Here is a 288358-nt window from a genome sequence, read left to right on the forward strand (position 1 = left end):
TATAAATTGTTTCAGATGTCTGAGATCTATATTTTTCTTTCACAATTCAAATTCATAAGTACCCTGGACTGATAAAAATCAATACTTAAAGACAATTAAAATGCATTTTTGTTAGTTTTCTAAATCTGGCATCATCGGTCTCCCTTTTCACAAAAAAGGGAAGGCTTGTGCTGAAGCTGTCATTAGATAAATTACAAACTTCATGGACTATCAGAATGAACAGAATTTTGAGATGGGGATATCTGGGATTCTTGTTCAATTGTTCAATTAATACTTAGTATTTTCATTATGTTATACTTCATATCGGGTTATAGCCTACAATAATTACTGATGTTCTATTTCCATGAATGTAACAACATATTAGTATACTATTATTAGTATACAACAGGGGTGTTAAACTGCCAGCCCGCAGGCCAGATGCATCATAGTGAAACCGCGCCCATCCCGTTGCTGGCAATGGCAAAAAAGTCATAATAAGTTGCGACACGTGACGTTGCAAGTTTGACAGCCCTGGTATAGAATAAGCACTTGTTCCTTTTGTTAAAAAAGTTGAGCGCATCAATGTTTAAGAGGGTAAAAGGCTTGTGGTTTAACAAATGGGTTTGTTGGGATACACCTATGCATCTTTCTCTGAAATGTGCTTCTGTTAAATCAGAAAATGGGTTAAAGGAATAGGTTTTTATTCTCAACCTCAGATTTGATTTCTAATTTCAGATTCTGAGGAATTACTATTTTTTTGAAGTGTTTTGTTGTGTTTTGAATGTTCTTTAGTTTTTGAAATTTCAGATGGGCCTATCAACTCAAAGGTTTGGCCTACTGGACTTAGATTTTGGATCATGTTCACATATTCTATAATGATTGCTGCACTGGTCTCTGGCCATAGGCCATACACCATTTTCAAGTCAGTGATCAGATACAAATTGGTACAGTAATGGTACATACTAAGCTATTCCCATCCCTGCTGTATTGGTAACTGTATATTGCAAGATGTTTTTTTCATTCAGAAAAAGCACAAGTGTGTGAAACCAATAAATTATTACATGAACCAAAGTTTTTCCAGTGATGTGAAGCAGGGATACCCAACTCCGGGCTGCAAACCAATACCATTCCATGGCCAGTTAGGAACCAGACCACATAGCTGGAGATGAGCAGTGGGCAAGCAAAACTGCACATGTGCTGGATCCAGGTTATGCGCTTCTCCACCCCCCTGGTCCAAGTGGAAAAATTTATAGTGTAAAAATTGTTATCCATTAAACCAATCCCTGGTGTCTAAAAAGTTGTATATCACTGGTGTAAAGTTACTATTCTTGCAATGCCTGCAGCATCTAGATGAATCTCTTTCAAACAAGTCCACCACTTCCAGTGTGCTACTATGTTCACATAACATATAACTTGTGTTTAACTGAATCATGGTTTCTTCAATATTCTGGATATGCATGGCACATTGAATTACATATTAATACATTCGGAATCCACACAACTAAGCTAAAATATAGTTGGCCAGTGTCCTATAGTCTGTCAGACAACCATCTAAATTGAGGGAAAACTGAGATCTTTGTTGTTGCTAAATGACATGTCAGCTGTCAGTATCAGGGATGGGGAGAGATTCTGAGAATTCTAGAAAATCACAGATTTCTTATTGAATTGGCAATGTAAACCAGATAGTACTTATGTGGACAGCCGTATAAACCATAGGGGGTTTTTTTGTACATGGTACATTAAACCAAAAGAATTGCACCATATTGTATGGTTTGCTGTGTAGTCTGTAAATGTTTTACTATGAAATGCTGCCAAATTAGATACAATATCCTATATCAAACGTAGGTGTGTGGCAAAAATCAGAATGGCCATTTCCACTAGATGGAAGCCGAGGGATAAAAAAAAAGCTTTTTGCTGTGTCTGGCAGTCGTGGGAATGTTTGCAGTCCATATAAGGGTAACCCTACAGAAACATTTCCCCTTGTTCTGGGAATTTAGTCCATTTTATACATGAAACAAACTTCATTTAAACCCAAGAAAACTCGAGTACTCAAGGATATTAATGGTAAACTATGGTCTTGTGTTAGTACAATATTTTACTTAGGGGAGCAGTGCTTCTCCGGAAATAAATTCAATAATTGAATTTGAAAGAGGGAAAAGAGGGTGTAAAAAGGAGGGGTGTAAACTAAAGCTCTGTACCGAGTTAACGCCACTGTTTTTGCAGATTATAATTCTTCAAACACTTCCAGCTCAACTCCTTTCTTTCGTTGCAAAACGGAGCAGAAACGACCCTTTTCACGGTCACTGGCCACCTGAAGGCAAGGCAGAACTCACTGTAAATTCCTTTTCCGCCTGAGTCTTCGGAGAAGGGCGGGATATAAATGGAATTAAAATAAATAAATAAAATAGCTTCAATAATTCTTTGGTTCCCGCTTACGGATGAAATAGGCTCCGGGCGAGTGGCGCAAGCAAGCAACATGGTTAACAGCCCGGTGAGCAGCTAACGCCGAGCTCTTTTGTGAGAGGCCTCGAGTTTCCTGTGGGAAACGCTGACGGCCAACATGAAGGGTTTTCTCACTTCCTGTGGGTGAACTACTTAGGGGACCGACGGCTGCTTTGCGGGGGCGACTCCCTGTCCTTGCCTGTGTTATTGATGGAGGAAGGGGGTCTCCATTTCCTGAACGGGCTTCTGATGAGGTTTCCTGTGTGGATCATCAAAGAGCTGGGAGAGAGGACCGAGGCTTTTGCGCTTGCATTAGGTGGCGTACGCTTCCCCCGACTGGCGGAACAGCAGATCATGAAACGCGGAGCGTTTGCTGCTTCCTGCAAGGGATACCCGAGCGGAGGCGGGAGAGGTCGGAAGCTCCTTGAGCGTGTTCTGGGGTGGGAAGCCCGCCGTCGGGGCGCTTGTGCCCGCTTGCTTTCGCGGTGGAGCTGCAGTTGCAAGGAAGGGGCATCTCGCCGTTTCGCGTCTGGAAAAAAAAATAACGTGGAAATTCAGTAGTCCGAGAGGCGGCCCTGGAGCTCGGCTCATTGTTCTCCGCGAACATCAGCCGCCTCTCTCCACGGAGCCCTCCTTCAAGCCGCGCCTGCCCTCCCCTTTTAAATCCGCCCAGCTCCTCCTCGCGGATTCCCGGGACCAGCCCAGAGCCACCTGGTGCTCTGAGAGTTTCCCTCCCCAGCCCATCTCTTTCCACGCCCACTTTTGAACAGACGCCCAATCCCCAGGGACTGGGGAATCTGTCCGTGCCGCGCCGAGCCGGACCGGACCGGCACAGTCAGTTGGAGGGGAGCGGGAGGGGCGTACCTCCTACCATTGGCTCAGGGTCAGAACCAATGGCGCGTTGAGGGAAAAGTGCCGTCAGGGAAAAGGAAAACCCTGAGACTGTGACGTAAGACACGGAGAGGAACAACTGGGTCGGGGAAATGGAATCCCGGGAGAAGAAAGACTAGCGCTCAGCGATAGGTGTGTGTCAAGAACGGAAACGGAGCGGGGCAGACAGGATGCCCTTCGGGCTGTGGAGGCTCGAGAGTTTCCAGAAAAGAAAAGACGCGCGGCAGCGATGCCAGGGGAGGAGGGGAGGTGCAGAGAGGAAGAGTCCAAACAGGTGGGAAGGTAGTTGTTGATGGGTCAAAGGAATCGTGGGCAGCAGAAGTCAGGAGGGGCCGTTTTGGGTGGGGGGTGGGGTGGTGGAGGTATGTAAGGGAGAAGACGAAAAGGGGGGGGCATTTGCGAGCCACCCGGAGGTTTGAAGCTGTGGGGGACGTTGAAGTAACAGTTCGGAGATGGCGGTCTCCGTGCACCTGGAAGTGTTCTAAGTGTACAACAGGCTTTGCAGGCTTAATGAGAGAAGGAAGGAACGACTTGTTCTCATTTCAGTCTGTTTTTTGCAGATAAAGTTCTTTCTTGTTTAAAGCAAAGACTCTTGTTATCTGTCATCGGGAAGTTTATGTTTCCAGAAACTCTTCCCAAAGAGAACCTGTTTTTCAAGAATGAGCCATTTTATTTCGCTAGCTTCAGATAATTTTGTTTTGTTCCTCCTACGTCCTTGAATTAGTCATTGTGGTATAAATGAAATCTGAATCTTAAATTTGAAGAGGCTATTTCAATTCCATATTTGTATTCAATATAGGCAAGCAAACTCTACAAAACTTGTACTTAGGACTACTGGCAGTTGCACAAGCATTTGCATTGTTCAAGATTTTGCAATGAGCTGGAGTGATTCACTGAGGATCTTTTCAACTTGGTAAAGCCTCCATTTTCAGGAAGTTTGTGTGTCACAACCCTAAGCTAGTTTTCAGACTAGTTCTAGCAAAGTACTTCTTACTCATGCTTATGCTTCCTGAAACATGCTATTCCATTATCTATAAAAAAATCTTAAGTAGTCTAAATATGCATGAAGAATAAGGATATTTCTTAATATTCTGCACAAAAGGAGCTCTGAAATACTGTTTCAGAATTATTTAACAGTGAAAATTTTACACTGAATTATGTTCTGGTTTCCTAAACATAAGGAGAACTGACAAGTTTCTATTACAAGCTTGCGTGCTGCCCTGACGTATGTACAGTGACATTACAAATACACTGGAGACAGCTTCTCATCCTGTTCCATAAGCATCTTATATGTTTAATCACTTAGGCAGTGATTAAACCAAATTGTCCATGAGCAAACTTATCTTTTTTCTGTTTTTCTATTTTTTAAAAAAGTGGATCTCTTGTTTTCAAGGTTATGAATGCTGTACTTTTGGAATTTAAGTGAGAATATTGTATGTTTGATTTCTATCCTTAATAAAGATCTGTCACTAAAACTGAAATAGAGAATGTTATTATCCAGCTTAGTAAAGTTTTGTTCAATTAAAATCCTTTTTCTGATACATATTTTAACTGGAACATGATGCCTTTTGAGATTTCTCACTCTTCCCCTTCCCCTTCTTTTTTTTGACATGCCATCAAGGAAATGTTAAATGTATTCCCTTTATCTTGGTAAAAAATAATCTCTCAGAATATCTCATCAAGAATCATGTCTCAGTTCTGGTTGTATTTATCTTTTCTGTTTTTCAAGATAATATTAGTTCTTTAAGAAATTAGCTTGAATGAAAAAGGAGGCATCTCTCTCTCTCTCTCTCACACACACACAATAATTTGAAGTCAAGACAATCAACTTTCAAGAATACAGTTCTGAACAAGCTGCTGTAGTATATAAAATATTGGCCATGCTAAATATTGTTTCCAAATTAATTAAAATAAAAAAAATGATCAGCATTAGAAAGAATATGGGATTAGTTTTGTTGCTAAGTATTAGTGTTTGTCCTCCCTTTCCCCATATCTGCTTTATTAACAAATTTATGTATGCACTTAATGGGCAAAATTTGTTTCTAGTATAAATCTCAGAAGTATGTAGGCTAATACTTAAAACCTTACAAAGCCATAGTTAAGCACTGTATATACCGATAAACACTTAAATTCAGTTGGCATTTAGTGATACTATCAATATATTGCCAGTTGGGCAAGATAATATTTCTTCTGACCTTAAATAATCTTACATCCTTTCTCTTGAACAATAAGCTCTTAGATTGCATTATATTTGATATCTTGGTTTGAACCTCTAAGATCTAGAAATGAGAAGCTATCTGGGGATAGGGAGAGATTATATATTAATTCTCTGAATGTATGGACATGTGTCATGACCTGCAGTAAAGCATATCCAGTGCCTGCTCTGAGAAAAGCTGAAATGCATGGATCGTAATAATGACTTGTGGTAAGGAATTTCTGATGGCAGTGCAGAATGGCAAAAACCTTGAAAATACTTATTTGAAAATGACACCTGTAAACTGCAAGAAATGAAAGAGGTGAGTGAAATAGTACAGATTGAATTGTGACATATACTTAAAAGACTCTCATGTTAGTGTGAACTGAAAATAGACAAGGAATTCACAGCATGGAAATATGTGTTCAACAGATGTGGAATACCCATGTTTAGCAAAAACTATAGCCAATATACTCTCAGACATAATAATCCAAAAGCTAGTTTGTGTGACCATTGAAAGAACCACATATTAAAATAAATGATACATTGTAGTTAAGCTGCTTAATCTGTTGGAAATCAATGAACTTAGGCACTAAACTGGAAAAAAAGCTGGACATATTTATCTTATAAATTGCTGGCATCTCTTAACAGGAAATTTATTATAACTAAATAAAAGTGTAACTAATGGTTAAAACACTGTTATATACTACTGCAATGCAGAAGATATACAGTATATAGAGGTTAATACAGCTGCCTAATATGCAAGCAGCCCAGGTTTGAATCTCAGAAGGGTATGGCTAGCAGCTAGCTGATCAGAGCTAAATAGCTCGAAATAGCTATACTAGTCTCCCTTTAACTCTTTGTCAGTAAAATATACTATATACACACAGTTCATTGTAGCTACATCTGCCTGCAAAAACGCTCCTAGATTGGGGCTGAAAGGCAGATTACTCTGTCCCATATTTGGGTAGACTGGGCACTCTGTCAGACACTTAATCTTTCCTTCCTGGTTTCAGCTGCCAAAATGCGAGGAGAACCTGTGGCCTAGAGGTTAATACAGCTGCCTAATATGTATATATTCTTTATGTATATCCAATTCAAGGTGCTAAAGGGCATGGAACTGGGTTATTTGAGGGATTGTATTTTGTTATCTTTTGTAGTACTTCTATTCTGAGGTCTCCAAGTATTGCCACGTCTACTGTCCAGACTTTTGTCTTTCTTATTGGCAGTTAAGTCACGGGTGCCTAGTATGTGGCAGATGCCTGTTTGTTTGAATTCTAAAGTCCCAGAGCACTTTATTTCCTTCCAATGCACTATTGTTGCTACTTTGTCATGGTGTTGTTTGTATCAGTCTGTGCAATCTTCTTGCAGCAGCTAACCAGGTGATACACTGGTTCTTTAGCTTCTTTGCAGAGGCGACACTTGCTATCTGTTGCTATTTTCTCAATTCTGGCTTTGTATACATTTATTCTTAAGGCTTGATCTTGTGCAGGAAAAAATTAGTCCCTCAGTCTCTTTCTTCAACTTTCCTGCTCTTAGCCATTGTTGAGCCTTGCTATTATCTGTTTCCCTTGCTATTTTTTAATGTACTGGTTATGTAATGCTTTTCCTGTGCCTCTTTTCTGTTCTCCATTTGGTCTTTTTTTGTAGGCCAGCTTGTTTCTCTTCAGTACTCAGTAGGCCTTCCTGGTATACTAGCTTCAGTGCATCTTCTTCATTGTTTTTCAGGTATTCTTCAATGGCCCTTTTTTGTTGTTCTTCAACCATCTGATGTACTTGCAACATTCCATGCTCACTTATTTTCCTTGACAATAGAGTCTGTCAACATTGCTGCATGGATGAAGGGCATGATTCATTATTATTATTTTCCTGGTTTTCCTATCCAGGGCTTTTAGTTATGCTTGAGTCCATTTCACTATTCCAGATGTGTATCTAATGACTGGAATTGCCCAGGTATTGTCTTAATGGTATTGGTTCCACTAATTTGGACTCTAAGATCCTTCTCACTCTCTTGATGTATTCTTTTTTTTTTGACTTGGTATGCTTGATGTTGTCACCTTGAAGGATGCCCACATATTTGTAGTGATCTTCATCCAGACTCTTGATGTTATTTCCATAGGGCATCTTGATTCTTAAAGTTTTCACTATTTTTCCCCATTTGATGGTAAGCATGCACTTTTGTCCAGTCCAAAGTCCATTCCAATATCTTAGCTGTATATACGGACAGTGTTGAATAGCAATTCTATTTCAGATGGTGTTTACAGTTTGTCACACAGTCATCCAGATACTCAGATTGAAATTAGCATTTTAATTCATGTATTGATTCCTTACCAAGGACCTAGGATAGGCAGATGTTGATATTTGATAGTGTTAGTGGTATCATTGCAGGATATAAGCTATTCCAAGTAAAGCTGTCTTTTGCAATTATTATTATTATTATTGACTATTTTTTAGATTGTTGCACATTTCTGAGAGTAATTTGTTTTGTGAAATGGGCAGCCATATAAATTTGGCAAATAAAATAAAATTATGCAGTACTCTATTGCACTGCAGTGCAGTATATACAGATTGTCCTCGTTTTACAGCCATTCATTTAGTGACTGTTCAAGGTTACAACATTGAAAAAAGTGACTTATGACCATTTTTTATGAATTCTGCAACAATTATGATTGTTGCAGAATTCCCATAGTCATGTGATCAAAATTTGGATGCTTGGCAACTGGCATGTATTTATGAGAGTTGCAGTGTCCCGTGATCACATGGGGTCATGTGATCATCTTTTGCAAACCTCAGACAAGCAAAGTCAGTGGGAAGCCAGCTTCACTTAATAACCATTTTACTAACTTAATAACTGCAGTGAGTCACTTAACAACTGTAGCAAGAAAGATCATAAAGTACGGTAGGAAAAAAACTCCTGTCTTGCTTAGCAATGGACATCTTGGCTTCAACTCATAGAATCATAGAAATATTTAGGCCATTTACCCATTTCCCTTCTCAATATAACAGTCTAAATTAAAGTATTCCCAGCAGACTGACCATTAACCTCTGCTATTGTTCAGTCAGTGAAGAAGAGCTTACCATTCTCCAGGTCAAATTGTTCATTTCCTCTAAACTTCATATGAAATTTACCTTCCTATAATTTAAAACTATTATTCTATGATGAACTCTGAAATGATTGAGAACAGGGTTTTTGTATGTATAATATTTCATATATTTGAGGAATGTAATCATATTTCTCTTCAGTCATCCTTTTTCAAGGCTAAACATGCAGCTTCTTCAATTTCTCTTTATAGGTTTTAGTTTCTAGTCTCTGATCATTTTTGTTGCACTTCTCTGATTATGTTCTAGTTTGTCTCAGTGTTTCTTAAGTCCGATACCCAGAAATTGAATTAGTAGTTGAGATGGGATCTGATCAGTACAGAATAAAGTGGATCTACAGTATGTTATAGATTTGTTTCCTATGAAGGTTACTTCTGCCTTCTAGAGCAGAGGTCCCCAACCTTTTGGGCATCAGGGGCCAGTGCCATGGATAAAGGTTTTTCTGCGGATCAGAGGGGATGTGGTTTTGAATACTACCTGCATCCCAAGGATGGAGCTTTACTTGTTTGTGTGCGGCCCGCTTGCTGGCATGCTGCGGCCCGGTGCCAATTCACAGACTGGAGGTTGGAGACCCCCATTCTAGAGTATTAACTGTTCCAATAAAGGACAATATTTCTAGCTCAGGGGTAAAATGAAGGGTCTTTGATACTCTCTGAACGTCTTGCAGACGTTTCATTACCCAAACTATACATAACATCATCAGTGCTCTGTAAGAAAACAAGGTCAGAAAGTCCCAAGGACCCCTGAGTATTACCGGTTCCATCCAATTTTGTGCTATCCAAAATGTGTTAAGGATTCCCACATTTTGGATTTCTTAATCCAAATCATAACAATATTTAAATAAGGTATTTGAACCTTATTGTACCTCTCTGATGAAGAACCATTGATGAACATTCTTTGAATATTTTTATTGCAAGTTTTTCCTTTCATCATGCACTCAGTCTACACTTAACTAACTTGCTGCTCAGAATTCAATGGATACTTTTTAAATGCTTTCTTGAAATAAAGGTATATTAAATGTATATCATTTCCACAACAAACATTTTCACAAAGATTCCACAAAGCTTGTTTTCAGCTTCAGCTATACTTCTGGTAATTACCACACTGTTTTTAAGATGTTCAAGGTACTGCTTTATAAATCTCTATAACATCTAAGCAAAGGCAAGAGATAGTCCCACACCATGTTTCTATGAGTCCCATACTTTAATCCTGTCTCTTTCCTCATCCTACTTTTCACAAACTCCTGGTGATTTACATACTTTAGTTAGAGAGATTGAATCAAACAGAACAGGAAGTTAGGTGCCTTTAGCTGCTTTATTGTTTATTAGCATTCAGCCATTTTACTGAGCATTTTTACTTTGAATGTATTGTAAAATCCTAAAGTTACATGTGGACCAAGCAACAGTTAAAGTGGTAAACTTCAACATTCAAAGCCTCAGCCACATAGTCAGTCTGTGTTATCAGTTTATGTTAAACTGTATTTTCATGCAAAAGTAGAACTGAACAATGTATGGAAATCCTGCAGGCCATCTCATCTTGAGTTATGTGGACCAATATTCTAATCTGATTCCAGGCACCATCTTCAGTGCATTACTGCTGAGCAGGTGCTTCTAATAATTGAGAAACATATTTTAAATGTGCACCTGTTACTCTGCCAGTTTCACATATAAAAAATCGTGAATCATGAACTAAACTCGTATCAGAAGAATAACAGTAGGAATGACAGCTAGCAAACATGGATTTTGATGATCCAGACACAAGAAATCTGGAGGAAAATGGTCAGTGACCTAACCACAGTATTTATCTGGACTGTTAACTTGGGTATCCTATTTCTCTCTAACCTGAATATCTTCCAATTAAACTCTTTAAAAATATTAAATTTTGCCCTGTATAATTATAACCACATCGAGACATCACACAAAAATATATTAAGAGGGCTCTCTTTCAATACTTTTAATTTGGGAATAGTGGGCACCTTGGCAATGCTCGTGCTTCTCTACTTCAGTCCACATACTAATAAGAGTTTAACATTTCAGTCTTTACAATTCAGGAGGTGTATAGAATTTCTCCCCCTTTATGTTACACCCAGGGATCTCTTGGGTGCCATAATGGAAAAAGATGCCCTTCAGCATGTGGCCATTTGTCTTACGGAATTCACTTAGGGTGTTTGGGCAAGACTCCCATTATAATTTCTGACGAATTCACATCACCCTGCATCCTGTCTTCTAATATTTATGCACATGCTGTATCACTGAGGCAGTCGTAATGTAATTTGGAAACAGCACATCCAAGACTTAATGTTTCTTGGGGGGAAAAAAACCCATTCGATTTGGTAGACTACAATCCCTATGAACTTGGCCACGATGGCCCATATATCGCGAAGGGATCAGAGCGGGGAGCCCAGAGGATCCGCTCACGGGAGAAATCGCCGTCCCGTGTTGAGGGATCCTGCGCCTCCGCTGTTAACAGACGGAATCCCAGGAAACGACTCCTTGCTGAAGCGGAAAGTTGAAGATTTGCAGGTGCCTTTCTTTATTTGTTCCCAAACTTGATAACAGACAAAGAAGCTTCCCTGCTCGTGAAGGTCGGGAAACTTTTCCAAAGGAAAGAAGAGCAGTGGCAAAGTGCCGGCCGAGGCGTGTCCTCCGTGGGCAGCTGAACGCTGCCTCTGCGGGGGCCACGAGGACTCCGGCAAATGCCGTCTTTCCCTCCGGGGTTCTCGGTTCTTGCCCGTGGGGCAAGTAGATAAAGAAGGGCGCGTTAGACTCGATCTCCTCTTTCCTCTCCTCGATGGGAGGGAGGGAGAGAGGGAGGGAGGGAAGGAGCGAGCGAGCGGCGGGAGAGCCAAGAGCCGGGTGTCGACTCGTCTGAGCTCTTGTGTCCCCAGCGCCCTGTCAACATTTGACGTCCCCTCCCCCACTACACATCTTCCCTGCGTCCTCCTTTCCCGGGAGAGGATGGGAGGAGTTTCCTCTCGGACTGAAAAGGCCACCGCGAGGGGGGGGGGAAGGTTAGTGACCTGACCCTTCCCCCCCTCCGCTTTTTAGGAGGTCTGGATTCTTGCATAAATTATGCCAGCAGTTGATGACGTTAGGGGGCGGGGCCCGGGGAGCGCGCGCTCTTTCCTCCCTCCCGCTCGCCCACGGAAAGGAGGGTGGATAGTGGCGTCGGGAGCGCGCCTCGTGGCGGGCGGAGTGAGCCAGCGAGCGGACAGGCAGGGGGCGGTAGCAGCGGCAGCCGCCTGGCTGGCTGGTGTCCCTCGGCTTCTGCGGACGCGCTCGGGAACTATCGGATTAAACTTGAATCGAGTGAAATTACACAAAGGAGGGAAGCAGATCCGGGACCCGGTAGAAACCTCGAGGACCCTCAGTGACCCCCGGCCGGCCCGGATCAGGGGTATCCGCCCGCCTCGCTTCGACTGGCCGGCCGAAACCAACTCCCGGTGCGTGTGCGCCTGTGTGGGTCTCTTCTCTCCGCGCTTGCTTGCTTGTTTGTTTGTTTGTTGGCGGGGAAGAGGCGCTCCCGGGCGCCCCGGCTGTCCTCACCTCCGGCTCCGCTTCCGAGGACGGCGCCGAGCCCGTCCTGACCCGGTAAGTGAGCTCGCTTTGAGAATCGGGGCGAGCCAGAGGGCAAGGGCGCACCGGCTCCGGAGCTGCTGCCCGGCTGACCGGGCCCCAGAGCAGGTCGGGGGAGGGGTAAGGAGAGCAATGGAGCCAGTGTGTGCGTGCGCGGATCCTCGCCCGGTTTCCGCCGGTGCTGCTCTGGTCCATGTGCATCCCCGGCCGAGGAGCTTTCCAGGATGTGGGGGGTGGAGAGGGGGAAGGCGAGAGAAAGGAAGGAGGAGGGAGAAGCGAGCACACCGGAGAGCGGGACCGGAGCGACTCCGGCGGCGCTTCTCTTTCTGACCTCTTCTCCCCTCCGCCCCTCCCCGGTTCTTTCCTCGAGCGCAAGTTTGGAGGGCGATTAAAATAGGAGGAAAAGTTGGATGAAAGTCTCTTTGAAGGCAGGGGGAGAAGCGGGGCTGGCCGCGGGATCGGAGGGGGCGCGGGAGGGAGGAGGCGGAGGACCGAGGGACTCCCGGGAACGCTCTCCCTCCGCCCTGCTGGCCATGCCGAGCGCTCCCGGCCCTGGCAGCACAACAAGCGCTAACAAAGTGCGGGGGCCGGCCCTCCCCGCCTCCCGCTAGCCTGATCCGGGGGCTCGTCGCGGACACATGGAGCTGTTGGAGGCGGAGGGGAGAAGTGAAGGAGAGAAAGAGGAGAGCTGAAGGAAATGGAGGTGATGGTGGCGCGGGGGGGGAGTGGGTGGGGGAGAGGCACGAGGTTGCGCCGGGGTTATTTGTCTTCTCTGAAGAGAAGCGGGGAGGTCGGCGGTGGGAGTGAAACGGGAGTCACACGCGGGGGACGGTTCGGGGAGGGGTTCCCTACTGTTTCCTAACAACCCAAGAAGAAAACTGGGGGGGGGGGGGCGGCGGGAGAGGGAGGGAAGAAGGGAGAGAGACGCTGTCTAAGCGGGCTGGCGGCAGCAGCAGCAGCAACAACAACATAATAGAGACTTAACCCCGCGGACCAAGTCTGCTTCCCTTTCTCTCTCCGTGTATGTCTTTCTCCTCCTCCTCCTCCCCCCCCAGCAACATCGCCACCTTTCGCCTGCGCGCTTCTGTCTCTTCCCTGGTCAGAAGCGGGTCGCCGAGAAGGTTTCTATGGTGTTCGTAGTTTCCCCCCTCCCTTCCCGAAACCAAGGCCATTTTGAGGGTGAGCGGAAAAGGTGGTTTGAGGCCAGGCGGTCAGGGAGTGAGTGTGTCTGTTTAGGTTTGATTCAGCCGAGGAAACGGGTCTAGCCAGGGATTTGGTTTCTGTCGGGCTGGGGTTGGTGGGTGCCTTGGTGCGGGGCGCTGGGCTGGTGGAAGTGGGAAACGGACGCGGGAGGGGAGGATGTTGGTGGGGGAGTTGATGAGGGGGGTGGGGAGAGTGTTGTGAGTGGGTCTCGGAGAAGGAGCAGCCATCATTATACTGCATTCATTTTTTTCCCCTGGATGGCATTGCATAAGGGGCAGTCTCCTGGAGCGTTTGACACCCTCTTAAACTGAGAATGGGGGCAGTGCTGGGGAGACACCAGGCTTATGGGACAGTCTGGGTAGGCGGTAAATTGGAGAGTTTCTCCAAAGCACTTTTGAATATTGCTCACGCTTTGCTTGAAAGTAGTTTCTTTAAGGAGACAATAGACAAAAGAAAAGTAGCAGGACGCGGGGAGTTTCCTTTGAAATATTAAGGGAATGTTAGGTGCAACAGTCTACACTTTCTAGTTTGCCTTTGTTTTTGTTTGGTGAGCTATTCAATATGCTTTTTAGTAGGATTAGTTAGGTTAAAAAAGATAGGGAACCCCCCCAATACTTGATTCTTGTGTATTTCAGTTTGGAAAGTTAAAATCTCAAATCAGTAATTGCCCTGTCCTGCAAAAGAAATGAGTTCCTTAATTTTATTTTTTTGAGCTGTAACTCATCTTTTTAATTGAAGAAATCTATTTGTATGTATCTTAATATGTACAATAAATACAAGAATAAAAGTTGAATGAAATATTTCTCTTTTCTCACAGATCATCCAGTGTAACAAGACAAAAAAAATCATAGAGACTGTGACTCTAGCAGCATGGGTAGCTGATTTATCCCAATTATAAAGCCAGTTAGTTTGCAGTAATGTGTGAGTATTACTAATTTTAAAAATCAGATTTGTTAATTATTTTTGTAGAAGCCATGATTCATATTTTTCCCAGTTAGAATACTACATCTGTTGCTTGAAGTATTCTTGTTTTATTGCTGAACAGCAGAGGCTCTTAGTCTTTAACCTAAAATGGCAGCTTAATTTGACTAGGGCCCCATTCATTGACAATGATAATAAAAAGGCTGAAAGCTAAATGTAGCTGAATACATTGTTTAGAATACAACTGAGAATTCTGCCTTCCTTTATAGGATATGCAGAGACCACAACTTTGCATTAAGACTATGAAAGTTCCCCAAAAAAACTATGGACTGTCACTCATATTTAAAAACAAAATTGCTTTTTTGGCCATCATTTTAATGATAATTCTGAATATAACGTATATTTGACAAATTTGTTTTTTTAAACATAAAACCAATAATTGGAAATTGAGTGTAATTCTTACTGCAAGTGTCTCATTTAAAAAAAAATATTCTTTTACTCTTCCTGAACTCAACATTTTTAGAACATCTGTATAGTTAAAAATACACATGTCATATTTTTTACTATTATGTTTTACTACATTACTATTTCTAGTGTCTAGGGGAACTCATTTTGTAAAGGTTATCAATTTCCTAAGTTTAGTTAGAAATATTAGACAAGTTTTAGAAACTCTTGCTACCTTTTTATGCAGTTCTTTATAGTTGGGAATGTTTTTGTTGATTTTTCAAATAAATGATTGTTGAAATAAGATACAGAGCATATTTAAGATCTGCAATTAAATGTAGTCTTCAGTGCATCACATCTGAAAATTGTGTTCTATGAGTGAAGACATCCTTTGTAATCAACTCTATTGTAGCTATTAACTCACAATAACTTGAGAATTTTATAACAGTCTAAAACTCTTCCAAGGCAAGGAGATTTTATTGATTGGTGATTACTATTTTGAAGATTGATAGAAAAATTCTAGAAGATTCAGACTGTACTGTTACAACATAAAATATTTATTTATTAATTTTGTCTGAATCTGGAAGTTGAACAGCTTATGTAGAAAAAGAACCTTGCAGTTTCCCACAGTTTGCACTGCAGATTTGAGAAGGTTGAAAAGTCTTCAGCATCTAAATGGGAAATATTCTTTTACATATAGAACCATAACCATTAGGAAAAAACATGACATTAGATACATGTTACATGGTCGAAGATTCATAGATGTAAAGCTAAATACATTTTTCAGTTGCTGAAAGTTCAGGTGGAGGTAGATTCTTGAGAGGCATTTTAAGGTTTTCTGCAGCACAGGACAGGGAAATACCCTTCTCCATTTTGAAACTGTCTGCCTTATCTTTACAGTTATGCTCAGTCTTTGAACTTAGCATAATCTAAAAGAAAACAATATCTTTCCCTCTAAGAGAAAGTATCAGGCATAAGTTTTGGCTGATTTCTAAATCTATTGGAATTTGAAGCTCTATGGCATTATTTGCTGGGGAGAACTTGTAAGCTATTTTGGGGAGATGTGAAAAATGGAGATCAACAAAACATTTTGTAGGGCTTTACCTTCAAGTTTTGATTTATGAATCTAGTTAATTCAGTGATGTTGGATTGTAGAAACCTCATACCCATCTCAATATGGTTCTAGATTTTATGTGGACATTCCATTTGTCACATCTTGAGCAACCATGCAAATTAAGCACAATCTTGCACAAACATCTGTATATAGCTGTAGAAACAAGGGTTCAATAGGAGATTCCAGTTGTGTGTGGGTGTTTTGAAACTGCATATCAGATTTCGTGTTCTATTGAGGAAACACAGTTGTACCCACAACAAGCATGATTACCACATAGTGCAGAACAGTCCTTGCTGTGGAACATACCAGATATCCTCAACTTAGGAAGTTTAGTTCAGTGATGTGTCTGCAGCAGTTTTAATGTTTTGAGGTGATTAGAAGAAGTACTCTGATCCCATGCATTACCATCAACCATATCTGAATGGTCTGTTTGCTTTTAGTTTATTTCAGAGAGATAGTCAACATTTTTGAAGCAACCATTATGTTTTGTACATAGTGATTTAGGGGCAAAAGAAATATTGTGTCCCAGAAATTTTCTTTTGGATAATCATATAGTATTAAGTAGTGATGCTTTATATTTGTCTATTACTATAAAATTCAGTTACAGATTATATACGTTCAGTAATAGCTGAAATAACTACAAAATATACCCAGACCTATCACTAGAACATTGACTTGCCTCTTCTATTGTAAGTTTTTTTCTTTCTTTCTACACTGTTTAATGGAAGTGTGTGTGTGTATTTGATTGGAAAGATTATGTAGTTTTTCTCACCAGCACATCTTGTAGCATGTCCTTATCATCTCATTCAAAGCAGATTATTTGTTAACTATGTATTATGGTTTCTTAAATAAGCTACAATTGTCGATTCATCCAACTGCAAACCCAAACTAAGATTATATTATAGGATATCATAAATTATGAATCCATCTACTGTTTTGACTTTAAAATAGAAATAAAATACAATATTCTTTTATCCTGCTGATCAATGATTTGTATAATTGCTAATATCTACTACAAATCAGTTTTCTGAATTAAATATTCTAAAGTTTGAAATACTTCCCAAAATTTTTAAGCAGTTAAGACGTGATTAGTTTCTGGGTTTCAGTACTATCTCTTTGGATTTACATATTTTGAAATTTTAGACTTAAAAAGCATAATTTTGATCTTTTAAAATCCTAAATTAAGAAAAAAGACTAGATAGTATCTACCCTATAATAAAATGGAAGTGGTTTTGTTACTTTCTGTATGCTATGTGCTATATGATAAGATTACTTATCCTGCTGATCAATGATTTGTATAATTGCTAATATCTACTACAAATCAGTTTTCTGAATTAAATATTCTAAAGTTTGAAATACTTCCCAAAATTTTTAAGCAGTTAAGACGTGATTAGTTTCTGGGTTTCAGTACTATCTCTTTGGATTTACATATTTTGAAATTTTAGACTTAAAAAGCATAATTTTGATCTTTTAAAATCCTAAATTAAGAAAAAAGACTAGATAGTATCTACCCTATAATAAAATGGAAGTGGTTTTGTTACTTTCTGTATGCTATGTGCTATATGATAAGATTACTTTGTTCGGGACTTTTTAATCAATTTTTTAACAATTACAGTTTTCGTAACAACCATATGAATCAAAGTTTCTGATATAGCGGTAAACCAATTTGAAATTAGATTGAATCAGTTAAATTATGAAGCTGACTCTCCCACTATAGTACAGATAGTCCTCGATTTACAATCACAATTGAGCGTAAAAATTTCTGTTGCTAAGCAAGACAATTGTTAAGTGAGTTTTGCCACATTTTACCATCTTTCTTGCTATATTTGTTAAGTGAATCAGTGCAGTTGTTAAGGTAGTAACATGGTTAAGTCTGGCTTCCGCATTGACTTTGCTTGTCAGAGAATGGCAAAAAGTAATCACATGACTCTGGAACACTACAATCATCATAATGCAAGCTAGTTGCCAAGCGTCCAGATTTTGATCACATGACTGTGAGAATGCTACAATGGTCGTAAGTGTGAAAAATGGTCATAAGTCACCTTTTTTGGTGTCATAACTTCAAACGGACACTAAATGAATGGTTGTAAATTGAGGGCTACCTGTATTTTGTTGTTAGCTCAGCCAAAATATAAGTTTGGTCTCATGAGATCCTTGAATTTAAAGCTAACTGAAAAAGGAAAAATGCCAATATTTCAAGTTTGTCTAATGGTTAGTGAAGTTTCCGTGTTTGGGCTTACAGTATTCCAAGACAGAGTGTATGGCAGAATAAAGTGTACATAGAAGGAACAACATCTGTCCATCATTCCCATGAAAATGAATCTGATATAATGTACCCAAAAAACTATGATATATGTTCAAATAAAAAGATGCTGTCCTCTTATAAGAAAATGGGTTTAAAATGAAGACACTAAGGAAATTGAAAAAAGTAGTAGCAAAAATAGTATTTATCCTAGAGATTCCCATGGTTCTAAAACCCAAGTCCAAAGTTAAGAGGACAGAATTTCATATTAGAAGAATTGGAATATGATAGACTGAATAGTGAAAAACACATTTGAATATTTTCTATGAAACTTGTATTTATTCTATCTCAGACATAGAATGAATTTTCAGAGTGAGTAAACCTGTAAGAGTATTTGGTGAGATCTTTCTGCAGACATGGGAGAATTTTCACTATAGATGTTAACGTGACCAAGCTTGTAAAAAATTGATCTTGGTGCTTAGGTCTGAAAATAAGTGGAAAATGGTATACTAGTACAGAAATTTTGGAATTTCAGTTTCTCTGTTTTACATAGCTTAGTAACATTTACTATGAACAGTGTACTGTATTGACAGTGTGAATATCTTTTTGATATAGTGCATTTTTGTTAATGCATGGATTATCAATATTGTTTACCATTATGAACATGTACTTGTGCCCATATCAAGGAACAAATCCTTCAACATGTTAAAGTTGAAATTGTTTTAGAAAATAACATGACTATGAAGCCAAAAATGCACTATATTAGGTGATAATAGTAGCGGACAATGAAGATTTCCAGATTTTTAAAATATGGCATTCTCAACTCTTATTACTAGAATTTTAAATTTGGGAAGCTATAAATATTTTATTCTTGGAATTAATAAAATGCTATTGCTATTTTTCAAATCTAATTTCTTATTTGCAGTTAATTTCATGGACTTTTAAGTTTATGCTTCTGCTTGATCTTAGAATCATAGTCTCATAAACTTGAAAGTGGTTATTTGGTCATAGGCCCAGCCCTTTTCTCACTGCAGGAATTCAAACTATAATAACTGAGAGAAATCTATCCACCCTCTTTTTGAATACATCCACTGAAGGAAAACTTGCTACCTTGATTAATTGATTGCTCCTAGAATTTATTTTTCTATAACAAGACATTGCTCTTTATTCTGCATTCTGGAATCATTTAATAGGTCTTGATCTCTCTGCTGCCTTTTCTCTTAATTTGTTCTCATCTCTGCAGCTTTTGGGGGTTTCTCTGATTTGTTTTTAAAATATGGTCCCCATTATTGATGACAGAACTTGAGCTGAGTTAAGCAGTGAAAGATATAATAAAGCAGTTCTTATGATTTGAAAATATATTTTTGTTGATGCAGCTTAACATTTATCTCTATTTAATTACTTCAGACCATTTTTAACCATTAACAATATTTTCAGTTATTCCTGCTAGAAAGATAGAATCTATCTCATCTAGTTTTGTACATTGCAAATTTCATTTATTTCATAATTCAATTCATTAATAAAAAAATAGGAAGAATATATTGCCCCGATTGAGACACACACCATTCAGTACTTCAGTTTACGAAGAACAGCCGAATAGCAATATTTGACTGTTATGTTCAAGCCAGTTGTGCTTCTATGTACTAGACATGATGTCTATCCCATATGTAAGTAGAATACTAATCAGAATATCATAAGGTATTTTGTAAGTTACTTTACTCAATTAAGATTCAGCTGAGCATTCCCACAATCTACTAAGGAATTCAAAGTAAGATTACTATGTTGACGTATATTCTTACAAATTCATCCTGACCTGGTAAGTATTGGTTATAGATTTTAGGATCTGCTGTACAATCTTCACAAATCTGTCTGTATGTCTGTCTGAAGGTTGGTCTGTCTGTCTGTCTGTCTATCTATCTTATCTATCCACCTTTATTACTTTTATAAATGTTTACAAATAACTCAAGGCGGCACACATCCAACACACCTTCCTTTTCCTATTTTCTCCAAAACAACTCTTTGAGGTTGGTTGGGCTGAGTGAGTGACTGGCCCAAAATCACCCAGCTGGCTTTCATGGCTAAGGCAAGGCTTGAACGTACGGTCTCCTGCTTTCAAGCATGGTGCCTTACTCACATCACACTACAAATACTGAATGTCAGACCAGAACTCTACTGGTCTGTAGTGTTCTCAACCTTCCTTTTCTTTCTTTTTGTAGACAAGATCACACTTATATCCTCCAATATTCTGCAGGATAGAAAATTAATTATTCCTCTCTCCCTTATTTATAGTAGTAATATTTGTGTACCAAAGTGACTAACAATCAGAGACATCTTAGAAAGTCTCAGTACAAATAAATATGCTCACCAAGGGTAATAAAAATTATAACAGCATCATAAGAGATTAAAAAAGCCCCAAATCATATGTTCACCAGTATATAACAATATTAAAAGCATACCTTTGTCTTACACTAGAGTGTAAAGGCAGTTCTTCTGAAACCTGGGACAAAAGGAGTAGAGACTATCTCAAAAGGGAAGAGTTCCAGAGCATGTGGTCAGCGATTGGAAATGCTCATTTCCTAGAACCTGAATGGAAGTTAACCCTGTCCAATCTGTTTGAACGAGCAGATGAATATGGGGAAAAACAGTCACTCCAACAATTCAGTCAGGAACCATCTTGAACTTTAAAGGTGACAACCAGCACCTTGAATCGCACCTGGAATCCAGCTGGTATTCAGTGATGCTATCCTAGATTCATTTGATCCATAGTTTCAAAACCACTGTTTTGGAGAGATTTAATCTCAGTCTGTACTGATAGAATAGCCTCTTTTCAGAAAAGATGTTCTGATAGTGGCTTTCTAGCCTTTCTAAGAATAAAAAAACCCATGGGAACATAATGCTTTTTTATTATTTTGATTGATCAAAATGTTTGATGATAAAGTATGATAGAAACAAGTATATTAAGTCACATGCAGAATCCAAAGTATGTTTTCACACACTTACCAGTTGTAAGATTTATTAAAACATCTGCTAAGTGAACAATAATGTTTTCAGGACTCTATTTTTCTTTGAATATCCTCTCTAGTATACTTAGGTCAAGTTTTCCCTTTTTGCTGCTGAGCCTCATTAATATGCAACTAATTTTAATTGGCAATCTGTAGGGAATTGGTCTGCTCATAATACATAGGAGTAAATCATAACAGTGACAGTATTCATCACTGAGTAGCAGTGCATTCCTAAAACTCATGTCTGTGGTCAGATCTCTCTATTATAATAGAAAATTACCTTGAAGTAGACCCCAGTGACCACTTCCATTGGGTTAGGTCATTTTTAATTTATTTAAAAAACTTTAGAAAAGTGCATAAACACAAATAGAAAACAAATAAAAAGTACAAAAACATAAATTAGTAAACAAGGGAATTATAAAATCAATAAGGTTGTGACTTTCTGGTATATCATTACTATAATAAATTATAAAAATTGAATATATTGCTGTAAATAGCTTAAAACATGGTTGAGGTATAAACAAAGGTAAATACCAAGAACCATGGTCAACACAATATACATCACCACACAAAAGCTACAATACAAAGTTAAAACTGAAAGTCTGTTTGGATTTAAATATCCTGTAAAAGAGAGAAGCATTGACTCTATATATAATCCCTTCTCCCTTTCAAAAAATTAGTTGAGGTAGAAATCAATATATCAGATTATTGTCTAGAAATGATTTCTACTTTGGATTAATTTTGATGTGAGATTTAAAGTGCAAAAAAGTACATTCTCACAACTGAGTTAACTGTACTTCCAAAGGAGGAATCAAATGATCTTTCCAGTAAGAAACATAAAATAACCTTATAGCAATTAATGTGTACAAAGCTAATCTGTTATACCTGGAAGGAATGTGTGGTTTAGCAAAATTTAATAAGAGTGGGAATGGGAAATCTATTTCTGCAATTTGTTTCATTCTGATATGAATAACACTGGACAAAAAGGATTGTTTCAAAAGTTTTGCTATTTGAAAATATTTGGTGAGTATGATAGACCCCCTTCAAACTGAACACAAATATAATTTCAGAATGATTCTATTATCTAGGAATCTTGAAAAATAATGAAAAACTTTTAATAACTGATATATTTAGTTGCATAATATTTCCAACATGCTGCATGAGTTCAACAGGGCTAAAAGTGTATTGCTGTTGATTTCATTTGTGTTCGGTATCTGATGCATCTTACTGCAGTGTCCAATAATAGTCAGCCAGCAATGATGAATTTCAGTTGTCCTGATGCCGTTTTTCCATTATGACAGTGTGTTGGTGAAATCTTCCATCATTTTCCGTCACTGTTTGCACTTAGATTATTGGGAAAGAAGATCCAGTGTGAATGCAGAAAATGAATCTTAAGTGACATTTCATAGTCTTGTATGCTGTAAGAAGTTTGTCAACTAGTGGAATGTAGTTTGGTGTTCTGTAATTGCCAAGAAAATTTTCATTTACATCCTTGAATACTTTCCAGGCAGTTTTCTCTGGCCCTACTAACAGCTTTTTGAACCGCTAGTCATTGATGATGTATCTGACTTGTGGACCAACAAAAATGCATTGGCGTCAGTTATTCTAGGAAACATTGATCTAAAATAAATTAAACTGCACGTTGGCCACATACTTCTGTTCTGGAACCAAATTGTTTCAGAGTGGCCATTTTTTTAATGTAATGTGATTCTCTTGCATCATTGTCCCATTTGCATATGTAACAGTACCTGGTATATATACGAGATGCATTCAAAGCACAGAGCCACTACTTTTAGATCTCCACAGATATTCCAATTGAACCTGGTGTACTAGATGTGCTTCAGTAACAATTCCATGTTTTTATTTTTCTTTCATGTCTGCCAATAGGCACTGAAGGATGTACACTGACATCGTATAAAGACAGAAGATTTTTATAAAACAGTATTCAATAGGTTAAATTACAAGTTATTTTCATGATTAGCAGCCAAAAATCTGTAAATCATGCAGATTTTTTAAAACTAAATTTTATTGAAGGTTTTAAACATAACATTAACAGCTAACATGAAATAGAACAAAGAAAGAAAAGGAAGAAAAAGGAAAAACAAACGTGGAAAGACTAAAATAAATAAAAAGAAACTTCTGATTTTCTCTGTAGCAAATACTGTATGTGTATGATTAAAAAATTATCTCTTTACAAAATTAATTACAAAAATGTTCTTTTTTCCAATATCTATCTTTTTTTCTAATTATGAAAACTACAAGTCATAAGTGCATTTTTTCCATTTCATTCAAATCATCTCTAAGGGTTTCCAGACAACTCTAAATGTAGATACTGTCTTTTCTCTGATCAAGGAAGTTAGCTATCTTTGTAAGCTACTCCCATCATCTTCACCGACCAATCTCCCATAATGGGTGGTGTTGCACCTTTCCACCACTGAGCATATAATAATCTCACTATAGTTGTCATATATAAATACTGAATTCCAGTGACTGTAGTTGCCTGCATCATTGAATGAAGCTTCTTTGCACTTTTTTTTATTAATGGACATTTAATAATGAAGTGAGAAGGGAGAAATCTGGACTTACTATTTTTCTATATTCATACCACACATCAATATATTATTTATTATTGCATGATTTCTTATAAATTGTTTATTTCTGTTTGTATCAACCAGAAATATTTATGCAGACCATCTGGAAGTCTAGCGCCTTCCATAGAATTAGCTGAGCCATAAGGAGATATAATCCACTCTGAGACCCAGGTTAAACAATTAGCATGGTAATACAGTTTAAAGTTCAGAACTGCTAATCTACCCTCTCTTTTGAGTAATTTTGAATTTCCAGTGCGTTGTATAGAAATAAAAACTTGATTTGGCTGGCTGCTCTGAAATTTACAAATTCCATTATAAAATGTAGTATTTCCAGCATAAAGAATTTCTATCATTTATGTTCTTTATAAAGAGTTCAGAAATCATCCCTCTAACTAAGGCCAAACAATGAAAATTTTGAGCATAATAAATAGGCTAGTCATTTTTTTTTAAATATGTTTGCTTTGCACCATATTTATTCTATCTTTGCAATTAATTTGGTTGATAGAACTCCATCCTATTTAGCATATAGTGTCTGGTAAGCAAAAAACTATTTTATCATTCCCTTTTCTATAACTATGCTATGTGATTTATGTATTAGAATAATAACATTTCATAGTGTTGTATCAAAATTGTGTGTGAAGTTTATTTTAACAAACTGAAGGAGAAAGTTTCTAAATTAGAAAACAGTTTGTATGTGGCGTTCTGAATATTTTAAAATTAGTTTTGATTGAAATAATGGAACTTAGTGGAACTTTGATGAATTATGGAATCTTTCTATAGCTTTGACTTAGTTCATTTACCAGTTGTGTGACTTTAAAACTGAAGTTATATATCTAATTGTAACATGACTTACATACTAATGAAAAATATCAGAAAATTATACTGTAGTTGACAAAATGTAGTATTTACATCTGAATAGTCTACCTCTGAGGCACTGCCAATTTTAAATCAAAATTTAGAATGCTTGAACAGTTATATACAAGTGTCATGCTCTTTTGTTTATAGTGGACAAGTACATTTTTGCATATAAAAAGTTAACTTTCAATGAATAGCATTTGAAATTGGATAAGGACATTTCTCAGAAATATTTGGAGAACCACTGCAGCTTAAGTTAAGACAGAGCTAAGCTATGTGGATGAATAGTTCAAGTTTATATAAGACAGCTTCTTAAAAAGTGTTTTTGCCTGCCCCATTTGTATGCAGGTTAACTTGATATAGGTACTAAATATAGCTAGGACCAATTTATGAAACCTTTTTCTCACAGGGAAGGACTGTATGGTTATAATGTGCACAGTATTCACATTGCTTGTTGACAAGTATGCACATGGAAGGATGAACTTAAGTTACTGTCAAGTAAAATCTTAACTGGTTCCTGAATTATAGCAGTTTTTTTACAGTACCTCTTCAGATTTAATCTGAATCTGAAAGACTTCCAAGTTTTCCTTAAAAGTAGTCACTTGAAAATTTTGTGTGTGAATGTTGGTGTTCAGACCTAGTGGGAAACCATTATTTTCCATACTTAACCCTAGCTTTTTCTATTTTTTCCCTTTCTGTTCTATTTATTCTACAGTAAATGGTAGCTGTAAACTATCTTTTCTCACATATAATCTGCAAGGCATCTTACTGAATGCAAAGTTTAAAGATTGAGCATAGAGTTGTTCTTTGAGGGAGATGGGCAGTTCAGAAATGTGAAAAATAAATGAATACGTATTTCCCAATAGAATAGCTAATACCTCCAAGAAAAGTTTGAAAGTCTGTGATTCAGCTGCCAATCAGAGTGGATGGCATTAAAAATAATAATAGTTTGATTTGGTTTAAGAGGTTTCTTGTGTTAATAAATAACGGCTACTGCAACCAAACTTTGGCCTAGATGTGTAAATCATGCAATGATTTGCATGCAATCAGAAAGATGTAATAAAATTTTTTTATATAAGTAATCCTCAAGTTACAACTGCAGTTGGCACTAGAATTTACTTTGCAATAAGCCCCTGAGTTGTAATGCAGTGCAATGCCACAGCTGCCCCATAAAGCCTCTGCTCCTCCAGCCTAGCCCAGCAGTTAGGCACAAAACCTCAGCTTCCTGGGAAGCTCCAGTAACACAGCACAAAGTTGCAGTGCCCCAGGAATCTCCAGCTGCAGTCACCCTTTTACCCTGCTCTTTGAGGATCATGCCACCCTGCACACTCCCACCCCAGCTGACTTTCACCATCTTGGTGAAAAAAGAGCCCTGGTGGCACAGTGGTTAGAATGCAGCACTGCAGGCTACTTCTGCTGACTCCCGGCTTCCAGCAGTTCAAGTCTCACCGGCTCAAGGTTGGCTCAGCCTTCCACCCTTCCGAGGTTGGTAAAATGAGGACCCAGATTGTTGGGGGGAATATGCTGACTCTGTAAACCGCTTAGAGAGGACTGTAAAGCATTGTGAAGCGTGGCATATAAGTCTATGTGCTATTGCTATTGCTATTTTCCCCACTAGTGACAAGGTGTGCCCACCCTGCCCTTTCACAAAGCAGCTGCTGGCCACATGAAGGCCTCTTCCCTTCATTGTGCAAGGAAACTGCTGTAGATGACTTTGGGAAAAAAGCCTCATATGGCCAGTAGCTGTCTCATGAGGGTCCAGCAACAGTGGGAAGAATATAGTGACGCTCAGCTGGAGTGGGGGGAAATGAGTGCAGCAGACCAAATGTCATAGATGGGGGGAGTTGAAACACCCCTGCAGTCAGTCGTAAGTGTGGGTGGGTTGCCAAATGCCTGAATTTTGATCATGTGACTGTGAATATCTTTTTGATATAGTGCATTTTTGTTAATGCATGGATTATGAATATTGTTTACCATTATGAACATGTACTTGTGCCCATATCAAGGAACAAATCCTTCAACATGTTAAAGTTGAAATTGTTTTAGAAAATAACATGACTATGAAGCCAAAAATGCACTATATTAGGTGATAATAGTAGCGGACAATGAAGATTTCCAGATTTTTAAAATATGGCATTCTCAACTCTTATTACTAGAATTTTAAATTTGGGAAGCTATAAATATTTTATTCTTGGAATTAATAAAATGCTATTGCTATTTTTCAAATCTAATTTCTTATTTGCAGTTAATTTCATGGACTTTTATGTTTATGGGAAGAATATAGTGACGCTCAGCTGGAGTGGGGGGAAATGAGTGCAGCAGACCAAATGTCATAGATGGGGGGAGTTGAAACACCCCTGCAGTCAGTCGTAAGTGTGGGTGGGTTGCCAAATGCCTGAATTTTGATCATGTGACTGCAGAGATGCTGCAATAGCTGTAACTTCAGTGATCAATCACTGAAAGAATGGTTGTAACTTGCCCTTTTTAAAAATAAGCTATTTTAGTTGGCTTATTCTTGATTGAAATGAGATGAATTTTATTACAGATACTTGTACTATTAACTATATGATTTATATATTGATGGATATATCAAGAATTTTGAAGTGCCATTCTAGCTTTATTAATTAACATTTCTATAATAAGAGGTATAAATAAAATGTGAAACTATTGGGTTTGCTTGCATACTTTTTAATCTGGTAAGTTTCTTTTTCTATATGAAGTTACCTAAAAAGACCTAGAAGGATCAAAGCTTTCTAAGCTTAATGGCCAACAGATGGAGCTGGGTTAGCATCTCACTGATATTTCTGGATGCAGGAATAGAAGTCTTAGGAGAGGGAACAGTCAAACGAGAGAAGGAAATATGTGGATGAGCAGCAAGGTTTGCAAACACACTAAAACTTGCAAGCCAGGTAGAAGTGACCAATTTGTTAACCTTGCACATTTTCATAGTAAAATTTAAAAAGGCGGATTTCCAACAAATTGTAGAGAATAGAAAATGTAATACAGAACTGTATATCTGCCAAGTTATATGTTAAGTGACAGAACAAAGCAACTTAAATTAACTCAGTGAGTTAAAGGTACAGTGGGACAAAAAAGTACTTAGTCAGCCACCAATTGTGCAAGTTCTCCCACTTAAAAAGATGAGAGAGGCCTGTAATTTTCATCATAGGTATACCTCAACTATGAGAGACAAAATGGGGGGAAAGAATCCAGGAAATCACATTGTAGGATTTCCAATGAATTAATTCGTACATTCCTCAGTAAAATAAGTATTTGGTCACCTACAAACAAGCAAGATTTCTGGCTCTCACAGACCTGTAACTTCTTCTTTAAGAGGCTCCTCTGTCCTCCACTCGTTACCTGTATGAATGGCACCTGGTTGAACTTGTTATCAATATAAAAGACACCAGTCCACAACTTCAAACAGTCACACTCCAAACTCCACTATGGCCAAGACCAAAGAGCTGTCGAAGGACACCAGAAACAAAATTGTAGACCTGCACCATGCTGGGAAGACTGAATTTGCAATAGGCAAGCAGCTTGGTGTGAAGAAATCAACTGTGGGATCAATTATTAGAAAATGGAGGACATACAAGACCACTGATAATCTCCCTCGTTCTGGGGCTCCACGCAAGATCTCACCCCATGGGGTCAAAATGTTCACAAGAACGGTGAGCAAAAATCACAGAACCACACGGGGGACCTAGTGTATGACCTGCAGAGAGCTGTGACCAAAGTAACAAAGGCTACCATCAGTAACACACTACGCCGCCAGGGACTCAAATCCTGCAGTGCCAGACGTGTCCCCCTGCTTAAGTTAGTACATGTCTGGGCCCGTCTGAAGTTTGCTAGAGAGCATTTGGATGATCCAGAACAGGATTGGGAGAATGTCATATGGTCAGATGAAACCAAAGTAGAACTTTTTGGTAAAAACTCAACTCGTCGTGTTTGGAGGAGAAAGAATGCTGAGTTGCATCCAAAGAACATCATACCTACTGTGAAGCATGGGGAAACATCATGCTTAGGGGCTGTTTTTCTGCAAAGGGACCAGGACGACTGATCCGTGTAAAGGAAAGAATGAATGGGGCTATGTATCATGAGATTTTGAGTGAAAACCTCCTTCCATCAGCAAGGGCATTGAAGATGAAACATGGCTGGGTCTTTCAGCATAACAATGATCCCAAACACACCACCCAGGCAACGAAGCATAAGAAGCATTTCAAGGTCCTGGAGTGGCCTAGCCAGTCTCCAGATCTCAACCCCATAGAAAACCTTTGGAGGGAGTTGAAAGTCCGTGTTGCCCAGCGACAGCCCCAAAACATCACTGCTCTAGAGGAGATCTGTATGGAGGAATGGGCCAAAATACCAGCAACAGTGTGTGCAAACCTTGTGAAGACTTACAGAAAACGTTTGACCTCTGTCATTGCCAACAAAGGGTATATAACAAAGTATTGAGATGAACTTTTGTTATTGACCAAATATTTATTTTCCACCATAATTTGCAAATAAATTCGTTAGAAATCCTACAATGTGATTTCCTGGATTCTTTCCCCCCATTTTGTCTCTCATAGTTGAGGTATACCTATGATGAAAATTACAGGCCTCTCTCATCTTTTTAAGTGGGAGAACTTGCACAATTGTTGGCTGACTAAATACTTTTTTGTCCAAGTGTAGTTCCTTGACTTATGACCACAGTTGAGCTCAAAATGTTAGTTGCTAATCAAGTCAGTTGTTAACTGAGTTTTGTCCCATTTTACAACCTTACTTGCTACAGTTGTTAAGTGAATCACTGCAGTTGTTAGATTAGTAACATGATTGTTAAGTGAATCTGGCTTCCTCATTTACTTTGCTTGTTAGAAGGTCACAAAAGTTGATCACATGATCCCTGGACAGTGCAATCATAAACATGAAGCCATTGCCAAATATCTGAATTTTAATCATGTGACCACGGGGATGCTGCAACAGTCAAGTGAAAAATGTTCAAAAGTCACTTTTTTCAGTGCCATTGTAACTTTGAACAGTTACTAAACAAATAGGTGTAAGTTGAGGACTACCTGTACTTTTTCCATTTTTATTAGAGCAGCTTTTATATCTTTCAGCAAACTGAGAAATTTAGTTTGCTACTAAATTTTGGATTTCTCATTTTTGGAGGCTTTGTTTTTAAATAAAATGTTAGGTCTATTCCAGTCTCCCCATTTATGACCTTGTAATCCAATAGTAGAATAAATTGTACAGATGCAATGCTATTTTTTTAAAGAGACTTCTCTACCTTTTTGATCAAGATTAATCACAAAGCTAAAGCATAATTATTCTGACAATAACAAACACATGGCATTTCTTAAATATAATTATACATATTATAAGGGCTTTGGTATGTTTTAAACAAAATTAGGAAGAATAGCAAATTTATCACTTTACTAGAATATATATGAAATGCTTGCTGAAATAGTACTCAAAACCATAGTTTAGATTTTTATAGAGATTTCATTTACAGACCAAAAGACTTTATGGGTCCCCCTCCCCCGAAAATGGGTTTTGCAAAAAGCACCACCTTCATCATTCAGTAAAAAAGAAAATGGAAAAAACTTGACCATGAGTTACTCAGTCTTAGCATTATATAAGCAAAATGGCAATGAAGAAGAGAGATGGCTTGCATCTCTTCCCACTAGATAATTTCAATAGAGGTTTCTGTGAGACCCAGTTTCTATTTCCTGGAAAAACCTAAGTTTCTTATTGTTTGAAGGGGAAAAGAAATCCTATCCAATATGTTAGGTTACTGAAAAAGTGCCATAGCCCATCTTATCCCATTGCTACCCTCTACAGCAGACATGTCAAACTTGCGACGTCACGTGATGTCATACAACATATTGGGAGAGTTTTGCCATTGCCGGCAATGGGGTGGGCGTGGCTTCCGGATGACGCGTCCGGCCTGTGGGCCGGCAGTTTGACACCCCTTCTCTATAGAAAGAAGAAAGAAAATCAGTTGCACAGCTGCTCAATCTGCCTTACTGATTTCATCAATTCAGTTCTAATGCATTGTGAGAATATTTTGAGGGTAAAAAGAAATTTTACGCAAGTAGGATTTCTTGTAGTATAGGGAGCAAATCATTTGTCTATACCAGGGGTAGGCAACCTTGGCTCTTTTATTACTCATGGACTTCAACTCCCAGAATTCCTGAGCCAGCTGGCTCAGGAATTCTGGGAGTTGAAGTCCATGAGTCATAAAAGCCGAGGTTGCTACCCCTGGTCTATACCAAGGAAACAAATGGATTTATTAAATTTGCATGCTATTTGTCCATATTAGTACTTCCCTCATTAGAAATAAACAACATGGTACCTTTCAAATTATACTGAACTACAAACTCCAGTCAGTCAATTTGTCTAGTAGTACAGATGATAGGAGCTAATTTTGTAAATACAGGTAATCCCCGAGTTATGAGTGTTCACTTAATGCTCGTTTGAAGTTACCCAATAAGTGTCCACTAGTGTTTATGAGAAAATCCCAAGATTACGAATGTTGCAGCACCACGGCAGTTGTTTGCCCTTACGAATGACTGCAGAGGCTCTGCAACATTCACTCTTATCTCCCCCACTTCCCACAACTTCTTCCCCCTCTCTTCCTGGCATGCCGGACTCACTTTGAGAAGATCTGTCTCCTCTCTGCCACAATTTGTGCCTTTGAGGAAAAGGAGCGTCAATGGAAGCTCCTGGATGCCGTACTATCGTGCGAGTTCAGGCACCCATCCTCTTTTGCAGAGAATGGGTACCTGAAATCTTGTGAGATCATGTACCCTAAAAACTTTCATTTTTGGTGCAAACTCTGGGCCTGTCTCCTGCTCCCCCCCAAATCCTTTCTGCCACCACCGAAACATTTTCTATCCGAACAGAGACCTTAGGGAGATGGGGAGCTCCATCTGTGAGCAAATGGGGTGGTTGAAAACGAAGCGAATCACTGCATTTTCAAGCATTGCTTTTGCAGCTACCCATCTCCCCAAGGTCTCCTTTTGGATAAAAGGTGTTTGAGCGCCTGTGGGACCCTTGGAAACACAGCAAATTGCTGTGATTTGAATAGCCCCATAGTTGCTGAAACACTTTTTAACCAAACAGAGACCTGACAGAGATTTGAAGCTCCGTGTGACACCAGGGGGGCGCTTCAGAAACAGAGAGGTGCTCTGTTTCTGAAGCACCCATTGGCAGTCACATGGAGCTTCCAATCTCTGTCAGGTCTCTGTTAAGATAAAAAGTGTTTCAACGGTAGTGGCTTGGGTTTCTCCGCTCCATCTGAGACGAAGGAAATGGAGGTGCAGAACAGAGTTGCTCTCAAGGCTGGCGCATGTGAGTGAGCAGCGCACCTGCGCTGTCTTGAGAGCAATCCTGCTCTGTGCCTCCATTTCCTTCCACTTGGATGGAGCGGAGAAACTCAAGCCGCTACCACCGCTTGAGTTGGGAAGACAAGGAGAAGAGCAGTCAGGATTTGGTCTACAGCTCAGTCTGGCAAGGAATAGGTCGGGCTGGGTGGGTGGCTGGCTGGGGGGGGGTCATGGCCACTCAGGTGGCTGCCGCCGCCAGCAGCTTGAGTTTCTCCACTCCATCCAAGTGGAAAGAAACTGAGGCACAGAGCAGTATAGCTCTCAATAAGGCCGATGCACGTGAGCGAATAGGGCATCTGCATCTTCTTGAGAGCAATCCTGCTCTGCGTCTCTGCTTTCTTCTTTTCGGACGGAGCGGAGAAACTGCCGCTGCTTGAATTGGGAGGACAACAAAGAGAAGAGTAGTCAGGATTTGGGCTACCAGCCGGTCAGGCAAGGAGTAGGTCAGGTGGGCTGGGTGGCTGGGGAGGGGAGATTGTGGCTGCTCAGGTGGCTGCTGCCGCCAGCAGCTTGGATGCAGGTGCAAGGGGGCTCACCCTGCGATGCCTTCTCGCTCAGCTGAAGGCTTCATTCCTGCCCTCAAACTAAGGCCGGCGCACACGAGTGAGCAGCACACCCAGGCCACGGATGGCATTGGTTCCTGCGCCTGGCCAACTCCAATTCTACACTTTGCCCCATAGGCAAGCAGACAAAGCAAACACCCCCACTCCCAGAATGGAAGTTTCTGGGGCCCATGATCTCTTTTGAACTCACGTGATATTACTGCACCCAGGGGCTTCCATTGTCAGCACAAAAAGCATTTCCAAGCCGACTCTCCTCTCCCTCAGAGTGAAAGAAACCGTGGCAGAGAGGATTTTTGCAAGGTGAGTCTGGCACAGCAGGAAGGGAGGGGGAAGCATGAGCTATCTTAGTGGGTCGAGGAGGCTTTAGGGATCTGTTCCATCACTAGGCCCTCCATGGCCTTCCCCACCCTGAGATACCTCATGTGCACTTAATGAGCCACGCATTTGTCCATGCATTCTATTAGTGAATGCATGGGCGAAAGCAGGGAGTGATCTTGTTCAAAGTACGAGATTCACTCACAAATTTTCGAGTTATGAATGGAATGGGCAAGCTCCATTCCATTCGTAACTCCAGGACTACCTATACTGTTGTTTTCCTACCTTGTTAAGAGTTCCTGGAAAGGTGTTGTCATAACTAGAAATTATCTCATTCATCAAGAACCCAATGATTTTATATTAAAATCGTTGCCACTTACTGTAACAAAAAGTTGTATACCATCAGAAAATGTTATTTATGAATAACAGCAGGATGCTTGTTTTTACTTTGAAGCAATACTCTATTCACACTTATTTATCCAAGTATTCTTCTATAAGCCATAATGATACATCTTTCTATTTGTTTTTAAAATATGCTTAGAAATGCTGCTTATTAGCAGTTTAAGGATTAAAACAGCAATATAAACTAATAAAGAATTTGTAGCTCAGGGTTGAAATGAGAAGTCCTTGGTATTCTCTGAGCTTGATTACCAAGGTGAGAGAGCATATAGGACCCCAACAGTATACACATAAATACAAACACTTGATCCAAACAAATAAAACTGCAGGTTGAAACTAAAAATCTCAGAGTAATAACAGTTCCTGACCCCATCCATGGGCAAACAGGTCTTAAATATATTCCAGAATTCCAGTAAGATTGGGGTCAATCTGATTTCCAGTGGTGAGGTGCTTCATGGAGCAAGCTCCATGATTGGTGCTACTATTCAAATTGCTCACTTTTGTTCCTGGACTTAGGAAAAATATCAGGCAGGAAGCATTATTACTACCACAGGAGGATGTTTCTGAGGATGTTTCTGAAAATAATATGATATTATCAGATATCTTTCTTCCTATCATCATTTCATAAAAGAAAACATTACATCAAATCCTAGCACTATACATAAAGAATAAGTTGAAAGAGGCTTTTCTTTTGTAAGAAGGAAAGCTTACAAAAGCAAGCCTACTTCCTAATGAGAATCATAGTAATGTTATTCAAATATATTTAGTAATAGTGTGTAGTTGTTCAAATGTACATGATGTGCAGTTTTTCAATAAAAATAGTTTAATATTATTATCTATACATAGACTTGCATACACGTATGACTTTTTTTTCTGAAAGAAAGTATAAAATTAGTCCCTTAGCCTCTACATTGTCACATAAGTTTGATTTCATATGCAAATCAAAGCGGAAAAATTCTGTTGAATTATTTCATATAAACGTTGACTTTAAATCTTTATTTTTGAGATAACATTATTAAATACTTTAACTTCGTTAATGCCAGTTAATCCACCTGAACTATAAATCCTCTTAATTCTTTTCAAATTTCCTTGTCTCAACATCACAGATCATATAAAAAAAACAATTATTGTATCATGAAGGCAAGTTGTAAATGCTGCAATTAGGCTGATATTAGTCAATGGACATCAAGCTGTAGCTGGATTGTTGTCAACTAAGTTCCCTTTCTGAGACATTTTTAAGTGTACAATTCTTGAATTAGATTAAATATCTAGGCTTGGAAAATCTTATTTTTATAATGTAATCTACATTTAGAGGGTTTTTTAAAAATATATTTTGTTCTACATTATTATACATTATAAAGTATGCCTTTTTTCTGGGTTTCTTGAGTTCATGGATTTAAGACAATACATTGACAAAGCGCAAAAACTTATTTCTAACATTGCTAGCATATGCCTATGGCATCCACCTGTCCCTTTGTTCTGTCTGATTTTTAAAATTATTAGGAAGCAATAAACAACCTTTAATAAATGCTTTTTTTATTGAAAAGTTTTATAAAAGTTACAATATTATCCCATCCCCACCCCACCCCTAAACCCCCCTCCCCCTCCCCCACTTCCCAAAGCTGATTACAGGGTTACAAATATATAATAATCATAATCTAACTAACATTAACCAACTATATAAATAACCAAATACACTTTAACTCCCCTATAACATAATTACAAGCAATCTAAAACTATCCAAATTATACTAATACAATAGTAATACCGTATAATTAAAAGTAATAATAAAAAAGAAAAAAAAGAAAAATTTCCATTATAATAAATTATAACAATCTAAAATTTACTCATAAGCTAAATGGAACTTTTTAGTCCCATATTTTTTCTGAATATAATCTATCCATCTTCTCCAAACCGAAATGTATCTTTCTTGTGAATGATCCTTCAGATAAGCAGAAATCTTAGCCATTTCTGCTAAATTTGACACTTTAAGTGTCCATTCCTCTATAGTAGGCAGGCAATCCTTCTTCCAGTATTGCCCTACCAATAACCTTGCAGCTGTTATCAAATTCAACATCAAGTTAATTTCTTTAGTATCACAATCTGTGATAACACCCAATAAAAATAATTGTGGGGTAAACTTTATCTTTCTCTTAAAAATCTTTTGAATGTTCCACCAAATTTTAATCCAAAAAGCTTTTATATTTCTACAAGTCCACCAAATATGAAAATAAGTAGTGTCCACCACATCTCCAACATTTGGGCTGTAAATTGGAATACATACAAGACAGCTTTTTAGGATCCAAATGCCATCTATAAAACATTTTATAAAAATTTTCTCTGAAATTTTGGGCTTGAGTAAATTTTACATTTCTAACCCAAATTACCTGCCATACATCCAATGGGATCGGTTCTTGAATATTTTGAGCCCACTTTACCGTGCAATCTTTCACTAATTCCATTTCCGAATCCAATTCTATTAAAGCATTATAAATTCTGATTAAACAGATTAAACAGATCTTTAATCTGTTTTACCAAATTTTCATCCATCAGTGTCAAACCAACCTTCTGATTTAACTTTCACATAGCTTGCAGCTGAGTATACTGGAACCAAGACTGTACAATATTTTCTTGTTTTAACTCAGCTAACGACCTTAATTGCCAATCATTCCCTACCAATCTAAGTAATTCCTTATAAGAAATTGTACCCAAATTCACACCCATAGATACACCCTCTATTGCGTGTCCAGGAATCCCCCAAATTGGTATTTTATAATTCAACTTATAATAATACTTTTCCAAACACGCAATAAAGCACTTCTTAAAATATGAGATTTAAATACCTTGTCAACTTTTTGTTATATATTAAATATGCATGCCACCCATATAATAAGTCCCATCCCTCAAGATAGAGTATTCTTTTATTTGTTAAATTAAGCCAATCACTAACCAATGTTAAAACCACCGCATCATAATATAATTTCAAATTAGGCACCTTAAGTCCTCCTCTTTCCCGTGTGTCTTGTAAAATCTTAAGTTTAACTCTCGGTTTTTCCCCGCCCAAATAAATTTATTAATACCCTTCTGCCATTCATCCAAATTAGCATCCTTCTTCAAAATAGGTATCATTTGAAACAAAAAGAGAAACTTTGGCAAAACATTCATTTTAACAGCTGCAATTTTCCCCAACAAAGATAATTGTAATTTTTTCCAATTATTTAAATCCTTTTGTACTTTTAACCATAACATCTCATAATTATTCTTATATAATTTCACATTAGAAGCTGTAATATATACTCCTAAATATTTAACCTTTTTCACTATTTCATAACCTGTCAATTTTATTAACATTTCCTTTTCATTCATAGTCATATTTTTAGATAATATTTTGGTCTTATTATTATTTACCTTAAAACCAGAGACTTTCCCATATTGAGTTATAATTTCCATCAAATCTATAACCAATTGAGTTGGTTGAGATAATGTAACAACCAAGTCATCCGCAAATGCTTTTAACCTATAATCATTCTGCTTTATCTTTATTCCCTTTATTTTGATTGATTCCCAAATTTTAATCAATAAAATCTCCAATGTTAAAACAAACAATAATGGTGACAGGGGACATCCCTGTCTTGTACCTTTTTCAATTTTAAATGCATCTGGTAGTCCCCCATTAATTATAATTTGCGCTGATTGTTGTTGATATATAGCCTTAATAGATTGCAAAAATTTATCCCCAAAATTCATCTTATCCACAACTTTCAATAAAAATTGCCACTTCAACTGATCAAATGCTTTTTCAGCATCTAAAAATATCAATGCCACAGAGACTTGGTTATTCTTTTCCAAATATTCTATTAAGTTTACAATTTGTCTTACATTATATTTCATATATCTTCCAGTTATAAATCCAGACTGATCACTATGAACCATTTGTTTCAAAACTTGCATTAATCTATTTGCCAATATTTTTGCAAAAATCTTATAATCTGTATTTAAAAGCAATATAGGTCTATAATTCTTAGGTTGGGTAAGGTCTTAATCCTCCTTTGGAATCAGTGATATGAAAGCCCTCCCCTCCAGCCTGGATATTATTAAATAATTCCTTTAAAGGTTCTACCATCTCTGCAAATAATATGTTATAATAAATTGCTGATAAGCCATCTGTACCAGGAACCTTACACACTTTTAACTGTTTAATTGCTGAAGTGATTTCCTCAGAAGTAATTAAACAATTCATCCCTTCCCGTTGTTCATGTGAAAGCATAGGAATATGCGCTTCCTGTAGGTACTTATCTATATCTAAAGCTTGTATATTCTCACTAGCATACAACTTTGCATAAAAATCTAAAAAACCCTTTTAATCAAATTTTGTTGATATATTTCTTTACCCTTATATTCTATTTTCTCTATGGTACGTAACTTCTGTTTTTTCCTTAATTGATAAGCAAGCCATCTACCAGGCTTGTTTGCATTATGAAAAGTATTATGTTTCGCATATCGCAAGTTAGTTGCAACCTGATCCGCCATTAAAATATTAAATTGCTCTCACAACAGATTTATTGAAGTCCTTAGTGTCTTGTCTGGCGGATTCAAAATAAAAGCTTTCTCCTTCAATTTAATCTCTTCTTCCAATTCTTTACGTTTTTGCATCTGCTTACACCTGTGACCGTTATTCATCTGAATCAAAAAACCCCTCATGTAAGCCTTACTAGCATCCCAAACCATTTCAATCGGTGTGCCTTTATGAATATTCAAAAAAAAAGTTCTTTCAAATAGTCTCTACATTTCTCTGAGAGCACATCATATCTAAATAAGTTTTCATTCAGACTCCAAGATCTTCTGGTCCCATCTTCCCTAAACAGCTCCATCCATACAGGGCTATGATCCGACAATATCCTAGGAAAAATCTTAACATTCTTGACCCTGGAAATAAGATCACCAGTAATTTTAAAAAAAAATCAATTCTGGAAAACGATAGATGCCTGTCCGAGAAAAAAGTAAAATCTCTGTCCTCCAAATTCCGCTCCCGTCAAATATCTCTTAATTCCAAGTCATCTTTCAAATCGAAAAAAACTTTAGGCAATCTAGAATAGTTAGGAGAGTTTTTAGAAGATCCCTTCTTGTCCTTGCTTGAATCCAAAACACCATTCCAATCACCCATCAAAATAACAGATTTATAATCCAATTGAGTTAATTTTTCATGTAAAAACTTATAAAACTTTCTTTGCTGTTGATTAGGAGCATATAATCCAATAATAAGAATTTTCTTGCCTTGTAGCAATAATTCAATAATAACACATCTTCCCTGTAGATCAGACTCAATTAATCTAGCAGATAAGTCTCTTCTTAGATAGATAACCACCCCACTCTTTTTATCTGGAACAGATGCTATAAAATGTAATCCCAACTGGGAATTAATCAAGTACTTTTGATCTTTTACACAAATATTTTAATTTTAATTTAATTTAATAATATTTCTATACCGCCCTTCTCCCTGAGTTTCTTCTAGACAAACAATATCATTTTTATGTTGCTTCAGGTAGTGAAATACTTTCTTACTTTTTTGTGGTGAATTTAGGCCATTAACATTCCATGTCAGAAACTTTATCGCCATTCTTAGTGACCTGAAGCCTCTGGAACACTGCCTGAAGATCCGCAGTTGGTCTCTTCGGTCGCGCCCCTCCCACCGGCTCCGTAGTAACAGGACCTTGTATCTTCTGTTTCAATTGCTCCTTTTTATGTTTGTGCACAGCACACGTCATTCTCTATTCTTTTGGATCACCCTTTAACAGCAAACTGTTCAGTAGATTCAGCCAACTGTGCCTCTCCAACAAACTGTGATGTTGCACCTTCAACTTGTTGTTTATCTTCCAAACTTTCTTCTGTTCTCTTAAGTTGTGGAGATGGTGGTAAACCTGCTTTCAGGACATAAGTATAAAAATCTTTTGCCTTTGCAATCGTATTAAGTCTATATCGTGTCCCTGCATAGTTTACCACTATTCCAATAGGTATCTCCCATCTGAACTGAATCTGTCGGTTTTTAAGCTCATCAGACAACCAAAATCCTTCCTTTTTCTCAACATTTTAGGAGGTATTTCTTTCAAAATTATAATATCTTGACCTGCAATTTGAAATCTCTGTTGATAGAAGGCCTGGATGGTTGCATTTCGGAGTGACCTCTTAGAAAAATAAATCACCACATCTCTAGGTAAATTTTTCTGCCTCTCAATCCAGGAATTGACCCTGAAAATTTTATCCACCTCCCTTGATAGCTCCTTAGGATCCCATCCCAAGATGGGAGCTATAACTTTAATCACCTCTTGCAAATCCTCTCGAGGGTTTTCTTTCAATCCATTTATTTATTTATTTATTTATTTATTTATTTATTTATTTATTTATTTATTTATTTATTTTCTATACCGCCCTTCTCCTGAAGGACTCAGGGCGGTGTACAGGGCAATAAAAATACAACATACAAAAATTAAAAATAAGATTAATCTAGCCCTAACAATAAATAATTAAAAATTAAAAATACCCCAAACCCATTTGTCCAGGCCGGCTTGTTCAAATAAGTAAGTTTTCAGATCACGGCGGAAAGACCGAAGGTCGGTAATTGATTCCAAAGGATAATTGATTCCAAAGGGCTGGCACGCCCACAGAGAATGCTTTCCCCCTGGGGGCCGTCAGCCGACACTCTCTGACCGACGGCACCCTGAGGAGGCCCTCTCTGTGGGAGCGCACAGGACAAAGGGAAGTTGACGCTGGCAGCAGGTGCTCCCATAAGTAATCCGGACCCATGCCATTTAGGGCCTTATAGGTAATCACCAGCACCTTGAATCTCACCCGGAGGGCAACTGGAAGCCAATGCAGCTTGTGGAGTAGAGGTGTTACATGGGAGTATCAGGAGACCCCCCATCACAACTCGCGCGACCACATGCTGCACCAGCTGAAGCCTCCGAGTGGTCATCAAGGGCAGCCCCATGTACAGAGCATTGCAGTAGTCTATACGAGAGGTCATGAGCGCATGAGTGACTGTACGCAGGGCATCATGGTCCAGATAGGGTTGCAACTGGCGCACCAGGCGAACCTGGGCAAAAGCCCCCCTGGTCACAGCTCCAATATGATCTTCCAAACTGAGCTGTGAATCCAGGAGGACACCCAAGTTGCGAGCCCTATCTACGGGGCAAATTCTCAGAGCAAATTCCATGTCTCTATATTGTGAAATAATCACCTCATCCTCAGTTTTATCAATTTTATTTTCTGCTTTAGCAATTCTATTTTCTAATTTTTCACTGTTTTCCACAACCTCATCCACACGATCATCTAAACGTTCAATATGTGCAGCCAGCCCTTGAAGTGCAAGCAAAATGTCTTCTTTCATCTCTCTATTTTTACACTCAAGGAGATCAGCCACTTCCTCCTTTATTTGTTGAGGTGTTTGTTGTGCTTGAAGCTTCAAAGCATCCTGGAGGTCTTTAAGTGTAAATGCTGGTGGTGGAGGAGAAGGTGGAGGGGATCTGGGTTTTGAAGTGGATTGCGTTGCAGGCTGTGTTACGGGAGAAGAAATTAAGCTTTAAGAAACAACAGGAATTGCCTGCCGTCTTGAAGACATTTTCCGACTTGCTACAATTCACTTTCTCTTACCACTTTCCCTTTCCCTCTGTACTTCAGGATAAAAATAAAGTCCAGAAAAAGAAAAAAGAAGAATCTTTAAAAAATTTTAAAACTCTAAAATCCAATGTGTTGTTTAAACTTTAACAGAATCTTCACACTTTATTCTTTCAAACAAAGAAAAACATTTCGGCGCCATCTTTTCTCTTTCAAAGTCAAATTTGGGTATGGAGAAGATTAAAGCACCCCGAGTTAAAGTTTTAAATACTTGCATATTTATCTCCTCCTGATCAGCTCTGTCTGCTTTAACATCAATCATAAATCACTATAATCCGCAGACGTGTATGCAGCGTCTGGCTTCGCCCCTGCTTCGGAGCAAAGGCGTCCTGGACTCGGAGAAAGCCTCAGGCTCCGTGGGAGCTTTCATCCTCCGACCCCCAGATATTTCTGGGAGGTCTTGGGGAGCTCTACCACTACCCGAGGAGAGCTCATCTCCCCCTCTTCTCCCGAGGGAGAAGTTTATGAGCCGCGGGACAGCTGATTGTCACCGTCCCCGCGGTTCAACGAAGCCTCAGGATGGGCAGCCAAGAAAAAGCCGCCATTGGCGCAGCGTAACCACCGGAAGTCCTAGTAAATGCTTGTTTGTGTGATTGAGCCCCACAGTAGCAGCTGATCCATTTTTAAATAAAATTCTTTGCCCAGCTAATAGTGCTTTGTGAGACAGCCTTCTGGTTGATCTAAATTTTAAATTTGCCCCTTGTCTAAAAAGTTCTTTTGGGGGGGATGATAGTTTCTTCAATTTAAATTGAAGATACTTAGCAACTATTGTGCAAAAATCAGAACAGCAGCAAGAACTATTAAGCTCAAGCAAGTTTTAAGTTATTTGCTTAAGTTGTTCACTTCCAAATCTTTGTGATCCAATAGACCACAGTCTATTAGAACCATTGTACTTATGAATATTCTAATTTTAATCAAATTGATCTGTCAAATATTTTAAGCAAGACATTTTTTATATAGACTAATACATACTAGAACCTGCAGAAAGGTAAGGAATCAATGTGCATGCTTTGCATCCTTCTTTTGCTCTTAAAGGACTGGGACCATCTCTTTCAGTGGAACTAGCCAGCCAGTATGAACTATAATGAGCTGAGTGTTACTTATGTAAAAATATTCCTTGGCTGCTTAAAAAAAAATATTGAGAACTGATCACCACCTAGTTGGTAACAAATATAAATGAACTACAAAAATTTCATGTTATTTCATAATCTAATCATTACTTTTTAAAATTCTATAAATCACACAGTAATAAATAAGTTTCTATTTCTGCTTAACATATTTTTTGAAGTAACTTTTTTGTACTCTCATAAAACAAGCTCAGTGCAAGAGTATTTATGGATTATTTAATCGCACTTACAGCAGAGTAGCAGATGTATGTTTATGGAATTATGTGGTACACTGTAAATTGAGCACTGAGTATTATCAACTACTGTCTTAGAAATACTGGTATGTGTGGGGTGCCACAGGAGTCAGTGCTTTCTCCACTCTTGTTTATTATCTACATGAGTCCACTAGGTGAGCTCATCTGTCATCCTGAGGTGAGGCATCATTGGTATGCTGATGATACCCAACTATACTTGCCCCTGGTGAACTAAACAAAGGTGTGTGTGCTTTTTTCCAGTTCCTGGAGGCTGTAAGGGTCTGTTAGGGTCAGCCAGGGCAAAATGCAGCAGCATGAGCAGTAATATGTTACCAGAAGAACACATTTTAACATATGAGTTCCACAAGGTGCATTGGTTACCAGTCTGTTTCCAGGTCCAATTTAAAGTGTGCTCTTGACCTTTAAATTCCTACATGGCATGGGGCTGGGTTATTTGATCAGCTATCTTTCCCTGATTAAATCTGCTCATCACTCTAGATTTCAGTACAAAGGGCATTTTGCAAGTACTGTTGACTAGGGAGTTTCATTTAATGGGTTCTATGTGGTGGGTCTTTTCTGTCGTGGACCCCAATTTATGGAACATTTTCCCCTCTAACTGAGGTTTCCTCATCTCTCAAAGCTGGCTGTTTCAATCACCTAATCTCTTTTATGCTGTTTTTGTGACATTTATAATTTTAAAGTTAACTTTGTTTTTAATCTTATTATACACTGCCCAGAGTTACCTGAATGTGACATAAGAGGTTATATAAATATGACTCAAAAAAAGTTAAAAATGAACTTACCCTAATTGTTTTCTTTCTTATTTTTGTGGTTGTTGATGTTTCTTAATGGAAGATTTCTCCTTCACTCCCTTCCCAGTATATATATTTGGTATGCATTTAACAAAAACAATTATTAAATAAATACCAAATTTTCAGAGGGATTTTGATTCTTCTGATAACTCTTATTCATGCTCTATAATTGTCCCTGACATAACTAACAGTTGTTAGGGAATGCCTTTACTTCTCCTCTTTTATTGTGTTGTTGAGCTGCCAGCCAATGACCTTGTTCAGGGTAGCCAATTCCCTTTTGGGGAAAAGCTATCAATTATATGCCTGCCTGGCCACTGGGACCAATTTGCATAGCACAAAATTGCTCCAATTTGCCAGTTTCATGACATTTTTTGACATTTCATGAATGGAATCTTAGGACAACTGGAACCACATGTTGTATTATCTGGAATTCATTCTGAAGCGGATCGGATGTTTTCTAATTTCTCTTCAACCACCTATGTTTTAGACTTATGCCCTTAGTTTCTTCATGGATTCGGGGGAGCTATGCGGAGTTGGTTCTCAGTGTGTATTAAGTTAATGCCTTGCTTTAGAAGGTAGTAGTTCCAGAGCTTGAAAGGTGATGTACTTCCTGCCTAAAATGCCACCTTTAACTGTGCCATCTTTGATTATTAGCCCTATGGAATATTACTGAGATTTGGGTCATTGAATATCTCCAGAGCACCCTAATGGATTATCTGGATCTATATGGTCTGGATTCTGAATGGAGCATGGGAGGAGGCAACATTGGAGGGACTTCAGTGGAGGTAATGTGATCCTTTGATAATCATCAAACAAGGATCCAGATATCCTTCTGGATCACATGAAAGCATTGGGAACTGAAAACACTGTTTTACAGTAGTCACATTCCTTCCACAGGGAACATTTCCAGGCTCTGGTTGCTGGAGCACAGTGATCATGCAGGCTGTTACTGTACTGTCTTATGGAGATCTACTTGTCCTCTGTTCTTTTTATTTAATTCAGTATTGGATGCAAATGTTGCTCAATTCCAAACTCACCCCTTAATTTCCTCCCTGATTTTTCAGAGTGTATGGTATTTAGCCCATACTTCAGGGATTAAGTATGGGCTAAATATCAGTCACCAGAACAATCAGCGATGCAACATTCATCTGAGTTTTGCATGAATTAAGTTCCAGTTTATTGCCCCTCATCAGTCCATTGCCATGCTCTAATATTGATTCAGATAATTCACTGCCTCACCTGGATTGGGTGAATTAGATAGTATTCTGTAGCATGAAAAATTCAAATGAACCCCAGGGAGTGCCATGACTCAACTTTCCCAGAAAAGAGCTGTAGCCTCCCATTCATACTACCAGTTATGTAGGAGCCAAACCACGTAAAACAGTGAACTGAACTCAGAAGATTTTCTTGATGTATGGAATAAAAAGGTTGATGACTGAACTTGTTAAATGCTGTATATTTGAGTCTCTCTTCCTCTGACATCATAATTTTTATTTCTGAGATCTCTAGATGTTGTTTTTAAGTTCTATAAGCTTCCCTGATATGCTTGGTAAGTGGTACCTTAGAAACTGAATAAACAAAGAAATGAAGAATTACAAGCAATCTGGAAGAATCAACAGGATTGCATGTTGTTTCACACTTAAAGGAGTCTTTGAGGATTTATCCTTTTTTTGGAAATATTTCTTTTGACTAATATGTTTTATAGATGAGACTTTTTATCAGGCCAATTGAAGGTTATTAAATAATGTGCAAACATTTGAGCTTTCGTAAATACATATAGGCAAGATAATTTAAAATCCCAAACTCAGGCTGGAGGAGAAAATGGTTAGTAGTGCACCTTAATCATATTCAAATTGGGTATTGGATTTGAGTTTCACCAAGGACCCTCCCATGCTATTTGGAAAGTTATTTTATTTATTTATTTATTTTAATTCCATTTATATCTCGCCCTTCTCCGAAGACTCAGGGCGGCTTACAAGCTTAGCAGTAGCCTTCATTCTATGTATATGCCTGCTTATTAGGGCTTTCACACACACACACACACACACACCAAGCGGCATTATTACAAAGTCAGTTAAATCTATGCTCATTATATAAAAGTTTCAATGGAACAAATTTGGATAAGATTACTTTGTAATGGAAGGGCATACATGTTATCACCTCACCCATAAGTTTCAAGGTTATTTCATGGATGTGCATTGGATTCCTTTCCAGTTCCAGACTGCAGTGAAACTCAATTTCTGATCTATATCTTTAGTTTAGAGATATTGTAGGAGTAGATAGAAAATACTGTCTTTTATATTTTTGCTTCAGCTCTACTGAATTCTGGAAGAATACCACCATTACAAAAATATCACCATTTCATATGAACACATGAATATCATTGTACACTCATCCCTCAATCAGACATTTGGCATGGCACTATGACTACAATAAACTTTTTTAGTGCCTGTCTCAAAGGCACAGAGGCATGCGTTTAAAAAAATGATATTTTTTTTTTGAGAGAGAATAGGTCTAAACTCAAGCTCCAGTTTCTATACAATTTGACATGCTTCATTGTTTTATAAACTTCTGGCCAATCTGTAAATTTCCTGCCATTCTGCTGAAAAACAAAAGTAACCACTCAACTTTTTCTATTTTAGATTATGGGATAGTGAACATTTATTTTCCCTGTATTGTGCTATGGACCCAGACAGTGAGTCAGATGAAACTATTCTGGATAGTCCTGAACTGGGCTGTTTTCATAGTTCTGAATTAAGTGGTAATCTTCCATATATAATTTATTCATATATCTAAATTTGCTAACAGTTCAGTAGGTGAATTTAGCAAAGCTCTTTCTTTGGTTTTATAAGCTGGAAGTCATATTCATGTGCACTTATTAGTAAGTGTTTAGCATTTGATCTTAAATCTTCCACAAAGTTATTGTTTTCAAATTCAGATTCTAGTTTGGGCTATCTTATTTTCACTTAGTCATTGGATTCCATTTACTTTGTGTTTTACTTTTTACACACTACTGTGCATATTGCATTATGTCCAGAGATCTGCTGATTTATACAGTGGTTTGCAGTATGGTTGCTACATATAGCCTTTTGTTGAAACACCTATTATGAATGGACATTTGTGAAATAAAACAATAAATGCTGTGCTGTACGTTTCTGTTAACTTGCCAAAAGCAGAGCATCACAATGAAATAGCATATATTTTGTACTCAGGAGCCACAAGAAGCCACTTGTTTGGGTATCTACAGAAATTGAATGAATGAATATGTAGACGAATTTATTTTGGAATTTCAAGCTTTGGTTGAGGAGAAATACTTTAATGCTCCATAAATACTTTCATGTAATATTGTAGCTATCAATTTGTTCCTTGCATGGTCAGTATGTTTCACTAGCCACTTACTATGCCTTCTATTGTAGGTATATGGTTCAGTGCATTGCATCCAGAAGTGTACATTTTAGGGCAGGTTGATAAAATTTCAAGCTGCCTCAATTTTTATAAAAATAATCAGGGAAATATTTAAATTATATTTTGTAACAGTGCTTCTGGATTGATAAATATTATATTAATGTGGTTCTGCATTGCACAGAGAACACTAGGTAATAAGAGTCTGATTATAACTGTCCTGTCCTTTGTAATATCTTGGTGTTTGGGTTTTTATCTAATGGAGAATGAAATAGAAATAGGAGGGAGGGGGAAGAGAAAAAAAGAAGGCTATGGTTTCCATGTGATAGAGGATACCTGGCCTGCCTTGGCACCTGATGTATGTTTGATCTGCAAATGTTGCTTATCCTTGACCTCCCAGAGGCTGTACATCCTGATACTATTTTGGGAAAAAGGCAGGAGAATATAAAAATACTGTAGTGAAAATATCCTAAATACAGTAGTAATTTTATAAATATACTTTCAACATCAGTTCCAGCAAAATAGATGTACTTAGTGTCTTCCTGAGATATATGAAATAACTATATATTGGTCTGCACTTTCTATTTGTAAAAACTTGTTTCTCATACTCTTGCTTTTTTCATTTTGAGAGACCCTCCATAAAGTATCTTAATTATTGGTTATTATCAGTGATAATTGTGTGGTTGTGGGACACTGCTTTTTTAATTATAATTGTTTTTAATAGCACCTCATGACTGGAAAATTATGAAATAAGTTATATGTTTTTATTATAGATATATAAGCTGTACTATCAAAAACATTTTTAGGAATTCAGATACATGAACACTGGTTATATGGTATACTGACCATATACTGTTTGTTAGTGGTTTATAACAATATAAATGTTAATTTTGAATCTGAAACATATTATCAGAAACTGGATGTTCTTTTGAATTACTTCAGACTGGTTGTGGTTTACCAGAAACAAAGCCTGAAAAAATTTGGTTGTCCTAGGCTTCAGCCAAAACAAAACTCAGATCATAGAGTGATTTTACAGAACAAATAGGAAAAGTCCAGTCACCCTTCTGCTCCTCTGAATGGTCTATGTCAGGGGTAGGCAACCTTAGCTCTTTTTTGACTCGTGGACTTCAACTCCCAGAATTCCTGAGCCAGCCATACTGGCTGTATGGCTGGCTCAGGAATTCTGGGAGTTGAAGTCCACGAGTCATAGAAGAACCAATATTGCCTACTCCTGGTCTATGTCAATTTGCCCTCCTTCCATTTTTCTAAAACTTCCCATCTTTGGTTCCCCTCAGCTGACTCTGTTGCCAGTGGCTCATCATATCCCACCAGCCTTCCCAGACCTTGAATTTCCCCCCTCATCTTCCCTTTCCTCCTTCCCTGGATTCTTTCAGATGCTATCATCAAATGACCCAATGTGGGATATTCTGTCAGCACAATCGGTTCTCCAGTGTTCTTATCGTCTAATTAGGCTATTTATGCTGTCTTTGCTATTGGTAAACACACCCTGTAGATTCAGCAGTGTCTGGAAAAAGTGCAATAATTCCTAAAAGCGTATAGGTGCCTGGTGCAATACATACTAGTGATCCAAAATCTGACACAAATGTATAAACTGTGGCTTTTGCATAATTAATAATAATAATAATAATAATAATAATAATAATAATAATAATAATAATAATAATAATAATAATAATAATAATAATTTATTTATATACCGCCCTTCTCCCAAAGGACTCAGGGCGGTGAACAAGGCAAGAATAAAAAATACAAAGTTACAAAAGTTAAAAAAAGAATTAAATATATGCCCACTAAAAACAGTAAATACAAATATTAAAATCCCAATAAAAAAACCCACCAATCCCCCATCAGGCCAGGCCGGCTTGTTCAAATAAGAATGTCTTTAGATCGCGATGGAAGGAGCGAAAATCGGGCGCCATCCGGAACTCAACCGGTAGCTGATTCCATAGCTCCGGGGCGCCCACAGAGAAGGATCTCCCCCTGGGGGCCACCAATCGACATTCTCTGATCGGTGGCACCCTGAGGAGGCCCTCTCTGTGGGAACGTACAGGGCGAAGGGAAGTTGATGCCGGCAGCAGGTGTTCCCTAATGACATCATCACTCATCATTTGCCCGGATGGATTCTTATTTATAATGGTTTTTCCTATATTAAATAATGTTTATAAAATATAGGAAAATATACTAAGTAAACTTTTCTTACAAGACTGAGTTTCAAACTATATTGAAGTATCTTTAATTTCACTCAGTTCCTTTCTTCTCTTTATAGCGTGTTATCATATAGGGAGTATTACCCAGTTAAAAATAATATGTTGCCTGCTGACTCACATTATAGGATTCATGGTAGTTGGAGTACTTGAAAATGTTCTGTGTAGGAAAACCTGTACATAAATGTCTTGTTTAAAAGGAGAGTTGTAATTGTTTCAATATAAACAATGTAAAATTTAAGCAATCCTCATACATTATTTCAATGATGAACAAATATGTAAGAATATTGTTTTTGTACGATTGCATTAGATTTTATGGGAAGGTAACAGTGTTCCGTGCGTCTTTGGCGCCTAGTCATGCCGGCCACATGACTACGGAGACATCCTCGGACAAGCGCTGGCTCTTCGGCTTTGAAACGGAGATGAGCACTGGCCCCTAGAGTCGGAAACGACTAGCACGCATGTGCGGGGGAACCTTTACCTTTACCTTAGCTGTACAAGAAATCAGTATTAAGTTTGAAAAGACAAGTGAAGTAAAATACAGGAAACATTACTATAAGATAACTATGCTTGCAATTTTATGTATACTTGTTTATACCTACATAGAGATGTATTGTAATTATATTTCTTTAATAAATATTGGAGCTGTTTTTATATGTACAATTATCAATAACTTACATTATTCAGTATGAAGAACTTTCCAAGGTAATTCAGTTAAATTCTTACATTTCTAATATTTAGGGGTCCTAGTGTGTGTTAGATAGCAGATTATAAATGGGTTAAGAAACATTTTATGTTACTTTTATAACAATTAAAATAATTAAAATAAGCAACATTAAGCAAGAGTTTAAATCTTTGGTTTTATATGCCAGAAAATAGATTAAGCAACCTTGCATTAACAGTCACAGCTCTGTAAAATCTCTAGCTCACTGTTGTGACCTTTACCCTTTTGTATCCTGGGACACTCATTTTGTCTTTGTGCTCAAGTTTATTCATGATGGTTATGTTTTCCTCCCAGTCACATATGTGGTGTTGTTACAGAGAGAACATATAAATTATTTTCAGTGGCAGGCCTGCCAAGTTTGAAGAAAGAATGTTAATAGTGTGTACAAGAAAAGCTTGTTTAGCTGAGGCTTTTCCATAGCATGCTGAGGACAAGAAGCAACCCCCTACAAAATTTTAAAAAATGGTTTTCAGGTAGTTTTTACAGTACGGTAGTCATCAGATGACTTAGTTAATAAAGATGATGCAGTAAGTTAGCTCTTGTGCTCTAGATAGTAAATTGTATTTAGTATTTTTTTCAGTGTGCCTCAGTATATGTCTGTACGTTTCTCTTTTGAATTATTTCTAGGTTGGTGTCAACTGTATTCAGTACTGTAATTATTTGAAGATTTTGCTGTTGGGATAGGAAAAGATTGCTTTCCTTGTCATTACATTTCATTTTTCTTCTGGTCATTGGATAAGTAGCTTGAAATTCATACAAAACAAATTTATTTTGCTTTTTTTCATTTTGATAGAACATGTTTCCTCAACATCTTAAATTTTAATAATTGTATTCTCATTATTTAGAATTCCTACTAAAGATTTTGAAAACAATTTCTAAAGCAGTTTTTAATATCTCCTTTGGTCTGTCATCTCATGTTATTAAGCAAAGGATTCTGATATTATATTTCATATATTTCTAATGCCCACTTTTCCAAATTCTATAAAACTATATAAAAACATTGGTGTTTTTAATGTAATACTAACTTTTTCAAGTTTATTTAACAAATTTATTTAGGGACCTTGGAGATAACTTGCAATTGCTTTTTCTTGTATTCTTGATATATTCAGTTTTGCTTCCTATTTTCTGTGGAATATAGATGGACAGTTTTTGTTTTTTCAATTTATTGCCTCTGTATAGCTCAGAAGAGGGATTGTTGAATGGGATGTTTCATATAAAGATATGCCACTCCCGCTTATCTGATATTCAATTATTAGCAAGGTTTTGTGGCTTTATCAATAAATGCTGAATAAAATAACCTTTTCCCAGATATGTTTATTTTAGCTTAATTATGCTTGTCTTTTACTGCCAGTTTACCTCTGCAACTTTATCAACATTTGCAGTCAGAGTTTAAAAAATGGTAGTTCTGCTGAATATTTACCAGTTTTGGATCTACTATCACTAGTTTAGAAGTTCTTGGGTGAACTCAGTAACCTTTGATTCACCTCTGGAGAGTTTGATGTTTTTCTCTTTGCAGACGCTCTGATTTATCTTCCTCAGTTGTGCAGGAATTAAAGCAGCTACCAGTGGAGAAAGGAAACCATAAGTTGTCATGATGCGTCTGAAATCAGCAGTCACCCTTTGAAGGGACTTTTGTTTTTAGGAATAGATAAACCACATTCTGTTTCTCACTTGGCTTTCCTTTGTGTCTTCGAATGAAGGTCTCTTGAATTCTATCTTATTTTTAACCAAGTTAAGATTCTGAAGTTGAAATATTCTAGAGTTCATTGAGGTTTAGCAACCTTTCTAACTTCTTGCTATTATCCTAAGCAGCTGATATCTAATACTTCTCTATTTATTTGGCAAAGAGATGGGAAAGCACAGGTGATAACAGATGTGAAAGCTTTTATTGTAAATAACCAGATATCAAGCAAGGGGCTAGTTTTGAGCAAATGTCTGGAATACTCTATTTTAAAATTAAGTTTAGAAGATTAAATTCAGCGGTTTATATTTAATTTCTCTTCATGATGGTAAATCAGAAGTGTTCATATCCTGAAACATAAAACAGTAGCATAAATAAATTTGGAGCTTGAAATAGTAAAATAACAAAAAACAGTAAAATAAGACATCCAATAGTGAAAAGTTTACATTTCAGGGAATTATTGGTTTAAAAATAGTTTATAAGACTTTTTGAGAGAGAAAATGGGTCATCTCTCAGAACAACTTACTTTTCCTGAAATATCCTTTAAATTATTTGAAGAAATTGAAGCTGTATTCGTTTTTCTCAGGGTGTATCTTGGTGGATTGCTCAGTTTAAACCAGGGGTCAGCAACCTGAAACAGCAAAAGAGCCACTCGGAACCGGTTCCATCACACACACAAAAAAGTGGGAGCCGCAAAATGTGTGCGCGCATGCGCAGAACAAGGCAAAATGTGCACCACCCTGACGCCTGCGCCACATCCTGAGCTGCACGCACCTGGCAGCTCTCCAAACCTCCGCCGCCCCGTTTGGAGAGTTGCTGCCTTCATGTTTCTTTCAAACGCGGCGAAGGCAGCAGCTCTCCAAAAGGGGAGGTGGAGGTTTGGAGAGCTACACAGCTCTCCAAACCTCCGCCGCCCCGTTTGGAGGGCTGCTGCTTTCGTCCGTGTTTCTTTCAAACGCGGACGAAGGCAGAAGTTCTCCAAACCTCAGCTCTCCAAACCGCCACCACAGTTCTCCAAACCTCAGCTCTCCAAACCTCTGCCGCAGCTCTCCAAACCTCTGCCGCAGCTCTCCAAACCTCTGCCGCAGCTCTCCAAACCTCCGCTGCATCTCTCCAAACCTCTGCCGCCCCATTCTCTCAATGGGACTTTTTTACTCCCACTTTTTTTTTCAGAATGCACATGGCGGAGGAGGACTGGGTGCCGCAGGAGACGGCTTAAAGAGCCACATGCGGCTCCGGAGTTTCCTACCATCTTGAAATGGAAAATACACAAAAACTACCTTTATAAACAAAACCCACAACTCTCCCTGTATATTTGATGTCTGCACAGTTTGTAGAACGCATCAATCCTCTGAAGTGTTAATTGTGGTACTTGGCAACACATATTTGTTGTTGTTAGCTGTGAAGTCGTGTCTGACTCATCGCGACCCCCTGGACAACGTTCCTCCAGGCCTCTTTTTGCCTTTTGGTACTGTCCATGGGGTTTTCATGGCAAAGATACTGGAGTGGGTTGCCATTTCCTTCTCCAGTGGATCACATTTTGTCAGAACTCTCTGCTATGACCTGTCCGTCTTGGGTGGCCATGCACAGCTTCATTAAGTTACGCAAACCCCTTCACCGCGACAAGGCAGTAATCCATAAAGGGGGGGCAATACATATACAAATAAAATAAAAATTTACTCACTCTCTTTTAGGAGTAAACATCATTCTCATATAAATTGTGTCAGATAGTTCATCCTACAACATTATTTCTGTCTTCCTTTGATTAAGTTCACCTTATTTTAATTCTATCAAGTACCTCACAATTATGAAGAATTTCATCTAACTTCTAGTATTAACCTAAACTTGGGAATCAAAATGAACATTCTAGACCAGGGGTGGGCAATTAATTTTCCCAAGGGGCCATATGAGAAAGTAGGACAGTTATGGAGGGCTGCTGTTGTCCCACCTCCGCTGTTGTCCCGCATCTAACCCACCCATCGCCACCCTGATACCATTCACCACCACCATCACTCCACTCTCCACTGCTGCCTCCATAGGCCAGACAGAGACAACCAAAGGGCTAGATGTGGCCCACGGGCTGTAAAATACTCAGGTCTATTCTAGACAAGATAGTTTAAGAATCATACTTCCAGTCTGCAAGTGTTCTTTTTTCTTCTCTGTTGATGAGATACAAATAAACTGTTGTAGAGCATGAAGTGGGATTTGTGGGCAGCTCCTACCCAGATGGAACGAGATAAAATGCTTCCAGATTCTTTATGTTGTCATCTATCCTATTATTGCAAGAAGTATCCTTTGAGAATGTTCCAAAACTTCAGCTAGTGCAAAGAATGGACAGGCTGCTTTCTAATACAAATTTTATTGACCATAGAACATCTGTCTTGCATTATCTGGGTAGTTCCTATTTTGTTTCCAGTTAGGCAGAATTACACATGTGGTTGCTTTCCTATAATTCCTCAAATTGCTTGAAACCATAACATTAAAATGCTGTTTCCTTCCATACAGTCATCTCTTAATTAAAGATAAACTTATCTACTTATCACAAGAAATATCTGAATTAGATGGCAAAGTCCACCATAGATAAAAACAGCAAATGGATTTCCCTCATTCAGCCAGAAATGAAAGGCATGATTTTTCATGGAAGCATTGAATCACCCTAATTCTTCCTCAAGTATGAAACATTCATGTAGTACATATAAAAGATATGAGGGGTTGGGGAGCAAAACCCACATGAAATAGCATTCCCTTGGCAGCAAATCTTAAAATACTTATGTCATACTAAATGAAAAGAATTGGAAGCAAAGAAATTGAATACAGTAATTTTGATCTTTCAAAAATTGTTCACTATATACTATGATGCTTATGAAATGATGAATTAGAAGGATGGGGAAAAAGTTCTCATTTTTAAAAAATGAGTTCAAGATCTTTATTTTCTTTTTAAAAGATATGCAAGTTATCAATAAATATTTTTAAAAGATATGCAAGTTATCAATAAGTTATTAGGAGTGTGCAAGGATGATACATAGGAGCCTTTTCTTAATTTGTTTACATAGGAACCCTTATTTTTACTTTTACTTTTCTGCTTTTTATAATTCTGAAGTTTTTAATAATATTACCGTAATACCTGGTCTCTAGCTGCTGTTACTCAATGCTAGATCAGTCTGCAATAAGGGTTCTCTGATGAGAGGGCATACCTAACATGTAGTAGTGAAATCTGGCTTGTTCTGGTAAAACGATAGCCATTTTGGAAATACGTTCAGTGGGGTTTTGAGTGTGGTATTAGCTGAGTCCATGGCAGGGGTGTGACTGAGCTCTTTGTTATCTAGGAATTCTTTACATCAGGGGTGTCAAACTCAATTTCATTGAGGGCCGCATCAGCATTGCGGTTGCCCTCAGGGGACTGGGTGGGTATGGCCAGGGTGGGCGTGGCTAGAGTGCATATGGCCTACTGGGTGGGCGTGGCCAGCTCTACATCGTTCACATCAAGGGTGCCTATGGGGGCCTGGGCAGAAGTGGGACAGATCTCAGGGTCTCTGGCAAAAGGAGGGTCTCTGGGCTGGGGCCAAGGCAGTGGGGGCCGTTCCCTCACTGTTTCCAGGATGGCTTCGCGGGCCACATGAAACCACTTCGCGGGCCGGATCCGGCCCCCGGGCCTTGTGTTTGACATGTCTGCTTTACATCATTCATGGGCACTGCATTGCAAGTCATTAAGTTGTGCTCTAGAGATCAGTTGGGACTGTTGGTGTTGTACCACCCATCCATCCCTGTTGTATATCCACTTTCCTGCATGAGCTGTTTGACACCATTTTGGGCTGGCAATAGAACTTATTGTTTTAGGGGACTTCACCATGCCTTCTCAAGTCTAAGGTGATTTGGGAGTTTAGGGTCACCATGATGGCCATGAGTCTATCCTAGTTCATCCAGAGCCTGAGACAGGACAGGGATCACTGCTAAGCTTGTAAGCCGCCCTGAGTCTTCGGAGAAGGGCGGGATATAAATGGAATTAAAATAAATAAATAAATAAAAATAAATCACATTCTAGCTATGTGAACTGAAATTGGGGGAGCTGGGGGTGTCTCCCTTGCCACGGTCTCCTCTTGTGCCTCTATTCACTGTGGGAGGCTAAACCCATTAGATTGACACTGGTGATTTATGGACCTGGATGGGTGTCAGAGGAGGTTGGGGGTTGTTCCTGTTGGTCTGTTGCATGATCCATCTGAAGCCTTGGTTGCCTAGAATAGAATAAGAGAGTGGCTTAAAGTGGTTGGAACAGGTACCCCCATGCAACCTTTTGTTTCTCAGAGATCCTGCCACTCCCCATGGTTTACAGAGCAGTTGAAGAAGATGAAATGAGAGATGAGACATTTAGAATGTCACTAACACTCAACTAAACAAACACATGTTAGAGTTGCTATTAAGGCCCATCTTGTGACAGTAAGGGGGATAAAGTGGCAGTACTTCTCTGCCCTTATTGTGTCCAGAGATTGCCAGCCTACAGCTTTGTTTTGGGAACCTTTTGCGGGGACATGTGGAAGAGGTTGCTCAGCCTTTGTTGGACAAATTGCTCAGATTTGCTTGCAGTTGGATGCTGGCCTTGTTGTAGGTCCAGAGATAATGTTTGCAGTGGAATCTTGCCCAGTTATCTGGGAATGTTTTGAACCTGTTGGATGTGAAGAAAAGGGCAGGATCCTCAGAAATGTGAGCCCAGTCACCTGTTCCTTAGATACATGCCCCTTCTAGCTTGTGGAAAAAGCCAGGAAGTGTCCTATGAATAGGTTTTAGCAGTTGTTTATTCTTTTTTGAGTGATGGGTTAGTCTTTTACCTCTTAAAGAGGCCGTGTTCTCTCCCCCCCACTTCTCAAGAAGCCATCACTGGATCCCATTGTATTAGACAATTTTTGTCACAGTATCTACCTTCTTTTTTTGGGGGGGAAAGGCAGTTGAAAAGTGCTTCAGGGGGTTTGAATGAAGTGGATTATACAAATTCCTTTGTATGGCCTTGGTATGGGATGGAACAGATTGTCATGCTTTTGGTTGAACCTAGACAGGATAAAGATGGTGGTTCCATCCTGGGCCTACTTGATTTGATGACTTTCAATACCATAGATTATGTATCCTTCTAGATTGGTTTAGATGATTGGGATGAGTTCGATACCATTGACCATGGTATCCTGCTGCGGCATCTCAGGGGATTGGGAGTGGGAGGCACAGTCTTTCAGTGGTTCTCCTCCTATCTCCTGGGACGTTCGCAGTCGGTGTTGGCAGGGGGGCAGAGGTCGACCTCGAGGCCTCGCTTGTGGAGTTCCTCGGGTAGGTCCTCTCGCCTCTCCTGTTCAATATCTACATGAAACCGCTGCGTGAGATCATTCGTGGTTTTGGAGTTGGGTATCATCAGTACGCTGATGATACCCAGCTTTTTATTTTGACCCCAAACCACCCCAGTGATGCCCTTGACGTGATGTCCCGTTGCCTGGAAGCGGTTCGGGTCTGGATGGGGAGGAACAGACTTCAACTCAACCCCGACAAGACTGAGTGGCTATGAATACCGGCATCCCGGGATATTCAGAATATCCCATCTCTTTCTATGGGGGGGTGAGCTATTACCCCCCGTAGATAGGGCTCGCAACTTGGGAGTCCTCCTAGATTCACGGCTTACTTTGGAAGATCACATAGTGGCTGTGACTAGGGGGGCCTTCGCCCAGGTTCGCCTGGTGCGCCAGTTGCGGCCCTATCTAGACTGGGATGCCCTGTGTACGGTCACTCATGCGCTCGTGACCTCTCGTTTAGACTACTGCAACGCTCTCTACATGGGGCTGCCCTTGAAGACCACTCGGAGGCTCCAACTGGTACAGAATGTAGCCGCGAGAGTTGTGTTGGGAGTCTCCCGATACTCCCATGTTACACCTCTGCTCCGTGCGCTGCATTGGCTCCCAGTTGTCTTCCAGGTGAGGTTCAAGGTGCTGGTATTGACCTACAAAGCCCTACATGGCATGGGTCCGGAATACCTTGGGGAGCACCTGCGGCCGGCATCAACTTCCCTCCGCCCAGTGCGCTCCCACAGAGAGGGTCTCCTCAGGGTGCCACCGGTCAAAGAATGCCGACTGGTGGCCCCCAGGGGGAGGGCGTTCTCTGTGGGCGCGCCGGATTTATGGAACCGTCTTCCGGTTGAGCTCCGGATGGCGCCCGACCTTCGCTCCTTCCGGCGCGATCTAAAGACGTATCTCTTTGAACAAGCTGGCCTGGCCTGATGGGATGGGGTTGGGTTTTTATTACTTTTAAATGTGTTTTAACCTATTTAAGAGTTGTGGGCACTTTGTTTAATCTTTTTTAATTTTTGTATTCTGTCTTTTTAACATGTATTGCCCTGTTCACCGCCCTGAGTCCTTCGGGAGAAGGGCGGTATACAAATAAAATTAATAATTAATAATGAGTTGCTTAGTGTTGTGCTAGTTTTCCTCCTTTTGTCAGGGTGAATCTCATGAGGAGATAGTGCCACAAGGTTTGATGCTTTCCCCTGTCCTACTTAACATTATGTGACGTAGGGCATCACCATTATGCTGATACATACATAATCAGGATACATCCCTGCCCCTGGCAAATTAAGCAATGCTGTAGACATATTGTCTTGGTGCCTGGAGGCTGTGAAGATCTATATGGAGTTGGGGTCAACAAGCTTCAGCTAAATCCTGGCAAGGCTGAATGGCTTGGGGTTTTGGGACCTGCTGATTCTAGGATTATGCTTTTTAGTGCTGGATTGGGTGGCACTACCACAGACAGACCCTGTGCACAATATGGAGGGCCTTCTAGATTCGTGGGTCCTACTTGATGAGCTTTGTGTTGTGTGCCAGTTGCCTGATTGGATCTGCTCATAGTCACTCATGCCCTAGTCACCTCCAGATTTGGCTATTGTAATGTGTTCTACATAGAATTGCCCATGAAGTGTATCCAGAAACTTCAACTAGTACAGTAGCAATTATGTGTGCTCCCAGAAGAAGACATGTTACACCTCTGCTCTATGAGCTGCATTGGCTGCCAATTTGCTTCTGGGTCTAGTTCAAGATGCTGGTTTAACTTTTAAAGTCCTGTGTGGGACTGCGTAATTTGAGGAATATCCTCTCCCTAATTATGTCAGCCTGTCACATTAGATCTAGCAGAGAAGGCATGCTGCAGGTACCATCTGCCAGGGACCTACATTTTGTGAGTCCCAGTAGGTGGGTCTTCTCTGCAATGGCATCCGTCTTAAGAGTGCACCTCCCCCATAGTCAGATTAGGTCCATTCCTGTATTCACAAGTCCCTCAAGACCTAGTGTGAACCCAATATCTTGGATGCCTGTATTGTGGTTAATCCTTTACTCCAGACATGTCAAACTCATGACGTCACCATTGCTGGCAGTGGGGTGGGCGCGACTTCTGGCTCGCAGGCCGGCAGTTGGACACCCTTGTTTTACTCTGTCCATGTGGTTTGTGTATTTTAAATTTGTTAGTGTTTTTTTGATGATGATTTTAAATATTTTTATAAAGATTGTTCTTACGTATTTATTGTTTTTATTGATTGTTGTATGTCATCCAAACTCACATTTTGTGAGATGGGCAGTCATATAAATGTGAGAAATGAATAAATAAAAATGTCTGTACATATTGTTTTTAGTTTTTTTGTTCGTTGCCCAGAATAGTTTGTTTTATCAATATATTTAATCCATGAACCCTATACAGCTTGGTGACAAAAGTTTTCAGAATTGCTTCCTTAAATGAGAATTGACCCATCTAATAAAAACAGCACCGCAAAAATTGTTGGTAGCTCAACACAGCAGCAAAGTTAGTATGGCTGAAGCTAAGAGGAGCTGCTTCTCTTTTGTGAGCCTTGATCTGTGGAATGATTTTCCACATGAGATTTGGTTTAATCTGTCCCTAATGCCCTTCAGAACTTGGTTACAAATAGTCCTCTGCTTGCAACTACAACTGGAATTTCCATCTTTAAGTGATGAGGTCATAAAGTGTGATGTCCCATGACCACATTACTTAGCAACGGCACTCTCCTTTGCCATTGTTCAGTGAATTCCACCAGTCATTAGATAAGGACCACCCTAATCCAAGCCATTCCAGACTTAATTCTTAATGTTAACATAAGGAACTGCCTGTCCTCATAACTCCATCTAACTGCCTATCCTCCCCCACCATCACTGCTTTTATGGCTGCTAGCAATTCTAGAACCACATAGCTCTAGGGCTGTTTGCCAAATTGCGACTCAGGGCTTCTTGGTGTGCCACACTGTCCCAGCTAGGTCAAATAGTGTGGCCTAAAGGCACAGTGTCCTGGGAAGCTCCAACAATGTGGAACAAAACTACCACTTGTCAGGAAGCTCCAACCACCCTGTCCTAGGATGTTCCAACAGCACAGTGCAAAGCTGTAACGTCTCAGGAAGCATCCCACTCTTAGTCACCTTTGCCAGCCATATATCTACTGCTGATGAGGCATGCCCATTCTGGCCCCTTGCAAGACGGCTGCTGGCCACATGAGACCATCTTCCCCAGGTCTTACAATGAAACCACCATGCATGAGTTCGAGAAGAAGATCAGCTAGGATAGTAGGGACTACTATCCCTTGCAAAACACATAGATGTGGGGAGATAGAGAGTGGGGGAATTGAAGTGCCCCTGGAATCATAAGGCAGTCAAGATGGCACCATGGTTCTCCATGGAGCTCCGGGAGATGAAGTGTCGGAGACGGAGCCTAGAGAGCTGTTGGAGGTCCAGACGGTCTGAGTCTGATCGATTGCGACTAAGAACCTTCACAAGGTCTTATCTCGCAGCGATGGAGGCAGCGAAGTCCAGCTACTTCGCTGCCCTCATCGCGTCCGCTGATAATCGCCCGGCCGCCCTGTTTGGGGTGACTCGCTCCCTCCTGAACCAGGAGGTGAGGGAGGAGCCCCTGCAGGGTCATGCCGAGGAATTTAGTCAATATCTGGCGGATAAAATCGCTCAGATTCGGGCCGGATTGGACTCCGACTGGGCAGAGTCTGACAACGGGGAATCGAGCGGTCTTGGGAATATTATTTGGGAAGAATTCGATCCTGTGACTCCGGAAGAAGTGGACAGGATCATGGGGAGGCTGAGTTCCACCACTTGTTTACTGGACCCGTGCCCCTCCTGGCTGGTTTATGCAGCGCGGGAGGGGACACGAGGCTGGCTCCAGGCAGTAATAACTGCTTCTTTGAGAGAGGGCAGCTTCCCCACCGCCTTGAAGGAGGCGGTGGTGAGGCCCCTCTTCAAGAAGCCTGCCCTGGACCTGGCTATTTTAAATAACTATCGTCCGGTCTCCAACCTTTGCTTTTTAGCGAAGGTTGTTGAGAGTGTGGTGGCTCATCAGCTTCCTTTGTTCCTGGAGGAAGCGGATTATCTGGATCCCTACCAATCGGGCTTTAGGCCCGGGTACAGCACGGAGACGGCATTGATCGCACTGATGAATGATCTCTGGCGGGTTCGGGACAGGGGTTGCTCCTCTGTCCTAGTCCTATTAGACCTCTCAGCGGCTTTTGATACCATCGACCATGGTATCTTACTGCGGTGCCTCAGGGTGTTGGGAGTGGGTGGCACTGTTTTACAGTGGTTCTCCTACCTTCTGGGTCGTTCGCAGTCGGTGTTGACAGGGGGACAGAGGTCGGCCTTGAGGCCTCTTGTTTGTGGAGTCCCTCAGGGGTCGGTCCTCTTGCCTTTCCTGTTCAACATCTATATGAAGCCGCTGGGCGAGATCATTCATGGTTTTGGGGTGGGGTATCATCAGTACGCTGATGATACCCAGCTTTTTATTTCCACCCTAGATCAACTCAGTGATGCCCTCTCCGTGATATCCCGTTGCCTGGAGGCGGTGAGGGTCTGGATGGGGAGGAACAGGCTTCATCTAAATCCCGACAAGACCAAGTGGCTGTGCGTACCGGCATCTCGGGTTGTCCATTCTATTCCATCTTTATCTATAGGGGGTGAGGTGTTACCCCCCGTAGATAGGGCTCGCAACTTGGGCGTCCTCCTTGATTCATAGCTCAATTTTGAAGATCATATAGGAGCTGTGACCAGGGGGGGCTTTTGTCCAGGTTCGCCTGGTGCGCCAGTTGCGGTCCTATTTGGACCGGGACGCCTTACGCACAGTCACTCATGTGCTTGTGACCTCTCGGATAGACTACTGCAACGCTCTCTACATGGGGCTGCCCTTGAATACCACTCGGAGGCTCCAGCTGGTGCAGAATGCAGCCGCGCGAGTTGTGATGGGGGTTTCCCGATACTCCATGTAACACCTCTGCTCCACGAGCTGCATTGGCTTCCAGTTGTTTTCCGAGTGAGGTTCAAGGTGCTGGTGATGACCTATAAAGCCCTAAATGGCTTGGGTCCGGGTTATCTGAGGGAACACCTGCTGCCGGCATCAAGCTCCCTTCGTTCTGTGCGCTCCCACAGAGAGGGCCTCCTCAGGGTGCCATCGGTCAAGGAATGTCGACCGGTGGCCCCCAGGGGGACAGCATTCTCTGTGGGCGCGCCTGCCCTCTGGAATCAGCTTCCGGTTGAGCTACGGATGGCTCCCGACCTTTGCTCGTTTCGCCGCGAACTGAAGACTTGGTTATTTGAACAGGCCGGCCTGGACTGAGGGATTGGATTTTAGTGTTTAAATTTTAAAAAAATTTAAATTTTAGATTGTATTTATTACTTAGAGCTATTGATTTAATCTTATTTTAATTTTTATACCTTGCGTGTTGTTAGCGTTTTAATTGCCCTGTACACCGCCCCGAGTCCTTGGAGAGGGACGGTATATAAATCTAATTAAAAAAAAGCTGCCAAATGCCCAAATTTTGATATGTGACCTCAGGGGGGCTTCAATGGCTATAACGTCAGGGACCAGTTGTAACTCCATTCATTGTCATTGTAACTTTGAAATACTATTAAATTGTAACTTGAAATGGTTGTAATTCGAGGAATTTGTAAAATGGATCTCTTCTGGGGACGTTTTTAAGTAATTAGGATAATGTCATAGGAATTAATGATACATTGTGTATCATTTTCATTTATATTGTTATGGTTCGTTGCATAGTCAGCCAGATGTTCAGACTGGATTTGGCATTTTTGTCTACCTATCAAGTCCTTCCCAAGGACCTGGGATAGGTAGATGTGGAAGTTTGATGATATTATATTATTATTGTTATATTACATAAACTACAGAGAGATATTAGAACGTAATGCTATAAAATTCAAATAAATATAAGCAAATTGTACAAATTGTATTTTAGAAACTAGATTAATCGAAGTTGCATCTGGTAGTTTCATTTTATTAATGTTAAATTTCTTATACAGGTGGCCCTCATCTTACAATCATTCATTTAATAACCATTTGAAGTTACAATGGCACTGAAAAAAGTGCCTTATGACCATTTTTACATGTCCATTCCCATGGTTATGTGATCAGTATTCAGGTGCTTGGCAATTAGCATGTATTTATAACTGTTGCACTGTCCTGGAGTCACGTGATCATCAGTTTTAACCTTCCCAGCTGGCTTCTGACAAACATAATCAATGGGGGAAAGTAGATTCACTTAACAAGTGTGTGATCAACTTAACTGCAGTGATTTCTTAACAACTGTGGCAAAAAGGGGGTAAAATGGGGCAAAATTCACATGCAACTGTCTAGCTTAGCAGTGAAAACTTTGAGCTCAATTGTGGTTGTAAGTTGACCACTATCTTTATTTGTGGAAACTGTGTGGACATGCTTTTGTGCTTGTGAAAAGGCCAGAGAAATAATCATGGGGTATGGGAATTGTAATTCAAACAGTATATTTGTATGTCATTAGATTAAGCACTGCTGGCACTAGTGTAAATATTACAGCAAAGTTTCCCTGCTTGGACACGTAACCATTAGTTATCAGAAAGTACTGTGATTGTTCCCTGGTGATTGTGTACAAAAGCTACTTTTTGGAAAAGTTGCTTTTTTTTCTAAAAGATGGTGATTTAGCCATTTCAGGAATAGTCTGGTGACTTTCTGGAAGTAAATCTACAACAGGAGGTGCTTTGTGTTCCAGACAGTTTGTGTTGCTGGTTTTTGACTTAAATGATGGTCTTCAAAAGTTTTAATTGATGAGACACAGGTAGTCTTCAGTGTACGACTGGTTGCTTAAGTTAAATTGCTGCCTCCCCACCGTGGTCATTTGATTGTATTTTGGTGTTTGGCATTTATGGTTGCAGCAATCCACAGTCACATCAACTGGATAAAATGGATTTAGACTAATGACCACATGATTTTCTTAAGGGCCATGTGATTCACTTAACAGTTAACGTGTAACAATTGTTGTAAAAACTCAATTTAAGATTAATGGTTTATGACCAAAATCCAAGCTCAATTGTGATCTGAAATTGAGGGCTACCTGTAGTGTTCTACGTAAAGAAAGGTTTGGTAGCACCAGAAGAAAAATGCTGCTTTTTTTTCCTGTCCCCTCCTCCTGATGGCAGAACATTGAATATCATCTCTATGTCTGCCTGCCTATCTGTCTGTCTGTTTGTCTGTCTATCTTTTTTTTTCTATCTCAGCAGGTGGCAGCACCTGGCCCTGCCTTGTCTACACATAACTTACTTAGAATTTGGATGTAACAATTCCTAGAAATGTTCAGTCTATGAAGTTAAAAAAAAACAGTTGGAAGATGACAATACAGTAATGAGCTTCTATATTGTTGTCAGCCTTCTCGGGTAGACCAGACGTGAAACATAGCCAGATGATTGAATTCTACTTTATTGTAATGCTACATCAAGAGACTCTTGCAAACCTGATAGTACAAATCTCCCCCTATCTTTTTTGAGAAATTGAGGAATCTATATGGCTATTATGCTGTGGTCTATGTCCTCTCTTACCTGATTGTTCCCTAGGTAGCATCTCTTCCCACCACCACCCCCAAGGTCATTCCCACATACTATTACAGTTGTTGTCAATAAAACAGCATGGATGTATCCATGTAATCATCTGGATTAAAGTCATCTGTCCCTTAGAAGAACACATATAAAACCTATTTGATTTAATTAGTTTCCAAGAGTTGTAGTCTACTTGTTCTTTTGCATAAGACAGTAATTTAGGTTCCAGTTAAAGCTGTCTGTGTATCAAATTTGTATGCTGTCTGACACCCAATGACTTTCGCTCACAAGACTAATACTCACAAAAAATAATACAAAAAATAAAAGATAGTGAGAATGAGAAACCAGATAGGAACAAATTAAAGGGTTTTTACTCCCTCATCAAAGGCCTGCGCAAATACCCCAACTTTTATGCATTAAATTAACAGGTATATTTAAATTAAAACAGGTTTTAATTTTTGGGGGGGGGTTTGGTTACAATACTGCAAATATTGTATAAAACATAGGAAAATAAAAATTGTGCCAACAGATTTCTCAGGTACTTGAACACTTGCATAATATATAGCACATATATTGTTTTGAACAGGTTTTGTGTTTGCTAGCAGAAACAATTTAATGTTCTTACATATGCAAGTTTGTTGTTTATGAGTTAAAGTGTCCCTGCTATAAGCAGCTAGTAAAACAAATAAAAATAATGTACATATATCAATATATCAATGAAGTTATAATATCAAAACAAAAAGAAAATAAAAAGAATTAAATAAGGTAGATGCACAGAAAAACTAAAAAAATAACATCCTAAATTGAAATAAATGATATAAATTAAATATATTTATTTAATCATTTATAACCATGAATTAAATTATTAGTTAAATATGGTTGTATTCATTAAATACAGAGCTGTGGTGGCACAGTGGTTAGAATGCAGTACTGCAGGCTAACTTACTGCTCACTGCAGGAGTTCAATTCTGAGTGGCTCAAGGTTGACTCAGCCTTCCATCCTTCCGAGATCTGTAAAATTAGTACCCAGATTGTTGAGGGCAATATGCTGACTCTGTAAACCGCTTAGAGAGGACAGTAAAACACTATTTGATTTCAGACATAAAGGTAAAGGTTCCCCCGCACATGCGTGCTAGTCGTTTCCTACTCTAGGGGCCGGTGCTCATTTCCGTTTCAAAGCCGAAGAGCCAGCACTTGTCCGAGGACGTCTCCGTGGTCATGTGGCCGGCATGACTAGACGCCAAAGGCGCACGGAATGCTGTTACCTTCCCACTGTAGTGGTCCCTATTTTTCTACTTGCATTTTTACGTGCTTTTGAACTGCTAGGTTGGCAGAAGCTGGGACAAGTAACAGGCGCTCACTGTTACGCGGCACTTGGGATTCGATCCGCCAAACTGTCGACCTTCTGATCGACAAGCTCAGTGTCTTAACCCACTGAGCCACCACTTCCCTTGGATTTCAGACATAGACTCCACTAAAAATGATAGCATTTCATACTCTTGAGGCTGTTGACACTGATTTCTATATTAGGCAAAGAAAATTCTAACTGCATTAGTTGAAAATCAAAATACTCATTACAAAGTAATTGATTTAAAATAGCAATTCAAGATTCTGCCTTTAGGTTTCCAGTAAAACATTACACACCTATATTTAAAACATTTTTTCCATAATATTTAGTGTTCATGAAACTCAGAATTAGAACCCTGTCTATGAAGACCATTTTTTCAAAATCTTTCCCTGAGTTCTTAACAGAGATTCGTAATATCTTTCCAAAAAAGCCCATATAAGTTGATAATCAGTTAAATTCAGTTAAATATAATCTATTCTTATTGAAATTTTGTTTTCTTAAATTGTGTTTGGAGTAAATAATTCATTTAAACTGACATTCCTTTTATGAAAACCATTTTATTTATTTGATTACTTTATGTGGAATGAATTTCTGTACACTAGGACATTAGAATTTTGATTAATTGTTTTGAAGGAAATTAGATTATATCAGTCCTTTGAACTGAATCTTCAGATCAATGTAAAGGATCAAATCACATGCTGCAAATCACTTCACAGAAATTTGAAGCAGGTTCCGTGATTCAATTTTCCAATTTTTTGGTCATTATTGAAGTTTCTTTCCATATGTGAATAAAGGGAGAGGGAGAGTGGTTGAGTAGTGTCATGGCCTCTTTGATGCTGACATGCATAATGAGCCAAATTTCATTATGCATGTCAACCTCATGTAAATAATGTCATGCAAGCAAGCCTTTCGCTTCAGGAAACAAAATGGTCAAGAGTGGTTTTTCCTTGATGTTCGAAAAGAGCTTGACCTTTATACCTTTTTATTTTTAAAATAAAATACTTCCTGGACTGTATCACAATTTCTCTATAGAATCTTTGCCTCATAATTTGGAAGGCTTTTTCTCCTCATCTCTGTATCTTAGAGATACATGGAGAATATTTCACAAATTCGTTATGGAAAACCCCAAATGCTATTTGGTTGAATTTTTGCAGGGTTAATGCTGTATAAAAAGTCTAACATCTTTCTACTTTTCATCCTATTCTGCCAAAAAATGAAATACTTGAAGGCATTTTGACAGACTATGAGTGAATATTTTACTGTATCTCAAATTAGCTTAAATTGAATCTTGTTACCATTATATTTCAAATTTGAATATTGCTATATTCAGATCTCAAAGTTGAACTTTATTTTGACCAATTCATACATACCTATTATATATGTTTTCTGTGAGTTTCACATGTTTCTACTACTATTCAGTTTCTTATTCTCAGGGAATAGTACTACTGCTAAGCTTGTAAGCCGCCCTGAGTCTTCGGAGAAGGGCGGGATATAAATGGAATTAAAATAAAAAAAATAAAATTAAAAAAAATAGTGAAGAGAAGAAATAACCTAAAAATGATTGACAGAGCATTCAGATTTTAGTCCCAGTTTATTTTTACCAGGTGCCTTATAACTAGCATTTTAGTGGCAGATTTTAAAGGCATTGGAAAGGCACCTGGTATTACATAATTTATATAACATTTTAGTTTTAGAAGCATTTTAGAACTTAAATACTGTACTTTATAACAATGGAATCATAAAATTGTAAGGAGGCATTTAGATCATCAGATCATCCGTCAGTGCAGAAATACAGATTAAAGCACCCTACACAGAAATTTGTCTAGCTGTCATTTGGACATTTAGTGGATTGATTACTTCCATGATTTGGAAATTAAACTTCTGTTGTTTCATCCCAAAACTACATTGGTATCAGGCACCTGCCTATACACAGAAATCAGCTAATGGTCAGCACTTGGTTAGAATTAGATAAGGATCAACAACAAGGGAGTGGACCTAGTTCATTTGTGGCTATGTAAGAATTCCAGGCTGGTTCTTCTTTTCTTTCCACTCAGGTTCTGCCATTCCTTCTCCTACAATTTGCATTCTTTGCAACTATATCACACTGCTGACTCATAGTTATTTTGCAAACAATTACTGTTCCAAGACTTTTTCAGAAGTAACACTATCAAAGCAAGTATCTTCAATCCAATACTATTAGCCCTTCTGGGTAAATTACACAGGAAATACAACTAGATAATTCTGTTTTATTGTAAGGCTATATTAACAGTCTGTTGGAAGTCTGAAGATACAAACTTCCTGCTACCATTTTTAATTTCCTGATCAGTTTCTTCCTCTGACCATTAATCCATTGGTCTGATTGTTTCCTAGATGGCATCTCTTCCTGTCCCTCAAGATCATTCACACATTCCATTACATATATTGTTGTGTTTGGTTTCTATAGTCTAAATGAAAAGATCTTTGCAGATGTCTTTGTTATTATTTCATCTTCTAATTTATCAAGTTTATTTAAGATTTTACTGCAGTATTAGTCATTCCTTCCAGTTTTGGAGTTGAATGTATAATTTTGTGACATTGCAAATCAGGTAAATGCCTCCACCCCTTTATTCAAATCATTAACAAAAATATTGAAAAGTAGAGGATCCACAACTTCAAACATCCCTTCCCACTCAGCAGCAACCTATGTATCCACTCATTAACTAGTCCACATCAGGCTTCGACTTAATCCCGACAAGACTGAGTGGTTGTACATACCGGCATCTCGGGCAATCCAGCCTATTTCATCTTTAACTATGGGGGGTGAGGTGTTACCCCCCCGTAGATAGGGCTCGCAACTTGGGCGTCCTCCTTGACTCACAGTTGAGTTTGGAACATCATATAGGAGCCGTGGCCAGGGGGGCTTTTGCCCAGGTTCGCCTGGTGTGCCAGTTGCGGCCCTATCTGGACCGACATGCCCTACGTACAGTCACTCATGTGCTTGCGACCTCTCGAATAGACTACTGCAATGCTCTCTACATGGGGCTGCCCTTGAGGACCATTCGGAGGCTTCAGCTGGTGCAGAATGCGGCCACGTGAGTTGTAATGGAGGTCTCCCGATACTCCCATGTAACACCTCTTCTCCGCGAGCTGCATTGGCTTCCAGTTGTCCTCCGGGTGAGATTCAAGGTGCTGGTGATGACCTATAAAGCCCTAAATGGCATGGGTCCGGATTACTTACAGGAGCACCTGCTGCCGGTGTCAACTTCCCATCACCCCGTGTGCTCCCACAGAGAGGGTCTCCTCAGGGTGAGACCCTCTCTGGGGTAAAATCTTGCTAGTCTTCATTTAATATGGTACTTTGTCAAATGACTATTGAAGTGAAGATAGATTATTTTTAAAGAATTCACATAGTCTAACTTATCTGAACTGACATTATTTTATATATTTCACAGATTTACTTCATAAATTTATATAGTTACCCATCTCAAATAAATTACTCTGGATAGCCTACAACATTAAAATAAAAAAAATATTTTAAATCATAGGTTATGTAAATCATAAACAGCAACCAACATAACCAGGAGATAGGCTCCCTTGTGCATCTGGGTCACAGACTTGAGTTTAGAACCACATCTTCAAAGCCTTCAGAAAGTCCAACAGGGATAGCGCCAATCTGATTTTGAAATGATAGGAATTTCAGTGATATTCCAAAGTATGAGCACCATGACAGAAAAGGCTTTCTTCCCCATCAGTCAGCACTCCTTGCGGACAGGATCTGGAACCTATCTGCCTGACCAGATATGATGGATAATAACAACTGAGGAGAAATGGTCCTGCCCCAGTAAACTGCTCCAAACCACAGAGCTTTAAAGGTAACCATCAGCACCTAAAATTGCACTCTGAAGCACACTGGTAGCCAGTGCAGCTCACTGAGCAGTGGTTTCATGTATCCTTGGAAAAAATAGTACCATTAAACTGCCTGTGCTACACTTCTGCACCAACTGCAGCATCCCAGTGCTCCTCAAGGGCAGCGTTGTATAGAGTGTGTTACAGTAATCCAATCTAGAGGTCACTAGGATATGAATGACAATGAGTAGGGCCTCCCAATCCAGGAACAGGTGCAATTGGCACACAAACCATGGCTGCCCCTTGCTCTGAATAGGAGTTGTGAATCCAGGAGGATTCCCAGATAGCTCACTGATTTTGCCTCAATCAGTGGAACCCCAGCCAGGACCAAACATGGCAAGTCCCCAGAACTAGGAGATCCAAAAACTAAAAGCCACTTCGTCTTGGGAGGGTTATGCTGAAGTGTGTTGCGCCCAATCCAGGTCCCCACAGCCTCCAGAAACTGGAACAGAACCTCCATAGAAACATTTAGGCCTCCTAGAGTGGAGATATAATTCTGATTATCCTTAACATATTGATAACACCTCATTCCAAACCACCGGTAGTTTCATGTAGATGTTAACAGGAGACAAGAAAGCACTGATGCTGCTTCATCCCACAGTGTGGACTGCACTTCTTCCCCCATCAACACTGGCTGAGACAAACCCTGGGGGAAGGAGGAGAATCAGCACAGTGCCACTTGTCTGCAACTCTCACAGCCACTTCAGAAGGATACTATGATTGATGCTGCTGAGAGATGAAGAAGAGTCAGAATGGATACATCACACCATCTTGCCAGAGGCCATCAAAAAAACTTATGAATGCTATATTGTTCCCATACCCAACCTGAACCATGACGGAAAAGGATATAGATCAGGGGTGTCAAATTGCTGGCCTGCGGGCCAGACGCATAATCCAGAAGCTGCACCCACCCCATTGCCGGCAGTGGCAAAGCTGTCCCGATACGTTGCGCAATGTCACGTGAGTTTGACATGTCTGATATAGATGGTCTACTTCCTCCCGAGTCCTCTATAGTTGCAGCACAACCACCTTCTCCATAAACTTCATTAAAAAGAGATTAGAAAGTGGACAGACAGTTGGGTCTAGCAATGGCCTCTTGAGAAGAGGACAATTGACCAAATCCTTGAAGAGATGGTGGAACTACCCCCTCCATCAAAGAAGACTTATCTAGAAGCCAGAAGCCATCCACATGTCTTCCCAGGCAGCCTTGACCAACCATGACAGATATGGATCTTACACAGAAAAGGCCAAATAACAACTACGAGATCCCCATCCTCTCTCTCATGCCCAACAGGTTCAAACTCTCTACGTCAGGGCTTTTCAATCTTTTCAGCCATTGTACCACTTTTAGGATATGGCAACATCCGAGAACCATCAGTCACCTAGCAAGGTGCCAAAAACTTGATGACCAAAAAAAAAAAGTGATGAAGTACAGGTAGTCCTCGACTTACAACAGTTCACTTAGTGACTGTTCAAAGTTACAGTGGCACTGAAAAAAGTGCCCCCCAAGCCACAACCGAGTAAGACACCTGCCTGCCCGCCCGGCGGCGCTCTTCCTCCTGTCCTTGTGGGACAGTTTGTTTTTTATTCCCCCCATCTGCTGGGTGATTGCAGCAGGTTTTGGTCACTGGTGACCCTGGGACACTGACCATCATAAATATGAATCAGTAGTAGTAGTAGTTGTTGTTGTTGTTGTTGTTGTTGTTATTATTATTATTATTATTATTATTATTATTATTATTATTATTATTATTATTATTATTATTATTATTATTAAAACTTACATACCGCCCTTCTCCCGTAGGACCCAGGGCAGTTCACAAGGCGATTAAAACAATATAACAATACAAAAGTTAACAAATTAAAATAAATTAAATTATCCTTAATTAAAATCTAAAACCCTTAACTCTAATTAAAAACCCAATTGCAATAGGTTAAAAATTAAAAGTTCTCAGTCCTGGCCGGAAAGCTCAAAGAGCCAGGTCTTCAGGTCCCGGCGGAACGAACAAAAATCTGGGGCAGTCCTGAGCTCTACGGGTAACTGGTTCCAAAGGACAGGCACGCCCACAGAGAAGGCCCTCCCCCTGGGTGCCGCCCTCCGGCAATCCTTTGCCGGCGGCACCCTGAGAAGGCCCTCCCTGTGGGAGCGCACAGGACGAAGGGAACTTGATGCTGGCAGCAGGTGTTCCCTCAGATATCCCGGACCCAAGCCATTTAGGGCTTTATAGGTCATCACCAGCACCTTGAATCTCACCCGGAGGGCAACCGGAAGCCAATGCCGCTCGCGGAGCAGAGGTGTTACATGGGAGTATCGGGGAGCCCCCATCACAACTCGCACGGCCACATTCTGCACCAGTTGAAGCCTCCAAGTGATCCTCAAGGGCAGCCCCATGTAGAGAGTGTTACAGTAGTCTAACCGGGAGGTCACGAGCGCATGAGTGACTGTGCGCAAGGCATCCCGGTCCAGATAGGGCCGCAACTGGCACACCAGGCGAACCTGGGCAAAAACCCCCCTGGTCACGGCTCCTATATGATCTTCAAAACTGAGCCACGAATCCAGGAGGACACCCAAGTTGCGAACCCTATCAACGGGGGGGGAACACCTCACCCCCCATCATTAAAGGTGGAATAGGATGATTCACTCGAGATGCCTGTATGCACAGCTACTCAGTCTTAACAGGATTGAATTGGAGCCTGTTTCTCCCCATCCAAACCCGAACCGCCTCCAGGCAATGGGACATCACGTCGAGGGCATCACTGAGCTGGTTTGGGGTGGAAAGAAAAAGTTGGGTATTGGCGTACTGATGATACCCCACCCCAAAACCACGAATGATCTCACCCAGCGGCTTCATATAGATATTGAACAGGAGGGGAAAGAGGACCAACCCCTGAGGAACTCCACAAACGAGAGACCTCGGGGCGGACCTCTGCCCTCCCGTCAACACCGACTGCGAACGGCCCAAGAGGTAGTAGGAGAACCACCGTAGAACAGTGCCCCCCACTCAGTTGCCAAGCATCTGAATGTAAATCACAAGACCCTGGAGATGCTGCAACATTCCAGCTGATCGGCGCTTCTTCTGGGCTCAGAAGCGCCAGGATATCAGCGCTGAGCTCCAACTGGAGCCTGGTGCTGATCCTGGCGCTTCCACTGAGCCCTGACAGCCCTGCAGCTCCAGCATCTCTCACTCAGGCTTGTGTGGTGCTGCCAGCGGTTCAGTTCATTCCCCTCCCCCGCTACCCCTTTTGTAGGATGGTCGCGTACCACCTGCCAGGTGCCAATGTACTGCAGGTGGTACCCGTACCACTGGTTGAAAAGCCCTGCTCTACGTAACTGAGCATCAAGACCGGAGTCCAACTTGGAATGAATCTGATCAACTTTATGCATTTCTGTGTTTTGCATATTCTTCATAGCAGCCCTGTAAGTGAAACCCCAAACCACCTTCAACCAGGAAGTGGTTCATCTGAAACGGCCACTGGGCAGCTGTCTGTGGCTACAGTAGGGGCATATTGCCCCCTCTTACTGCCACAAAGTGGGCCTTAATACTGGCTTTAGTCTGTGTTTGATTGAGTGCACTCCTCATCAGCTTTCAGTAGGGTTCTAGACATCTCTTCTCCAACTTTATCTCTCTTATCTTCTCTGTAAACCAGGGGGAATTTTAAAAACCCTGCACAATCCAACCCAAAGCCCTGACCACTCCCTCATTCTTGTTCAAACCATACAACAGACCCTCTGGAATAACTGCAACTTCCTTCTGAAACTAATTAGACTCACTAGTCACCTAATTAACTAAGTAATTGATTAATTAGATCACTCACAAGATTTATCTTTGATAAATTCAGTTCTGATAATTAGCCATTGTAACTGGATCCTCCTTTATACTTTTTATACTGTCTTTGAGTCATTTACCACTTCATCACTTCTGTAGGATTTGTGACATTGCATCAACTTATCCAAAATCCTAATATATTCATATAATCATGGAGTTTAAAATATTCCAAGTAGAGTTTCCTGATCGTGTTTATATCAGTCTCAAGGATTGATCCTGCCCCCTGATTCTGTTTTTCACTTTTCGTATTATAGTTGAAAATTGAACCAAAAAAAGAAGTAACCATGCCGTTACTTTGTTACCTATTACCATTTTGCCATTTTTGCAGAGCAGGCATGTCAAACTTGTGATGTCACGTGACGTCGCATGACGTACTGCAATTTTTCCCCCCATTGCCGGCAATGGGGTGGGCACGGTTTTGTCATGATGCATCAGGCCCACGGGCCAGCAGTTTGACATGCCTGTTGTAGAGCAATTGGTATTTTTTCCTTTTCTTTTTTGTTATTCTTAGCATCCTTTGCTAATCTTGGCTCATTTTAAGCTTTCATTTTTATTGAATTATTACCTGATAACATATCATGAAACAGCAAACTCCTGGAAAAAACATATTGATAATAACACAGAAAATAACTGAATCTGCAGCAGGTTATACCAGAAGGGATAACAACAACAACTCTATCTGAGTTTAATAATAGTAATCCTGTTAAAGCACAATCTTAACTTCTCCCAGCCTGTAATTCCCAATAACTCTTCTTGTAGTAGCATAATCTTAATTCGTTTTACAATACACAGCAGCCCCATCCCGACCCACTTTGAATGATCAATCATCCATTTGGAAATTTCAAGTTTTTTGGGTGTGTGTGTGTGTGTCATAGAACGACAATTACTCTCAGCTTAGCCACAGGGGATGACACTGTTGATAATTCATTGTTGAGTGTTTCCTCTATACTTTTTTCTTTGGAGTGGTTGTGCAGATGATACAGGGCTGCTTGAAATAACAGGAGCAGGTTGGCAGACTGCCTGCACAGCTGTTCCACATGTCACTTTTAAACCTGCCCATCTGCCAACTGCACAATATAGGAAGCAGGTTCTCGAACCCCCACTATAGTAAATGGAATCCATTGTGATGAGCATGCACAACCTTCGGCGAATGAAACAAACGTAACTTCAGTGATTTAGTTCAAGAATCCCTGATGTCTTCAAGAACTGAATTCACTTCTTCTCTTGAATTGTGAATCTCTGACTTGTTTGCAATTATGCTTTTAAGATTTTATTTAGAAGCCACACCAATTTTTAGCTCCTTTTCCTATTACTCTTCTACTATGGGATCCTACTTACCACTTTTTGTTTATTAAAACTTTTTTAAAGTATAAGATATGTGATTAACAAGATTTACATTTAATTTCCCTGAAATGAAGATATCCAACAATATATAGCCATTTTCCTCCAGAGCTTCAGGTATTTTCACGTCTTCAAATAAGACTTCAATAAGATTAGTATCAGGTCAAGTATAACTGATTTGACGCTTATGCTTTTTTTCATCTTCTGAGGAAAAAGACATACGTACTCATACAGTCCCCAGTCCTTGTGTTACATCAATTTAAGGATGGTTAAAAGTTACTACAATCTTAGAAACAGTGACTAACAACCTGTACTCTCATTTATGACTCTCATGTCACCCCTGCAATCATGTGATTTCAATTTGGATGCTTGAAAGCTGGCTTACATTTATGACTGTTTGCAGTATTCTTTGGTCACATGATCAAAATCTGTGACCTTTTTTGCAGATTTCTGGTAAACAACACCCATTGGAAAAGCTGGATTTACTTGATGACTATGTGATTTGCTTAACAACCATGGTGTTTTGCTTTACAACTGCCATAAAAATTGTCATAAAATTGGGTCTGACTCAACTTGCAATCACAACAAATCAATGATGGAAATTCCTTTCCAAATTTTAGTCATAATTTGAGGACTACTTGTATACCCAGTTTGATGTACAATAAAATGAGCAAAGTAATACTTTTAATTTAATGGGAAGAAAAACAACATAAACATTTCCAGGCCTTTCCCTGTTGTGCTTTTATAGCAGTATAGAGCTTAACAACAACAACAATATAATAACAACAACAACAACAATAAAGTTGGAAGGGACCTTGGAGGTCATCTAGTCCAACCCCCTGCTCAGGCAGGAAACCCTATACCATTTCAGACAAATGGCTGTCCATTCTCTTCTTAAAAACTTCCAGTGTTGGAGCATTCACGGCTTCTGGAGGCAGGTTGTTCCACTGGTTAATTGTTCTAACTGTCAGGAAGTTTCTCCTTAGTTCTAGGTTGCTTCTCTCCTTGATTAGTTTCCATCCATTGCTCCTTGTCCCATCTTCAGGTACTTTGGAGAATAGCTTGACTCTCTCTTCTTTGTGGCAGCCCCTTAGATATGAAACACTGCTCTCATGTCACCCCTCACCCTTCTCTTCATTAAACTAGACATACCCAATTCCAGCAACTGTTCCTTATATGTTTTAGCCTCCAGTCCCCCAATCATCTTTGTTGCTCTTCTCTGTACTCTTTCTGGAGTCTCAACATCTTTTTTATATCGTGGTGACCAAAACTGGATGCAGTATTCCAAATGTGGCCTTACCAAGGCATTGTAAAGTGGTATTAATACTTCACTTGATCTTGATTCTATCCCACTGTTAATGCAGCCTAGCACTGTGTTGGCTGTTTTGGCAGCTGCAGCACACTGCTGGCTCATATTGAAGTGATTGTCCACTAGGACTCCAAGATCCCTCTCACAGTTACTACTATTGAGTAAGGTACCACCTATACTATACCTGTACATTTGGTTTATCTTGCCTAAATGTAGAACCTTACTTTTTTCACCATTGAATTTCATTTTGTTAGATAGTGTCCAGTGTTCAAGTCTGTCTATATGTTTTCCTATAAGGAATTACTTAGATTGGAAGGGAATGATTGGCAACTTAAATCATTAGAGGAGTTAGGACAAGAAAACATAAGTTACTCTTGGTTTCAATATACTCAATTGAAAGCTAGGTGGAAGTTGGATCAGAAGGTTGGCATCACAATTACAGATGAAAATTTAGTAAAACAAATTAGAGATTTAAATTGTGCACATATAAAGAGGATATATAATGTTTTAATTGAGTTGGACTCAGAAACGGAATTAGTTAAAGATTGTATGATAAAGTGGGCACAAAATATTCAGGAACCAATTCCGCTGGATACTTGGGAGGTAATTTGGGTTAGAAATGTTAAATTTACTCAGGCTCAAAATTTAAGAGAAAATTTTTATAAAATGTTTTATAGATGGCATCTGGATCCCAAAAGGTTGTCTAACATGTATCCTAACTTACAGTCTAAATGCTGGAGATGTGGTAGTTTAGAAGCCACCTATTTTCATATGTGGTGGACTTGTAGAAATATAAAAGCTTTTTGGGTTAAAATTTGGTGGAACATTCAAAAGATTTTTAAGAGAAAGTTAAAGTTCTCTCCGCAATTGTTTTTATTGGGTATTGTTGTAGATTGTGATGTTAAAGAAACCAATTTGATGTTGAATTTGATAACAGCAGCACGGTTACTGGTGGGACAATACTGGAAGAAGGATAGTTTGCCTACTATAGAAGAATAGGTGCTTAAAGTTTCGAAGAAGGAACAAATCCGGTGAGTTAACAGAGAAATATGGAACTAGAGACAAGGAAGAGAGAGAGCCCCGAATCACGAGATCCACAAAAACCAGAAATAAGTAAGATGAAGGGAGGTGAGTGTAGTATTATGTCTGTGAATATTAATGGATTGAATTCGCCAGTGAAAAGGCGGAAATTTTTTAATAGGCTTATTCACCAACAATTGGATATCGTGGCAATACAAGAAGTCCATATAAAGGAACAACAAAAATATTTGTTAGTACAACCAAGAATAGGGAACCTATTCGTTTCCTTAGACCGACACAAGAAAAAGAGAGGAGTGGCACTATATGTAAACCCAAAATTGACTGCAAAACAAATTTATAACGATAAAGAGGGTAGAATACTGATAGTCGAGGTTATAATAAATCACAGGAAGGTCATGATGGTAGAGATATATGCCCCAAACCATAACCAAGAACAATTTTTCAAAACACTTCACAATAAGATATGTAGCATTGATTATGAGGAGATTTGTTTAATAGGAGATTTTAATGCTATCCTAGATATAAATTTGGATTATATGGGAAAGACGCTTAGGAAAAAGAAGAGAAGAACTCTACCGAGATCTTTTCTCAACTTGGTTGAGGAACTAAATATCCAAGATGTCTGGAGGGAAAGAAATCGTAAGGCTAGACAATATACATATTACTCCAACCGACATAACTCATGGTCTAGAATAGACATGGTATGGATGACGAAAGAAATTAGTTCAGAAATAGATGAGGTACATATAGCGACAGGTACTTGGGCAGATCACAATCAAACTTATCTGGAAAGGTTCCAAAAAAATACCCAGATGGACGCTTCAAAGAGCAATTTTAAAAGAAGACGAACTCAAATCTAAGATGGAGAGAGAACTAAGTTTTTTCTTTAAGGAAAATAAAGCTATAGACACCTCAGTACAAAACAATTGGGATACAGCTAAGGCAATGATGAGAGGGGTAGCGAGGGCATATATGGTATATAAAAATAAGGGGAAAAGACAACAACGGGAAAGATTAGAAGAGGAATATAAGAGCTTAGAAGTTACACTCCAACAAGATCCACAAAAAGAGAATATCAAGCAATCTATGGATCTGATTAAACACAAACTTAACATTCTAGACAAAGAGAAATTAGCACAACAATTGAGAAACACGAAACAAAATTTTTTTGAAAATGCAATTTTCAAAAAATGCCGGTGGCTCGCATATAAATTGGGAAAACAAAAGGGGAAAAACTGGATTCACGAACTACGAGATGAGGAAGGGAGAATATTCCACCAGGAGGAAAAAAAAAAATTATAGCCCAGGAATTTTATGAACGTTTATACAAAGAAGATAGTCAGGCAAGTGTGGAGAAAATGGAGGAATATTTTCAAAGAGCCAAACTACCCAAGGTCACAGAAGATACCAGAAATATGTTAAACGAGGAAATTCGACTATCTGAGGTGATAAAAGCTATTAATGCACAAAAGAATAATAAAGCATCGGGACCCGACGGTCTTCCATCAGAAATTTATAAAGAATTACAAAATATCCTAGCTCAACCCCTAGTGGAAGTATTTAACGCAGTATTAGAAGGCGCAAGGACGCCTAAATCTTGGCTAGAGGCAAACATAACCCTTATCCTGAAAGATAACACGGACCATACATTAATCCAAAATTACAGACCCATATCACTTCTTAACTCGGACTACAAGATATTTACATCAATTATAGCGGAACGATTGAAACGATTTCTGAATGATTTCATACACGCAGATCAGAATGGTTTTCTCGCTAAGAGACACACTAAGCACAACATTAGAATAATATTAGATACATTGGAGTACTATGAGTTACATAGCGAACAACAGATGGCATTACTTTTCTTAGACGCCCAAAAGGCATTTGACAATGTTAAATGGTCTTTTTTGTGCCAACAGCTTAGCTTTATGAATATGGGTGAAAAATTTACAAATATAATTAGGGCAATTTATGACAATCAGGAAGCAAAAATAATTATTAATGGGGAAGCATCTAGCAAATTTCAAATTCAAAAGGGAACACGGCAAGGCTGCCCCTTATCACCATTGCTGTTTATATTGACTCTTGAAGTATTAACGAGAACTATAAGAAACGACCCAAAGATAAAAGGATTAACCATTAAAAAGGAAACCTTTAAATTGCAAGCTTTCGCGGACGATCTGGTTTTTATTATGGAGGATCCATGTCAGACGGGACCAAAGCTATTGGAAGAATTATCTAAATATGGTGAGGTTGCCGGACTGCGAATAAATAGAAATAAGACCAAGATGATTGTTAAAAATATGACCAATAAACAAAAAGGTAATCTGGCCGGAATCATGGATATAGAAATAGTCAAGAAAATAAAATATCTAGGGATTAACATTACGGCTAGATGCACTTCACTCAAAAAGGATAATTATGATAATGTAGTGAACCAAATAAAAGGTGATCTGGAAAGATGGGGAAACCTAACACTCTCATTATTGGGAAGAATCGCTGTCATTAAGATGAATATTCTGCCTAAAATCCTGTTTCTGTTTCAGAATATCCCAATTCAACTCGACTCTAAATTTTTTCAAAATTTGGATAAATTATCACTAAATTTTATTTGGCAGGGGAAAAAACCAAGAATTAAATTGAAATATTTACAGGACGCGAAGGAAAATGGGGGTTTTGGATTGCCAGACTGGGAATTATATTACCATGCCGCGGCCCTGAGCTGGATTAGAGAATGGGTAATCTTGAGAAATAGAAGACTATTAACTTTAGAGGGTCACGATTTGCAATATGGCTGGCATGCTTTCCTATGGACGGAGAAACAAGGTCTTTTCTCGCATTTTCAAAGACATCGGATCAGGCAAGCGCTACTTAATACTTGGAAAAAAATCAGATCTCACAATTACACCAAAATACCGGTCTGGCTATCCACCCTTGAAGCGATAGTTCACCCAAATCTGTTTGATTTGGGTAACATAATCTCATACAAGGATATTCTGAATGAGGAGGGGGAATTGAAACTTAGGAATGAACTAGAATTACAAGGTATAAAACTCGATTGGTGGGCCTACTTACAAATCCAATCGAGATTTAGGAAGGATAAAAATGAATGGGGGATATATACCTCTGAAACAGCATTGGACAAAATATTATTGGGACCGGACTCTAAACAAATAAGGAATTTTTATAAATTACTTTTGGGATATAAGCTGTTTGAAGAGCAAGTGAAAGACCCCATGTTGACCTGGGCTAACAATTTAGGACATAACATCGACTTAGATACTTGGCAAACAATTTGGGATAGAAATAAAAGGATAACACTGGCCTCATCGTATAAAGAAAATTTATTTAAAATGTTTTACCGATGGCATCTTCCCCCAGCCCGCTTAGCAAAAATGTACACAACAGCATCTCCCAAATGTTGGAAGTGTTCTGAAGAGATAGGCACATACTTCCACACGTGGTGGTCTTGCAGTAAAACACAAAAATTTTGGAGAATGATTTGGATTTGGCTGAAAGAAATATTGAAACAAGATTTGGAGTTTAGTCCAGAACTTTTCTTGTTGGGAATCACGAAAGAGAAATATCCTAAAGATGTGCTATACTTAATGATCCATATTATCACAGCAGCTAGAATATCATTTGCGCAAAAATGGAAAAAGAATGAGATCCCAGGAGAAAAAGAGGTTATTAGGAAAATTTGGGATTGCGCTGAAATGGACAAATTAACTTTGGAATTAAAGAATAAAGATCAATCAGACTATTATAGAATTTGGAACAAATTGTATCTTTGGATGGATAAAAAGAAAGGTCTCTATTAGGTTTTACAGACTAGCTCACTGTTTTTAATATTGTGGTATTCCACCGATTTGTAATCTAAGTGTATTTAAGTGTATTTTTGATGTACATATATACATGTATATATATATATTTAAACATTGTAGACAAAAAGGTTTGTCAGCTCGCTGGTACTGTGTCCAATGTTTTTAAATAATACATTTAATAAAATTAAAAAAAAAAAGTTTCGAATCTTGCAGAAATGTCTAAGATTTCTGCTCACTTGAAAGATCATTCACAGGAAAGATATATTTCAGTTTGGAGGAGATGGATAGATTATATTCAGAATAAATATGGGACTAAAAAGTTCCATTTAGCTTATGAGTAGATTTTAAAGGGATATTGTTATTAATTTTAGTGTTAGTACTTTGTATGTATCTATGTTAAAGGGGAGTTAAAGCACATTATGAATTTGGTTAATTTTATATTATGGATAATCTTTAGTTAGAATATGATTATTATAACTATAACCCTGTATTTAGCTCTGGGAAGTGGGGAGGAAGTGGGGTGGTTTGGGGTGGGGGGATTTGGGGATGTACTGTAAAATCTTGTATTTGTAAAACTCTTTAATAAAAAAAAGTCTGTCAAGATTCTTCTGTATCTTAAGCCTATCTTCTGGAGTGTTCGCTATTCCTGCTAGTTTGGTGTCGTCTGCAAATTTGATGAGTTCCCCATCTATCCCCTTGCCCAAATCATTGATGAAGACGTTGAAGAGCACTGGGTCCAGAACAGAGCCCTGGGGTACCCCACTACACACTACCCTCCATGTAGATGCAGTTCCTTTGAGGACCACACGCTGAGTACTGCCAATGAGCCAGCTACGAATCCATCTGGTGGTGATGCTATCTAACCCACATTTTTTCTATCTTATCAAGTAGTAGGTTGTGATCTACTTTATCAAATGCCTTACTGAAGTCCAAGTAAATTATATTCACAGCATTCCTCTGGTCTACTAATTTTGTTACTTGGTCAAATAATGCAATAAAAATTGTCTGGCATCATCTGCTTTTGACAAACTGATGTTGGCTTTTAGTAATGACTTTGTTTGCCTCTAGGTGTTTGCTGATTCGTTGTTTGATTATCTTTTCCAGAATCTTCCCAGGTATTGAGGTCAGGCTGATAGGTCTATAGTTTCCTGGATCTATTTTTTTCCCTTTTTTGAAGATGGGAACTACATCAGCTCTTTTCCAGTCCTCTGGTAGTTCCCCAGTGCTCCAGGATCTTTGAAAATATAGTTCAGTGGTTTTGAGATCACATCTGCCAGTTCCTTGAGAACCTTGGGGTGTAATCCATCTGGTCCTGGTGATTTGAACTCGTCTAGGCTGGACATTTTCTTGCCTATCTTAACTTGTGTTTCTAATCTGTTTTTTATGATACTGTTTTTGATAGGTTGGACTGTTTTTTCCCTTTGTGTAAAGACAGATGCAAAAAATGAGTTAAAGAGTTCTGCTTTCTCCCTGTTGCTTGTCACCTTCTTGCCACTTTCTCCCACTAATGGACCAATCATTTCCTTAACTTTGTTCTTGTTCTTTACATGTTGAAAGAAGCTTTTTTTGTTATTTTTGAATTTGGTTGCAGGCCTTAGTTCATTTTGAGCCTTAGCTTTCCTCACTTCATCTTTGCAGGCACGGGCTATTTGCTCATATTCTGCATCAGTTATGTGCCCCTCTTTCCACTTTTTATACTTGTCCTTTTTATCTTTTATCAGAGAGTTTTTTATGCAGCATGGTGGTTTCTTTTGACAGCTGTTATTTTTCTTCTTTGTTGGTAAGCTTGGGACTGCTATCAAGTATATACCTGATCATTCACTTTAGATAATTCTTTGTTTACATTTAATTTTTATTAAAAGAAATGTTTACATAAGATTAAAAAACTATGGAAAAGAAAAGTAGAAAACACATGAAAGAATAAAAGAAAAATGAATGGTAACAAGAAAAAAGAAAAAAGAAAGATCTATAAAGAAGTGACTTTTGACTTCCTTCGGAACAGCTACAAACATAGTATAGACTTGGACTTTTGGTAAAGGAAAAGGACTAGAACTCTATAATACATTTCTTGTCTCCTTTATTTTCAAATTATTTTTTTTATTTTTTTTGGTCTTCCTGTGCCAATAGTTTTCTTTTAATCAAATGAATTATTTGATCATACTTAGGTGAAATTTTCCTAGTTATATAGAGGTGGAGTTGCAAATCAGAAGATTATAGTTTAAATTTACTCTGCTGAAAATGTTGAACAAGCTTGAATCTTTTGATGTGAACTTTGATAGATGACCTAAGGCAAGGGTGTCAAACGGGCAGTCTGTGGGCCGGATGCTTCATGTGCAGGCCATGCCCACCCGAACTCTGCAAAGGCAAAAAACTTCACAATACATCACGTGACGTGATCGGGTTTGACACCCATGACATAAAGCAACATACAGTTTCTCAGCCTCAGTTTTCTGCATCTATAATAATATGGGAATAATGTTTTGATTTATTTTTACGTAGTTGTTAGGATTATATATGGGAATACTTGAAAGTTCTAACCTGGTAGTTTCTTATAGTACTTTAGTGCTATATTACTAAAACCAGTATTTGTTTGCAATTTAGTTATTTATCAGATCAGATTTACATGTTAGTCAAATGACCAATAAATTGAGGGAAATATATATTGGGGGAACATAACCATAAGCATTTTCCAGATCAAATTGTAATTTATTGTAATCTTTACATAGGGTTTCTCTTTACATACCTCAGGAAAATAAGGTTAAGGACATGTTGTTAGTAACTAGAGTATTTTCAGGATTTTGTTCCACAATGGGCTGTTTGCTTATATTCATGTATTATACTGCCTGCCGTGCAGCTGCTTCAGCTGTCTGTTTTGTTCTTTTGTTCTGTCCAGGAATGGAAGATAAGAAAGTATAGGTAGTGGATTAATGTAAGATTACTGTTTCCTGCCTTTTGAATTTCTTATATAATAAATTTACCTACCTGGGTAAAAAAAATTAAAAGCATCTATGTTATAAATGTAAATCTCTGATATCTATAATTATGACTTGGTTTTTTAGTTTCAACCTATATTTGTATTTCTTTATTTTAGGATTGGTAACAAGCTGCCTGACACTCCATGGTCCACAAAATTAAGGAAATATGGAATGACATGAAGGCATTTGGTTGAGGACTAAGGCTCTGAAGAAAAACATATTGGTGAGGTGAAGCACAAACTAGTATTCTAGTTATAAGGCACTGCATGCTGCAACAAAGATGGCAGATCCAGGAATGATGAGTCTTTTTGGAGAAGATGGGAATATTTTCAGTGAAGGACTGGAAAGCCTAGGTGATTGTGGATATTCTGAAAATTCAGTAAACTCTATGGGGCAACAAATGCCTATTGATCAAGGATTTCCCTCGCTACAGTCATCCCTTCATCATCCTACAACCAGTCAAAATCAAGCAAAGTTGACCCACTTCGATCACTATAATCAGTATGAGCAACAAAAAATGCATTTAATGGATCAGCCCAACAGAATGATGAGCAGTGCACCTGGCAATGGCATAGCATCTCCTCATTCACAATATCACAATCCTCCAGTTCCCCATGGTGGAGGTACTGGTAGTCAGATGGGAGTCTATCCTGGTATGCAGAATGAAAGACATGGACAACCCTTTGTAGATGGCAGCTCTATGTGGGGGCCAAGGGCAGTACATGTGCCAGACCAGATACGAGCACCATACCAGCAGCAGCAACCACCACCTGCCCAGCCACCACCAACACCATCGGGACCACCTGGACAGGGACATCCTCAGCATATGCAGCAGTTGGGAAATTACATGGCTCGTGGTGACTTTTCAATACAGCAACATGGTCAACCCCAACAACAGAGGATAAATCAGTTTTCTCAAAGCCAGGAAGGTCTTAATCAGGGAAATCCTTTTATTACCACCTCAGGACCTGGCCACATGTCTCATGTGCCCCAACAGAATCCAAGCATCGGGCCTTCTTTACGACATTCAGTGCAACAGTTTCATCATCATCCCCCCACAGCTCTCCATGGAGAATCAGTAGCCCACAGTCCCAGATTCTCTCCCAACCCTCCTCAACAGGGTGCCGTTAGGCCACAAACACTTAATTTTAGTTCTCGGGGCCAGACAGTACCTTCACCTACTATAAATAGCTCAGGGCAGTATTCTCGTTATCCTTACAGCAACATAAATCAGGGATTAGTAAACAATACAGGGATGAATCAGAATTTAGGCCTTACAAATAACACTCCAATGAATCAGTCTGTACCGAGGTACCCAAATGCCGTAGGGTTTCCATCTAACAGTAGTCAAGGACTAATACACCAGCAGCCCCTTCACCCTAGTGGCTCACTTAACCAAATGAACACTCAAGCTATGCACCCATCACAGCCTCAGGGAACTTATGCTTCTCCACCTCCCATGTCACCTATGAAAGCAATGAGTAACCCAGCAGGTACTCCTCCACCACAGGTCAGACCTGGTAGTGCTGGAATACCAATGGAAGTTGGCAGTTATCCAAATATACCCCATTCTCAACCATCTCACCAGCCATCTAGTGCCATGGGAATTGGACAGAGGAGTATGGGCCCTCGGAATATACAACAGAATCGACCATTCATGGGTATGTCTTCAGCACCACGGGAAATGGGTGGTCACATGAGACCAAATGGCTGTCCAGCTGTTAGCCTTGCTGATCCACAAGCAATACAAGAACGATTAATATCTGGTCAGCAGCATCCCAGTCAGTCGTCTTTTCAACAGCAAATGCCAACATGTCCTCCCATGCAACCTCATACGGGAATTCATCATCAGTCTTCACCACCCCCACCACATTCTCACCATCAGCCTTGGGCACAGCTTCACCAATCACCACAGAACACACCGCAAAAAGTGCCTGTCCTTCAGGTAGGGAATATATTGAATAAAAATTAAATGTAATGGACCAAAATAATGCTATTAATTTGTGATGATGCAGCTGTTTTGTTTGTTTGCAAGCTCTTTTATGGAAAATTGCATATACATTAGTGAATTCATCTAATCTATTTTGATTGTGAACAAAATTAAGTTACAGTCATATTTATTTAAAACCACATTTTTTTACTCAATTGATTTTTTGCATATTGTTTCTAAATGTTTTACCTTTCATGCAGGATTGTAATATAAATAAGCATTTCAACCTGTAAAGTCAAAAAAAGTGGCAAAGGAACAGTTAAATAATCTCCTGTAAACTCAATTGTATCATGACAGGGCCATATATCCAAGAAGGAGTTCATTTGCCACTAGTAGTTTTTAGTTCCCCTTCCTTGTACTTATCTTTTTTTTTAACTGAAACAAACAACTGATACTTGAACTTGTTTTCTGCTTAATTTTTGTCCTTTGTGTTGAAAAGCCTAAGTGAAAATGCTGTCTTCTATGTTTGGAACTGTTTTGGCTGAAGAATGGTGCAATCATATTTCATGTACATCTGAGGGAGAGGAGGTAATAGAATAAATGATAAGGGGAAACATCAGATTTGGAGAGGAAAGGTGAATAATACATTGAATAGGGAAGGGAATGATGACAAGCCATATTAAAACTGGAATATTCCCTGCATCACAGGATGCAAGATTTCTAATATTTGGGATGCAATATATAATGTATAACTTTAGAGAATATAAGTCCTGCTCAAGACCTGTAAAAAAGAAGGAAAGTTTCACACCTTCCAAGTCTAACTGAAAAAAGCTACTAGACTCAAATCTGCTTTTATTCTGAGACTATAATTTGATATCACTAAGGATTGATATTAATTTGCCTATTTATTTGAAACATTTATGCTTTGCCTTCAGCCCGGAAGACCTATAGATATTTTGTAATATAATAATAGTCAGATCTCCATCATTAGGTTTACATACTAAAAGTACACAACACAGGAAAGATGGAGAAAGATGGTGAAAATAAGTTGAAATAAGACGGTGAAAATAACACTAGTCACTAAGGTTTCATTGTTTTTATGAAAGAAATGGGTCACTCAAAATTAATAGCCCCCAGCTCAATCTACCCCAAAACCCCTCCCAACAGCAGAATCACCTTAATGCCTCTGCTGCTTTTCCTCATGTTGGCTAATGTCTTATGATATGTTGAAAGTTTCAGGTTATTTCTCTATAAGCAGTGGCTATATTTGGAGCTCTGTTTAAGAAAGTTGTCTCAAATTCTACATCTCATGGGACTAATTATAAAGCATTGTTAACTACAAAAAAACCCTTCTAAAATAGGGAAATTATGCATGGACTAAAATGAATTTCCCATTGTTACTTCAGATACATGATTTATATAAATGGAACTGAGATATATTTAGTTTAAGAATTATATCTGTTTAAAGATTTCTAGTAAAGGTCTACTATCTCCGACCTAAGCAATCTGTTCTACTGTTGAATAGCTCTTACCATCAGATAACAGCAAACTGAAAGCTGCTTCAGCTCATTATGTCTTGTCTTTTTCTCTGGAATACTTCTGAATATTTTCTTCTCTCATCTTTTCATGTTATAGATCTTCAGATACTTGAATATCATTATCATGTCTCCTTGCAGTTCTTCTCAAGGCTAAACATTCCCAGTTCCTCCTATTCCTCATATGGTTTTCCTTTATACCCCTCATCAGTTTGATCACTCTTTTCTAGACATACTCACATTTAAAGATGCAGTGTCCAGAACTAGGCACAGTATTCTAGCTGTAGTAAGACCAATGCGAGATAAAGAGGAATTAAACTTTTTCTTGATCTTGACCTATACTTCTGTTTATTCCATCTAGCATGACTTTTTTTGTAGTTGCAGCTGCCCATTATAATGACTGTGCTTCTTGTTCAGTCTTTGATGTAAGACTTTGTAAGACTCTCTTGAAATTCATCTTACTGTTTTTGTTTCTTATTTCAACTTTTCAAGATGCTCTTGAATCTTGACCCTGTCTTCTAAATTGTTTGCAATCTTATCTAAGTTTGTGTTATTTGCAAATTTGATGAAGTCAAATTTGAATTTGACTTTGAATTTGAATTGCACCTGGAAGACACCATCTGACACTTCAGTTTGCAGAGGTATTGATATATACTAGTTGAGTATGATTGTTCAGCCAACTCTGTATCCTTCTAATAACACCATAATCCATTACCTTTACTAGAATCTCATGGATAGTTTCTTGAATGCTCTGCTGAAGATATGGCATTCCTACAGTTAAGTAAACTGGCCATTCAATCAAACAAGAAAATTGGGTTAGTTTGGCATGATTTATTCTTAATAAATCCACACTGTCTTCTGCCAAACATTGGATTTTTTCCTAAATGCTCACAAACTAGCCACAAGTAGTCCTCACTTAATGGCCAGACACTTAACAACCATACGAAGTTACCAGAGGATTTTAAAAAGTTTCTTATGATCCATTTGCAAGGTTAATACTGCTGCAAAGCACACACACATACACAAACACACATAGTGATGGTCACGTGATCACCTTTTAGGTGCTTGGCAACTGTCCTGTCCATGCACTCATACACCAAGATAGTTTGAAGTTTTTATTGAGGCTTTGCATGTCCCTTAATGTTATTCCCCAGGTCCCACTCACATGAAAACACAAGTCCCAGTGAATCAAAGTCACAAGCAACACAAAAGCTAAGGGCAATGCATAAGTCCGCAAATCCATATGCAAGGTCCAAAGTCCAGATCCAAGTACAAATCTGAGCGTGGCATATGAAGCCAAAGTTCAAGTCCAGAATCCAAAATGCAAAGTCCAAGGTCCAGTCATGAGGTCAGAAAACAAGGCACAGTTCCAGAATACAGCAAACATGAAGTCAGGAATCGTGCATATCAGGGAAGTGAAGAGCTGTCTCCAACGTTGCTTTGCTTCATGCGTTGGGTTATGTAGCTGCCAGCTGTTGCAATTCATTAGGAGGGACAAGGCTGCTTCCTTGAAGTAGTCTTGTTGACCTCCACTGTGCCTCCCTCAGCTCGCCCTGCATGCCCTAGGATCTGGCAGAGAAGGTAGTTCCTCATCTCTGCTAATTGACTGCAGTTGCGCCTCCTCTTAGCTCCTTGCTTCTGGCTGGCCATCTGAGCTTCCCAGCTGCAGCTGTGTCTCTTCTCTCTCGTCTTCAGGCAGGCACTCATTCAGTCACTCCCCTGCCTGCCCTTCTGAAGTTCCTGGCCCCTCTTCCTCCTCTTGCCTATCCACTCCTGGTATGGAGTCTCCTGTGTCTCCCCAACGCTCATCCACACCCCTCTCTGAAGTCTCTGGAACCAGCTCATCCTCATCATCCAAGCCAGTGTCCAGTGAAGCCATTGCACCATTGGACCCATTTACAACTGGGTGAAGCATCCCACAGTCATATGATCACAATTTGTGATCTTTTTTCTGTCAGCAAGTGGTAAAAATACATCCAATGGATAGGCTGGATTCACTTATCAAAGATAGTGACCCACTTAATGACCATGTGACTTGCTTAATGATCATGATGGCTTGTTTTATGACTGTCATAAAATGACTGTAAAATCAAGTCAGGTGGCATGGTGACCCACTTAATGACCACACTGATTTACAACCAAAATTGTACGATCAATTGTCATAAGTTGATCTCTTTAATAATCTCTTTCAGAGTTTTGTTCAGTATCAAGCTCAAGTAAACTGACTAATAGTTTGTTTTCTGACTACAGGAACAATAACAATAATTTATTAAACTTGTAGACCACCTGACTCAATTACTCTGGGTGGCTCAAAAGAAAGAAATTGCAATAAAATAAATGAAACATAAAAATTAATGATAGAAGATAAAAGATGCAAAATGCAGCATACAAATGGAATGAAGTGAGGACTCTACTCTCACTCTGCCTTACTAAAGGCCTGGATAAAGACCCATAACTTCACAGCTTTTTAAAACAACAGCAAAATAGAGACCATCCAGATTTAACGGAAAGGTGCACATCTGGTATCCTTGTTTAATCAACTGTGGAGAGTACCAATCCTTCAGGATCAAATCAGCTGTGCGGATACTGTGTGAGACAGGAGGTCCCTCAAGTAATAAGCCCCTGTGCCTGTGGTGGCGAACCTATGGCATGTGTGCCACTGGTGGCACGCAGAGCCCTCTCTTTGGGCACGCGCGCCATTGCCTCAGTCCTAGGCTTTCAGCTGGGTTTTATAAAACCTTTTCACTTTAGGCCTCCACCACCATGTGAAAAAAAAAGGTTCAATCAATCAATTTCAACTACTCCTGGGGGGAAAAAAAGATCTCACAAAGTTGGAATTGATTGATTGAACATTTTAGTCCCACCCAGTCTGCCGTTACCACCGCAGCCATGCCCACCCAATAGGCTACACCCACCCAATTGGCCAACCCATACAATGGGCTACGCCTACCCAATATGCCACGTCCACCTGGCACCCAACGATACATAAGTGGGTTTTGGGTTGCAGTTTGGGCACTCGGTCTCTAAAAGGTTCGTCATCACTGCCCTATGCCATGTAGGGCTTTATAGATAAGAGCCAATGATATCTGCCTTTCTGTAGTTCTTTGACTGCTTTCGAATTATGTGCTGTAGAAGATTCTTGAGAGTCCCTTGGACTGCAAGGAGATCAAATCAGTCAATCTTAAAAGAAATCAACCCTGACTGTTCTTTGAAAGGACAGATACTAAAGCTAAAGCTCAAATACTTTGGCTACTTAATGAAAAGTGAGGACCAACTGGAAAAGACCCTGATGTTGGGAAAGATTGAGGATAAAGAAGAAGGTGATGGCAGAGGATGGGATTGTTAGATAGTGTAATTGATGCAATGAACATGGTGTAATAAGATGGAGGGTTTGTGTAACTGTAAGTTGGGGGTGGTGGCATGAAGGGAGGCTCAGCCAATCTCAATGTATACATGGTTGTACTTTGACAATAAAGGTTCATTCAATTTGGGCAAACTTCGAGAGACAGGGTTGTGTAGGGGAGCCTGGCATGCTGTGGTCCATGGGGTCACGAAGAGTCAAAAGACTTCTCAAATGCAGTTGTTCTGGTTTTTGACTTAAATTTAACTATGAGAGCCAGGTCCTCTTTAACCATTCCCCTTAATTTCCCAGCCTCTCCTTTTCTCAGTTGTTCTGCTTAGTTCCATTTGAACATAGTTCTCTTTTGGGGAGAAGACTGAAGCAAAGTAAGAATTGAGGAGCTCTGCCTCTCTATATCACCTATTACTATCCCACCTTCTTCTGTTCCCTTTTCTTCCTTTTTATTGCTCATAGCTTCCCTTATAGTGGCGAGGCTTTTTTTGTACTTCTTTCTTTCCACAGATACTTGCTACTTCCTGGTAATGAATACATCTATTTTCCACTAACTGTCCCATATCTTTTTTAATTCTTAGCTCTGCCAGAAGCTTTGTATCCAGATTACTTCCTTTCACTTGCTTTTTTCCTTTACTGAGATAGTGTGCATTCATACTTCCAGTATATTACTTCTGCCAAGTTAGGACCAAATTGAGGTAACCAAATCTCCTTGTCTTTTTTTTTTTGCAATCTTCTGGAAAATGAAACAATCAACAAGATCCACTGAAGAATTTTTCAGATCTTGCAGGCTTAGCCAAATTGATTTTCCAACACATGTTCAAGTTGTTCAAACCTCCTATTATTATTGTAAAACAAATTATATAAAAAGGGTATAATTCTTAAGCAAATTTCAGAAAATTGAAAAAAACTGATTTACAATAATTTAGAAATATGCTTTCCAATTAAAGACTGCTCAGGAATTGTACAATATTTAATCTTGCCAAAACTCTTTTTACTTCTTTTGATTATGCGCATTTTATACAATGTCACAGTTATATTTTGAGAATTTTTATAAAGCAAAAAAGGAAATAAAATGCTGGTTAAGTGTTAGGGAGTGTTAGGGAGAAAGCAATAGAGGGCACAAGGTTAGGATCAGGAATCTCAGCCTTTTTTGAGAACTGGGCATAGAATTTGGAACACGTACATGCCATTTGCAAACGGTTAGCTGCTTTGGTGAATAAGGCAAGTCATAACACTCCCGTTTATCAGAAGTTAAATACTTCCTCTTTTAGGTTTGCAGGCTATTCTTTACTATTGTAGCAGGGCTTTGTTTCTGAGCAAGCATGCATGCTTCTAAACATAGACTTGCAGCTCTCTTTAATTGTGATTTTCAGTAAATTCCTGTGAGATATACAAGATCCAGCAGTATTCTTGGAAATAAAGGTTATGTTTTAGGCTGGGACTGACCAAAAATCTTAATGGCAAATGATAACTCCATATTTCTTGAGTTCAATTTCAACCTACTTTGTCCCATCCAGATTCCTACAGCTTCCAGACACAGGAGCAAGATGTCTAATGCATCACTGGATGGGATGGCCTTGGGTAGCAAATATATAGGATATTTATTGATGGTACTGCATTCCAAATCGACGTGAAATTTTCCAATATCTTTACATTGGTGACAGAATTGGCAAAGTACCAAACCCTGAGGCACTTCACATATTAAAGGCCAAGGGACCAACTTTTCTTTCCTTCTACGAGGGCAATTCAGAAATAAACCTCTGTTTGGTTATCAATGGCAGACACTCACAGATACAGAACTTTTGTTATACACATTAGAAAAGTACAGCATTACATTACTTTTTGACATAATCGCCATTCAGATTGAGGCACTTGTCATAACGTCTTATAAAGTGTGAAATTCCTTAATAGTAGTTGCTCGGCGCCAAATCTTGGCTATGGATGGGGTGATCAAAAACATCGCAAAGGAACTGCTTCACAAGTTCTTGGGTGCATCTAGTGTGTGATGGCAAGCATTAGCATGAACCAACACCACATTGGAAGTGGTGCCATAGAACATCCCACCAAATGTGAAGATGCCAAAGGAGCATTGTTCGACCATCAGTTCAGAAGTCTATTGTGAAGTGTTACAAAAACTCAGACAAACCATCCATAACAAATGTCAGGGCATGCTGACTTCCAGTGTGGTGTTGGTTCAGGATAATGCTCGTCCACACATCACTAAATGCACCCAAGAACTTTTGAAGCAGTTCCATTGAGATGTTTTTGATCAACCCTTCCCCCATAGCCCAGATTTGGCGCCAAGCGACTACTACTAAGAAATTTCAAATCTTGTAAGACGTCATGACAAGTCCCTAAATCTGAATGGTGATTATGTCAAAAAGTAATGTAATGTAGTTTCCTAATGTGTACAATAAAAGTTCTGTATCTGAGAGTGTTTGTCATTGATAACCAAATGGAGGTTTATTTCTGAATTGCCCTCCTATATCACCACTAAGAGAGTGCCTCCCACTTCCAATCCATACAAGTGGCCTGAAGGATACCATGATTGATGGTATGAAAAGCTGTTGAGAGTTATAATTATGTAGAAAACCAGGGAGGTGGCATTGAAGGAAATATTTAGGAATCATTACGCAAGCAAAAAGGACAAAAAGTGATTTCTAAAGTCCTGGGAATAGAGATAGTATTAACAAGATAGTCAGTTTGGCCTCTTCCTCATTCACAGGAGTATAAGAGGGAGGGGATGAAAAGCACAATCAGACTTGCAAGATTATGCTGTTATAACCTATTAATTACATATGAGAATCAGATTGAAGTAATGGCTAAGGCAAAAGGGTAGAATCCAGGAGCCTGTTAATTTTACTCCTGCCTTAGACACAAAACCAGCTGTATAATCTAGGACCAGTTACTCTCTCAGCCCTAGGAAGAAGGCAAGGGAAAATCACTTATGAAAATCTTGCCAGGATTTAAAACACTAAGTTGAAGGGACACAAAGCAATTTTAAAATTGCTAGTTCTAGTCTTCCTGAGAAGTTGATTTTTCGGTCTGGTCTAAGGTACATTTGTACCAAAGGTACAAATACAGATTGGGTGAGACCTGGCTTAAAAACAATAACTGTGAGAGGGACCTTGGAGTCCTAGTGGACGTTCACTTGACTATGAGCCAGCAGTGTGCAGCAGCAACCAAAAAAGCTAATACAATCCTGGATTGTATAAACATCTGCATCTAAATGGAGGGAAGTGTGTAGTGGGGTGCCCCAGGGCTCTGTTCTGGGCCCAGTGCTCTTCAACATCTTCATCAATGATTTGGATGAGGGGATAGATGGGGAACTCATCAAATTTGCAGATGACACTAAGCTGGCAGGAATAGCCAACACTGCAGAAGATAGGCTTGATACAGAAGGATCTTGACAGACTTGAACATTAAGCGCTATCTAATAAAATGAAATTGAATGGTGCAAAAAGGTTCTACATTTAGGCAAGAAAAACCAAATGCACAGTATAGGTGGTACCTTGCTCAATAGTAGCAACTATGAGAGAGATCTTGGAGTCCTAGTGGACAATCACTTAAATATGAGCCAGCAGTGTGCTGCAGCTGCCAAAAAAGCCAACGCAGTGGTAGGCTGCATTAACAGAGGGATAGAATCAAAATCATGGAAAGTGTTAATACCACTTTACAATGCCTTGGTAAGGCCACAATTGGAATACTGCATCCATGATTTAAAAAAGATGTTGAGGCTCTAGAAAGAGTACGAAGAAGAGCAACAAAGATGATCAGGGGACTGGAGGCTAAAACGTATAAGGAATGGCTGCTGGAATTGGGTATGTCTAGTTTAATGAAGAGAAGAACGAGGGGGGATATGATAGCAGTGTTCCAATATCTCAGGGGCTGCCACATAGAAGAGGGAGTCAGGCTATTCTCCAAAGCACCTGAAGGCAGGACAAGAAGCAATGGATGGAAACTAACCCAAGACACAAGCAACCTAGAACTAAGGAGAAATTTTCTGACTGTTAGAACAATTAGTGGAACAACGTGCCTCCTGAAGCTGTGAATGCTCCAACACTGGAAGTTTTTAAGAAGAGACTGGAGAGCCATTTGTCTGAAATGGTATAGGGCAGGGCTTTTTAACCTTTTCATCCATTGTACCACTTTTAGGATATGGCAACATCTGAGTACCACCAATCGCCTAGCAAGGTGTCAAAAATATGATGACCAAAAAGAAAAAAAAGGAAAAAAGTGATGAAGTATAGCTAGTCCCCGACTTACAACAGTTCGCTTAGTGACTGTTCAAAGTTACAATGGCACTGAAAAAAGTGCCCCCCAAGCCACAGCCAAGCAAGACACCTGCCTGCCCGCCCGGTGGTGCTCTTCCTCCTGTCCAAGGTTTTCATTGTTGTGAGCATTTCTGTTGAGGATTGGCAGTGGGAGTGGGGTGGGGGTGTGTTTGGTTTTTATTCTCCCCCCCCCTCTGCTGGGTGGTTGCAGCAGGTTTTGGTCACTTCACATGACCCTGGGACACTGTGACCATCATAAATATGAATCAGTTGCCAAGCATCTGATTGTAAATCACAAGACCCCGGAGATGCTGCAACATTCCAGCTGATCGGCACTTCTTCTGGGCTCAGAAGCGCCAGGATCAGCGCCGAGTTCCAGCTGGAGCCTGGTGCTGATCCTGGCACTTCCACTGAGCCCTGACAGCCCCGAAGAAGCGCTGATCCTGGTGCTTCTGCTGAGCCCTGACAGCCCTGCAGCTCCAGCCATCTCTCACTCAGGCTTGTGCAGTGCTGCCACTGGTTGAGCTCATTCCCCTCCCCTGCTACCACTTTTCTAGGATGATCGCATACCAGGTGCCAATGTACCACAGGAGGTACCCGTACCACTGGTTGAAAAGCTGTGGTATAGGCTTTCCTGCCTGAGCAGGGGGTTGGACTAGACGACCTCCAAGATTCCTTCCAACTTTATTATTATAAACAGAGGCATAGAATCAAGATCATGCAAAGTATTATTACCACTTTATAAACCCTAGTAAGACCACACCTGGAATACTGCAGCCAATTTTGGTCACCTTATCACAAAAAAGATGTTGAGAGTTTGGAAAAAAATCAGAGAAGAGCAACTAAGATGATCAAAGGCCTGGAGACAAACATAAGAAGAATGGTTACAGGACTTGGGTTTGGCTAGTCTAAAGTAAAGAAGAAATAGGGGAGACATGATAGCAGTGTTCCAGTATCTGAGGGGCTGCCACAAGGCAGAGGGGGCCAGGTTGTTCATCAAAGCACCAGAGGAAAGGATGAGAAACGATGGTTGGAAACTGATCAAAGAGAGAAGCAACCTGGAATTAAGGAGAAACTTCCTGACAGTGAGGACAATCAACCAGTGGAACAGCTTACCCCCAGAAATCGTGGGTGCTCCATCACTGGAGATTTTTAAGAAGAGACTGGACATTCACATGTCTGAGATGGTATAGGTTCTCCTGCTTGAACAGGGGACTGGAGTAGAAGACCTCCAAGGTCCCTTCCAGCTCTATTCTATTCTATTTCAGGGGGCTAAAAATAGGAGTAGAATTAGTGTATTATACTGATTTGATTTTGACGTGATTTTTTATCATCAGTGTCCATGTTCTTTCTATCCCAGCCTGAGACCTAAATCTAAATTCACAAAGGTCTAGATCAGGGGTCGGCAACCTTAAACACTCAAAGAGCCACTTGGACTGGGGGCTGCAAAGCCCGTGCACACACACGCAAGGGGGAGAGCTTAGTTGAAGTGTTTAATTAAAAAGAAATAGAGGCTGCTGTGCATGAGTTTTCTCTCTCTCCCTCTCTCCCCCCCCCCCTCTCTCCCTCTCTCCTGGCAAGCTGGCTTCATGTTGTTCTCGGACAAACTGACACACATTCTTATCGTGCTGGCTCTTCTGCCCTGCTTTCTGCTACTTCCTGCGGAGATGCAGCAAAGGCAGGAGCCCTGGCCAATAAGCTTGTTAGCTTCTTGGAGAACAGCGTGAGGCCACTCTCTTTTTTAGAGAGAGAGAGAGAGAGAGAGAGGCGCAAGTGCCCCTCTCTGTCTCTCTGCAAATGGTGGAGGACGACTGGGAGCCACAGGAGAAGGCTGAAAGAGCCACATGCGGCTCCAGAGCCACAGGTTGCCAATCCGTGGTCTAAATAATCTGTTTCCAAGTCATTTTGTATCTATTTTTACCACCCTCTCAACAACTTTTCCCCAAAGAGAAAGTTTACAAATTGGACAATTGTAGTCAAATCTGGCTGGCTGCAAGGATGGTATCAAATAAGAGGAAATGTACCACAGACTCTTTCAAGGCTGCAAGCACCACTCCGGCTTCTAATCAGGTATTGATAATCTCCCAGGTCTAGACAATAATATATCCGCTTCTACTCTGAAGAAGCTGCAAGGGTGGGGGTCCAGAACACAGGCAGCAGACATCAACCTAGAAAACATGCTAGCCACTTCATCAGAGTCCTCAGGTGAAAAGGAATGCAAAACATAACATGGTAACACATCAGATGTGTTTGGATAAATCTGAGTTATCATGCCTCCCTAGACAAGTGCTACTTTGTCAGGGCAACAATGGAGAAGTTGAAATCCTTGCCTCCCTTAACACTATCATGTAGGCCCAAACCTAGGCTCATACCTGTGGTCACTCAAATCCACTTTTTATCTTCTGTATTGATGCTCCAGGGATTATATCTGCAGCTTCCTCTCCCAGGGTTCCTTAGTAAACCAAAAGCCCTATGAGATCACCAAGTAAAGAGAAGCCGCTTAGGGATAATCATATTGAAATCCTGGATTGCCTCTTCTATCTCTGACACACAGAAGACCCAGATTTCAACTTCTAGGGCTAAAGGAGTATTTTAGGAGGGAACTACCCATTCCTGTCTGCAGGCCATGGGTGCAATTTCTTCTATTTTTTTCAGCTTATTGTGTCCTCTTACACATTTCTTTTGCTAGGTCTATAGGTACAGTGAAAATATTTTCTTGGAAAAAATAACGGACAAACCTGAAAAAGATGCAAATCTGAAAAGTATATATATTATAACTTTGCTTTACAGAAGAAAATTCAACAATAAATTCAAGAAAATAAATAATTAAATTAAACCAAACTAAAAGACAATTTTCTAAAAAGACTGTTGTTTCTAATAAATAATATGTTCACTAATTATATATACCAGTAAAATAATAATTCGCCTCCCACTTTTTAAAAAAGGAATAATCTCATTCAATAAATTCAGTACTTTCGCAGGATTTTGTATAATAAAGTACTCTTGATCTGTTCTAACTACTGATAATATAAAACAAATTGGCATAATAAACTACTTTCCAAATATTTGGTTTTTTATTTTTATAACTTTATTAGAATGCTAAACAAGATAAAAAATAATGTTTAGGGTAGAAGAAAAAAAATAAAGAAAAAAAGGAACAAAGCCAAAACTGTAGAAAAAGGGGAAAAATGAAGTAACATTTTTTTGTAGCAGTTATATGTACAACTGTACATTAACTTCCTTATGGTTACAACATAAATTATTTTTTTCTATAATTTATTTCCTTAGTAATCCAAACCACACATCATAAATGTATTAAACTTAAATCTTTTCTCTGATCAAAGCTGTCAATTTAGCCATGTCAATAAGTTTCATCACCTTCACATCCAGTCTTCCATTGTGGATATTACCAATTCTTTCTACTGTTGTGCATATAATAATCTTGCTGCAGTTAGCATATATAAAAACAAAGTTTGGTGCCTTTTGCCCAACTATTTGTCAGTCAATTCCAAAAGAAACACATTTCAGTTCAATTGTATATTGATCTTTAAAACCTTAATTAATGTATAAATTGAAACCATTTTTTTTACACCTCCACCAAGCTTGGTAAAATGTCACGTCTTCTTGTTAACATTTTGAGCATAAATTCAAAATAATCTTTACATATGATAGACAGTTCTTCTGGTGATATATATATATATATATATTAATTTTAATTCCATTTATATCCCGCCCTTCTCCAAAGACTCAGGGCGGCTTACAAGCTTACCAGTAGCCTTCATTCTATGTATATGCCTGCTTATTAGGGCTTTCACACACACCCCAAGCGGCATTATTACAAAGTCAGCTTAATTGCCCCCAACAATCTGGGTCCTCATTTTACCTACCTCGGAAGGATGGAAGGCTGAGTCAACCTTGAGCCTGGTGGGATGCGAACCTGCACTAATTGCAGGCAGCTGGTGTTACTTAAGGAGGCATTAGCCCACTGCTCCACCAAGGCTCTTATATATATATATCGATATATCATTTTATAAAAAGTTTTCTTTTAAGGTTATAAGTAATATAATGTAAATATTAGTCCTTTCATTCACATATTCTCCTAATGTTTCATTTATTTTTTATAACAACATTTAAACTTATTTTATCATACATTCACTTGTTCTCTTGTTTCAAATTGCAGTAAAAGTTTATATATTTTAGCAATAATATATTCATCATGTATACACAATTCTGTTTCAAATTCAGTCTTAACAATGCTCAGAATCCAAAGTTGTTTTATCTATTTTAAATCTTCTAATTGTAAATAGGAAAACCTTGGAGAAGTATACAGTCTTCTAATCTTTTCTTGATTTCATTTTGCATTCTGCGCAAAAGAATTCTAATATGTCATCATGAGTTAACCATTTATGTTTAATTTTTCCCTTCTATGATATGCTTCTTTTGCTGAGAAGTTCTAAAGTATTGGGGTTTCACATCTGTTATGTATTCACTTTCCAAATACTTTGGACCAAAATTCTTCCTGAGGAATAACATAAAGGGGAAATGTACAGGTAGTCCTCAACTTACAACCACAATTGAGCCCAAAATTTCTGTTGCTAAGACTAGAGACATTTGTTAGTGAGTTTTGCCCCATTTTATGACTTTTCTTGCCACAGTTGTGAATTATTGCAGTTGTTAAGTTAAGGTTGTTAAATGAATCTGGCTTCCCCATTGACTTTGCTAGTCAGAAGGTCGCAAAAGGGGTTCATATGACCCTGGGACACTGCACCCATTATAAATATGAACCAGTTGCCAAGCATCTGAATTTTGATCACATGATCATGGGGATGCTGCAATGATTGTAAATGTGAAAAATGGTCATAAGTCACTTTTTCCAGTGCTATTGTAACTTTGAATGGTCACTAAATGACCTGTTATAAGTCAAGGACTACCTGTACACATTACATCACCTGTGCACAAAATTCTGCTGTGATGAAGATAGAAGGACATCATCCAAAACTTCTCAATTATTTAGCATGCATTAGCAATAATATATCTGAACACAGAAAGGCAGAAAAAGTCCTAGTGGTCCATTGAGTCTACTGTTTGAGGTTTTTCTTGTTTTTCTTGTTTTTAAATTTATTTAGTATTATTTTTATTATTTTTATTTTTTAATTTTTTTCAAATGATGGACATATGTTTATTCCAAGCATTTTTAAACTCAGTTACTGATACCCACTACCCCTTGCAAGTTGGTTCCAAGCTTCCCCTACTCTTTCTGTGAAGTAATGTTTTTTAACATTACTTTTGAACTTCCCTATCAGTTTGAGGTTATGCTCCCATCTTCTTGATTTTTGCCTAATATTGAAAATACTGCCTTCTAGAACTTTACATACAGTATTTAAACATTTCAGTTTGTGTCCCTCTTTACCTTTTCTCCTCCAGACTACATATTCAGTTCCTCCAATCTCTCTTGGAATATTTGTCCTCAGACTTTGTACCATTTTTGTTGCCTATCTCTGGACTCGGTTACTCTTATCAATATCTTTTTTTAAGTAATGACCCCAGAACTGGACACAGTATTCTAGTTTAGGTCTAACTAAAGTCCTATATAGTTTGATTAGGATCTCCTTTATCTGCTGGTGATCCCTCCAGTGATGCATCCCAGAATTTTGTTATTTTATTCCTTGGCGATTTTGAAAGCTTGAATAATCTGTTTTCCATGTGGATTTCCAATCTGTGTTTATTTTGCTAGCATGTGAAATTAAAGATATTGTACACGAGTTTGCATATTGTGCTAAATCTCCATTCTTTGATGTTGCTAAGTAGACTAACTTCTTCCAATATGTTGGCCAATGTGTCATTCTCCAGATTTGCTGGAATGCTTTAGATAGAACCTTTACAGATTTATTTCTTTGATGATTGCTGTGTTTGTATACAGTAGATATTCCATCTATTCCTATAGTCTTCTGACTTGGTAATAATCAGAATTTCATTAATAAGTATAACGTTTTTGATTTATGTGTATAATTGTGCTATCTTTATCTAATTTTAGGATTTGTGTAGAGAACTGATCACGCTTTAGGTCATATTTAAGCAGAAATATTAAAAATTAAAAAGCATTCAGAAACTTTTAGGCACCACCATACATCCTTCCTAACTGTAATCAGAGCAGTTTCTTCTTTGTTTTTCATGTCTTGCGTGGCAAACCATGGTTTTACTCATTGAATAGATGTCAAAATTATTCCAAATTCATCTATATATTTAGAGTCATAAAACTCAAGGATTTTTATGACATAATATATTAGCTCATTTTAGTCAGTAGATGTAATTGGCATTTAGTAGCAATTGCATTGAGGGGAAAGGGGGCAGTATCAGAAATACTACATCATTGCAACCTAAGCCCCATCTTCTGTGTGCATTGTAATGTTGCATGCATTCCCAAAATGCACAAGGAGTTACAGCATTATACCACTTCCATGATTCCCATCATGTTTGCATTTTTTTTTGCTTTCCCCATCAGCTGATATTTATGTTACCTAGCCCTATTAGAGGTATTCAGACTTATTGATTTTTGGGGGGAGGGATATGTGATCCTCTGTGAATATTACATATTGATTCATATCTCCCACAACTAAAGTTGTCCCAGGTTATAAGCTCTACTGCAGCAACGTTTTTATATCTTTGCACTTTAAAATGGAGTGTTTAAGAGAAGATGGCAGGGTGCAAGGCATTTTATGTTTTTGATCTTTCTGCTACAGCACAATGATCAATAACACAAGTTATTAATAGCTTTGCCAATTAGCTCATTATTTGCCAAGACAAGCCATTCTTTCAGCTCCATTTCCATGCCTTCTTCTATAATACTTACTAAGGAGTAATTATAAGATAATCCACTTAAAATGGTTACAAGTTGAGGAAATATTTCTAATTATTACTTTCCCTGTTCTTTCTGTCTTCCTCCAGAAACAGAATTCACAAAAGTCTTTTTCTTCCTGCATAAACAATAATTTAATTACTGTGATTAAAATATTTGATGACTTCACAATTGAGAAGCACAATTTCACTGATATGAATTATTATCCATGTATTTGAGGCTTTTGTGTTTACAGTTATTACATCTCAGTCTTTCTCTCTTTTCTTGGTCTCTGCTTCTCTAATGTATCTCCTTAGCCCAGTAGTCAGTCAGTATTATGAATCTTTTTTGAGCAGTCTCTAGCAGACATGTTAATCTCGCTACGTCCCGTGATGTTGCATGACGTATTGGAACTTTTTCTCCATTGCTGGCAATGGCGTGGGCGCAGTTTCCTGGTAACGTGTCCGGGCCGCAGGCCGGCAGTTTGACACCCCTGCTCTAGGGAAGGGCTTTTCAACCTTTTCACCCATTGTACCACTTTTAGAATATGGCAACATCTGAGTACCACCGGTTGCCTAGCAAGGTGTCAAAAACTTGATGACCAAAAAAAGGAAAAAAGTGATGAAGTACAGGTAGTCCTCAACTTACAACAGTTCACTTAGTGACTGTTCAAAGTTACAATGGCACTGAAAAAAGTACCCCCCAAGCCACAGCCGAGCAAGACACCTGCCTGCCTGCGCTCTTCCTCCTGTCTGAGGTTTTTATTTCCCCCCCCCCGCCCGCTGGGTGGTTGCAGCAGGTTTTGGTCACTACACATGACCCTGGGACACTGTGGCCATCATAAATATGAATCAGTTGCCAAGCATCTGAATGTAAATCACAAGACCCTGGGATGCTGCAACATTCCAGCTGATTGGCGCTTCTGGGCTCAGCAGAAGCACCAGGATCAACGCCGAGCTCCAGCTGGAGCCTGGTGCTGATCCTGGCGCTTCCGCTGAGCCCTGACAGCCCTGCAGCTCCAGCCATCTCGCTCAGGCTTGTGCGGTGCTGCCACTGGTTCAGCTCATTCCCTTCCCCCGTTACCACTTTTCTAGGATGGTCACGTACCACCTGCCAGGTGCCAATGTACCACAGGTGGTACCCATATCACTAGTTGAAAAGCCGTGCTCTAGGGCTTCAGACAGAGTCATATCCTTATATATTTTTTCAGGAACCTAGTCTTATCCTTAATCTCCACACCTTTCTGTAGGTCAATCTTCACCAGCTAATTAACTTCTCTCCATATTGCCTTGATCTTAGTGTCCAATTTTCCAGGGGAGGCATATGTACTGCTGTTCTTTTTGATCATGCAGCCAAACATTTCCAACATTACAGTGGTTATACTGTATACCAATTCATTGACTTGGATTATGGTTGTAGTAGATATTGTCATGAGGGCAATTTTTCTTCTATCATAGTATTGGACAATACTTTTCCAATGAACCTTGGTCATTGGTATTGAGAGTTGATTATATCTACTTTATCCTTGATCAAATGATTCATTTCAGCTGCTCTGTAATGGAGGCGGTGGCAGTGATGTTTCAGCTTCAGATGTTGGCTACACATTCAATTGGGTCTTCTTGAATCCAGGATGTAAGGTGTAATTGGTCTATCTCAAATTATTAAGATAGCTTTCTCTTCATGATGTTGGAAGCATTGAATAACTAGCTGTTTCCAGCTATTATTAGCGTGGATGTAAGTCTTTTGTCCATTCATAGTTCCCTCATAGTTTTCATTTATCCCTTTCATTAAGTCTACTGTTACAGTAGCATTCCGTCAATTCCAGGTTCTATTGTCTTGTCCAAGTTGGCATGTTTCTCTTAGTTCATGTCACTCTTGCATCTGAGGTAGGCAATGAAGTGTTAGAACGTCTTTGTCCAAGAACCCCTACCTGGTAGGCAGCAGCTGGGATTTGAACCCTAGTCTCTCATGTCAAAGGGCAGCACTCTAACTACTATGCGATCCTGGACATGTTCATTACAGGTAGTCTTTACTTAACCACCTAATTGGGACTGGAATTTCCATTCTTAAGTAAAGCGAACATTAAACAAAACATCACATGAACTCACTACTTAGCAATGGCAGTTCTAATATTCCCACTTGCAGTAATTGTAATTAGGTGAATATCTCATGATTCTCCTGCTCTGCCCTGCTCTGCTTGCCTCCACTTCAACTTCTCCCACCTGCCTCTCCCCCCCACCCCCACCCCCACTCCATCTTTACCTTTTAGGCTGCTCTGAACTGGTTATCCTTGCAAACTCCATCTGAATGTTACTCTATTCTTCCTTCTTGGTATTGAGAGTTTGTCAGCCCTGGCCTTATCACCACTGTTGTCATTCCAACTGCCAGACTCATTGCAAACCTGCCTCACTTCAGCAGCAGCCTGAGCTTGCTGCAAATTCCTACATGCACATCTGATGTGCCTGCTGGAACTTTGTGCAACAGATGCAACTTGCTGTGTCCTCTCAGCTACTGGCCATGGTCTTTCAAAGTAGCCCCTAATTCACAATCATCTACCCTTAGTTGGACAGTCTTCTTTTGTTCAGTGTTAAGGCTAAGAGGACCTTCGCACAGGTACACCTACTGCATCAGCTGCACCCTTTCCTGAACTAACACTTTAATCATATCATGAATGGATCCCTGTAATGTACTCTACATGGGACTGTCCTTGAAGACTATTTAGAGTCTACAGCTGGTCCAGAACATAGCAGTGTGGGAAGTGTTGATCATGCCATATAAAATCTGTGTTACCCACTGCTCTGCAAATGGCAGAGGTTGCCTGGTGGTTTCAGGGTACAATTCAAAATCCTGGTTATCATCTACAAAGAACTTCATAGTATAGGTCCTGGTTATCTGAAGGATACTTGATTCTGGTTGTTGCTACCTATCTGGTGTGATTAGAATCAGGATAGGATGTATATTGTTAGTTTTGAATATTCCTGAGAATATTATGGGCAGCCAAGAAAGCAAACAAATCAACTTAATGTACTCACTCAAGGCGCAGATGACCAGGTTCAAATTATCAGACACATTAAGCAATTTGGACACATTTTGGAAAGTCCTAGCTCTCTGGAGAAGGCTTTAACATTAGGGAAAGGAAAAGAAGAGGGCAACTAGCAGCAAGATAAGATCGATGGACTGAGTTACAGGGCAATCAGTACATTATTGGAAGATCTGAAATAGTGACAGATTGTTATGGAGAAAATATATATATTTACCAAGAATTGATAATGGCTTAATGGCACTTAATCAAAATGAAAAAGGGTTAAGAATAAATACATAGTCAATTAAAATGGGTTGAATGCAAAAGAAATAGTTTAGGACAGGAGTGTCAAACTCAATTTCACTGAGGGCCGCATCAGCATTGCGGTTGCCCTCAAGGGGGCGGGTGGGTATGGCCTGGATGGGCGTGGCCTACTGGGTGGGCGTGGCTAGAGTGCATATGGCCTACTGGGTGGGCATGGCCAACTCTACATTGTTCGCATCAAGGGTTCCTATGGGGGCCTGGGCAGGAGTGGGACAGATCTGAGGGTCTCTGGCAGGAGGAGGGTCTCTGGGCCAGGGCCAAGGCAGTGGGGGCCGTTCCCTCACTGTTTCCAGGATGGCTTCGCGGGCCGCATGAAACCACTTCGCGGGCCGGATCCGGCCCCCGGGCCTTGTGTTTGACATGTCTGGTTTAGGAGGTATGATGGGATAGAGAAAATGAACAAAGATCAAATTGCAAAACAAATATATTGTAAGGGTTGAAGCTGACAAACAGGAAGCTACCTAACAAGGCAGGAAATGTTACACATAAACTGGTTTCCAAACTCAAGTCTCTTAATTGAATAGCAGAAGAAAAGTCCTGGGATTTATATCTGGAGTAAATACACACAACACATACAATTTCTATTGGAGGCTGATTTCTCTGTACAGTATGTTTGGCTTCCATTTTGTCTGCAGTAGTGCAACTTATTTAGTCATATTGTCTCTGAGATTCTGCTGGGTGAAGCACCCCATGGTCTCTGAGTAATTGCAAACGTAAGCTCTCTAAAAAAATCTGATCTATTAATGACCAAGGAAAATGAACGGGAGTAAGAAGGCATTCAAGGTGGGCTGGACTTAGATCTCTTGCAGGTGCACGGACTCATGACTTATGATGTGTTTGAGCAACCTTCTTCGGGCTCAACCTAGTCATCTCCTACAATGGCTTTTAAAATTGTTGCTGTTAAAAACGTTACTAGTTCCTCATAAAATAAAATCTAAAATTAATTCAGATTAGCAAACTATATTCTATATTTTGCCTTTATTATATATTAATTTTCTGGGTTTATATTTTCTGTAAATTTCTAGTTTCACATTTTCTGGAAATAACCTTTGTATAGTATTAGATCTATTTATAAATAAACTTTGTATTAACATTGTCTTTTGAGTTATACTTCCATTCTTCACCTTTTAGATGGTAGGGGTAAAAACATATTGTTAAAGACAAGAAAAAGGGTTTTTCCTCATATATCATAGGAATTAATAGTTCCTCATATTAATGTAAGAATCTGTATTATTAGTGTCAGGAACTTTGCTTATTTTTCTTCGGTTGTATAAGTTATAAGACATTCCAGATTGAACTGAGTTTGTGAGAAAAATGAAAGGGTTATAAAGATTAAATTTAAAATATTTTTCCAATATAACATTTTCAGATTAATTATTAAATAATAAGTAATATTGGAATGAACAAATGAACAAACAAGGTAGAATTGTTGTAGGAGAGTCATACAACTGAGAGCATCTAGAACAGAGGTCCTCAACCTATGGGCCGCGGCCCACTACTGGGATGTGGCCTCTTGGCCACTGGGCGTATGAATAGCTGGGCAGTGCACGCATGTGTGCTCATGCTCATCCCCCCTCATGCCAACATTGCTGCAAGTATTGTGTGGTCAGCGGTAGTGTTGCTAGTATTGCCTGATAGCGGCAGTGCCGCAAGTAGCAAGTGGCCTGCAGTGTGATCCTTGCCTGGGGGCGGCAGCGCAGCAGACCATGGCACAAGCTTCCAACCGGGGGCGGCATCGCTGCAGGTGGCACCATTGCTGTGGGCCATGGCGCGATCTTCACACTGGTGGTAGCATCACCGTGAGCCTGGAGGTGGTGGCACCACAAGCCTCACACAGGCACTGCTGCTGCTGAGAGTCTCGCACATGCTCACAGCCTTTTTGTATGTGCCTGCACATGTGTGGCCACATTCACGTTTGTGCATGCATGCGTAAGGCGCCTGCCCCTCCATTTCCCACTGGGCCGCCAAAACAAAAAGGTTGGAGACCCCTGATCTAGAGAACTGTTCTTTACATATTTGTGTATTTTGAACATCACAGAGAAGGTGGTCACTGTTTTTCACTCATTAACGAGAAAGAGAGAACGCAAAGATGCAAAAAGAATAAAGAGAAATAGAAAAAAACTATGAATTTCCTTTGTGGCAGATACAAGTATGATTACAAACTTACATCTTACTCTATGATTACAGAAAAGCTCAGTTTTTTTCTATTATCCATCAGACTACATCATCAGTACTTTTCTGATGACGTATATATAAGAAGTATATAATGTGCTTACAGTCAACCCTAAATGTGGATAATAGTGTCTTTTGTCTAATCAAGTTAACTTAGCCATCTCTGCAAATTCCTTTATCTGTACCACTCTTTTGTGAGCAGTATTGAATCTTTGCACTTTTGAGTGTATAAAAATCTTGCTGCAGATGTCATATATAAAGACAAAGTTCCATGACTTTTTCTGGTTCCCTGTCCATTAGTCCAGAGGTACCCAACCTTTTGGGATCAGGGACCGGTTCTGTGGAGAGAGGTTTTTCTGCGGACCGGAGGGTGCATAGTTTTGTGTGCTGCCTGCATCTCATGGATGGGGCTTTGGTTGTTTGTGCGGACCGATGCTGGCATGCTGTGGCCCAGTGCTGGTCCACCGACAGAAAGTTGGTGACCCCTGCATTAGTCCCAAACAAAATGCCTCTGGTTCCAACTGTACTTTAAAGTGTTCTGAATTTTTATTTCAGCAACAAATTTTCCAATTGTTCCATTGTATATTATAAGCAACATTTTAAACCCATTTTATCATACAGGTAGTCCTCTCCTCAAAATATAGCTGGTCACATAACAGTGCAAAGTTATGACAGACCTTCTCCCAAAAGCTACTTAAAGACCCATTTCAAAGTTACAGCCACTGCAGCACCCCTATGGTCATTATGACTGACGGGGATGCTTGAGCACCCCCCTCATACACCTTTCTCCCTCCATCCTGCTCCACCAGGACCCTGTAGGACATGGAGCTAGTCACCACAGGCCCATCGCCCATCACACACTTATTTTTTGAAGATCTCCAAATTTCATGTTGGAAAGAAGGCCAGGCCACATGTCCCTACCACATAGCAACCTTCGAGAAGCAGCTGTCATTTTCAGCATGTCCATAATTCCAATGACCAAGGGACAGACCACTCAATTTTTCTGCCTTAACGTGTCTGCACAGTAATATTAATATCTTAAAATTGCTTAAATTTTAAATATTAAAAATATTTAATGTATTTCTTCAAAATTCTGTTGAATTGTGGGGAAACCACTCTCAGTCACTCAGGACTATTATTTTAACTCCATGTGATATAACTTTACTCCAGTGAATCTACTATGTTCATCAGTTAATAAAACTTCTGGATTTAGCTGAGGGTTAATATTGTAAACAATTTCATTTCTCTTTTTAATATATGCTGAAGTAATTTTTTTACCCAAAGGTCTCTTGTAGGCAAATGATGTATTGCTTTAATTTTTTCAAATAATGATTTTCCCCTCTTTTGAGAAGCATGTTAAACATTTATAATTCATATTCCAAGAATTTAGAAAAACCCATACCTGTAGGAATAGTTCAGTATTATCTTTTTCCAATTCCTGTTGCCTCTACTGTGACCATTATGTTGATACCTCTGAAGCTTATCTTCTCCAAATCTTCTTTTTGTTCTTTCTAAAAAATCTCTTGTCTTTTAGACAGAATTCAATTGTTTTTTGCTTTTAAAAATAAAAATTGTGCTTTCCAATATCTCTCATCGAAATAAGATCTTTTTCTGTTTTAATTTTTCAGCCAAGAAGGATTTTCTTTTCTCTTACACAAAATCCTAATAGGAATCTTTTTCAAAACAATTAATATTATCCATTTTCAATCTTGTACTAAAATACTGCTGCAGGACTTGATCCCTTGTTTTCTTTCTAACAAAATGTATTAAAATATCCCTAGAACGTTCTTCCATTTGTTCAAAAAATTTCTGAAGTATATCTTGTGTAAGTATTTTTTTCCACAGATTGCTCCAATTCTCTTTCCCCTCTCTTGCCATTTTCTAGTAGTCATTTTTAATCCAAAAGTAAAGATGTCTCAAGCAGGCAAAATAAAAAGATAAGCCTCTTTTTTCCTCCTTTATTATCTTCTTGTTTCAGACACTTTCATTTTAGTAGCTCTGGATACCTTCAGCCACGACAAGCATCACATCTCCATGGCAACTAAAGTCACAGTCTGATTCTTTACCTTATCTTTTTTTATGCAGATTCCACCAATTGCATACACATTTTTAGTATAAACAGCAAGCATTCACTTAGTCTTTTTAACAGGTTTAGTGAAAAACAATACCAAAGCACATTCATCAAAAGTATAGGTAATAAAAATAAAAATAGGAAAACGGGAAAAATACTGTTTGCTTCTACATTTAAAAAACTTTCTTAGACCTTATTTAAGTGTTTACAAATCTTGAATATTTAAATCATAGTCTCTCTCTCATTTGTGATCTTGAAAGAAGGTTTACTTCATCATAAGGAGTTTTATTTTTATGCAAAGAAAACCATTCTTCATCTGTAATTAATTATTTCCTGAAGTGCTTAGAAAGTGGGGTTGGAAGCAATAATGAATTTCAGGACTCCTGGCAGCTCAATTCCCAAGCCACTGCAAAAGTTTTTCGATTTCTACAGTTAACTTGGAAGGAACTGCCATCTGGAACACATGTGGTTTATCTCTTGATCTCCCTTTGATCTAGGGAGATTACATTGACCAGAATCTGACTTTCAGATGGAATTCAGAACTGAAGTGACTCTCCTCACCTTTGAAAAGCATCAGATTGCCATGATTCCTGACCAGAAGCTACATTTCAGTACCTTCTAGTGCGTATGGGTTGTAAAATAGCAAAAGAAATTCTATATTGACTCAAAATGAAATCAGGTGTTTCTAGTGAAGCAACTGATTACAGATAATACTTCCCAAAATCTGATGGTGAATATGAATAGTGATTCAGAATTCATGGACTGTAATTGCCAAAAAGTTAAATGATTCTGACAGGATATAAATGAAGTAAAGTGTCCCTGGGCTCTACCTGTAGCATTTCCTTATTCTTTCGAAATCTCTTGTGTATCGTCATTCTACTCTGTTGTTCATGAGATGACTAAAATATTTTGATCCAGCTCAGTGACGTCATTTCTTGGATAACTGGAAAAGCTAGATGGGGTCAGTCCTGATTAGTACTTGAATGGTAATCCACTACAGAATCATTGGCTGTAGCATTGACCAAAATAATATTAATATTATATGTTAATTTATTATATTTTCTATCTCAGGTTTGTTATTAACATGAGATTTCTTGCTAGCCCAATTAAGTTGTATCACAAGAGCATGGGGATACCAGCTACAATTTTCTCCTTGCTGTTGCGTTAATGGGAGGATTAATTTTAGTCTTTATACAAATTGATGAATATTGCATGTTCTGAACTAGTTCGTGTGATCTATGTATATATTACTCTTACATGGAATAAAGTTGAATAGAATTAGGTTATTAAAATTAATGGTGCTTACTTACTTACTTACTTACTTACTTACTTCTGTAAGTCCTTATGATTTTTACTATATTTTAGTTTTATATTCCATAACTCTGCTAGGGCAGTATTGAGTTTAATCTCCATTCTCCAAACTATATTTACCAGGCATAGAATCTATAGATATGACTCATAACTTTAGACCTAAGTACCCCCCTTTAATTTTGCTCCTATTAATTAGTAGCTTTATATAACACACACACACACACACACACACACACACACACTCTCCCTAGTTCACCACATATGGATCTTCCTATGTGTTTGTTGTAAAGGGCATACTTCCTGTATATGTATGAGTATTGGAAACAAAATAAATCCTTTGCAAAACTGTAACTCTGTATGTAGAAAAGCAATTGAAAATATTTATTTATATTCATGCCAGGCATAGGTGATAAGGCCATCTTTTTAGGATAAGCAATTTTATATGGAGTCTAGAGAAGGAGTAACAAAGTAATAAACTCTGAGGACTACAGAAAGAAATGTAACAAAAAGGAGTTTATACAAATAGCATTTATTATACGCTGTCATATATTTCTAATTGCTCATTACTTTCTCTGTGTCCATGCTGCACTTCACATATAAAGGCAGGGAGGATATGTTACAGACTTCATAAGTTAAATAATTTGATTGGTGCATCCAGAAAGAGAGTCTTCTCTGTTGTTCTCCCCCCCCCCCCGGTCCTTTGGAATATTCTGCCCTGGCCCCAGAGGGGAGGCTAGCCTCCACTCTCCTGGCCTTTCAAACATTTTCAGAAGTGTTTGAAGACTTGGCTGTGCCAACTTGCTTGTGGTTCACAAACACACAACTTTGGGTTGGTTAGTACATAGAAGGCCCACTCCCTGTCGTTTGAACTTTTAATTTCAATTATTCTGTTCCTGTTGTAACTGCTTCCTACTAAAATGAATGAATGAATGCCTAGAATTAGTCTGTGAGTGAGATAGGAATTTTCCAAATTTGATATATAAATATAAAAATAAAATAAACATCTAGTCTCTTTCTCTTTTCAAGGATCTCATCAGTTCTATCCAACCACAGTTTTGTTGGTCTTCCTCTTGATACATTCACTTTTCCTTCATATATTTGTTTGGTAACTTCAATTTTCATTCATTCTCTCTAAATGAGGAAATCATATCAAAATACTTCTTTCATACTGGTCACACATTTTAATGTTCACCACCCATTCTAATGTAAGCCAGCAGTAAGTCAAAACAAGTATTAGGGCAGCTTGCTCCATTCCTATAACATAAGGCATTACCAATCAGCACAAAGAAGCATCTCATACAAACCATATTAATCTCCGCCCTATCTTACCAGTGTCCGACATGGACATTTACAATAGAACATAAATGAAAGTTAGTCACCATGGAAATGAGATGTTTGATGAAAGCTGCTGGAGTGACCAAAAGAGATAAAGTCAGTAATGAGACTGTAAGAGAAAGAATTGGCATAGTACCAGTCTTAAATTACACAAAAACAGCAAATAAAGTGGTTTGCTTACCTGGAGAGGATGTTGTGGGATTTCATACCATACAAAGTATATATACAAAAAGAGAATAAGGTCAAAGAACACATGGTAGATCCAGAAGATGGAGAGACAACATTACAACAACATTAATTAACAATGGTTGACGTCACCAGAAAAGTAAGAGCCAGACATTTGTATCTCCCTCGACCCCCATGGAGGAGGAGGAGGAGGAGGAAGAAGAAGAAGAAGAAGAAGAAGAAGAAGAAGAAGAAGAAGAAGAAGAAGAAGAAGAAGAGGAGGAGGAGGAGGAGGAGGAGGAGGAGGAGGAGGAGGAGGAGGATTTTTACAAGATATTCTACAAATAGCTACTTTTTTCTTTATTATCTACTGGCTGATGAGTTCTGTCAAAATGTAATCTGTGACAAGTGAGTACTTATTTTCCATCACATTGCATGCACTGACTGAATGAAATAACATCATTATTTGGTAAACAGCAGAAAAATAATTGGCCTGACATTTTAAGTACAGCTAAATGTAGTTATAATACCTACGTTCATCCCTCTACTCAAACTTTTTCGATTTCAGGCCAGCTACTACTATGCCCATAGCTGGTGCTGAATGCCTTCCAGTTTTGCAGACTCCTGTTTTCCAGCACACCCCTTGATATTAAGAAATGTGTCTGCGTGTAATTTAAACTCATTATTCTTTGTCATGTTTTCTGCAGCATCTGTGAATAATACTGCCTTTTTCTTACATGAAGGCCATTCAGATATACAAAGACAACCATCACATTTCTTTTCACCTTCTCTATTATAAACACCTCTGGCACTATTTTCTTAAGTTTTTCCTTCCAGGTTGTTTCTGTAATCTTCTGCACTTGATTTCCATAATTTCTCAAATATCAATCAGAATAGAGCTGGAAGGGACTTTGGAGGTCTTCTAATCCAGGTCCCTGCTCAATCAGGAGTCCCTATACCATTTCAGACAGGTGACTGTCCAGTCTCTTCTTTAAAAACTCCAGTGATAAAGCACCTACAACTTCTGAAGGCAAGCTATTACACTGGTTAATTGTCCTCACTGCTAGGAAGTTTCTCTTTAAGTAAGATCTGAAATGCTCTTCACTGTCCCCACCATCTGTTATTCTTCTACAATCTTCTCTGAGCAGAGTGTCAACTTCCTACTTAGCCTTTTTTAAATTTCAAGTGTTCAAGTCTGTCAAGATCCTTCTGTATCCTTAGCTTCTGAGGTGTTGGCTATTCCTGCCAAATGAGTTCCCCTTCTATTTTCTTATCTAAATTGTTTATGAAGATATTAAAGAGTACTGGGTCTAGAGCAGAACCTTGGGATACCCCTCTGTTTACTTCCCTCCATGTAGACGTAGTTCCATTAAGGACTACACATTGGAGTGTGGTTTGTCAGCCAGTTATCAATCCATCTGGTGGTGATACTATATGTCCTACATTTTTTTTAACTTAATAAGAAGTAAGTTGTGGTCTACTTTGTCAAATGCCTTACTGAAATCCAAGTATACTATATCCACAGCATTTCGCTGGTCCACTAATTTAGTCACTTTGCTTGGTTATCAGAGCAAACAAATATCTTGGAATTAAAATCTGAATTTTTTTTTGATAAATGATTAAATAACAGCAAAGTAGAAATGACTAAAAAAAGGCAGACTTGGAAAAATAGGTGAAAAGATAAAACTATTAAAAGAATCACCAGAAGAAAGTATTTAGAATTTTATTAAATAAAAAACAGTATGAAACTAATTTACAGCTTGTACACATTGCACCTATGTATGAACTCTGAACATACTATATAAATGGAGATGTCATATTTCCATTGATATGAGAGGAAAATCCAGTTTGTCAAGTCACCAAAACAGTTGTTGAACAAGAGATTTTCTATAATTGAGGTAAATCTCAAATACTGTGTCATTAGTTTCTGAAGATGAAAGAGAACTCATCTTGAAAAACCTACACTACGTGGATTAAAAGAGAATCTCGGAGTATGTGGCTTGCCATGAACTTCTGTAATTATCACCAGCTGCTTGAGACAATATATTTTTAAATGGTGGTATCTCCATACAGTAGATTCATCTAATCATTCCATCAGCTTAGCTCTTCCTGAGAAAAGTTTCTAGTTATATTTTTTGTGAAGCAAAAGGAAATGCTGTTTCTCTGACACTATTTTACCATATAGAATAATTTCCTGTTTGGAACTATGTTTACATCATCCCTCTTAACATTCTAGAAGTTGCTTAAGACACTGCTCTTCTATAGAATGTTTGATGGCTTGTTAATAGTTGCCATATTTTAACTTTAAATTAATTGTTCTGTTTATTTTTTCATACATTTTGCTTGTATTGTTTATTTTTTCTATTAGATTGCTTACACATTTTGATTTTAATACTTAGGTTGCGGACATTTTAATAGGTTGTATCTTTTTATTGGTTTGCTGTAAACCACTGTGAGTCTTTATCGATTGGCTGTTTATGTACTGAAGAAATAAATAAATGGCCTAAATTTCTTTTAAGAACAACAGAATATGATTGTAATGTGAGCAGTAAAACATGGACAGAGGAGATAAGAAATAGCCTTCAGGACAATATATCATTTTAAATTGCTTTGAAATTTTATTAATTTTGTACAAATTAAATGTTCTGGCACATATGCCAGTGTGTGTTTTCAAACTTTTCTTTTATAGCATTTCATTTGTCTCTTTTCAAATCATTGTACTGATAATGGTTATGTGATTTTCATCAGCTGTTCATTAATTTGAACAAGGCAGCAAAGTCATTCTATATCTTGATAATTACAGTTAAAAGAATCATCATGTGTTTTCATATTCTCTTACTTATATTCACCTTTTGCCCCTTTTTATTTAGGTTTGAACATACTGAAGTAGCCCCATCTTTCATGCTTCAGTTCCTGTTCTAGCAGAAATAATGATCATTTTCTAGAATGATTTCCATTTAAAACATGAAATGTATTTTCTGTATTGACATAACCTGCATATTTTATATGAACTAATTTTAAAGCATTTGGTTATTTTAATGTTCATTTATATCTCCTAGCATTCTCCGTCAGAACCCTTCCTAGAAAAACCAGTGCCAGACATGTCTCAGGTTAGTGGACCGAATGCCCAGCTCTTGAAAAGTGATGATTACCTTCCCTCAATTGAGCTGCAACCACAGCAGAAGAAAAAGAAAAAGAAAAACAATCATATTGTTGCAGAAGGTCCCAGCAAAGGATTTGGTAAGGAAGGCTTTCCTAGTGGGCTTGATAACCAGGATCCTACCAGAAAAGCACTAGAAGGTTCCCTGGAAGAAAAAAAGAAAAAGAAGAAACCCAAGGTGAAAAAGGACCCGAAGGATTTGAAGGAACCCAAGGAGAAGAAGGAGCCTAAGGAACCCAAGACTCCCAAAACCCCCAAGATCCCCAAAGAGCCAAAGGAGAAGAAAGTAAAACAAACTACACCAAAACCCAAGACCAGCAAAAAAGCAAGGTATGGAAGGCAACAAATAGTTCAAGTCAAGTACTGTTTTGCAAGCTTAATATTAAATATGTTTAAATTAGTGAAATTTTTTTAAGATGCATTATAGCCCATTTTAAATTACTTTATATTGATTTAGAATTGACTAGCATAAACTAAAATGTTTTTCTTTTGTGATTTCCAAAATGTATTGAATTATAGGCTTATTTGGACCCAGCTACAGGGTAGAGAAACATAAATCTTAATTTCAATAAGAATTGCAAGTTTGACTTTGAGAAGAGGAAATTAATACAAGGATGCTGACTTCACTAAGTTACCCATTCACTTTCTCTTAACTTGTTCTTAAGAATTAGTCCCTCTGTCATTATGGTACTTTTGGGGGGAGAGACAGGATATATCTGTACTCTTCTATAATGTTCATTTCAAATTTTCTGTTGTTGAAACTAATTGTAAATACAAGGGGAACCTTGAATAACCTCATAAAGTATGTTTAAGTTTTTATGAAATAAGATCTTATTGCAGTTTTCTAAATTATCTTTATGAAAATCACAAGATTCTAGGAAGGAAGGAAAGGAAGGAAGGAGCCTAAGTTTGTGTGTCTATATGTGTGTAGGGCAGGAGAGAGAGAAAGAGAGAGAGAGAGAGAGAGAGTCAGAGAGAGAGAGAAAGAAAGAAAGAAAGAAAGAAAAAGAGAAAGGTTTTTTTGTGAATTCTTTAATGCCAAAATAGAATGTATATACATCTGACATGCAGGCCACAATTTAATTATACTGTTAATAATGTGACTTCATTTGATTTGAAAAGAATTTTAAAGAAACTACTTAGGGGAACAGATTTATTTCATGAATATTCATGTGTGCCAAGAATGTCACTATAGAGAAAACTTTTAGTTTTGTATTGCTAACTAATCTCATTTCATGGCCAGTATCCCAGAAGTATAGATCTTTGTATTTATTAATTGTTATTGTTTTGCTTTTAAACATTAGAAACATAATAAATAAGGCACTTGACCGATGGTTGCATGACATCTATTTTTCAGGAATAATGAAACCTATTCCACTTATAGAGGAAGCTCCATACCTTGTTTCTTTTCTTTTTAGCCCCCTTTTCTTTCTGCCCTTTAGCTGCATAATGATATTATCATGTAAATCTATAATTTAAGGAACTTGTGTTAATTTTATGTATTTTATGGAAGGGAACCCAATATATTTTTAAGGAAAATTTTAGAACCATTGGTATGCAAACAAGGTTAGGTTAAACAAATTACCGTAAGTATGATATATTTTCCTATACATTGCATGTTCATATTTTTAAGCTTGAAGTAATTCAACTGTTTAAATGCAGGCAAACTTTAAAACTTGTAGAAAAAACTACCCATATATATTAAGGAGTTCCAAGAAATGATAAATCTGTCCAACAACATTCAAAATTAAATTAAGTGGATCAATAAACTAAATGATTAATCTGTCAAACAATAGCTTTTGAATTCTTTAAAGATGCTTCATTTATCTTTTTGATGTATTGCTGTGATACAGATAAGAAAAAAGTATGAAAAATACAATTGCAGTACACAGCAAAAAGTACGGTGACTATAGTATAATAATGGATATTATAGTTATTTTGTGTGTTCTAAATAGCAGATATGAAGCAATACTATAAGTCTACCACAGATTTACAAGGAGATATTAGTCCCTAAAAGATAGCAGATAACTTATATAGCTTTCTCTAGCTTCTTTTTATTCCCTGAGGCCTATTGGGTTATTGATCCTTTTAATTGCAGTCAGGTTTGTATATATTGAGACAACGATAAGTTTTGGTCTGGATGAATTAAAATGGCTGCCATTCCTCAATGGTTAGTACCAAACTTTTGTCAAACCTCTAGAATTAAAGGTGAAAGTCTTCACTTCGGTCACATCTTGAATGTTTCTTTTCAAATACAGTTTGGTGGTTATACAGAGGCCAAATGCTAAAAACCTTCCATTGTCCCATTACATACAAACCTGACTATATACTTTTACAATGGTCATTTTCCCCCTCAGTTCAAGTCAGTTTTAGGAAGGAACACTGTATAGAATAGGTGGTCAGAAGATTTAAGTGGTGTCCCATTATTGCATGAAGGATCATCCGTAGCATATATCTACAGCACGTATGTCAAACTTGATTGCGTCACATGATGTATTGTGACATATCGTGACATTTTTTGCCTTTGCGGAACCTTTGGGCAGGTGCATGTGGGCTGCTAGTTTGACACCCCTGATCTATAGCATTAAGAACTATCTAGTGTAATCATTACAGGAGGGAGGAATTAAATATTCCTGATCTCAGTGCCAGTTGCTTTGTGTATCATGAATGCTGTGTGCCTGATTTTTAAAGTCCTTACATAAAACCTCTATAACTTGGCATAGAGGTTATAGGTTGGGCATGGGCGCCGTATCATTGATTATGTAGATAAGATAACCTTTATGGTCATTTTTTTACTATGGACACAATGGCACACATCAAAAATAAAATTTAGTTGCCCATTCTCAAAAGTGAAACACATACATGACATACACCTAACCATACTATATACAACATATGTGTAGACCCACACTCCTAGATATACATAACAAATAAATATTAAATACTGTCCATCTTGAATATATAACGGAAGGAGGAAGCTTGAGAGTTCACAAGGTTAATGCTGTATGGAATGAAACTATGTCTGAATCTGGATGTTCTGCTATGGATACCACGAAGCCTCCTCCCAGAAGGTAACAAGGAGAACAGGTCGTGAAGAGGATGTGTAGCGTCCCAGATAATCTTACGGACCCTGGTCAAGCAATGCTTCTGTGCTATGTCCTGGATGGAGGGGAGGGAACTGCCAATGATCTTTTTGGCCATCCTCACCACTCTGCACCGCCTTCCTGTCTGAAGCAGTGATGCTTCCAAACCAGACTGTGATGCTGTATAACAGGATGCTCTCGATCGTCCCCCTGTAGAAAGTGGTCAGGACAGGGGAAGGAAGATGTGCTTTTCTCATGTGACGCAGAAAATGCAGGCGCTGCTGTGCCTGCTTCACTAGTTTCTCACTGTTGAGCGACCAAGCCAGCCTACTCGTTAGCTGCACACCCAGGAATTTGATGCTGGTAACCATCTCCACAGGTGAATCATTAATGTACAGAGAAGTGTGGCTGTGCCTCCTTTTCTGAAATCGACAATGATCTCTTTGGTTTTTCCGGTATTTAAAACTAGGCTGTTTTCCTTACACTAGTTCACCAACCCCTCAACCTCCTTGTGGTAAGCTTCCACCTTGTCATCATGAATAAGGCCCACTACTGTGGTATCATCTGCGAACTTCACAATATGGTTGGTGGCAAACCTAGCACAATAGTCATGAGTCAACAGTGTGAACAGCAGTAGACTTAAGACGCAGCCCTGAGGAGAACCTGGGCTCAAGAAAATGGTATTAGAGGTATCTGTTCCAACTCGCACATATTGGGGCCTGTTGGTAAGAAAATCAGGAATCCAGTTGCACAAAGGAGGTTTAAGCCTAAAAAGCACAGTTTGTCTACTAGATGCTGGGGAATGATTGTGTTAAACGCCAAACTGAAGTTGACAAACAAACGCATGTGAGTATTTCTTTCCTCTTAAGTGCTTCAAGCTCAGATGGAGAACGAAAGAAATAGCATCTAGAGCTTCTTTATTTGTAAAAGAAGTAATAAATAAAACATTGTGGTATAGTGATCAAGGTGTGGATTAGAAGCTGGAAGACCAGGGTTCTTGAGATAGTGTTGAAAAATAGGTTTGTACTTTTAGTTTTAAGCACATATCTCATAAAAATATTAATATTTGTATTAGTAATGATATGATGCTTGTCTTCATTTCTTGAACATTTGGTAACAAATTTTCTTTTTTGTTACTTCCCTATTGTAATACATTTTTTGTGCTTCATGAAATATGAGGATTCTCAGCAAGTATGCTTTCAGACAAGTGTTGGACACACAGATTCTATTTGGGGCAAGCAATCTTGCTAGATACAACTAGCTGTTTTTGAGACTTGTAACTCTCTGGTTGTTCTTGTAGGCCAGGCGTGTCATTTGACGTCGCGCGATGTATCACGCCGGCAATGGGGAGGGTGCGGTTTCGTTGTGATGCATCCGGCCTGTGGGCCGGCAGTTTGACATGCCTGTTGTAGGCAATGCTTCCAGCCCAATAGAAGTTGTTTTTTTTAATTAAATCACAATTCTTAACTTGGTGAAATGTGTATAAATGCTGGTGGTGGTTTGTTCTCCGAACTTGTTGTTTAGCTTCCAAACATTTCATCACCAGGCTAGGTAACATTGTTAGCAGAACTTTGCTTGAAGTGTCTGGTTTCAGTTCTCTTCTGCTTTTATAGGTTTTATGTGATCATTTGGTCACCTGATCAACTAACTACATAAGACCTATAAAAGCAGATGCGAACTGAAACACGATACTTCAACTGAAGTCCCGCTGCTGATGTTACCTGTCCTGCTGACGAAACATCCAGAAACTAAACAACAAGCTCAGACAACAAACCACCACCAACATCTACCACTCGAGCTACAAATATTTTTCACCTATTCTGTGTGTAGGTGTTTTATATTGTCTTCTTGGATGTTAGATTTTGGTTTTCCTCTTGCTGTCTCTTGAATTCCTCCATATTACTTCTGAGAACTGTTAGCAACATCTCTGTAGGCTGTCTTACTTCCATAAAGTCTACTTTTGCATCATCTTAATTATTACAATGATTCTGAGTAGCTTCATTTTCTGCTTCTTAGGTGACTGCCTTTCCCCTTTTTTAATGTACTTGGAACCTGAACTGGACTCCTTGCTTCATCTGCATTTCTTGCAGATGTATCCTTCTTTTCCAAGTGAAGCTATGGGTAATAAATTGCTGTCAAAATTGGGGGGCTCTTTTGGTGATTCAATCCTTCTGATCTAGTGGAAGGGTCTTCCATATGTATTCTGCTAAATCTTTTCCAAATATAGCAAATGGTTGGTCCTCCATTACTGCACAGTCCTGCTGCCCTTTTCAGCCTTTCCACTGAAAAGATTGGTTAACAAGGGCTGTTTCTTGGGCCCATAGCTTTTAGATTTCACTGGTTTACTTGGACTTTTACAGTCATACCTGAAATTCCTTCTGGAATTTCCCAGTTTTGTAACCTGGATTTCACAGTGATCTTCAATCTTCACCCATGAGAGTATCGCTGTAGCACATGTTGCCTTAGGTGACCATTTTGTGCATGTTCTGTATATTTTATCATTGTTAATTTTGGTTTTTCATTATTGATTTATTACTCTTATTGGTCTGTTTTTAACTTTGTTAGGCTTCTAGTCATTATTGCAAGATATGGAGCAATATTGAATAAATAAAATAAGAGATTCTATCTAGTTCTGAACAGATCACTCCATTCCAGTGTCTCTGGAGACACCAATTTTCATTGGTCATGTCAATTATTTTTTCCATAAGTCCTTTAAAGAATATAGTTTTGTTTTCATTGTGTGCATGTATTCCCATTATCAGAATGTTAGTCTCATTCCACTTATTTCTAGCCATATATATGGTCATCACTTGTAATAATTTTTAGTTGTAATTGTGGGTTTATATATAAAACAACTCCATTTTTCTTTAACCTGTAGATATAAATTCTTGTCCCAAATTTTTATAAAACAAATATTTTTCATCTTTTCTTATATAAATTTCCTGTAAGCAAATTTGCTCTTATTTCAGTGTTTTCAAATAATAAAATATTTTTATATATTTTGAGAAGCGTTGGCTCCATTTATATTCCATGTTAGGTATGTAAGATCTGTAGCTCTGCTGCAAGTTTAAAAATACCTGGGAAGGCTTCCGGTTTGTGCGCGCGGCACTTTCAGACGTTCAGGAAGAGCTCTCTCCCTGCCTTCCGATCCTTCTTCATTGGAGGACCCTGAAAAGGGTTGAAAGTCACCCTGGAGGGGTGACCACCGCAAGGAGGCCCTCCCTGTGATCGCAGAAGGGCGGCAGCACTCCGCTTGAATCTGGAGCAGCTCCTCTGGCCTGAAGAAGAGATCGGCCACCAAGATGGCTGATCATTAAGCCATTCCCTGCCGAATGCCAAAAGCACCATCTAGCACAACGAAGCAATCTGGAGGACCTGAGTAAGACCTTACCTTTCTTATCCCCCTATCTGCCTTCCTGTGGGACTTTTCCAAAAATTTCCTCCCCCCCCCTTTTTTTTTTTAAAAAAAAAACGGCATTTGTATACTTGGGGAATAACAGTTTAAGCCTTAAAGTGTCGAAGAAAAAAAAACAACCAATTGTTTAAGCAAAGAAATTAACCAATCTTATTTTTACTTATTAAAAAGCTATTTTTGGTGGGAATCTACTAACCTATTTTCTGTTTAAGATGTGAATTAAGGAAAAAAGAATGGACTAATTATACAAAAGCTTTATATTAATTTGGAAAAAAAGAACTTCACAACTTATTCTATATTCTATTGATGACATCTTGTGGCTAAACCTGGAATAGCAAGTAAACCTTTTGTCTATTGTGAGAGCTGACTGAATAACAGAGCTGTCCTTGACACTATCTTCAAATATAAGTGAGGGAACACCTGGCACTGAAAACAACTTTTAGGAACATTGGAGGTGGAAAACTATTGACTCCTATTAAAATAGCCTCCATGGAAGACCTAGCTGTAAATACCAACGAAATGGATGACTATATCCCACCACTTAACTACAAACTGATATTGGACACAATCTTGGCAATAACTGAGCAAATTAAACCAAACTGCATGATAAACCTGACAACTCAAAGCCACCAAATCAAACTTTGACCTTAAATGATGAACTGACAATCCAAAAACAAATAGAAGTGGAAACTAACATCAAAATAGGAGACTGCAAAGAGCATCAAATGCAACCTACAGAGAACCTTGAAGTCCAAACTCTAATTTCAACTACAAAACTTAAAACTCAAAAACCAACAATACCCAAAGAAAGCAACATTAAGAGCGAACATATCAAAGGCCTTCAAATACAGTACGTGGAGGATTCAGCTAATCAAACCAATCAGCTACTACTTTCTACCTAAGCCAGATGGAAATGGAAGAAGAAAAAGACCAGACTGAATTAATGACAATTATATTACATCAAACATCAAAAACTGAGCTATTAAAGCAATATTTCAATGACTATAAAGGGGACACCTGCTTTGCAAAACTGTCATTTGGATGGTCTCCTCGGATTCAAATAAGAGGTGGAGGAAGAAAGTGAGATACATTTAAGAATTTAAAGGCACTAAGATGGAAGCCTGATTGGCACAAAAGGAAGGCGAGAGTTAGATTTAAAAAATTAGACTTGTCTCTTTATTGGGATTTGTAAGGTCAGAGGTTAAAAAATCTCTTGATGGACTAAGGGGAATCTTTAATATATCTATATCTATCTATCTATACATACATACATACATACACACACACACACAGAGAGATTTTATATTTAGGTTTTAGATCTTTAAAGGAAAACAATTAAGCTTTGAACTATACTATAGAATCTGATATTTTAATAATTGTTGAACGGTTAAGACAAAAATATTTTTCTAATAATTGGTGATTTGTTAAGATGAAAACTAGACTTTACTGGTAAAACATAAGAATGTTTTGTAATCAACAATGTAAGTTTTGTAGACGAGAATTATTCTTAATTGAAATAGGAAATTGTGAGTTACCCAAAAATTAAGCTTTCTTTTGTATATTATAGGCTACTCTAGAGTATTTTATTGCAATTAGATAAAACTTTAAAACAGGATATTGATATGTATTAGTGAAAATATATTGAAAATTCTGTTAATTGACTAGGTCACAACTAGAAATGTATTAACTTGATTATTTTGACTATGTGATAACTAAGGGAATCAGAGATGGAATCCTTGTTGATGCAACCTGAACTATTTACAAACAACTTGTTATTTGTTACTTTGACTACCCAACCACCGTGTTGCTTCACAAATACATGTATATGTAAATATTAAGAATCAATAAAACCTGTATAAAAAAATGTCTATACCTGGGATTCCTTGGGTTGCACCTGGAAAACAACTGGTAAACCAGTGACATTTATGAAATAGAGGTTGCATATGGCCAAACTGAGGTGTAGGCATGACTATTCTTGCTGCCATGTTCTGGATCACCTGTAGTTTTCAAGTAGTCTTCAAAGACATGATCCATAGCCAAATGAATAGAACCTGATACCTGATCACAGGTATCACATCTTCTTTAAGTAAGAACCATGAATCTAAAATAATTCCCAGATTATGCACCAGTTCCATTTAGAAAAGTGTAACCCCTTCCAGAACCAAAGATGGAAAGTCACTGGAAATTCCCACTTCATATACTAACAGCCTTTGTAGTTAACACTAAACCTTAGCAGCTCACTTGGTTGGCCAGGGATCAAGATAGGTAACTGTAATCTGATACTTGACTCCTCACTTGGCCTCATGTATATAATAAAGAGGAGGGGGAAAGCATTGAGCCCTGAGGAATCCTGCAAAAATAAGGGCCTTAGGTTCAATCACTCCATTGCTATAATACTCACAGAAACCAACCACAGAGAAATTCTGTGGCACCATTTCATTACCTTTTGCGCAGGAAATCTTCAGACCTTGCTTTATGTAAGGATCTGCCTCAACTAGATCTCTCAAGAAAGTAGAACTCTTGAAACAGGCATTGTTTCAAAAGGAACTTATATTGGGAGTTAGTGATAGCAGGAAAGCAAAGCAAGTTCTGAAGATTTCCTGAGCAAAAGGTAATGAAATGGTTACATCAAAAGGTTGTATCAAAAAGCCCATTCAGGACTCCTCCCCCAGTGTCCAACCTTCCGTTTGAAATCCAGCCAATCCATAGGTACTAGGTTGTTTTGAATACCTAGTGATTTAGTGCCCTTCTCAAGGTCTCTCGGTTTCAGTGCCAGGCTCCTTGTCTGGAGATAAGGCAGATGTTTTCAGGCCACATTCCTTTCACACGGAGGGAGGGCAAAGCAAAGCAAGACAAATATATTCCCCAACCAACAAGCCCCCACTCCCAACAGAATGGCAGGCCCCAAAAATGAATACATAGGCATAACCAATAAACTGTAGACCAGTCTATTTGAGGGGTCCTGACACATGACCTGAGAAGTTTCTAAAGGAATCAGTCTTTCTTCCCTTTCCAATTCAGGAGATAAACTGATTTCATAAGAGATAAATCAAATAATATTTAAAGAAAAAAAATATAAAAACCGGTGTTAGTTTAAGTAGTCACACACAAAAATGTTAAGGGGCAAGAGAAATTCAAACAAAAATCATAGATCATGATATGAAAGGATTTTCCTTTCAAAAATATAAAGGAAAATATGAAGTTCTATGAAATCTATAGTCTTTGCTTCTAATCCAAAGACTTCTGTACTGTGAAGAATGGAATAAGGAGGAAAGGAGGAATTTTCTGATGCTACCTGCCAGCTTCCCACTAGGAAATTCAATGGGGAAGCCAACAGGAAGTCAGAAGTCGCTCCCACCTTCATTGATTTTTTTGCTCAACCATGATCATTCTGATTCTTTTTAGATAAGAAATATCTCTGAAATGATGACCCAATGGGTCACGGGTTTTCTAGTACATTATATACTACTTATTTTTAACTTTTTTCCATCAACTTTTTCTAAAAGTTTTTAACTTTTTTCTAAAATACTGTTGGCGCTTGATCTAATCCAGAATTTATAAAAATTCAGATCTTTTGTGAGATGCAGCTTTCTTTTTCATTCTTGGCTCTTCAAGTTTCCTATCAGTAATCTTCTGAATCTGTTCGTACTGCAAATAATCATAGCTTCCTGTCCAAAATATTGTTCTAGAAGAGAGGATATGAGAGCACATTGTACCATTTAATTTTGTCATTGAAATACAACTTATAGTAAAATAGTGCTGTGGTGGCTTTCTCTTGTTTGAGGTTTTAATGAGAATTTGGTAGCTATCAGTAATACTAACCAGGTGGATCTTGTTATTTGTAGGTGTTATGTTCCAGAAACTAACTGTGGCAAATAAAAATCTCGAGACCTTGAGCATATGAAAATTGGGAAGGTTAGGTTCCAGAGCCCCAGAAAACAAGCAGAAAAGGGGAAATCATCTTACCTCCCATTCTTTTTATTGAGAATAAAGAATAAATAAAAGAACAAATAAATATTTTTAAATATTTGGAGTATTGTGTTTTATTCAAAATAAAACAAATGTGGAACAGCAGTCTCAGACTTGCAATGACAAAAATCAAAATAAAGACCGGGGAAGGTATTAGCAGCACTCCATTTTTCCCCAGTGTGTCTTGCAGTAGCAAAAATGACAATAAGATGGCAATCATCCTTCCACTTCTTCAAACTTATAGAAAGTTCTGGTGTTCTTTTCTGAGTATTTCAGACTTATGGCAGATGTAGCTGTATTTGCAAAGTGGTTGATGATAGTGTTTGCCTGGTTTTGCACTGTAGAACTCAATGGTTGTCCTAACAACATTGTAATCTTCAGTTGTCTTTTGAATTTGATGTTTTAACGAGTCACATTCAATATTTTCCAGTTACAGGATATTAGAAAGTACTAGGAAGCTGAAGGACTTTCCTTTCCTCTTTTTCATTTTCTTCATTGCTCTCAGGAGCTGTCTGATGTCTACTTCCTCCTCTTGGACCTCCTCCTAATGGAATTCAAGAAAAACCTCTACTTCAGCGGTCACCAACCTTTGTCGGTTGGCGGATCAGAGGAAAAGAGAATGGGAAGCAATTTACATGTTCCTGCGTGATACTAGCCCCACCCATTCTTGCATGGTGCAGTGCCCCATGGCGTGGTGGTGCCCCATTTTCGCACCTCAAGGTGCATCGTCAGCCCACTACCGGGCCACGGCCCACAGATTGGGGACCCCTGCTCTATACGGCTGAATGTTTTCCACTTTTTTTTTAACCAAAGGTATATATTTTGTATCAACTTTGTAAGCTCCTGATGTAAGCTACAACAAAGAAATGTCCAGCCCACAATGTTTTTCACACTGAAACATAAGTGTTACAATATTCTCAATGTATGTTATGATCTAGAACAGTGTTTCTCAATCTTTTCTTCACCATGGACCCCCTTTAAATACCTTTTGGGGCCATGGACCATGGCCATGGATCCCAAAGACTTAACTCAAGATTTATCCTTGAGTTTCTTTTCTTTCTTCAAGCCTTTGCGGACCCCCCGTGACCCCGTGTCTGCAGACCACAGATTGAGAACCACTGATCTAGAATTCCTCCAGCAATTCCTGACCGAGATAGAAAGAAGCATTGATCTAAAAAAAGCAGCTTTGAAAAGCACCTTTGGGATATTGTCCTAAAAGTGCATTAACAATATATGATTTATAAGTTAATATGAGACCTTGGTCCCTCAGTTGGATCAGAGAGGTATATTGGGGATTAAGATGACAATCTCCAGGTTCAAGTGTGCATCAGACTATGAGGCTGCAGGATGCCTATGGAGTTGTGTAGACCAGCAGATACTAGTTTCTTGGAGATGAGATATATCTGCACCTTATGCAGAAAGCATTTAGCTCTAATCAAAGAAAAGTGCTGCAGTCAACTCTATTCTCTTGTTGTCTCACTAGAAGACAAGAAGCTGGTTTTCATTTTTCCTTTTCAGGATACCAGTACAGTACAGGAGTATGGGCTTTACTGCATGTCAGGAGATAAGGCTGCTTTTTGTTTTTCTTGAAACCCTGATCACCTTTTGTTTGCTGGTGGAATAGGTTAGTATTTGCTTCCAAAGCAGCCAATCTCATCACCACTGAATACTTTGCTCTGGCCTGCATTCTCCAGAATCAGTAAGCCAATAGAACTTTGTGGGTAATCTTTGTGCCACCAGGGTGGAAAGGAGGAGTATATGAGATAGCTGAATTATGCTATTTTCCCATCTGCCATATGAGGAAAATGCCAACTATATTACTGCACTTATCAAAGTATGTTAGTAAAATAATTTATGTGAATTACTAGATATTCAATAAATACTTATACTGTATATTATTTGATCCATAATTGCAAATACTGATAAACTCAAGGTTGCACTAAGTCTTGAAAGCAATTGTATTATGAAAAGTTGCTATTAAATTGAAATTTTAAAATAATACAAAGGCAAAATTATTAAATACAGGGGGAATAATATTAAGTGTATTTAAGTACTTCAGTCAAATTTAAATAAATCAAATTGAGTTAGTAATCTGCTTTGAGTTGTGATCCTGATACACCGTTTGCATAGTATATAAGTTTAGAACATTGGATTAGGACTGGAGACATTCACATTCATGGAAACCCATTGTTTTGGCTAGTTGCTGGGGCCTTGGATCGAATTGTGCCTTTGCGGCCTCTGACCCAGCGCAGATTCCGGGTGGCCCCCTGGTTTACCGAGGGACTCCGAGAGATGAAGTGCCGGAAAAGACGCCTAGAGAGCTGTTGGAGGTCCAGCAGATCCGAATCTGATCGAACATGGCTAAGAACTTATCTTAAGTCTTACCTAGTGGCGATGGAAGCGGCAAAGTGTGCTTACTTTGCCGCTCTCATTGCGTTCGCAGATAACCGCCCAGCCGCCCTGTTTAGAGTGACCCACTCACTGCTCAACCAGCGACCGAGGGATGACCCCTTGCAGGGTAGGGCTGAGGAATTTGTACAGTATCTGTAGGACAAAATCGCTCAGATCCGGACTGGTTTGGACTCCGACTGGGCTGAATCCGGCGGAGTGGAGAGGGCAGGTCTTGGTTATACCATTTGGGGTGAGTTTGACCCTGTGTCTTTGGATGATGTGGACAGGATTATGCGTAGACTGAGCGCTACAACTTGTCTATTGGACCCATGTCCCTCCTGGCTGGTTTCGGCCGCCGGGGAGGTGACGGGGCTGGCTCCAGGCAGTTGTCAATGCTTCATTGATGGAGGGTGTCTTCCCCTCCGCCTTAAAAGAGGCAGTGGTGAGGCCCCTTCTCAAGAAGCCTGCTCTGGACCCAGCCTCCTTGAATAACTATTGTTCTGTCTCCAACCTTCGCTTTGTAGCGAAGGTTGTTGAGAGTGTTGTGGCGCATCAGCTTCCACAATTCCTGGATGAAGCAGACTATCTGGACCCATGCCAGTCCGGTTTCAGACCCGGTTACAGCACGGAAACGGTATTGGTCGCACTGGTAGATGATCTCTGGTGGGCCCTGGACAGGGGTTGCTCCTCTGTCCTGGTCCTACTTGACCTCTCAGCGGCTTTTGATACCATCGACCATGGTATCCTGCTGCGACGGCTCAAGGGGTTGGGAGTGAGAGGCACTGTTTTACGGTGGTTCTCCTCCTACCTCTTGGGCCATTTGCAGTTCTTGTGGGGTACCTCAGGGGTTGGTTCTCTCCCCCCTCCTTTTTAACATCTATAAGAAGCCACTGGGTGAGATCATCCGTGGCTTTGGGGTGAGGTATCACCAATATGCCGATGATACCCAGTTGTTTATCTCCACCCCGAGCCAACCCAGTGATGCCCCTGACGTGATGTCCCGGTGCCTGGAGGCGGTGCGGGTCTGGATGGGAAGGAACAGGCTCAGGCTGAACCCCTCCAAGACCAATTGGCTGTGGATACCGGCATCTCGTATTGTCCAACATCTTCCATCTCTTTTGATGGGGGGAGCTATTGCCCTCCTCAGAAAGGGCCCACAACTTGGGTGTCCTCCTGGATTCACGGCTTAATTTGGAGGATCATCTAACTGCTGTGACCGGGGGGCCTTTGCACAGGTTCGCCTGGTGCACCAGTTGCGCCCCTTTTTGGACCGAGATGCCCTATGCACGGTCACCCGTGCCCTTGTCACTTCTCACCTGGATTACTGCAATGCTCTCTACATGGGGCTGCCCTTGTGTTGCACCCAGAGGCTTCAATGGTGCAAAATGCGGCCGCAGGGTGCTTATGGGAGTATCTCGATACTCCCGTGTTACACCACTCCTGCGCGAGCTGCATTGGCTTCCGGTTGCCCTCCGGGTGCGATTCAAGGTGCTGGTAATTACCTTTAAAGCCCTACATGGCTTAGGCCCGGGGTACTTGCGAGACCACCTGCTGCCAATGTCAACCTCCCATCGCCCGGTTCACTCCTACAGAGTCGGCCTCCTCAGGGTTCCGTCGGCCAGGCAGTGCCGGCTGGCGACCCCCAAGGGGAGAGCCTTCTCTGTGGGCGCGCCGACCCTCTGGAATGAACTGCCTCCGGAGCTGCGGACGGCCCCTGACCTTCAATCCTTCCGCCGTGACCTGAAGACATGGTTGTTCCAACAACGAAAGACTGACCATAGTAATATGGCCAGTTACTAGGCTGCAGACAGCCGAAGTCAAACTTACCATCAGGCAACATTAAAGCAGCGTGGAAGAGACGGGGGTAAGATTCCTCTCTTATACCTTAATCTTCTTCTTTTCACCTAAATAAGCTGCTCCCCCCTGTGGAGAGGGAGGGGGAATTCAACCCTCCCTTCAAATAAGCAGTGAGCAAGCCCATGGGTGTTTTTTTTAAAAAAAAAAAACCTTGAAAAAAGAAATGGACTAAAAGAAAAGAATTTTCAAAGTGCTTGGGGGACATCCAGTGGCTAAACCTGAAATTGCAATCTGACTTTCTCTTTTAAAAAAAAGAAAATATTTAAGAAAAACAAGATAAGAATTAAACTTGAACACCAGATGTGAAACTTCACTATGGAAGAGTTTCAAGAACAAATCTATGCTATGTGGGAAATAGCTTACCAAACTTATCAGTTCCTTTCTTCAGCTGGCGATGAAATAAGAGCTTTTGGAAAAGAACTAGAAAGCATCTCGAAGAAACAAACTCAAACTGTGACTACAACTAATATTTTATTGGGACAGAACTTAACAGAAGAAATTGAACAATCAAATACATTGGCAGAAGTATTAAATATTCAACAAATACAGACTTTTGAAGATTATAATGGAAAAAAGGTGGAAAAAAATCTATTCAGTCCAGGACAATTATATCAAGAGGTGAAAATAATGAGAAGATTTGGTGCTGTTAAGAGACTCCTCAATCCTTCAAAAGTGGAGACTGGAGGGCCACTTCAATATGATATAACAATACAAGAATGCTTTGATGATCTTGAGGCAAAGAAGCGAAAAATGACATGGCAAAGGAAGAAAGCAAGAATAAGATTGAAGAAATATGGACATTCTTAAGAGGCCTGAAATAGATATCAAAATAGACAGGATTGTACTTGGATTACAAGAGATTGTTTTGATGAGTAGATAAAAATACTAATTAAAAAAATAAAATAAAACACAATGTATGAATAACATTGAAATATTGAGTTCCTTAAATGATATGGATTAAGATATATATATGTTAAAATGATAGAATGTAACTAATATACTTGGATGTAGTGACATGAGAGGATGTATTAAATGTTGAAATGGAAGAAATTTTAGTTAATTTTTAATATGTGGAAACTATAAATGAGAAACTAGAATATTATATTGTCCTCCTCCTCTTCCTCCTCCTTGTAATTGGTATTCTAATGACTACTATTCTAATATTGTACTACTAATATTGATATGGAAATGAGATAAATAAGAAGTGTATTACATATTGGAGAAAATTGTGTAAAGGGAAAGGAGGTTATTTAGCAATATGAAAATGACAAATTTTAAACGTTTAATTTTAATATCAATGTAAAATTAAAGCTAGAAAAATATATAAGGTGTTTGATGTTTTAAAGATGGAATGTTAAAATATAAAATTAGTATATTGATAAATATAAGAAAACTATTAAATGACTGATGGATAGCAATGAGAAGTATGTTAATTTAGATAAGAGATAGTATGTATTAAAGGAAAAAAGAGAGAGGAAGTATTGGTTACAACAATTTGGAGATTTGTAATAATATGTATTTGTCTGAAATGGAACTATAACCCAGACACCACGTTGCTTTTTAAAGATACTATTGTAATATTGGAAAACTAATAATAATAAAAAATAAAATCTCAGGACACGAAGAGGCCTGGCTGCGGGGGCCTTGAGGTAAGCGGGTGCAGGGAGAATGGGGCAGCTCCACCCCCTCCCCCACCTGCCTCAACTCACCTTGTGGCAGCATCGCGAACAACCAGATGGACTGGGCGGGCAGCCAGCTACACAGGCTCTTAACTAGGCTTATTTTTTGGGGTAGGGTTTATATTAGGCACAGGCGTAAAAATCAAGCTAGGGTTTATTTTTGGGATAGGTTTTATTTTTGGGGAAACACCGTATAAATCTAATAAATGACGCACATAGAGTTGTTGGCCTGGAAGACTTGTACTTCCCTAATTTATAGAATAGCAGTACTGTCTGTATCTTAATGTTCACATTAAGAATTAAATTTGAGAAATGTCTGATTAAGTTCTTGCTGTCTAGTAAAATATTTTAAAAACCACTGATATAAAAAGTTGGTAGCATGGCAGTTTATTAATGTAAAAAAAAGAAAAGAAAGAACTGAAGGAAACTTCACCTCCATGAGAAAAAAACTTATGAATAATAACCAGATGGTTGCAAAACAAAGACCCACAGATTGCATCTAATAGGAATAAGCCTAGTACTATTGAAACTACAGATTATAATTCTGATAGTAAATAAATGAAAAAAAAATCTGCATTCCAATGTTTTGATAATTTATTTGACTTAAATTCTTTCTGAATTAAGCATGAAAGAGGAATAATATTTATGGTTTTTCAGATGTATACTACATTTTAAAACAAAATGCACTGGTAGAGTATATTAAGATATACAATTGATTATTTATATAAAGCTGTAGTTAATGGACCAGAATAAGAAATTTTCTTATTTTGAGAGGAAAGAGAAAGAATTGTTTGGGAAAGCTAGAGGTAGTCTTTGACTTGACCACCACTCATACAGTGACCTTTTAAAGTCATGATGGTGCTGAACAAATGGAATAACAATTTCCTAAATTCTGGCCATTGCAGAAGCAGTCTGGCCATGTGATCAAAATTTGGATGCTTCGCAGACCAGCAACAGTTAGGATTGTAGGGTCACTACAACACCAACACCCCTCCATCACCTATCTTTCTACCCCTATCACCCTGCACTCAGTTATCCTTAGGTCACCTTCACTGTCCTGGCTGCTGGGACTGGGTTTGGGTGGCGCTGTGAAAAAGAGGGGAGCTGAAAGCAGCCCTACCTTTTTTCACAGTTCAAAGCCAGCTTCATTCCAGCCTGGCTGCCAAGCAGGGCATGCCTCAGCAGCAGCAGAAGAGAGAAAGATTTCCTGAGGTGGCAGAGCATAGTACAGCAGGTGTCTTAAAGTGCAGGATATCTGGGACTGTGTTCTGGCTGTGCATTTCTGGGGCTGCTTCCTACCCTACAAGGCAGGGTGCAGGACAGCTAAAAGGGCATAGATGTGAGGAGATGGATGGAGAAAGTTGGAGGCAGTCCTTACTTAATGAGGCTCAGGACCAAATGTGGTCCAGATTTCCAGTTCAAAACATTCTTGTAGATAGAGGTGGATTTTAATCTATGTGATGAATAACAGAGCATTTATATAAAAATAAGGGTAGATTTTATAAAATATTTTAGTTAGGATTTTGCTTGTGTTGTAAAAATTATCTTTGTGAACAGGAAACATTTTACACATTCCCAATATGCTTTTACATAACTGTTATAGGCTTATAGAAGACATGAATAAGAGAGGATGCCTGAAGATCCTGCAGCTGTATCTCTTTTCTCAGACAATTGAATAACTACAAATGTTCTGCTTGTGCAGCACAAGAAGTTGATATTGTCCATATACTTTACCAAGAATGCAAAAAGTTATGCCTAAGGGCCACATGTAGCCAATCAACTTTTCTTTTGTAGCCCTAAAAAGTGGAGGGGGTAAAATTGGAACCCTTGTATTTTTTTAATTTCTTTTTAGTAATACTGTGTCTTGTTTATCTGCAAGCTTAAAATAATTGAAATACTTTTTTTGGAAGAGTACCTAACTGTCTTGTATATAGTCTGGTGCAACTGTTGAACAGATAAAGTTATATACTTTAAGCATTGTTTTCCCAAAATATACTGTTATGTATAGTGTGGATTAATTAACAACACTGTGCTGTATTAATACACCAATACCCTGAAAATGCATTTGGACAGTGAAAGAGAAAGATGTATGTATGTATGTATGTGTAGGTGTATAGAGAACGAAAGAACAAAAATCACAAGACCACCTGGTTTTGCAAGACTTCTTCAGTAGAATTTTATAGGATTTTAAGGAAGAATGCCAAAACTTATACAAGATTTTGCTTCTAATGTACATAAACATGCCGTGGAATGATGGGGGTCCTTTAACTACCCTGACATCAACTGGCAAACAAAGTCTACAGGAAATACAGGCAAGAGTAACTGAACAAAGTCAGACTAGCATTCTAGATTTCAAGAGACCTGATTTCAACAAACTAAGAGAAAGAATAGGAAGAATTCCATGGGTGGAATCTACAGTAGAGGGAAAACAGTTCACAATGCTTGGGAAACTCTGAAAACCAAGGTAATAAAAGGCTTAAACAAATACCACAAAGAAATTAAAACAGGACACCTGATGAGACCAGCATGGTTGCACAAAGAGCTTTCTGACAAGCTGATGGTCCAAAAGGACAAGTATAAAAAAATGGAAAGAGGGGTTTGTAACTACAGAAAAATACCAGCAAATAACCCAAATTTGCAAAGTCATTCTGTATGTTGCAGGAATATTGAAAAGCTCAGGAAGATTTTCAACCAACATAATATGCATGGACACTTTAAACCCCAAAATACACAAAGGCAGAAGCTTGTCCACCCCAAGGATGAAACACCCAGACACAAATTGAGCAATATGATATATGCGGTATGGCATGTATTGATTCGTATATTGGAGAAACAAAACAAGCATTTCACAAACACATTGCACAACATAGGGGAGCAAACACATCAGGGCAAGATTCAGCAAAGGCCCACTCTTTTGAAGACAGCAAAGTCCACATTCTGGACAGAGAGGACCACTGGTTTGAAAGGGGTCGAAGAGGCCATCTACATTAAGATTGAACAGACTTTTCTCAACGGGGGAGAGATATCTCTTGTTTACAATACAGTCTTTCTAGCAGTTCCAAGAAGGTTCCACACTCATTTGCACTATTCAGGTGACCCGGAGGCCACAAATAAACCTCCAAATGGCCTCAATGACTCTCAGAAAGAGGACTAATGACCCAGATGACTGTAAGAACATAAATTCTTCTATCCTCCATCATTTAACGAGAACTGAAGAAGCTTCTTGGATGAGAAGCAAAATGTCTTCAAGGAAAAACAAAGTCCAGTTGCATTTTGAAAAAGTGCTTTTGGGATATACTGTTTCTACTACTAGTATACTATTACTATTGCTACCGTACTACTACTAATATGCAGCCATGTTTTACTTTTACACACCTTAGTCTGTCTTTAAATCTTCTCCCTCATTTTTTTCTAGGATTTCTTTTACTGTTATTTTCTACTTTATTAAAGGCAGCAAGTAAAGCATTGGCACCTTCTCAATGCTGGGCTTCGCTGTGCCTCTTCCTTTTCTTCCAAACCCTTCCTTGCCTCTGAAGAAAATACCTTTTATTTAACATCTTTCTGTTTGTTGTTGAGTTACAAAAGCCCACATACCTCCTCCCCACCTGTTTCATACTTAAGCCTTTTATAAGCAATTCTGCTGTGGTGCTATTGGGGAGAAAGCTCAAATAAGTGGAGCAAAAGACAGCACAAGTGATTGCAATTTTCCCAGCAGCCTGTTCTTCTACACACTCTACCTATCTATCTTGGCAGCAAATAACTTAGCATTTATATAGTTAGCTTCTGGATAATTTGCAGTAGATCAGGGGTGTCAAACTGCCGGCCCATTGGCTGGATACATCATAGCGAAACCACGCCCACCCCATTGCTGGCAATGGCAAAAAAAGTCATGATACGTCGTGACACATCATGTAATGTTGTAAGTTTGACACCCCTGCAGTAGATCAACAAAAGTCTGCAAATCCCTAATGTTTTTCTGAATAGCAAGTTAGGTTTCTGAAATGAAGAATAGTGGTACAAAACTATGGTATATAGAAGACATAGAGCCCAGTCTGGAAAATGAAAAGATAATTCTAAACAACCACACATTTAAGTGTATCTTGTTTGTCTAGAGCCATTTCCTGGCTCTAGTTGAAGGGTATGGTTAATACTAGTAAAAAAAGCTGGTTCTGCAGACAATTTAATTCAGTTCAGAGTAAAACTTATTTCTATGTAAGTATTTGAATTTTCTGCCTTAAAAAAGAATACAAAGCATGTTACTGCTTTTTAGGATATTAGCAGGTTATCAAACTTGCTCTAAAGAATTCATCAATATGTCAAGCTAGCTACTCATAAGCTACTCATACTGCATACAAGGTATGCTAACCATTATTAAGCTAAATTGTATGGTCTGATTGATAGAGGTCACCAGTAAAAAGTAGTAACCTGTCAACTTGGTTTATCTGGCAACAGTTCAAGCACGACAGGCTTACCTTTGATTTAAACAAATTTGAGAAATGTGTAAAGTTTGGGAAGCAGTTTTCCACTGATTTGATAAAAGAAACCACAAAATGCTGCAGCGCAGGTGTTGAAAATGTTTGAAAGCTGATTGAGGGAAGCAGATGGCTTTAGTCAGTGGCATCCAGCCAAAAGAGCAGGTGCTGATCATGTGATCACTGGTTACCAGGGTAATCTGATTGCTCTTGGCGTGCAGATGAAAGGAAAGGGGCCCAGCATTCAGCTGTAGCATTGTATAATTTGTGGCAGTTAGAGCGGAAATAAATGCTGGAAATGGAGCCTCATAGTAGGGGAGGCTACTGTCCATGTAGTATATATACTGGCATGGCTGGAAACAGAACAGTTGTGAAGATTCATTTTGAAGAAAAAGATTGTCTTCTGACTCTTGACATATATCATACAATGTTTTGCAATGTCAGAATTTTTTTGAGCTTTTTGAAAATTAAATGTGTGTTTATAAATTGACATTTTGGGAGTATAAAGAATTTTATTCTTCAGTGTTCATGTAAAAATAATGGATTAGAATGATTCTAGATCAGCCTCTTTAGAAACTTATTTGTATGACTTAAACATAAAATGTCAAATGAAAACATTTCAACTCAATAAATTATCCAATCTCTTGTCTTCTTCCTTGAATTCTGAATATCATGAATACATTTGACAAAAGTACATGTACAATTGCTAGGAATTTGACATAACATATCTGATGGAGTTCTGTGAAATTGTGTATGTTTTCATGCATGTTTTCAAGTTATTAAAGTAAATTCAGCTGAATATTCATGATTTTGTCTTTAAATAACATTCAAATTTATTAATTTTTGCTTCATCTCTTATGTGAATATTTTTCAGAATTCCCACATGGAAACAAAAAATGCCATTTATGTCCTGAATATAATATTAATGAATCTCGACAGATTTAACATTCTTATATGCTTACTCTACTGTAATTATTCCTGGCAGTATGAAGCCATTATGAATGCTCAGTGTTCTACATGTATGGTTTTGGAAGTACCAGAGTTTTATTTACTAGAGGCCAGGTTTTACTTTTTATGTAAGTTCATCATCTCTATCCTCGCCTCATTTTAATACCGACCTATGCAGTGTTGGGTTATCCACCCTAGAAAGGAAAATTCTAAAGGAAGATAATAGAGGGTCTGTGTACATGTATGTGTATGCTACTTAAGATAATGACCTTCAATTACTTTTCTCAATTTCAGTTTTATTGTGTATACTTTATTAACGTTCAACAAACTGACATTTTTATATTTATTTTAGTTATATATGTATTGCAATTAAATGGGTCTAATAGCATTTATAAAATATTTTAAAAGTTAATTGGATTGAGGAAATTTAAACAGCTGTAATACTTTCAGGAACTCTACTCCATTTCAGAATAGGAAAAGATTTGCATATGCAATACTGATTAAAAAGTATTTCTATTTCAGTAACAAGAAAGCAGAATCAGAATCTACTGCAGTGAAGAAAAAGGTCAACAGGGGAAAGGAAGGTTCTGAAAACTCAGATGTGGAAAAAACACCACTAGGATCACCACATCCTGAAGAGGAAGATGATGCAGGAATTCAGGTACTTCCATTGGTCATTTGTTCATACCTGATTGTTGAGCACTGTGGCCTCCTTCAGATATAATGCTAATCTATGATTTAGTTTTACAAGAAAACAAAAGCACACCGCTTTTTAAAAAAAAACTGATGAGAAATTTAGAAATGTACATTTGCTGTCAGGTTAATCATGCCATTTTATCTGAATTGTATAATGCTCTATCAAGAATAAGTTCCTTGAGGTAAGCCCAATTATGATGATGACTTTTTTCAACTCACTGTAGTTAAATTTAATGAAAGATTAGATTTGGAACATTCTGGTAAATTGTAGTTAATAAAAAATAGAAACTGAAGTCCTGCTGGAATAGGAGATGGGAAAGAAATAGAATAGATATATACCCAAAAGACTGGTTTTGTGTTTTGGTTTTTTTCATTCCTTAGGTCCGTGTTGATTCCTGTGCCTGCCTGGACAAGTCCCTGCAGTGTTGTTGTCAAGATTTTTGGGAAGTCCTTCCTCAACTGAGGAAGAAAGTGACTGGCCCAAAGTCACTCAGATAGCTTTGTGTCTAAGGCGAGATTAGAACTCATAGTCTCTTGATTTACTGCACTAAACTGGCTCTCATGATTCATTCTTACGATTCCTATTGTAGTAGATCACTGCAATTAATACAGCAAAACTTCTGATACTTGAAAGCCAGAATTCCTGACCTAACTTGGCGTACTATGAATGATTAGTATTTGAATATGTGCAGTCTATTTTTCCAACCTTACCATGCTAATGGAAAACTAGAGAATCCATTCTTTTGAACTTTGGTCTTCTTGCTCCAAAACAATCTAACTTTGTAAGCTTGCCATCTTATTATCTTTGCTGGGCATTATGATCATAGTTAAAAAGTCACCATAAGCTAATAGTTCAGATAATGAACCATCAAATGATTTCAAAATAATGATTATAAAGGTTTTAAACTCCTGAAAAAGTGTCAGTCTGGCTTCCTATTGCATTATTTGTATTCAGGCAGGTTTTAAAATGTAAATTGATTTTATTGCTGTAAGGGTTTAATCTGTTGCTGTCTACTGTATTCTTATTTATGAATTTTTAAATTATAGCTTTAGTTGAATTGAGTTTTATTTACATCTAAACATGTTTCCTTTGTATAGGTCATTCAGTTTTATATTCATTCAACATTCATTCAGCATCTATTCATTCTTAACCTTATTTTATCAGAAAATAGTTCTTAAGGACCCCATTCCTTCTCCATTCAGGTTTATGTTTCTTCCAACTCTGAAATCCACTTAAAAAGTAGATAGAATCATACATATATATTCAAACAAGTTATTTTTCACAATGATCACATACTATCCCATTACAGTTCAAACAGTATTTGTACATCTTAAAATTCTCTAACCATTTTCCCATCTGAAGTAAACATTCTGCCAAATTAATCTTTCTTTACCTTTCTGTTTTTATGTATAACTTCTATTCATTCACACCATTTCTCCTGTCAGGCACTGCTATCTAGATTATCAATACATTTATTTTCAGATTCATATTCCTTATTGCATTATACAGTCTATCATTTGTTTCAGTTATTGTCAGCCAAAAACATATCATTGTCAACATAAAAAAGTATTTATACATTGATATCTTCACTTCTAACACCACCACAAATATTCCTTATATATTTAATTCATAAATATACTAAACATCCAAGGAGATACCACACATATTTATTTTACTGCCTGCTTAGTATTGAACCATTTGCTAAATATGTTACACTGTGTGCGTAATTATTAAGCAAGTGAGTATTTTAACCATATCATCATTTTCATGTATCTTTTTATTTATTTATTTATTTATTTTATTTTTATTCCATTTATATCCCGCCCTTCTCCGAAGACTCAGGGCGGCTTACAAGCTTAGCTTTTTGACTTCCAAGCTATATAAACATGAGTGCTTAGTGGATATAAGCATATCAGGTGATGTGTATTTGTGTAATGAAGGAAGGTGTGGCCTAAGAAGATCAACACCCTATATCAAGGTGTGCATAATTATTAAGCAGCTTCTTTTCCTCAGGCAAAATGGGCAAAAAAAGAGATTTAACTGACTCTAAAAAGTAAAAAATTGTAAAAAGTCTTTCAGAGGGATGCAGCACTCTTGAAATTGCTAAAATATTGGGGCATGATCACAGAACCATCAAACATTTTGTTGCAAATAGTCAACAGAGTCACAAGAAACGTGTGGAGAAAAAAAGACCCACATTAACTGCCAAAGATTTGAGAAGAATCAAATGTGAAGCTACCAGGAACCCGTTATCCTTCAGTGCTGTCATATTCCAGAACTGCAACATACCTGGAGTGCCCAGAAGTACAGGGTGTTCAATGCTCAGAGACATGGCCAAGGTAAGGAAGGCTGAAACCCAAGCACCACTAAACAAGACACATAAGTTGAAACGGCAAGACTGGGCCAAGAAATATCTGAAGACAGATGTCTATGGAGATTCTCAGTCATCCAGATATGGTTGTCCCAAAGGTGTTCTTTTCAGGAGGCAACTGGACTTTTTTTTGAAGACGATTCCCTTCTCATCCAAATGCAAACGACCATCTGTCTGTAAGCAATATAAATCCTTCCACTCTCCATCTAACCAGAGAAGCTTCTTGGATGAGAAGCGAAATGTCTTCAAAAGAAACCCAAGAACGTCCATCTGAAGACAGATTTTTCAAAGGTTTTATGAGAATGACTCTTAACAGACCAGATGGATGGGCCTGTGACTGGTTCATTAACAAGCACAGAGCTCCACTTTGACTCAGACACCAGCAAGGTGGAGGTGGAATGGGCTGGCATTATTAAAGATGAGCTAGTTGGACCTTTTTGGGTTGAAGATGGACTCAAATCAAGTCCTAAATCTATTGCCAGTTTTTAGAAGACACTTTCTTCAAGCAGTGCTACAGGAAAAAGTCTGCATCTTTCAAGAAGACCATGATGTTTATGCAGGACAATGCTCCATTGCATGCATCGAAGCACTCCACTGTGTGGCTAGCCAGTAAAGGCCTTAAAGATAATGACATGGCCCCCTTCCTCACCTGACCTAAACCCTGTTGAGAACTTATGAGCCTTTCTTAAAGAGAAGTTTTACGTTGAAGGAAAACAGTACACTCTCTGAAGAGTGTCTGAGAGGCTGGGGTTGCTGCTGCACAAAACGTTGATCGTCAACAGATCAAGAAACTGACAGACTCCATGAATGGAAGGCTGATGACTGTTATTGAAAAGGGCTATATTGGTCACTGATTTTTTTTAAATGTTAGAAATGTTTATTTGTACATTTTTAGTTGTTTGTTTATTATTATCACCTTAACAGATGCAAATAATTGAGTGAGATGGGCAAATTTTTATTTTTCATTTAGTTGCATAATCATTCTGCACACTAATAGTTGCCCAATAATTGCGCACACATATTCTCCTAAGAAAGCCATAACCTCACTTTTACTTTCTTAAATATTCAGGTTTGAGGTTTTGTTAGCATTTTGGATTGACTGAGAGCATTGTAGTTATTCAATAAGAAAATTAATCTTCCAAAATATAACTTGTCTAATAATTGTGCTCACAGTGTACTTATTTTCACATGCTGCTTCCATCATGTAGTGTTATTGCATCTAGTACAAACTTTCATATTGACAGAAAATATTGCATAATTCAAATTATACACTTTATTTTTTTAATAAATGAGCAAACATACAGTAAAATTTCTTTCTCACCTCAACAGCACACTGAAAAGCAAAAAACAATTCTGGTTTGTATATACCAGGGGTCAGCAACCTGAAACAGTGAAAGAGCCACTCGGAACCGGTTCCCTCACAAAAGGAAAAACTGGGAGCCGCAAAAAATGTGTGCGCATATGCGTACATGCGCGCATGCGCAGAACAGGGTTTGACTGAAGAGTGGAGCCAAGGCGAGATATGCACCTACCTTGCATATTTGAATTGATTGGTTGAACTTTTTAGTCCCACTTTTTTTTGGGGGGGGGGACTGCACATGGCAGAGGACTGGGAGCTGCAGGAGACAGCTGAAAGAGCCGCATGTGGCTCCGGAGCTGTGGGTTGCAGACCTATGGTATATACCCTGCCAGACATAAAATTATTATATTCCCAAATTTTGCTTATTGCAAATTATTGTCATCTGTTGTATCCTTCCACCTTGAATTCTGCTAAACGTCTTCCTGGGTACACTAAATGACAAAATCTCTTGTGGTTTCTGCATTTATTTTTATTGTCATTCCTTTTACACAATGAAACAGTAACAGCATTTTGGGCATCTGGCACAGATGAATTCACAAATACATTAAGTCACATAGCTAGTCAGTAAGAAAATCACATACATAGTTTAACTATACCTGCAGACTTCTGTTTTTCATTATTCTCACAGTCTTCATGATTTACATGTTATCAGTTGTTTAGATATGAACATTTGTAATGTTAATTTCAATTCTAGTTATTCATATACCACAAATGTAAATCTAAAACACCCAAATTAGCATTCCTTCTGATGGAACAAACTATGTTTATACACATCAAAATTGCTCTACTTTTTCTTTGTTCATTTTAATGCTAAGTGTTTCTTTCTGTCTTTGCATTCTTTGCATCTATCCTTATGCATTTGTTTTCTTCATTTCTACAGCAATTCTTCTCTTATATGCACTTACATGATTCTATCAATCATTTTTCATACTTAACCTTAAAAGTAACTTTTCACACTTGTGTGACACTTTATTTACATTATTGTCTTCACTCTGTTCCAGTCTGCTTCCACACATCATTCCTTACAACTTAATTTGTGATTTAATACTTCATACAGGATTCATAGTTTTTCTTTCATTCTTCTTTCTTTCATTTTGTTTTTCCTTTTCTTCTATATCACTTTTCCAAAGATCCTCTCTTGGTACTATTAAAACATGGTCTGTTCCAGGTTTAGAATCTCTGATAATTCTTATAGCTTTCTCTAAGTCTGTCAGTGTTTCATAAACAATAAAATCAGTTATGCCTTTAGAATTGTATTCATTTTTCTCCATGTATGTTTTATGAATAGATTGATGCTAAATCCATATATATTAAAAACTGCACATTTTTTCAATTTCACTATTCAGGGCAATGTATCATACAATTACTACTAACCTTTGCCTTTCTGTGCATTGTAGATTATACCAGTTCATATTTTCTGACATGTATTTTAATTTTTTTATCCATAATTAAACCATTTGGACTTTTTTGCATGCAAACAAGTCCACTTCAGAGGATAAGCTTCTTTCTGATGTTACATCCTTTCATTTTTTCTTAATTTCACAAAAATACAACATTTTCATAAATTTATACCTTTTACTTTGTGCTCTACTTAGAGTTTAAGCTAGAATCTTTAATATTTCGTGGGATCATCATAGTTCTGGTCAATTGAAACTTTTACATAACACTTTTTATAAGACAATAAAATAGTAGACTAGCTTACTAGTCCTAAGTCATACCTATATCCCATGTAGCAAACCTTGCTAATACTAAAGACACCACACCAATCAGTTTTGAAATATTTTGGCCAGTATGCCACAAGCACAACCAAAGCTAAATTCCACTCATGCTTGCTCATGCTATTTATACAAGTTAAGATCTCTGATATGAAGCCTGTGTTTCAAATAATCTAATTTGCCAGAATGTCACTAATGGGGTTGTTTTGAAAGTTTATAATTAAGAATTCACATGCTTTAGTTTTGGTGGAAAAGTAAGGTAGAAATTCAGTATACAAATGGTGATGCAAATATTGTAGTTCATAGCCCAAATGAGCCTGGCTATTGGGGTATTGCATCATTCACATGTATTTAGTATTCTCCCACAGTGATATCTGAACTTGAACATCAGCCCAAAAGAAGTAAACCATTCTATATTAAAGAACTAATTGATGGGACTAGGAACAAATTCTTACTGGTAACAAAGTAGAAGCATACACACTTATTTCTTATTTCTTTTTCAGAAGAGGCGCTCTAGCAGGCAAGTTAAAAGAAAGCGTTATACAGAAGACTTGGAATTCAAGATTTCTGATGAAGAAGTTGATGATGCAGATGCTGTTGGAAGAAACTCCCCTTCTAATAACTCTCAGTCCGAACAACAGGTCTGTTCATATTTATGTGGAATAAATTAAAAATTTTGTACAATATTGTAGTGTTGCTCCCCCTCCAAGGGATTTCCATCACAGTTTGGCTCAATATGCCAAAATAAATTAGTTATTTAGATTCTTAAAGGCTGTGTTCATTCACGTTTTCTTTACATGCCAACAATATGTAATTTTACACAATTTAGTGAAATTAATGGTCTGTATTGAAAAGCTTAAAACTAGGCTCCAAAGAGGCAGAATTTACCTCCATGAATTCAGTGGTCTGGCTTCTATAACTTAATAAACCACTCAAGCTTGTCTCCTGCTGTCAGGTACTATAAGAACCCCTTTATGAAATTACTGTCTTTTAGTAAGCAGTGGGATATGCTTGATTTTTTTATGTAGTGTACATGACGGATAAAAGAGTTGAATAAAATGAATAGTGGTAATATGAAATGAGTACTATTACAACCTTTAAAAAATTCATATAACTAACTTAGGAAACTATTGGTGAAAGTGGGCATACTGAAATATTTGTTCAGTAATTATTTTTAAAAGCTTTCTTAAATCATTTCCAGTGCTATGTCAAATATTTGCAGCAGAGTATAAGTAAACAAGGGAATTGTTGAGATTGAAATTATCCTTGAGAAGTTTCTGGAAATTGCATTTGGAACACTCCACTTGCTACCAGTTGCCTGCTAGACAAATTTAAGGCACTGGTTTAGGACCTGATTATTTTCAGGGCTGCCCCATCCATACTACTTCTGCCCTACTACTTGAGATAGCAGGAGAAGCTCTTCTGAAAATGCTCTGTTAGTAGAAAATCAACTATTTGAATATTCAGAAAAAAATTAATGAGATGCATTTAGCTCTCCAAATGTTTAGGAAAACAGTAAACACTGAGCCTTTAATTTAGGACTGTCAAACTCAATTTCATTGAAGGCCGCATCAGCAGTATGGTTGCCTTCGAAGGGCTAGTTGCTGTTTCCTTCTCTCCCTCAGGCTTGCCTCATGGGAGCCTCTCCTATCCCCTTCTCTCCCTCAGGCTTGCCCCAGGGAAGCCTCTCCTGCTCTATACCCTTTTCTACCTCAGGCTTGCCCCCACAGACATCTCCCTATTGCCTTCTCTCTCCCTTCACTCCTCCTCCCAAAACACCCTTTTATATCCTCTCCTCTCTTCCTCCACGAGTTCACTGATTGCCCAGCTGGGCTTTTCACACAACGCTCATCAGCTGGAGCTGTGTGCGTTGAGTCTGAGGTCCCCACCAAGCTCTGGCAGCCCCACAGTTCCAGCTGACTCTTATCTCGAAGACTGTGTGCAGCTGCCAGCCACCCCTGAGGCTGCCGGAAACCCCAATCAGCAGAGCCCCAGCAACACCACATCTCCAGCAGACTCTCCCCCAGGCTTTTTTTCCCAAGAAAATTTTATTGATTTTCTAATTTTACATTTAAATATTTGAAAAACAGCGTGGAGGCTGAGTTGGTCAATAATTCAGTAACATACAAATATCTTTAGTACAGATCTCAAACTATTACATTAAATATTTCCTCTCTTTTCCCCTTGGTATTTACTGTCTCATTTGAATTAATACAATTCTTATTATATCAATTAAATAAAATAACTTTCTTACATTTATCAATAATTTTTAGTTTATACATACCTTAGTTGTTTTAACATTCAATCTTTTTAGACAATCAATGTCCTGGTTAGTTTTTCCCAATTTTTAGTTTCCCATTAATATTTAAATTTAACATTTAATATTTATAATTTCCAAGTATTAAATAACTCCAATTCCCTTTATCACAATTCATCACAAGATCTAATGTTCAGGATACATGTCTTATCTATTGGAATTCTCACCATCTTACATCAACTAACAGTACAATATAATATTCTTATTTTCTGGTAATTTCCAAATATTTTAAATTTAGTAACCAAAATTTCTCTTATTTCAACATTTTAATACTTCCTCTCTTTTTCTCTTAATATCTACTATCTCATATTTAAGCTAATAATTTTTATTATTACTGCTATTAAAACCATATTTATTGCATTCATCGATAGATTTTTAGCTTATATATATCTTAATTACCTTTACATTTGACCTTTATAAGCAAATCAATGTTCAAATTTAACTGTTAATATTTATACTTCTAAGTTTTAAATGACCAAAGTTTTCTTTATCTCAACTCATAATAATATCTAATATTCTAAGTACACATCTTATCTATTTGAGTATATTCTATTTTAATTCTCATGAATAAGTTAAAAACCCCAATTTTCTTCAGTCTTATTCTAGTTTTCTTTCTTTGCCAAATCATCTTCTATGTCTGTGCTTTTGAGTCATCAAACAAATCTCCCTGTGTTGTTATGTATATTGTTTGTCGTAGAAAAAATCATCCGGTCACCAGTTTTTTGAGAGGACTAACAAATCAACTCTCTTATTTTTCCATCTCGACGTAGTTGTCCTGAACTGTTTATCTTCTCTTCAGTCTGTTCTTCTTCTTGATCCTCAAGTTCCTTCTGATTTATGTAGAAAGTCTTTTTCTTTTTTCATATTGTCAGTCCCTTTTCTAGGTTTTCCATTGACTGTGTTTGTTGATCAGTTAAATCTTCTGTCATAATATTTCTGTTATATTCTGTATAGTTGATTTTTTAGTTGTAATCGAAGTTTGAGTTCGTGTATCTGGGCTGACTTGTTCTTTTCTGTAACTTATTTTATCAGTGGCTGTAAGAATAGTTTGATGAATTGCTTTCAACATAGAGAGAATCTGTTCCTGATCTTCAGCCATATTTTCTTAGTAGTTTATTTAGGCTAAAAGCTTTACAATCAGAGAATGCAACAAAATTTTTGTCACTGAGTATGGAACACAGTTGGACTTCTCACAGCTGGTATCTCAAGATTACATAAATCTTATCTATTGTCTGGGCTACTGGCCAAGTCTCTTTTAAGCAATAACAAGTTGAAGTATCAGGTTTAGCCACAAGATGTCGCCCCTACCATTTAAAGTTTTCTTTTAAGTCCAACATTTTTACAATCTTTTCAGTTTTGCTTCTTTTTATAAGTAAAAACTTGTATGTTCAGTAAGAATAGAAAATCTTTTAGTCCACAAACTTTAAAAAATAAAATTCCAATTAGGACCAAGTTATTCTTTCAATGTTTTAAACTCCCTTGGATAGTCAGTCGCCACTGTTTCTAGAGGGAGGGATAAAATCTCCCTTCCCTCTCCACAGAGGGGAAAGTACTTTAAGCAGCTTATGCAGGTAAAGAAATTAAGAGAGGTAGATCTCACCCAGTCTCATCCATGCTGCTTTATAATTGTCTGGTGGTAAGCATGACTTTGGCTATCTGCAGCCTAGTGATGAGCCATATTGCTATGGCCAGTCTTTCGTCCGCCAGTTTGGAGGGCTGTCCCAGATCGAGCTGAAGGGCTACCAGCCTCCCATGATCAAGGTCCCCCAGCGAAGTGAAACTGGACGTGGAAGACGGACATCCATGCTGGCCGCATCAGCAAACCAGAAGTCCTCCCCAGGCTTGTCTTGCACTGCCGCTGCTTCAGCTCACACACCCCCACACACCCCACTACATACTTATTCACCTCCTCCTACTAATCTGCTTGCAGGCCAGATCTAAACACATTATGGGCTGGATCTAGCCCACGGGCCTTCAGTTTAACATGTCTTCTTTAATTAATATTTATTTATTTTATAGACTGATTTATTGTTTCATTTTATTGCATTAACTTTGTTATGCTTGTTTTTGTATTTTTTTAAATTGCTGTAAGACTTTTTGAATATTGGAATAAAACAAAAATGCAGCATAAAGTTTGTAAATAAAAATAAGGTTTCTTGATTAATATCAGCATTAAAAATATATATAATGATCCTTTACAAAGCTAACATAATTTTTTATTATATATTTATTTAGCAGAATGAGAAGACATCTTCTTTAAACTATAAATGATTTTAGAATATGTTTCTTCCATTTGAAAAAGCAACTTTTGTAATAGAGCAAATGACTTAGCTCCTTAACCATTTCCAGAGATAAATGAGCTTCCCTTAGATTGTTTCTAGGAATGTCTACCCTTTGGTTCATGAACTTCTTTATTTGATAGCTCCTTATATTTTTCCTGCTTTGTCTCTTCTCTACCCTTATTTCTCAATAATTCTTCCTAATACGTGGAACACTAAAAGAGTTACATGTATAGTGATTTTGGAATATGTAATGGTGTGTGGGAATAACCTTCTTAGAGAAGGATCAGACGAGAGGGAGGAGCCCCCAGTGGCTAGATGTTCAGAGAAAGAAACTTGATCAGACAGTTAAAAGAGACAGATTTGTACTTTCAGACTTGATTTATTTTTATTTTTATTCCATTTATATCCCGCCCTTCTCCGAAGACTCAGGGCGGCTTACAAGCTTAGCAGTAGCCTTCATTCTATGTATATGCCTGCTTATTAGGGCTTTCATACACCCCCCAAGCGGCATTATTACAAAGTCAGCTTAATTGCCCCCAACAATCTGTAGTCTTAGGATAAACTAGAATTAGTTGGCCTGTTTGTGTTTCTTGTCTGGTTTACCTGGGAGGGCTAACAGGATGTTGGGGAAAAGTTGTCCTAGTAAACTATATTACCTCCAACTCTGCATGCAGATGTAGCAATATTTTATATTCTGTAAAAAAGGGGAGGAAACAAAAAACTGTAAGTTCTCTTCCAGAGTGGTTGCTGCACAATTGAGAATGGAAAATTCTTTGTTTAAAATCTGACTGAAAATTTTTTGCAATATTTATCTTATATTGAAATCAAACATGGTGATGTTTCTATGGGATTCTCAATCATTTTTAAGACTGGAATTTGAAAACTTCAACATTATATTTGATATGATTTTCTCCAAAGTGGCTGGGAATTATGGGAGTTCAAGTTAGATATTTCCAGAGACCAATAATAGAGTGAGATGACCCGTCTTAACAATATGGCTGTTCTTTTCTTTACTTTTATTCAATAGTTACTATGAAATATTTCATTTTAAGGAATCTTCTGATGCTGATGGTCCTGTAGTAGAAAAAATTTTGAGTAGCCGCATAATCAAGAAACAGGTAATGTTTATTATCTTAATTTTCATTTTTAGAATAGCTTGTTTCTCTAAATTAGAATTATGCTTTAATAGTGCATACAAAATTAATATTAGGGGTTTTGTATTAAGGCCAGATTATTTGCTGAGTAAGAGTGTGTATCATCTGTTTGTCTATACATTTATTTATCTGCTTTAGGTTGTGATAGAATAAGCTATGTTTACTTTGCTAGATCCAGTGAACTGAACTCATATCCTTATAGTTTTTCCTTGAATTCTATAGAATATTTTGTATCTCCAATAGGAGGGGGCTACCCATCACTAAATATTTTTACCTCTCTTTCAGCCTGAAGTGATTAGATTAGAAAGAGCATTAATAATACTCTTACCAGGGCCAAACTAAAATGTATATCATCTAAAGCAGAGTTCTCCAACCTTTTGGGGTCGGCAGCCCAGAACAGGGTGGGGGGGGGAAAGGGATGGTTTTGTGTGTGGGGGGTGTGAACACATGAGCGGAGCTGTGAATGCCTGTGACGTTCATGCGAGTGGGGCTGTGAATGCCGGCAACGCTTGCACGAGTGGATCCGCGAGCACCTGCAATGCTCATGGGTATACTCGCACAAGTAGGGCTGTGAATGCCCACAACACTCACAAGTGAGCACCAGCCAGCCACTCACACTGCCCTGTGGCCAGTAGGCTGCAGCCCACAGGTTGGGGAGCCCTAATCTAAAGCATATTTTGCCCACATTTTGCTACCTTGGCTAGATTCTTTTAACCTGCCAATAACTTCTTAACAATATTTATTAGAGAGTGATTAATATTCAGGAGATAATTTCAGACTCCTCCATTATCACTCCTCTTTTCTGGTTCATGGGAAAGCTGTTAGAAACTAAGAAAGTCTCCACAGTAATGTAATGAGAATTAAATTGATTCTAAATTAGAAATATTCCAGTTGCTGAATTTATTTTCACCTCTCCCTTTCATCTTAATATGTGATAATCTTGATAGGAAGAATTATTTTTGGTTGAGGCAACTACCAAAGAGACCTAGCAGCCATATCCAAAACTGTAGCCTGCCTTATTCTGTGGAACAATGTTTCTCAAACATGGGTAATTCCCCAAAATTGGGTAAAAGCTTTTTACAGATAGTCCTTGACTTGTAACCATAATTGAGCCCAGAATTATGGTCGTGCTAAGTCATGCTAATCCTTAAGCAAGTCACTACGTGACTAATGCCCAATTTTATGACCTTCTTGCAATGGTTATTAAGCAAATCAGCCATTGTAAAGCAAACACCATAGTTGTTAAGCAAATCCATTGTCTGAATGGGCATTTTTTTGCTGAAAATGGGATGTAAAGACCAGTTTCTGGCAAAAAACACCCTATCATAAATTTTGGTTCTGGGACCGTGGGAAGCTGCAAAGTGTGGTAAACGCAGGCCAGTTGCTGTGTACTCAAACTGCAATCACCAGACCGGGGGGAGGGGCAATCAGAACTCTGAATTCAAGGAATAAGTAGTCCTGGAAAGTTAGTCATAACATTGATTGGTCATTTAGTGGTTATAAGTCGGGGACTACTTTTCTTTACATTGGGAAAAAGGGACATTCTGATAAGCAGTTTTCTGGCAAAAAACACCCTATCATAAATTTTGGTTCTGGGACCGTGGGAAGCTGCAAAGTGTGGTAAACGCAGGCCAGTTGCTGTGTACTCAAACTGCAATCACCAGACCGGGGGGAGGGGCAATCAGAACTCTGAATTCAAGGAATAAGTAGTCCTGGAAAGTTAGTCATAACATTGATTGGTCATTTAGTGGTTATAAGTCGGGGACTACTTTTCTTTACATTGGGAAAAAGGGACATTCTGATAAGCAGTTTTGGATAATGAAGGAAAAAGGTTGGGAAGCACTGCTGTAATGGCAGCCGAAACAGTAGAGAAGGGTAGCTATGGGCATGATGTTTACTTGCTACCCCAGATATATGCTTGAAAAAGAGATTGTGCTCTTGGTACAACTGACTTGAAGTCAAAAATATGTTTAGCTTCCTGCATCTTTAAGTGCTGAGTCTGAAATCAGTTTCTAGGACTGATCGAGATCTCTACAAAGAAAATGAGACTGAGATGAGATAGAAAACATAAAATGTAGCCTGTTTAATAGTTAATCTTGGAAAAACCCTACCAGACTTTTCAAACTGTTTCTCTTGTGATTCTGTGCCAGCCTGTGATCCCGGCAACTGAGTCCGGAGAATCAGAGGAGGAGGAGGAGGGGCCTGGGGAGCCATCAGAGTCGGAGGAAGGCTCTGATGAGCCCCTGGACTTACAATCTGATGAAGAACCTGGCCCCTCAACTCGTGCTCAGGATGAGACTCAGATGTGCTGGGAAGCTGAGTCAGACTTTGAGGGTGCACAGCTGGAAGATATTATAGATGCTCACAAACGCCGACAGGTTACAAGAGCAGGACAGAGGGAGGCAATGGGGTGACTCCAAGAGAGGAAGAGAAGGAATTGAGAAGCCACGCCTTGGGGCTGCATAATAAAAAGGGAAGGTGTGTGTGGTGCTGGTTGCTGAAGGCAACCGTTTGCAAAGGATTCCAGTTTCAAGGGCTCATGTTTTGTTGCTTTGCCTGTGAATTCTTTCCTGTTTGACTCGTGCTCCATTTTGCTTTTGGGACAATTATCATGTCTGTAACTCAAATAAAAGGGGTTGGTTTTCCAGCTTACTTGTTAAAAGAGGTTTTGTCTTTGTGAAGTAACAAAGACATAAGTAGGCTGGGACAGAACAGTTTCTATGTAGCTTACATACAGCCACACATGAAGAAAGTTCTTAAATACAATAAAATTTTTCCTAAATTTTCTAGCTCTCCAGTTTCCTGATTCTCTCCTCAAGTCTGCTATAGACCTCCTAACTCTTCCAAAGCAATTTTGGGTGTTCAGGGGCAGAATTAATTTCTGGCAAATGGATGCAATTGGATACAAAACTAAAAGTTCTCAAATATGTTTTGAAAACAAGAAGATTTTATAGTTTAATTGTGGGCTGCTTTAAATACATATTTTTGTTTATATTTTTTGTTTGGTGATCAATCTTTATTTTATTGCTTACTTTGTATTGATGATTCCATCAGCTTGTATATCATTTTATCCTTGTAAACAGTCTTATATAAATTTATAAATAATCATGAGTTTATTTTGGGCACTAAAACATGTTTGGTATGAAAAGCCAACACATGTAATTATAAAACTGTATATAGTGTAATTATAAAACTGTATGTAGAGTGTGTGTGTGTGTGTGTGTGTGTGTGCGCGCCGTGTTTCCCTGAAAGTAAGGCCTACCCCGAAAATAAGCCCTAGCTTGATTTTGGGGTGGGGTGGGCCTAATATAAGGCCTACCCTGAAAATAAGCCCTAGTTTTCGGATGACAACAGACTCAGATATATGGAGTTATATTAATTTTTTTAATTAAAAAAGTTTATTCATTAGATTACCACACAGTACAAATCAGTTTAACTAAAAATAATATTCTAAAAAAGAAATAAAAATTCTTAGTTACACTAAAACTGTGAGGTGGAGGGATCATCTTTAAGTGCAACCTGTGCCAGAAAAATTAGAAAAGGACAGCATATGTTTAGTATAAGAATATTTAGTAAATCATCTCTTCATGCATAACTACTATAATAATTCACAATACTAAAAGAGGAATTTAATTTATGCACTAGCTGAATTTAAATTAATAAGATTTTTACAGTTAAAGTAGATTTGGCATCTATTATAACTTAAAACATTTTTATATATTTTCCTCAGTATACTTTAAAGATATGAACTGTTGGGTTGTTCATATCTCAAAATTATCTGCAAAGCTCTAAATGTATGCACTGTAGTTATTCAATTAATATCTTATTAAATAATTTTAAGTAAATATCTGAAAATCAGATTAAAGTAGTGGCCAAAATTGTGGAAACCTTTTGAGAAAAGTGTATTTTTGAGGTTTGATGACTAATAACATTACTTTTTTGGGAGGGAGTAGTACCATAAAATTATATATCAATGGAAAGATAATTTAATCAAGAATGTAATGCAACGTAGTTTGTTCAATTATCTGTATTGTATTCTATGAAAAATTATAGCCTAATAACCAGAAAAAGGAAGCACAATTTGCTTAGGTTGATATCAGGTAGCTTTCCTTCATCTGATTGTAGCCAATGAGCATGAGTGTTTAGAGAGCCAATCAGGTGCCATCTTGTTTTGGCAATGAGCCAATCAGATCACAGTAGGATTCAGTTATTGATGTCATGTATTGAAGCTGAGAGGAGGACATTTGTCAGTGTGTTATGTGATCACTATCAAGTTGGTTGGTTTTTTCCCCCCCCCCTTTCATTTAGTGAGCTTGTAAAACGTAATAAAATTAAAGTTATGGTGCAAAGACTTGACTTGTTGCCCAGAAAGCGCTGTAAAATAGTATTATTAAGTGAACAAAGCTACAGTTATAAAGAAATTAGAAGAAAAACTGGTGGAAACGTAACCAAAGGTGGCATTTCTACTGTACACTTTTCCCAAAAGGTTTCCACAATTTTGGCCACTACTGTACGTATTAATAACCAGGTCTAAGAATATTTAGAATGGTTGTCCTGATTGGAAATGGGGTGTATTGTTTACTATATCTAGAAAATTCTAAATTGTAGAATGTAAGCAAACTTAAGAACGCAGTTAAAAAGTGGTATATCTCAAAAAACAAATGATTAGGCTTACAAAAATGTATTTTAAATTAAACAATAAACAAATTGGAATATTGATTAATGCTGGAAGAAGTTTATGACAGAGGAGTACTTAGATTCTTTTTTGAAAATCTCCTTTCAGTCATTTTAGAACACGGATGTCAAACTCACAACATCACATGACGTGTCGTGACATATCGCGACTCATTTTGCACTGCCGGCAATGGGGTGGGCGCAGCTTCAGTATGATGAAACCAGCCCACGGGCTGACAGTTTGACACCCCTGGTTTAGAACAACTCAAAATACAATTTCAAACTATAAAAATTAAAACTTTAAAATCTTGGCCATTCTACATCCTAAAAAACTATGACTAAACACTTACCAGTGTTTCCTTGGGAGATTCTTTCCCTTTTGGGGATAGCAAGTCATCTACTAACTTCCTCCATCTCTACCAGAGTGTCTTGAAAGCTACAAGAAGAGGGAGAAAAACTTTCCCTCCACCTTTAGTCATAATATCAGAAGCTATATCCAAATTGTTTTTGACAATTGCCTTTTGCAAACAGGCTACAGGTAGTCCTTGATTATGACTGCAGTTGGGATTAGAATTTCTGTGGTTAAGCAAGTAGTTGTTAAGTGAGTTGGGCTCACGTTTATGATCTTTTAATCACGATTGCCACAGTTGTTAAGCAAATCACTGCAGTTACTAAGTGAATCACACAGTTGTTAAGTAAATCCAGTTTCCTGCATTGATTTTGCTTGTCAGAAGCTGCCTGGGAAAATTGAAAATGGCAATCATGTTACCTGGAATCACTACAGCTGTCACAAATACATGCTGGTTATCAAGTGCCCTGACTTTGATCATGTGACCATGGGGATGCCACAATGGTTGTAAGTCTGAAAAGTCCTGTTCATCTGGGTTGTGTCCACACTCTTTAAACAAAGAATTGTAATTTAAATTGCATCAAAGTCTAAAATAAGATTTTGTGGTTGCATGTTATGCCATCCTGCTTAATAGGATTGTGTTAAAATTTAGCAATGGAAGTAGTATTTGGGCTTTTCTTTACTTTACCTACTTGATATGCAAGAAATTTTTGCCAGGCTTCATCTAATTGCACTATTAAGTAAAACTATATAAAAATACATTAAAACAACAGTGACATTTAAAGTCCAGCTTAATATGGATAGTTATTTAGTAGTACTAATGCTATGGAACCATAAACCATATTAAAACACTACTTGAACAAGTCACAAAACCACAATATAAAGTAGTCAAGAGCCAGCCAAAAATAATACATAAGGCATTCAGAAGTGCAGTTGCTAATTGGCTGCTGCCTGAGAAAATGGTACACTTGGCTTCTCTGTAGCACTGTGGGTTTGGCAGAAAGCCATTTTGGGGTCAGGTTGTTGTGAATGAAGCTGTGTGTGGTTAGGGAGGAGTTATAATGATTCATGTGTTGGAAATTGTAATGAGTAGAATTTTCAAAGCTTAAGTAAATTCAGGGAAGTTTTTGCATTTCTCTCTCTATGCTTTTCCTTTGAAAATATATATAAAAATTAAATTCTATTTTTATTGTTAGTGTTAAATTTCAAACACATGCTGTTTTTGACTGGTATTTTGTATTAACTGTAAGATTAAGGTGATATTTACCACAGTTGTTTGTAATTAAAACAATTGATCTTTCTTTTTATAGATGGAGAATGGAGAAGAAACACAATCAGAAGAATTCTACGTAAAATATAAAAACTTGTAAGCAAGCCCTGACTTCAGCATTCTTTAAATAGTTCCCCAATATGTACAATCACTGTGCTTATCATAAAAGTTACAAATATCTAAAGATTAAGTACAAATCAGTTACTGATAATGTTCTGCCTATGAGTAGCAATACAGAATATTAATTTTAAGTGTTCAGAAGGAGAATATGTGTCCTTAAGGAATATTTCTGCTTTTAATAGATGTATCCATAATGTCTTACTTTATACACTATTTAATGAGGAGTTGAACTGGAATTTTATAACCATGAGACTAGTAATTAGATATCAATCGAACTCCAGACTGAAAATATATAATAGCTACAATGTTGTTTAGTTCCTGTTGGTTGCAGACTATCACTGTAAGGTAAATTTCAGCTACAGTTGCAGTGAAAATGACATTCTAGAAATTGACATTTAAATTTGTTGAGTTTAATAGTTCAACGATAAGGCTAGAAGGCGAATCTTAAGGTTTTTCCTGTCCTATAGAGATAACCCATCCTTTCAGTCTTATCTTCTGCTTTCTAGAGGAAAGCAGATTCATCTTAGGAGTTAAGAATAAAAGGTTACAACTAAGAGGGCTGCATGGCCAACTGGGAGAATAACCCAGGAGATGGGGGAAGGAGCTTCAAGGGAAGAGTCTAGTCATACTCCCAGAGCATGAAAGAAGTGAGAAGCAGGACCACTTTCAAGCCTGCCTTCAATGAAGCAGGCTAAAGGCCACCCAGAATTCCCCCCCCCCCCACTTTAATGGAGCAGACACCGGATTGTGCCAACTGCAGCAACCCTCCCACAGCCTGAGAGGAATACCAAGAAAGTTTCATTAGTTAGCAGGATTGTGTTTTTTCCCATGGGATCAAGGCATGCCTGAAATCCATTTCTCAAGGGTTTAGTCTGGGAAGAGAGTTAATCTTCGGGACATTTTCCCAATGATTCATACCTCCCTAACGAAAACTATTCAGCATTGATTTTCTTTCTGATGATCCTGAATAAATTACTCAAGATACTTAGACTGTAACTGGGCCATAACAAGCAGCCAGTATCTATATGACCAAACTCTGTAGTGTATGCCCACTGCAGCACCCCTTTGCACCGCCTGCTGACCCACCCGTATCTCTCACTGGCTCATCCATGCCACTATGCCTGCACTCTTCAGTGCACAGCCTAAGGTTCTCATTGGCCTGTCCACACTCCTCAGCATCACCTGCAGCCCTTGCTGGCCTGTCTCTTTATACCAGGGTTTGAGATACACTACTAGATATCTCAAACCCTGGTATAAATAGCAATTCTCCTTTCTCTATGGCCACTTTCAATCAGTGCTGACAGGTAGGGAGAAATCTTGCCCATGATCCCTCACATGTAAGTGCCTTGGGGCTTAAAACCTTCTCCCTTTTCTGTTTAACATCTGCATGAAAACCTCGGAGTGACATCATCTGCCAGTTTGGGTCAGGTAGATTTAGATTTTTTTTTTTTAGATTTTATTAGATTTCCCGAAAGACTCAGGGCGGTTTACAGGGCATTTTAAAATCACATCAATATAAAATACAAAGTTAAAAGAGAATTAAAAGATTAAATTATCCCTGAAAATAAAACCCCAGTTAAAATTCTCAGCCTGGGTCAGAGAGCTCAAAGAGCCAAGTCTTCAGGTATCATCAATGTGTAGAAGATACCCAGTTATATATCTCAAACCCTGGTATAAAGATGTAATTAAGTCCTGACCCAAGGCCTGGAGGTTGTACAGGTCTGGATGGGGGCGGTAGAATGAGGCTTGGGTTCAGTCCTGACAGGACACAAAGGGTTGTGTCTGATTGGGCCCCCAAGATTCAGAACTAATCCATTGCTGACTTATAGTTCTCCATTCAACGTTTGTACACAATATGGGAGGTTGTCTTGGATTTCTAGCTCTTGCTCAAAGAGTAGCTATTAGATATGGCCAAGAGTGCCCTTGCATAGATACACCTATGCACCAGTTGAGCCCTTTCCTGGATTAGACATACATGCCCTAGTCTGAGTAAAGATCTGGTTATTACTTTATAAACTTTTAAGGCATTATGCCTGACTGTCTGAAGGACCACCCAACTCCATTTATCTCTGTCTGCTGGTTCAGTCCAGTTGAATAAGGGCACTTCATATCCTATTACTTAAGTGGTATCATCATATAGGACCCAAAATACACAGCTACTAAGTTGAAATTCCTGCCCTCTGGAAAGATATACATCTAGAGTTTTATGTGGCTCCCACCTGTACATTGTTCAACAAACTGTTTGTTCTCTGGGTCTCCTAGTGTCTTCAACAGTTTCTTCAACAACGTACAGATGGGAGCCACATGGAACTGGATAGATATCATTCCAGAGGGCAGGAACTGTAACATAGTAGCTATGTTTTTTGGTCCTATAAGATGACACTGTTTAAGTAATAGAAAAGAACCACACATACACATACATACGTGTGTGTGTGTGTGTATGTGTGCCTAATTGTAATTGTAAATTACAAAAGTTGTTTTGGACATGTATAATCTATTTCAGTTATTAAAAATATTTGTAGAATTCTTTCAGGAAAAGGTACCTATCTTTATAAAATGGATACGTTTGCCTCCTCACATACAGATTTTGGGCATATTGGGCCATCCAGGGTCATATAGAGCAGAGGTCCCCAACCCCCGGTCCGTGAACCAGTACCAGTTCGCGGCATGCCAGCAACCAATCTGCACAAACAAGCAAAGCCCCATCTGTGAGATGCAGGCTGCACACAAAACCATGCACCCTCCGGTCCGCAGAAAAACCTCTCTCCACGGAACCGGTCCCTGGTGCCCAAAAAGTTGGGGACCTCTGATACAGAGTGCTTACAGTGGTACATAAACTCACTGAAAAGTATTGTTAGAATATTAGATGAGGGAGATGCCGTAAGTCTTGCCTTCTAGCTCAAAGTGGTGGAGTCAGCCCTTTCATATCCTATTGGGTTCATCTTCTGCTAACCAACTGCTCATAGCACTTACTATATTTTAACAGCTTGTATCCAGTTTATTTCTTTATCGTTTGTAATATATGGCCAAACTTTTATTCTGAGCAATGTAGAACCAAGGTTACATTGGGATGGGAGTTGTGGATAATTGTTAAATCTCCCAACTGCTCATTTCTGTTTGTATGTTTCCTTTTAAAAACAGTTGAACTAAACTAGTGTCAGCATGAAGACCAGAATAAAAAGGAAGAAAAATTCCAGAGTCCGTATCTTCCATAACTTTAAACATAAAAGACCAATTCAAGTTGTCAAAAGTTTTCTCTGTATTCAGAAAAATCAATGCCATTTGCAGGGAGGCACAATGGCTTAGTGGCTTAATGATGCTGGAGATGGTCTTTGCTCCAGCAGTTCGGATTCTAGCACTGCATGGCTGGGTGAATTCTCGTCACTCGCCTCAGCTTCTGCCCACCTAACAGTTTGAAAGCATGTTCTATGCGAGTAGATAAGTAGATAACACTTCAGAAGGGAGATGAACTAGTACTTTATGCAGATGGCCAGAATTCTTAAACCTTCCTAATTGTGATGCCCGGTTGTGAGGCAGATTTGATGGAGGGAGAGGGTCTCGGATACTGCTGCAGGAAAGCCGCATCTGAGCTAGCTTGCCCTATTCTGCATTAGCATTATAATTTCCCGGCTAATTTAACATCGTCATACACTGAATAAATAAATAAGTGCCAGTTGCTTCTCATTATGTTGTTGTAGATACTTTATTATATCCAATACAGTTATTATCTCTTAATTTGGGTAAGAACCCATATTGATCATCATGAATAAAAAAATTCTGCACAATATTATTTAATCTATCAGCCAGTATTGATATAAATATTTTACAGTCATTGTTCAACAATGAAATTCAAGAGTAAATCTTAATTTAGATTAAATCTTGTTCTTTTAACAATAAAGCAGTATTAGCTTCTTTCCAAGATTCTGGCATAACAGATCCCTGCAAAATATAATTCAACACGCTTTCAAGTGGTTGCAAATGTTGGCCTTCAAAACACTTTCTGTATGAACTTGGAATCCCATAAAACTCTGGTGTTTTCCCTATTTTAGTTGTTGTAATTATTTTTGAGTTGCCCACAGCCAACTCTAAGAATTCCATATGTGCTCTACAGTCTCAAAAGTTGTGGAAGAAAATATTTAATTGTGCAATATCTGATTTAAATCAACCTCACTTGGAACATTTTTACTCTGTTAAAATGTTTGTCAGATTAGTTTAAATTGTTATTAAGTTAGGTTATTGAACAAGTAACAGCTGAATTAATCACAAAGCTAAGTCATAGCTCAATTCAACATTGTGTTAATCTAAAGCGGGTGTCAAACTGCCAGCCTGCGGCAGTTGCGTCATAGCAAAACCGCGCTAACCCCATTGCCGGCAATAGCAAAAAAAGTCACAATATGTCACGACACGTCACGTTGCAAGTTTGACACTTGAATTGTGTTCTTTTTTTCTTCAATCACAATGATTATTATTGACAATATCCACTTAAGTTCTAAAATATTTTTTTCTTAATATTTAGGGAGATGACATTAATAAAAGAGGAAGCATAGTGTCCTATCTTCTATATTTAATCAAAATGCTCATTGCAATTAATTGCTAAATGATATCATAAAACTGTATAGCTTATGTATTAGTTTTAAGACAATTACTTTAGTTTTAATATTAAGCTGATTAAGTTTGCATTATTAATATTAAGCATTAATATTAAGTTGATAAATAGCGCTATGATTATTTTTCTTCATTCTTTTAGCTCTTACCTCCACTGTCAATGGGCATCTGTGGAAGTACTGGACAAAGACAGGAGAATTCAACAGAAGATTAAAAGATTTAAAGCAAAGCAGGCTCAAAATAAGTTCCTTTCAGAGGTATATTTTTATTATTTTAACTGGATTAATTCTTTAGTGAGGATCATCAAGTTATCCTTGATGGATAACTCCATCAAGTGAAGATCAATCATTTCTACTCAGTGTACCTGCAATTTGTTTTGAAAACTGTTCGGAATGTAAGCAGGTGCATGGTGTGCTAGTGAATAGTGAAACAGGTGCATGATGTGCTAACAAATAGTGAAACAGTAATCAGGACCTCTGGATCTCATATGTCTGTAAATGATTATATGCCTTGAAGAGCTTACATTTAACGTAAAGATGGTCTCCTGTAGGCTCATTTTTAATAATACTTCATATATGCTGGATAAATATTTTTATTAAATATTTTGAAAATAGACTTTTAGGCACTCAGTCTACTGAAGTGGATTGATGTTTAAATTCTCTTGATTTTTTAATAGTCGTAAATCTATTGATTTATTTTGGATTGTACTTCATTATGCTGGCTTCTTATATTTTTGCAGTTCTTAGACTTTATTGTATTGTTTTAAAATTATTGAATGATTCTAAGGAACTAGTTTTATAGATATATGTATAAATAAATAATTTCTTCCCTTTCCTACAGTGTTATCACATTTTCCAGAGAATTTCTGAATTTCAGTCTAGCCTGTTTCAAGCAAAGTAGAGCTAGCTGAGGCTTAAACTTAAAGAAAAGTTAGCGATCTGAGCAATATTTGTCATACATCTTCATGTCCAATCAAGTAGCAAAGGAATCTGAACAAAAAACATGTTAGTCCTGAATCTTTTATTTCATGTAATATTTAAGCAAACTGACTAAATATTGGTTTGTCTATCACTTAGTATAAAGTCTGAGCTGCCCACAAAGTTACTCCTGATAACTACATTTCAGATTTTGAAACCTCATTTAGTTAGTAGATGGTGAATTTTATGGCTGCCATATCTAGGTGAAATAATGGGGAGATCTAATTTCACTGGCATATGGGTTAACACTGAATATCCCCTCACTTTACAGTGACACTGGGACTGAGTATTTACACTGAAACAGAGGAAGGAACAAAACAGCACACTGATCCAAAAGAACAGGAGGTTCCCCTCTAGGAAATATGGAATTATATAACTACCCAAAAATTAATGCATTTTTGTTCACCTTTCTGTCTTAAAGGCTATAGAAACCTCTAGACATAGAATAAGTTTACTGTGTTGATCTCTAGTAAATATGGTTTGTAGGACTACAAGTCCTGTCTGTTTTCTATACATCTGTAAATCAAACTGGTGGGGAGCTAGAAAATTGTTAGCAACAGCTGGATATCAGCTGCAGGCAATGCTTGAAAACAAAGTTATGACCATAAGCTGCTAAAGATTTTATAAGCAATGTTGATTTATTTGGGTGCTGTTCTCAGTAGTCTATGGAATTGGTGTCTGGAAGGTGACAAACTGAAGCTTAATCTAGGCAAACCAGCTCTAATTAGGATAAAGTCACACACAACATATCCTACATTCACAGAGTATTCACAAACCATTGCTGGTTCAGAATGCTACATGCAGTACTTTATGGAGATTATTTTTCTTAGTAAATTATACCAATTTTCTTTCATTTTTTCTTCAGTTTTTTGGTTCAAGAGGCCAATTATTTCCTATTGAACCCTTAATTTGAGATTGCTATGTTTGATAAACTGTGTCCTCTATTATAAACCATCCCATAATGAGCAGAATGCTTTGTTCCCAAGAGACTGGTTTTTCATGATTACATGGAAATCTTTAGAGATTATGGTCATCTTTTAGAGTCTAGACAGTTAATAAAGACATATTATATTATCATATATTTATTTGCTTGCATGCTTATTTATTTACTTAACTTTCTTTCTTATTGGATTTTTGTGCCACCCATTCCTCCAAAAGCAACTCTAAGCAGCTTACAGTCATTCAATAAAAATGCCATATAAAACATTAAAACAATAAATAGAGATCCTAAATTTAAAATTCAGTTAAAATTAAATTAACCAAGATGGAGAGGGAGCAAAGTGAGCAGAGGGAGGAGGTGGTTTGTTATGTAATCCATTAGCCACTTCCAGAATTTCACACCCCGATTAGGGCCTCAATCCAGTTGGCAGAGCCATATCTTCAAGCTCTTTCAGAAGGCCAAATGGGTCTCGCCTTAGGGGCATATATTTATACATATTCATATGTAATAATATTAAACTGCTTCAAGATCATGACTTGATCTTGATAGATATTTATGCTGTCATGATGTTGAAGCAATTTTAATATTCTTATTTTGTTTTATCCCACCTTTATAATAATTCTCTTTTTAGACCAAAGTAGTACAAAATGTTTTGGATTTTTCAGCATTTTCCTATGTCTGAAAAAGGTGTGAGACTCAGATGTTCCCAACTAGTTTTGTCAAAGTGGGATGTCAGTGACTTCTGCTTATAGATAGCTTCATAAATTCCTCATTTTAATCAGCAGGTGAGAATGAACAAAGTTAATCCACATTAACAGAACTACATAACAGCTTAATTAATCAACACATCGCAGTGAATTAGCTATTTAATTTGTAGAGAAATGTATTGTTTCATCATGAGTTAGGAATTTGAATAATTCCTCAGTCATGATGGAATAATACACTTTTTTCTGTAAATAAGTAGCTAACTTACTGTAATAAGTTGATTAATATTTTTAGAGACAGTCCAATTTAAAACACCACTTGCTATGCAAAATAGTTTCTCTGGGTAGATTCCCCCCCCCCCCCGTTTCATGGTATAATCAATTAAAAAGAAGTTACAACTTGATTAGATTTGGCATGAATCAAGAAAATCTATATGCTCCGTTTTCTTCTGACAACCGTCTGTGATCTGTAGAACATCAGGTTTCATAGTGGAAAGTTAGTGGAAAGGATACTTAGAAGTAACTATTAATGGATGAAGTTAGCTGCTATGTAAGAGATATATCAAGCAATGACATATCCAAAACAGTCATCCAAAACTGATTGGCAAGATCTTTGTCTTTAGAATATGCCAATCCAATAATTAAAATAATGTATTGAAAATCCTTGAACCTTTCACTTACCATATTTTTCCGTGTATAAGACGTTATTTTTTCCTGCAAACACCCTGTTCAAAAATCAGGTGGGGCTTCCGGTTATGGACTTTCGGTGCTCCCAGACGCACGAGGGAATCGCTCCTCGTGTCGCCTGGATTTCTTCATCGGGGGGCCCTTGTAAAGGGGTCGAAAGTCACCCTGGAGGGGTGATGAGTGGGGGAGAGGTCTCTCCAGTCGGTGGTAGAAGGGCAGCGGCCCTCCCATCAACTTGGAGCTACTCTCCGAACCGAAGAAGAAGGATCGGCCACTCCCATGGCCCATCATTTAGCCGTTTCCTGCCGAAGCCAAAAGCACAACAAAGCACTTGAAAGCACTTGAAAACTGGGTGAGAATTGCCTTCTTGTTTTCCTAATTGTCTACTTTCCCTGTCAAAAGCTTCTTGAATTTGCTTCCCCCTGCAAGGAGAGAGGGAAGGGATTTTTTTCCCCCACCCTCCTCAAGAGCGGCCTTTGTCTACATTGGGAGAGAAAAGAAAAGGCCTTCTACTAAATTATACTGATTTATTGGACTTACTGCCTTTCTAGTTTTGGCCCAAAGTTCCTATATTTACAGAAATGGACTATTCTACCTATTAGTCTAAAAAAGGGGACAAAAAAAAAGAAATAAAAAGATACTGTCTGAAAAGGATTTGAAGTATTCTGGGGATATCTAGTGAATACTATTGGCAAACAAGCTTGCTTACATTTTGGACTGACCTTGGCATTAACATAAAAACCTGAAACAGTTGGAGATGAATTTGGCTTAGACTTATGGAGGTGGACTTTTACTGATTTTTGTTTGAAACATAGCTTCCACCAAGGACTGTTTATAATTATTACAAAATGGAGAAAGATCAGCCACAAACCTTGCTTGATTATAACCTCATACTTGAAGCAATCTACAGAGTCACTGAGATGTCTATCTCTAGATTTAATAATTTACATGCCAACCTTAAGTCACAAATTGAAACCCAGACTGCAACTAAAGAATTTATACTTCAGAATATAACAAAATTGGAAGATATTACTATTGAGACAGAGGAATATAAGCAACAACTATCCAAAGAACTGACAACTTTAAAAGTACAAGGAACTATCACTATAGCAAATAACCTTAAGGACCAACAACAAACTATGGGAAAACTTAATACTCAACTTTTGACTCCATCAAAAGAGCCTATAACTTTAGAGGGATACTATGTACAAGATAGTGACGCTAACATAGAGGACGTGGAAGATCAACAAAGACAGTTTTCTGAACGGAAGAAGAATCCAGACCGAACTGAAGATAAAGTTTTTAGAACAAATATAGAGACTAGAACTAACAGGGCAACAACATAATGATTACAAATGGTTTGGTTTTTGTGGATCACTGATGGCTAGATGGCCTCCTTCAATTCAAATAATATGTATTGGAGCGAACGGAGACCTATCTGGCAGTTCAAAGGCCTTGGTTTGGAAACCTGATTGGCAAAAAAAGAAACCCAGAGTTAGATTTAAAAAGTGAGTTCTTAGAGAACCATTAAAGGTTATCCTTTTAGTAATCAGTGATCTATCAGGATCTAAAATAGAAAATGTTTGAGATAGAACTAGAATGTGTTTATGTATCTATTAGGCTTATTTTAGACATTATAATTTGTGCACTGACATAGTGGAAATTTGGTATATAGATCCCACTTTTGATGTTAAAAGACATTTGATTATTCTATTTAAGAATTAAGAATTGGCTAAAATTTAAAACAGAATCTGGTTGTGTATAAATAGTTGTAGATTGATAAACATAGGCTGTAGTCCTGTCAGTAACGTATGATGTATTAGGATGTGAAACAGACGATGTTTATTAGGTAGAACATAGCTACTCAGCCACTGTGTACATGTTAGATGTTATAGTTTTTACTGTAATGAAATAAGGGAAATTTGGGTTGTGAATATTATTTGGGATGTTAAAGGCTAAATTTGAATAATATAATTACAATTAAAATTAGGTAAACTTTAATAACAGGACATAGATATATTTAAATGAAATTGAATTGACAAATTTTTCAACTGACCATGCTATTTCTAGAAATTTATTAGTTTAAGCCGCCCTGAGTCTTCGGAGAAGGGCGGGATATAAATGTAATAAAAATAAAAATAAAATAAATAAACTGGTTGTATGAAATGTTAAGGGAAATTGAGAAGGATGTTTTGATAATGTAACCTGAATTATGTACTGAAAACTCTGTTACTGAATCTCTGATTACCCAGTCATCATGATGCTTTCTAAATATGTAGATTTTAACTGAAAAACCAATAAAACTTGTTTTTTAAAAAATCAGGTGTGTCTTATACAAGTGCAGCGTCTTATAAATGAAAAAATAATGGTAACTTTCGCAGCCCAGGGCATAGCCTGTGTGGGTTGCCATGCTGCCTGGTGCAGGTGTCCAACCCCTGTGGGCTTGTCACTAATGGGAGGGGGGAAGGGGCAAGATTGTTGGCCGCCCAAACTTCCAGATTTGCCGGCTCAGCTGTTCAGTGCTCCACCAAACAGCTGATCGGCACGGAGAAAATCGCATGCCAGAGCATCTTATACAAGGGTGCATAATATAGATGGAAAAATACAATATTTGCCTGTTAGCTTATACAAAGGGTAGGCAACCTTGGCTCTTTTATGATTCGTGGACTTCAACTCCCAGAATTCCTGAGCCAGCATGGCTGAGCTTGGAAACCTCTCCCTTTCCCCTCAGCATGGCTGGCTAAGGAATTCTGGGAGTTGAAGTCCACGAATCATAAAAAGAGCCAAGGTTGCCTACCCCTGGCTTATACCAATAAGCACATGAAAGCCAGTATGGTGTAGTCGTTAAGGCTTCAGACTAGAAACCAGGGACAGTTTAGGCCAAGGGTGTCAAACTGCCAGCCCATGGTCGGTTGTATCAAATGGAGGCCACTCCCACCCCAGCTCTGGCAATGCAAAAAAAGTCACGATACATTGCGACACATGATGTGATGAGTTTGACACCGTGCCTTAGGCACAAACCCAACTGGGTGACCTTGGGCTTGTCACCTTCTCTCAGCCCTAGGAAGAAGGCAATAGCAAAGCACTTCTGAAAAACCTTACCAAGAAAACTGCAGGGACTTGTCCAGGCAGTCTCTGTGAACATTGATTGAACAGGGAAAACCACCACACCACACCCTTCCATATAAGAGGAAAAAGTATGTATTTATAATAGATTTGATTTGTACATGATCATATAGCAGTTCTCATGTATAGTTAAGAACATATCAAAAATAAGATCATTGCGAACATACAGTAGGAAATATTCTCAAGGAATAATGATTTCTGAATATGATTTGAACAGTAATTAGGTGATTTCTGCAGCATTTAGTTTTCATAGTCCCAACTTCTATACTGCAAGCTTCAAACTTCAAGAATGCTAAATACATCATATGCTATAAACTCTTTAAGCTGTTCATTAGTGAATCATAATTTCCCACTTCATTTAAAATATCCCTAAACATTCCTATTCCTAAACATTCTTGCATGATAAAATGTTTTACATCGTAATTAAGAGGCTCAGTTAACAAAGTGAAAGAAGTTCAATTCTCACAGAGAAGCTATCATTCTGGATTGTTGCACTTCAGTTAGTTTACCAAACATTTATTTTGTATTACAGTGTAGCTACTGTTTTATTGACTGTTTTTTTCCTTTATCCATGCTTGCTCTTGAATAGATAGATGATGAACTTTTTAATCCAGATTATGTTGAAGTTGACCGAATAATGGATATTTCACATAGCAAAGATGATAATGGAGAGGTGAGTTTATTTATTCATTTTTTAAAAATGCACTTGTTTGCTAGTAAATTAAAATGAATTATGCCATATATTGCTAAAGCTATTTTCATTTTCATTTATTGTAGTGGGTGTTTCTGTTACATTTTTGGGTATGTATTAATTTTTAAATTATACTGCAGGTGGTCCTTGTCTTAACAATTGGTTGCTTAACAGCCGTTTGAAGTTACAATGATCATGGGGAAGCTACTTACAACCCAGATTTGAAGCTCCGATGGTCACAATCATGTGATTGAACTTCGGGTGCTCAGCAACTGTGTCTCATTGATAGCCGTTTGCAGCATCCTGCAGTCATGTGACCGTAGTTTAAGATTGTTTTGCTGAAAAATTAAAGGTTTTTACTTTCAATTTTTAGCAAAACCAGGCTCTTAGCAAACCATTGGTCCACTTAATGACCACAGAGTTGATTTAATGACATCAGAAAAAGTTGTAAAATTGGGTCACATGACTGACCTATTTTTCAACTGTCACAACTTACAACCATGATGGGCAATCTCTATTATGGTTGTAAATTTAAAGATTACCTGTACTTGAACATTTATATATTTCATCTGGACAAAACATTTATACATCAGTTTTTATGAATGATACCAATATGTCACAACAATATGTAAAATATGGGAATAGAAAATGAGGAAGATAATTTTGTAATAATGTCAGAATTTTATTTTGTAATACACACGGCATTTGTGTGTCAAGGAATCTTTAAAGTTTGGCTTATGTAGTAATACTATTATATTTGCTTTTTGAATATAACTTATTTTTATTGTTTTCCCTATAAAAGGTTCACATAAAATGAAAATGTAATTAAATACATATAGATTTTGGGCATATTCTGTAAGATAGACCATCTGAGGTACCTTGGTTTAAGAGTTGTTGCTCCATGATACACTGTTTCACCCAGTTAAAGACATGAGAATTTTAGTAATATAAACTAAAAACCCCATCAAATAATTGTGAGAATCAGTAGCAGCAGTGAATGTGTCAGTTTTAATTTTTAATTCAGTAAATATTGAAATGTAACCCATATAAATCAAGTCCTTTTGAGCTACTACATGGTTTTTAAAAGTGGGGAGGATCATGAGAGAAAAAAGTTAGAATGGATTATTTATTTTTAAATTTGTGGGGAAAATAATTTCACTATGTTCAATATTCAGGAAAATCATTATTTTAAAGTATTACATCATCTTATTCATTGTGGGCATTGTAGTTTACTATACATATTCTCCTTGTGCATATTAGCTCATACTACACAGAATTCAGATCTAAGGTTTTTGGCAGGAGACTTGTGTATTCCAGAGCATCTTCTATAGCAGAATTTTGGCTTTGGTTCAAAGAACATTTGTGTTTTCAGTGTTCCAGTGATAGTTCTTGGCAGTTCATCTTGGGTGGGTTTTTGTTATTTTTTGTTTTTATTTTGAAATGGATTTTGCAAATGACAACAATCCAAAATTTGTTTATTGGTTTTTCCTCAATTGCAATTTTGCATTTGGTCCTGCAAATATTCACCCTAACACCTATATCACTTTATTACTATAATTTCCCTTTTCTAATCTTGTAGAGCAGGGGTGTCAAACTGCCAGCCCATGGGCAGGATACATTATGCAGAAGCCGCGTCCACCCCATTGCCAGCAATGGCAAAACTGTCCCGATACGTTGCACGACATCACATGACGTCACAAGTTTGACATGTCTCTTGTAGAGAAATGTACTACTTGATAGTGGTGGGCTTCCTGATTTGTTTTCTATAGAAGAAGTGGCCTCACTTAAAATTTGTTGTTGTATAGTCCAGTATCAATTCCTTCATTAATTGGAGCAGATCTCTCTTATCTGTATTTTCCACATCTTTTAGAGGCAACACACTATCCATATTATAAATATCACAGTCTTCTATAATTTCTTCATATGGATTTCACTGGATTTGTTTTACATTGTGCCCAGGTAAATCAAGGTAGAAAAGCTTTATTTTCATTTTTGCCTTTAGCGCTTGCATCAGCATATTTCTGGACAACAGTAAATGTAACAAATAAGAAATACACTTCTATGGACTGAGTTTCACTTGCTCTTTTGTATCACATTCACAACCAGCAGTCTTAGTTATAGTTCATCTATTGGAGGCTCCAACTGGTTCTTGGTCAAAATTTCTTGTATTTGTCAGCATGGTTAATATTATTAGTCCTTCTTTCTAGGTGGTTGTCTATAGATTAGTACAGGGGTGTCAAACTGCCGGCCTGCGGGCCAGACGTGACACCAGGAAACCGTGCCCATCCCATTGCCAGCAATGGGGAAAAAGCTCTGATATGTTGTGCGATGTCACATGATGTCACGAGTTTGACATGTCTGGATTAGTAGATGAGCAGTGTAAATCCAGTCTTTCCAAAACATTTGGAATTGGGCTGTGGAGGTGACAGGTGAGCACAGACATGTGCAGCTCCACTTGCGCGAATAGTGGGCGAGTGCATGCATGAAGCTCCATTTGAGCAGTGGATGTGCATGCCTGCCACTCGTGCAAATGGAGCTATGTGCGTTCGCCTGCTGTTTGCATGGAACCATCCCCTGCCCCTGCTCCACCAATCTGCAAAGCCGGGAAGTTTGATGATCGCTGATGTAGAACATATATTTTTTGCTGGCTTTATATATATTTTTATAACCCTTATAAAACTGATATACATGTATGTGTATATGTATATATGTGTATGTGTGTATGTATGTATTATTTTTAAACCTTATTATCTGCCCATGTTGTTTGGTGTGTGGGTGATTATATAAATTGAAATAAATATGAATGCAGATGTTGGTGATCAAGCACTGATATTGTTCATGAAATCATTAGATCATACACTGAGGAAATTATTTGAAATGTAACTTTGTTCAAACTAGAGATAGACCATTTAGGATCTGGTATTTTTAGCTGGTAAAAGATTCCACAGTGTTACTTGTTGGCCACAGATTATTGCTTAAAATGTGCCATATGATAAATGAGTGAATGAACAAGTGAACAAACAAACAAATATATCTTGCTTAAAGCAAAAAAGTATCTTCATGATCCAAGAGGCCTGAAAACCTATATTAGGTGCTAGAGGAGGACTGTGGTTTCTTTAAAGTCAATAATACTTAAAATATTTCAACCTCAGTGACAGTAAACTAGCAACATTCAGATCTGGTGGTAAACAAACAGGGAGAAAACCTGACTGAGCAGGTTGGAAATTTTATTCTTCAGCTTCATTGTTCCTCAGGATAATAAATTACTAGACTTGTCTCACTAAATACTTGCATTTTCTTTATGAAAAGGTTTCCTTTGTCTTTGCTTTTATGCTTGATAACAAGGAAATAACAACTGGTCAGTAAATGTTGTTCATTACTCCAGAGACTGTGCTGCAGAAGCCTTGAGTAGTTCAGTTGCCCTTCAAGCATCACACATGGCTTCATTTCCACGAACTCTCACAAGACACTTGGGTCTGAGTTCAAGATTTGCTATGGTTTATTTAGATTGAAGACCAACTAACTATAGGCATGCTAGGCTATGTCTGAAACCAAAATTTTGGTATTTATGGAGGATCATATTGTTCAGGGGAAGATGTACCGTATGTTATTAGATGGGATCAAAACATAGGACATTCTTCAAATCAGGTAGATCCATGCAGCAAATCCATAGGAGACCAAGCTGGGATTCTAAGCAGCACTTTTGATTCTCTTAGCACAGTTTGCTCATTCCCCTACAATTTTATGGATAGTTCTTGGTTTTTCTATTCCGTTTTCTATGGATAATAGATACCAATGCTTCAAACACTTGGTAGGGAATACACTATAATCATGGCAAGTGCAGTGCCCTTAAATAAGGAAGACTCTCATATTTATATAAACTAAATGGAACATCTAAGAATATTCAAGGCACACCAACTTTCAAGTTTCTTCTGATACAAAATAAGGGACTATTAAAAATAGTCCAGATTGAGCACCCTACTCATTCTCCCATTTGGGTGATTTTTTTCAGACTTTCAAATTAGATAGATCAGAGGTCCCCAACCTTTTCGGCATCAGTGACCAGTTACGTGGAGAGAGGTTTTTCTGCGGACTGGAGGGGGTGTGGTTTTGTATGCTGTCTGCATCCCACAGATTGAGCTTTGCTTGTTTGTGCGGACTGCTGTCTGGCATATGTGTATATATATGTGACTGCTTCTGAAAAACCTTCCCAAAAAAGCAGGCAGGGACTTGTCCAGGCAATCTCCAAGATTTGCACACGATTGAAGGGGAGAAAAAAATGGTTCATCCAGATGTGATGACGCTCAAATATGTGGCTTGGAAATGATCAGTTTCATGTTTCTCACCTACAGTAGAACACATGTGAGCTTTCACAAAATATTCTACACAGAAAACTTATGCTTAAAAATAGAGCTTGCTAGAGCCTTGAGAGAGAACTTAAAATTTAAAGGAAAAAAGGGGGGAAAATCTAGCTGTAGTTTCAGCTTAACAGGGGTATGATTTTTAGTTGCCAGATTTTTATAAGGATTACTGTTAAGTGGTTCAAGTGTTTTTCTACCTCAGCTATTTATTATGCTGTCTTGGAATCTTTCTACTGTGCTCACCCTGGCCCATCAAAACCATTTGAACTTCTGGTTCCATACTCATTGCAACTGCTCTCTTGGAAAACCACTTTCCTTACTGATTCAGCACACTTACCAATGAACTTTGTGTATTCTTCTGAGAGCCCTTATTTAGTTTTCCGTAAGGTCAGGCATCGGTTAATTCACAGATGGTCACTCTAAGAATTGGAATTATAGGTTAGCAATCAGTAACTTTAAAAGTGATGTAACAAAATACTTTCTTAATTTATGTGCTGTTTTTTCATTAAAAATAGAAGTTCAATGAAATATGCTAAGTTTTATTTAGTTTAAAAAATTCCAATGCCATTGATCATATTCATTGACTTTCATATAATCATTTTGTTTGGTTTTTTCCCTAAAAAAAGCCTGTGAGTCATTATTTGGTGAAATGGTGTTCACTTCCATATGAAGACAGCACATGGGAATTAAAGCAAGACATAGATCAAGCTAAGATTGAAGAATATGAGAGACTAGTGGCTAGGGAGCCAGAAACAGAACGTGTGGTAAGATTTAGCTTTCTATTGAAAATGTTTTTAATAGTAGGTTAATAATGTGGTTTGTGGAAACCACTAATATGATTTGTTGTATTTGAAATAGGAGCGACCTCCTGCTGATGACTGGAAGAAATCAGAATGTTCCAGAGAATATAAAAACAACAACAAACTCAGGGAATACCAGTTGGAAGGAGTAAACTGGCTTCTTTTCAACTGGTACAACACGTATGTAACATGTATTCATTGTAAAACAGTATAGTTTGACTGTTCAAATTTAATATCCCTAAATATTTTAAAATACAGGGTATTTTAATGATCTGATTAATAAAATACCAACTTCTGGAACTATGTTCTCTCTGTCTCTCTGTGCCCTCTCTCTCTCTCTCTCTCTCTCTCTCTCTCTCTCTCTCCCATCTCCCCCCATGTGTGTGTATTTTTTCTGTGCATGACTTTGTATTAAACCTTGGAAGTGTTTTTTTCTGATTTAAGAATGATGTTTGAGTTAACACTATTTCATTCCTAAAAGTAAGTTTCCTTATGATACATTGGATTCTTACAGTCAAATAAATAAGGAAGTATGTTTTGTTTTGTTAATCTCATTTGAGACGCTGAATTATAATTTCAGAATTTATACATTGCAGGCGCAACTGCATTTTAGCAGATGAAATGGGATTGGGAAAAACTATCCAGTCCATTACATTTCTCTATGAGATATATTTAAAAGGAATCCATGGTCCATTTTTGGTTATTGCCCCATTGTCTACAATCCCCAATTGGGAAAGAGAATTCCGTACCTGGACAGAGTTGAATGTTGTTGTATATCATGGGAGCCAAGCCAGTCGAAGGATGATTCAGACATATGAAATGTACTTCAAAGACCCACAGGTAAAAGTTATTAGTGTAATAAAAGATGACTTCAAATAACTACTGTATTTCTCTTGTTGGTTATTGCCTTTCATTGCTTCAAAAAATAAAATCAGGATTAGAAAAGGGGTTGCCAAAAGGAAATGTTTTCCATAAATTCTGCACACATAAATCTTACTTTATTAAGGTTTCCTAAATTAGGGGATTTAAAACAGTACAATACAGTTTTTCCATTCTCTAACCCTAACCCTAACCCTAATTTATAAGTACATTTTTCTATCATATCAAAAAAATCTAGAAGAATCTGGTAACACTTTTTCCAACTAACATATTTTATTAAAAATCACAGGCTTTTGTGTGCTGCAGTTACTTTTATCAAGATATAAATTTAATATTAATGTTAATATTCATATTTATGACCTTAATATTTTAAAGTTTTACTTTGATGTTTTTACTCTGTAAGCCACTTAGAGTTGCCTCTAGGCTAGATGGGTGATATATAAATTTAATAAATAAAAGTAAAAAAATATTGTGAGTGAAGTTGAGAGAAGGCAGATTGTTTATGCAAATCCAAGCTATTAATATGGCTCTCTTTCCACATTGTCACATTATCAGTATTCCATAGAATATTTGGTACTGTTGGTAGCATTTATAAAGAATCCATAATGTTACAGTGACTTTCAATTTCTAAAGGAAATTCTTTGGATTTAAGAGCAGGATTTAGATATTATCCACAATTCTATTATCATTAGTCAGTAAAATGTTTTTATTTTGAAAGAAAGCATTTGAACCATGCATAAGGTTGTTTTAACCACATATAATAATTACATAATAATCTCTATGCTTTTAGGGTCGTGCAATTAAAGGATCATACAGATTTAATGCGATCATTACAACATTTGAAATGATTTTGACTGATTGTCCTGAGCTCCGTAACATTCCGTGGCGATGTGTGATCATTGATGAAGCTCACAGGCTGAAGAACAGAAATTGTAAGCTGCTAGAAGGGCTCAAAATGATGGACCTGGTGGGTACTGATATTCTTAAATCTCAAAGAAAAGTCTTTTAATTCTGTCCATTTGAATTCCAGTTTTGTTAACATTCTTGACATTTTCCTGCTTAAGAGAATGCTATGAAACACTTATAATTCATTAGCACACTTTAGAGCAGGCATGTCAAACTCCCAGCCCATGGGCCAGATGCATCACGCAAAAACCACGCCCACCCTATTGCCGGCAGTGGGGAAGAAGTCGTTATACGTTTGACATGCCTGCTTTAGAGAATCCACTGATAATATCTAAACTGCAGTAGGAAAAAATGGACATGAAACAAGTTGAAATATTTGCTTGTAGATGGGTAGCATAAAAATTTAATAAATACATTTGACAGTTTTTGTTCTCTTATTTTTTGCAGGAACACAAAGTGCTTCTAACAGGCACTCCTTTGCAAAATACTGTAGAAGAGCTTTTTAGCTTGCTCCATTTCTTGGAACCAAGTCGTTTTCCTTCAGAAACCACTTTCATGCAAGAATTCGGTGATCTAAAAACTGAGGAACAGGTAAATTATTCCACAATATATTTTTCCAATTATATGAAAATAATGTCAATTGGTACAAAAAAAGTAATGGGACAAGAAAAGAAAGCAAAATAATTTATTATATTTGTCTGTCTGTCTACCCACCTACCTGCCTGCCTACCTACCTACCTACCTATATATGCCACCCAACTTCAATGTACACTCTGGGCAGTATACAAAACTAGAAAAAAGCTCAAAGCATTGTATCAGAAAGTTCAAAGCATTGTATCAGACAGACATGGAGAATACTTCTTAGTAAAATGTTCTAAAAGTCCTCATGATTGCTTAGGTAGCAAGATACTTAGCCTCCTTCTTAGAGTAATCATAAATGTAAATATATGGATAACATAAGGCAAACCTCTGAAACCTAACCTTTTGAGAAGAATCAGTCAGTTTTCCCTCTTCCTCAGTTTGAAAAATTGGTATATTGGTGCTGCTTTTTATTTCAGTGTATATGCTTCATCATGGGGAGAGGGGAAAGGAGGTATGGGCTGTTTCTATCAATCCCTACTCCTGTATGCATGCAGGAGCTCATAGAAATAAACCTTCTCTTAATGTGTTCTTTTGAAGCTTCTGTTCAGAAATATCTGGACAAATTTCCAGGACAGTGCAGATGACACCATTGAAATGTATTCTATACTTGTTCTCTAGTCAAAACAAACAACCCCCCCCCAAGTAATATTGCATAGTGTGACATTCCTCCAATTACTGGTCTCAAAGGCCAGCTAAATCTGAGCAACCAGGAATGAAGTTTTCAGTTTAACATGAAGTTTCTCATTTCAAGGACAAAAGAGGAAGGACAGAAAGAGACTCATTTCTCTTTTATGGAATGAAGAAAAGCAATGTTAGAATATTTCTTGCATTTGTTTTGGATAAAATTATTTTAACAGTATGCTATGGTGATCCCAGACTGGTACATAGTACGTAGTACGTAGCCATTCAAAATGCATTTACTGTATCTGCAAGTAAATCCCATTTATCTTCGTATTTGGTGCTCTACATCTGGATAAAACTGCATAAAATTATGCTGAAAAATACAGTTTAATTTAGTTTTGAAATATTAAAGAAACATTAAAAAATAATAGTCACCAATTTTGAAAAACTCCATTAGAGTAACTTTGTTTTTATTTGAACCAAACTATTTTACTATTTTATTTGAACCAAACTATTTTACCTCCAGTAGGTTTTACACTTTATTATTGTCCAAAATAAATGTAAAATTTATTTATTTATTTATTTAATAATATTTATATACCGCCCTTCTCCCGAAGGACTCAGGGCGGTGAACAAGGCAAGAATAAAAATACAAAGTTACAAAAATTAAAAAAGGATTAAATATATGCCCACTAAAAACAGTCAATACAATATTAAAACCCCAATAAAACAACAATAAAAACCCCACCAATCCCCCATCAGGCCAGGCCGGCTTGTTCGAATAAGAATGTTTTTAGATCGCGGCGAAAGGAGCGAAGATCGGGCGCCATCCGGAGCTCAACCGGTAACTGATTCCATAGCTCCGGGGCACCCACAGAGAAGGATCTCCCCCTGGGGGCCACCAATCGACATTCTCTGATCGGTGGCACCCTGAGGAGGCCCTCTCTGTGGGAACGCACAGGGCGAAGGGAAATTGATGCCGGCAGCAAATTTAAAAAAAAATATGCAATTTTTAAAGAGATTCTGGGTAAATGTAAACTATTTAGTGACTTTACTGGAACATAAGAGTCAGCCTATTATTAAAATGTATTAATATTTACAGTGATATGTAAAAGACAAAGAAATATAATACCAAGTATTTAAAAACACAATGATTTTTATAGCATTTAAAAATTCAGCTGTTAATTGAGTACATCTGGAGTTCATTAGATCGAAGAAACCTGATAAATAGGTTTTTTAAATAAAGTACCGGTATGCAAAAATATTACTAATATTCTAGCTCGTATGATAGCAATATAAAATTATATTGGAGAAGATAATATATTGTTTATAAATATAGTGTGTAATGAACAAGGATTTGTCTGCACTTTTGTATCACATGGGCCTTTTTATTTATTATAATTTAATTATTCATTTTGAAAAATATTGGCATGATTAAATCTAATACAATTAAGATTTCTTTAGTCATATAACATCTCTAATGCATTTTAATTGCTCTGAGTGTTTGAATTATCTATGTTAATTACTACAGTGTTTACTATATGTTAGTAAACAATCTTTTTAAAAGATATCTTTTTACCAGACTTGGTATAAATAGGACAAATGTTCTATAGTTCAGAATTCATTCCATTAACAGGATAATGTGCATTATAGCAAGCATGTTTCTATTAAATTGGGGTTTTACTGCAAATGACACCAGTCATGTCAATTATGTAATTATGCAAATGATGTAAATTCTGATTTAATGAATATTTGGATTTAACAGAAACTCATTTCCCCAAATCATCTGTTAAATAGAGTACTTACTGTAATGAAGTTACTCTTACTGTAATAAAGTTATTCTGTAAACACTGTTTATGAATGATAATAGTAATTATGGAAATATTTTTATTTTCCCAAAAATTGCAGCATAATAAGAAATTATGGGAAGATGTACCTAATATATAAGGATATTTATAATAGGAATTGCAAATTGTAATATAAACATTTACGGTATTTTATCAGGTTCAGAAACTTCAAGCAATTTTAAAACCAATGATGTTAAGACGGCTGAAAGAAGATGTGGAAAAGAACTTGGCACCCAAGGAAGAAACGATTATTGAAGTTGAATTGACAAACATTCAGAAAAAATACTACAGAGCTATTCTTGAAAAGAATTTTGCATTTTTGTCAAAAGGAGGTGGCCAAGCAAATGTTCCTAATCTGTTAAACACTATGATGGAACTGAGAAAATGCTGCAACCATCCATACCTTATAAATGGTATGCTGATTTTCTTATTTTACAAAAACATTGTGTAAGGACTATAGTTATCTGTTTATAATGGCTGCCCATCTCACTTGCATATGACTCTTGGTAGCTTACACAGTTAAAACACAACTAAGAATCACAACCTTCCACCAAATTGAAAACTGAAAGTGCACTTTACAGAATAACAGTGTTGGAAGGGACCTTGGAGGTCTTCTCGTCCAACCCCCTGCTCAGGCAGAAAACCCTATACCATTTCAGACAAATGGTTGTCCAGTCCCTTTTAAAAACATCCAGTGTTGGAGCGTTCACAACTTCTGGAGGCAAGCTGTTCCACTGATTGATTGTTTTAACTGTAAGGAAATTTCTCCTTAATTCTAGGTTGTTTCTCTCCTTGATTAGTTTCCATCCATTGCTTCTTCTCCTGCCTTCAACTGCTTTGGAGAATAGCTTGACTCCCTCTTCTTTGTGACAACCCGTGAGATATTGGAACATTGCTATCATGTCACCCCTAGTCCTTCTTTTCATTAAACTAAATACATCCAATTCCAGCAACCACTATTTATATGTTTTAGCCTCCAGTTCCCTAATCATCTTTGTTGCTCTTCTCTGCACTTTTCCTAGAGTCTCAACATCTTTTTTACATCATGGCAACCAAAACTGGATGCAGTATTCCAAGTGTGGTCTTACCAAGGCATTGTAAAGTGCTATTAACACTTCATGCGATCTTGATTCTACTCCTCTTTTGGCTGCAGTCAACTGCAGGCTCATATTTAAGTGATTGTCCACTAGGACTCTTAAGATCCCTCTTACAGTTACTACTATTGAGCCAGGTACCACCTGTACCACAGGTCGGCAACCCACAGCTTTCAGCCTTCTCCTACGGCTCCCAGTCCTCCTCCACCATTTGCAGAGACAGGCACTTGCGCTTCCCTTCTCTCTCTCTCTCTCTCTCTCTCTCTCTCTCTCTCTCTCTCTCTCTCTCTCTCTCTCTCTCTCTCTCTCCCTCGCAGGGCTTCTGATTGGCCCTGTGCCTGGGCGCCCTACCCCCTGGGAGAAGCGCAGCCAGGAAGTCCCTTTCCTGGGCTGGCCCCATCCAAGGTGCACATGGCCAGGGAGCCGCACAGGGCAGCCCTGGGATCCCCCCTGGGAGCAGCCCACTGGAGCCTCCGCTGAGCGGGCCAGCCGTCCCGCAAGCCGTGGCCCCAAGAAAGGGGTCTGCCCCATTTAGGGCCAGGGGCCCCTTTCGGAGTTGCCCCCGAAGTCCCACGCTCCACCTGAAGCCCACTGGGAGATGGGAGGGGAGGCCACGGCAGCTTCTCTCTCAAGGACCTCTCACCAGCCTGGTGGATCCACTGGGAGACCCCCGCCTGGGAAAGGGAAGTAGGCAATGAGCGCCGGATCCCCTGCAGGGGAAGCTTGCTCCATCCTTCCTTTTGGGTGCTGTTTCTGAAAAGGGGAGGAAACCAATTGGAGTGGAAGGACCCCTCTCCAGCCCATCCCAACCACACACCTGCCGGGGTCCCGTGGTTTCCCGGGGAGCCTGGCTCGGAGCTGGGGGGGGAGGAGGCCGGGCACTGTAGGAGCCCCAGAGCCAGAGGGAAGAAGGGTCATCTGGAAGGATCGGCACATGTTGGGGGTTCCTCTCCTTGGGGCAGGGGGTCCTGGGAGCCCGGTTCCCCCCATGGCCTGGTGCTGGGCTTCCCCCCCAAGCGGTGGGGTCCCCAGATGGGCAGGCCAGGGAATTGGGTCTTCTGTAAGATCCCGGGGTGTCTTCCTGATTCTGCTCAGCTCCGGGTCTTTGTTCCGAAGGGAGCCCTGCTGAGCAGCTTTGAGGGTCTTCCAAGGGGGGTTGGCTGTGCCGCTCACTGGTCAGAGCTGGAGGGTCAACCCCCACTGAGGGGGTCCACAGAGCCCAGCCGTGTCCTGGGATGGAGCCCCCAATTCAACCAGGAAGAGAGAGCCAGAAAAGTGCTTTGGATTCTGCTTCCTACCTCACAGGGAATTTAGATTGTGGCAGATGTGAACTGGCCTCAGGAGAGAAATGGATGCCAAGAGAGGTAACCCTCCCCCCTGAGTTATCCTGGAGGTTTTCTGGGATACCCAGGATGAGGGGAGGGGGGGGAGAGAGAGAGAGAATATGAATATATGTGGTTGTCTTTTCTGGACTTTTAGTAAAGAACATTTAATGAAATATTTTGATTTTTTTTAATTAAGAGATGAGGTATGGTAGATAAGCTACTAAAATTGTTTTTACCTGTTGGGATGAAGGGGAAAGATTTTTTTCCCCTCTTTCTCCTGTCCTTTTCTCCCCCCCACAATTTTTTTCTTTTCTATTTTTCTATTTGTAGTTTTTATAGTTTGCACCAGCATTTTATTTCATAAATATGAGGAGGACTCAAATAGACATTGAGTAATTTATTTGAAAGTAACCTTTGACCCAGCGTCTTTTTTTTGGAGTTCAAAATGCTTTTGTTGCATGCAGAAATAAAAAAATATTTTCTTTGTAGCATTCATTGATTTCATAAATACAACACACTATAGTTTTTTATACATAGCGTAAAGGTAAAGAACGATATATGTAGTGTTATCTTAATTTTGGATATCAAAAGGGTTTTGTGGCTCCCAGTGTTTTCTTTTTTGTGGGAAATGGGTCCAAGTTGCCGACCCCTGACTGTGCATTTGGTTTTTGTTGCCAAATGTAGAATCTTACTTTTTTCACTACTGAATTTCATTTTGTTAGATAGCGCTCAATGTTCAAGTCTGTCAAGATCCTTCTGTATCTTGAGCCTATCTTCTGGAGTTTTGGCTATTCCTGCCAGCTTAGTGTTGTCTGCACATTTAATCAGTTCCCTATCTATCCCCTCATCCAAATAATTGATGAAGATGTTGAAGGATATTGGGCCTAAAACAGAACCTTGGGATACCCCACTGCATACTTCCCTCCATGTAGATGCAGTTCCATTGAGGACTACACATTGAGTGTGGTTGGTCAGCCAGTTACAAATCCATCTGGTGGTGATGGTGTCTAATCCACATTTTTCTATCTTATCAAATATTAGGTTGTGGTCTACTTCAAATGCCTTACTGAAGTCCAAGTAAATTATATTCACAGCATTCCTCTGGTCCAGTAATTTTGTCACCTGGTCAAAGAATGCAATAAGATTTGTCTGACATGATCTGTTTTTGACAAACCCATTTTGGCTTTTGGTTATGACTTTGTTTGCTTCTAGGTGTTCGCTGATTTGTTGCTTGATTCTTTTCCAGAATCTTCCCAGGTATTCAGGTCAGGCTGATAGGTCTGTAGTTTCCTGGATCTATTTTTTTTCCTTTTTTGAAGAGGGGAACTACATCAGCTCTTTTCCAGTCCTCTGATATCCTGCTCCAGGATATTTCAACTATATGAAGTTTTAGTATCTAAATTTGATAAATAAAATAAATAAAGTTACCACAACACTGAAAAAAGTGACTGGAAATCACTTTAAGTTGTTAATCACTTTAAGTTGTTAATCACTTAACAACTATGTGATTCACTTAATAACCACCTCAATAAGCACTTGGTTATAATATATCACTGTAGTGATTTAGCTCTTTTCCCTTATAAATACATTACAACCTATGTACTATTGTGCCATTATGTCAACTTTGATGTATTTTCCTTCCTGTTGCAAACTGCATAATACAGATCTTTGATCAAATAGGTAATACTTCCATGCCATTAAAGGAATGTGATTTAGAAGTGATTATTAGTTGGCAGTCATCTTTTACTTGAGGTAGGGGTCAATAAGTACTAGTTGGCAGTCATCTTTTACTTGAGGTAGGGGTCAATAAGTACTAGTTGGCAGTCATCTTTTACTTGAGGTAGGGGTCAATATAGTCTAGTGGCAGATTTTTAACATATGCAGTTTTTTGTTTACAGCATATCAGAGATACTAAGCTTGAGCTTAATAAAGTTCACTACTTTATTCACTACTGTTCACTACTGTTTGGTAACTTTCTGTTGCAAAAACAGGACAAAGTAAATGTTGAAAATGAAACCTATTCAGTTTATGATGTTTCTGTTCGGACTTTATTGATTAATGGACACAAATTACATTATTTACAGGCTTCAATTTTAAAACAAATTGTATTTGTGAGGAGGCTGTAAATCAGGGGTGTCAAAGTGCCGGCCCGTGGGCTGGTTGCATCATAAGGAGGCTGCGCCCACCCCAGCTCTGCCAATGCAAAAAAAGTCATGATACGTTGCGACACATCATGTGATGCAGCGAGTTTGACACCCATGCTGTAAATGCTGTATTCAATCTCCAAATGTCAGGTTTAGCTACCAACTTACTTGAATGATTGCATCAATGCCTTTTGACAATAATCAACTCAGATGCCTTTGTTGAATCTTCAAGCCAGATGCCATTATTTTCATCGAAAAAATGATTTCCTAATTATGTTTAAAAGGGCATTTGTTTTTGTCATCAATAGCCTTATACATTAATAAGTTTAGAACTGCCTAGATACTTCTAACATGTGAATTGAAGCACATAATAAAAATCATGTCAGCTTGCTAATATAGATAATCACAGTTCATTTAATGAAAAAAGAAGAATAAGTGAAAAATCTGATAGATCAAAGTGTAATTTTGTTTAAACCAAAATAGTTCTATACTACTAGTCAAAACAGTGACTAGAAATAATTATCTAAGAAATAAGCATGGATTTCTGCTTTCCACTGTTGGTGTGGATTTTTGTTTTCTACTATGCATGTCTAACACACACTATTTTAAGATATAGAACAGAATTCTAATGCTTCATTTCACAAAAGTTACTGCTTATATGATATTGCTTATTTCCCACATTTACTTGTACTAATAGTTTTTCACTTATAGGATGTGGATGTCATTGATGCATTATGTTCTTGTTTGCAGTATTAAGATAAATTGACATTACAACAAAAAACAAATGTGCTATAGTTTAAGTTAACAAACACCCTTTTAATAATGATTTTAAGATGTTCTGAGTTTTTTAAAAATATATTGCTCTCCCATATGATAAAACCTCCCAAGTTCTGACTGAATTCCAATGAGATAACTCATATTTAATGAAGTGGTAGAGGAACCACGAATTACTGTGTATGTTGCCCTTATTTTGTTAGTTTTTATCTATAACCTTTTTTGTGGGGACATTTTTATTGTGATTATGATCTACAGTTAATTTATTTTGCCACAAAGTCTTTACCTGGTAGATATTGAAGTCATTCAGTTTGAGATTTGTTTCATACTAGAATTCAGTTAATGTAACCTATAATTTTGATGGTTAGTAATGGTATGTAAAACACTTTCTTAAAAAAAAGAATTGGTTTTGTCATTACATTCTCTGTTCGCTGTTATGTATATTGTACTTAATGTTCTTAATTTGCTAATTAATTATTCAGTCACTCACTGCTCCCTAATTTGTTATGACTTCTGGCTTGCCACCTCTGTGTTGTTGTGAAACTTGTTTCTGGAACCTTTGTTTTTATTGTTTGTGTTTATATATTTTCCATGTTAAATTTAAATAAATGCAGCTATATAAATACACATTTACACATAAAACTCTTAGACATTGTATGGGGAACTGGAAGTAGATTTATAGTTTTATTAATAAAACCTTTAGAGTATTCACATATTGCTGTCCAATCTCTGCAGGTGCTGAAGAGAAAATTTTGGAAGAGTTTAAAGAAACACACAATCCTGACTCTCCAGATTTTCAGCTCCAGGCAATGATCCAGGCTGCTGGCAAGCTAGTACTGATTGACAAGTTGCTGCCAAAATTGAAGGCTGGTGGCCACAGGGTGCTTATCTTTTCCCAGATGGTGCGCTGCTTGGACATACTGGAAGACTACCTCATTCAAAGACGGTGAGTACAAAAGTATAGTTTAAGTTTATAAAATAAATTCTGTCAATTATTCTATCAAGTATTTAGCCTGTGTTGCACAGAGAAGGAATATTGTACAATAAAATAGAAGAATGCCTAAACAAAATAATACTCATTAATTTTCTTTCTTCATAGTCGTAGTGTATAACCATTTAGAACTTATGGTTTATTTGTTGTTCACATTTCTAAACTGCCCATCTCCCCCAAAGAGTGGTGAAAGCTTTGCTAAAAGCGATAATGCTTTTAGAATAAAACATGATTAAAACCGTTTTCTATTATATGTAACAGACTCCAGTAAAAGCCCATGAAACAGTCATTAATAACTCTTAGATTTTCAAAAATATTTTCTTTATTAATTGTTTTAGTTGCAACAATTTTAAGGCTCTTAATTCTAGGTGATACATAGCCAATTAATTATATCAGCAACATTTTTTCCTGTAATTTTCTGCAATTTGACATACATTTTTGAAACAAAAAATCTTATATCTGCTGTTTCTGCTCACTTATTTCTTATATACTTATATACTTCCCTTTACTTCCCTGCACATTTATAAAAGCTAATAATAAGAAAAGCTGTATTTTCTGAGAACAGTGCTTTCAGTCTTGAATTACTAGGTATATCTTATTAATACTGCTTGTTATTGTAGATATCCTTATGAACGAATTGATGGCAGAGTAAGAGGCAACCTTCGTCAAGCAGCTATTGATAGGTTTTCCAGACCTGATTCTGACAGATTTGTTTTTCTACTATGCACAAGAGCAGGTGGCTTGGGGATTAATCTTACAGCTGCTGATACCTGCATTATTTTTGATTCAGATTGGAATCCTCAAAATGATCTTCAGGTAATATTGTGAAAGGCAATTGACACAGTCTATTTTCCTAGTGCCCCCTCCCCCATCAGAATTTATTGCTCAGGTAGTATGTTCTGTTTGAACACTTCAACATGTTTAAAACAACACATTGTTCTAACATTTGTTCATTTTACTAATCCATTTTAATCTGTTTTTAAAAATACATCTCATTTCATATTTTTCCAGGCTCAGGCTCGATGTCACAGAATAGGACAGAGCAAATCAGTGAAAATCTACAGATTAATAACAAGGAATTCTTATGAAAGGGAAATGTTTGACAAAGCAAGCTTAAAACTTGGTCTTGATAAAGCTGTGCTTCAATCCATGAGTGGAAGAGAGAATGCTACAAATGGGGTAAAATTATATGCCCCTCTTCTTCCCTTCCCTTCCCTTCCCTTCCCTTCCCTTCCCTTCCCTTCCCTTCCCTTCCCTTCCCTTATATATTTATAGCTTTAAAAATATCTAAAGTTTTCCTTGAGTAGAGCTTGACTTATGATGATTACACACATATGTCCGTTTTGTTTTATCTGCAACACTTATATTCTTTTTTAGGTTATTTATTCAACTTCTGAGTTTAATCTACAGCTTTGGGATTTCCTGATTGTCTTTCATCCAAATGTCTGTCTGTCTGTCTATCTGTCTATCTATTTATCTATCTATCTATCTTTCTAATATTGCTACCTATCTCACAAGAAAGGCTCTGGGTGACAGACAAAAAAGGATAAAACAATAAACATGACAAACATAGTCATATTTTAAAAAAAAAATTTAAGCTCACACAGGACACTTGATCCACAACAGAGCCAACTCAAGATCTCACTGGGAAAATTTGAACAGAATCTGAAACTGCTTGGCTTTTCAAGATCAGCCTAAGCTGTTTTGATGTCATTATTTATTGCCATATAGTGTATTCTAAATTTCATTTACTTGTTAATTGAAGAAAGTTTTTTCCTAGTATCTCTTCCCTCATTATATAATATGTGTGTACTTTAATCATTTCAAAAATAATTGTCAGAGCTGATAATATTTTATTTAAAAAATATTTGTCAGTTCAACTATATAATCCCATCTAATCATTCCATCTAAATGTTCTAATTAAAAAAGAACTAGTACATAAAAAGTCTGGATATAAAACATCTATACGCTCCTGTTAAAATGTCAGGTTTTTGAGATGTAACAAAACTCGGACTAAGATAAACCCCTTCATAATTTTTTCTACCTTTAATATAATATATAAGCTGTACAAGTCAATTGAAAAACAAACTGAAATTGTTTAGTGGTGAAAAAATAAAAAACAACTAGAATAATGCCTGTATAAGGGTCCACACCCTCTTATAACTTGGGATGTGACTGTGTTCAGAAATAACCAAACTGATGTTAAAATAGTAGTACATACCTGATATCAATTAAAGTAACTCTGATCAGGCCCATATAAAGTTCAACTGTTCTAGTAGGATTTTTCTGACATTTACTCAGTTGCCTCTTACAGCAAAAGCCATGGTCTGCAAAGAGCTTACAAAGCATCTAAGGGATCTCATTGTTGGATGGTGTCAGTCAGGAGAAGGGTACAAAAAAATTTCAAGACATTGGATATATCATGGAGTCCAGTGAAGACAGTCATCAACAAGTGGAGAAACTATGGCACACCAATGCCATTACAAAGAACTGATGTCTCTCCAAAATTAATTTAAAAAAACAAGAAGAAAACTGTTCTGATGGGCTGCCAAGAGGCCTACAGCAACATTAAAGGAATTGCAGGAATTTCTGGCAAGTACTGGTTATGTACTACCTGTGACAACTATCTCCCATATTCTTCATATATCTGGGCTGTGGGGTAGGGTGACAACACAGAAGCCTTCTTTTACAAAGAAAAGCATCCAAGCCCGACTGCATTTTGTAAAAACCTGTATCAAGTCTGACAAAAGTATATGAAAAAACATGTTATGGTCTAACGAGATCAAGATTGAACTTTTTGGCCATAATTCCAAAAAGCATGTTTCTCACCAAAACAGCACTGTGTATCACCAAAAATACACCATACCCACAGTGAAGCATAGTGGTGCTTTTAAAGCTGCTGTCATGGTTCCAGCTGAAAAGCCCAACAAAGTAAATCCACCAGAAACATTGCAATCTCTAGAACTTTGTTAGACATAGCATACCGGCATGGTAGAAGGAATCCCAGCTCTGGCAATATGGTGGGGGGAAATAATTAAACTTTCCCTCCCCTCTCTGACAGTTCAGGTCACATTGTCCAATTAGTCTTCGAACGGTTGTTATGAGAACATAGTGTCTGTTCTCCAAAACATTTCTTTGTCAACTGTAGGGAAGCTAGAAGCGTCATGGCAGTTCTAATGCAAGGGGTCTTCATAGCTTGACAGGCTGGCCCCCTACAGAGGAAGGGGAAATCTGGAAAACAAAATGAATACACATTATTGCTTGTTAACTTTTCCTTGCCCTGGCCCCAGCTTCTGGGAGTATTTTGTATGGAACCATTTTACCAAACGATCTGCTTTTACGTTGTGAACTTTTATCCATCTAGCTTTTGACATTGGGTAACCTTTTCATTGGATAAGGTACTGTAACTTCCCTTTATGAAATCTGGAATCAAGGATCTGCTTGACTTCATAGTGTGTCTCTCCCCCTACTATTAGAGGTGTGGGGCTGCTTTCTCCCCCTGCCTCATAGTGGATCCTTGGAACGGCTTCAGTAAGCTGCAGTGAAAGACCGGATATACTTTTCCTAGTATTCTAGGTAACTTGAGCTGTACTGTCACCGGGTTTATAACTTTCACAATAGGGAAAGGACCCATGAACTTTGGACCTAACTTCTTGCAAGTTTGTTTCAACCTAAGATATTTAGTGGATCAATACAATTTATCTCCCACATGAAATGTTCCCTGAGGAGCTTCTTTCTTATCTGCCTGTTTTTTCTGATGCTCCACTGCTTTAGTTAATGCTTTCTTTTTTTCATTGCTCCAATAATGTTGGAACGAATCCACCCATTCAGTTAAGGTGCTTGAGGAGGGAGGCTTCTGCGGACATTCTGGCATTGGCAAAAACTCCACTCCCATACTGCATTGTTATACGCCACCTCTGCAAATAGTCCTGCCCAGTTTGTTTGCTGGAAGTTGCCATAACAACACAGGTATTGTTCCACCATTGCGTTAGCTCATTCCACGGCCCCATTCGTACTCAGATGAAAAGCTGAACTAAGCCCCTGGGAGGATCCAATCATCCTCACAAACTCTCCAAAATTTTGCAGTGAATTGGACCCCACGGTCTGAGTTGATGGGCTTAGACACTCTGTGCAGCTGGTATATATGCTGCAGGAATAATTTTGCTAGCTTCTGGGCTGAGGGGAACCCAGCACATGTGATAAAATGAGCCTGTTTGGAGAACAGGTGTACCACAATCCAAATCACAGTTTTCTCCCCACTTTCAGCTAGTTCCACGATAAAGTCCATAGCTATCTCCTCCCAGGGCCTGGTTGGATCAGTGACCTGCTGCAATAGCCCTGGGCTCTTCCCCGGGAGCCTCTTACTGGCTGTGCAAACTGTGCAGCTTTTCAGATAGCTCTCAATGCCTTTTTTCATTTTTGGCCACCAGAATTGGTGGTTAGTCAGGTGCAGAGTCCCAAAGTGTCCTAGCATCATGGCAGTGATGCAGGACTTGCAGCGTAGACTATAGGAGATATACAATTTGTCTCCCTTTCATACTGACTCTTCTCTCATGGTCAGTTCTCCTTGTTGAGTCACAAACCACATGACGGTCAGTAGCTCCTGCTTCAATCGTTGGGCAAATGCATTGGTAGGGAATGAATTCCTCTTCTCCTGCCAACTGGTCATAGTTTGGGCTGCTTGTTGTTTGGTGGGGACAGTGGAACCCACCACTTCCTCCTGAGTGCTGAGGCATGCGTGATAAGGCATCAGCAAGAAAATCCCCCCCCCCCGGATATACTTTAATTCAAAGTCAAATTGTTTGAAGTATTGCACCCAAAGGACCTGTTTGGGTGAGAGCTTGCAGGGGTGTGTGTATGTGTGTGTCTTTAGGGCTTTTAAATTTTTATGGTCCATACCTCAAAGGGGGTCTTACTCCATGAATTGCCTCCAGGTTAATAATGCCACCATACTGCAGGAAAAAGATAAATTAAAATAGTAAAACTTTCCCTTCCCTCTGACAGTTCAGGTCCCATTGTCCAATTTGACTTTGAACGATTGTTATGAGAAGACAGTCTCTGTTGGCCAAAACATTTCTTCAGTGACCTCAGCTCTCACACTGATAAAAACCGCTTGTGAATTAAAAACCTTAACCCTTCCCTCCCCCCTCATAACTGTAGGGAAGCTAGAAGCATCATGGCAGTTCTAATGCAAGGGGTCTTCATAGCTTGACAGCTGCTTTTCTTCCGTTGGAACTGGGGCTTTAGTCAAGGTGGAAGGAATTAAGAACAGTTCCAAATACCAGTCAATTCTGGCACAGAATCTTCAGGCTTCTGCTACAATGCTGAAGATGAAGTAGAATTTTACCTTTCAACATGACAACAACCCAAAGCATATCTCCAAATCAACAAAAGAATAAGATCTTACCAGAATAAGATAAAAATTTTAGAATGGTCCAGCCAGAGCCCAAACCTGAATCCAATTGAAAACCTGAAGAGGGCTGTGCACAGGAGATGCCTTTGAAATCTGACAGATTTGGAGCACTTTTACAAGGAAGAGTAGGAAAAGATTTCCAAGGCGAGATGTGCTATGCTGATAGGCACCTACCTCAAATGACTGGATGTTATCATAAAGTCAAAAAGTGCTTCAATAAAGTATTAGTTTAAGGATGTATAACACTTATCCTAGTTTTTTATTGTTATTTTTCCCTCTAAAAGATTTCAGTTTGTTTTTCAATTGAATTGTATAGCTTGTATGTTATATTAAAGATGGAAAAATTTAAGTGGTTTATCTTGGTCTGATATTTTTTACATCTCAAAAAGCCTGGCATTTTAATTGGGGTATGTGGACTTTCTATATCCACTGTAAGTAATAAGAAACTGTATTTATTGCAATGCCGTTCATGTTCAGTTGCCTTGGAAAAAAAATCCAATTTTTGGTATACATTGAGAGGGAATAAACATAGTTCATTTATTGCTTTATTTTGAATTTGGGAGCATGACATAGAAATGAGAAAGTTATGATGCAGAAACTTCAAGTTTAGGAAAAGGTGGCCTAAACCAGCAGGAAGGAAAGTACCATTTTGAATTTCTCCTTCTGACTTCAAAGGAGAAACAATACTGGATAAAATCCCAGGGACCATAGAATTATTTCCTAATCCTAATTATACTTGTTAAGAAAATAAGATTGTTTCTTTGCTAGCTAATAAATACTAATTAAAAATAAAAAGGCAGCTCCTTTTCCTCAAAACTTATAGGTTCAGCAGCTCTCCAAAAAGGAAATAGAGGATCTTTTGAGAAAAGGGGCTTATGGTGCTTTAATGGATGAAGAAGATGAAGGATCTAAATTTTGTGAAGAGGATATAGATCAAATTCTTTTGAGACGAACACACACGATCACAATTGAGTCTGAGGGAAAAGGCTCCACATTTGCAAAGGTCAGTAAAAAAGTTAATTTTTTAAATTAATCAGAATCATGTATGAATGATCTTTCCCATGGATAGCCCCTGAATATAGGCTTATCCTTAAATTCTACTGTAGCAGACACTAAAATAATATTCCAAATCAGAACCTAAAATTCTCTGAATTCGTACAAATATGCAAACTGAAACATGAATATAACTTGAAAGTAATTCCCCTTCTATAAAATACTTGGATACTTTATAAGAAAGCCTTACAGAAAAAGAGAAGAATCTATAAAATATCTGAAATATCAAATTTCATACCATAAAATAAACATCAATGTTCAGTGTATACAAGAAATAGGTGTTTTAGGAAACCTGTATCTCAGCTGAGAATACTCAATAGGGAACATTCAGGTATGTTCAAAGTATTATGTTTTGCATCTTTAACACAACCTAGTAGCTATACACTTTGCATAGAACATTTAGTGGTAAGTTTTGTGCAGTGCTTAAGAGAAGATAATTCCAATGAATGCTCTCTGTCACTGCTTTTGGAAGAAGAATTCAGTCATTTGGAAAGAAAAATACCATTTTTAAAGCACTCTTCGACCCTCTGTGTTCCAATCCTGTGACACTGCAGCAGATAATAAAGAGCATTGTCTTTTTGTCACAGTACTTTCACCCAGAGAATAAGAATGCTCCTTTTTACTTCAAATGACATTTTGCATCTTAATAATACTTATATCTGTTTAAAAGGCAAACATTTAATTATTTCATTTGTTTGTGGCAGACAGGGATTTGTCACTGTTCTCATCTTGAGGATACTGCTGAATGAAAGCTGTAGTGTTGTACAGCTAGTCTAGCAGTACATAAAGCATTCAAAGTTGACATGTTTTGAGCTCCAACATCCAATAAACACTTCTAGTGGTAGAATCAGATCTTTGAAAATATTTTATGCACCTCTGGTCATTATCTGTTTGGATCTCTGGTGATTCAGAACTACCTATTTTTATTTATCTTTCTGTAGTCATGCAAATGAAGTTGAACAAACACAAAATAATTTTCATTACATAAGTGTGTATATTGCAGCCTGTAATCAAATTATTATATTGTTTTGTTTTAGGCTAGTTTTGTTGCATCTGGTAACAGAACAGATATTTCTTTAGATGATCCTAATTTCTGGCAGAAATGGGCAAAAAAAGCTGAACTTGATATTGAAGCCTTAAATGGAAGGGTGAGAAATTTAAACTTACCTGTTTTATTTAGTTTGCTGAAATACATTTATTATTACTTTTTTTAACAAAACTTTTTTTTAAATTTTTGTTATAGAACAATCTAGTTATTGATACTCCAAGAATAAGAAAGCAAACTAGATTATACAGTGCAGTCAAAGAAGATGAACTGATGGAATTTTCAGACCTCGAAAGTGATTCTGAAGAAAAACCTAGCATAAAACTTCGTAGGCCGCAGGACAAATCCCAGGGATATGCAAGGAGTGAATGCTTTAGAGTAGAAAAAAATCTGTTGGTCTATGGGTAAGTAAAATGGACTGGAAAACAAAACAGTATTCAAGGCTCTATATTATTTGGCTCTTTCTACTTTTATAAGGTTGTAGCTTATTACACAGAGAGACTGCAAATAGAAGTCTCATATGATACAACAGATGTCGTTTCTTGGAATATGTTATTTTCCTTGACTGTGAATTGGAAGAACTTGGCTTGCTAGCATTATTCTGGATTGTTATATTCTTCATTTTCCCATTCATTTATTCATTCATACCAACACATCATTTCTAAACCAAATTCATTGTGAAAAATAATTCTAAATTGAAAAATAATTCACTTTAGAAAATTATTTACAATAAGTAAAAAACAGTCTAAATGTTCATGATGGCAACTATGATTATGCAACTTGGTAGAATCTTCAAAAAAAAGACTTATAGACATCTAAAATAATGTTGCACAATATTAATTAGTAAATAGCATAGATTTAACTGGCAGACTAGGTAAACAGGTACATTTTAGTTAATTCTAAAAACTGACAAGATTCAGGGCCAATCATAATTGGATGAAGAGGGAATTCTGTTAATGGGAGCTTGTTTTGAGAATACTCTTTCTCTTGTCATCAGATAGCAGATCATTGGCAGACAAAGCACATTAAATAAATGTCCCTACTAAATGGTAGTTGACAGAAATACAGTATATTTAAGGGAGCAGTTGCCACATATATTTTGTATTCTACTACAATGATATTTGACGTAGTACCTTCTAACATATGTTTGCGATAACCAAACACATATGTTTGTGATAATCAAACCTCAGACTATATTGGAGTGAGTCCAAATATCTTGTTTTCTTCCAACAGCACATGTAGCTATATATTTACCATATTTCCAAGGATAGATTATTAACTGGATGAAGAGATTTAAGAATCAAATGATTCAGAGTGAGCTTCTTAAAGTGGAGGTGTGCTACCATACTTCTCAAGTTAGCTAATTCCAAACTTTTCCATAGAAGTGCATTTACTGTTTCCAACCACCTATTCTTACTCAGTTAAATCAGACATGAAGGATAGGAATTAGGAAGACATATGATGGAAAGCACTGCTTCAGACATTTTATTCAACCATAATGTCTTGGTCAAAATGTAAAAGAGTAATTTTATCTCATAAACGCCCTTGTGAGTGTGCTTTTGGTATCCAAGACTCTGTTTATAGGAATAGAATTTAAAAGTCCCCTAACAACACAATATTATTTTGCCAGATGGTTACAGATGAGAATATGGAATGATGGCTATAAAGAAACTCTTCTTCATTACCTTTACTGCTGCATGTTAGCACAATGAATTTAGTTTATCTTCAGATTTGTTTTTCACTATTTGTACTCCAGCCATTTTGTGATATGTTTCATTGCCCATAGGCCTTCTGAAGTCCAAAAACCTTTCCAGACTTTACATTGCAAGAGATGTTAAGAGTTATTTAATCAGTGATCCATTTAATCACACTATTAATATTAAAGTTAGGGTCTCAGCAGAATTGCCAGCCTTTTCACCAAGGCATTCAGGAATCTTTAACATTACATAATTATCCTAAACCAAATCATCCTAATAGATCCCCCAGCCTACAGGGAAATAAAAAATCTGGCAGTCTAATCATGTTAGAAAATTCGTAGATAATGGCAAAAGGAGTATGATAACTCCCTTCACTTTTAGGTCATACTCTTGCTATCCTAATGCAACCAGAATATAATCTGCTTCCTAATGTGCCGTCAGTGATCCATTAAGACAGCTCCATGGTTTATCATAGAAACCAACACATCACAAGCAAGGAATCTAAAGGCAGCCCCAAAAATGAATGTTATAATCCCCATGGAGTACATTATTGGATTCTCCACTATCAGAAATCACCATGAATAATTCAAGAAATAGTGGCGTGATCAATACACAAACATTTTGTTTCTATAGCCCAATACTAGGACACACATCTCTAAAACCAGCAACAGAGTTGAATGGTAGACATAAAAGGTTGTCTATGGATCACAACCATTCTCTTCCCACACCCTCTAATTTATGCTGCTAGTGCTGGATCAAATCAACCCTTCCTGGTCTCATTAATGCACACTAAGTGAGCCCTCTTATTTTTGAATGATACATTACTATTTTGGGTTGGTCTGACTTTCACTAACAGCACTGCCAAACTAAAAGGTAAATTGACAGGCAACTGTATTCTGGAATATGGGAAACTGACTGATGGCACATTTCAACCAGTATTCAACATGCACAACACCAGTCCTACCCATCATAGATTGTTTAGATTGTACAGCTCCATTTCTTTCCATCCATCCCTTCAGATAAATTCAGTATCATTAGTAGCAGAGAGCTGCAATAGATAAGGCAACCATTCTGCAAACAAGATATACAGTATCTCCTACATTAGCCTTCTCCAACCTGGCATCTAATATACAGGGTTAGGCTGCCACTCTTACAATTTTGTCAGTGGTAAAATTGAGGCAACTACTGTAAAAACTTAGATTTTCTTTCAAGCCATTTAAAAAGCCAGTGATTAAAAAATATAGTTGCATAACCATAAATAATACTTCACATACTAGGAATTCTTAAGCTCATTAAAAAAAAAACAGACTTCCCTTTTTTGAAGAAACCTGCTTCTGTTACCATCATTCCCAAGAACTTATATCATGTAGTCCTTAACTTATTGTCATGCTTGGACTTGGAATTTTGATCATAAGTTAGCCTCAGTCATCAAGTCGGCCATCACCTGACCTGGTTTTATTTTATGACTGTTTTTCAACGAAGTAAGTTATAACTGTTGTTAAGCAAACCATATGGTCATTAAGATTCAAGATGACCTATAAAGCCCTAAATGGCATGGGTCCGGATTATCTTAGGGAGCACCTGCTGCCAGCTTCAACTTCCCATCGTCCTGTGTGCTCACACAGGGAAGGCCTCCTCAGGGTCCCGCCGGTCAAGGAATGCCGGCAGGTGATTCCCAGGGGGAGAGCATTCTCGGTGGGCGCACCTGCCCTATGGAATCAGCTGCCAGTGGAACTCTGGATCGCCCCCGACCTTCATTCGTTTCGCCGGGACCTAAAAACCTGGCTATTTGAGTTGGCCGGCCTGGACTGAGGGGTTTTTAAGGTTTTAAATTCAATTTTAAAGTGTTGGGTCTATTAATTGTATTTTAATTGTATTTTAATCTGTATCTTTTTTTTTAATTTGCCCTGTAAACCGCCCTGAGTTCTTCGGGAAAAGGGCGGTATATAAATTGAATAAAATAAAATAAATAAAATTAAAGGAAACCAACATCTACAATGGTACTTTTTGCCAGGAAATGGCAAAACTCATCACAAATTGTGGTCACATGACTATAGGATGCCGCAACTGGTTGTAGGTTGCAAGCAGGTTGCCAAGCACTTGAAATAAGATCATGTGATTGCAGGAGGAGCAGTATGGCATTTTACAATGGTCATAAATAGTTTACAAGCTGTAAAGCATCAATTCTGAGGCCATCATAACTTCAAGTGGTTGCTAAGCAATGGCGATTAAGCAATTATCTGTAAACAGAAAAAAACTACAACACAGCATGATTATGTTAGAAGTGTTTATGATAGGAATGGACAGGTAGTTAAAATTTTAGATTTTGTGCTACAACAGCATTTATTTTATACTTTAGTAAGCTCATATTTCTGATAATAATTTTCAAATTAAAGTTATGCTCCCATCCTTTATTGTATTATTGAATTTAGCAAAACTGCCCTAGTGAGTGATACTGGTATTAAAAATCTCTGTCTTACGTATTGTTCCTGTGAAGAGCTAGTACAGATAAATATTACAGAAATGAATTCAAATTCATGTTAAAATCATAAAATTGCAAAAATTGCTCTGGGATTTGAACTCCTATTCAGAACTTATGACATTTACATTAAACATGTGTATTTTATTTTTTCCGCTATAGTAAAATACTAGTGACTTGCTATTTGCTTAGTAAAATAATTTGGACCCACAAAATATATATATGTATTTTAATATTAAAATTCTGCAGTATAAGTAGTCCTTTACTTATGATTGCAATTGAGCCCAGAATTACGGTTGTCTGTTATAGCAGTTGTTAAGTGAGGCGCCCGCCCACATGATCGCCTTGATTAATTATCACAATCCCTGCTCTCTTCATTGCTACCATTAAACAGAGCATGGGGGAGAAGGCCTAGAAAGCCTGGTGCGGGCTCAGGCCCACATTGCAGTATCTTATTAGCCCATACATGGCCTGTCCCAGGCTTCCTCAGGCTTCTTCTGCACTGAGGCACCCTGCTGGGACCCACACCCTTCAGTCTCCTCCACCTGACCCCATCATGCTTTGGTCCACTCAACCTTTTTTGAAGATTGTCTTTGGAAAAGAGAAGTGGCCATAAGGGTAGGCAGATTGTCAAGTGCCTGAACTTTGTTCACATAACTGCGCGAGTGCAGTAGTGGCCATAACTTCGGGTACAGGTCTAAGTCCCTTCATTCAGTGCCATTGTAATTTTCAACAGTTCCTGAACAAATGATTGTAAGTTAGGACTAGCTGTGATGCCATTTTTTTTAATATAGTTGGGGACGATGGACTGATATCCTTCTACATGGACGTTATAAGCGTCAGCTAACTGAGCAAGATGTGGAAACTATTTGCCGGACTATCCTTGTATATTGTCTCAATCATTATAAAGGGGATGAGAATATCAAAAGTTTTATCTGGGATTTGATTACTCCAACTACAGATGGACAAACTCGGGCCTTAGTTAATCATTCTGGTATGTATCCGCATCTTATTTTATATCCAGTGCTGCTGTTGTCATAAAACATTGCTTTAAATCCATTGAGCAGTATTACGTAATCTTGAACAAAGCAAATATAGATCTCTATTTCTGTCTGAAACGTGTTTCAGTGTTATTGTTGTTAATCTTGTTCTCTGTCACTGGGAATTACATATTAGTGTCTTCATCTGATATTTCAATGCTAAAGGTTCCTCTCCAAGATTTATCTTGGCCATTTCTATAATTGGTATGTAAAAGTATCACTGTTCTCTTGTAAGTTAAATGTGGGAAACTAACTAGCAATATCACAGACAATTGGTGTGTCTGGTTCATTACACTAAAAGACAGTAATTGAAACCAAATTTTTGTTGCTAAGCAATGCAGTTGTAAAGCACAACATCATGTGACCATTCCACTTAGCGATGGAAATTCTGGTACTTCCAGTTGGTGTCATTAAGCGAATCCCATGACATTGTTAAGCACAATGTCAAGTGGTAATCATTTGTGACCTTCTGCCGGCTTCCCCATTGACTTGCTTATGGGACCTGGCAAATGGCAATCACATAGCACTGGTCACTGAGTACCCAGATTTCAATCATGTGACTGAAGATATGCTGTGATGGCCATAAGTACAAGGACTGGTTGTAAGTACCACTCATTCAGTGCTGTTGTAAGTTAGGAAAGTCACTGAATGGGTGGTCATTAAGCAAGGGCTATCTGTACTCTGAATGGCAGTGGTTCTTAAGATATACATATGGAATCTTTCCAGGCTGTATAAATAGATACTAAAGTTCAAAGTTAAGACTCTTTCTATGCAAAAAAGAAGCTCTGCAATTAAGTTGCTACTTCAGTATTTTCCTACAGTTAATAAATTTAATCCTTGTGTTTACATATACTTTGTCAGAAAAATATGTGAAGTTTCATATTTATTAATTGATGGACCTCTTTAAGATGTTTTAGACAAATACTTCCTGCATTTGTTGATCAATCTTGTACATCAGCTTAGAGGTATTTTGGCCACTACTCTTATTGAATTGCTTCATCTAATTTTTGGACTGCCTTACATGAAGTGCTCATTAAGGTTACGCCCCAGTAGTTCAGTTTGGTTAAGATTAAAGTTTTGATTTGGCCATATCAATAATGAAGTTACTTCTACTTCTGCTATTCTATTACAGTTTTACCTATGTGTTTAGCATTATTGTCCTTTATGACTACATTCAACTCATGGACAATTATTAACATTACCCTGTATAATGTATAGTACAAGCCATAGTCCATCGTCCTCTCAGTTGTAGTGAGCAATATGAGGCCTGAATTTGCAAAAGGATCCCAAACTGTGATATTCCCACCATGATGCTTCATGGTTAGGAGGAGCTCTATGATTCTATGATTGTTTATTTAATCAGAATCTCTCAGAAAATTCTAAAGAGTTCACAAAGTTTCTTTTACCACTGTATCTACTGCATAACAATCCTCAATGCCAGAACCCTAAATGTAGTCTTTTCTCAATAAAATGCAGTTTTGCTTTAATTGTAAATGATTAAAATTGCTGCTTAGCTATATATTGTGCATTAAATAAGCTTTTTGTACCAGCATATGTTGTGTAGTTCTTTAGCATTTGCTTCTGTGTGGGAGAAGGTCACTGGATTGTTTTAAATGAGCAGTCTGTTTCAGAGTTGCTGAAAGGCTATACCATTATTTTAAGTTCATTGGCAGAATAATGGGATGTAAACATTGAGCATGATCCAGCCATAGTGAAACATTATTACATCCCTCATCTCTTATGCCATGTTAATGGGACTGAAATACTTTTAACTTTGGCACAAATTCAACTAATGAAAGAAAATCTACAATATCATTAAATTATACATATGTAGAATATGCTGTATCATGTTTATGTTATTCTGGAATTAGTGCCTTTCATAATTTGCCACACAATTCTAGTTATGCCTATTCAGAAACTGAGTTAAAATAGGATTAACACCCAGGTAAGTGTGTATGATTGCAAGCAGAGTGCTTAGGAGGGTAAATTGTACAATAGCTTTCTGTGGTTTTCTAATTGTTTTCAATTGCTGCATAGTGCCTTTAACTATGATAATGATCATCATGGAATGCAATAGTGTAAAGTACGACCTAGTTTTCTAGAAGTCCATACCATAATGATAAAGGGCTGTGAGAAAGTGATTTCACAGGCAGATGGCCTCCTTTGACATGGTGTCAGAGTTAATGCTGAAAAACCATGCATGTGTACATTTCTTAGGCTTGTCTGCTCCAGTGCCCCGGGGGAGAAAAGGCAAAAAAGTAAAAGCTCAGAGTTCACAACCAGTGCTACAGAACGCTGACTGGCTAGCCAGCTGTAATCCAGATGCCTTGTTTCAGGAGGACAGCTATAAGAAACATCTCAAACATCACTGTAATAAGTAAGTTAATTCATTAACTTAATTTGACCCATTTTGACTTGAATGTTTCATGGAACTCAAATTCTAGGACCATAATATAGGACTTGTAGATTACTATAAGGATAATCTTTAAATTATGCTTCATCATTGACACTGTTTAATAGTATAGACCCATACACATTCTTATTTTGGTTAATGCTTAACATTTTTCTTAGGATACAGATTACTGTTTGTCTTCTCAATTTAAGTTGATGTCAGTATTTAAAACATGGTTGGTCTTACTTCATTGAATTATTAGAACTTATTATTTCTCATGAGTCTAGCATGTGGTATTTAATCCTTACATGCATTTAATCATATCTATTTTGAAATTATCCCTGTGTTGGAAATGTTGCGATTTTGAACAACATATGTGATGAAAAAACTGTATAATTGTTGATGTTATTCAGGGCTTGGCTGCCTGATGAAAATGAAGCATGTGCAATAAAAGACATTTAGTTCATTTTCCTCATCATTTATGTATTAGGAAGTACATTATTTTCTTTAAAACATAACTGTTCATCGTCAAAAGTCTATTCTACAAATCATAATTTTTAATTGTAGTTACATATAATTCATTTATTGTGAATTCATTTATCGTATATCATTATTATTGCACTCGCTATGGCTATTATTTTTGTCCATTCTCTTGATCTTTTGGAAGACCACTAAGACCTGTTTTTTTCTTCATGCATAGGACCAGGATGTTAGAGGAGCCCTATAAACGTGTGTCCATTTTACAAGTTTATGATATGGCACTTAGGCTTTTTTATAGTGAATTTTATTTTATTTTTTTAGTTATAGGGGCTCATTTTATATGGTTTCTCTTATATATTTTTTCCTTATAGACTGCTTTTTAATCACTCAGAATTATGCATTTTAAATGGATGGCCGTTTAACATTTCTAAATATGCTGCTTAAAAGTTGCTTTGAACAAAATGATTAATAAATTCATAAATAAATGTATAGTCTCATCTTCTGTAAAAGGTAATATGGTCAGGATAGCCGTTTTCAGGCATTTTATTCCTACGTTTAGTGGAACAGTGGGGCTTGGCTGTTGCCCTCTTACAATCTTCCTCCCTCCTTCCCTCCTCCTCCCCATCACCTCTTTCACACATTCTTTCTCTTTAGACTTATAGACTGACCAACTCAACACTGACTGTGGATGGCAGACTTTTTTAAAAAAATCAATATCTAGAAATAAAATAAAAGAAATATAATAGTGTTTTTTTATATTTTACATCAGCAAATATGCAGTGTACATCAATTGGATAACATGACCCTAAGTGAACTTTTTAATTTGAATATATATAAGTTGTAAATAATTGAAAAGATGTGCAAAAAGGAAGAAAGAGAGAAGTACAAAAGAATTGAAAGACAATATAATTCCAAAATGGTTCCATTAAATTAATAGTAATTATTTAAATAAAATAAAACAATATCTAAATCAAGGGGTAACCTACACTCCTTTGGGTGTAGAAATGGCTTGTTTTTGTCTAAATACAGGATGGCCAACTCCTTAAGTTGGAGAACTGGATCTTCCCTAACTAAGTTACTTAGAATTTTGAATCCAGCAATACTGAACTCTAATTTCTTCCATATTGTTATGTACTCGACCAGCTGAAGAACCTTTGCAGTGTGGTTTTTAAAGATCACCAAGTCTCCCGAGTATTTGGTTTTTTAAAGACAGAAGGCCAGTTATTGGCCAGGGACAGTCGAAGTCTAAGAGCAACACAGCTGTTTAGGGTTCTCAAAGAAAAATCCACCTGATTGGCCTTCAGGAAGGTGGTAAAGACGTGAGTTTTTCCACAGGCAGCGTTAATGGAGTTCGGAATGGTTATGTGAGGCTGTGAGATTTTTATTGAAGCTTCTGTTGTCTTTTTTGTTCTTTTCTCTTTCTTTAAATTATATTACATTTTCATGTTTGTCATCCAGAATTCCTCTGGTAGATGGACAGACATGTACATTTGTTTCATTTATTAATTGATAGTAAATAGCTATTAAATAAGTTATGTTCTTACTTTTAAAAGGTTCTTCACTAGATGCTGTCTGTGTTTCACATTGTTTTGCATTTGTGTAGAATGATTTCTAGATTTGAAACAGTGTCTCAGGTATTGCTTTTTATTCTGTAGGCATACTACACAAAAAGAAATGGTGTTCCAAAGGCTTTACAATATTGCAGGTGCTTTAGGGTGTCTTATTACCATGCGGAAAAGGCTGGGATAGAAGCTGCAGGGGTATTGCTCTAAGTACTAGGTGTACATGGCTAACCAAGTAAAAGGCAAGAATGCCTTTGGGCTTTTTTCCCAGTTGGACAACATTACTGTGTGGGGGTGAGGAGCTTCAGAAAACTACAGGGGGGCAGATGTGGCGCACATATTGCCAGGTCACATCACATCATTAGTATTTCGGGTAGAATATGCTTTTCCAGTGTATTTCTTTTAATAGTTTTCTAGCATCATTGAGAACAGAAGAGAGTAGATATTTAATTACATCAATTTGGTCTTTGAGTATGAATATAGGATTATGGCTCCAAAATAAATGTTTATATTCTTTTAGAGGAATTACACAATAAAGCTAAATATGGGTATATTCTGTTGTCTTCTAAGGTAAATAGGGTAATAAGAGAAGTAAATTTGGCAAAAACTTTTAAAAACACAATTTCTTAAGAAAACACTGACTTTTTCCTGTTTTTTAAAGCAAAGATTTGTATAATCTAACAAGTCTAACATTCCATACTGGGGGTTTATTGTAAGGTAGTAAAACCAGATTTTATATCTCGTTTATTCCTACAACTTCTGATGTGCTTCCAAAAATGGTATTAAGGCAGCAGCTGAGGAAATTTTATGAGATAATGAAGCAGAACAGTTACTGAAAGCCATCTGCTCAGTTGTTTACAAACTTGCTTCAATACTTCAGAGGCAGTGGTAGAGTACGTGTCTAAACTTCACAAGCTGCACTAGGTAGAACTAAATGAAATGCGCCTGGGTTGGGCTGAGCTCGATCCCTCTCTGTGCAGTCTAAGCGGTTGCCAGGCAGGCCTGTTGGAAGCCAGCAGAAAGCACCACACAGAGGTGATTATGTGCCACCATCTGTCACGCTTCAAGCCTACCATACAGCATGGCTAATCAGCCTTGGCAGGATGATGGATGAACAGCAGCAGCTGCCAAAAGCCACTGTTGGCAAACAGTCCTGAAGTTAAGAACTTTTTCCCCTCTCTGTTTTCCTCTCCAGGGTCCTGCTGCGTGTCCGCATGCTGTACTATCTGAGGCAAGAAGTTATAGGGGACCAAGCTGAAAAGATCTTAGAGGGTTCTGATTCAAGGTTAGTGCAAATTCAAGTTTATTTGTGCTTCACGATCACAGTTCGTGTGAATATTTTTGTATGATCATAAAAAAGTTAAAGATTAAACATATCTGTCTGTTTATGCTCTTATTAAACTGCTGCATATTTTGGTTGTTGAGTAAGGATGAAGAATTGTTAATTTCATGAAGTAAACTACTTCAACAGAATATCGGTGAACAACTTTAATTCATAAATCTAATGTAAAGGTTTAAAGTGGGAGAAGGTATACCATTTTCATATTATTATTTTTTTGCACACTTAATTTCTTGTTTAGTTCCAATTATACAAGTTTGTCCTTTTGACACTTATGCCAGCATTTAAAATTATTTGGAAATGCTAACTCTTGTTTTAGTGAGATTGATATTTGGATTCCTGAACCATTTCATGCTGAAGTTCCTATGGACTGGTGGGATAAGGAGGCAGATAAATCTCTCTTAATTGGAGTGTTCAAACATGGTAAGTGATGTCATACTTTGAACAGAGCTTCTTGGTAAAGCTTTCTGTTACACCAATATTCAGTCATAATATTAACAAGTATAGTTCCAAAGAACTGTTGGCTTCTGTTCCCTTTTTTCCTTCTGCATTAAAAAAATGTATTTGAGTTGTAAATATCAGATGCTGTTTTTAAATGTTTGCAGAATGTTTCAGAAGAAAACATTACTTTCTTGGCTGTAAAAAAACAAAACCATATTTGTTTAAATAATAGCCAAATAGTTTTACAGTTCTCCATAAACTCTGCTTCCAACATTGTTCACTTACTAATTCTGCCAGCTAGTGTCAAAGTGGATGGTGGGCTTAACCTCTGCTATTAATCGGTACAAGTGCCTTCTGGGCGATGTTCCAAGCAATATTTCACAAATGTCAGTGCTGAAAACTCTGGGCTCCCTTGAGTGAGATGCAGCCTTGTTAACTTTGAAAGACTAGGGAAGTAGAGTTGGCATGATATAAACAGTGGACAAATCCTGATTATAATCCTAATTCTCTGGAGTTTGGTGCAGTATTCTCAGTAGCCCAGATTGTCTAAAGGAGAGAGTGATGGCTTATAAAACCTTTCATGATTACAGCTTGGCTTGAGCCTGTACAGCAGTTAAGGAGAGTGTATTGTGGAATAAATTCTAATTGAATTGTGCTGCTTTGCCTATATACAGGAGTTCTGTTGTGGGCTCAACTGAGGCAAATCAAGCCTAAAAACCATGTTGGTGCCATGTACTGTTGGGATCTGCCGTTTTCCATCTAGTCAATGTGGTCAGTAAGAAAAAACAGCAGTCTGAAAATTACGATGGGAGCAGTATCATTACATACAGGCATCATCCTACATATTTCCCTAGCATAATGCTCTAGTTTCATTGTGACCAGAACAACCAAAAGGAGGTAATTTGGTTGCATGTAATGGAAGAAGGGCAACTCATAAGCACTTTTCTCTAGGTGTACAGTATAAATATTTATCATATTTCTCTTTCTCTTCTATCACTTATTCACACATTTTTCAGGAACTTCATTGGCAGTATCATTGCTTGAAAGGATTTTTAAAATAAGGTTTTCAGTTTATAAAAGTATAATCTGTAAGGATTCTTGTTTATAAATATTGGTCTTTTTTATGTTTTATCTGAATGCAGGCTATGAGAAGTACAATTCTATGAGAGCAGACTCTACTCTATGTTTTTTGGAACGGGTTGGCATGCCTGATGCCAAGGCCATTGCTGCTGAGCAGAGAGGGACAGATCTATTAACAGATGGTGGCGATGGGTAAGCAGGACATTATAAAAAAATTAATAAACTTTAACTGTATTGTGTATGCTGGCCTGACTTCACCTATTGCATCACATTTGTGGATTCTCATATATATAGGAATGTTTCAAAATAATATGTTGAGGAAAATAAAAAAAATCATTTTTTTATTGTAACAATAGGTATTGCTGGGGAGAATTTCCTTTTGCTTCAAGATTAATAATAATAATAATAATAATAATAATAATAATAATAATAATAATAATAATAATAATTAATAATAAAAAAAGTTGGAAGGGACCTTGGAGGTCATCTAGTCCAACACCTTTCTCAGGCAGGAAACCCTATACCATTTCAGACAAATGGTTGTCCAGTCTCTTCTTTTTCTTTTTAAAACATTTTGAGTGATTAACTGATATTTTCTGGACTTTATTTCATTTAGAGGTGATTTTGATAGAGAAGATGAAGACCCGGAATATAAACCAACCAGAATTCCATTCAAGGATGAAATTGATGTAAGAATCTATTCACATGCTAATGCAGAGTCACATACATACATGCATACATGCATGCATGCATACATACATACATACATACATATATTGTTGTGAATAACATTAATATTGTGGAATCCTCTTCTATTGGTTCTCTTCTATTGGTATGTTAATAATTTATAGTATACACACTTTATAATTAGGTTATTTTGAAACACTATTATTCATTACATTTTCTTTTTTGTCAAAGGAATTTGCAAACTCACCTTCTGACAAGGAAGAATCTCTAGAACTCCATGCAGGTAAGATTTTGGAAAACTTTGGTGATGAATGGAAGAATGGAAGAAAAAAGATGCTAACGATAAAAATGTGATCCAATGCATATTAAGGATCAGTTTGTTAGTAATTGTACTATGGAATATGTGAAATGTATTAAGTGCATTTGGTAGTTTTACCTCTATTTTTTTACCTATTATTATTTTACATATATTATCTAATATTAATTACTGTAGCAGCAAAACTATTTAAGGTAGAAACTAGATTTCCATGTGTATACAAAATCATACAAAATGGACTGAATATGAACATTACTCTTTGGGCTATCTGCTATTGCCAATGTTACATTGGAATACAGTTAAGAAAATTGGTCATAATAGTAATTCAAAAGCCTTTTCATAAAATTTCCTTTAACCATGAGGGGTTTATTATCAAAAGTGTTTTTGTTGCATGTTTCTATGATGATATTTTGCAAGCTGGTATTTGTCTTTAATTATGTATACCTCTTGTCTTCCTTGATAATATTCTCCAGGCAAGCACAGTGAAAATAGTGCTGATTTTGGTCAACTCTACTGGCCAAGCACTTCAACCCTGACTACTCGCTTGCGCCGTCTCATTACTGCCTATCAACGTAGCTATAAAAGGCAACAAATGAGGCAAGAAGCACTAATGAAGACTGACCGGCGTCGACGGCGACCTCGTGAAGAAGTGAGAGCACTGGAAGCAGAAAGAGAAGCTATAATAACAGAAAAACGTCAAAAGTAAGTTTCTCCAGGCTTCTTCATAGAAATTAGTATTGCCTTGCAACATAAAATTACTGTCTTTAGAATACATGCTGATATTCAGCTGGACTTTGGAAGTATCCTGACGTACTAATCTCTTTGTTTTTAGGTGGACAAGAAGAGAGGAAGCAGATTTTTATCGTGTTGTATCTACTTTTGGAGTTATTTTTGACCCTATGCAGCAACAGTTTGATTGGAACCAGTTCAGAGCTTTTGCCAGACTTGATAAGAAATCCGATGAAAGTTTGGAGAAGTACTTCAGTTGTTTTGTAGCTATGTGCAGGCGAGTGTGTCGAATGCCAGCCAAACCAGATGAAGGCAAGCCCATTGTTTTCCATAATACTAAAACATATTTTAGATATTTTGTTTAAAGAAGGATCATGTTTATTTTCCCTTTTACACTTTCCTTTTTTCCAGTTGTTGTGAACACATGCTATAATTTTGCAGTTGTAGAGTTCTCATTAAATAAAATTAGATCACATATAAAAGCAAATGGAAATAAAAACTGCCTTCAGGCTTCAGGTATTGAAGGTGGAGCTTATTATAGGCATCCTTGCTCCTACTAGACTTTTAACAATCAAATGAATGGATGCATTTCTCTGTAGAACAGTTGTGACTAATAATAGTCTCTTTAGGAGTGCTGCTTCCTTCTCTGAACTATCACATAGACCCAGGGATTATCTATTTATTTACTGTTCACTAGATTTATATCCTGGCTTTCCTTTAGGAGCTTGAGGCAGAAACAATATCATCCCTCTTCCAGGTTTTCCCCACAATATTCCTGTGGGCTAAAAGAATGTATCTGATACAAATCCACCCACTACTAAGAATAGACTTGAATCTCTCCAGTGCTGGTCCCACATTTTGACCCCTATGGTACACTATATTTCAGTAAAGGATAAAAATGAAAATACCTAGCAGCTGCTTCTAACACTTCAGCAACTGAGCTGGGGCCTTTAAGATAAATAGATGAACTTTTTGCTAGTCAGCTAACTAAGGTATGTAAGAAGCACATCACAATAGTAATGGAGGACTTTAATTACCCTGATATCAACTGAGAGACAAACTCTGCACCAAGTGGAAGATCAAACAGATTCCTGGCAAACCTAGCAGACAACTTTCTCTCCCAAAAACTAGAGAAGGGAAATGGGGATTAGCCATATTGGATTTAATTCTCACAAACAGAGATGAAATGATAGAAAGTGTTGAAGCCACAGGAACCTTGGGGGGAAGTGATCATGCAATATTGGAATTCAACATTCTGGAAGCACAAGCAACAGAACACAGCCAAACTAGAGTCTTGGACTTTAAAAGAGCTAATTTCAATAAACTTAGAGAGACCTTGGGAAGAATTCCGTGGATGAGAATCCTAAAGGGGAAAACAACTCAAGAAGCTTGGGAAATTTTGAAAAGTGAGATAATAAAGGCCCAGTCTAGTACAATACCAACAAAGAAGAAAAATAACAGCTCTCAAAAGAAACCAGCATGGCTACATAAAGAACTCTGATAAATTTAAAGATAAAAAGGACAAGTATAAGAGTTGGAAAGAGGGGCATATAAATAAGTCAGAATATCAGCAAATAGCCCATGCCTGCAAAGATGAAGTGAGGGAAGCTAAGGCTCAAAATGAACTAAGGCTTGCGACCAAAGTCAAAAATAACAAAAAAAGTTTCTTTCAACATATAAAAAACAAAAAGTTAAGGAAATGATTGGTCCATTAGTGGGGGAAAGTGGCAAGAAGGGGACAAGCAACAGGGAGAAAGCAGAACTCTTTAACTCATTTTTTGCATCTGTCTTTACACAAAGGGAAAAAACAGTCCAACCTACGAAAACCAGTGCCATAAAAAACAGAATAGAAACGCAAGTTAAGATAGGCAAGAAAATGGTAAGTGAGCACCTGTCCAGCCTAGACGAGTTCAGATCACCAGGACCAGATGGATTACACCCCAAAGTTCTCAAGGAACTGACAGACGTGATCTCAGAACCACTGAACTATATTTTTCAAAGATCCTGGAGCACTGCGGAACTACCAGAGGACTGGAAGACAGCTGATGTAGTTCCCCTCTTCAAAAAAGAGGAAAAAATAGATCCAGGAAATTACAGACCTATCAGCCTGACCTCAATACCTGGGAAGATTCTGGAAAAGATAATCAAAAAACAGATCAGCGAACACCTTGATGCAAACAAAGTCATCACTAAAAGTCAACATGGGTTTGTCAAAAACAGATCATGCCAGACAAATCTTATTGCATTCTTTGACCAAGTGACAAAATTAGTGTACCAGAGGAATGCTGTAGATATAATTTACTTGGACTTCAGTAAGGCATTTGATAAAGTAGATCACAACCTACTACTTGATAAGATAGAAAAATGGGTTAGATGCTATCACCACCAGATGAATTCGTAGCTGGCTGACAGGCTGTACTCAGCATTTGGTCCTCAATGGAACTGCATCTACATGGAAGGAAGTGTGTAGTGGGGTGCCCCAGGACTCTGTTCTGGGCCCAGTGCTCTTCAACATCTTCATCAATGATTTGGATGAGGGGATAGATGGGGAACTCATCAAATTTGCAGATGACACCAAGCTGGCTGGAATAGCCAACACTCCAGAAGATAGGCTTAAAATACAGGAGGATCTGGACAGACTCGAACACTGGGCGCTATCTAACAAAATGAAATTCAATGGTGAAAAATGTAAGGTTCTACATTTAGGCAGGAAAAATCAAATGCACAGATATAGTATAGGTGGTACCTTGCTCAATAGTAGTAACTGTGAGAGGGATCTCTGAGTCCTAGTAGACAATCACTTCAATATGAGCCAGCAGTGTGCTGCAGCTGCCAAAACAGCCAACACAGTGCTAGGCTGCATTAACAGAGGGATAGAATCAAGATCAAGTGAAGTACTAATACCACTTTACAATGCTTTGGTAAGGCCACACCTGGAATACTGCATCCAGTTTTGGTCACCATGATGTAAAAAAGATGTTGAGACTCTAGAAAGGGTACAGAGAAGAGCAACAAAGATGATTGGGGGGCTGGAGGCTAAAACATAAAGGGAACGGCTGCTGGAATTGGGTATGTCTAGTTTAACAAAGAGAAGGGTGAGGGGTGACATGATAGCAGTGTTCCAATATCTCAGGGGCTGCCACGAAGAAGAGGGAGTCAAGCTGTTCTCCAAAGCACCTGAAAGCAGGACAAGAAGCAATGGATGGAAACTAGTCAAGGAGAAAAGCAACCTAGAACTAAGGAGAAACTTCCTGACAGTTAGAACAATTAACCAGTGGAACAACCTGCCGCCAGAAGTGATGAATGCTCCAACACTGGAAGTTTTTAAGAAGCGACTGGACAGCCATTTGCCTGAAATGGTATAGGGTTTCCTGCCTGAGAAGGGGGTTGGACTAGATGACCTCCAAGGTCCCTTCCAACTTATTATTATCCCAAGCCAAGTTTAAAACAATTAAGAGCAATTGAGATTCTTTGCATTTGCAGAGAATAACTATAAGTACATTTGCTTCAGTTTGGGGGCAGGGCTACTGATTGGGCTTATTTTAAATTGGGAATTATTTGAAACCCAATAATAACTTATATTATACAACTTAAAAAAACTCTTCTTAAAATCAAATAGCATAGAATATTGTGTGATGCGTACTAATGTTAAAATTTTCCTAATTTCTTTGTACTCATTTTTTCCTTATAGAACCTCCTGATCTCTCTACTATAATTGAGCCTATCACTGAAGAACGTGCTTCTCGAACTTTGTATCGTATAGAACTTTTGAGGAAAGTCCGGGAGCAGGTTCTCCATCACCCATTATTGGCAGAGAGGCTAAAATTGTGTCAGCCAAGTTTGGATTTACCAGAATGGTGGGAGTGTGGCAAACATGATAAAGATTTATTGATTGGAGCTGCTAAACATGGAGTCAGCAGGACAGATTATCACATTCTAAATGATCCTGAACTTTCTTTTCTTGATTCTCATAAAAATTTTGCTCAAAATAGAGGTGGTGCTAGTCTAACTACCATATCTCTATTAAACCCACTGGGGGTTTGCTGTGGTCAGTCAATGTCTATTATCCCAACCTCACTAGTACAAGATGAAAAACCTACAGAACAAGCTGAGGTTAAACTGGAAGAAGTTGAAAAAGTACCAGCCAAAGAAAAGTCTGGCAGTGAGGAGGATGAGGCAGGAGATGTTGCAGTAAAAAGTGATAAGGAAGAGGCTGAGGCTGAAGTTGAGGCTGTTTCTGTTAAATGTGAAATAAAAGATACAGAACTGAGTACAGAAGTTGATCCTAAATCAATTTCTGAAAAAGGTTCGGAAGATGATGAAGAAGAAAAACTTGATGATGATGACAAGTCAGAAGAATCTTCACAACCTGAAGGTAATATAAATTAAGAATTATATTGACTATACTTGGCAGACCAGATCTTAGCAGTTCTTTCAGTAGACTTAAGAGTCTCAAGTCTGATCTTACTCAAACTTTTTAAAATGCAGAACTAGGAATTCAAGACTTTAGTATTTTTCTTTTCAGTAAACCTTTCCACATTTATTTTTCTAGCAAGGAATTTCTACATCTGTCTACAAATCCTTATGTGTTGTATAAGATTATGTACCATGTTGTTAAGGCACTTGTCAAGATTGTTTGACCTCCTTATTGCTTTCTGAAAACTGAGCACAGGCTTAATCATCAACACTGCTGTGCTGTTGTAAAGAAAGATCAGTAGTAATGGACAAGAAAGCTTGAGAACACAGTTTGATAGCTATTTTATTTGGTTCTAACAAATAAAGGATACCATGTAAATGTTTTAGAAATAGCATTGTCATCTGTGTTATTTCTTTGAACTGCAGTAAAATAGAATATTTAAAAAATATATATAATCCAAGTAAGTCAGAAAGCATCCTAAGAATTATTGTGATTTTACCAAATAAAATGCCATAAATTTATAAATTTCACTAAAAAAATATAATTTTTCCAACATAATTTCTCAGCATTTTTACTTCTATGTTCACCTCAGAAATAAAATACATCAATATTTGTCCATTGTGATGGACCAAAAAATTCCCAGTACTTAGTCTAATCAAAACTTCAATGATCATATAAAATTTATTATACCATAAATAACTGTCCTACTTTGGGGAGCTAATTTTTGGTGATTGTTATTTCTCAACAGGAATGATTTCCCGGGGTAAGAATTTTGATGAAGAAAGCAATGCATCCCTGAGCACTGCAAGGGATGAAACGCGTGATGGATTTTATATGGAAGATGGAGACCCATCAGTAGCCCAGCTGCTTCATGAAAGAACATTTGCCTTTTCTTTTTGGCCTAAGGTTTGTTCAATATATAACATGATTCTTAGCATTTGATTTCTGAATGTTATCAGCTCTATATTGCTTAATAGTGTATATCAATTCTGTGAAGCTATAGAGCAAATTCTCTTCAGGAAGGTTGAGAGGTACTCAAGGAGAATATGAGGTATTTAGAGGTTTGGCTATCAGCAGATAAACATACCTGATTTTCTCAACTGGAGAGGATTCTATTAGAGATATTCTAGCTTTTCTGCATTATAATAGAACAGAAAAATAAAGTAAAATTTCAGACTGAGACTTCCTTTTTTGTTCCCTGCCACCTAAAGGATATGTTGTAGGCCTGCTATTCAGAAACCAACAACTTAAAATAAATAGTATGATATTTCCTAAGTGTTGTAATGTAGATGGATCTTAAAAAGGATTAATAGACAAAGAATATTTTATAGCTTTCTTTTTTTAAAAAAATACCCCTAAAATTCAGAATGGATAAAGCGCTCATTGTGAAATAGTACTAGCTTCATATACATCTCAGTTTCTGATTTCATTGGGTGCTAGAAAAAAATAAAGTAGTAAAAATCTTAAGCTTCCTAATCACCATAACGGGGCCATCTGGATTAAGGAAAATAACCTTGCTGTAATAGGCTTATTCCTGGGGAAAACAAGCAGCTGGTTACAGCTGCTGAAATCTGCTGGCAGGTTGTATTATATTTTGTCATTTAGTGAAGATTGAGCCTATCTGGTTAGCAATCAATAATTTCCAAATATTGATAATTATTTTGTGATTCAGGATACTGTTAACTGTGTTTCCAGAGAAAGTGGCTTAAAATTAATCTATTGCTAGTTTACAATAAACTTCAAAATAATACAGTACAAATGTACAAATAACACTAGCAGAAAATATAATATGTTCATGTCGATAATCAACAGCACAAGAAAACAATCTTTACAGCATTCAGATTTTAAAAGCAAATATTATTGGCCAAGTAGTTTAACTTTCTTAACAAGAAAAATCAGAATGACATTATGTAAAGCATAATCTTAAAAGTTTCAAAAATATGCAGTTAAGTTTCAAAGTATTCTCTATGCAGCAGTGCATGTTTTGTATTTCCCTTTATTTTGAGTATACGGTAATTAAATTGTTTCAGTATACATGCTTGAGTGGAACGTGGAAGTGATAATGGGTATGGAATGAGAACTGACATTTATGGGATGTTCCTAGATTGGTACCCTTTTCACAAAGTTGAACTTTATTAATAGTGACACTAATAAAGAACCACTTCCTAGGACAGAATTACAGATGGTGTTGTCTCTGACCTACCTAAGACAAAGTTATTGAGAGTAAAGATTATATTATTCATTGTGTAGTAATTACACTATTACTTGTCAATTCGGCTTGAGTTTTAAAATGTCTAAGTAATAGCAAACACTCAGGAAAAAATACTGCACATCCAACAGTTCATTTATTTTGATTACTAACAGCAAAAATCTTTGTTCTTCATTTATGTGCATTCAGTATAATTTCAGGGTAATTGGGAATACTTTTTTGATGCAGAATTTAAATTATAATTACTCTGGATCTAAAATTAGTAAATCTGTTAAACCATGCAATAATGCAGATTTTGTATTTCCCTTTTGCAGGATCGAGTAATGATCAACCGATTAGACAGCATCTGTGAAGCAGTGCTGAAGGGAAAGTGGCCAATAAATAGACGCCAGATGTTTGATTTCCAAGGGCTTATACCAGGGTATACACCAGCAGCTGTGGACAGCCCTCTACAGAAAAGAAGCTTTGCTGAACTCTCCATGGTTGGTCAGGCCAGCATCAGTGGCAGTGAAGATGTCTCCGTATCGCCTCAGTTATCTAAGGCATGTTTTATTTAACCAAAGGAAAAGGGCCAAAATAGTAGCAGAAAACACATGTGGCAAGAAATTCCACTTTTGCCAGAAAAAATAAACAAAAATAAATAATATTTAGATTGAAAGTAGTTTTTATGACACATTTTTCATTAGACAAAAAAAACATTATTAACTTAGCTAATATTGGTCAGGCCAAAAAATATTGATTGGGACAGTGCCATCATATTATGCTTTTCCCATTTTTCAAAAATGCACTAACAATTGAACACACTTCTTTTAAGGAAGCAATGGTAAAGTCATTGCTCATAATGATATATGTTAATTTTTCATTAGGAAGATGTACTCAATTTATCAGTTCCACGTCAGCGGAGGAGGCGGAGGAGGAAGATTGAAATTGAGGCTGAAAGGGCAGCCAAGAGGAGAAATTTAATGGAAATGGTTGCCCAATTGCGAGAATCACAGATTGTATCTGAAAATGGGCAAGAAAAAATTGTAGACTTATCAAAAGCCTCAAGGGAGGCAACAAGTTCTACCTCAACTTTTTCAGCTGTTCCTTCAAAATTTCTGTTACCTACTGTTTCGACACCAGTGTCTGATGCCTTTAAAACTCAAATGGAGCTGCTACAAGCAGGCCTTTCTCGTACACCCACAAGACATCTGCTAAATGGTTCCTTAATTGATGTCGAGCCACCCATGAAAAGGAGAAGAGGAAGAAGGAAAAACGTAGAAGGTCTTGATCTTTTATTTATAAGCGGCAAGCAAGCATCTCTGACAGCAGTAAGAAGATATTTCTGTTACATTATTTTCAAAAAAAAAAAGAAAAAGAAAATACAGCTTAATTATGATAACATAGGGGCCAGCCTGTGGCCCCATGCAACTCCCTAGCTATTCCCAGAATATCTCAGAATAGATAAGATAAAAATATTTAATTTATTCCTGGAGCATTTAAGAGCTGATTTTTCATATTTGAAGAAGTTTAAAGATACATGTCTCTTCTTAATTCTCATCAAAATGCAAAAAAGGTGAAAACATTCTGGCACCAGCTACTCTAAAAATATCACCATTCATTTTTCCTGAAGCCCTTGAAAACCCTTGTTTGTTTTATTTTTTTATTGTCACCCACTAGGAAATTGCCCATTCCTAATATGGGGGCGGGGGGGGTAATAAATGTAGGAAATCTGGAAAATCCTGTAGAAGTCTTGTATCTTAAATATTAATCAGTTGATTATAACAAGCTTTTATGGATCATAGTCTACTTCATCAGATGAGTCACAGAAGATTTATTTGCAAAAGTCTAAAGTGGCTGCCCATTTGGAATATTTTACTTAAAGCAATTCTTATTGAACTCACAGGTCTGTTTAGAATATAAATTAAAAGTAGTTTGGAGCCAGATGTTTTGTTTGTAAAGGTGCCCATTTATCCATTTAAAATAGAAGACCATGAAACTGTGTACAGAACATTTTGGTAACTTAGTATTACAATACTAGCTATACCCATCATGACCTAAAAAATCCAAATATGCCCACCAGCCCAAATAAAAGTTGTCTATCCTTACTATATAGCCATATGTGTCTACTTTAAGCCACAAAGATACCAGAATGATTGCCTTTATGTATTTTTGTCATACATGGCATCACAACATGTTTTTCACTTGCTTTTCCTCACTGTCCATAGAACTGTATGTATAAGTAATGGTAAGAGAGTTAACAAGATTGAGTTTGTGTTGTTTGTCATTATTAACAATGTCTAAAAAGGCTAACAGCACTCCCCATTTAAGTTAGGTGTTGAATTCACTCCTGTTGAATTAGCATTATGTTGAAAGTTAATGGAATTTTGAACTTTCTGCAGGAAGATGCAGAAGTGACCAAAGTGTTTGATGAAGAAATGGAACTTCCTCCAGCAAGAAACATTCCATCTCCTGGGCAACTGGATCCTGATACTCATATTTCTGTCATTAATATGGAAGATGGGACCAGACTAGTGGGAGAAGATGCACCTAAAAACAAGGATTTAGTTGAATGGCTTAAATTGCATCCCATGTATACTGTTGATATGCCAAGTTATGTACCAGTAAGTGAATACTCTCCTTTTCTTATTTTACCATTTCAGTTATATGTGACAGAATTCTTAAGATTTTTTTAAAAAACACTTTACAATAAGTAAAGTAAGCAAGACAGTTGTAAATATTGAAAGTGTCCAATTATTTTTGTGGTCTCTGACCTATTTGAAAAGCTCAAGCTTGAATGCTTGATTTGGAACTCTGTTTATGTTAAGCATTTGCAAAGACTTTTAAAATATTAGTGCTAAACATGTAATGGTCTCAATGTTTCAGTGATAAAATATATTCTACTTTTTAAATATAAATTAAGCATTCATGTCTAGGAAATAATTGTCCTTTTTCTTTTCTTTAGAAGAGTGCAGATGTGCTGTTTTCCCCATTTCAGAAACCGAAGCAAAAGCGGCACAGATGTCGAAATCCTAATAAATTGGATATTAACACCTTAACTGGAGAAGAGAGGGTTCCTGTTGTAAATAAACGGAATGGGAAGAAGGTAATGCATTGACTAATTTCCTCTATGAATATCTATTGTTTCATTTAATCTTCAAGTAGATACTTTTATATTACTTTTCTATAAAACGGCATCCCTCAGTCACTTCAAACATTCTGTATCATTTTGTTTGAAGTATCAGTACTGAATCAAAGATCTTCATTGGAGATTTTCTGGAGGAGGCTGGGTAACTTCTAGTTTGAGTTGTTATTTCTCTTAGTTTTTCACATCATGGAATAGGAGGAATATTGATTCTATTATCATTTTTGGATTTTAAGTTGCAGTATTTTTGACAATTTTTGTACTTTTGTACTTTATTAATAATGATTTAATTAGCCATTTGATAATCAGATTATCAGTGGCAGTATGTATAAATAAATAATAGGCTACTTTTGTTAAACTGCATACATTATGAAATATAGACCTTTAATTAAAATGTAATATATATTACTAGATGGGTGGTGCTATGGCTCCACCAATGAAGGACTTGCCAAGATGGCTGGAAGAAAATCCAGAATTTGCTGTTGCTCCAGATTGGACTGACATTGTTAAACAGTCTGTAAGTAATAGAGTTTTTTTTAAAAAAAAATAGGTTTATTTTTTTATTCGATTTAATTCATTTTGGTGCTATCCAACTCCAGCCCTCTCACAATATTAAAATATTGTAGCATAATTTAAATGAGGGAACCCAGACTGTACCTAATCTGTCAGCTTTTACCAACTGTGGAAAAATTGCAGGAGACAGGCAGTTCCTCAAATAAGTAGGCTCCATGCCTTTAAAATGAGAACCAGCACTTTGAAATGCACCCAGAAGTATGTTGGTAAACAGTACAGCTTCAGCATACCACTGCTCAGATTGCTGCATTGTGGACCAGTTGCAGCTTTTGAGTGGTTTTCAAGGTCAGCTCCATGGAGAGCACATTGTTGACAAGGATATGTGGGACAGTTGAGGACTACCCAATCAAGAAAACATAAGTATCTATGCTTCATGTAACTTTACCATCTCTTTTTTTCCTGTGACTTATTCATTGGTAAGCCTATTCACAGGTGAAAAACTCAGTACCATATTTGGATCCCATGTATTTCCCTCAGTTATGCTGTTGATATTTAGCAATGTCATATTTTGCAGTAAAAGAAAATCAGAAGACATATATAATGCTTCTGATGTGCTTCACACATCTATTTTGCCTCTTCATATCCCCAGGTGAAAAGAATCAGATTGGACCTTAAATTTTGCTTCTACAATTTTTCTTACAATTGTGTTCCTTGGATTTAATCTGATATTACAAACCTAGTTTTTATTAGGGTTAACTTTTATAACTCATGGATTTAAGATAAAAGGGGGACAAATAAGATGAATAAATAGACCCCTTTAATATATACAATGGTGAATCGTAAGAGCAGCATGATGTAAAATGCTCAGTATCTAGACATCATTAAAAATGAAAGCATAATTGTATGCTTCTGCTTTTCTTTTTTGCCATCATCTAGGGTTTTGTTCCAGAATCCATGTTTGACCGTCTTCTCACAGGTCCCGTGGTGCGGGAAGAGGGTGCAAGCAGAAGAGGGAGAAGGCCAAAAAGTGAAATTGCCAAAGCAGCTGCAGCAGCTGCTGCTGCAGCTTCAACATCGGGAATTAACCCACTGATAATGAACAGTCTGTTCGCTGGAATGGATCTTGCAAGCCTTCAGAATTTACAAAACCTACAATCTCTCCAACTTGCAGGTCTCATGGGCTTCCCTCCAGGACTAGCGACAGCTGCTGCTGCTGGTGGAGGTAATTCTAAAAATCCAGCTGCTATGCTGCCTCTGATGTTGCCAGGTATGGCAGGGTTGCCCAATATGTTTGGACTAAGTGGATTGTTGAATAACCCAATAACAGCTGCTTCTGGAAACACCACTATGGCTTCCAGTCAAGGAGAAAATGAAGATGGCACTTCAAAAGTAGAAGAAAAGAAGAATGAGAATGAAGAGGAGAACAAAGACTCTGAGAAAAGCACAGACGTTGTTTCAGCTACTGACTCTGCAAATGGATCTGTTGGTGCAACTGCTGCTGTGGCCTCTGCTACCACCACAAGCAACACTGGATTGCCTGCCAACCCTCTAACCTTCAATCCTTTCCTTCTGTCAACGATGGCTCCTGGTCTGTTTTACCCTTCTATGTTTCTACCTCCGGGATTGGGAGGATTGACACTACCTGGTTTCCCAGCATTAGCGGGACTTCAGAATGCAGTGGGCTCCAGTGAAGTGAAGGTTACTGATAAAACTGAAGAAGCTGCCTTTAAAGATGAAGAAAATCTAGAGGGCAGTGATGCAGAGGAGAGCCTTGATAAAACTGCAGATTCCTCTGCTTTAGAAGATGAAATAGCACAGGGTGAAGAATTAGACTCACTTGATGGGGGGGATGAAATAGAAAACAATGAAAATGATGAATAAGCAGTACAAGTTACTGTTCAAGTGTTTTAAAACTTTTGACAAGTGGTAGTCCTACTGTTTACACTCACAGTTAATGTCCATACTTAGTTTTATAAGCTGTTCTGTAACATAGTGTAGCAAACAAAAAGTCATGTTATACAGATGAGTCAAAAGGTATCTTGGTCATTAAGTATTGTGCAGTGCATTATTTATTATCCCTAGAAGAGATGAAATGGAGAGATGACCTTATCTTTTTAAGGAAATTGATATAATGCTCTGCTTTTTTTCCTTTTGGTACCATTGGTATTATAAAGCAGCAATTTGTAATAGAGTGGCACTAAATAGAAGGAAGTGCTGCTGAAAGGAAGTATGAAGTTATATATTTAATTATTAATTTTTAATTTTTTGCTGTGAAGGTCAAGATAAATTTTAACATGCATATCATTCTATATCATTTTGACTGTATGGAAGTTCACTCGTGCACATATGTGCACACGCACACTCACACATATATACACACATTCTCTGACAATCTCCATGATAGTGTGAATGTCTCTGTCTTGAGACACAGCAATAATAAGGCAGCTGTTGAATGTGAAGAGTACCTTTTGGAAATTACCCATTGAAAAGGTTCTTGCAGGATAAAACTACAGTTAAATCGTCTCGTGATTTTGTAATGCACTGGTAAAACAATTTTTTTTAAAAATCAGGTACCTTTTTAAATTAAAGGACTTTGTTACTTTAGCCACAAAGCTAAACAGATTACCTCAACTCTAAAGTAGCCTTGAAGTTTACAGACATGACTTTGTAAATGTATTTGTTTTTCTTTTTTTGGTGATGTCTTTTTATTCCCCCCACCCCCACCTTGGAAATTGCTATCATGTAAGATAAGATGTAAATTGCTGCCAACTGTAGTAATGATGCTTTTAATAAAAGTGACTCATGATATGTAAGGTGTAATTCCTAGAATATAGTGATCACAACTGATTCATTCTCAACAGAAACAAACATATCACAGCAGTCTTCTCCCTGTATCTTTCTTGACCAGCTTTTCTATCTCCAAATATACTAAATTAGTAGTCCGGAAAAGACAAGGAAAAAAGCCTGAATTATACTCATATTGTTCAACCCTTACTGAAGCTTCAGAAAAATGCACAAAGAACTGCCTTACGCCCTCAACATATTTTCAAATGTGTTCCCTGTGTGATAATGTGGTACATTAAAGAACAAAAGGGTAAAGAAAAATGAGGCTTTGATAGGCATGATATCTAGGTCATTTACCCTTGGTTAATGGGTAGAAAAACACAATACTGTAGTTTGAGGAAGGAACATAAAGGCACTGTGGTGGGCTGTAGATTAATGTCTGTGATGCTAGAAAGCCCTGTCAAACATCCTACAGGAAACTAAAACTGACCCACTTTATAGAACACCTAAGTTGCTTCTGAAATGCTGCTGGTTTGTACCTTTTTATGACCTTGGATAATGTAGCTTTTGAGAGTTATGCTTTCACAGTGCTGTCACCAAAATGAGCATACAGCAGCCCTGCCATGAAGTTAAAGAGGTAGGCATTTCACTTTGGAAAGAAGAAAGAAAATTCACAAAGATGCTCGGTTCCATTTAGATTAATCCTTCAGGCTACTTGAGAATATTATAACAATTATCAGGAGAACAAAAAATAATTATTTAAGCTACCTGTATATTTCTCTAGTTCTGTAGTAGCCGCTAATAAAGTTTAATGAGACTATTTTGTAAAATATCCAGTTCAATTGGGAATTGAGTGTGGAGAGTGACAGTTGCCATAAACAATGAAAACAGAACAGCTTAGTAACTAAATATTGTAAGACTGAAAGATATGCATTGCTTGAATTAGTCAAGATCAAAATGTCATGTTGCCTCCATTTTAATATATCAGAGTAGCTAATAGAGGTCAGGATTTTTTTTCTTTTTACATGTTATTGCACATTTGACTATATGTTATTCTTTCCTGTCAAACTCCCATACAGTGTCTGTTCTAAAAATCTAAAAACCCACAGAGGGGCCATCGATCTGATCGGGAGTGGCATACCTTGTATCTATTCATATCTGCCTGCTAAATTTTCACTGATGGCTCGTTTTCAAGAAACTATGGAGTTTATGGTAAAAGTAACACTATAAAATATTATTTGTCTTTGCATAATTTAAAACATTCTCTTTTATCCTGGCAGAAAGTAATGAAGGTTAATGATATCCCTGGGGAAAGGAGCAAAGGCAATTAAAAAAATAAGGGCACATGCACTATCTGCCTACAGAATGCTTTATTTCTGGGTTCTGTGCGTCCATTTCTAAACTGTACAACTTGTCTTACAATGCCCTAAGAAGTTGTCAGTACAAAATAGGTCTCTGCCTATTTTATTAATAAATAGTAATCTCACATCTGTGAGAAGATTTTTTCATGTGGCAAGTACAAGGAGGCCATCTTTCTGTTAGAAAATCAATCCGCCTATATGTTCCATGTTTAATGAATGTTTTAGTTCCATTGCAAAAAGATTTCATAGAGAAAATTTATGATATGTATTTATTTTTGAACATATGCATAATTTTCCATTTTTCCTTCTTTGGTATGTGCATTGAGGAGCAGTCTGGACATCAGTTTCCTTACAGTGCTGTCTGCTAGCATGCAGGATCATAAGTCACTTGCATAGACCCAATACCAAATAGGTATATGGAAGGTAAACACCAAAAATGCCTTACATACTGCTGTAAATATATATGTATGGCAGGAGAGAGAAGCAATACTATTGAGTTCCACAGAACATCCTTTTACACACACACCACCTCCAAAAGTTACGCCAATAATTTATAAAGTTACCTTATAGATATTCTTTGAAATCTAAGCAAAGGATGAGGGAAAAGCAAAGCAAAGGAGGATTGGAATGATTAGAAAATAGGGTGTCTAAATGGCTCAATTCTATCAGCTTTTAATAAAAACTGGCCATGTGAATGGATGGATCCTTAGCAGGAGTGTAGAAATTTTGAGATGAGAGGGGCAAACTAGATACAGTAGTTGTTTTTCTAGCTTTGCGTTATTTCTTAAGTTTATTTAGCAGATGAAGCAACATCTTGTGGCAGAAAGGTTTAATTATGAAAAAAGGGTTTTTTTTAGAATTGCTAATTGAAGTTTGATATGCAGTTTTGGCATGGAACAACCAGAAATCAAAAAGAAATCCATCCCCGTAGAATAATTAAACTTAACAATATATGTCCAATATTTAATTAATAAAATTGTAGTGCCTAATTTGCCAATTCACTCTAAATGACTTCCAGATTGGGATCATTTTGTTTAAAAGAAGCTATGCAACCAAAATGAATCAGCTATCAATATGGAGGTACAAGTATAATTTGCATAGATTCTTACAGTACTTGCAATATCATTACAAATATCAGTGTACTACTCATGCTCAAAGCTTACGTATAAGAATTTGGGCAGAAGTATTTTTTTAAATAAAGGAAGAATATTGGTATATATACAGTATATATTTATTTATTTATTTATTTAGATTTAGATTTATATACTGCCCTTTCCCGAAGGACTCAGGGCGGTTTACAGGGTATTTAAAAGAAAATCCATACAAAAGTTAAAAACAATTAAAAAAGATTAAATGAAACCCTGAGAGAAAATAAAAACCCCAGTTAAAATTAAAAATTCTCAGCCTGGGCCAGAGAGCTCGAAGAGCCAGGTCTTCAGGTCCCGGCGGAATGAACGGAGGTCGGGGGCATATATAATGGTGCTGTCTGTGTAGCTGTCACCTGTCAGTGGTCACCTATCACCTGTCAGTGGTCCATGCTTAACAAAACCATATTTTCGTGTTGAATATAGGGATGGGGATGTATATGTATGAAAATATTCATCTTTTCTCTTAGTACTTACTTTTGTGTATATTACACATACTTAGAAAGAAAATATAAAATTATTTCAGCTAATTCTCTTCTGATACCTTTTCCCCTAAAAAGTAAGGAGGCTAGAGTTTGGATAGGAACAGTTTTCAGAGATAAATTGTTTAACCAATTGCCTTGAACCATTTTTTTTCTTATGAAAATCACCCTACTGATCAGTTAACAGGTTACAGAATGTGCTCACAAATGAAAGGTGTCATTATGAAGATTTCTTTCTGTACTATATTAACATAATTTGGAAATACTGGTAGTGGCTTCTGTTTTTATTCAAACAATGAGATTTATTATTTTAGAAAATGCAAAGAATTGCTGAAGCTTAGCTATGACTCTGCATGTAATTATTAAAATGGTTTAACTGAATCAGGAACAAGATTACTGCCCAGCATTCTTTGCCTCTCTCAATCATAAATTGAAGCCCAAATAAATGTATGGTTGTTTTAGTAGCATGTCCCACTGGCTGCATTCCACAAAGTACACCTAACCCAGACATGTCAAACACAAGGCCCGGGGGCCGGATCCGGCCCACAAAGTGGTTTCATGTGGCCCACAAAGCCATCCTGGAAACAGTGAGGAAACGGCCCCCACTGCCCTGGCCCTGGCCCAGAGACCCTCCTTCCACCAGAGACCCTCAGATCTGTCCCACTCCTGCCCAGGCCCCCTTAGGCACCCTTGATGTGAACGATGTAGAGCTGGCCACGCCCACCCAGTAGGCCATATGCACTCTAGCCACGCCCACCCAGTAGGCCACGCCCACCCTGGCCATACCCACCCGGCCCCCTGAGGGCAACCGCAATGCTAATGTGGCCCTCAATGAAATTGAGTTTGACACCCCTGACCTAACCTGTTACTGGTTAGCTTCATTTTGAAATTTGTAGAATACATTGAACCATAAATTAACTAAATGAGTTTGGATACACGTGCTAAGCCACAAAAAAACCTAAGCCATCTTAGTATTAGTGAAGCTTGTTGAGTTGTGCAAATGTATCTATTCGGTCTTCCTTACCTGATTAAGTAAATTGTGTAAACATGGCCAATTAAATTAAATATTTTTAATCTTAGTTTAGTTTCTCAACTGTAAAGGAACCCAGAGTTTTGCTATCACCCAAAGTAATATAATGGATTTTTCATTTTCTTGAATGCAAAGTTGGAGATTTAAGGCAATAGAACTCCCTAGCTCTTGTTCTCCTGAATCTACTTTTTGTCTTTTGTGTTTTCTGCATTTTTTTATTTTATTTTTGGAGGGGTGGGTATGGGGATTGGAGCACAGAAGAAACCTTGCAAAACTTGCCAGATGGTGCTACTGATAAAGAGTGGCTTTACTATTACTAAACAGTTAATGCATAACAAGGGTCACAATGTGAAAAAGAAAATTTAAGAATCCCTGCTCCAAAATGAATCCTTTTCTGATCCTGGAAACAAAAAGCGCACTCAGCTTTATTGATGTAGTAATGTGTTTGTGTTAGTGGCCGCTTGAGCTGAACACCAATTTACAGTGTGACCTTCAATGAACCAGCATTTTTCTTAAAGGCTGCCTGGAGAGCCATGACAGATTACATCAGCCTAATTCATTTCCAGATACGTTCAGTTCTTTTAGACAAAGAAGAAGCCATGCACTACCTCCAAAGCTTTAAATGGTAAATTCACAACTGGACTTTCTGATGTAATTGCCTTTATTTCTCTCAGTTGATCAGTCCTCAACATTCTTCAAGAAAGCTGGCCATCTGCCAGTTATGTATGGAGAATGGAGACTTCAGACAAGACGAATGCAGAGGTCACTACGAATGCCTTATGTTTATACACAAGAGTGCTGGCCTACATTACATTTATGTTTAAAATGTATGTTTCGGCATTCATAACTCTTAGAAAAGCTTAAAATGAATTTAAAATCTGCAAAATATGCCATTTTCATTATATATAAATTTTAAAATAAAAAATATGCAGCATATAAACAATGAAAACAAAGGCATGGGCCAGGAGTGGAGAATTCTAAACATTCAAATGCTTAAACAAATGAAATAGTTTTCATCTGGTGCCTGAAAAATTACAAAACAGATGCCAGTTATGCCTCCCTTGAAGGTCATCCTTGTGAAGGCTGCTTTCTGTCAGCTACCTGCAGGTCCTCAGCATGATGGAAACCTGCAGCAGGGGATTTGAAGATAACCTTACAACGTATGTAAGGTATTTTCTCACAGATTGATTCAAAGCAGTGAAAGTTTGCTAGCACTTTAAACGGATCAGAAATTATTTGTGCTGCAGTGAAGATGGCGTACAACTGGTATAAGATGTTCCTAACCTCTGGTTGCAATCAGTGCTTTCCTATCTTATTTTGTAATACCTGAAGTTTCCAGTCTGTTTTCAAGAATAACTCATCTATGAAAAATATAATAACATATACGGTGTCATTTGACGTACAGAAGACTATAACTGAGACACTTCTTAAATTTTTTTGTAGTTGGGATGAAAATCTGGTTATGTATCCTGATCACTTCCTCTTGTAAAATATCTTTCCCAAATTGAATTACCACCCAACCCCACCTTCCCTTCTTTGCATCACTTCTGTTTTAGAACTGTGTGGAATAATTGTCAATCAGATAATTTCTTTGGTAATCAATCAATAAATTGAATGAGTTACAGTTAAAAGAATACATAGAAAAAAATTCACAGCCAATCAATAGAAGGGGGCACCATAGTCACCTTGTCCCCAACGTCTGGCAGAATAGTCAGGTCTTCAAATGTTTATCAAACAATATAGAAATTGCATCTCTTTCTCCAGATGAAAGTAATAGGAAGACAGATTTGAAATTCCAAGTCTCTTGTTTGGATGACAACTGAGTACTTGCTGTATATTTTATATACCATCAAGAAGACTATTGAAAACCACAGGACAGACCTAAATTTACAGGTACTAAGTTTCTTATTCGTAGCATTATTCCCACCCTATGGCAGGGTCCGCCTGTTGGCAAAGCCGTCTTCATTTGGGTTGATCAGAGGGTCTTCAGAGGTGATGCCCATGTATTTCATGGATGGATCACATCAAGACATACAGTTACTGCATCTATTACTATAAACTCCACTCTCCAATCCAGCTAGAAAAAGGTAAGAGGTAATCTGTATGCTGGACTTCTTGGTTTTAAAATATAAGACCTGTTAGTTGTTGGCTCAATGGTACTCAAAATAACTAGATTTAATTCATATAATGGGAATTTCTATCCTTTTAATCACATATTTTCTCACTGTTCCATCAATATGTTATGTCCCAAATTTATAAACTTAATAAAAGTTTATACATTTTAGCAATTACATGTTCATCAATTGTACATAGTTCAACTTTAAATTCTGTCTTCTGATGCTTAAATCCAAATGTTTTATCATCTACCTTCAATCTTTCTCAAAGTGTGTATATGAAATCATTGAAAAACTAAATCTCTTTGCAGCCAGTTCTTGACTTTAAAATATTATTACAGTATTGTCAAAGCATTCATTTTTATCACAGAAATTCTCCCCAACAATGACAACTGTAATTCATCCCATTTTAATATATTATTCTTAATTTCATTCCATGACTTAACATAATTATTCTGGTATAATGTACATATTGGCCACAATAATGCCCTATTATTGCTCAATCTCATACTGGGTTAAAACAGCAGACTTTGTTCTTTCTCTGCCATCCATAGAGCTAATGTGAAATCCTTCCTATAAAATATCCTTATTACAAATAAATTCAGGCATTTTCCCTAGACAATTCTGTTAAATTAGAAGGATGCACTGGTTTCTATATATGGCACCAGCTGTTCTCTCTCTCCCCTGCCCACCTTCCTGGCAATGTTTCTTTTTATCTTTTAAAAATTCAGTGAAAACAAATCCAGCAGATAAAACTTTCCTCAAACTTTAATTTGCAAGCTTTTCTTCACTTTCTTTAGTACTGAACACAAATGTGCACAAGTGATCCTAAGTGCATGATAAACACGGAAAGGAGGCTTTGCTGTTAATTAATTTTTTGCATATTATATATTTATTCCTAAATAAAAAATATTCAAAAATACAAATAAATATATATTTATTGCACCTGTAGCACTGGTGTGATATTGCTAAGCCTGCTTCTCCCGCTTCTCCCAGTTAGCAGACAGACCATCACATTCTGAACCAATTGTAATTTCCAAGTCATCTTCCAAGACATCCAATGTAGGTTGTGTTGTTAGTCTCAAATAAGGAGGTGTTGATGAATTACTGTTGTCAGTGACTCTTTTTCCAAAATGCCCCCCAACTGGTACACATTTGGTACAGAGCTGGACAAAAGACTTTCTGAGAATAACCATTGCTCCTTGCTCTTGATGGACTTGCCCCCTATGACCGCAACTAGAATAAAAGTTGAACCACAACTGAGCCAAACCCATCATCAAAGAAGAGCAGTTTTACCTTGCAGAGATTTAATCTGAGCTTATTTCAGCTACTTGCCCTCCGGGTGAGATTCAAGGTGTTAGTAATGATTTACAAAGCCCTACATGGCATGGGTCCAGATTACCTACGGCAACACCTGCGGCCGGCGTCAACTTCCCTCCGTCCAGTGCGCTCCCACAGAGAGGGCCTCCTCAGGGTGCCTCCGATCAAAGAATGTCGATTGGTGGCCCCCAGGGGGAGAGCGTTCTCTGTGGGCGCGCCAGACCTATGGAACCGCTTGCCGGTTGAGCTCCGGATGGGCCCCGACCTTCGCTCCTTCCGGCGCGATCTAAAAATGTATCTATTTGAGCAGTCTGACCTGGTCTGATGGGTTAGGGTTGGGGTTTTTAATACATCTTAATTATTGTTTTAACCTTGGGCATTTATTTAATTGCTTTTAACTTTTGTATCCTGTTTCTGTATTTATTGCCCTGTACACCGCCCTGAGTCCTTCGGGAGAAGGGCGGTATAAAAATATAATAAATAAATAAATACTTAGTTCTCACCACCTCCAAGGATTGGACAGGACTTCAATAACATCTCTTGTCTAGCCTGAAGGCTGATAAACAATGGTGTATCATCATCATATAGTTGAAACTTCCAAGCAGACAGACAGATACTGATGATACCTTACTCCAAGTAGCTTCACAAAGATGTTAAATAACCTGATGGAGAGAGCTGGAGTACATGTTACTCCACATTGGTTGCAACCAACTACTATTCCAAGACCTTTTTCACAATGATCATCAATAAATATTCCTATTTTATACCTATGCATTTGGTTCTTGCTTCTCATCTGAAAAACTTTGTGGTTTTGTTAAATTTCATTGTTACTTTTCAGCTCATTTCTCAAGATAACTTTGAATGTCATTTCTGTGGAGTTCTTAGTTCCTCTCTGAACTTGGTTATTTGTTTGCAGACATTTCATTACCCAACTAGGCAAAATCATCCCTTTTATCTCTTTGAGTACCAAAAGAGCAGTGAAAACAGAATCTTCAGAAATGGATGATGATCTTCCATTCTCAGCTAACTGATTATATGTTTGCCAACTTTTATTCAAAACTGCTGTTTTCTTACTTGATATCGCCTGAGCTTCTTAAAGTAGATGATCTCCATCACTTCATTCCATTCTAGCAACAGTACCATCTCCAATTGCTGGCCGAGCCAGGCCCATACCTTCTATCCAGGAACCGGTTGCTGCTCTGAGCTGACAGGCTGCTTGGTTGGTTCTCTAGTTGACAGTTCTGATTTTTAAAATAATCTTGCTGTTGACCCAACAATGGCCCCTTAAGTCAATGAATTATCCTCAATCCTGGAAACTCATATTTCATTACATGTAATATTCCATGTTACATCTCCCAATGAGAGTCCTTTCAGTTTTTGACCATATTGGATGAAGCATGTTCACTTTGCTTTCCCATCCTCTGGCCACAGTCCAACAAAGTCTACTTTCTCTTTCTTTTTTAAACATCTTTGAGTTGCAAGGGAGAACCATGGTCAATTTGTTTCCGTGAAACTGATCATCAGTTCTTCTATTATCAGTTCTTCTATTTCCATAGACCAAATGAAAAAGGAAAAATAATGTTTTCCCTATTGCTTTGATTTAATAATCAAAGCATTACTTAATATAGCATTAGAGCTGTGGTGGTGTAGTAGTTAGAATGCAGTACTGCAGACTATTTCTGCTGACTGCCGGCTGCCAGAAGTTTGAAACACGCTGGCTCAAGGTTGTCTCAGCTTTCCATTGTTCCAAGGTCAGTAAAATGAGGACCCAGATTGTTGGGGGCAGTATGCTGACTCTGTAAACCATTTAAAACTGGTATATATAAGTCTAAGTGTTATTGCTATTAGATTACAATAGTATCATATAGAGCAGGGCTTTTCAACCAGTGGTACGGGTACCACCTGTGGTATGTTGGCACCTGGCAGGTGGTCACAACCATCCTAGAAAAGTGGTAGCGGGGGAGGGGAATGAGCTGAACCGGTGGCAGCACCGCACAAGCCTGAGCGAGAGATGGCTGGAGCTGCAGGGCTGTCAGGGCTCAGCGAAAGCACCAGGATCAGCGCCAGGCTCCAGCTGGAGCTCGGCGCTGATCCTGGTGCTTCTGAGCCCAGAAGAAGCGCCGATCAGCTGGAATGTTGCAGCATCTCCAGGGTCTTGTGATTTACATTCAGATGCTTGGCAACTGATTCACATTTATGATGGTCACAGTGTCCCAGGGTCATGTGAAGTGACCAAAACCTGCTGCAACCACCCAGCAGATGGTGTGAATAAAAACCAAACACCCCACCCCACCCCTGCTTCCAATCCTCAACAGAAATGCTCACAACAATGAAAACCTTGGACAGGGGGAAGAGCGCTGCCGGGTGGGCAAGCAGGTGTCTTGCTCGACTGTGGCTTGGGAGGCACTTTTTTCAGTGCCATTGTAACTTCAAATAGTCACTAAGCGAACTGTTGTAAGTCGAGGACTACCTGTACCTCATCACTTTTTTCCTTTCTTTGGGGGGGGGGGTCATCAAGTTTTTGACACCTTGCTAGGCAACTGGTGGTACTCGGATGTTGCCATATCCTAAAAGTGGTACAGTGGGTGAAAAGGTTGAAAAGCCCTGATATAGAGGAAAATGAAAAAAAAGAAAAACGTGAAGGACTGCTTTAATGTCAAAGAAGATTGTGTGTGTGTGTGTGTGTGTGTGTGTGTGTGTGTAAAGGCGTCTATGTGTGTATACATTTGGAAAAACAAAGGAAAGAAGTACAGGGGATAGCGATGAGGGAACAATCCCTAAAGGAAAAGCAGGTACTCAAAAAATCACCATCTAGCAAGGATTACCTTCCTAGCATGGATAGAAAGGGCAGGAAGCAATGGAGCAACCAAGCAGGTCTTGTGCTACCACAGTTAAACCAAACATTAGCCCAGCTGCATTGCCAATGTCCTGCAATCCAGACTGGATTTTTTTTTTTTTGGTTTAAGCAGCAGCTGGGAGCAGCACAAGAAGCTGCAGTGAGGAATTCTTTCTGGCAGAATAGAACATATGTAGCAGATTTCCTGATGAACTGGAAGGATAAAGAAGTCTGGTTTCTCATAGTAATGGGGCATTTCCTTCTTAAAACAATGATCATTCACATCTAATTATGAACTTGAGGACTTATCAGTTTCTAAACAAAGCTTGGCAAAATGTTCAATAACAATTTCTATAGACTTGTGAGGTTTCCTTGATATTCTAAAACAGAGGGGTAGATAAACCTATAATGATGAGCTGTAGGCTGCCTCCAGCACTTCTTCTGTCACCTTGACAGACCAGAAGCACAAGTGTGAGGGATGTAATAGCCACTATATAGAAGAACTATCAGGCTGATCCCAGACCATAATAAATATATTGGATTTGATCTTAAAAAGTCAGAAGACATAGTAAAAACATAATTTTGAAACAACAGACTTAACTATGGTTTCGACTGTGAAACTGAGAGCATCCTAAAGCAATTAACTCCAGAACACTAGGAAATTCCTGGAAGCTTGGCACTCAAACAAATCAGCATCAACAGACACATGGAGATAAACAACATTTACACATTCAAGAGACAATCAAAAGGCTAAAAAGGAACAAAAATAACAGAAACTTCCTCACCAGCAATCAACCTCCAGATGAACAGGGATTAACACTAAGATTAACAACAAATAGTCTAGCAGTAAAAAAACAACCTAATCAAAGAATTTTCAAGGAGAAAATAATGTCTCTAGCAACATTGGCTATAAACAGCCCTATTAAAGCCCACCCTTTTCTAGTTCTAAAGATATTGCCTAGTTGGGTAATAAAAAGTGTGCAAGAAAACAAGCAAACTCAGATAAAACTGACTAAGGTCTCCACACTGTGTAGGAAAAAACAATAAATCATGCCTGTACTTTACCAAGAAAATGAGCCAGATAGACAATGTACTATGATCTACAATGTAATGCCAGATTAGTAAAAAAGAATACTTGATCTTTCAGAGTAGGAAAGGTTTTTAAGATGGAGCTACATTAAAGCCTCTGGATCTCTAGTTGCTAATATTGCTATGCAGGAGAAGAAAACCCAAATCTGCAAAGAAAGAATGTTGGTGGGAACATACAGCATAAGAAACATGAACAAAGGAAAGATCAATACAGCGAAAAAGGAAATTTATCAATTACCCATTGACATTTTAGGTATCAGTGAATTAAAATGTACTAGAATTGGAAACTTGGTGGAGCAGTGGGCTAATGCCTCCTTAAGTAACACCAGCTGCCTGCAATTAGTGCAGGTTCGCATCCCACCAGGCTCAAGGTTTACTCAGCCTTCCATCCTTCCGAGGTAGGTAAAATGAGGACCCAGATTGTTGGGGGCAATTAAGCTGACTTTGTAATAGTGCCGCTTGGGGTGTGTGTGAAAGCCCTAATAAGCAGGCATATACATAGAATGAAGGCTACTGCTAAGCTTGTAAGCTACCCTGAGTCTTCGGAGAAGGGCGGGATATAAATGGAATTAAAATAAAAAAAAATAAATAAAAATAAACTCGCAGTCAGAAGATCATAATGATCTACAGAGGACACAAAAAACAAAGAAGAAACAACACTGCTTTCATTGTCAGGAAGGATGCTACAAACATAGTCCTTAGGTACAATATAGTCAGTGATTAATGAACATCAAGTAGACTTTTATGGATAACTTTTTAATATTATAAGTGTAGTGTTATCCCCTCAAGGGCTGCCAAAGCCCAGGCCCTCCTAGCCCTCCCCTTTAGTCTTTCTCACAGCTGCGCTCTCAAAAGTTGGCAACAATGTCCTTTTAGCGGGAGCTTACAGGAAGTGAAGAGATGACAGGTTCTCGTCATTGAGGGGTTCACAGGAACAAAGATGACCCGCCCCAACCACGATGGTCAGTGTGTGACAGTACTTATCAACCCCAGGCAGTCCTGGCAATAATAGTCAGTAGTTTATAGTAGCCATTTAGGACACAAAAGGGGTGGGGAAGTCCTCTGGCTCCAGGCAGCAATGGAGAACGCGAATGAGGGTGGTTGACGCTCTGCAGCCACAGCTTGCCTCACAGAGGCAGTTCTTCACACTGTCCACACTCACACTGATAGTAGTAAGCAAAGTTCGGATGGCCGCTGGTCTCTGGAATCACAGTGACCAACCTCTCCTTTCTTTCTGTCGATGCTCATAGTCCCAGGTCTCTCTATGGCAATTCTCTTTCCCTCCCTTCCTTTATTGTTAAAATCTGAATCTAACACTCCAGCAAACTTTCTCTCTGCCCACTCTCTCTCTTCCCTCCGCTCAGGATATCCCCCCCTGTGAAGAAAACAATAAAACTCTGCTTTCTCACTCTCTTTCTCTCTCTTTCCTTCCCTCTCCTTTAGAGAGAGGGAATCAGCTAAAATCCTCAAACTCCTCTTTGGCTTCACCTGATCTCTCCCCACTACAGCAACAACCACCCCCACCCCCTTTCTTCTTTTCCTTTTCTCTTCTTCCGCCCAATCCAGGCTTGCCATGCCCAAACTGGCTGCAGCTGTTTGACCCTCCAGCCAGGCTCCCGCAAAGCCTCTCAGCCAGCTCCACTACATAAGTATCTAAGTGCATAATCCAACATCTAATGTAGAAGAACAGATTGATGAGTTTTATGGTCTAGGAACAAAAACTGAAACAGGAGAATGACTTATCAGTTTCTGCCAATCAGCTTATTTATTGCTAGCATATTCTTCAAATAATTGAAACAATAGCTATATACATGACCATCATATGATAATCAACAGCAGACAGAAATAAAATTGAAATAAAGAAGTTTGTAAAGAGTTTCAGTATTTCATAAAAGTAACTTCCTTTAACTTCTAGTACCAATAGTTCAAAGAAGCGGATGGAGGTAACATATATAAAATACTGAAGATCTTTTTAATGGAGTTTTTGCTGGAACTGAGTTTTGTGTTCGAGTGAAATGGGTTTGTACAGGGGAAGAAGTGATCCATGTAACATAATATTAAAGGGTGAAGAAAAATATCAGGTTCGCTTGTACCTGTTATAAAGAGGACTGAAGCCACTTTATTAAATATCTTTAATTTTACATAAGGGAGGAAAAAGGCCCTTTGAGAGCAAAAATGGTACCTGATGGAGAGACTCCAGTCTCTCAGACCTTGGGGGAGGAGGGGAGGGGGGGAATGCTCTTAAGGGGGCTGGCTGAAAAAGGTCCATTCTGTGATCCAAGCAGAAATCCAATCTTGAATTTCAGGAAGAAGCTTTTTCAGCAGGCATCCAGAAACCAAGCAGATGGTAGCAGTTTGTGACCTTCCCTGCTGGCTTCCTGTTGACTTTCTGGGGAAGCAGGCAGGGAAGATTGCAAATGGTAATCACATGATCGTGGAGCACTTGGCAATCCATTGTAAATGCAATCAGGCTGCCAAGTTCCCAGATCACAATCAGGTGACCATGACTGTAAGTTTGGGCAAAAGTGGTCCTTCATTCACTTCTGTTGTAATTTCAAATGGTCAGTGAAGAAAGGTAGTAAATCAAAGATTACCAGTAATGAAAGTCAGGGAGCACAGTGAAACAATTGTGATTAACATGAAATAAAAAGACCAATTAATAACAATACAGCAACCTGGCTTAAAAATGACAGCAAAAGCCCTGAAGTAGTGGTAGTCAATTTTAAGATTACCAAAAATAAAGAAAAGTAAAGAAACAAAAAGTCAATAAATATTCCATTGTTAGGATTTCATATCATAGCAATGAAGGCTTTGGAAAAGATACAGTATTTAAATCCTATGATGTGTCTATACTTACAAGTATCAGCAGCATACATATGTATTACACTATGGAAGTGAAAGTTGGAACTGAAGAAACAGGAAAGAAAGAGTTGCAAGAAATGTTTGAATTTTGGTGTTACACAAGATTCTTGAGAATACCAAGATATAGCCAAGAAAACAAACGAATTACTGAAGAAAATGATCAAAAGTTTTCACCTGAGGTAGAAACAAATAAGCTCTGATGACCATATTTTGGACACATGCAAAAATTCAGAGAGAAGTTCATAATGCTAGGAAAGGTGGAAAGAAAGAAGAATGAAGGCTAATTTAAAATTGCTTCAACTGCGAATAGTCACTGCCACATACCTATGCTGCAAAGAAGTTGATGGATAAGCATAGGTTGCAGACAGGCATGCACACACCACCCAAATCTCAACTGTGCATCGCTTAGAAGTGCGTGTGTTGCATGCTGATTGGTCGATCTAACTTCCTGTTCTGTGCTTTGCTGTTTGAGCCACCCTAGCTAGAATGAACATTCACAGATGTATAAATGCAACGCCTATGCAACGGTCTCAGAAGGACAAATGCACATGTTCCCTGATGCGCACTGATGAAGAAGTCTAATCCAGGCTTAACTTGATTAAAGTGGTGATGGATGCATCATTGATTGCCAGGTTGGAGACAGTGCCTTCTGGAGAAAATCCATCTATGCACTTGTTAAGAGTCAACATGGAGTGGCTGGCACATAATCATCTATCAATATTAACTATTATGATACAGTTTTTATCCATGCGTTTTCCCATCTCTAAACAGAAAGAAGCACGCTGGAGTCTGCAAACTGGGGCTGACAACTGCTTGAGCTGGATTTTGGAGCGAACTTTAGAGCAGTTGGACAGCTCCATACCTGGCTGATTCTTACTGTCAGCAGCCCCGCTGAGACACCTAGAGATCAAGTTACACCAGGTCAGATACTTTCGGTCTCTGTGGCAATCGACAGAAATAAAAAGGAACAGTGCTGGAGAGGGGTGAGAAGGAAAGCAAACATCCAGAACAGCAAGTTTCGGACTTCTTGGTCTTCTTCTCACGCCGCCCGCTAGAAAAAGAGAAGAGCTTTTTAGGCGGGTAAACGTGTCCCGCTTCCTGCGTCCTGGACGCTCATTTGAGCTCGCTTTATGTGGCGAAGCAGATTATGTGTGAAAAGGCCCCCTTCGCGAGGCCAGAGGAGAAGAGAAGAGAAAAGAAGGGAGCTTGCCGAGGAAACAGCTGCCCTTCCCCCGGCAGCGGGAGAGGAGAGAAGGAATCAATATGCAAGGAGAAGCCCTGCTCTGAATGAAGGGAGCCTGTATACTTCAAGCTGTTGGCACGCAGGCACCGAATGACTGCGGTTGTTGAGAGAGGATGCGGTGGGGGGAGGAAGGAGCGGATTAGCCGCTCCCTCCCCCGCCGCGCTAGTGACAGGCGCCGCGCCCGTCCCAGCCGGAGCATCTCCGGAGGGAGGGAGGGAGGGAGGGAGGGAGGGAAGCGCGCCGTGGGGAGGGGGAAGAGGCGGCCCTCCCTCTCTGGTTTTTAAAGCCTGAGCGCTGGGTGGTGGCAGAACTAGCAGCAAAGCTGGTGGAAAAGTTTGTTATCGCCCGCAAAGCTGTGAAGAGCCATGACGCAGCTAAAGCAGGCGGTATTATTTTCCTCTACAGGTACCAGCTGTTAAGTGCCGAACAGCTGACAGAAGACGGCTCGGACTCCTACCCCTCCCCCTTCGGTCTCTCCCTCGCGCCCCCTCCCTTTTTTTTCCAGGCAATACAAAACAAAGAACTCTTTCCCAGCCTCGGTGAGGGCAGCCTCTCCTCCCAGCGCCTCCCCCCCCCCCACACACACAATTGCTTTTCCGCCGTCTGCAAACAACCAGAAATTTCATTATTGCTTCACTTTGTTAGAGAAGCTTGACCTAGGCTGTGCTTCTAAACAATCTTGGCCCCTGTCTTTGTTTACAGGTCAACATTTTGCTTCTTTCATCATAATGGCCTTCAATAAGGTTTCTATTATTCTCTCTCTCTCTCTCTCTCTCTCTCTCTCTCTCTCTCTCTCTCTCTCTCTCTCTCTCTCTCTCTCTGTGTGTGTGTGTGTGTGTGTGTGTGTCAGGGTTTTTTCTTTTTCTTTTTGTTTCTGGCAAGCTGATAATTAACCCTTCACACAACAAGGTTTATTGCACAAATCACCACCCAGCAAATGTGGAGCTACTGAGGGAAGCAAAATGGCACAACAAACATTAGATGAAGCAGCTTGTTCCAGACACAACATCTGCAGAATGAGTCCATTTTTTCTGTAACTCTAATCTCATAATTCATTGTTTGTGTGGTGTTGGTTACAGTAGCTGAAAGGGAGAGAACAGCAGGTCAATTTGGCAGGGATTCGCATTTGAATCTGAAATGAGGGCCTAGCAGCTCACCTTATGACTGGCAGCTAAAATGTGGCCAAATAAAGAAGGGAAATATGCTTTTGGAAAGTAGATCAAAACATACTCTGAATAGGAAAAGTATAATAAAAGGAAAATAAAAACACAGCTTTAAAATATTTGATTTGGCCCTGAATTCTCACAATCTGCTTACTTTTACTGAAATGTACTATTTTCAACAGTACATCTTATTAGAAAAACACTCTTCTCATTATGTCATATACTACATTTAATTTTGGGGAAACAATTGGAATCTCCTTTTTGAAAATATATATGGAGCAAAGTTGTGCCATTTCTATTGGTAAAATTTAACTCTCAACCTTACCAGTCCAGTAATCTCCAGATGTTATCTCCTAAAACTCCCACAATCCCCCAGCCACTATCACCAGTGGGATTATGGCAATGGAAGTCCAGTACATCTGGAGGACATCATATTGATTAAGCTGACAAAGTTCCTGATGGATTTTTCCCAGAAGAATAACGTGCCTGTTAGTGAAGCAGAATTCTATTCCTTGGTTTGGCCTTTCAAGTCCTGTGCTAATTTCCACATAAGTGCTTGATACTTCTCTCTTCCAAAAGAATAGGAAAGATTGGCTAAAACCAAGATGATGGGTGAATCTGTGAACCATAAAAAATAAGCATCTAAATGAACATTAATTTTAATTGCAGAATAAAAAATGAGTAGATAACATGAATAAAGAAAAATAATTTGACTTCTGGAAGCACTGACGTCTCACTTTAACAGTTTAAATGAACTACTAGATACAGGAAAAATTTGGTACTTGTGCTAAAATCACCTTCTGAATAACCAAAGAGTCCTTCACTTCCTCAAGCTGAGCAAGCATGGCAGGCTTACAATGCCAAAGAAAACACTCTGTACATGTTCAAAGGAGGAGTGTCTTTATTTAAGTAGGCCTTTATTTTTCTTCGAAGGAAAGCTCTAGAAACCCTTGTTTCAAGTTGACCTTAGGATAAGCTTTCTCTCCATGCCCTTGTTATACAGCTGGAACAAGACATCTGCTGTGGCCACTTGTTTCCAACTGCTTTAAGCATGACAGAACAGCATGTGTTGTCCTCATCAGAAGTTCTACTTTAGCAGGGTACAGGGCAGCCAGTGCCACTACAACTATCCAAATCCATTTGCCTTTGAAACGAGACTGGAACAATAGCCTGCCTTATGCCTTCTTGGAGACTCTGTGTCCCTGTCCTTGCAGCAGCTGGTGCTTCTACCCATTCTAAGCTCTAGTGAACAAGGTCAGCTGAAAACCTCCCTCCTCTTCAAGGGCTTCCCTATCCACTGGGGCCACTATCAGTTACATGAAACATTTGGTTTCCAATAGAGTGTTTGTGCTGAAAGGGATGGGTCCATTTGAGCAGCAGGCAGGAAAGTCTTGCCCTGTGCTGGCTGACAACAGTTTTGTCGGCGCAGAAAAGTGCAATGGAGACAGATCGTGTACATGACAGGCTGCTGGCGGCTCCAGGGAATCCATAATTCATGATGTTTTTCTTTCCAATCCGGTTTTGGATTTCACAAGCTGTCCTGTTTCCTTCCCAGTCTTTGCTTCTTTTTGTCCCTCCTTTTAAGAGATTGAACTCAAAGTAGAAAATGACAGGAACAAAAATTATTCTAGGGAGGGTAGCTTTGTAAGGTACAAGAGAGATTCCAAAGCCTCTGAACCTGTTTCATGGAACAATTCAGAGATTGCGTATTCATTTGTTTCTTGATCTACGTCCAAAAGCTGTAAGAGCATCAACACACTATGCACTGATGCCTTGAACTGAAGTTCATCAGGTCATCTGGTAAAAGCAGGGATAAGGAACCTTTCAGCAATTGGCTGATTAAAGAGGTTAATCAGGGCTTTTAAGGGATTGTTCTTGCACAAATAAGAACAAAACGGTAATCTCCCCTCATTTATACCTGAAAAGTCATATCCTTATGAGAAAGAGAATTGCTATAGCTCATGTAACATAAAGTTGTTTTGCAGTGATCTTCCCCATCCCTTTTCTGTAACTATTATTGGCAGCTTTTAGTGTTTGAAAACTGGTTGCTGAAAAGTTTAATGCTGAAAAATAATTCATTGCTGCTGAAATTTCTCAGTTGATTATAGGATTAAAGGCTCTATAAATGGACTTTCTGGATTCAAAATATTAAGTTTTAATCTCTGGTATCTCTCCAAGTTGGGAGAGATTTGTTGGGAAAGATTTGTAAATGGAACCTTGGACAGCTACTGCCTCAAAGTGTCAACAGTGAATTTGATCAGGAGTCCCCAAACTGGGAGTTGCAGAAAATTCTAAGAGACTGGAAGAATGTTTTTTTTTGTGAAAAATATTTAACACTTTTAAAATCTAGAACAGAGTGCTTTATGTTAGGATGATGAGTAGGGAAGGTGAGCTGCTGAGGGTGAATGAAGCTGGGCAAATGGGAAAAAGGGAAGAATATATATTTGTTTTGTTTTTTGCTATTTTTAGGGTCAGTTAAATTTTCACTAAGATTTTTGCAATAGGAAAAATATTTGTGCTTATTATTAAACATAAAGTGAACATTTATTTTTGGTGCTACTTTTTAATTATCAAGAGGGTGGGTTCAATAAGAGATGGGGAGGGTTTTAAAAACATTTGGGGGGGATTAAATTAGATGGACCAATACCCCTTCCCACATTGGTTTTTAATTTGATAGTAAAAATGTCCTGTGTGCTGAGAGCAAGACTAGGTTACCTCAAAAGTTCTTCTGCCTTTAAAGCACTTCCTTGATTAACTTCATAACCACACCACTTTATGTGGTTAGTTCAGGAAGATGAAGATTCTTGTTATGAGAGAAAAAGGCAAAAGGCAAGCCAGGGGGAATTAGCAGTGAAGGAATCCAGCAGAGATATACAACTGTTCTCATTTGGAAACCAGGCACCTCTTCCTCAGGAAGAACTAAAGAAATAAAAGAATTGAAACAAAGAATTACTGAGCATACAGAATAGCACAAAAACAACAGAATAAGGCTGCCTGCATTGAAGCTTGTTCCAAAGAAACAGCTAGCACAAGCATTAAAAGATGCAAATACTGCAATATCAAGTATAAGCACCAATTCACTGCAAGAAGCAAACCAACTAATGTACAGCACAGCTGTAGTTATAACTGAATACCTGGGATGCAAAATCAACAAAGAAGAAAAACAAACAAATAGTGCACCACAAAAATGGAAGGTTAGACTAGAAAATAAGATCAACAAGTTAAGATCACATGCAAGCAAGCTAGAACAGATGAAAGAAAAGAAGCTGAAGAACAAGAAGACCAAAGAATACCTAATCAAGAAATACCACTTAGAAACATGGGAGTTCAAGGAACCACTGGAAATAATAAAGCAGCAAATAACAGCTATAGCCGAGAAAATCAGTAGATATGAAGCTCGGATTGCAAATTATAGACAGAACCTCCAATTTCAATCCAATCAGAAATGTTTCTACCAATCTATCAATGGAGAAACTGCAATGAATCAGTCAGTACCTGACAAGGAAGAAGCAGTGCAGTTCTGGAAGCAGATATGGGATAACCCAAAGAAACACAACAAGGATGTGGCTTGGTTAAAAGAGGTGGATGCAAATAAAACAGAAGTTGAAATGAAAGAACTAGTAATAACAACAAAAATGGTAGAAAAAAGAGCAAGGAAGATCAAAAAATTGGTCAGCATCAGATGAAGATGAACTGCATGGGTTTTGGTTGAAACATCTAACTGTTACATACCCACTCATTGCCAAGCAGTTCAACAATATACTACAAGGAGAAGAAATTGGAAAGTGGCTAACAACTGGGAAAACCTACCTAATAATGAAAAATCCAGCAAAAGGGGCAACACCAGGCAACTACAGGTCAATTACCTGCTTACCAACAACTTTCAAATTGCTAACTGGTGTGGTAGCTGATGCAGTACAACAGCATCTAGTTGAAAACAATCTCTTTCCATCTGAGCAGAAAGAAAACCACCCCAATAGCAGAGGAACAAAAGATCAACTCCTAATAGACAAAATGATTTTGGAGAACTTCAAGAAAAGGAAGACCAACCTGAATGTGGCATGAATTGACTACAAAAAGGCATTTGACTCTCTGCCACATGACTGGATAATCAAGTGCCTAGAAATAAGAGGAGTCAGTAGAAACATCAGAAAATTTGTGCAAAGAACAATGGCACAATGGAAGACACAGTTGCAGGTCAATGGTGAAAGACTGGGAGAGGTTAATATCCAGAAAGGAATATTTCAAGGAGATTCATTATCACCACTACTAGTTATTGCACTGTTTCCTCTGTCAACAATACTGAATAACTCAGGACATGGCTATCAAACATCAAAAACATCTGCCAGACTATCCCACCTCCTTTACATGGATGATCTGAAGCTGTATGGAAAAACATCATCTGAAATAGAATCACTGCTGTACACTGTCCGTATATATAGCCAAGATATTGCAGTGGAGTTTGGCTTGGACAAATGTGCCATACTTACTCTCAAACAAGGAAAAATAGTGAATACTGAAGGAATCAAGATGCCCCATGAAAATAACATTAAGAGCCTGGATGAGGAAGATTACTACAAATACTTGGGTATCCTTCAAGCTGACATCAAGCACACTGAAGTCAAGAAAAAGATTAGAGGTGAATACATCAAGAGAGTGAGGAAGATCTTAAAGTCCAAACTCAATGGAGGAAATACCATGAACACAATCAACACCTGGGCAATTCCAGTCATTAGATACACAGCTGGAATAGTGGACTGGAGTCAAGCAGAACTAAAAGCAATGGATAGGAAGACCAGAAAAATAATGACAATGAATTATGCCCTTCATCCATGCAGTGACATTGACAGACTCTATCTACCAAGGCAAATAGGTGGACGTAGAATGCTGCAAGTACATCAGATGGTTGAAGAAGAAAAAATGGCTTTGGAAGAATATCTGAAGGACAATGATGAAGATGCACTGAAATTAGTATATCAGGAAGGCTTACTGACTACTGGAGAGACCAAACTGGCCTACAAGAAAGACCAAATGAAGAACAGAATAGAGGCATGGGAAGACAAAGCACTACATGGCCAGTACATTAAAAAAATAGCTAGGAAAGCAGATAATAACAAAACCTGGCAATGGCTAAGAGCATATTAGTTGAAAAAAGAGACTGAGGGACTAATTCTGGCTGCACAAGACCAAGCCTTAAGGACAAATGCATAAAAATTCAAAATTGAGAAGACAGCAACAAACAGTAAGTGCCGCTTATGCAAAGAAGCTGAAGAAACAGTGGACCACCTGGTAGGCTGCTGCAAGAAGATCGCACAGACTGACTACAAGCAGTGGCATGTCAAAGTAGCAACAATGGTGCATTGGAAGATCTGCAAGAAATATCATTTGCCTGTAAGCAAGAACTGGTGGGATCATAAAATAGAGAAAGTCATAGAAAATGATAAAGTTAAACTGGTCTGGGACTTCAGAATTCAAACGGACAAGCACCTGTAACATAACACCCCGGACTTAACAATTGTCGATAAGAAAGACAAAAAAGTCTGGATACTGGACGTGGCAGTGCCTGGAGACAGCAGAATAGACGAGAAAGAACTGGAGAAGATAACAAAATACAAAGACCTACAAATAGAAATAGAACGACTGTAGCAAAGGCAAACAAGGGTAGTAATACATGCCTTGGGTGCAATCCCACAACAACTGGAGCACCACTTGAACACCACTGGCATTGACAAATTCGCCATTAGTCAATTGCAAAAGGCGGCCTTACTAGGAACTGCTTCCATCCTGCGACGATATCTGTAACAAACAGTGTCAAACATTCACATCTGCCTATCCAGGTCCTTGGTAAGGACTCGATATGTAGTCAAAAATGCCAAATCCAGTCTGAACATCTGGCTGACTGTGCGATGATCAATAATAATAATATAAGCAGTTTCTGTAAAAAATAAAAGAAGGAGGGGGGAGTCCAACTATTTCTATGGAACTGATAGGAAGAGAAATAAAAACAGTTGTGCTGTATATTACTCTATGATGAAATCAAAGGGTATTCATATTTTCAAAGGGATGCTTTATTTCAACAAAGATTTGAAAGAAGCACTTTTGTAAAGTGCTGTGTCACTTCACTTTTAACCGACAGAGCAGTTGCAAGGCTTTACTTTGCTCATCAAAACTGGATTCTGCATATCTTCAGTAAATTAAGAAAAACCACTTCCTTTTAAGTGAATAGCTGACGGGAGGTGGGGGGGGGGAGATTGGACGCTACCTCAAACCTCAAACCTTTGCAGAAGAACAGCAACTTGCCCCATCAGGTGCTTGTGGTGCCTACAGGAGAGAGATGTAGTTCAGTTGGCTTCTTGCAGTCCACTATTTCTGTCTCAATAAAGTAGTTATTGAAGCAAATGCACATGTTTGTCCAAAAATGCAGTATTTAATAGAATACATTAGATTGCTTATAGCTCAACTGGCTTTCTTTTCAAAGCTGCTTTTAGGATTTAGGGTGAATTTTGTATAAAAAATGGTTTCAAATAAAAAGTGAAAACATCAGGTAACTTCAATTCCTCATCCTATTGTTAAATTTGCTCAGTGGTTTTACTCATCTACACACTTAACTCTCAGAAGAATACCTTCTGTTGGGTTGGGTCCAGAATCTGATGGAGCAGAACTTCACAATCTGGGAGCTACAAAGTATGAAAAGCGGAATGGAAACAATTTTCACTCACTCTTATTCCCTTCTAAATCTCTTTGTATCTCTGAAAATCTGCTTGGGAGGATTGGGGAATCCTTTAGAATGGTTTCTTAGTGTGCAAGGAATAAAGGAAATTGACATTAGTCATTTCCTCTTTTCAAACACATTTTGATATAGCACAATAGAAGTAGCTTATTTATTTGCCTGTCAGTGTACTTAAACAGAATTAGCTATTTTCATAAATTTCTACAACATATGTTAATCATTTTTATAGTTTTCTTGATTCTGTATTTTGTAACAAAGTATATGTGATGGCTAGATTCTTTATATTTTACTTCTAACCAGTAATTTTCATGATTGAAATCTTCAATCACTGTGTATTGATTTTTTTCTTTTTAATCATGGTTAATGTTCAGATTTTCGGTCTTAAATTTCATAAAACAAATGCAAATAAATATACAAGTTTTGAATAATTGTGATTTGGAAATAATTGAGACATATTGCTTACATTGAGAATTTAATTGATCTTGTACTTTCTTATATACAAGCACATAACCACCTTGGTAGATGGAATACAGAGAAAAAGGGGCAGAAATGTTTATTTATTTAAACCATTATTTGCTGCTTATTGTCGCAACTCTGAACTTCTTATACTAAGTAAATGAAATATTCATAAAATTCTCACAAAAGCTATAAATGTTATAACTTAATGCTGTTAATAAATATGAGGATATCCTCTTAAAAAAATAAAAAATGTAAGTGTATATTTCTGAATTCTTCTTTACCTATGTATATAATTGTCCTTCCACAATGCGCCAAAGGTAAGCAATGCCATATGTTCTCCTTAACATCTCCTGTTGTGGGACTCACTCTTGTTACCAGTTATACTACTTTATCATACTGAGTTACCTGATGGTTCATTATTCTAATTCCAGTGAAGTTCTTGCTCTATTTTTTTATTTACGAGTAGTGCTTGCAAAAAGTTTGTTTCTCAATAATAGGTACTAACATATATTCACTGAGTGGATTGCTTTAATAAACTAGTAAAATTTTCATTAGTTATACATACTAACATGTATATTATTACATATAAAAAGTGATTTCATGGGGCATTCTTCCATCACTGTGTGTTGATTTGGTATTTTTAATCATGGTTAAACTGGCAATATTATCAGTGTGTTGTACTACTATTGGACAGTCATATTCAATTTGAATATAATTTACTCTTGTATTTTAATCATTTTCATTGTTCTTTGTTTATCATTTCTTTAATCTATTTATTTTATTTATTTAATTAGTTTTCTATACCGCCCTATTCACAAAGGACTCAGGGCAGTTTACAGGGCAATATTTAAAAGACAATATAAATTAAGATACAAATAGAATTAAAAAGAATTAAATTAATAATAACCCAACAATAAAACAATGTTAAAACTTAAAACTAAAAACCCCCTCAGTCCAGGCCAGATAGATCGAAAAGCCAGGTTTTCAGGTCCCGGCGAAACAAGCGCAGGTCGGGGGCAGTCCGGAGTTCCACAGGTAAATCATTCCAAAGGGCAGGTGCGCCCACAGAGAATGCCCTCCCTCTGGGGATCACCCGCTGGCATTCCCTGACCGGCGGCACCCTAAGAAGGCCCTCCCTATTAAAAGACACAAAATGGCATATTATACAAAAGTAGCATTCATTATTTTTAAAAGTATGCAATTATTCCTATTGACACAGAGTGGAACACTGGTTTTCAAAAAAATCAAAGATCAAGAATAATAATGAATTGCAAATAGGTGGACTTTATTTGCAACCTGTCATTCATTTGGATATACACAGTGACCATATTGACTCAAATTATTATGATATGTATTTGTGTAGTCATTTCTGCCATTTTAGTGAGTCTAAACATTTGAAGTACTATATACAAGCAACAGCAAAAAATAAATCTACACTTTTAAGATTACGTTACACATATATCTGTATATGAAAAAACATCTGGAGTTGCACAAAATTTAAGCATAGAACTTTAAATATCTTCCATCTCTTTTATTTTCACCTTTCCTGTCTGTTTTCTCTCAGACAGTTGGACTCACCACTGTTCCTTTTTCTGTTGGTTGTAACTGAAGTAGCCAGAGGTTATTTATTTCTCCAACAACCTAAGAGGCAAGTGATCATGTGCCTTAAGTGCACAGAATTCCTCCCCCACCCATCATATTAGGACCAACGAATCTGTTCTTTCTCCTCTGCCCAAGACCTGACATTTCTGTGTCTGTGGTTTCTGCCAAGTACACATGCAACATATGGTGAGAAAATGTGACAATTGTCTGTAAGAAAGAAAACAGAAATTATCTTGACTTAAGCTGTTCATAGCAATAAGGAAGTGGTGCTAAGCATACAGATAAGCCCGTGCCCTATAATTTCTCACATTATTTGATTTTTCCTGCTTTATTTTACCAGCATTCAAAATTATGGCATGTATATTTTTGAATACCAGGATTTTTAATAGACTAGCATCCAACATGAAATGTCCAATTTCTTTCCCTCTGAAGCTTGTTCTTTAAAGTAACTACATGAAATGGGACTCTACAGAGAAGAGTCTACCAATCTCCATGCTTCCCGGGGACCAAGTAATAATACTTCAAAATTGTTTTCCAACCCTCCTTTTTTTCCTTTAGATCTGCTGTAGGTGTCTGTCATTAATAAATAAATAAATAAATAAATAAATAAATAAATAAATAAATTGCCATTTTCTTCATAACAAAAGTGTAGCCGAAATGCAGTAGAGGTGATATGTAATTTGGATTACCTCTTAAGGAATAAACTAGACTACTTTCTGACTAGTCACATGATTTGTCCCAAATGATGCTTAATTAGAAATATGATTCAGAGTTTTCATTTTTCATTTATAGGGAAAGCAGTACCAACAATGTATAGTTTTATAATTATATAAATAGGTTATTAAAGATACTTATAAAAAGTTTATAGGTATAGTTTCTTGATAATCTTAAAGCCAAAACTAGAAGCCTGATCAGTCTCCCCATTTTACTCCAGCTATAAATGCAAGCTTGGAGAATGTTACTAGAGCTGGGCTGCAAAAATTCAGAACAATAAATGGCAGCAAACTCTTTGCTGCCCTCAGATTGTCATTGGATTTTTGTTGCTCACATTTGATAGTCCTAAATTTAGGTAAGGTGAATGAGGAAAAAGACCACCTGCAGAAAACCAGGAGTGTTGACAGGTAACTAAATCTCTTGGCTTAGCTACCTGTTAAATCGTGTCTCTTTCCCAGCCCCATCTCAGGTTATTGAGAGCAATTGGTGAATGTTTTCCTACTAGCTAGGGACATTGCTGCTATCGATGTGGTTACTAAGAATCAACAATGACTTGATAATCAATCACTCAATCAATCAATCAACTTTGCTAAGAAGAGGGGAAAAGATAAGTAGGGAAGTCCACCAATCCATGTTCTTAACATGCTTTATACATACAAATAAGCAGGGCTTTTTTCCTCATAGAACGCTCAGAACGGAGTTCCGGCACCTTTTTTGGATGGAACCTTGTAGGATAGGCAAGGCAGGTTGTACGACGTGTGTGAGTTCCGGCACCTTTTTCTTTTACAAAAAAAGCACTGCAAATAAGAATAGTTCCATTAGTCAGCATTGTACTTCTGGCAAAATAGGAATCATCAGTGGGACAACAAAATTTTGGGAGTTGTGCAATTCAAAGATTAATAAATAGTGCTTTAATTTGGTCATGAGGACCCTCCCCAACTTTGTTAAGTGTTCTTCAAATTAAACTACAGTTGTTTAGAGACAACTAAATCGCATACTTAATTTTTTACATTGATATGGCAACATAGTTGCTTTCTTAGAATTCCTGTCTTGCCTATTATAGATACTTCATTTCACTATAAGGTCCCCTGATTTGGTAGTCTTCTCACAGAAACATTTAATCAAGCCCACTAAGAAAGCTAAGTCATCATTGTGTTATTGGGAGGTATATCTTAGAGAAGACTTCATACTGTTTACACTTCTGCAGCTCTTCAGAATCAGAGCACATTGTTTCTTTCAGCACCAGACTGCTTAGGCTTCCAGCAGAAGCAAGTTCTCTGTGAGATTTACTCCAGGTCAAAGGATTGCAGCCTTCATCATCTTCAGGATGATTCCCCCATTACATGTTTATAGGAATGCTGGCCTATATACTACATTATATAGGCCAGCATTCCTAGATAGGGTCTTGGTTGATGACAAACTGGTAGGATGTGGAGCGAGGGAGTGGCTGTGGATAGCACAGTAAATAATGGCACAAGTCATAGGGGAGGGAGGAGACAGTGAAGGAACTCTCAAATGGATTCCTTCAGATAAAAGACCCCAACTACCTTTCTTTCCTATAATGGCCCCTGAGGCTAATGTCTTAAAGAGGAAACAAAAGAATTGTTTTACATCACATAAGCAGGCCAGAGACACAGTGGGTGGAAGAGGCACTGGAGTAAGGCAGGCACACCAGAACTGCTGAGTGCAAAGGAGAAGCTAGGCCTGGGGGAGGGTGCTGCTGTGAATAACTTCTGTTTTACTGTGTGGCCTCTGTTATGAAACCTTTAACACCTTCTTTGCCATTTGGGAGCATGGGGATAGTGTGCTTCTTTCAGGCAAGGAATAGCAGTGGCATATTCAAATCTGGTCTTAGAATTTTATCTGTCCATACAAAACCATTTTTTCTCTATTATTCCAACATTATGCAGATGTAAATGTAAGAAACATTGAACCCTTTGATATTCATATATTTGATAATGGTGTTTTCCAACTCTGTAGAAATGAGCTGCACACTTTGCAGCAACATGGACTACTTTATATGGCTTCATCTGTGCAGCTTCATCTCCTGCTCTGGGTTTGAGAGGAGAATATACAGGTATGATGGAAGTACAAAAGAGCTAAATTTAAGACTTTAGCAATCCATTCTATACCTACATACAAAGGGAACATTTCTGCCTCCTTTAAATTATCTCATTCCATGTTCCTAAACTGACTGCTTTAAAAAAATGGACTATATATTTACCACCTTGGGCACTACTTTCCATCTGTTTTTGATTAATGCAAGATTGAAATGTCAGTGACAGCTGTTCACACTGAACTGCATTTTTAAGGGAGGAAGTTCTTATTCCTTTAGAAAGCATAATATGAATGACTGTATTGTATCAGCTCTAATACCCATTCAGTACACTATTCATTCATGGCTGATGAATTCTGAGCCTGACTGGGCTTCTGTGATTTTTTAAAAAAAAATTCCCTAAAGGCATATCCTCAAGGGTACTGTTTTTCTGCTTTAGCAGGACAGAAAACAACAGAGAGAAAATTCTCTTCTGTGTGATTTTTGTTTTTAAAGTGAGGTCTTTCCCCTTTTCTAATATTGGCTACAAACTTTTCATTTTTCCAAGAGGCCAGTGCACAGTTGCACAAAACTAGGCCCAGAGCCATCTAGGGCCTCCAAAACCCTTAGATGTGGCTCCAAGGATTCCAAATTGATTAGATTATGATAAAAAAATATTAAATACCTGACTGAATAATAACCATGTTACTCAGCCAATATAGAGGTGCTATTATTGGATAGTTTACTCAATCATAATAAATACTTTTCAAATTTCTCAAAAAAAGCAATTATTCATGCTCAGTATAACCAAAGTTTCTAAGAAGAGTCAAATTCCATGTTTTGGAACATATTTGACAATCACATTAAGAAATTTCCCTACAAACCTACTCAAATATTGTTCCAAAGTTGGACTTTTCAAGCAGGAATCTCAATTAGTCTAGGAGGAAATTTTATAGGACTTTCCCAATTCTTTGTCACCATCCACCAATTGTCTGGCTTTTTGCCACTTAGATATGATGGATATACTTAATACTGGCTGATCATTCTAATGCTGTTGGCACCAGTAAAGTGTATGACTGTATGCTGCCAACTGGCATATTGTCTGGCATGGGAGCTAAGTGAAAAAAACAAAGAGAGTCACAATAATGGCTCTGTAAAAGGCCGATGGAAATAGAAAATAGGATGGGTCATTCTCCCCCTCTTTCCCCACTTAAAATCTGAAATATAAAGCCAGAGACATAATTCAGACTACTGTGAATCTTACAACATCCTCCCCCAGGGACTGTATACTGCTTCTTTGGGTTTTGGTCTATCCTATCTTAGCCCTCCCTCCACCTCAGGTCTCCCCCACTCCCACTCATGACTACCCACTCCTTCACTCCTCTTTAATTATACTCTCAGGAAGCTGCCTTCATTCTGGTTACAGGAATTGTTTGCAACTGTGGGAATTCACCCCACTGAAGTGTGAACTTTATTACTTCCCTTTGCGACTATTTAAATGCTAATGTTGAAGTTCAGTATGTTTTCTAAAATAGAAAGGGAAAAGGGGAACTTAATCTGCAATCCTTTGCACACTTGCCTCCAAACAGAATCAGGCTGAAGAATCGGTTATTAAATTCCTAATGTCTCTTAACAGTTAGGAATAATATTGGATGGATAGGGAAGTCATATATTACTATCCAACAACACTGAGAACAGCTAAGTGCTACCTGACCAGCTCTGAATGTGCAGTTTATAATGCTCTAACACTGGTTGTTTCTGTTGAAGGAAGTATGAAAGGATACGGACATTTCATATTTCTTGAATTTTAATTTTAATATTTTCCTGAGATTTCCCTCCCCATCACTCTTGTCATAATGGAATTGAGATAAGGTTCTGCAGCTATGAGTACAAGGAAAGCTGTTCTGTTTTTGCCACTGGATGCAGCCCAAAGAGGTCTTTTCCTAGCTGTTTAGTTTCCACACTGATTCTCACAGTGTGGTGTCCAACATCACAATAAAGGAGACATTGAAAACCTGTTTTGGATTTACAGGGATGGGATGGCTGAGAAAGGAATGGAATAGTGACTGTGTTATTGGCTTGCCAATTTCAAATCTACTGGATGACAAAGTACTTGATAATAAGAAAAAGGATGTTGTGCCTCAGGCTGCTGAAACTGAGGAAGTACTGTGTGCAAAAGTGATTTTTATTTTAAACGTCACTATCTTAGTGTGTGAAAGTTATTTTAAACACATTTCAGAGATTTGAAATTGTAAAGCTTCAGTATGTGTTAACAAACATATAAATCAAATCTATAAACAGTTGAAGAATAAATCCCATTTCCCATATTTGAAAGTTGCATTTAATGACCAAATCCAGGAAATACGGATGCTATTTGAATAAATATAACCTGAACAGAAATATTTGCATTTCTAGGCCTGTGCAAATGATAGCCAATGTTTATCGCAGTCCAACTGAATATTTGATCAACTTTTTATATATTTGGTAGCTTCTGTCTATCACATGAAACATGCCAACAAGACTGGAAGATTTCAAATGACGCAAGCTGTCTATTTCAGTGGCAGTTCCTCTGGGAGAATTTGCAACTTGAGAAACAGTGACTTTTCCCATTATGTTGTTCTTTTCATGAAAGAAAAAAAATCTCTGCCTCTACTCAACTATTAAGAGCACACAAGCTGGTGTGCTTTGGTGCTTTGAGGCTGAAGATGGCTTCATTACTAGGAATTCTCATACTTAGGGTTGCCTCTTGTTCCTCAGCTGCCATATAATTACAACATGGCCATAATACTCTTCCACCTGCTTTCTGAAAACATCATCTAGTGCAGGCATGTCAAACTCATGACGTCACATGACATTGCGCGATGTATCGTGACTTTTTCCCCATTGCCGGCAATGCGGAGGGCGCGGTTTCATTGTGATGCATCCGGCCCATGGGCTGGCAGTTTGACATGCCTGATCTAGTGTTTTTGTTACTGTTCCAAAGCTTAGCTGACCACCCTATCTTACATGAGCATTTAATAACCAGGCCCCAGTGCAGAGCTTTGTTTTTTTGTGTCCCTGGCACTTTGCCTTTGTTCCTTCCCTTGATTCTCTATGCCTGTGATCACCTCATTATTATGTCATCTCTTTCCTTTCCTGACTCAGCAGGAATTGGCAATAACTTTAGTTTCCATTTGTTGCTACAGAAGGTGTCTATGTCAAATGCTATCCTCCCCCAGGTAGTTTTTCCCTTTCTTGCTGACATCTTCTACCTTTCATACCTTCTAAAATATTCCCTCCCTCCCTCCCTCCCTCCCTCCCTCCCTCCCTCCCTCCCTCCCTCCCTTCCTTCCTTCCTTCCTTCCTTCCTTCCTTCCTTCCTTCCTTCCTTCTTCATGGGATAAAGAAAATGAGAATAATGTAGAACTCTGTCATTTGGCTTTTATGAGCACGCCAAAGCCTATTACCCTTTGGCCTCTTCTTCTTTTATTAACTCAAGTGCAGCTGGCAGCTATATGTCTAGAAAAATCTCTGCTTGCTAAAAACGCCTTTTGTCCACAAGTTAATTTTCTCTGTTCAGACCCATTTGTTATATAGAGGCCTGTAGTTTTTCTTTCTTCCAATTTTTGTTCATAATCTTGGATCTTCTCTGACTGAATTTATCACATTGAGAGGAAGGAAACATAATTGGATGAATAAGGACATGCATCTTAAAACAACTTGTGCTTGAGAAGACCAGAGTGTTTGGGATAGTAGACGGAGGTTTCCTGTTTCAGCAAGAGGAAAGGAGTGTCTGCCATTTGTCACAGATGGGGAAGCATCCGGTTTCCTTCATGAATTCTGCTCACAGCAACTCCTGCTCCAGAAGATGTGAGAGCAAGCAATCTTGCACATGTAGCTTGAGAGTCTTATCTCATGAAGCTCTGAGCTTCACAACCTTGGAATCCTGAAAATCGAAGACCAGAGCAGATACCTTAGATTTGTCAACCCCCAATGAAACTATTTAAATTGCAAAGCAGAGCAATTACACGAATTGACCCTTTCCTGTTTCCACATTTTTCATTTTATTGCCCGGGAGGTTGACTTATTCTCCTCTTGTTTTGAATAAACAAGGTCACACTCTGGAGAATTTCCCAGCTTCTCAGGCAGTCCTTCTGGCCATTTAACCCATTGTGTTTGCTCTAATTGCAGTAATACCCTTCCTTTGCCCTTAGACATGAATTCCAAGAGCAAGGAAGTGTGTTGCACTGCCTGCCCTATTGCATTGTGATTGATTGTAGCTGAAGGTGGCAGGGAAAAAAATGTGAGACAACTCTTCATTTTGCATTTTTTTACTGAAGTTAAAATGTACACAGCTTGCTTAGCCAAACCTACTTTATGATTTAGCATATTTTGTAAACCCTAATCCTAAACCTAACAAGTCATGGTTAAATAAACTCTGTCAATAGGTGCTTACTTTTTCTGTATTACAAATAGACAATCTTGTGGCTTCCCTTGGTTCAGCCAGTTTCCTGTGGGACTACTTCCTTTAGTCTGGTCCCTGACCTCTTCACTCACCCTACAGCCCTCTTTTGGCAGCAGAGGAAAACAGAACTGGCTTTTGCATGTTTTTTTGTAAATGGATTGGCTGACTGGTCACCTGGAGAGTGTGAAGTGTTGACATTGAATAGCCAATTCCTGGTTTGAACCATGTAATTGAAAGAATTTGGCTTTTGTACTTCTGTAGCCTGCCTGCAAGGAATTTTCTTTCCTTTGGCCCCTGTTTTCAGAGTAAATCCTTCTTTTCTTTCCACATGTTATGTTGTTAGGGCAGTTTAAAGCTTCCACCCTATTTCCTGTAGCAAAACCTCTTTATCTAGTGCCAGCTCTTCAACATCACTTATCCAGCAGTTGCATCTCAAGTACACAAATCCTGACAACCATTAGCCAGGAGATATAACACATAATATATAATTCCATGTGCTCCCAGTATAAACAACCTTGTTTGGAGTAATCACACTGTGCAGTTTGTTCTTATGCTCATGCTTATTCTGTATGACACTCATTACATGCTATGGCTGTGTAACATTCACTGGAAAAGAGTGCAGGTTGGAAACTGCATTACTGTCAATTCCCACTGCTTTATTCCACACCTGATCTCTAGATTTCCCTTTTCTTTCATCCTTTTCCCTTTGATTTATTGCTTTAAACAGGTCAGAGAGAAGGCTTGAATTTGAAAATTGTCCAGCATTTCTCCTTTGCAGAAAGGAGGACTATGTTTCCAATACAATAGTGATTTCCTTTCTATTTTTTCTTCCTAGTATTTTTCCACAGCTGCAGTCTGCTTTTTTCAGATCGAGCGTTGATCCATTGGTTGTGACAAGAACTGACTGACCAGTTTGTCACCGAAGCCTGACACTGTGGTCTGAGAGACAGTGTGACTGATCCAAAGTCACTTAGCCAGCTTTCATACCTAAGGTGAGACTAGAACTCACAGACATCTGGTTTCTAGCTGGTGCCTTAACCCCAAGACAACGCTGGCTCTCTTCCAATTTAGTGCTGCTTTTGAGAAGCAAATCTGCTCCTTACCCTCCTGGATTTACTTTAGGTGACTCATTCAGTACTTGCTGGATGCCCTTATTGTTTGAAATGTCAGAATGATGGAAAACTATCTGCTTGAGCTCTGATCCCTGGAAACTGCTTTTCGCCTTGCAGCTTTCCCACTGGGGAAGTTAGAGGAGCAGTTGGATTTTATTTTGCTATCTTTCTTTTGGCCTTCCACAGAGTGGGTGGATGCAGACTGAGAGGATCTTATTGGAAGAAAGGGAGAGGGTCGAGGTCAATGGAATCTGTTCTTTCTACTTGACTGTGCCCTGTGCTGTCTCCGTGTGACTTTATCTGAATAGTAATTAGCTGGCAGGAAAAGACAAGCAGTTGAACAGATAAGAAGTGGTTAGTCTGCAAGAGCTGAGGTCTAGTACCCATGCAAAGAAGAACAGAACAAAATGAAAGTTACACCTGCCCCATACAGACTGCCGAGAACTCGAGAAGGGGAATAGTTCTCTCTTGTTATGACTCAAAACAACTTCTCTCCTTTTCTCCACCCCCCCTTTAAAAAAAAAACCTCCAGCATCCTCTTCTCTTCATATATAACATTATACTATGATTATGTGAAATTGTGTCATATGAAGGACAAGTGTTCGTCTCCTCCAAAAACTACTCAATATTCTATAAAACTCCTGGCTAATATATTTCTGTGTACGTTTTGCTTATTGTTTTGATAGGCAGTGTCTCAGAGGTAAGAGACATATATAAATAAATATAAATATATATGGAGGCGTATTTTCCTCAAACCCAGACTCTGGGGTGGCCACTTCACTAGTATGACCCAATTATTCCTTTCCTCTTTTCTTGAATGCCAGGTTTTTGATGAATAAAATTATATATCTCTGCAATGATGCCAAATTTATACCTTCCGATCCATATCCTCCCAATTCAAACACTATGCACAATTTCACCAATGGGGAACCATGTTTAGGTTCAAGCTTCATCTGCTGGTTGTTTTTTTTTAGCTAGCAGCCTTGTGCTAACTCTGAAATGCAATACTGTCTTAAAAGCTGCAATTTATATCTATTACTTTTTGTTCTAGTTTCTGTGGCCATGGAAAATAGTTTTTGACCATCTTATTATAGATATCCAACTATGGCTATCATATCTCTTCTGGTCTTTTACCAGTATCTTCAGAGTGACCATTACAAGTTCCTTCAGCATTCCTGAATGAATATGTCTTTAAGCAGGGGTCTTCAAACTTGGCCCTTTATGACTTGTGGACTTCAACTCCCAGAATTCCTCAGCCAGAGTGCCTAGCTGAGGAATTCTGGGAGTTGAAGTCCACAAATCATAAAAGGGCCAAGTTTGAAGACCTCTATCTTTAAGTCTCTGTATCATTTTGTCTTTTTTGGAAACTTCTCTGACTCATCAAGATCCTTCTGGAAATGTGGGGCCTAAACTTATACATAGTTCTCCAGGTGTTTTTTCACTAGTGCTGAATAAGGAGGAGAGATGATTACATGTGTCTTTGATACAATGCATCTTCTAATGTAGCTCAGGCCTGTATTTTCCCTACCAGCAGCTGTCTGAGACTGCTGACTCATGTTCAGCTTGTTGCCAGATACCACATCTAAGTCCTTTCTAGCTGTCATGTTTCCGAACAATGAAGTTATCTTATATGCTTGTGCCATGTTCCCCCCCCACCCCAAAATACCTTGCATTTCTCTCTGTTGAAGGACTTTATCTTCCAATTTGTTCAGACTTGATTACAAACTCATTCTGTCATTCTAGATATTGGCCAGATTCAGGTTTTTTATTCATTTTAATTTGGTTTAATTTCTCCAGATATATATGTTTCTATAAGGATTCTGAGCTGATTCAGTAGTATAGCCCCAGGAAATCTACTTTCGCTCACTATTTTATCTTTATGGTTAAGAAAGATTGAAAGAAAATAGTACAATCAAATTATAACCAATTCCTAATCATTCAATAAATATTTGTCTACAGTATATGCACAATTGCTTGAGAATTAATTCCAGCAAAATCTTTAAGCGGAAAAAGCATTTAGCAATGCTAATAATAAATCTACTATTATTTTGTTCTGGATACCTGATTTAGGACAAATCAAACTGTCCTAACATACTTGTTTTACCCATTTTCCCCCCAGTGTTTTAATTTTCTCTGATTTAGAGAATTCCACATACCTTCAATGTGCCAGTTTTGATGCTTGAAAAAAAAAATCTGTAACAAAATTGTGATGAAAAAAATATAATAACGATCTAAACCTATATTCCTGCTTGTTGCACTTGCAGAGGATAATATAAGGTGATGTGGTAGACTTCCCTTGCTTATATAAGACATTTTTACTTATATTCTTCTTCTGCAACTTACTTTGCACTTTGTGCAGGGAACACAGCTGTTATGGGTGTTTATGTGTCAGCTGTCAAGTTTGCAGTTATTTGTGTCTTAGTTCTAACCAAAGTAGACTCAGAATAAAACTATTGCTTATCGTGCAATAACAACCCTTTAACTTTAAATTCTGGAGAACATTTGATATTTGATGTTAGAAGGGAGAAAGGTTTCTGGAAGGTTACTTAACCAAGTAAGGACAGAACTGTTATGAAAACCGTGAAGGAATACAAGTGTATCTGATGCATTTTGCTACCTGGAATATAATAGAATACAGTGTACAGTAATGTCATTGATAATACTCCTCACAAAAACTACTATAGGACAATCTCAAACGTGACACTGAGCAGCTAACATTAGTTAATGCAAGATAAAAACTATATAATAAAATTATGAATAATGTGTTTAGCAGCTGAGAAGAAACAGCTAGCAACAATTAACATAACCATAATACAGGCTCAACCAGACATCCAGGATCCAAGGCTCAATGAAAAAAAACACATCTTTAAGGCCTTACTAAAGGCCAGTAAGGCCAAGGCCAGTGAAATCTCCAGGGGAATGATGATTTAGGCACCATTACAATAAGACTTTCTTCCTGAGTCCTTTCAGATGACATTCCCTAATAGATGGGATCCTGAGCATCCCTTTCCTGCTGGATCTAACAGCCAGGTTGTTTCAACTAGGCAGAGAGAAGCCCACACTAATATGGTGCCATTATGTAATTCTGTGTATAAACATGAAGAATATTTTACAAAAAATTTAGAAAGACAATCCTACAAATAAAATATAGAAACAGCACACAGAATTCTCTGTGTTTGTGTGCGCGTGTATCTTGTTTCCCAAGTTACCCTGTAAATGGTTGCATGGTGAGAACACGCAAGAACATGTTTGATGCACTTTTCTTCAATGCAGCTGTGTCTTTTTCTGAGCTAGCATGGCTGCTGTAGAACATATTGACAGCCATCTCCCCACTGATTTGCAGGCCTAACTAGATGACAGTCAGAGGAGTTTCTAACAAAATGTGCCCTCCTGAAAAAAATTTCAGCTACTTTAATGATTCAAAAACTGGAATTTTGAATGAGCTGCCCCAAGTTTTAAAGTACCTCTTTGGAAAAATTTGCATAGCCCTATCATTTAACACACATTTAATGTCAGTAGTAGGTCAAGGGCTATTGAATACCAAGGACTTTGCCTATAGAATAATAGTCTCTTCCTGCAATTCCATTACTAATATATGCCTTTCCCTACATGAGCCTCACCTGCTTCTCTTGCCTGCACTGCTGCCAGTCTCTTTCTCCATGTGCAATTACTATTCAAGTGTGTTTATGCCTTTGTTTCTTCTAATCTCAAATACCTACTCTTCCTCTAGGATTGCAGCTTACAAATATATTGCTCAGCTGTTGACAATTTTACCTGCTGCCACTTGTTTACAAATGTAATTCATTTCTCTAGAACAGGGGTAGGCAACCTTGGCTCTTTTATGACTCATGGACTTCAACTCCCAGAATTCCTGAGCCAGCTGGCTTAGGAATTCTGGGAGTTGAAGTCCATGAGCCATAAAAGAGCCAAGGTTGCCTACTCCTGCTCTAGAACAACAGGTTGAAGATGTCTATGTTGAGCCCAGGTACTTTTCATTTGATACCTTATTTCATTGATTTTACACCATTTCAGATCTGAAAGGGAAAAAGATTCTGTGGCATATGCTGTGATGTCACTGTAGCTTTTCCTGCCCCTTCTTAAACCAGCAGCACTTTCCCTGGGGTTCCATTACTGCCCTCTGCGGCTGCCGTGCAATATGGTTGGTTTTAGGAACTGCTGACAGATGTTATGTTAGTGCCCCCAAGAGTTCTAAAGTAAGCTTTTTTTGCCCTCTAAATTGAAGTAGTACATATTTACCAATAAACAACTTCAAGTAGAAAATATTTGGCTTTTGTGATGTGTTAAATGTGGAAAAATCTGCCTATAAAATCTTGGTGTCTGATTGCAACATGTCTTTTTTATATTTCAACTTTCTTTTCTTTTGAAAATGAAGTGAGCAAATTGTGATATTGCTGTGTCCTATCAAGATTGCATTCAAAGCATTATAGAATAAATTTTCTGCAACTTGTTACAAACCAGATTTGCCTGACAAGAACACACCAGGAGGAGCTGTGGATAAACAAAATACAGAACTAGATATAACCTTTGATCAGACAGACAGCCAGCCAGCCAGACAGACAGACAATGAATTCTACATGCTTAGCAAAATATTTCTATGGATGAAAGATAAGATATATTTGAAAAGGTCTATGATAATTATAGAAGACAAGTATGCCTACACCTGAGGATAGTTCAACCTTCTGTTCTGTCACCAAAAGGTCTCAAAAAGAGCTGGGATATTCAAAACAGAGGGGTTCTTGGTGGTCTCTGTGCTTGGTTGTTTTCTTGCAGACATTCATTACTCAAACCAGGTAACATCATCAGGGATGATGAGCTACAAATATCCTCCTTTATTGATATTCAACATGCTTCAGATTTTCTACCTATTGAAAAGCATTATGAGGCACATTCATTACAGTGGATTGAGTTTCCATTTAATTGAGATGAAAGCCAAGCCAATTAGATCTAAATGTTGTCATGGGTACAGAATGAAAGTTTCTGTAAGCAGTTTCCATTGCAGTAGTTTCCCTGAACATGCACTGAATAAGAGATATTTCATGTTTCTTGTCTGCTATAATCAGTGCTTTTTTTGTAAAAGAAAAAGGTGCCAGAACTCACACATGTCATACAACCCACCTTGTCTACTCCAGAAGGTTCTATCCAAAAAAGGTGCCAGAACTCCGTTCTGAGCGTTCTATGAGAAAAAAAAGCCCTGGCTATACTTATTAGCAGTCTTCCCATTGGTGAAATTCCTGATAGGTTTCTCAGAACTTAATTGAAAAGCATAATTTTAATTAAAATGAAGGAAATAAAGGAAAATTTGAATGCATTAAAAAGTTTATTAGTGGATCAAGAAAATACTTCACCTGCAGGCCAATAGGGCAGAATATAAGGAAATAAGAAATATTTTTGCTGTCTGGTTCTGCTATCAGCTTGGTGGGAAAAGTGTTTATTTATGTATTACTTTTCTATTGCATGCTTGTTCATATAGAAGACATTGGGACCAACTTAAAAATGAAGAGAGGAGCATGTAGAACTTCAAGAAGGCCAATCCACCGCCACTAGTCAAAGTGCCTTCTATGCAAAGGACTAGTGTAATACTGGATTCAATTGTGAAATGTTGTCACTTGGAATTTGTGATCACAGCATTTTTAAAGCACTATTTTAGTAAATGCTGTATCAGGAATGGTATTTTATCACTGCTTTAAGCTTCAACAGATGATATGTGCTCTGGAAATTTTCACATTGTCCACCCTCCTAGTTCTACTTTACACAGTAGCCACTTCCTTCACTTCCACCCAGTTCATATTGTAGCAAAAATTCTCAAATTAATTATTATTTTGTTAATGTTCACCAAAAACCTTTCTAAACATTTATATGAAGATGTTAAAGGGAATGGAGACAACATGGAGTCTTAAGGCACTATATAAATCAAAAGACACAGTGAAAAAATAGTACACCAACAATCTTTTGAGAATAATTTCTTAGAAAAGACTAGGTCTATGTTGTCAGGTATATAAAGAACAAGTATTCTTGGGCTAGCAATCCCAAAACTCATGATGTAGGTTAATGGCAATGATGGTGAAAGTCTTGGAGAAACCCAGTGAAATCCTTTCATAACTTAACTATCAAGAAACCAGATGCTTATGAGCTGAAATCAGCTTCTTCTAACCTTCCATTCCTCCAAATGATTTTGAAATACAACTCCCAACTTAACACTCTGTCCTGGAATTCTGGAGTTAAAGTTCTAAAATGTTTAGAAAGCATCAGATTGGAGAAGACCATCAACATAAGGCTTCCAGAATTTTCTAGAATTGATATGATACCACATACTCCAACATGGTAGACTTCTTTAAAAGAGCAAATTCCATCAATCTCCTTTAGAGTAAAAAGATTACATACAGTTCAGCTGCTCTCTGTTCTTTTAATCTTTCTTCCACCCTGCCTTTTGTAAATCTTGTATCAGATTCCTGATTTTCCAGTGCATCTCAATGCAGCTTGTTGCAAAATGGGAGCATGTTCTTGTGGTTTTCAAGTTGTCTAAAATGAAAATGATAGATAAGTCTTGAGCCCAGGTGAAACTGAAGTCAGTAGGAAAACAAAACAATATGAATAGATCCTCATGAGAACTTTTGTGGGGGATGAAAGAATTCTTGGAATGAATTTTCCATTAATTAATAAAAGGTTATACTTATCATGCCCACATATTACTTCTTACAACCAAGTCAGGCAAACTATACAGTGATAAAGAGCAGCTTTGACTCTTATTGCTCTTCAGAAGTATCCTATGTTGGCTTCCACTGTAGTAACCACTGAAGATTCTCTGCCTATTACCGATACTGGATTTGAAGCATCCATTATCTTGGTGCCTGGCTTCTGTGACTTCTTAGTCATCTGCCTCCTTTAAGACAAGAGAGATGCTGTGGCATTACTTTCACCAGCTCCCCTCCTTTCTGCGCCTCTAAGGACAACGCAACATCCAAACACAGCTGTCAGTCAGGCTCCTTGGGGAGCAGTCTGTATGTTTACATGAATGATCATATGGTAACCTTGTCGAGCTATGGGCAAGTCACACCGTTACCTCATCTGCAGTCAAATTATCTCATCCATGTGAAATATAGCAAGTGCAAGACAGGAAGTGAAGCACACAACTCTCCCTGGTACGACTTCCTCATTAAGAGACAGAATCCTACCCACTACTGGACCACTCAGGAAATAAACCTGAGATCTGTTCATCTTATAATTATCCCTACTCATGGGGCTAATCATAAGTCAATGGGATTTATTTCATGACAGGCTCGGAAGTGTGTCCTATGTCCCTGTGAGGGTCTGATCTCAGTGGAGTTACATTTACCCTTTGCAAGTCACATGGCAAGGCCACAAGAGACATCATTTATCCTTTTTAAGCAAATACAAAGAAAAAAATAAAATACAAGCTGGTTATGTGTGACATTGCAGAAGTTGCAATGGAGCTCTTCCAGTGTATTTGGGACTTGAAATTTTATGTGCTGAATTTCCATATTTCCTTCATGTTCTCTTCCTTTAAAAATATTGCATGTGAGGCAAGGGAACATAAAGCAATTATCTTTGCTATAGGCTGCTGGGTTTACCAGCCTCCATCAAGTTATTCACAGTGTAAAGGACAAGCTGACCTACAGAGGTCTTTTCCTTCCACTCAGCATCTGTAATGTAAAAAGATCACCTTTATTTACCCATATGTCCCAGTAAGGTTTCAGCGTCCTAAATGGATATTTGTTCCACTTACTTCCCTACATGCTATAATATTTGCAATTTCTGATCTGTTTATTTTAAAGCCACTTTTTTTTAAAAAAAAGCACATTGGAAAGTGGGGCAAGGAACTCCTAAGCTTGCCTTCTTTACAAATAAATATCTTGAAAAAACATGTATGTAACATCTATTTGTTTCAGGCTATTTATCATTTCTGATGTGAACAAACAGCTGTCCTTATCTGTCATGATGCAATACTGTAAATAGCAGATTAGAACTATCCTCTTTGTTTTTCCCAAGCTTGATAGGTGAAACTGTTTCTGAATGGCTTACAGTATAGTCTATCGAATGCACATCTGGAGAAACATCCTAGAGAATAGGCCTTGGGATCCCCAGGAGCACTAGCCAGACTGGAAATGAAAACCAGTATCCATGGTGAGCCTCCCTATCTCACAGGGCCAGGTGTCTATACATGTAATTTCTTGGAAAGGCTGTCCCTAGGGAAGAGAATCCAGGGGAGTGGTAATTAGGGGCTACCTTACATAGTGCTATTACTTTACGCTGCTCCTGAAATCTGGAGATGTGAAAGGTAGTAGAGGAAGTACGTAGATGAGGTTTCATGTTTCCAAAAGACATCTTTTTTTTCTGCCCTTCATGGGAGCTGAAAGAAATACAAAAGTATTTTAAAAATGTGGGAACCATAGCATGTTTTATTAAAGCACATCAGTGCAGAGTGCTCGCTTTGTCTTGAAATAGGATCCATATACCAATCAGTAGATATTTAGACTGGGAGGAAATATTTCTGACAATTTCTTTGCCAATTTCAGTGATGGAAAGAGATACTTTCTCTGACCTGCTAATCGGGGACTAATTAGCCCTTTGATTTAATGCTTTTTGGATACAGATCAGTCCAACTCTCTACAGTCTTGTGCAATGACAGCCAATAGAGGGTTTGGGGCATAGGAGACCCTGTGGCTAAAGAGCAGCTTTTTCTTCCACCCCATGATTTTTTTAGTCATCTCTCTGAGCCCTGGCAGTTGGGTGATCTGCTGCTGCATTAAAAAGCTAATACAATACGAGGATGCATTAACAGAGGACCAGAATCAAGATCTTACTTCGTATTACTTCGTAGTAATACCACTTTATAACGCCCTAGTAAAACCACACTAATACATCCAGTTTTGGTCACCCCAATACAAAAAAGATGTTGAAATTTTGGAAAGAATTCAGAGAAGAGCAACAGAGGATTAGGGGCCTAGAAGCTATAACATACAAAGAACAATTGCAGGAACTGTGTTGTGTATGGTTTTGGGTTAAAGCATAGCAACAGCGTTACTTATACCACCAGGTGGCGCTGTACCAGGACTGATGTGGATTGGGCTATTTTCCGGCTGGAATACCAGGTTCAAATGGATTGGCCAGGTGAATACCTGGCCAGGTATATATAAGGACTCAGGTAACCTCAAATCCTCAGTACAGTTTTACCCACAATAAAGAGCTGCTATGCTGTGCCCTGTGGCCTGGAGTCTTCCATGCGGTCTAGAACCCACTACACAATAAACTGGGTATACCTAGTTTAATGAAAAGAAGGACCAGGGTGACATGATTGCAGTCTTCCAATACTTGAAGGGCTGCCATAAGGAAGAGTGGGGGGGCAACTTATTTACCAAAGCACCTGAAGGCAAGACAAGAAACAATGGATGGGAACAATCAAGGAGAGAAACAACCTAGAACTAAGGAGAAAATTCCTAACAGTGAGAACAATCAACCACTGAAATAACTTGCCTTCAGACGTTGTGGGTGCCCCAACACTGGAGGTTTTTAAGAAGAGACTGGACAGCCATTTGTCAGAAATAGTAGGTCTCCTTTGTGAGCAGGGGGTTGGACTAGATGACCTCTATAGTCCCTTCCAACTCTGTTACTGTTACTATCTGGCAGGGTTGGCAAATAGGTGGTGCAGAGAAAGGATTCTTTGAGACAATGGAAGAGATCTGACTTTCCCACTGCCAGAAGACCCTGGAAATCTTTGGCAATTAGAAGCTAGGAAGACATATCTGCCAAGATGGCCAATAGAATCAGGGCAGCCCTTGCCTCTAAATGTACCTCAACACAAGGTACCCCAGAAAGATATGTGGCAGAGTTTGGGTTGGAAGCAGCTGGAGAAACCACTTTAAATCCTGAGGAGGAAGCCACAACTTTACGCTGTCTTCTTAGAGTGTCACAAGTGAATTGAAGATGAAATTATTCTAAATATGATGGCTGAGGAAGTTCAAATCCAGTCAGTAGGTCATGTAGAAGATTGTGCCGCCTGAAAATGCCTCCTGTCTGCATTGTATTAAATATGGAATGCTGACTACACACAACAGATAGTTTCAGGTCATTCTGCAAAATGATTCATGCAGTGGTGCCAACGAACAGCTCTCAGAGAAAAAAACTGCTGCCATGGACAAAAATTTGTTGCCTCATCATATTAATGCTTATTCAGAGAAAAAAAATCTGTTAGATTTCATAGACTCCTAGATTCTAAGGAAATATCTTTGGGTTGCATACTTCAAGTGACAGCCATAGAAAGGATGTAAAGTGAAATTTAAGAGGAAATGTGTTGAGGTGGATACTGGCTACTGCTTTTATTATTGCTGCTAAACTACACACTACACAATCCAAAATTCTCAGCTACTGTTCATTCTTTCTCAGATGAAAGGAGTCAGGGGTACCCTTTTTAGTAGGCAGAGATTTGTATTGATTTTAGCTTCTGATCCTAATATGTTTGATGATTCTGATAGCAGCTGCACTATTTCCCTTTTTCCTTCAGAAATATTAGTAAAACAGTGTAAGATTGTGATTTTGGTCCTTCCTGATAGAAAGCAGAGAAATCTTTCTGCAGAAAAATCTTTTGAAAAATTTCAAAACGATTTTTCTGCCATTTTTGGCCATCTGTGGTTAGGAATAAATCCTCAACAATAGAATCCATGGTGACATTCCAAATCAATAGTGTAATTGTTTTGTTGCTTTGAGATTAGATTTTTCTTTCAATTAAAACTACAAAACTACAAAAAAGATGTGTATTTAATTAAAATAACTGAAGCGCATAAACATACCCCCCCTTTTTTTTTACAGAAAAGGCAGAATGAAATATTCAAGTAATTTTGCAAAGGAGAATGTCTTGTGGTTTTTCTCTTTACATTGACAAACTTAAAAAAATGATTATGAAAACATTACAAGATAGAGCTAATTGTGAAAAAGAATTAATTACATTCAGATTTGCTAGGGCCATATTTCTCTATACCTTATTTACAAGTTACCCAAATGATGGACAATGCATCTAAAGTAATGAAAGACATTATATGTAACTGTGATTATTCTGATTTGTCATAAAATGCAAAATTTAGGTAAACTTCAGCTAGCATATTCCCAGTGATAAATGGAACAGCTATAAATGGTTGAAATGTTAATCAGAAAGCTTGTTGTCAACTTCATCCCACAAGCCACAGTGAAGATGTCACATTAACAATAAAATGCTCCATTACCAACCAAAGCAATTAAGTCAAACTAATTGAATTACAATTAACAATTATTTAATTTTTGTACTTGTGGAGCATTATATTATCAGCAAGCTGTCTGTGCAGGATTTTGGCTACATTGTAAATTGTTTCAAAGTCAATGAGTATTTCTGGCAGTCAGATCTTCAATGTGCATGTTTGGAAGAAATTCCCATAGAGTGAAATGGATTTTATTAATGTGTATATGTTTTTGATTATTATGAACATAAAATTTGGGAGGTATATCTGCCCTATATTACTGTTTATTTCATGCACATTTTTATTTAAAAGCCTGGTTTAGGTTATTCTGGCACACAGAAAAGTGTCTTTGGGGCAATAGTAATGGTTCCAGTATTGCACGTGGGTGGAATGAACTGGTCTTCATTTCAAGTTAGCCAGTGGTCTGGAGATTTTTCAGCTTTCCAAGATCCTAGAACTTCAGTGTCATTTCAGAAACAAAGGAATAATTAGAAGACTTTGCCTGTCCATCACAGGCATGATCTGACCCAGCATTATCTCTTCTGGGCACAGCTACTTCCTGCCCTACGGTCTTAAAAGATCTGCACTCTTTAAGAAATTCCCAGATATAGAGGATGTATGAAGTAGGACAAAGCATACAGAATACCAAACTTCAATTACAGCAAATGTTTCTTCAAAATTGGACACTGTTCAATTGTTTACCTGCAAATACAGGCTCATTCCATAATTCCACTGAATTCATGATAATGATGGTGTTCTCAGGAAACAAAGAGAAAGAGGATATTTTTATCATTACTAAGTAATGCCAGTTCTTAATTTTAGATCATTGATCCAACCAATCAAGTCTGCCTTTACTAGACTTTCCCAAATTCATAAATGTGGTATATACAATTCACATTATGCCTAGCTAACAGGGCTAATACTGGCTGAACACTGTGAGAATTGCAATTCAATATAGAAGGGGAAATTGGAGAAAGTTCTCTATATAGATTGACACAGGCCTTTCAGGATTCTGAAGGAGCTTTCCTATTCCTGCTTGGAGATGTTATGTACTGAAGTTGAGACCTAACATTTATTTATACCTTAAATGTATATCAGTCAAGAAATATATATATGGCAATCACTCTTCATTTCATCTTGGAACAAGTCCTATTTACACCAATCAATGCAAGTATTCACTTTTACAGAGAAATATATAAATGCATTGATGCAAGGATACATGCCTTTGCTTAAAGTTTTTGTAATGTCTACAAATTTAAAATAGATACACTGTAGTTGCAGAAGAATATACAATGCTGCATATTCAGTGGCTGTGTTTGCTGAACTGAATCGTATACACAGTTGGACATTCCAACTCTGGCGGTACCTGAGAAATACAAATTGCATTTTAAAAAGGAGAAGAATTGTATGGGATCAAAAAATGAAACAAAAAGATTTCTGCCCTTCAAACCCCCCCCCACTCTTTCTTATTTATCAAATATTAATTTCTTTCCACTTTTATTTTGTAAAATTCCTTTGGTTATAAAAAGACCAAAACCCATAGAGTTGTCCAATCATCTACGCTGTAAAAAAATAATTAAAATATTAATAAGTTCTATGGTGAAGAATTTGCAAAAAAAAAAAACACCAGTTAGTAAGCACATATAGCACATACAGAAAATTACATTCTGAAGGACAGCTGACAACATCCAGCTATCAGCCATTGGTACTGGGAATAGGGTAGCAAAATTTGGAATAATCTCTGGCAGGAATGATCAGTGCTAGCTCTTGTTGACCTCTTGGTGGATTTTGATACTATTCACCATGGTATCCTTCTGGATCAGCTCTGTGGGTTTCTGGGCAACACAGTACTGTGCTAGTTTGCTTTCTTTCTACAGGGCTGGTACCAGGTGATATTGCTTGGGAGTGAGAGGTCAATCACTGTTATGTGGGGCTCCACCATATTTGGTAATTTATCAATTTAATGTTTACATGAGGCTGCTGGTTATTGTTGCCATTCTCTGATGATACCCAGTTATTTCTGCCTCGACAAACTAAGCAATGCCATTGATATCTTATCCTGGTGCCTGGAGGGTATGGTGGTCTGGATGGGACATAGCAGTTTTCAGATGAACCCTGGCAAAACTGAGTGGCATTGTGTTTTGGGATCCTCTAGATCTGGGACTTTACCAACTTTGGCTCTGGCTGGTGTTGCCGACTCCAGACAGACCCCAAGTGTGCAATCTGAGGTTATTTCTAGACTCATGACTCCTGCTTGAGGACAGATGACAGTTTACTGAAATGTGGTCTACATCAGAGGTCCTGTTCTGTACCAGCCTGCTACCGGCCCTGCAGAAAAGGCAACCCCTTTACAAGGCTGGATTTACGTCTGCCAAATTATTTACTACAAAAACAAACAAGACACGAACCAAGATACAGGAGCTTTGAAACACTATCTGAGCGGTTGCTTTCAGCAAACCAGCCCACCCCACACATTCCCTTTATAAAGAGTTCAGGGCGTGGCTTCTCTGTGCCTCCTTCCGAGGAGCCCCATTGCCTTCCTCTGTCTACTCCTAATTGACTGCCTCCTGCGTCGGGTGTCCTTGAACAGGGCCAGCTGTGGGTCATCTTCATCCACACTGTCAGGCTCACACAGCTGGGTCTCCACCAGGTGGGAGGGGCCTGGCTGGGGGCTCTGCGGAGCCTCAAAGCCAACATCAGCAAGTTCTTCAACACCCTCCTCCTCCCCCTCATCTGAGTCATCCGACCCAACTGCCGAACCCACAGGCTGACCCTGAATCACAACAGGTCCCTAATCTTTCTTGGTTGGTGGCCTGGAAGGAAAAGGAGGTACAGGCGCCTGTACATGCACATACACACATACAAACAGGGTCGCATGCATGCACCACAAATGGGGCTTCAAGCAAATGTGGCCATGAGCACATGCACAATGCTTGCAGTGATACTAGTGCCTGCAACCCTCACGGCAATGCTAGTGCCTGCGCAACCCTTGCATCAATGCTAATGGCAACTTTTGCAGTGATGCTAGTGCCCACACAACCCTTGTAGCACCTGTGTGATACCCGGGTGACGCTAGCACGAGTGGGGGGTTTGAGTGCGCACACACAAACACATTCACTGGCCGGCCACTTATGTAGCCCGGTGGCCAAGAGGCCACAGACTGGTAGTGGGCCTTTGCTTTACATGGAGCTGCTCTTGAAAAGCATCTGGAAGCATCAGGCATAATTAAGATTCCAAATATGCTGTACAAAGGTAAAAAAAGATCCTACAAGATTGGCAAAGCAATGGTTGTTTCAGCTCAATATTTAACAGCAAACTTCAATATAATTGAATCTCTGAGTTGCCGCCTGGCAATTTTAGAGACTATCCAACAAAGTCATTGGCTTTGCTCCTCCTGCCTTCTTTTCTAAAATTTTGCTTCTGTACTATTGCCCTATTGGTGCTTTGTCCTTCCTTGTTGATGACCAGTGCTGCCTTCAGCCCAATGGGTAGGCACAAAAAAAGGTTCCTTTTCCGTTTCTCTTGCTCTCATTTTTTATTTGCTGGACTTCCTTTTTGCAGCAAAATACATGAGCAACCAGTGGCAAACTCTGTTTTGGAACAGTTGCAGAGGATGGGGAGGATGATGACAAGGCCACGTGGTGCCTTGACTGGAAGTAAGGGAATCCTTGGAACTGGGAGACAGAATACAGTTGAAGTTCTGACAGTAGAAAATAACCTGTCCGGCAGTTCCAGAGAAACTGCTGCAAAAATAACTTCTTCTGAATCAATAGCTAAGCAAATAATTGCCTCAGATACCTAAACTATTCCCAAGCTACACATAAATCCTGCAATAGAAATATTTTTTGTGGGGAGACCAATCTGATCAATATTGCTCAGGCATGCAGAAAGGACCTTGAACTTACTACATTATAACTTCATTAATGGTAATCTTTCATATCTGATTGTTTTATAGTATATCAACTCACCCATTTTAGTACACAAACCTTATTCTGTACTATTCTGGATAGGGTTGATGCATGTATCTTATCCTCTATTTTGTGCTAAGAAGACAAGCTTAGATCACAAGAACCCCAATCCATTCATCCTCATAATATCCCTGTATGGTAGGTCAACAATATCCTCATTGTATAACAGACTCAAGCTGAGGCTGATTATTCACGAGCTGCCAGGGAGTTCAAGGGGTAAGGAAGGAATTAATGAACCAAATCCCCTAAGCTAAAGTTCCAAATTCTATAAGCACTGGCTCTTAAAATAGCTTAAGCGTGACAGAAAGAGAGCTTCAGCCTCAGAACTGTCTGCCTGTGACTTTGCATGACCTGATTCAAATGACCAGCTAATATATCTAGATATGTGCATGTGATGTAATATACTTGACACCCCAAATCCTACTTACCATAGAAAGCTGAATTTACTATCCAGGTTATATGCAGCATCATTCATGCTGTGATAGGCATACGTTTCCCCATAAACTGCTGTATTTTTCATCATACTGTGATGTTTATTTCTGGATAAAATAAATAAATGTATATAAAATTTATAAACCAGTAAGGTACAGAATCAAGAATGACTCATTTTTTTCACAAGCAGCAGATAATTTTAGATTATGGACTTAACATATTGCTTAATGCAGAGGTCCCCAACCTTTTGGGCACCAGGGAATGGTTTCGTGGCAAAAGGTTTTTTTCATCAACTGGAGAGTGCGTGGCTGGGGATGGGGCTTCGCTTGTTTGTGCGGACCAGTTCCTGGCATGCCATGGGCTGGTACCGGTCCATGGACTGGGGGTTGTGGACCCCTGGCTTAAGGTATGTATTGCTCCCAGTTTGGTCTTTGGTGATACACAATTACATAATTCTGCTATGTTTGGGGATTCTTCCATTAATTATACTCTGTGGATTTCTAGACTTTTGTCCCAAAATCCTTCCTTATAGCCTGACTATCATTTATATAATTATTGCTTTTAGAATACAAATAATTTTAAAATAATGCCATCAGATTCATGAATGCCATACATCAGTGATATGAGAAAATAATGCTTTCCTCTATTATTTTATCACAAGGGAGATTGACGGAGATGGACTCAGGAGACATTTTAGAGATGGAGATTACTCTGGTAGCCTTAAAACATGCAGATAAAGCATTATTAGTGGACAGAAGGTGGTTGGTAATCAGTGTGACTTTCTTGCTTCCAAGAAAGGGGAAAAAAGATACAAGTTGCTGAAGTATTGAAAAGCCATAGAAAGGATTGAAATAATTAGCAGAGTGTGAAATTTATTAAATTTGTACACCACCCAAGTCCCAGCAATTCCAGTTCTGGGATGGGAGCTGTTCACTTGTAATTAATGGCAATAGAAAGATGCTATGCCATGAGATGCATGCTACTCAGATGCTAAACTGATCTTTGTTCAGTAGATGTTTGGTGTTACTCTTTGCCTCTGAAGCTTGTGGTTCATGTGATGCTTTCACAAGTTTGGAAATGTGAAACTGCTATCTGCTGTCTCACATTTATGCACTTTTATGCAAGATATAGCTTTCCTATTATCTATTCCCAAAGTAGTCCCTGTATTATTATTTTAGAGTAAAAATAATAATAAGATAGTTGTTACTTAAATGGCTGCCCCTTTATATCTTAAAGAGAATGTGAACTACATCCCTCATCAAAGGCTGGGTTGACCAACAACTTCCCAAACTAGAAAATATTGATATTTTCCAAAAAATAAATTGAAACTCTTTCAAAGAGGCAAGAAGTTTGGAGGTTTTAACCATAATCTAAGTATAAATTCCAAATCATGGGAAATACCAGTTTAATATATTCTGTTTTGATCAGACCCCCCACTTCAAATGTGTATCACCTGAAGAAGGATGCAGATAAATTGTAGCAGGTTTAGAAAAGGGTAACAAAAATAATCAGTAAGTGAAGACAGATTAAAAATGGTTATCTTCAGTTTTAAGAAAAATGAGCAAAGGGATATATGATGCCAATCTTCAAATACCAAATACTTGAAAGGACATAAAAAGGTCAAAATCTGTTTACTCTTCCTCATAATAGAAAATCATGGACTTAAGTTACAGGACACAATATTCCAATGGAGCTTTAGACAAAAACTTTCTAAGAGAGAGAGAGATAGTAGGCTATCAATCACTGGATTTGTTCATGTGAAGACCAAGGTCTGAGATACTTTAATTTAGATTCATAAACCAAGCAAGAGTCTAGATACAAAGGGCTAAATTATTCCTTCCAAATCTAAATTATTCCTTCCAAATCTTCTATTGAGGATGCAATCGAAGATTTTCAAAACTGTCAATATAACCTGATTTGAGCAGATTCCCTTTTTAAAAAAGGGAAAGGATTGAGCAAAACAAGACTTGCCATTGGGTATTCAGACTTAGTACAATGATGTATTGTGTTGTGACGCAGTCTGCATGAGAGGGGAAATTTTTCTTAACTTGATACTTCCTTTACCCATATTGACCGGAAATTCTCACAGCTCCAATTCCAATTCATTTGAAAGATACCAAATTAAAGAAGGGTGAAAAAAGGAAAGACATTTTTCCACGTGTTATGCTTAGATCAGTGTTCCTTGGCCTCAGCAACTTTAAGATCAGTAGACTTAAACCAGAATTCCCCAGCCAGCATGGGTTTAATTTCCCACATCTTAAAATTGCCCAGGTTGAGAAATACTGGTCTAAGTAACTAGCTCAACTGGCAATATAAATTAATGTATCCTCTTTTCTTCATGGAAACATGTCACTTACCGGTAATCATTATTATGTACCACAAGGTGCAAAATAGGAAAATATACAGGAAAAGTAATATATGAAAGACTTGCCTTTTCCCAGATTAACTGCATTGACACTCATAAAATTCTCATTTGAGAATTAAGGGACTTGCAAACCCAAGATACATATAATATGCTGAATTAGGGAAATGCCAGTAAAGAATGCAATTTAAACCTGAGGAATAACAAGGTTGGCAATACTACTGTTAATTTAGTCATGCAGTGCTCCCTCAAGTACCTATATATCTTGCTTGCTTGCTATAATTTTAGATGCTCCATCCATGTATACTATTTGGAAGGTGAAGATAGGCATTAATACAAATCAATAAAAAAAGGGAGCTGCTTGTTAAGAAACAAAATACCTGAATGGTTTCTTCCCATATTTTGAAGGATTTGATATGAACAATTGCATAGTCAGCCAGATGCTTAAAGTTGAATTGGCATTTTTATCCACTTATTGAGTCCTTCCAAAGATTCCAGGACAGGCAGATGTTCATGCTTAATAGTGTTAAAGGTTTTGTCGCAGCATGTAAGCTGTTTGAAATAAACCTGCCTTTTGCAATTGATTGATGGTGATTTTGTCCATGCCGAGGGTGTTCAAATGGTGCTCCAGATGTTTTGGGATTGCACCCAATTATTATTATTAGTTGCTACTCAAAAAGATAATTGTGAGGCTTTAGTTCACATGTCCCCCCCTATTTTTCCCATTTCTATGCTTTAAGATAGCACAAAAGAAATAGCTTTCTCCCACTGCCTGCCTTTCTTTCCTCTCCACCCCAGCTTTGCAAAAGCCCAACTAATTATTGAAGGTTGCAATGCTTGATATATAGAGCAGCGGTTGTTTCAGGTGCATATGTCAAAAGATCAGGTGTGACTGGTGGGAGGAGAACTAGCTACAGCTGCAATTCAGAGACCAGATGGCTTGCAAGGAATGAAGCAAGAACTCTAATGATTAGAAGCTCTGAAGGAGTTTTGGGATGCTGGCAAGCTAGGCATCCTGGGAAGTATTGTAATTAGCATCCATGAGGCAATTGTAGGACATTCTTCCATATAATGCCTTATTCTATAGAAGGGTACCAGAACAGCTGAATATGCCTGAGCAGCATGAGCTTAAAACCCAAAGAAACTAGCAGTTTCTCTGCCTAAAGTGCATTTGTTAAATCTTTGCTGATTAAAGTCAAATAAAAAAAAGTACCAGTCACAATGTTTTGTACATTCCATCTGTTCCAGGTGGTCTTATACCCCAAATAGCATTTTGTTATTTCCTAACTAGAGGACGGCATAGAAAGAAAAGGGGAAAATGTAAGCTAGATTCTCTATTGGGATGGCATCTCTGTCAAACAAGTTAGGCATTTGGCCTAGGTTTGGGGTGCTGGCTTTCATAAGTAGATAGTAATTCATACTGTATAAAAAGAGGGCCTGAATTTAGCATGAGGGTAGTTTATGGAAAGAAGAAAATTATGATGTAACTTTATAGAGAGAAAGCAAAATGGAAGTTGCTTCTTTATAATTTTCCTTTTTCTCTTTTCACTATTTATTATTATTTTTATTATCTTTATTTTCTTTTATGGTTTTTACTTTGGTAATTTCTTCAATTAAAATTATGAAAATAGCATAATGATGCTACCTCTTGTGTACTGAATGATAAGAGATGAAGGGGATAGTAAATGACAATGTCAGTGATGGAATTGTTCTTGATAAATGAGAGTCACTGGCAGCACAGAACAATTCACCTAATCATTCTTGCTATCTGAAACTAGATAGAATAATCATCACCATCACCATACGTATGTTCTGATTTTAGCCTTGTTTACAGGACAATTAAAACTCCGGTAAGGTTGAGTCACCTACTGGAAAGCTATTAGACACTAGGCAGTTGTTTTGTTGTTCTTTAGTTTGTTTCAAAGTAGAAACATTCAAAGCTTCTCAAGTAGATAATTTGAGATTCCTCCCCCCATTCCAACACAACATATTAGAAAAATGTTTCTCCTGCTTATGTTAACTTCACTAAAATTACTAATGCTGAAAAGATATATTAGTAATTTTATTGCTGTTACTCCTTGAAAAGTGAAGAAGAACCCATGTATATAAATATCCATCACTTGGTATCTCAACATCTATTCCTGGTATCCTGGTTCTGAATTTTCCTGTTCTTATTTGGCCTTATAAAGATCCACATTTTCTAATTTTAGGACCCGTATTTTTTATCCCTATATTCTAGAACTATGCAAAGCAAGTTAGTTAACACAAGACAACCCATGCCCCAACTGGGTCATCATTTCAGAGAGATTTCCTTATCTAAACAGAGAAACGCAATGACCACAGGTGGACAAAAAACCAGTAGGAGCATGAGCAACTTTGCACTCCGTGCCAGCTTCCCCATTGGGTTTTCTTATGGGAAGCTGGCAGGGAGCATCTGAAATCTCCCTCCCTCTTTTCCTTTCTCTACCCAGCAGGCAAGTAAGTGGCTACTGATGTATGGGGCAGGGAGGGATTGCTAGACTGGCTGGAAAACTGTCACAGAACATTGAAAATGAAGATCATATTCTTGTAGCAGCAGCACAGTAGCAGCCAGTAGCACTGAAACAGTCACAACTTTCCTCAGGAGTCACAGGTCCTAGATTTTGAACACATTTTGTAAGTTAATCCATTTGAGATATCTTGGTTCAAAATTGCCCTATGATACATTGCTTTGCCCAGTTAAAAGTCATAACAATGAGAGATTTAGTAGTATATTGATAATTACATGGAGCTTATTCCAACCTCTTTTTACAAGAAAATTTAATTGCCTTAGGCCTAACATGTAGGGACCCATTCAAAGTACATTCAGAAATTGTTTATATTGACATGTTTCATTCTGTGCAAGAAAGCTGATCAAAATATAACCACAAGAGTTATTCCAATATTTTAGATTTCTTCACATTCTTCTCTTTATAAGATATTTATAAAAAATAAGTAGAAAATTACATTGCACACAATGAGAAGGAAATACAGAATGTTTTCAAAAATGCCTATGTGTCATGGATCCACCCCCAGACTCCTTTCTGGATGTGAGTTTGAGTCAGCAGAGGAAAGTACAAAGCCAAGTGTTGGTCATGCTTGGGGCTTGGGGAGCGCTAGCCTGCCACAGCAGCCTCAGCTGGGTTGATCGGATGAGCAACAGGCTAAGGCTGAGCCAGGTGAACCACAGCTACAGCAAATTGGCCAGGAGGCTCCAGGCAAGGAGTAGCTTCAGCCCATTAGCAATGAGGAAGTGGAGTCCACTCCTCCTCCTGATTCAAGGACATGTAGAGCAGAGAGGAGACAGGCACAATACCAGTCAGCTAGACTACTTGTGAGGAGGCAACCTTGCCTCTCATGAAAGGCTTCACTGGCAATACCTACTTAATCCTGCCTTGAGAACTTGCCCAGTTGTGTGCCTTGTGTGCTTGTGCTATGTATCTTGACCTGTTTCACTCATGGATTGCTTTCCTGGACTTTGTGTGTGCCTGTTGGACTTGATTACCCAATGACGTGTGCTGCATTAAGATCAGAATCCAGACCTGTGCAATGAGGGTGTTTTCTGAGAACCTGTTGGGGTGGGGTTTGAATAAACACCTGTAGACTCTTGCTGTACATGTGTGTGTGTGTGGGACTGGGTAGCACTCTACTGTATGTCTGACACCTGCTGGAAAATAATATACACTCTATTTTAGCATACAGGTTGTATGAGCACTTGCTACCATGTGATGGGTTCTTAGGTCAGCTGGCTTTCCACATGTCATCTCAGAATTATACATTTCAGTGGCCTGCTTTAAGCCAATCTAATCTATGGGCTCAGCATGCTCCAGGATGAGCATATGCTGTTGCAGAAGAAAGCTTGCACATACTGAGATTTTGTTTGCTTGGGGTTTTTTGATGGCAGACATGAAGCCTTTGGCTGTACTTAAATTTGCTAGGTGACCTCGGTTGAATTCTTTTTGTTTTTGGTTAGCCTTGGGATCTATTCATAGGCCATTTTGTTTTCAAATAAGCATTCACAATATGCCCCCCCAAATACACAGATGGCTGGCTCATTTTTCCAAAGAGCAGGAACTTGCCAGAACTAGGCTCCATAAAGGTTAATTGGGTGTCTTTACCCAGAAGAAATGCAAAAAAGGAAGCGCAATTTGCCTCTTTATTTTAGTGCAGAGGAAGTTTGGTGTTTGCCTTGTATGGAGGTCAATATAATTTAGTATTCAGGAACATCGTCTTGCAAATGAATCCTAAAAATTCAAGAGCAGGTTGAGTTTTTAAGGCAATTTTAAATTATGATAAACTCTTAGATTTTGAAAGCCAACTAATTTATCATTCAGGATATTTTTTTAAAAAAAAATAAGTGCCTATAAATGAAGGAAGGAAATAGGGTCAACTCCAGTTTATTCTATTTTATTTTAAATGTCCACTTCTTATTTTTTTATAAGAATATGTATGCTCCTTCATTTTCATATGGCTAATAGAAGAGCACTGCAGCATGCCTAGTTTTTGAACTCTGACCTGGCAACATCTCAGAGGAAAGAAAAGTAAGCAAGTTCATCAAAGTGTCCAGCTGGGCTTTTCAAAGGGAGAAAGGAGTTAAATACAATGCTCTTTAAGAACATCTTTCCTCTTCTGCAAAATATCTAGGCAACCAAAAGACTGCACTGAGAAAATGGTACCTAAAACAACCCCTGTACAGTGCATGACATCCCACATTCATTCTTTTCTTCCGTCTCCTTTAAACCTTCTCTGTCTTGGCTTCAAGAAGGATCATGGACCCAGCTGAAGATGTCCAAACTAAATCCTGATACTGCCCATCATTTTGCATAGCATACAACTGCACTAATAGTAGTTAAGGACACTTTTAAGTAGGTTGTGATTTGACCTGTACATATGTACATTAACCAGAAACTTCTAATTCTGAAAGGTAACTTTCAGTTCTCCCAGTTATCTATTTGTGTGAATCTTTTAAAGAGCGAGCAACCTTGAATAGTGCTTAAAGTGTGTATGTGTAAGATTTTTATTGTTGTGTATTAATACCTTATACATACATCTTGGGAAATGGATCAAGCCATTTATTTATTTATAATAGTTCTTTTCCACCTTGTAATAAAAATGATACAAAGCAATTAACTAGCTAAGTAAACCTAGAATCAAAAAATATTTTGCACTAATTAAAATAAAACATTAAATGGCTCTTAGGAGATTGAAAACCAATTACAACAGGGGTGTCAAACTGCCAGCCCATAGGCCGGATGTGTCATGAAGAAACCGCGCCCACCCCATTGCCAGCAATGGGGAAAAAGCTCTGACACATCGCGCACTGTCACATGACGTCGCGAGTTTGACATGTCTGAGTTAGAATTTCTACTAAAATGTTTTCACATCTCTCTTCTTTTAATAATTTGAAAGTTGTGTTATAATTTAATTAGGAATTTTTAAAATATTTAGATAAACAATTGAAAATAAGTTCAATAAAACCTTTAAAAACATTTCAGCTGCTATTGAATTCTCTAAAAACAAAAGAACAATAACAGCCAGACATAAAAATGCAGCAGTATCAGTTTAAACCAAAACCTGTTGACTTAAAATTGTGCTATAATGCCACAACTACTCATCACCTTAGTTTAGACAATATTTCCCTTTATTTTCATTGATAGATTGTGCTTATACAAGTACATATATTGTTCTTTTTACCATAAAGAAATAACCACCTAAAACAAATTTGTATGAGTTGAGCTTTCAGTAACTTTCTTTATACCATTATTACTATGATCATGTTTTTGGTTGTAATATCCATTCCCTGTATTACTTTTAAAAATGTGACAATTTAAATACAGCTAATTATTAGTTCCATTGCTGAGGTTTCATAACCCAATTTTAACAACATCATATAGGACAATGACTTTTCCAGTTGCCTTGATTTGGTTTATGCTTGTGCTTCTATAGCATCTTTATATATGTGGATTAGCATTTTTGGAGAAACATAAGTAATTTTAAAAATCCCCGTTTGCTCCTCTAGTAAAAGCAGGATAGATTTTAATTTAATTTAAGAATGAACTTCCAATATTTTTAATTCTAAATAAGGGAGAATTCCATATAGGGTTCTGTTTTCAGCAACAACAAATAATTCTGTTCATTATATGATACTGTGAGGTGTATTTTATTTAGCAGTCCTTTCCATATTTCATTGCAAACTTTTTATTAAATTATTACTTATGCCATAGATAGAAAAAATACCTATTACCACGCCAGATTGGAGGTAATCTAAACCTTTCCCTGAATATCTTTATTAAGATTCTGGAATAGAAGTGAGGGAGGAAATTACAGTAACAAATAATCACACACACACACACACACAGAGAGAGAGAGAGAGAGAGAGAGAGAGAGAGAGAAAACACACAAACACAAAAGTCAACATCATTGTTCTTTTCCAAAATGTGAATAAACAATAGATTAGACCTTTGATTGCAAACAGTCTTGTGCAATTAAGATTTAGAGTGCCCAGATTAAATGTCAAGGGTCAGCATTTTCACAGCTTGACTTATAATGTCAAAAAAAGCTGAACTGGCCAGATATGAAACACTGAGTACCCCTTTTCTTGGGTGCATCTGGCCATGGCATAGACTGAAAACTGAGGAAGCCAATAAAGCTTCACTGCCAAAGAACTTGTGCATTCAAGACAGAAAAAAAAATGTCCTCTACCAGGAACTATTTGCCCTCCTGCCGCAGAGCCTATAAAGAAAGCTGCTAACAAAAAGGTTATTCAGAAGGTTGCTTGAATAAACCCAAAGGTAACAAGTATCCACTGAGCAGATGTCGTGAGACTGAACTGCACTTTGGAGAACTGCCGAGATATTTTAAAGTAACGCTTTCTCATTAACCTAAGCACAATGCTAAAAGTCCTTTAAAATAAAACTTTCCAGATGCCACCTGCATCTCAGATGCTAATAAGATGGATGCCAGTAAGCCCACTAATACTGGAAATGCTCTTAAGAAACAGCTAGGACTGATTGTACTGAAACAAATAAATAAAAAACTAATTTATGTATTCCTGCAGCTGCATCTCCAGGCAGTGCATATAAGCAGGGTCCGGACCAATTCACAGCTGACTAATGCTCCCTCCATCTTTGCAGATTTGGACATTTAACCATAATTAAGATTTATTGTCTGCAACTTGCAGTTCAGATCATACATCACTATCTGGATGCTTTTTTGTTTATTAGCAAAAGGCCTATTAAAAGAAATCCTTAAAACTGCCATGCATTCATAATTGTGAAAAACAGTGGATTATTGATATTTGTGTATATGCAGTGCTTTTTTTCTAAAAAAAAAAAAGTGCCAGAACTCATACATGTCATTCAACCCACCTTGCCTACCCTACAAGGTTCCATCCAAAAAGGTGATGAAACTCCGTTCTGGGTGTTCTATGACAAAAAAAGCCCTGAGTATATGTAAACATGGTGGCTCAGTGGGTTAGAATGCTGAGCTTGTTGATCAGAAGGTCGGCAGTTTGGCGGGTTGAATCCCGAGTGCCGTGTAACAAAGTGAGCACCTGTTACTCGTCCCAGCTTCTGCCAACCTAGCAGTTCGAAAGCACGTAAAAATGCAAGTAGAAAAATAGGGACCACTCCGGTGGGAAGGTAGCAGCGTTCCATGCGCCTTTGGTGTCTAGTCATGCCGGCCACATGACCATGGAGACGTCCTCGGACAAGCGCTGGCTCTTCAGCTTTGAAACGGAGATGAGCACCGTACCCTAGAGTTGGAAACGACTAGCACGCATGTGCGGGGGAAACTTTACCTTTACTTTACCTATATGTAAACTATATGTTGTTTAGTGCCTGAAGCAAAAAAAAATTGTTTTCATTAACTGTCTGGATTACTGAAGTTCAGAACGCTAGAGGATGAGCCAGATCATATTTAATATTTGAATAAACCAAACTGACCTTAGAACTAATTTTGTTATATGCAAAAAAGACAAAAAAAATTATCTCTGCACTATGGAGATCCTGTGGTTCAGCTGTTTAGTCTCAGGTTGAATTTGTGACATTGTTACTTCAAACATATTAGATATCAGGTGATGGGAAGAACTGGATGCAACTGTGAAGACTTTGTAGTATACAATATTGGCCTAGGCAAAATAACCAAATTGCTACCCAGCAACTTCTTATCCAGTGTATGAGTAATTCTGTCTTTGATTATTTCTAAAATTTCATACCTGATTCCCTCTTTACATTTACATGACATGTACATCAATGGGAATCTGCTATGCCCTCATTTCCACCACAACATCGTTTTATATTTGAGAACATAACAGTAATATATACACCTTGGCTAGACTAGTTGAGAATTCTACAGCTAGTCCAAAGATTTGGAGGACCCAAGTAGAGAAATGTGGACTAGGCAGAGGTAGCCTTTTGAACTGGATTCATGATTTTCAGGAAATGTTCCTTGTTCTAAGATTTTGTGGTGTGGAAGACCATACAGCTTGTGTAAGGCATCTTTGTGTTACAGTAAACTTATTCTTGTCTCACAACTGATTGAATGAAATATGACTAAAAATCATAGCAGAAGGACATGGAAGATCCCAGGAGCTTTTTTTATCTCTTCTAAGTATTCATCAGTTACAATATGTAATTTTATCTCCTCTCTAATTGGCTATCAGGACAGTACATGCCCTTCTCTTTCCTTGTCCTTACAATAATCTTGTATAGTAGATTCATTTGAGAGCTCAAGATTATGCAGAGATTTCATGGCTGACTGTATATATTAACTTAGATCTCTCTGGGAAATCTATCCAGACCAAAAATAAAAAAGGGGCAGTGGAATATTGTGAATAATCTGCCTTGCATTTCTCAAATGTATTCTTTCCCCTTTTTTCTTTTTCTCTTTTATTCTCAGGAATTTGGATTTCTTTCCATCTTCTTTTGGGACTACTTTTGAGTTTACGTTATAGGGAAAGTGATGGTGTAGAAGCATTTCCCTATATCTCTCCATTATTCTGAAGCTTCCCTGGTTGCATGGTTTCCATAATTGAAGAATCCCAATGGGAGATGTTTTCTCTTCATAACTGCCTTTGGAATTTGACTGAAACATCCTTAGTATGGAAGGCTGCTAACTGTTGCTGGAGATTTGCAGACATCTCTTGGTGACCTAGGCATTTTACTGAATTTCTCTCCTCATTTGAAATAAAATTCAAAAGCAAGTTTTCTGTTGAATGACAACCAGTAGAAAAACTGTAGGATTTTTTTCCTGAATCATACTGCATAGCAGCTGGTTATAACTGGATGGAAGAATATTCACATATAAAAATTTTGTACAGATTCCATTTCAATCCAGTGTCAAAGTTTTTACATGATATGAAACTCAATTTAATTTTCATTAATTTCACCAAATCGTAGTTAACTTGTATATATTAGGTATGAGACATGTATTTTTTGGTATTTGAAATAAGTTTGAAACTGCTACAAGATTAAAATATATTTACTGTTTTATTCAATTTCTTTTTGACAGTTAGGTCACACAATTTCAATTTAGCTTCACACATACAAGATTTTACTAAACATTTTTCTTTAACATTTGCTTTAAAAACTAATCACACAAGTCTTTTAATGTTGGGAGGTAGTGATAACTATATGTTCATCCCAGAAACTGATATTTCAGTTCAGGTATATAAAACTTGCTTTTTATGTCCCTCATCTCATTATCTTCTTCTCCATCAATATCTGAGGTTTAGATTGCAAATTTCATGGGAGAGAAACTTCTCCATTTACTTACCCACTCATCCATCTATTTTATCTATTTTACTCATTCCGGTATGTATAGCATAAGGTTCAAGAAACAATGGAACTGTGTAATTTGTAATATTATTTCTCCATCCTTCCTCTCTGACTTGTGCTTTTTAAGTTATGTTATTAGATTCCAATCTATGTAAATGTTTTCATGTCTCTTGTGTAGATAGTCAGATAGCTTCCATACTTGGTTGATTTTGTTCTATGAAGAACTCTGATCTTGGAAGGTATCCATGCATATAGAAGAGACAGCCATTTTGTGATACTTTGCATATGTTCATGTTTCTTGAGCTTCATTGACCAAGGTAGGTCACTATACTTCAGAAATTGATACTACCGTGCTCTGTGCATTACAGCTAGGGCTTGTCTACCAACACTACATTAAATTTCAGAAGACACACTATACTTTCTTGAACACATGCTGATAAGCCTCTGTTGATAATTAAACTTTTTTTCTTCTTTTTTTTGCCAGATATATACTCATATAGCAATTGAAACTAGTGTCCCTCACTCATTTGTAACAAGGAACAAGCTGGTAAAGACTCAATATATTTCTTTGCAGGCAGGTCCACATTTATGATTCAAAGCAAGTGCAGTCATTTTTCCTTTTTCTACTACTGGACCCAGCCTTTCAGCCAAGATTTGTGATCATTGTGTCAGGCAAACCTTAAAAGAGCAAAAGAGTAGCCTCAAGGTGAGTTGGGCAGCAAACAAATTTAATAAATAAATAAATAAACAAATAAATAAAAAACCCACAATTTTGATTTTAATAAATAGATTGTAACCTATATAGCAAAGCTTTGGAACATTTTCCAATTTTCGAATATTCAGAATGGCAGCCATTTCAGATTTGTGTGATAAAGGTTTAATTTACAAGACCAAGAAATGCACAATGTTTATCTGCCTTTGGACAACCTCCATTTATCTTTTCTTGGTCCATTTTAAAGTAGCGTTTTTCAACTTCTACCAGCACAGATGTGCTGTCTGGCTCACCATCTGCACTTCATTTCACTCTAGGCAAATGCCTCCACTGCAATTAGCTACTGTGAGCTGTGGTAGGAATTCCCCTTCCCTTCCAGTGACTGGTCACTGCTGTCCCACAGCCATTTTTTCCTGACTGCTGGAATACTAGAAAGGGTCAATGCTTTTTTTAAGGTGTTTTGCTCCAAAAGCATTTGCAATACATTTGTAGCTTGAGAAATATTCCCAGATGTGTAACTGAAAAGTGGAGCTGCAAATGTATACAACTTAGCTTACCTCTGGTTCAAAACCCGTGTCCAAAACAAAGGATTTTGTCAGATTTGCTCAGGCTGGCCTTCATTGAGAAGGCTCACAGGCAGAAATTCAAGGACACAATTCTGATAAGATACTTTTATTTCAGATAGTAAAAATGATGAAGAAAACTAAATACTGACAATTCTAGAATTCAAGGCCTATGTGTAGCTGTTCCCAGCTTCAAACCCTACTTCTTGTTCTCCAATGTTAGATTGTAATGGACTGAGAATCACTTGTTTCTTAGTAGAAAAAGTGATTGACACCTGTGCATTGTTATTTTACCAGGAAAGTCTTTGACCAACTTGAGGTCTCATAAGTGTACTTAATTCTTTCTTCCTATATATTAAAACTATTAAATATTAGCAGGTTGAACTCAACCGTTTATGTGACTCAACTCACCTAGTCAGAAAGATGTTCTCTAAGACCATCAAGGTTAAAGCCTGGGTCTTAACCCTTGCTCATAAGCAAAAACAATCTGAAGCCATTACAGGAGAATTAAAAGATGTAGTTCTGCACTGCTAAGCTTGTAAGCCGCCCTGAGTCTTCGGAGAAGGGCAGGATATAAATGTAATAAAAATAAAAATAAATAAAATAAATGCTAGCTACTTGCCACTATTGCTGTTTTTCTTTTTCCAGGCTTCTGTCAAACCTCCTTCTTTAGCAATCAGTCTATGTGCCAAACTCTTTTCTTTCTTTAACACTTTAGGTGGAGGAGTACGCAGTGCAGACACAGAGGGGGAATCTCCAATGTTTGGTTACATTCATCATTTTTGCCTCCCTCAATTTGCAATCTGTTATGCATAGTGGAGTGTGTGTGTGTGTGTGTGTGTGTGTGTGTCTTCTGACAATGTGTGGCATCTTCCTGTGGGTGTTATTCAAGTGGATCTCTAAGAATTCCAGAGTTCTTAAAGACTCTCCGAAATGCAAGGCGAGCAGGTCATAAGGAGGTGGAAAAAATATAAAAAAAGACAGTGACAAGTTAGAACAGAAGGTGAATCAATGGCTGGAAGGGACCCTGGTGCAGCTCCATCTGGAGAGAGGAGGGCTGTTTGGTGTGTCTGGAAAGCGTTATTTCTGCAAAACACTGAACCTTTTTCAGCTTAAAGATAGGATCTTAGTCCAATGCCAAACATAAGCCTTCCTGATGGCACATTGTGTGTGTCTGTGTGTGTGTGTGTGTGTGTGTGTGTGTGTAGTCAGAGAATAAATACACTAGTGGCACAATGTAGTGGGAAAGGCGGCCAATCTTTTTTGCTTTAAGACCCATCAGGCATCTGGCCCGGTCCCAGGAGGCAGTCTACAACTTCAGATTGCATTAGCCGAGACTCCTATTTCATATCACTGGATGCTCCATTTTGATGACAATTTAATTGGTTGGATATGAAGGGAGATCTAGAAGTCTGAACTGATTGATTGTTCTTAACAGCTCAGTCTCACAGAACAGAACTGTTGTACTCTGCCTGCTCATCTTTTTTTTTTTTAAAAAAAGAAGTTCGACATTCTCAATATGTAAATGTAACAAATTTCAAACTGATAATAACTTTCTGGTTTTGTGGGTAAATTAAAAACAGTTTAGATCTACCTGCAGCTTCCTCATAATTTTTTTTTTGCCCCTTGAAAAAAAACTCATGCAGATCTGTTTATTGAATCCCAGTTTCCTTGGAAGTATTTTGTGGTTTTCATTTGCCCAAATTTCAGTATCTTTACAATAAAACTTTATGCATGCCTGCAAAGTTCAGTGGGGCTTTTTCCCAGGTAACTGGGAATAAAATTTCAATATGGCATGCCTGTGGTTTGGAGTACACAGGTTTCTAAGAAGAAACCGAATGTTCAGTTTCTCTCCTGACTTTTATTTTTAGAGCGTTCAATATAATGGATTTCTATGTAGTGAATGTTTAAGGCTCTGCTCTATAAATTACATAACATAAATTTACTATAAGCTGCTTCTTTGCAAGCTATGTTTTAAGTTTAAATCCTTATAGTACCTCTGAAAAAAAAATATCGTTTCTAGGTCTCTTACACTTAAAGTTTAGATTAGGAACTTCTTTGAACAGTTTTCTTTAACTGGAGTGACACTCACTCCCTTAAAGTGTTTCTCCAAGCCCAGTAAGAAAACTGTTCAAGGAGTATTTAACAGTTATTCCCAGTCTAAGGGAACTTAATGCCCTTTCTTCTGAGAGCAGTAAAAGCCTCCTGCATCCCTTTAAGCTATAGATTTGGTGTGTGGTGGTGGGTGGTGGGGGGGTGGAGTATGCTTGGGAAGTGGGCCGATTAAATTTTCAGCTCAGTTCCTGCTCTGTGGAAAATGCTATAAAGGTGGTTTCACGTCTTTTCCTCTGAAGCTCAAGGCGGGTGTCTTCTTAGAGCTGAAGCTCCTATCTCATTTCCCTGATGCTCCTGGGGCTTCCCCCTTCCTGCCAGATTCAGAAGTTCTGAGAGCAAGGGCTGCTCCTTTCTTCTGCACACACACACTCACAAGGGAAACGTGACATGGTGCTGGCTGGAGCATTTATTTCTCCGGCTTCCCTCTTGGCACAATATTCTTCTAGTTTCCATAAAATTTCACTTTGTTTATCCAATCCTAAGTATTCTACAATAGGGACGTGGTGGCTGTGGGTTAAGATGCTGAGCTTGTTGATCAGAAGGTCAGCAGTTTGGCGGGTCGAATCCCGAGTGCCGCGTAACAAAGTGAGCGCCTGTTACTCGTCCCAGCTTCTGCCAACCTAGCAGTTCGAAAGCACGTAAAAATGCAAGTAGAAAAATAGGGACCACTCCGGTGGGAAGGTAACAGCGTTCTTTGCACCTTTGGTGTCTAGTCATGCTGGCCACATGACCACGGAGACGTCCTCGGACAAGCGCTGGCTCTTCAGCTTTGAAACGGAGATGAGCGCTGGCCCCTAGAGTTGGAAACGACTAGCACACATGTGCAGGGGAACCTTTACCTTTACCTTTAAGTATTCTACTGACAACTTTGACTGTTTTTTTTTAAAAAATCTATGATTTCCTTTATTCTTTATTATTAATACAAAATTACTATTTAGAAAATTAATGGTAATTTTAAAGGTTTAAATTTCCTAATGGAGTTTTTTTAATGACTTCAATGCTTTTTTTTGTAACATTCTTATATATTTCACGCCTGCAATATCATTTTAAGATAAGATAGATCTGAGTTAAAGCAAAACCATAACTAACTGTTCCAATAAGTTTGACATAAAACCAGTGGTGGGGAATTCCCCAGTCTTTGCATTTTTTTATACCTTTAGAGCAGGGGTCTTCAAACTTGGCCCTTTTATGACTTGTGGACTTCAGTTCCCAGAATTTCTCAGCCAGCCATGCTGGCTGAGGAATTCTGGGAATTGAAGTCCACAAATCATAAAAGGGCCAAGTTTGAAGACCCCTGCTTTAGAGCATGATCACTTCATCTCTCAACAAAATTAAAAGTTTCTAGGACTGGAACAGATAGCAACGTTAGCACCTACTGGCCATCATAGGATGTGACCATGCTTTCAGCTAGTGTTAACTTCTGATTTTAAATTTAAATGCTCCATTTTGAAAACCCACCTCCCATCTCTGTTCAGGTAGCCATGTCTGAATTGTGGCCTTGTCCAGCGGGGCCTTTTGGACATGGGGCTTGGAATTCAGGGAGTCCCCACATTATCTGCAGAACTTCAAGTTGGCCTCTCTGTTCACATGGTGGCTATCCTGACCCTTTTAGGCTTGTATAGTGTTCCTTCATGTTGTTGTTCTTTAGCCAAAGCTGTCATTTATTCAAAGAATAAGAGAAGCCATGTGATGATTTTTTTTTCAGGATTCCTTTTGGCCAATGGCCCAGTGCTAATGAAGCCCCTTCCAAAGTGCTAAAGAGCTGTTGCCAGAATCAGTTATAGTGAAAACAATAGGGGAGTGGCACACAGACAGGAGACCCAGTGTATGTGTGCGTGCAAGCGTGTGTGAGAGAGTTAGTGAGTGTGTGACCCTGTGTGTGGAGGGAAGGAAGGCTTTTTATTGTGCTTTCCCCTTAAATTGGAGGGGGATATGGCACAAAGAGTTCCATAACATGTTTTGCTTTATTTTTTATGCTGGATTACTGGAAAAACAGTCTAATGGGAATCCAGGCAATCAGGTTTCATACAGGCTGAAGAAAATTCAGACTGCAGCCCATAATTGGAACTAAGCTCCATTAACATAATGGCATTTATTTCTGAGTAAACAAGCCATGAAGCCAATAATTTATTTCATTTACAACCTACCTTTATATTCAAACAAATATGTTAGGTGGCTAACATATTTAATTTATTTCTATCTAATTGTAGGAGGCATCCTGACCTTTATAAATGTCCTGTTACATTGTTTGTTCTCATAACAGAGCAATAATCTTAATACAGTAGAGATGTAGGTAGGGAAAATTATTAATCCTATAAAGCCACTAAGATGAATTTTACCAAATCAGAATTTGTTAAATATTAACTTTATTTGCTATTGGCCATTTATACTTGTATTTTTCTGCTCAATATTTGGGTTTTTCTAAGTAGTTTCCTTTTGACTAAATAGCTTGTTTTAACTTCCCTGTAGTTTAATCTCATTTTTGATCTAATATCTAAGAACATGTTTATTTCTTATTTATTTTATTTATTTTAATTCCATTTATATCCCGCCCTTCTCCGAAGACTCAGGGCGGCTTACAAGCTTAGCAGTAGCCTTCATTCTATGTATATGCCTGCTTATTAGGGCTTTCATACACCCCCCAAGCAGCATTATTACAAAGTCAGCTTAATTGCCCCCAACAATCTGGGTCCTCATTTTACCTACCTCGGAAGGATGGAAGGCTGAGTCAACCTTAAGCCTGGTGGGATGCGAACCTGCACTAATTGCAGGCAGCTGGTGTTACTTAAGGAGGCATTAGCCCACTGCTCCACCAAGGCTCTAGTCTTATTGTCTCCATTTTACTTCATGTACAGACTGACAAATATTACTCCCCCCTTCTTGCTATCTAATGTTTATGCATTACATTTAGAAAATGTCTATGGAGATTCTCAGTCATTCAGGTCATGATTGTACCAAAGGTGCTTTTTCAAGAGGCAACTGGATTTTCTTTGTTTTTTCTTGATGATGTTTCACTTCTCATCCAAGAAACTTCTTCAGTTCAGCACTGAAGAAGCTTCATGTATGAGAAATGAAAAATCTTCAAGGAAAAAAAAAGAAAGTCCAGTTGCCTCTTGAAAAAGCACCTTTGTTACATTAAAAAAACCTTTTTAATGTACCAATTTGAATTTAAATTTAAATTTCATAATTAAAAATGTGGAGAAAAATATAAAAATTCAGGTAAAGGCTACACAAGTAGCCTTCCTGAGAAATCTTGGATCTGAGTCTTTCCCAAATTTCTTATGCCTTTTTGTGTATTTATGTGAAAAATAGAGTAGCCAATTCATTTTCCTGTTTTTATATTCATCCTGTAGGCCTGCCTTTTGATTTTTATGAATCAAAATACCATGGGATTGTGTTGCCTAAATGCACTTTCAGGTAGCTAGTTGAGTTTGTAGTCATTAGCGCCATCTACTGGAGACATGTAAAACAGAACAAGGTTTTATTAATCAGAATAATTGGGAATATAGGTAGTCGTCAATTTACAACCATTGATTTAGTGACTGTTCAAAATTACACACAACCCTGAAAAAAGTGACTTATGACCATTTTTCACAATAAGACCATTACAACATCTCCATGGTCACAAGATCAAAATTTGAATGCTTGGCAACTGGCATGTATTTATGACGGTTGTACTGTCCTGGGGTGACGCGATCACCTTTTGCAACCTTCTGACAAGCAAAGTCAATGGGGAAGCCAGATTTACTTAATAGCCATCTTATTACCTTAACAACTGCAGTGATTCACTTAATAACTGTGGCAAGGAAGTTTATAAAATGCGACAAAATTCACTTAACAATTGTCTTGTGTAGCAACAGAAAATAGGGGCTCATTTGTGATTATAAGTCAAAAACTACTAGTATGGTGGCTGGTAGCTATGGGTGCTGTTGTATACATTTTTATCCTCTATTTTCTTTCACAGTGGGAAGCAACATTAATAAAGGGGAGAATTTCTTTAAATATATATTGAATGTCATAATTTTCTCCATAAGAGATACCAACTTATCTCTTCATATGCAATGGATGGCTTTCTTATTGAAAGAATAATAGCTCAAATTCTAGAAAAAATGCTTTTTATGTTTTAAAATATAGACATTAAATCATCTCATCTTTCAAATGCATTCATTTCATAAGGAGATATGTTTTCTGTTCCTCATACATAAGTAGATAATGCCACAACTCATCCTACAGTTAAAATATTTTTTGTGGGATTAAGCAAAATTACGGAAAACACAAAATAGGAGTAAGAAATAGCAAGCTAAAGAAATGTAGACTGCAGTAAGAAAGAAAAACTAAACCTAATTTATACCCACAGCAAATACTTTATATCTTCTTATATTTCTATCCTTATCAACACCTTGCTTCTCCTACTTCCATATATTACTCTGCTGCTTATCTCCACTGAACTATAGCTTTCTTAGACCTTCCCTTCCTCTCAACACATTTGTCCTTCTATTATATGTGTTTTACAATTATTTCCTTTTTCTTTCTCCATGTATGACCAAACCAATTTAATATAGGTCTTGCCTATCTGCCAGTTAATTTTTGTACCGAGTCCGTATTCATTCAGCACCCATTTATCTTTCATTCTACCCTTCTTGTTTTAAATCATAGCTATATTAATTCCCTGCTTTCGTTGCATTCAATTTACCTTTTTGTTTTTTTCTGGCATACTTAACTCTCACTTTCACATTACAAAATAAGCAAGGTCATTTGTTTTCACAAACATTCATTCCTTGTAACAGGTTGCATACTAACCACTATCTTTACATCTGTGTTTGCACATCTCAAAACTTCTCCATTTTACAGTTTTGGCCTACATTCTACCAAGATACATACATTTGTTCACTTCCTTTGTTTTCTGCCATTTCTGTATAATTTATAATTGGTCATTCCATTTTTCCTGCCAAACACAGCAATCATGATTTTTGATACATTACTTTTGAAATCCATACTTCTCACTTCAGTCATACAATCTAACATTTACTGGGCCAACAATGTAGCATCAAATGCATATGAAAATACACACACATTGTCATTTCTAACCTATAATCTTATCATAACATTTTTTTTCACATTTATCTAAAAAAACATCACCTCTCCTCTTAGAGCATTAATTTCAACATTACATTCGGGCAAAAATAAAATAGTCCCCTAATTCAAGTATACTGACTTTATATTAGACTTTCTCTAAATCAACAAGTGTACAATAATCTTAATTTTTCATATTCATACATCCTGCAATGGCCTTATAAGAACAAAAATCTGGTCTGCACATCTATTACCAGCATAAAGTTCAGTGCACTTCTCAAATGGTCATCTTTCAATCAGAATTCTGCAAACATCTTCCCAGAC

The 288358-nt window shown here is 38.0% G+C and overlaps 1 protein-coding gene across 2 annotated transcripts; it reads left to right on the plus strand.

The window, feature by feature from the left end:
- Positions 1–11833: 11833 nt before the first annotated feature.
- Positions 11834–218040, plus strand: CHD7 (chromodomain helicase DNA binding protein 7). 2 transcript variants are annotated; one of them, XM_083361195.1, is made up of 40 exons: positions 11860–12195; positions 14201–14304; positions 83618–85446; positions 114890–115320; positions 137327–137465; positions 143451–143588; positions 148599–148664; positions 155034–155089; positions 159861–159975; positions 166742–166825; positions 166930–166953; positions 171831–171968; positions 172063–172184; positions 172601–172844; positions 173674–173850; positions 174237–174380; positions 177057–177312; positions 182972–183182; positions 183848–184043; positions 184239–184406; positions 189464–189643; positions 190731–190841; positions 190937–191142; positions 195709–195908; positions 198172–198331; positions 201584–201673; positions 202047–202150; positions 203311–203440; positions 203865–203937; positions 204167–204218; positions 204725–204953; positions 205084–205292; positions 208672–209355; positions 210146–210303; positions 211921–212152; positions 212477–212916; positions 213988–214209; positions 214551–214691; positions 215143–215247; positions 216180–218040. In XM_083361195.1, the coding sequence occupies exons 3-40, from the start codon at positions 83782–83784 to the stop codon at positions 217122–217124; spliced, it is 9045 nt and encodes a 3014-aa protein (XP_083217321.1). In that variant the 5' UTR covers positions 11860–12195; positions 14201–14304; positions 83618–83781; the 3' UTR covers positions 217125–218040. The 2 variants fall into 2 exon arrangements, with proteins under 2 accessions (XP_083217322.1, XP_083217321.1); XM_083361196.1 differs by lacking the exon at positions 166930–166953 and having other exon boundaries at positions 11834–12047.
- Positions 218041–288358: the final 70318 nt, after the last annotated feature.

This window comes from Vipera ursinii, assembly GCF_947247035.1.
Source record: "Vipera ursinii genome assembly, chromosome: 3".
NCBI classification, from domain to species: domain Eukaryota; kingdom Metazoa; phylum Chordata; class Lepidosauria; order Squamata; family Viperidae; genus Vipera; species Vipera ursinii.

What these genes read in the sequence shown, in the direction of transcription:
- CHD7 (XM_083361195.1), top strand. Translation starts at nt 83,782, where the DNA reads ATGGCAGATCCAGGAATGATGAGTCTTTTTGGAGAAGATGGGAATATT. An exon ending in AAAAAGTGCCTGTCCTTCAG is followed by an intron (nt 85,447 to 114,889) that starts GTAGGGAATATA and finishes TATATCTCCTAG; the next exon opens with CATTCTCCGTCAGAACCCTT. An exon ending in AGCCAGAAACAGAACGTGTG is followed by an intron (nt 171,969 to 172,062) that starts GTAAGATTTAGC and finishes TATTTGAAATAG; the next exon opens with GAGCGACCTCCTGCTGATGA.